We start from the raw sequence: 288,358 nt of genomic DNA, 5'->3' as shown, positions 1-288,358 counted from the left end.
GAATCAGTGCCCATATGGAATGCTGGTGTCACATGCAGTGGCTTTACCTGATATGCCACAACGCCCAACCCAAGATCTTTTTATTTTAAACAAAAGAAACTTGTAGTTTATTTAAAACAAAACAAAACAAAACAAAACAAAAACAGCTGCTTGGAAGATCACACCTTGATTTCACTGAGAGTATTTTTTAAAAATCGTCATCTGGGGGCAGGCACTGTGGCACAGCACATACAGTGCCACTTGGGACACCAGTATTGCCCCCATATCAGAGTGCCAGTGCCAGTCCCAGCTCCATCAATCCAGCTCCTGCGAATGCATTCTGGGAGGTAGAAAACAATGGCTCAAGCACTTAGGACTTTGCCAGCAACATGGGAGACCCAGATGGAGTTCTTTTTTTTTTTTTTTTTTTTCCAAAAGATTTATTTATTTATTTATTTGAAAAGCAGAGTTACAGAGAGGCAGAGGCAAAGGTAGAGAGAGAGAGAGAGAGAGAGGTCTTCCATCCACTGGTTCACTCCCCAAATGGCTGTAACAGCTGGAGCTGGGCCAATCTGAAGCCAGGAGCCAGGAGCCTCTTCTACATATCCCACGTGGGTGCAGGGCCCCTAGGACTTGGGCCGTCCTCTACTGCTTTCCCAGACCATAAAAGAGAGCTGGATCAGAAGTGGTGCAGCTGGGAGTTGAACTGGCACCCATATGGGATGCCAGCACTGCAGGCAGCAGCTTTACCTGCTACACCACAGTGCCAGCCCCATGACCCAGATGGAGTTCCAAGATCTTGGCCTTCCTAGCTTTGACTGGCCTAAAACTGGCTATTGTGGGCATTTGGGAAGTGAACCAGCATTTGGAAGATCGATCTGTTTCTCTCTCCTTCTCTTGCTAGCATTCTGCCTTTCAAGTGGATGAAAAATAAATCTTTGGAGTTGCCTTCAGAATTCATTTCTGTGGCTCCCTTCATTTTTACCCATTTTTATCCAGGTTGGTTATTATTTTTATTTACTTATTTTGATTCTTTTTATCTTTGGAAAGTGCCAATGGCAAAGTTTCTCTCAAGGACTGAAGGATAACCATAATATAACTGTTCATATTAGTTCATGGAATCAGTTTATTATTACTACTATGGAATATGTGAGACAAGTTAACCTTATAAAGGAAAAATGCTTATGTAGCTCAGAGTTGTGCAGGTTCATGTACAAGATCAGGCCATCCCATTGGCTTTGTGCCCAGTGGGGGAGGCAGAAGTCATGGTGGAGCCCTTCCTGTGATGAACCAGGAAGCAGAGAGGGGGTGACTAGGCCCCACTTGGGACCCTTTATTGAGCACTGCCTTCTGAGGCACACCTGCAGTGGCTAAGGAATTCCCACTAATCTCCTGAACACTGTACCTGGGCCGTATCCCCACCTTCTCAGTGCCATTAATTTATGACCTTGGGGTCGACATGTTTGCTTGGTTTTGGGAGTCAGATCATGTTCAAACCACAGCAGTCCATATTCCCATGAATCTAAAAGGAAAGTTCAGAAGTGGTTTTGGAATTAATGCTATTGTCCCTTGGTATCTGAAGAAGATTTGGTACCTGACATAGACAACAAAATCTGCAGAATCCCAAGTCCCTTATAAAAATGGCACAGTATTCACATACATCCTTTGCACATCTTCCCAAATACTTTAAATCCTCTCCAGATTACAAATAATGCCTTATACAATATAAATGTTATATATATATATTTATATAAATAGTTTAGGAAATAACATATAAATAGTTTAGGAAATAGTATTAGGGAGTAACGACAAGGAAAAAAAGTCTGCGTGTTCAGTACATCTCCAGTTATTTATTTGAAAGTCACACAGACCAAATGAGAAGGACAGAGACAATCGGTGAGAGAGCGAGCATTTCCAACCACTGGTTCACTCTCCAAATGCTTGCAACTTCCAGTACTGGGGCAGGCTGAAGCCTGGAGGACAAAAGTTCATCTGTGTCTCACATGTGAATGGCAAGGACCCAAACACTTGAGCCGTAACCTACTACCTCCTCGGCTGTACATTAGCAAGAAGTTGGAATAGAAAATGGAGCTGGGACTCAAACCCAAGCACTTATATGGGATGCAGATATCCATCCCAAGTTGCATCTTATCTACTGCACCAAATGCCTTCCCCTGAATACAGATTTTAAATTCTGAGTATTTTTGACCCACAGGTGGTTGAATGTGCAGACACTGAACCCAAGGTTATGGAGGGCTGACTGTATAAGGCATCTGAAGGTGCTGACTTTGGAGTTCACCTTTATGAACAGGTGTGAATAACTTGTACCCTGAAATGCAAGGGCCCTGATCCTTGAATGTGAATTTGAAAAATACATTTTCAGTATTTACTTAAGCTTCAAATACTCAGATTTGCTTCTCAGAATGGTTGCTTAAAATCAAGAGTAAATTAAATTAGTAAGGCAGCACCAAGTCAAGTTTAACAAGGTTTTGTTACATGATCTGCTTGCACATAATTTTGGTCATCACTTTTTTGATGCAACTTGGGCCAGTGAAGTCTACAAAGGGATAACACCAGTCTGGGTGTGGAAGGGATACCTTTGTCAATTATATTTGTTCAAAATTCCCTAAGATGCTCATTCTCTGAAGTAGAATCAACAATGAGATTGGTTATTTATTTCAAAAATACTCTTGGGCATCTCAGCAACAATGAACTAATAGCCATCTCTTTAGCACTAACTCTTCTGACAGCAACTTACTCTAAAGGCTCCAGTAGTGTTTCTCAGAATCCTTTAATTCATTATGCGGACTGACCTCTGATTTGTGTGAGCAGTTTTGCCTGCATAAGCAATTTAAGACTGAATCCTACCCCCTGAATTAGCATACAACATTCAGTGTAGAATAATTCACAGTAGAGGCTTTCTTTGTCAGTTTTTGAAATGGCATTGCTATGGTCTTGTATTTCACATCAGTTTAGAAATCTTTCCCCATGTCTAATTCCATTCCCTAGGTCTTTGGCCTGGCATTCATCACCATTCCTGTCAGGTGAGTTACTTCTGCTGTACTTGCTGGAGTCCTCTGTGTTTGGGGTAGGGGAAAATATTATACAGATCTGCCCCACTAATATGGCTCAAATCAAGTTTATGAGAAACTAATCCTCTCCCCTCTTATTATATTTAAGCATGCAAGACAGGTTGATTTTCCCTAGGAGTCCTTCTTCTGAAATTTGGCCACATGTGATTCATTTACCTGTATGCCATTCAGGTATGCAGAGTTAGATACATCCATCTCTTTAACATTGCTCTTCTGAATGCAAACTACTTGGCAAAGGTAAGCAGAGAAGGCCTTGCCCCAACAAGAAAGAGTGCAGATTCAGTGGACAGTAAAGACCCTGCAAGGTAAATGGCTTCTCCCAGCTTCAACACCAAGACAGTCAAATCCTTCAAAAAGGATTTGCATCTTGCTTCCAAAACCAATGTCAAAAAGTATAAATGCTAGAACAGGAAATATCACACAATAAAAAAGCAATGAGAAGAATCCACGAGCAGTGTGTGGAGCTTATGTGAAGAATGACCTTAATTTCATGTGTAAGATCCCAGCAGGAGCTGAAATAGAAAACAAAGGGAAAGAAGAATCAGGAAATACTGAATCCAAATTTGAATGGCAGAACAGAGAGCCCTACAGGAAAAATATGCCAAAGATGAGATGAATATCCGAGATCAGCCTCTTCATATTCATGTCATAATGGGGTCATGTCAGTGCGGATCGAGAATGTTCTTTGTTGCATCTTTCTGGATTCAGTGCAAGTTCAGTTTCCACGGATGGCTCAGAGTCAGTGATGTACCAGCCCTCAGAGCTGGTAGTGGAGATGAGAATCAGTAGGTTTGTGCTGAAATGAAACGTGTTGGGGAGAAAGCTGACAATAAAGCATCCATCACAACAGTGGGTTGAAAGTGTTGGGGAAGAAAAGCAAGATAATGAATTTTTAAAGTTACTAACAGCCAAACAAAAACAGAAACTTCCTAGAAAATCAGACAACTTGAGAAGAAAAAAAATGAAGAACAACGAAGACAGAAAAACGCAAAAGCTTTGTTAGAGCAGAAGTAAACACATAAAGCATAAAAACTCCTCATCCTCCTCTCTTTTCTCTCTTCCTCTTCTGTTTTCAGAGACATCAGAAAGCAGCAGTGAGGGTGAGAGTGACAACAAAGGAAAAGTACAGAAAGGAGAAGAGAAACAAGTGGTTAGGGAATAACATCAGTAAGTCTGAAAAGGGGAAATCTAAGAAAACATCATTTTTAGGTGTTTATTTTCAACTACTTGAAAGGCAGAGCAATAGAGTTAAAGCCAGAGATGAAGGTCTCTGGTTCATGCCTCACATGCCCAGAATTCCATCCAGGTTTCCCACATAGGTTGCAAGCACTCAAGTACTTATGCCCTCTTTCACTGCTTTCCCAGAAACATTAGCAGGAAGCTGGATTGGAAGCAGAGCAGCTGGAACTTGAACCAGTGCTCTGATAGAGGGTGCTGGCACTATAGGCAGCAGCTTAACCCACTGTACCGTAATGCCTGCCCCATAAAGAGAAAATATCATGAAGAACTTTCTTGCGGTCACAGTGATAGGGAAAGGAATTGAAAGCCTAGGTTTTTAAAACAAGAGAGTTCAGGAGAGAACAGAAAATGGAGCCATTCTGATTTGGAAAAAAATTCCAGAAGCTTTAACTATACCCCAGAGAAGAGAGATCTGAAAGGAATGAGGGGAGCAGCAGAGGTCATAGCAGAGAAGAGGAGAAGAAGCCAAGCAGAAGTCCTGGTTGTTAAAAGCAAAGGAAGAAGGGCCGGCGCCGTGGCTCACTAGACTAATCCTCCGCCTGCGGCACCGGCACCCCGGGTTCTAGTGTAGGACCCCAAAAGCGGTGTCCTCTTGTGACGACCCCAGAAACACAGACTCCGGACCAAACGATGCAATAGAACAGGAGGTAATTTATTTCATTTGTACAAATGGGCCCCCTACTGCTGCAAGCAGCAAGCAAGTGAGAGGAGCCCGGAGCAGCTATCTTCTACAGCTTTTATAAGGCAAAACCACAGAATTAACATATTAAAGACTGGCATAAGTTCATTGGATAATTTTCAGTAGCGGGCCTTTTATGGCAGTCTGAAGTGCTAATGTTGGTGGAAAAGTACCAGGTCAAAGGGATACATTAGGGGAGGGGGTTTCTAGGAGACAGGAGTAGGTTGCTACATGCCTTGTAACTTTCTTAGTTAACCTTGAGCAAGAGGAAGGAAGGGGGGCTTATCTACAAGGCAGGTGTTCTGCGTATCTCCGGTCAGTAGCTGACTGCTTTCTCTGTGAACCGGTTTACTCCCCATTTTCCAAGGCCATCTCTGGAACAGTTTGTCTCAAGAGCCCCATTTTTTTCTTTATGGTGGCTCTTGGCTCCTTTCACTAGTTCCGGTTGGGGCGCCAGATTCTGTCCTGGTTGCTCCTCTTCCAGGCCAGCTCTCTGCTGTGGCCCGGGAGGGCAGTGGAGGATGGGACAGGTACTTATGGCCCTGCACCCACATGGGAGACCAGGAGGAAGCACCTGGCTCCTGGCTTCGGATCAGCGCAGCACCGGCTGTAGCGGCCATTTTGGGGGTGAACCAACAAAAGGAAGACCTTTCTCTCTGTCTCTCTCTAACTCTGCCTGTCTCAAAAAAAAAAAAAAAAAAAAAAGGCAAAGGAAGATAAGAAAATGGGAAGAGCAGAAAAGAAGAAATGACATCAGAAACCATGACACAAATACATGCAGAGGAGAAAAAACACAGCTCTCAGAAAATAAGCATACCAAGGTGACTAAAAGGGAATGAAGCAGAAGTGGAGAGAGAATAAAGGGAGACTGGGTGAGGGCACTTTGCAAAGTTTATGTGAAAACAACAGTTAAAGTTGGTGCAAATAGAGTTTTTTCAAAATGTACATTTTTGCAACCCATGTTGTGGCACAGCAGGTTGAGGCCCTGCCCTGCAGTGCCAGCATCCTGTGTGAGTGCTGATTCTACTCCTTGCTGCTCCACTTCCAATCCAGGTCCCTGCTGATGTGCCTAGGAAAGCAGTGGTAGATGACTCAAGTGCTTGGACCTTTGCACCCATGTGGGAGACCCAGATGAAGCTCCTGGCTCCTGGCTTCAGCTTGGCCCAGCACTGGCTGTTGTGGTTATTTGTGGAGTGAATCAGCAGATGTTAAGACTTCTCTCTCTCTCTCTCTCTCTCTCTCTCTCTGTGTGTGTGTGTGTGTGTGTGTCTCTCCCAATCTGTAAGTCTGCCTTTCAAATGAATTAATCTTTTTTTAAAAAGTACACATTTTCCACGATTATTTTGAATACTTCATACATGCATGGATTTCAAAATTTTTTCACCAACATAGCTCTCTTTTAAACTTTATTTGAAAGGCAAAGTTACAGAGAGAGTCACAGAAAGAGAGAACACAGAGCTTCCATCCACTAGTTTACTCCCCAAATGGTCACAATGGCTGCAACTTGGCCAGGCTGAAGCCAGGAGCCAGGACCTTCTTCTGGGTCTCCCACATAGGTGCAGTGACCCAGGGACTTGGGCCATCTTCTGCTGCTTTGTCAGGCACATTAGCAGGAAGCTGGATAGGAAGTGAAGCAGCCAGGACTCGAACCAGTGCCTATTTGGGATGCTGGCATCACAGGCAGTGGCTTTGCCCACTATGCCATGACACTGGCCTCCAAAATAACCTTTAATCTGATTTGTGAAGCACCCTCATATGCAACATTACCTGGAAAAACAATATCTTCACTTTCCTATTGAATGCCTATACCGAAGATCTTTATAGTAGTAATAACAGCAATTAAAGCTCAGTTTATAAACAAAAGCAAGTGCAAGTGTTCCACGAGCAGCAACAGGAGGAATCTGCAGCTCTAGTCACTTGGCCTGTGTCTCTCTGGAAGCGATGTGGCAGAGTCCTCTTCTCCCGGGTTCTTCAGGACAGCCCAGCTCCCTGCTACGGCTCCTCCTGTTGCAGCTCTCTCCCCTCTTCCAGGGTGCAGCTTCTCCTCTCTGCTGGGTTTCTCCATTGCTGCTGCCTCCTGGGTTACAGTTTCTCTTCTCTGCAGGATTCTGTGTCTCATGGCCATGAATGAAGCACGTGGATGAGGGAGTGGTGAACAACAGGTAGAGCCTACCCCAAACAACCCCAGGGGGCTGCCTGCCCTGAAGGGCTTCCTGGCTTAGATTTTAATGCTTTTCTAAAGCAGGAAGTTCTACCTGATTGGTTGAGGTATATGCTAATTAGATGTTCTACATGAACCAATCAAGGGACTGACATTGGAGTAGCCTGTTTTCCACAGAAGTCTGCAGAGGACTCAATCAGAGCTGTTTTCCAGATCCAACAGTATTTTAAGAATACATTGTATATATAGTTCTCCAGTCTCCTGTCTCTCCCTTCCTCAGGGCTCCTGGAGAGTCACATCACATGTTTTTTCTTTCTTGTGTTTTCTCATTCCTTTCTGGGCCCCCCTGTAGTACCTATCAGAAAGAGGTCAAGATGTGCACAGTCCTACACAGATGCTATTCAATCAGTGAATCATCAATAAATCAGAATGTGGGGGCCCACACTGTGATGCAATGGGTTAGGCTGCTGCCTGCCAACTCCAGCATCCCACATCAGAACACTGCTTCCAGTCTTGGGTGCTCCACTTCCGATCCAGCTCCCTGATGGGCCTGGGAAAGCAGTGGAGGATGGCCCAAGCCCTTGGACTGGCTGCACCCACATGAGACCCAGAAGCCTCCTGGCTCCTGGCTTCAGATTGGCCCAGCCCTGGCTATTGTGGACATTTGGGGAGTGAACCAGTGGATGAAAGATCTCTCTGTCTCTTCCACTCTCTAACTCTGCCCTTCAAGTGAATAAGTAAATATTTTTAAAAAAAATAGAGTAGGGTATCCAGGTGTCCCTTTGGTCTTGACCATGTGGCAGGTGGATGAACCAAGAGTGTAGGACTTAGGCAAGAGCCAGGCACAGGAACACAGGAAAAGAATCTGAAACAGATTACTTGCTTGAGTTGTTTTTCAGGGGATGTTCTAGGAAAGTTTATCTTGCAACATTGCGCTCAGAGGGGCCAGACAACCACGAATAAGAAAAGCTGCAAAACAACAGTCTGAGTCTGACACATATACATAAAGACCATACCGCAAGCTCTCCTCCTTTTCTACATCCCCCCTGCACTGCCCTAACCCTTGCTAGAAATGTACTAGCAAACTGCTTTTTGATGGAGGCGTTTCTTTAGGGAACGTCCTATCGTCGGCTGCACTTGTCACAAGTAAATATACCTTTTCTCTGAGCAACTGCTGCTTAAGGCTGATTATTTGGCAACACTGCAAGCAAAGAAATAATTTTGTCTAGAAAATGACTTAGGCTGCAAGCAAGGGATTGACTAACTCAGTTCTCGAAAGAAGGAGTATTATGGAAGTCTGGAAACTTGTAGGAATCTTTGTGACCTAAAGCAGTAAATAACCTGCAAAGTGTGGTATGTGGTACCCACGACAGATGATTTTCCCACACTTCACCCAAATTTCAAATATCCAGACATTTATGCCAGTCAAAACCTGATACAATGTTCTGAGCCTAATAACTCCATTGAACACATAAACACAAAAGGTTTTTCCACAGCTTACATAAACAAGAACATTTTCAAGACTGCAACTACTGTGTGTAAACACTTTGTGTGAGAGTCTTGAATCCACACAGGTCAGAGACATCTCCTCAACTCTTTCCTGGCATCATGAAAACAAAAACAGAAGTGCCGTGCACCCGGAGAGCCTCATCGTTTCCATAATTTGTCCCAGCCGCAAATCAGGGAAACACCTTGTGCCTGCTGGTTCCTATCACTGCCCCAGTCATGAATCAGGCAGCCCCGTAGACTCCTGTGTCAGGGACACCCTGTCTCACAGTATCTGCTATCCTCTCCAGCTGCCCCAGCCCGCATCCTACAACCCCTCTGTGGGCTGCTCCAACTCATCTCCCACCTATCTCCCTCCTCCCTTGACACAAGTTCCCTATAAAGCCCCAGCATTACACATGAGCCCTGAGTTCGTCTCCCTTTGAGACTGCTCCCAGCAGTTCTTCGCCCTAATAAAACTCTGCTCAGTGTGGTCTTGGTTGTCGTTCTGGGTGGTGGTTGAAAACGGTAACACTTTGCTTTGTCCGCAATTTTACCAAGAACTGATTGCACTTTAAGTGAATCTCCCCTGACAATAATCTGCCCTGACAATGTAGCAATCTGTGTATGTATCTGTCGCATTCATGGATACATGCAAATATACCAACCTAGACTGTATTTCAAAATGTCAAACATAAGGAGAAAGCACTGATAATACTCAATTCTCTTAAGCTCAAACTAATTCATTATACTTACAAGTATGAGAGTATTTCATAATATCTATTAGTTTAGTCATGCCAAAAATACACATGCTTTTATTAGAAATTACTTTCCTTTTCCGCTTCTATTACAATCTATGCCACACCCGACGTGATCCACCCAGATCCTTGTCTCAGGATTGGCCCTGCTGCTGGGAGTGCTGACCGCAGACAGTCTGCAGCTGTGGCCACCACCCCTCCCCAACATCAGTCTGATCTCAAGAGGCCTGCCTCTCCCAAGGTCCTGCCACGACCCTGCCCCCCCCCTCCCCCAGGAGCAGCCTTCACCCACAGATGATGCCCTGGGGAATAATAAGGTTCCAATTAGACATGATTCTGTGAGCCCTCCCTGCTGCAGAGCTCACTATGGGATCTCCAGAGTGGTTTGTGCAGCTGTGTGGCCGCACAGCCCAGCTTTGCCCTGCCCCTCCTGCTTCCTTCTCCCTTCCGCAGGCAGGCACTGATCCTTATAGCACGTCCCCTAAAGCCATCACAGGTTCTGCTTCCTAGGGAAACTGACTTGTGCCACATTAAAGGATTAGAATTGTTTTTGGACACTAGTGTATACACATAATTATTTGAAAGATAGAGACACCAAGAGACAGACAATTAGAGATCTTCCCATTTGCTGGTTTGTTCCTCAAAGGGTCACAACAACTGGTTGGGCTAGGCTGGAGCTGGTAACTCAATGTCTCCCTCTTGGATGCAGGGACTCAAGTACTGGAGCCATCTTTTACTGTGTTCCATATTGCACATTAGCAGGAAGCTGGAACTGGGAACTGACCAGAGACTTGAATCTAGGCAATCAGTCCAGTGTGGGATGCAGGTGTCCCAATTACAGGCTTAACTGCTGCACGAAATGCTAGTCCCTGAGTGTTATATTACCTAGCAACTTAACATTAAGGTAGTAAAGGAGAAGGTTACAGAAATTTACAATTTTAAAAAAGGGCATCAGGTCTCATGAGCTTGAGAATCACTGGACTAGATGATCACTTCAGGGGCTTTCTCCCTTAAGATCTCCTCTCTTACGATAAGAACACTGCTTTTCCCAGATGCTAAAATCAGCCACGCCTCAAAATAATACCTTATGTAACTGTTTTCCACCATTTTAATAAAATAAGAGGTTCTTACACACACTGCATTGCAACATTACACATCAGGGGCTGGTGTTGCGACATCACAGGTAACGCCAGCACCTGCAATGCCAGCATCCTATGTGGGCACCAGTTCCTGTCCCGGCTGCCCCACTTCCGATCCAGCTCCCTGCAAATAGCCTGGGGAAAAAGCAGCTAAAGATGGCCCAACTGTTTGGGCCCCTGTGCCCATGTGGAAGACCTGGACGAAGCTCCTGGCTCATGGCTTTGCCCTGGCCTAGCCCCCACCACTGCAGCCATTTAGGGAGTAAATCAGTGGATGGAAGATCTCTCTATATATTTCTTCTACTCTCTCTCCTCATAACTCTGCCTTTCAAATAAATCATATCTTCCTTTAAAAAAATTGCAAATTAGTACGTTGTCTAGATTACCCACCCATACCAGTGTATCCCTGGAGAATAATTGCTATAAGCGATTGCTATGATTTGAGTATCTGTCCCCTGAACTCAGGAGTTTAGTTCTCAAAGTTCTATGTTAGTGGTACTAAGACGGTGGAAGCTTGATCCAATTATATTACTTAGAGATAGGGTCTTTGGGAAGTGATTGGATTGGTATAGATTATTAGGGTGCCTCGCTCACACTGAATCCTGGTGGCTTTAGAAGAGACACATAGACATAGCTAGATGCATGCACTCCCTGTCGTTTGCCACTTGATGTCCTGTGCCACTTCAAGACCTTGCTATCAGTGCCATCACCCAAGGCCAAGTCAATGAGGTCTGCCTAATCTTGTACTGTGAACCTCCAGAACTGCCAGCCAAAATAAACCTTATTCTTTCATGAGGTTAGTTGCCTCGGGTATTTCAGCAGACAGGAAAATCCAGCCTCCTGGGCCAGGAGAGCAATGTATCTCCTACAGTAGACGACACCACTGAGGCCTCACACCAAAAGGCCCATGTTTGTCTTTAGCTCTTTGAGTGACACTAGGTGCCTAAGAAGATAATAAACTGGCTTCAAATCACCAGGCACTTTGTTCTTTGAAATCGTTTAAATGATATACAATTTTAATTTTATTCTCAGTATCGTAGTATTGTAGTTCTCCTTGAACTGTTAATTGAAAAAGATTCATGTAGCCCTCATAGAGCTGAAGAGAGCATGTGTGAGTGTGTGTTTGAGTGTATATGCGATGATTATGTTCATGTGTGTGTTCTTTGTGTGAGTGCTTGCTGGCTTGATTATAGAGAAGGGGAATCTAAAAGCAAGACCAATGACTTCTAAGTTCTAGATTTCTGAGCAGACCAGCCTAATCCAATGTCTCCAAACTCTTTGAAGGCCCTTAATTTCCCCTCATGCCAGTAAAGAGCCCTCCTATACTCACTGAAGCTGCAATGGGAATTATTTACCTGTTCTGTGACTGCTTCCTAATGATTGTTTATATCATACTTCATTGCACCACAAGGTCATCAGCAGTCTTGATCACTGGACATTCAACATCCAGGTCTGAAAGCTTGGAGTGCATTCCTGAGTGTGGACTGACCTGCCCCAGGCTGTTTGGGTAATACAGAGGCTGTTGAGTCCCCATCGAGTCTCCGCCTTAACTCCATCACCTGGAATACTGGGATGCTGCTCAAGAGTTTCCACCTCTAATTCCTCCCAGAGGTGTGGTGATGGCTGAAGCGATAATGTTTTCAATTACAGAGGCATTCTAGATGAAAGACAGCGCAAAACTGAACACAGTGACAGAGGTTTATATAATTGCAAACTGGGAAAAAAAGATTAAGCCAAGTATTCCTGCTGTAGCAGTAATCCCATTTTCTTTACTCTCATGACTTTGGCTGATTCCATCTAAAAGGAAGCCCAAGAAGTAAGATTGCATTTACTGTGGCTGGTGCCGTGGCTCACTTGGCTAATCCTCTGCCTGTGGCACCGGCATTCCGGGTTCTAGCCCCGGTCGGGGTGCTGGATTCTGTCCCGATTGCTCCTCTTCCAGTCCAGCTCTTTGCTGTGGCCCGGGAAGGCAGTGGAGGATGGCCCAAGTGCTTGGGTCCCTGCACCTGCTTGGGAGACCAGGAGGAAGTACCCGGCTCCTGGCTTCGGATTGGCGCAGCGCCGGCCGTAGCGGCCATTAGGAGAGTAAACCAGCGGAAGGAAGACCTTTCTCTCTGTTTCTCTCTCACACTGTCTATTTCTCTCTCACTGTCTAACTCTACCTGGCAAAAAAAAAAAAAAAAAAAAAAAAAAGGATTGCATTTACTCCCTCAGCTTTCATTTCTTCAATAAACAATTGTGTATAATGTTATGCCACAGTCAATTAATTCAAGGCTAAAAATAGTTAATAGTATATGACACATCCACTTATTCATCTTGTCATTTGTACTTCAGAGAGAGCTTTTATAAAAATAGCAGTGTTGCTTTTAAAAACAGGAAGGCTGGCAAGGTACACCAGTTAACCTGAGTAAATGTTTTGCCTGTTCATTTTCTTACTGAAATAAATAGGTTACCTCCTCTCCCCTATATAATTGGCACACCATGCTGTCACGCACCTGCCCTGCTGCTAGATGCATCAACTCGTAATCAAACATCTTACATCCCAAGGTGGGGTGGATTGCCACAGATCTTGTCACATCCCTGTGAGACGTGCGGCAGTGCCCAGTGCCCAATCTAAAAACCACAATGGTAGCTTCAAACACACTGTAAAGATAGCAAGAACTGTTTTTGGAGGTCTAAGCCTTTTGTCAACAGATCCTATTTTTAAAAAAGGAGTTATTTATTTATTTGAAAGTCAGAGCTACAGAGGGAGAGAGAGAGAGAGAGAGAGAGAATCTTCCACCCACTGACTCTCTCCCCAAATGGCTGCAGTGGCTGGGGCTGAGCCAGGCTGAAGCCAGGAAGCAGGAACCTCCCCTGGGTCTCCCACATTGGTGCAGGAGCCCAGGCACTTGGACCATCCTCCACTGCCTTTCCAGGCACATCAACAGGGAGCTAGCTAGAAAATGGAGCAGCTGGGTCCTGAACAGGTGCCCATATGGGATGCTGGCATTGCAAGTGGCGGCTTCACTAACGAAGCCGTAATGCTGCCCCCCTACCCCGACCCTACTTCTGTAAAATAATGCTATGAGAGACTGTGTTGAGTAATTCTGTCCATACCAAACCACTGAGAATACCTGGCTCATTCCATCCATTAAAATATGTTTGGAATCCCTGGTAATCTAAGTCTAAAGTGCCAAAGAAGGCAGTGCAAAGTGAAGTACACGTGTTTATTAGGTGCTTGGATTGAGGAGGCCAGTAGAATGTGAGACAGGAAAGAACAAAGACTGTATGTGTTTGGATATTTCTGGTGATTGAGATATAAATGTGGCCAGCGAGCCTACTTTATTCTTGTTACTTAGCTAGATGTCTAACCCCTTCCAGGGGGGGAAAGAGAAACAAAATTAGAAAACTGTTCACATCCAGCCTGGGTGCTGCCAATGAGTAAGCATTGTGTGACTGAGCCTCCTTGTTCTAGCCATGGCCAAATTCACCTATGCTCAGAGACCAAACAAGTATGGGCTCATGGAGCAGCTACATTCAGATGAGAAAACTGGGATGGGGGGATCATAGGAACTTCACCCATCAAGGTTAATGCCCTTCCTGTGAAAGGAAGTGTCCCAATTCCAAACCATTCTTGTTTATCAGCCTCTGAGGTGTAAGCCAATCTTAACTGTGGCACAACCGTGGCATTGTGAGAGTACATTTGTAACCATGATGAATACACACACTGATTATGGCCCCTACCCCTTGCTGGGTGACATATTTCTCAGTAAAGATTAAGTTTTCTTTCCCTAAAGTAAAAATAAATAAATAAAAATAAGACCTTATCAAAAATAAGACTAGTTAAGACCTAACACACGCACACACACACTCCGGTGCACACACACGTGGGCTGTAAACTCAGAAATGAAGGGCACCAGCACCGCAGTTGCCAGCGGCCAGTCTGAGCCAGAGCAATTTGCTGTCTTTACTCCTCTTTGTGGTGCTGCCACCACCTACTCGAGCTGCTTGGGCGAAAGCACTTACAATCACCCACAAAGCTTCAAAAGCTCACAGAGCCATGTACCTGACCCCAGACCAAGTACACACAGACCGGGGCAGAAGGAGGCACGGTGGGGGAAGGGCTGAAGACTGAAGCTGGGCATTAATAGTTTGTGACATTCTTGGAGCTGGTGTTTGTGGCATAGCCGGTTGAGCCATTGCCTGTGACGCCAGCATCCCACATGGATGCTGGTTTTTGTCCCAGTTGCTCTATTGCTGATCCAGCTCCCTGTTAATGTGCCTGGGGAAGCAGTAGAGGATGATCCAAGTGCTCAGGCACCTGTACCCATGAGGGAGACCTGGAAGAAGCTCCTGGTTCTTGGCTTTGGCTAGGTCTAACCTCAGCTCTTGCATCCATTTGGGGAATGAACCAGTGGATAGAAGATCCTTCTGTCTTTCCCTCTCTCTCTCTGTAACTCTGACTTTTAAATAAATAAATAAACCTTGGGGGCGGTGCTGGGGTGTTGTAGATAAAGCCGCCAGCTGCAGTGCTGCCATTACTTAAGGGTGCCAGTTCAAATGCTGCCTGCTCTGCTTCCTATCCAGGTCTCTGCTATGGCCTGGCCTGGGAAGGCAGTAGAAGATGGTCCAAGTCCTTGGGCCACCCCTGTGGGAGACTTGGAAGAATTTCCTGGCTCTTAGCTTCAGATCTGTCCAGCTCTGGCAGTTGTAGCCATTTGGGAAGTGAACCAGCACATGGAAGACCCCCCCCCGCCCCGCCCCGCCAGGCCTCTGCCTCTCTGTAACTTTGTCTTTCAAATACATAAATAAATCTTTTAAAATAAATACACAAATCTTTTTAAAAGTTCTTCAGGTGATTCTGGAAGACTCTGGAAAGTTAAGAGCATTTTGGTGTTAAAAATGATGGGTACATAAGTAGCCAACTTGATCCAGATATGTCAGCCAGCTATTGGTTGCTGGCACAGTCTTCATGGTTAGGAAGTGTAGCAGTGCACTTCCTATGGCAATGGGTTAATTAATCTTTCAATCAGTTAAAGAAGTCTAGTATTTCTCAGGAGCATACAGACTTGCAAAAATATGGTAAGCTGTAAAACAGGCTTAGCCAAGAACCTACCTGATTAAAGCTGAATGCTTTTAAAAAATTACCTCGAGCACTAAGCTAACTTAGTCTCACTGTTCATGTGGGCATAGGTGACACATAAAACGCAAATCTCACCTTCAAAATATTTTTTTTCAAATTCCCCAGGAAATATTCCCATCTGGAACTAGGGCTATCATCTAAGATAGCAAGTTGAGTACTTATTACTATTTACACCAATATAATTTTATGCACCACACTATAAAGGGAACAGCCCATGTTACTTGGGTATTTTAATTTTGGTAAAAAGAAGATTGACACTATATTTGGATTTGACTGAAACATGAAAACTCCACTTAACTTTTTCTGAATTTGATAAACTTCTTCATCAACTGCCATTTCTCCTGCTAAGCATGAATTTGCAATAAGACATGTGGCTGTCAGTGATTCTCCTTTAGCTCTTCCACACTATTTCCCACGATGGGGGACCTCTGAGGGATTAGTCTAACTTCATCTTGTAACATTTCAACAGAAGGAGCTCTTAGTGGAAGTAGGTAATAACTCTCAATTTACAAATTACTTTAAGAGATAAAAAGGGAGGCCCCGAACACTTTTTTTTCTTTCTGTGACTAATACGATTTCTTCTCCTCCTTCTGTAATACTGGACGTGAATCAGAGACAAGCTCAAGGCTGGAAACAATGTGTCAGCTTTTTAATGAGCTTTAATTGTCACCACAGAAAATTAAGCATAGGCTAAGAGTTGGGATTCCAGGTCAACTATAAACCTCAGATTGGTAATCAGCTCTGAGTCCAGGATGCTCTGACAGCTTTTCTTTAGAGTTCAGAGGAAACTTACTTGGAGCACAGAAAGGCAGCTTTGCTAGACACAGGATTATACAGGGATACTCAGAAAGTTTGTCAAAAACGAAATGAAAAGATGTTTATTTGGGTGCAAAATTTTTTTAAATTCATGCACAATTCTTTTTTTTTTTTTTTTTACATAATACACATTTTCCATGAGCTTTATTTTATTCAAGAGGCAGAGAAAGAGAGCTCTCATCTGCTGGCTCACTCTCCAAATGCCCACAGCCAGGGCTGGGCAGGCTGAAGTTGGGAGCCTAGACCTCAACCCAGGTCTCCCACGTCGGGGGAAGGAGCCCGAGGACTTAAGCCATCACCTCCACCTCCCGGGGTCTGTGCTGATGGGAAGCTGTAAATTGGGAGCTATAGCCAGGAACTGAACCTAGCACGCTGACATGGGAAATGTGTGTCCCAAGTAGTGTCTTAACCAGCAGGCCAAATGCCTGTCCCTGGCTGAACTTTCTGAAAACTCCTTGTACCTCCAGCTGGTTGGGCTCTATTCCAACTATTTTCCAGTTACGCCCTATCTTCTTTGAATTTGGCAAAGGGACCCAAAGACAGACAATAACCACTGCCTGCAGTGCCCGTCTGGCTCAAAATCCGCAGAGCTGGTAGATGGCATCAAGACAGTGGGGTCAGCTTGTGGTCTTTTCCAAGGCATTGGAGCCTTAGGCACCTTCCAAAACTCTGTGCCAAAAACAGAAAATTGGCCTTGAAGAAAGATCCTGCTGGGCCTGAGGATCTACAACAGACAGAAGGTGACCACTGTGTGTTTCGGCTGCCTCCAGGGCAGCAAGGGTCCTGCAGACGCATTCAATCAACATCTTTTTTTCTGAGTAATATTGCAGCTGTGGGTGGAGGGGGGGGCGGGGGGGCATAGGGGGAGAAAACACAGGAACTCAGTGTGCTTGGTGTCTATTTCATAATCGTGCTCAAAGGTCTCCATTGGAAAATCTTGGCTACAGACGCAATAGTCATGCCTTTAAAACTGTCAGAGTGCACTGGGCCATGACACTGTCACAGAACCACATTATTTTAAAATGCACATTAAATGGCTCCCAAACTCTTTTATTGAAACCCCCCAGATAAAAGAAGTAGCATCTTCTCAGAGAAAGCAAGACTACTTCCTCTTCAGAGAATAAGCTGTTGGAGCTCTAAGATATTAGCAAATAGCCCATCTGAGCTACAGAGAGAAATAATGGTTAGCTTTTGTCAGCGTGGAGAAGTCCCATTACCTTTAAGGCGCTGAGACAGATTGCCACAGGATGATTGCTACTGCTGGTAAGCGGAGCGTTCTCATTGGATACGGGCTCATTGATGGGGCAGAGCGAGGAAGCAGTTTTGCCCAGGTGACTAGTAACAAAGTGCAGTAGGCAGATGTTCTGTGTCCTGAAACTGCTGCCAAGCTTTTATGAGTTGTTAGATGCTGAGATGCTCTGAAAAATTCTGCCTAAAATTGCAGCTTAGTTGTGAGCAGAGCAATCATGTTACCACACTCAGGAAGAATGTGCCTTAGAAACCTTTACAAAAAAAAAAAAAACCCAAAACATAAAAAATAAAGTGGAGCTGTAATCTCTCCACAAGTAAGCTGCTTAAATTGGGTCACAGGGGGCCATCTCATCCCCTCTAAAGACTTCCCCTTGCCTGCCCCTCCCCTGCCTTAGCCATGAGGGTGAGGACCTGGGAGGGAAGGGCTGGTTTCAGTCAAACCTCTGGAGTTAGTTTGGCTCCTCCAAGAAGTAGATGGTAACATGGGGATGGGAGGAGCAAGAGATTTCTAGGGGCAATGGGCTGTGCAGAACCAAGGGAGGACCAGAGAAGCAAGAGCGAGCTTCCAGGTCTGTGAAGGTGAGCGGAGGAAGAAACACTTTTCATTTTTTTTTTTTTTTATGATTTTACTTATTCATTTGAGAGGCAGAGTTACAGACAGAAAGAGAGAGAGACAGAGACAGAGACAGAGACAGAGAGAGAAGTCTTCCATCCATTGGTTCATTCCCCAAATGGCTACAATGGCCAAAGCTGGGCCAGTCTGAAGCCAGAAACCTCTTCCAGGTCTCCCATGTGGGTGCAGGGCCCAAGCACCTGGGCCACCTTCCACTGCTTTCCCAGGCCATAGCAGAGAGCTGGATTGGAAGAGGAGCAATGAGGTCCCACTTGGGATGCCAGTGCTGTAGGTGGAGGCTTAACCCGCTACACCAGTGCACCGGCCCCAAACACACTTTTCTAAACTCTGACATCTCCTACTTGGTGGCTGGGCTCCTGTGCTGGGCGCAAGTTGCCCATCCATGTCACCTCTCTTCCCTTACTGCTCTTGTTGGTTCTATCCAGAGCCAGGGTTTATGGAGACCAATGCTCGCCCACCTGTGGACAAGAGTCCTGTGGGTAGCAGGGCTGAGGAAGCTTTATTCTGCCTAGGGCCATTTGGATATTTATAACATCATTTCATGGGCCATACAAAATTACCTGTTTAAAAATTAGCTGTTCTTTGTCCCTCCCTCGCTCCCTCTCTTTTACTCTGCCTTTCAAAAAATAAATACATCTTTTTAAAAATATTAGCCTGCTGTACATTTATTTAAGTTTGAGTGCTGCCTGCGGTTGCCATGGCAGGGTCTGACCACATGATTTTGCAGGCCTTATACAGCCCGTGGGCTGCATGCTCCCCACTCACGCCCTAGGGAGAGGTGAGATGAACAGGTCGTCTGTGTCTGTGCTTCCCCCTCCTTCTGCTTCCCACTGAGACTAGTGCCTGGCCCTGGTCTCCAGCCGCAATCACAGCAGCCCCTTGCCCGCCCCGCGGAGGGGCCTCCTTGCCTCTCTGGGTTTGAGGTAGCCCCTACGAGCACCTGAAGAGAAGCACAGGGAGCAGTCATGTGTGTCCCTGGATATCAACAGTGCTCTCTGGCTTGCTGACTGCAAAGGGCACGAAGCAGCAGCAGCTACAACCCCCACCCCCCAGGCCTCTGTGTACCGACCCCACCCTGCCCCTTCTCCACCCCGGGCAATCCCAAGCAGAAAGTTCATGTGGCCCCTGCCCTGCGCGGGCAGCTTGGCCAGCCTGGCCACCAGCCTGGGGACTCCTCTGCCTCCTTCCTCCATCTGTAGTCAGCTCCAGCAGGACTCTGCAAGAGCCTTTGTTCTCAAATGGCTTGGTTTACCTCTTGGGACATTTCTGCCTATGATTAGTCTTCCTTCTCTGATTGCCTTTTGTTCCCCCTTAGCAAATAAACGCATAAAGAAATGAATGAATGGTCACAAACAGACATTGGTATACTCATTGCACCATTTACGAAGTCAGCATTGATGAAGGAAAACAGAAACACACACGGCGTCACTCAGTATTGCGGAGGAATGAAATTGCAGAAGTAAAATTTCCTGATTCAGCACTGACACTGTGAGTGCAGATCGCCACGGAGAGCTGTTTGCCAACACACATACTGGCATTAACTTAAGTCAGTTGTAAGTAGTAACTGCCAGTGGGGGGTTGTAGGTTGGTTCTTTGGAATGTGGGCCACATATCCTCCTAGCAGTGATGTTATAATTGGTGGTTGGGTTCCTGGTTAGCCATTGAGACTCCATTTCCCGAGCCTCCATCTGGTGCCAGCCTGTGTTAGGACGCCGGGACAAGGAATGCGATGAGGGGAGTGTCAGAGACAGGAAAAACTGAAATACTGCTTCAAACTCTCACTCAGCACTTGTCAACCACGCAAGCTCTTGGATTCTCCTGAGGACACCAGCTGTGTGGCCTCCAAGTCCATTCCATTCAGTTCCTACACTGGCTACACGAAGACACCATCAGATCCCACAGGTGAGGGCTCTGCCCACCAGACTGCCTCCACTTCAGGTGCCAGGTGCGAGCACAGGTTGTGGCCTATTCTTCTCCAGTTATAAGTGGGGGTTCCTACACTGCTGCTCTTGGCTTCAATAATTGGCTAGAGCAGCTCACAGAAGTCAGAGAAACACCTTTACATTTACAGGTTCATTAGAGAGGATGTTACAGCAGATACCGACGAACACCAAATGGAAGAGATGCCCAGAGCAAGGATTCCCCAGGCCCGCTCTCCAGTCACACCATCCCCCAAGAACTTCCATGTTGCTCAGTGATCTGGGAGCTCTTCCAAACCAAGTTCGTCTGGAGGCTCCGTAATTATGTAGGCAGGATTTGATTACATCATTGGCTATTGGTGATCAGCTATTCTTCTCTCCTCCCTGGAAGTGCCAACTCTCTAATCCTGCCTTGGCTTTCCTGAAGAGACCAGTCCCCAATCTGAAGCCACCTAGGGGTACCCCATCAGGAGCCAACAGTATACGAAAGGACACCCCTATGCCTCCAGAGGAGTCAAGGATTTTAAGAACTATATGCCCAGAAATCAAAGACTAACAAATATGCATTTTTTAAATCATAAGGAGGAAGAATTTTTTTCTTTTCCCTGTACATAAAATATACTCAAGCTAACACTGGGAAATACATTTAATGTTTTAGTAGAATAACAATTTTTAAAAGATTTATTTATTTATTTCAAAGGCAGAGTTACAGAGAGGCAAAGGCAGACAGAGAGAAAGAGGTCTTCCATCTGCTGTTTCACTCCCCAAATGGTTACAATGGCCAGAGCTGGGCCAGACTGAAGCCAGGAACCAGGAGCTTCCTCTAGGCCTCCCACATGGGTGCAGGGGCCCAAGGTCTTGGACCATCTCCCACTGCTCTTCCAGGCCATAGCAGAGAGCTGGATCAGAAGTGGAATAACTGGTACTCAAACTGGCACCCATATAGGATGCCGGCACTGCAGGCTGCAGCTTTACCCGCTACGTCATGGAACCAGCCCCTAGAATAACAATTTTTAAAAACATTTATTTGGGGCCGGCACTGTGGTGTAGCAGGCAAAGCTGCCATCTATCTACAATGCCAGCATCCCAAATGCGTGCCAGTTCTAGTCCCAGCTGCTCCACTTCTGATCCAGCTCTCTGCTTATGGTCTAGGAAAGCAGCGGAAGATGGCCCAAGTGCTTGGGCCCCTGCACCCATGTGGGAGACCTGGAAGAAGCACCTGGCTCCTGGTTTTGGATCAACCCAGCTCTAGCTGTTGTGGCCATTTGGGGAGCAAACTAGAGGATAGAAAACCTTTCTGTCTTTCCCTCTCTTTGTAACTCTCTCAAATAAATAAATATTTTTTAAAAATTTATTTATTTTTAAGACAGAGCAACATACAGAGAGAGAGAGAGAGAGAGAGAGAGAGAGAGATTTTCCATCCTCTGGTTCACTCGCCGAATGGCTACAACAGTCAGAAGTCAGGAACTCCATCCTGGTCTCTGCCTTGGGAGGCAGGGGCCCAAGCACTTGGGCCATCTTCCACTGCTTTCCCAGGTGCATTAGCAGGGAGCTGTACTGAAGTGGAGCAGCAGCTAGGAGTCAACTGGCACTCTGATATTGGATGCTGTAGTCAGAAGTGACATCTTAACCTGCTGCACCACAATGCCAGTCCCTAGAATCTGTAACAGTTTATGATATCCCTAAAAGACTCCTTTTCATTCAAATGTTTTTGTAGGAGTTTCTGTGTGGGTTCTTTTTGGCATTTAACAGACTTTTTTTGTTTTTTTTGAGTAGTTTTAGGTTCACAACAAAATTAAGCAAGTCCCGAAATCCTCCTGGCCTCCTGAGCCGTACACCCTCCTTCTCCCTCTTACTACCGCACCCTGCAGGGGTAGGATTTTGACAGCCAACCTTGGTAAGAACCTGCACGGACACATCAGTAACACCCTAGTGTACCTCATGTCTCACTGCTGAACTTTCTATTGGTTTTGTCAAGCATAGAAGCACGTGTAGCCATCATCACAGCGTCATACAGAACAATCCCGTTGCCCTAAAAACCTTCCACGCCTCACCTGTTGGTCTCCTCCTCTTCCCCAGCCACACCACTTTTTAAAAAAGATTTATTTTATTTATTTTAAAGACAGAGTTACAGAGAGAGGTAGAGACAGAGAGAGAGGTCTTCCACCCATTGGTTCACTCCCCAGATGACCGCAACCACCGGAGCTGTGTCAACCCGAAGCCAGGAGCCAGCAGTTTCCTCCGGGTCTCCCACCCGGGTGCAGGGGCCCAAGGATTTGGCCATCTTCCATGGCTATCCCAGGCCACAGCAGAGAGCTGGATTGGAAGAGGAGCAGCCGGGATTAGAACCGGTGCCCATAAGGGATGCTGGTGCTTCAGGCCAGGGCATTAACTCGCTGCGCCACAGCGCCGGCCCCAGCCACACCATTTTGAAGAAGAATTTTGCCTGCTCATTCTTCATCCACACCTGCAGGTCTCTTAACTCCCAGCCTTGCCCTTGCTCTGCCATTAGTGCCTGCACCCCATTCTCCCATCCCCCAACCCTGATGCACATGAATGCATGAATGACTAAACAGACTCAAAATGGAGCCTCACTATTGCCCTTTAAAAAGGGTGCTGGTTGGCCCCGTCTCTCTGGGATAGATGGGCTCTCTGGCAGTATAAGAAAAGGATGTGAAGAGGGTCCCTGCACCCCAGGGCCCAGTTCCCAAAGAATATCTTCTTTCTCTTCTTTCTCCCTTCCTGCCCTTCAGGCATATAAATTATTGCAAAGTTGCAAGATTCAGTCTCTTGAAAAGCTTCTCGCAGCAGTGCCTCCACAACAGTATATGGGTGGTGGAGCAAGCAGGGGTGTTTATAATACAGAGCTTGCTTATGTGTGTGTGTGTGTGAAAGAGATAGAGAAAGACAAACAGACAGACAAGGAGTTTGGTTCTTGTTTTGCAGGTGCCTACTCTGTCCACCAAAAGGCCAATTCCATCTGCTCTGCAGTTACGATAATAGTGTGTCTTGTGGAAAAACTCGTTTCAGCCTTTCTAGGATATCCAATAAATACTCCCAACACCTCCTCAAAAAGAGGTGTAAAATAACTTCTTGTAACAGCACAAATCGTCTGATAACACAAGGAAAGGATTCACGAGAAACTTGCTGAAATTCCAACTGCCTCTCCTCAATAGTCCCCGGTCTTTGTGGAGATGAAGATTATGGTTGCCAAGGAAACGAGACCAGCGAGAGAAAGCCAGAAACTTTGTCTCATTTGGCTTCCCCAGGACTCACAAAGCAAAGGGCTATAAGCAGAACTGGACAAGATGATGGTAGATTCATAATTTACTTAGTCAAATCATTTTCAACTCACAGTCATGCCTCAATGTACATTTTTTTTTCCTCTCTGAAAGTTAGGTTTTGCACCTAGTTGTCCAGTGCCTGACAAATAGCAGAGCTTTAAAATGCATTGTCTGTGATTAAATTCAAATGCAGGACAGATGGCTTAGTCTGAGTATGTGTCAGACAGACAAAGCACTTAAGATTTGCGACAGGCAAGACCAGGAATTAACTGCTAAGTTTTTGCACTTATTCCTACATTTCTGTGCACCACGAATATGGCTGTAGAACTTACTTAAGTGTCCTCACTTTATTCAAAATACTCCCAAACAAAGCAACTGCTCTCCTTTTGGCAAACCAGATGCCTTTCTCTCAACCCCATTAACTCAAAATCCATTTTTCTCCTGCTGCATGTATTGTGTGCGTTTCATTCACTCAGACGCTCACGACGAAAACAGCAACCTTCTGAAAACCTAGCTTCCCAGAACCCACAAAGTGGGTCCCCACTTCACTGTTGTGAAGCTTTTTATGAAAATATTTCATTATTTTATTGAACCGACATTTGTCTGTGGTGATAAACAACGACCTCAGCGGCTATTTGGCAACAGCTTGCTATAGCAAAGGAGTTGGCCACTGTCACTGTGTTTTGGCAGAGACTCAAAAGAAGACAGAGAAGAGGGGAAGCTTTATTAAAAAAAAAAAAAAGGAAGGAAGAAAGGGTTCAGGTTGGAGTGGAGCTGTTTATGTGGCGAAGCCACAGGCGGGCTAACTGGAAGCAGGGCTTCCTGTGGGGATTGCTTAGGGGTACTTACCTGAATTTCTCTAGTTGGTTTTAAATTGGAAACAAAGGCGAAGAGTAGGGAAGATGTCAGTTATTCATCAAGTTCCAGCTGTTTTCTGGAGCTAATTTCTACAGGGGCTGTTGTTGGGATTGCTGGACCATTGCTGGAGGTATGAGCCTGTCGTCCTGAGTTTAATGCACGGAGGAGGCCAGCTTTGTGCGCTGGCAACTGCAGGTAAAGGGTGGATATGCTGGACTGGCTGCTGCCCGTGGAGGGTCGCAGTTCTGGTTGCATGGAAAGGTCTGGCCACAGCTATTTACATGCTCAGTTGTGCAGCCAGCCAATGTTTTACAAACAGAGAAGTACCCCAAGCATCAGTGGGCACTCTAATAAATTACCAGTGCAGCCACCACCAGGGAGCTGCATTTATTTTTATATATTTATTTATTTATTTTGAAGATTGATTTATTTATTTGAAAGGCAGAGTTACAGAGAGGCAGAGGGAGGGAGAGAGAGACAGAGAGAGAGGGAGAGAGAAAGAGGTCTTCCATCCACTGGTTCATTCCCCAGATGTCCGCAACAGCCAGAGCTACGCCATTGAAGCCCAGAGCCAGGAGTCTCTTCCAGGTCTCCCATGCAGCTGCAGGGGCCCAAGGACTTGGGCCATCTTCTGCTGCTTTCCCAGGCCATAGCAGAGAGCTGGAGCGGAAGTGGAGCAGCTGGGACTTGAACCGGTGCCCATATGGGATGCTGGCACTGTAGGCAGCAGCTTCAACCACTATGCCACAGCGCCATCCCCTCCTCATTTATTTTTAAATTGCCTACAACTTTGTCCTCTGAAACTGGTTGTGGAGGAACATTGGGTCTCAGCGTAGACACCTACTTGCTTTGGAAGGCCCTGGTCTGTGGTAGGGCCCCCTGGCTGCCGGCTTCCTCAGACCATCTCACCAATTTGTGTCTTCCAGTACTGATGGATCCAGGCAGCCCTGGCTTCCCCTAGCTGGGCTCAGCCCCGTGAGTCACCTGCCTCCACATTCCTGGACCTAGAGGAACAGCTCAGAGAGTGTGCCTTGACAGCCAGCTCTGCCATTCTGAGGCAAAGCCACTTTCTTCATCTACAAAATGGGGACAATGATGCTATCTGCTCTGGCAGGGCTGCTGCAAGGCTGTGTCCAGGTGAGGGGCAAGAGAACCCTTCACGCAGTTCCTGGAGCAGAAAAAGCCTTAGAGCTGCTTGTTCATTTCTCCCAATGGTGTGACATTATCCAAGACCCAGTGAATGCCAAGTGCTGCACTTGCTGCCCTCTTAACTCTTAATTATTAGCCTAATTCTACTATGTTATTAAATCTTTTTCAGAATCGAAGTCTACTATAGTCATGGTTAGCTTACAGATGAAGGAACTGAGACTCAGCAATATTAAGAAGTAAGTTCTCTGCACTATGCATGCTTTGTTGTGAGGATTCAGTGAAATGACTGTCAGGCGTGATCCCCAGCTCGCCGCAGTCACTCAGTACACAGGGCTATTGTTTACCACTCTTTGTAGCTGCCCAGCCAACACCTGGTTTCCCTTTCCCCTTATTAAGGCAGCCAGATACAAGTGTGCCCTCCGCCCCCGCTTCCCTTGCAGCTTGGAAAGTTCACATCACCAAGTACTGGCCAATGAGATGTTAGTCTGAGTCTCCCAGGTAGGCCTTTTGGGTGAACTATTCTAATTCCAAGAAAAGGGGAGAGCTTCCTTGGCATATGCCCTTCCTCCCCTGTTGGTTCCCAAAGCCTGGGAAGCAGCTGAGGTTCCATGAGGTTCAGCTGCCATTCTGCGAGCACAAAGACCAAAGCCCTGAGCCCAGCCTCAGACAGCTGATGGCCTCGTTGCGGGTGCTTTCCCAACCTGCAGTGGTCTCACTACCATGGCCAGAGTTCTGTGATTTGCAGCTGAAAGTCATGTGCCTACCACTGCTGTCTGGGGTGATCTCAACATAGGACTTATTTTCAACCCTTCAAAGGATTAACATTAAGATTTCTTCCAAGTCCTACCCATAAATGCCTGCTTTCTTCTTCCTTGTCATCTGGTGTCATATGTAGGGTGTCATCCACAGGGTTTCCACGGGTCATCAGCACTGTACTCAGAACTTGAGAACTGAGCCGGGCCGGCACCGTGGCTCACTAGGCTAATTCTCCGCCTTGTGGCGCCGGCACACTGGGTTCTAGTCCCAGCTGGGGTGCCGGATTCTGTCCCTGTTGCCCCTCTTCCAGGCCAGCTCTCTGCTGTGGCCAGGGAGTGCAGTGGAGGATGGCCCAAGTCCTTGGGCCCTGCACCCCATGGGAGACCAGGGAGAAGCACCTGGCTCCTGCCATCGGATCAGTGCAGTGCGCCGGCCGCAGCGCGCCAGCCGCGGCAGCCATTGGAGGGTGAACCAACGGCAAAGGAAGACCTTTCTCTGTCTCTCTCACAGTCCACTCTGCCTGTCAAAAAAAAAAAAAAAAAAAAAAGAACTGAGCCACTTGCTCCTAAAGTCTTGCTCCAGACCAGCCCCACCTAGCACAGAACCCAGTGATCCTTTTGTCAAACCCAAGGCATCTGTTCTCTGGCATCTGGGTCCACATCCAAAGGTCATAATAGCATCATGTCCACTTGTGGGCTCTTGTACAGTTCCCACTAGGTAGTATTTATTTTCTAACCAGAAAAGATTATGCCTGGTATTGCTTGGCACACTGAAAGGGGCATCTCATTGTGACATGAAGCTGTCGGGAGGTGGGGGTGGGAGGCTTCATCTGGCCATGCATGGAGCCAGCCAGGACAGCTGTTGACCTGGAAGAAGCTGAGGGGTTAACTTCACCCTTTCAAGAATCAATATCCAAGTATTTCCACTTACTTTATTTTAAAGTGAATGTCAGTGGGTGAAAAGAGGACTTCACTCCAGGCCGTTCTATAGCTTTCTATTAAAATACAATCCACATGTGGGATACAAAAACTGAAAGTACACTGTGGTGAAGCTGCACGGTGTGTGGCTTTTGTAACCCAAGCTACGAATGACCTATCAATGAGACATTTTCCTTTGCTTAGAGATGTTCTCAAGGTCAGTTTTATTCAGTGAACAAAATAACTTAGGTAAATGTATATGACTAAGGTGAAATGAAGCACATGTAAATATACAGAAATGAACCTTTTGATAAAACAAGAGGCACAAGTTTTCAAGGCCTACAATTCTGCCATATTCAAATAAAGACTCCACACACACAATGAAGAGAAAATCTCTAATAATTTATTGACTTCCAGTTTCACATTGTGAAAAAAAAAAACTTTTACAAAACCTCAAAAATGTAGTAGTAGCAAACAAGTACATACGAACATGAACATTTTACTTCAACTTATACGGGGTTTTGTGCGTGAATCATATACTCAACAACCAAGAGAGGGATATTATGTGGCTCTAATCACTCTTATTCAGACAGGTGTCAAGCCGGGAGAAAAGGGGCTACACAATTATACCAGAAGTGGAAGGCTGCCCTTTGTTGTCCGTTACTACGGCAACCAGGCCTCAAAATGAGAAGAACCCTCCCTGTCTTACGCCAAGGTTTTTGTGTGTCCTGTGCTGTGAATTGTATTTGCTTCAAAGTGTTGGACGTTTCACAGGGTGAGAATGGTCAAGTAGGGAGCCCAAATGCCCACATCAATGCAGAGAGTGGGAGTCCAGAAAGTTCCCCGCAGGCTGGGGGCCCACCCTCACCGCGGCTCCCTCTGGCTCTCACAGAGTCATTAACCGAGGATTCAAGGACAGACCACAACTTTGAAACAGCTGCAGAAAATCCAGCCTGCTTTCAGAAGCCACTCGCTGACATCCATCTCTGGTGGATTTGCATCCTAAGCTACAGGGCCCGCACTGCTGCTGGGTAACCATGCCGCTGGGATTGGATTAGACATTGGCACTGCTCAGAACACATCCAGGGACCAGCAACGGACTGCTGCCAAGTACAAAGATTCTTTTAGGCCAATGGTTCATTTCTTTTGGTCCCACTATATCCATGGCACACACAGACACGTACAATAAGCCTAACGCACTAAGGTGGAGAGAAACAGTAAGGATTTATCCATCATCAGACAATGCAAGCACTCACGATGTACGAGGATGTTGTCAGTCTTAAACCTTATTTTCTAAAATACAGCTATGTGAGAAACACCGACAAAAGCAGTTTAAGTTGCACACTTTGGCCTTCCCCAGACAGCTTTGAGGAAGCACCTTATTTGGGTCTAGCACTAATACCTATCACGGCACATGTTTAACAAGCAAGCACTCAAACTAGCAAAGAATGTATTCACAATCGAGTCCCGGCTACACCGGGAAATCTCAATAGGGGCCACTGCTTGCAATTTTTTGGTGTTTTGTGGCCAGATATGTGTCACTTCTGGGCACCAAAGAGATTTTTTTTAGAGATTCACCTAAAGGTGGGCGCTAGAGTATACACTGTACCAGTATGAAGGAATTAGAGGACTTCTAGCTAAATCGTCCAGCAGTAAGAGAGAGCACTAGGTCCAGGTCAAGGAAACGTGGATGGTGACTTAACTCACATTAGTGACACCTGTTTTTCTTGTTAGCTGTGGTTATGGCAAAGTATTCTCAGGGGGGTAATAAATAGATAAATAAATAAACTTTGGACAATGACTTTACCTTGTGCTCTATATACAGAATGATTCCACAGAATTTTCCAGGATGTCAGGATATTACACAAAGAAAAAAAAAAAACTGTAAAGCGATTTGGTCCTTTCCACATTTCAGCAGCTGAAGTTAGGTGAATCAGATGGGAGGGAGCAGGGCAGAGAGAAGGAGCCCCCTGTACCCCATCAGCAATCAGCCTGACCCTATCTCAGGAAACCCCATTAAAAGTCGGTGCATCTAAGAAAACAGACCTCCGCGGTTTACTCTGGGATGTCTTGTAAGCCTTCCCTGTCTTGGCATTTAATCCCGCCCTCCCCCCGCCCACCCCCACCCTCCAGTTAAACTCCAAATTGTAACTGAAAAGTTTTCATCTTTGTGCGGCAAAGCACACCTCAACAACCACAAAATGTGCAAAACATACAACCATTCACACAGGTCCCTGCACGTGCGGACCACGGTGAGGCATCGCTTCAGCATGCAGGCATCAAACAATAAATAGCTAGATCTGTAACACATTCTTAACGCTAAGGGAAAGTTTACAGTCATTTATAAATAGACAAGAACATCTACCAAAAGGCTCTCAACAACAGCCCCCTTGTTCGGAAGCCTTGCTGGGGAGTGCACAGTCCCTGGAGGTGCACGGGGAGTCGGTGGTCCCCGTCCTCCAGCCAGCTCAGTCAGTGTCCCCCCCGACCCCCGGACGGCAGCTGGTGTGCAGCCTTCAAGCTCGCTCTTCAGAGAGAGGCGACAACCATTTCAAATTTTACACACAAATGGCGGAGCCCATGGAAATCAAACGCTGAATATGGTACAGCAAGGGAAAAGGTCCAGCTTTTCTCTCCCTTTGAGGGGCTGATTAATGCTGACATTAATCCACAATTACAAGACAAGGACTAGATCACAGTTCATTCATTCATATTTAAACCATGTGCTGCTTGCACTGGAAACTCCCACCCCCCCTCCTTCATGTCCAGTTAGAACATTTACAAGGTGCAGTGGATTTTACTCAAGTCTTGTAGCAACTTTTCTGTTTTCTTCCTCTTCATTAAACTTGCCTTCCTCTCCAAAGTAGAAATCTCATGCTGTCTCGTGGAGTGAGCTAAAATAGGAAAAGAAAAAAAAACACACACAAAAAAAGCATGAAGGATTTGTATGATTTTTTTTAGTAGGACGTTTTAAAAACAGTTAAACTCAAGACAGAGCTGGATATTGCTTCTAAAGGTCTTAATTACACATCCAGTAGGAAATATGCAAAGATGGTAACTTGCCTTAAGCGCACATACATGTGCTTGCACACATGCGGGCTGGTCTGACCAGGAACAACAAACGGTGTCTAAAGGATTTCCAATTCTTTCCCAAACATGTGAGGGGGTCTTCAAAAGTCCATGGAAAATGCTGTCTTATGGAACTCAACTGTGTTTTACACCAAAATAAACTTTATCTTTTAATCCCATTCTCCACAAACTTTTTGAAGTACCCACATCACACCTGGCCACCTCGATGCTATTATGCATCCCAACATTCAGGAACTTCATGTCTGTGGTTAAACAGAGCCACTGTAAAGTGATCACTAGGGGGCCAGTGGGAAGAGATTCCTGTGCAAAACCTCCTTGGCCACGTACCATAAAGGACTCCAAATTAAATTTATTCACCATATAAGGCAGATGTATTAATCCTCTTATTTAAATGCATCTCTGCTATTCATTATGGCAGAAATCAGTCTCGCTTCCTTTCACATAACAATACACCAGGCCTCCACAGCCCAAGGCTGGACTTTATTCTCAAAGTTCATTAGTCCACATTTAGGAGACTACGGGCTAAGCTATGCCAGCGCTATTATCTACAGAAGCCACAGGCATCGAGCCTGCGTATAAACTCTGAGTGCTGCCGTGAGCAGGAAGCGTGTGCACCGCACAGGAACTGGCCTTTGCCCGCGGTGCCCACCCCTCCCAGTTACTAACTTGAGTTCACAGGGGAATTTTGCAGAAGGTATTTGTCTTTAAAGCTTTCATCCTGTCTCTCCTGGGTCGTGTTTCCAGCCCTAGCACAGGAATCTACACCCCTACCGCTCTGAGGACGCACAAAGGGAATCCCGGAGTGCTCAGTGCTTGCGCTGCTTTTTTCTCGCCTTGCCTGTGTGTGTGCAGAAGTCTGATTCATTAGTTGTTTCCTTTGGCTGTTTCGTAACAGTGATTCAAGCCTTCAAGGCATTCCTTAGACTATGGTGTCACCACCCCACCCCCCACCCCCACCTCCCTGTAACCTATATATCAACATTAGGCCAAAAGAATGTGGCTTGTAGGAATACAAAATTTCAAACTCAAAAGAAAAACATACACACACAGATCTGAGGGAGAAGCAGCAAAGCTAATCAAGGTTTAAAGGGTTGTCAGGCTGGGGGGTGTCACACAGCACCATGAAAATAGAGGTAATCAAAGTAATTTCCTTTCTGCGCCTCCCACCCACTGACAGAGCAGCAGGAGTTACAATCTCAGGGTGGAGGAGCTTTAGACAGAGTGAAAACTCCTTGGAAACTGCATTCATTCAGTTAGCACCTCCCTTCGGAGAGCCAAGGGAAGGGTCTGTGGCCCCTACCTCCCCAGCACCTTCTCCAAGTCACTCTGTGGGCCTGCAGGTTTTCACACCGTCCTGTGTGTGGTAAACCTTAGAAATCTGAACTGACGTTCCTTCTGTGGGAAACTCAAAGCATGGCTTTGATCTGGCCCTTGAACAGCAGCAGACCTGCCCCTGTCAAACTTCATTTTTATGTGCTCGGCTCTCACTGGCGGACGGAGGGTGAGGAGGGTGTTGTTTCCCACATAACCCAGACTGGCTCTGCTTCCCGGGGACCAGAAGGAGAGGGTGAATTCGGGTCTTTGCCAACATACTCTCTGTGGCTGAGACAGAGGGAACTGAAACTGAAGAATAAAGATGACAAGTAAACACAGTCCGAGAAACTGAATGTCCCAACCCACGCAAAGCCAGTTCCACTGCTGTGTCTCGGAGGAGGTTAGGGTTTATTTGAAGGAAAACTTAGAAGGGTATTGACCACAATATGGGCCCGGCATTGAGCAAGGTATTTCCACCCTTTTTCTCTCCACCTTCTCCTCAATTCACCCGTGTCTAATTGGGATGGATCTTAGGGGAAGTACGGTTCAAACTACTCACTCCACAGAGAAGCAGCCTGGAGACCAGGGTTCTAGACCAGAGGGTGCACATGGTCAGTCTCCTCTTTCACCCTCAATTTCCTTCCCCTGCTCCCATGATGCCAGTCTCCTACTATTGTTTTCCATGTCACTGGCCATTTTATGGCGCTTCTCTGCAAATATAGTCAGTTCTGGACTAACACCCAACTTAGTAGCTGTTAATTGATGCTTTTGCCGACGAGGTTCTTTCAACCTGCTTTAGCGTTGAGTCACACATTCATATCGCCAATGAAGTAACCATGTTCAGAGCTCTTGTTTGTTTAGGATTACTAACATGCCAGCAAGGCTGCAAAAACCAGTTTGGTGTGGGATGTTGTTGGCCCAGTGGCTCCCCAGAAAAGATTTCCGACTGTCCCAGCTCCTTTGAAGGCATGCATTCTAAGGCAACATTGCATTACTAAGAACTGCTAACTGTTAAGAGGCTGAGGAAATATACAAGTGAAAAACGTAGATGAGATCTGGAAAGCCAATTTTAATGATGTTTGTAAACAAACTGCAGGAGACAGAAGAAACAAGTTACCTTGCAAATACTCCTAGGTTACTGTTTTTCCCCTCTCAATTCACCTTTAAAGGTGTGAAGCACACCAGGGAAAAGAGAGCCAAAAGTTCGCAAATAATGAGTTTCTTTTCATTGTACTTTCTCCAAAGCAGTTATTTCCTTCTCTTATTAGGAGTAGCAAGCCCATGAATCACCAAAACAAATCAACACAATCTGTGTCCTGTGTGCTGCGCTTACACATGCTTATGGGGCTCCTGGGCCCATCCTAGGAAGGTTTGATAGTAGTAAAGTAGCCTGGAGTTTTGTGAGCACTGAGCTGTGTTGGTCTACACACTGGAGCCAAGGGTATTAAATACTCTTAAACACACAAGACAACCACTGTGTACTCAGATATGACACAGAAACACAGCTCTTGCTAGTCCTGATAACCGCATCAGCCTGAGTGATGAACTCTGAAAGCAATCAGGCAGTTCAGGGGGCTCCGTTCTGCACCTCACACAGGTCTCTGATGTGCGGGCAACATCTTCCAAGGGCAGACCTAGATGCTCCTCTGAACACCCTGAAGGAGCTGGGTTTTTTTGAATAAAGATATTATATAGACTAATAGATAATCTAGGAGAGAATAATCTATGAATGAATAATATCATAATGAAGATTTTCAACCTTATTTATTCCCAAAAGTATTTGAGGAAGCAAAATTTGAATTGCAAAGAGGTTATCTTCCGGGTTGCCTATATGAAGCTCAAGCTTATCAAGTCTGGGTTTAGCATGATTCTCAAGCATTTATGCTCTGGGTTAATTTCTTTTATTTTAAATGAAAAAAATCTTTTTTCAGAGACATAGAGAAAGTTTCCTTCTGCTGGATCAGTGCTTCCCACAGTGAGTACTGGCTAAAGTAGGAGCAGGGAACCCGGTCCGTGTCTCCCACATGAGTGGCAGAGACCCAAGTACTTGAGCCATCACCACTGCCTTCCAGAGAAGTTGAAATCATGAGTAGCTGGGACTTGAACCCAGGCCTTTGGATATAGGATGCAGGTGTCCCAATCTGGTGTCTTAACCTCTAGGCCAAATGCTCGCCCCTGGTTGATTTATTTACCTCTATGACCTTGGGCAACCACTTACCCCCCCACCTCTCTCTCTCTCTCTCTCTCTCTCTCTCTCTATATATATATATATATATGTTTTTTTCCTCTGTAACATGAGGCTGGTAACATCATCCCACGGGCCTGTGGTCAGGATGAAATGAGATGATCCACGAGGAACAAATAGCATGGCTCCAGGCATACAGGAGAGGTTGCATAAACACTAGCTGGCACCGGCTATCAGAATCACTGGAAAAACTTCTCTTAAAATGCTGGTTCCTGGGCCCCACCCTACACCAAATAAAGCAAAGTCTCTGGGCTGGGCAGTTTTTGTAAACCTCTTCAGGGGACCCTGAGCCTCAGTAAACGCCAAGAACTGCTGACTTAGGTTATACGGCTGTGGTCAATAGGAGCATTATGTTCTGGAGGTACAAGCTCTCTGTCTGAATGGCTTTTATAGGACTCCTGCAGAATAAGCTGTGGATCAGGTCTCACTCCACATGTTGGACCTAGGCCTCGAGCCTACCTGCATGCAGCCTTCTGTCTGGAGCTAAACTGGCTTCTTACCTCATGCTCACTTCCTTCAGGACGCCGGTCACCTAAGAAGGCAGATGCTTCCAGGTGCTGACAAACGCCGTAGGGATCAGTGAGTACGGGACGGTGGTGATGCTGCTCCACACGTCTAACGTCGGATCATAGCAGTCCAGGGTCTTGCATCGCTGAATGCCGAAGTAGCCTCCAACCACGTAGAGTTTGTTTCCGGAAGCCACAGCGTGGCAGCTCATGCGTTTGGCTGTCACGTCTCCCACCTTGGTCCACTGGTAAGTCTCACTGTTGAATTTGTAAGCAGAGCAGGCAGAGAACTCTGTGTCTCCTCCCATAATAAAAATCTGGTTCCCCAACACAGCTGCTGCTGTGTAGCGCCAGGGCTGGGGACAGGTGGCCGGTACCGTCCACCTGTTTTCACATTGATCGTAACACTGAACCTTGGGGAGCTTGTCATGACTGACACTGGTACCCCCAAAAGCAAACAACTTGAGCTTGGCACTCACGACAGCGGCATTGCTTACGCCCTCGCGGAGTGGGGCCACCATGGTCCATTTGTTGGTTGTGGGGTCATAATGTTCTACTTGCTTTAGGGAGACCGACGGGGAGGCTGGGAGACAACCCGTAGCGGCCGTGTGCCCCCCGACCACATACAGGCAGTGCTTTAGTTCAGCAGAGCCATGGCCAAACCTGGCCACCAGCATGGGGGCAGCTTTGGACCACTCCTCGTGTAGGGTATCGTAAACCCAGACATCTTTTGAGACTCCGTTTTCAGACCCTCGCCCCCCAGTAATGTATACTTTGCAGCCAATCGCACACGCGCTGAACTCTTTTCTTGGGCTGGGAATGTCAGCCTTGGGAATGATTTCTTTGGCCTTCTGGTCTACTAGATACAGCTTGTCACACATGAAAGTCTGCCCCCCCAGGAGAAAGAGGGCATGGCCGGTTTTCCGAGGCCGGGCACAGAGGCTGGTGACCACACCGTCGTTCTGCAGGATCTTCAGCTTGCACCTGATGGCCTCTTCCACGATCTCCTTGCTCTTCCTCTGCTTGGTGATGAGCTCTTCCATGGCCACGTTCTCCATGAGATAGATGGCCGGCAGGAGTGCCAGCCTCACCGTCTGCAGCAGTTCTGGGAGGTAGCAGTAACGCTTCTTCAGGTCGTAGCTGATCCAGTTAATTGCAGACTCGTACACCAGCCTTTCATCTTCTGTCTCCAGCTCCTCACTGGACAGGAGCTGCACGACCATGTCCTGAGGCAGCTGGAGGAAGTCTTCGTTCTTCCGGATGGTCTGGAAGTTGCTGAGACACATTCTCCAGGAGAGCTCGTACAGCTTGGTGCACTGGTGTGCGTCGGACAGCAGCAGCATGCCCAGGCAGTTGGTGGGGTGCAAGTTCTTCTCCAGGAACTCGGCACAGGCATCCCGGATGTCCTCAAACTCCAGCATGTCACCAGCCTCCAGGAGCGATTCTGCATTCTCCTCGTTGATGATGACCCGGGAGGAGTACGCATAGTCGAGGAGAAGCTCTAGGACTTCTGGGTGGATGGAATTGTCGAAGTTCACCTCGCTGTCCTGGCTCTCTTTCAGGCCGCCGCTGAACATGGCTTCGAAGTAGCGGCTGCATGCGGCCAGCACTGCCCGGTGGCAGGGGAAGGTCCTATTCCCCGCATGGAGGAGGACGTCGGTGAAGAGACGCTGCTGGCGTAAAAGGTTGAGGTGGGTGAGGACGCTGTCGGCATAGGAGGACTTGTGAAACAGGTAGATGTTGATGGAGCCGCTGCTGGCCCTGGACTTGCGGTTCTCATGCACGCTGACTGACATTTTGTTTCCACTCCTAAAAAACAAAGCCACACCTTTGAACAGGATGCTCTGAAAAGCAGGACAAGGGCAACAATCATCCTGGACAAAGAAAACAAAACAACTTGTTGCTATCTCGAGTGCCAATGCATGGCCATCCCAGTACAAGACAATGACCTGGAAGGGAAAGCTTTCATTTAAAATACTGCTGGGCCATAAATCATACACTGTTAAAAAAAAAAATCCCCGCTTAAAAGCAGGTTCTTCTTGGAAAACCTGATTGCCAACTTTGTGGATACTGAGGTCCTTGACTATGTCAGTCAGGGAAATCCAAGAGGAGTGAAGTCTCCTTATAGCTCTCTGTCTCAGTCCAACTGATTCACTGCAGGCCACTTAAAATGCCAGGGCTCCTGCTCTCGTAACGCCAGCATGGGCACCAGCTTTAATGCCCTATGCAGCACAAAGCCATGTGTAAAAAACAGATACCTACTAATTAATTCCATTAAGAATTCCTTTGGGGCCGGCGCCGTGGCTCACTAGGCTAATCCTCCGCCTTGTGGCGCCAGCACACCGGGTTCTAGTCCCGGTGGGGGCGCCGGATTCTGTCCCGGTTGCCCCTCTTCCAGGCCAGCTCTGTGCTGTGGCCAGGGAGTGCAGTGGAGGATGGCCCAAGTCCTTGGGCCCTGCACCCCATGGGAGACCAGGAGAAGCACCTGGCTCCTGCCATAGGATCAGCGCGGTACGCCGGCCGCGGCGGCCATTGGAGGGTGAACCAACGGCAAAAGGAAGACCTTTCTCTCTGTCTCTCTCTCTCACTGTCCACTCTGCCTGTCAAAAAGAAAAAAAAAAAAAAAAGAATTCCTTTGGTACAATCCAATCTGCCAACATACACAGTAAATGGCCAACTTCTGCTATGGTCTAGACCTTTATTTCAATGTTACAGATAATTTCTAACCAGACAGCTCTACCACTACGGGATTCTAAAAGCACCCCGAGATAAACACGACCATATACTGATCGGTGAGCCTTAGTGGATGCACACAATAGATTCTGGCCATAGTTGCCACCCATCTTTCTTGCTCTGGATAGCTTCCAAAGAAGGATTTGGCCCACACAAAAGGAAGAATATTTTGAGTCGCATACTCGTGAGTGCTGTTTTCTGTTCTTCCTCCCTTATACCAATTCTTGGAAAAACAGTTGCAAGAACAAAGGATCAACCTACCCTTCTCTTTTGATTAAACAGTACATTAGCGGGACTGTGTACCTGTAAATGATGGTACCTGCATACAAGAGTTCAAAATACAAACAGTGCTTTATTTAAGTCAAAACATACACACAGGCACACATATCTGTGTGTGTGTATCACCAGTCACTGTTAATTTAGGGCCACCCTATAATTTATTTGCTGACTGAAGTGTTTTCGTGGGTCTGCAAATTGAAATCACAGCCAAACCTGAAGCTCTCCTTTGGCTTTCTTCAGTACAAAAACCTAAGGCAAACATACAGGAAACGCCTATCATTTGTCTTCAAAAAATGCATCACGGCCCTGCTCCCTTTTTAACACTTCCCCTGTCACTGTAAAGGAATAAAGTAATAAAGCCCTCAAGAACCCGCCTGTCAAAGGATTCCTAAGCAGGGTAAAACTGGGTGCGTGGTTACAGTATCTGTTCCAAACACAGCCATTCAGGTATTTTCAATGGATGTCCCAGGAATTAGTAATAAATGCAACCGGAATGGCTTACCACAGAGTCATCGGCTAGAATGTGAAACTGCACTTTCCTGACCAGCTGTGAGGCACACAGCACAGAAGGGAAGAGCCTAGAACACAATAAAGGCAGGTGCCTAACATGCCTCAGACAAGCCACATACCATCAGGTGATGCAACTTGCTTTCCTTTATTTGGGGCATGTAACTTTTTGGGCTGGGTAAACAGGGCTTAGTGGAAGAAAGTAACAAGAGTCCAAGAGTCCTCCAGTAGCCAGGGAGGGAAGACTTTCTTTACAAAGAACCAGAAGCCTCCACAGTGAGAAAGCTTAGGAAAAATGACAAGCAGCCAAAGGTTACTCCCACTTCAGGCTAAGCCCCACTGTCTAGTCCATTTTAATGCACTGCAGAAGAACCCACCTGAACCTCTGTGAATGCACCAGGTACCCAAAGTATTATAGCACATATTAGCATCCCTGATGATCCACCACTCCTGCAGCTGTCACTTGAATTACTTACTTTCAGCTTGAAATATTCTGAGGAACACTGTGAGCCTAAACCTCACAAGATGATCTAAACACTCCTGTGTAGCCAGCTGAAGAAGGGAGCCCAGTGCCATGGACTCACGCTGGACCACCAAGGGTTTTCCTGCATATTAGACTCCCGGTGTACACAACAGTTACAATTCAGTTTGCATTTCAGAAAACAGTTTGCTTAAAAGACCTCAGGATACAGGATCTGCATCTCCGGGCTCTGCTCCTGTCTTCCAGGTTGGCCCAGAGAGCCAGAGGCAAGACACTAGCCTGTCATCTTGGATACCATCCAGATGGAAAAGCATACCACAGTCAGAATCTTAACATTCTGGCAGGAATGTATGATTAAAATAAAACATAAACGCGAAGGCTCAGGGGAAATGACTTGCTTTCTGGTTTAGAATTATGCAAACATGAACATATCAGGAGACAGGACTGAAGCCACTAAATACACCTTCATCAAAAAAGGAATCATCCTTGCAGCATTTTTTAAAGCCCCCAGAGACATATTTGCATACCAAGTGAGTGGCGACGACACGCACACATATACTTAACCTGCGTCTACAAAGGCAGAAAAGGGCTGCTATTACTGTGAACATCAAAAGGGCTTCTAGTTACAGTACGCTCGGTTCACGCAGTGCTTATGCAGGCTCCCTGTCTCCCACAGGCCAGCAGGCTCTCCAGATTTTCAACCTGATCTCGACCCAATCAAAGGAGAAAGCGGGCAGATTTTTCTCGGACTTCTGCGTCATTGCTAACAATGGGTCAACATTATAAAAATCTTGTTCACACACACAGCTTTCGCCATATAATCCTCTGTAATAGTCGAAAGGCTACTTAACTCGCCGGCCAAGCCCGTGAGGGCAACGCCAAACTCCAAGCCTAACAAGTTCAATGTTTCATCTCTACCCCGCCCACCGATTCCTATCCTTTGAACCTGGTAAGGGAACACCAAAAGCCGACTGCTCGCACAGGAAAAACACTAGTTTTGCAGAAACCAGTTTTCATTCATTTCCTGCAGACATTTCTACCCCCCCCCCCCGCGCCCGTGAACGCGCTCGCACCAGGGGTGTCTGGTTCCAGCTCTCCCCCGAGACCGGTAGGGCGCAACGTGGGCAAACCAGCCCTCGTGCTGAGCCCTGGAGGCCGCAGACAGCGAGACTGATCTTATCCCTGGCTAGGCTCCGCGCTTCCCCCCGCGGCTCGCCGGAGTTTCACGCTGCGGAGAGGAAGCCGGCCGGCCCCTCCGGCGATGCCCTGCTCCGGCTTGCTGTGGTAGAGGCAGCGGCGGGCATCGGGAACAGCTCCCCCAGCCCACGCCGGGAGCCCAGAGGCCCGGCGCGTCCTCACCCCTCGCGAACACACCCCCCGCAGGCCGGGCGGCACCCGCAACAGGTCCCAGGCAGTGGAGGAAACTTACAGCGCTGGCGACTGCCTGGAGCACGACCGGCTGAGTGCTAGCCTCGGTCACGGGCGGGGAGCCGACGAAGCGGGCGTCTCAGTCCCGGGAAGCGGCGGTGGCGACTACCCGGGAGAAGCGATCGCGCATGGGGCGCCCGCCGGGGAGAGAACCGCGCCGGAGGCCGGCTACCGCTGGCGGCTCGCCTCGGCCTCACGGTCTCAGGCCGCGGACCCTGTGCCCAGGACCCGCGCGCAGCGTCTCCCGGAGCGAGTCTTGGGAGGGCAGAGCGAGCCTGCGGCTGCAGGCACCGCGGAAGGAGGCGGGCTGTGCACTGGGGGAGGGAGCCAGAAAGCGCCTTGCGCCGGGCGGCCGCCTGGCGTCTAGACCCGGTCTCCACAGCGCCACCACCGCGCCGCCGCCGCCGCCGTCTCCCTCTCTCTCCCGGGCCGAGAGTCTGCGCCCGGCCACCGCGAGCCGGGCTATAAACGGCGCGGCGGGGAGGGGTGGAGAGAAGGGGGGGGGGCGCGAGTGCCGAGACTGACATGGGGCTTGGGGGGGGGGGGGAGGAAGCACATTAGCGCGGCGTACGGAGGAGGAGGGAGAAGGAGGAGGAGGCGGAGGAGGGAGGGAGGAAGGGGGGAGGAGACGAGGAGCAGGGGAAGAGTGTGTCGGGGGAGTTAACCGGGAGAGGAAGCCAGGGAGGGGGCTGCGGGCGGTGCAGGGAAACAAAGCGGACGCGCTCTCAGCCTTTGGCAGCTGCAGCTTTCGAGGGCCGCGAATAAAACAAGTTTCCGGGGTCGAAGTGTCTGTCTCTCAGGACCAGACTGCTGAATGGATCCCCTGGGAACTGAGCGACCCTCCGCAGGGGAGCGCGCCCCGGGCTGCCAGCGCCCACGAGATGCTCAGGACAGGCTGGCCGGGGCGAGTGGGTGTCCGCGGCACGCGCCCTGGGCGCTCACAACCAGCGCGCATGGGTAGGACAATCGGAGGGGGCACAATGACAAGGGAAGGCGCTGCAGTCTGCACACTCTGGGCACTATGCGAGTCTTGCAAGCTGGGACTAGGGGTTTCTCGCTGGCACGCGGCCAGACTCGAGCCCCGGGCGCTTTCCCGTTGTCTTCCTTCCTCACTCCGGACGGGTGCGGCGCTCGCAGCCGGACTCTGCTCCACGCCTGGCAGGAGCTGCAGCGGTCCGGGCTCTGTCCCGCGGGGGCGCGCACCACGTGCTAGGCAGCCAATCGCTGTGGCCGCTTGATTCAAAGCCAACTCAAAGGAGCTACCACGCCAGCTCCTCTCCGTAGCGTTAAAGCCTCCATTCCCTCTGTCCGACCAGGCCCCTTCTGTTTTTTTTTTTTTTTTTTTTTTTGTGGGCTGGTGGTGCTTGGACGGCGTTCAGTAGAGAAGTGGCTCGGGCACGCATTTAATGCTCCGCGTGCCAGGAGGGAAAGGCACGGCACAAAGTAGCTTCCCGCGGCGATGCCTTTTTATTGAATCCTGTTTTCTTTTTGCGTTAAGTGCTTGCCTTGCCACTGGGAATAAAGTATTGGAATAATAAGGTCTGGGACGACCTGCATAGATTCCTGGCCCAACCCATCCCCCTCCCGTTTCACAGGTGAGAAGACTGAGACCGAGGAAGGTGTGCCGCGCTTGGTCCCCACTCCAGGGTGAGCGCCGCACTGCCGCGTTCACCCCTTCCTTCCCCCTCCGCTTCCACCGCTGCAAGCTGTGTGTAAAACACCGGCTGCGGAAATGGTTTCCCATGGCCAAGGATGCTGCCCCTGGCGCTTTCAACAGTCCGGAGGCCTCTGCAGTCCAGGACTGTGGGTCGCTTCCTCTAATCCTACTCGCCTCCGCCCGCATTAGCTCCTGGAAGTCTGGCTGAGAAACCGCGCTCCTTGCGAAGACAGACAGTGCCCTCTGAAGTCCTTTGCTAGCATTAACTAGTCAGCCTCACCACAAGCCTTAGGAAAAAAAAAAAGTTTCACGTTACATTTGGTTATGCACAGCCTCTGCTGGAGACTTCCACCAAGTCAGAGATGGCCAGATGGAGTCCCCTGAAGAACCACGTGCAGAGCGCCTGGGAGCGGTAGAGTGGAGAGGGGAGCCGGGAGGGCCGGTTCCTAATGGGGGCTTTGGGTGGACACGCTGCCGCCGCCAGAGATGGGTGCTGAAGAGATGGGAGGGGAAATGTGCAGTATTGCAGGTAGGTCTTTTTCAGGCAGGTTTCTGTAGCCTGTGGCAAGATGTAGGGGAAGGTGATTGAGGCAGATTCCAGTGCACCTCCTAGGCAGGCTCTGTCTGTCTATCTCGGCTGTGGGTCAAAAGCAAGCATGTTGGCTTTGAAGAACAACTGTTAATGCCTTCCATTTGGGGGAAGGAGCCTGTAGGTTAAGAATCAGCACTTTTTTTTTTTTAATTAAGGAAAACTACTTCTTACTTCAGTCACTTACTGAAACTATATGGAACTGGATCTAAATGACCCTGATGCAATGGAGTATGTCCATGGCTCACTTGGTTGGCTGGGGATTTTGCCCCAAGGAAGCTGCGATGCTAGGGACAGGTCTTCTGTTTCTGTTGCCTCTTTTCCACCTGGAACCTGCAGAGAACATTTAACTAAGGAAATAGCAGAGTTCACGTCTCCTTACAAGGAGCTTTGCTAAGCAGGCATGACTGAGAAAGGAACAAAGCCCTCTGGCCACTGTGTTGTCCTCTATTAATGCCATTTTGCTGTGGCTTTTCTGCCTCCTGTGGCCACTTTCTGTGTTTCAAGAAAAGGAAAAAATAAAAAATAAAAGGCCATAGTCTGGAAAATCTTGAGATACGTTCCCTGACCATAGATATTTGTTTCATCTGCTCAGGCAGATAAGCAGCACAAGGGAAAAATAAATTAGTTTATGTAAGTTTAAAAAAAAAACCTGGAAAGCATTTTCTTGCTGAAAGACACAGGAACAGAACTTGCATTTTGGGAAAATGTGTGCTGCCAGTGACCTCCTACATGTGCGTGGTTTGTTTGAAGCACTGTGTGAAAAGTTTTCAGGCTGTTGGGCAGTTTCTAATATTTGTCTCCCAGCTGAAAGTGATTTGCAAGTTAGCATTTTTATGATCATAGCAACTCTCACTGTGTAATTCCTACAGCATCTCTCAGCCAATGCTAAGCATAATTCTTATCACCCCACTCACACGAAGCAAAGATGAGCAAGTCTTGTAGCATTACAGGAAGAGACTTCTTAATGAGGCTGTCATCAAACTGGACAACAATGGACACCAGATATCTGAGCCACAAACACTTCAGAAAACACTACCCGTTCCCCATTGTACCACAGCCAGCACCTCGGCAAAGACATTAGGCTGGTTCCAGGGACCTAGGAGAGTCAGTCTTTGCCTCTGCCTTGTGACACCAAACCAAGGTCTCATTTTTTTTTTTTATGTTATTAAGAAGCTGTGCCCAAGGCTTTGGCCTTGTTATCTCCCTTAACAATGTTATTTTGTTGGACTGCAAAATAAGCAGCATGGGGTTAAATGTATTAGCTGCCTTCCAACCTCATTTATCTTCATTCCTTCCTAATTTACACTCCGGCTGAATTAATGAGAATGATTTAATTAACACTGTGCGATCATGGTACCGGGGACAGGACAGCTCAGGGGATTAGGCCAAACAGTGGGCCAAGCAGCTGCCATCCTGCTTCCTGTGGTCTCCCGAAGCCCTGACGACTCTCAGACACGTTCCCTACTGGTATTCCAGCGCGACTTCTTTGTTCTTTTCTGGACTCTGCCAGGGAGATGGCACAGCTTTCCTGCCTTGTTACTTGCTAAATGGGCTTCAAGTCTGTGCCCTTGTGGAGTCAGCATGGCTCAAAGGCCAGCTGCCCGCCACAGGCCACAGACTTGAGTTCCTCCAACGGGTCAGTGGATGCCCAGGTGTGGGGAGGGTGACATTTCCCAACTGCACATTTAGTGAGATCAGCTCTTGTGGAAGGAGGGGAGGGGAGCAGAGGGGACCAAGAGAGAAGCTGAGCTGGGATGCAGTCTTAGTTGGAGCCTCGCCAATCCCAGGGGGCGCTCTGGAGCTGAAAGGGCCCCAGGGAGTTGTCCATGGTGACTGCAGGGGGGCCAAGCTTTCCAATGGCGAAGTTAGGCAACTGCTGAATGCAGGCTACCCAGGGACTGCAGCCTTGGGCAAGGCGCGCTAGTCTGAGAGGTGGTTCTGAAGAGGGCTGACAGCCCAGAGCCTTTTGTACCCACACCTCCAGCAGCTGGAGAAATCAGCCTCTCCTTCCCAAAGGAGAACCTGAGGGACTCGGCTCAGTGCCGTGCCCACTTCCACACGTTACCTAGCACAAACTTAGAAAAACCTGGCTGTTTAGGAAAGAGAGAATAAAGAACAAAGATCATCAATACAAGAAGTAATTAGAGGGCTGGCGACGTGGCTCACTTGGTTAATCCTCTGCCTGTGGCGCCGGCATCCCCTATGGACGCCGGATTCTGTCCCAGTTGCTTCTCTTCCAGTCCAGCTCTCTGCTGTGGCCCGGGAGTGCAGTGCAGGATGGCCCAAGTGCTTGGGCCCCTGCACCCGCATGAAAGACCAGGAGGAAGCACCTGGCTCCTGGCTTCGGATCAGCGCAGTGCCGGCTGTAGTGGCCATTTGGGGAGTGAGCCAACGGAAGGAAGACCTTTCTCTCTGTATCTCTCTCTCTGTCTATAACTCTACCTGTCAAGTAAATTTTTTAAAAAAAGAAGTAATCAGCATTTTAAGTCAGTTATCATTTCTCTTGCTGGGCAAGAACAAGAGGTCTAAACTGATTGCATCCTAAATTTTGTTTGGCCATTTCTGCATTTAAGAAGTTTTTTTTTTTTTAGAGATTTATTTATTAATTTGAAAACCAGATTTACAGAGAGGCAGAGGCAGAGAGAGAGTCTTTAATCTATTGGTTCGCTCCCCAAATGACCACAATGGCCGAAGCTGCACTAATCTGAAGTCTGGAGCCAGGAGCGTCTTCTAGGTCTCCCATGTGGGTACAGGGGCCCAAGAACTTGGGCCATCTTCCACTGCTTTCCCAGGCCATAGCAGAGAGCTGGATTGGAAGTGGAGTAGCCGGAACTCGAACTGGCACCCATATGGGATGCTGGCACTGCAGGTGGCAGTTTTACCTGCTACGTTACAGTGCAGCCCAAGAATTTCTTAAATCATTTTGGTTATATTGTTTCTATTATGATAAACTTTGAGAGTACTCTGAAGATCGCATTCACATTCATTTGGTCATATTTTAAAATTTCAGTTGCTTCCTGTAGCCATTACACGTGCAGCTACCTATGTGCATTCATGAATTAGATTATTGTATGATTTTTTTTACTGAAAATTCCAATTGAGGGGCTGGTGCTGTGGCATAGCAGGTTAACCCACTGCTTGCTACATTGGCATCCCCTATGGGTGCCCGTTAGAGTCCTGGCTACTCCACTTCCCATCCAGCTTCCTGATGGTGTGCCTGGGAAAGCGGTAGAAGATGGCCCAAATCCTTGGGCCCCTGCATCCTCACTGGGGACCCCGAGGAAGCTCCTGGCTCCTGGATTTGGACTGGCCCATCTCCAGCCATTGCAGCCATTTGAGGAGTGAACCAGTAGATGGAAGATTTCTCTCTCTCTCTCTCTCTCTTTCTCTCTCTTTCTCTCTCTCTCTCTGCCTCTGCTTCACCCTCTCTGTAACTCAGCCTTTCAAGTAAAATAAATAAATCTTTTTTTTTAAATTCCAATCATGCATTGCTACTGAATACAGTTGACTTCTTTTTTTTTTTTTTTTTTTTTTGACAGGCAGAGTGGACAGTGAGAGAGAGAGACAGAGAGAAAGGTCTTCCTTTGCCGTTGGTTCACCCTCCAATGGCCGCCGCGGCCGGCGCGCTGGGGCCGGTGCACCGCGCTGATCCGATGGCAGGAGCCAGGAGCCAGGTGCTTTTCCTGGTCTCCCATGGGGTGCAGGGCCCAAGCACCTGGGCCATCCTCCACTGCACTCCCTGGCCACAGCAGAGGGCTGGCCTGGAAGAGGGGCAACCGGGACAGAATCCGGCGCCCCGACCGGGACTAGAACCCGGTGTGCCGGCGCCGCTAGGCGGAGGATTAGCCTAGTGAGCCGCGGCGCCGGCCACAGTTGACTTCTATGTCATGATTTTTTGTGGACAGTTTTGTGTGGAACTTTCTCTAGGTACTAAGCTGCACTGTTCACGTTGAATGTCTCTATTAATGGTTGTTATAGCTGTAGAGTTAATTCTCCCTTTGAAACTCCCTCACCTTAGAGAGCTTCAAGTGACATTTCAGTGGGTAGACAGTTTATTGGCCACCCTCGGGGACACATTTGAGTCATTTTCCCTCATATTTCCTTGTAAAGTTTGCTCATTAGCAAACCAAGCAGCAGAGGCTGCTTGTGTTATTTCTACTCCAGGGTCCTTGAAGACAATGATCTTCACAGCCTTTGTAGACTGTAGGTTTTTCAGGCTAGGATTTTATTTTATTTATTTTTAAAAAAAGATTTATGTGTTTATTTGAAAGGCAGAAAGACAGAGACAGGGAGAGACAGAGAGGTCTTCCATCTGCTAGTTCACTCCCCAAATGACCGCAATGACCAGGACTGATACAGCCTGAAGCCAGAAACCTGGAGCTCCATCCAGGTCTCCCACATGGGTGTGGGACCCCAAGTATTTGGGCCATCTTCTGTTCTCTTCCTAGGCCCAATAACAGGGAACTAGACTGGAAGCGGAGCAGCCAGGCCTGAACCAGCACCCATATGGGATGCTGGCACTGCAGGCGGCAGCTTAGTTTGCTATACCACAATGGTAGCCCACGGGGTTAAGATTTTAAAGCGGTTTATGGTTTTCTCTGATTACAAAATAAATACCTGGTAGAACTTTGGAAAACACAGAAAAACAAAAGAAAAACCCTGAACCCACCTCTTGGAGGTAATGACACCAAGCAGTTACATTGCAGTCTATGTCCCCATATTATTTTATTTTTGGCAGTTAAGTGGTTAAGGGCAGAGACTCTGGAAGCTACGTTGAATTCCTGCTTCCATACTTATTATATGGGTGTTTGGGGGGCAGGTGTTGTCAGGCCTTGGTGCCTTCCTTCGTTTCCTAAGGCACCCATGCAACATGCAACAAGGGATCATAACAGTACCTGGCTAGAGAGTTGCTTTGCAGTGAAATCAACTAGCATAGGTAAAGCACACAGAACAGCATCTGGCTTGTGGTAAGTGCTTGGTAAACCAGCTTTTACAGTGATTCTTTAGGAAGCTGTTTAGGTGTTCCCGCAACCCCAGAGGTATTTCTAAGTGTCTCTCCTAAGGACTTGAATCCTTCTCAAAGCTCCAGTTTCCACATCAGCTTTAGTGGCACTGGGTTTAGGGGAGCATGTTCATGTCTTGAATGAGTTTACCTAGCTCTTGGAGCATTTATTTGAGCACTGCTTTCCTTATATACCCAGGGACCTACCAGCTTGTGCAGTAACAGCTCCAATTCATGGGCCTGCCTTTGCCTCATTCCAGTTCTTACTGATACCAATTTCTTGTTTTGTACTGTCTCAAGTTGATGGTGGAGAGACAATTTTTCATTCTCCACTGCTTTCAAAAATGAAGCTACTGCAAAGGGAAGTGCATTTTTGAAACCACACACACACACAAAGCAGCAGCTGGCTATACTCAGAAGAAAGCAGCCAGGGCCAGACACGACACACATGGAATAAGGCGCCTACTTTTTCTTGTTCCCAAGGTCTCACAGGGTGTGCTTGGTGACAGCTCACTCATATCTGTGAGACTTACAACACCTCTCTGTGGAATATGGTCTTGCATAGCCCAGACGTCTTGGACCTTCCCCCTCCCCATTTTCCATAATCTTGTGAGTGCCCTGAGGCCCATGGATCTAGACTCTTAATTTGTACCAAGTAATTATATTCAAGAATTGACCGTTGTTCGAAGCAATGAAAACTAAGGTTTTGTTTGGCCGATATGCTCTGCTTCCAGGGCAAGATGCCAAGACTCCAAGCAGGTCTGGGCATGAAGAAGGGACCAGAAGAAGGGACCTTTGTGGTCCAAGAGCTTGCACCTTTGAATGACTGTTAAAGGGGCTTTATGACAGTCTTGAGAGCATAGCATTCTCTCATTGCATGCAGCTCAGCTCAGACTTGAGTCTGAAATCAGGAAACTGCAATTAACATGAGCAGAAGAAAGAAAGAATGAGAGAGAAATGCTGATGAGCGAGCTGTCTTAGAGGTTCCATTAGAGTTTCTCTTGATTTAAATGCAACTTTAGCAAACGGGTAAACTCATAGTTGCAAGCATTCACAACTTTCCCTTAGCCTTGTAATTTTGGAATTTTCTATAAAAACCCAAATAGAGTTAGAAGATTTGCTATTTCCTTATGTGATGTTATTGGAAATATTTAAATACCAGGAGGAAAGGTAACAATTAAAAAAATCCGACTCTTCAAATAGTTATGTCAGGTTTCCTATCCACAGTTATCTGAGAAGCTGTGAACTCATTCATTTATTCAGCAAATCAGTCTTTTGGAAAATTTATTTAATCTGTTTATTATTTGAAAGGCAGAGAGACAGAGAGTGAGAGGGTTCCCGTCTTCTAGTTCAGTCCCCAAATGCCACAAAGGCCAGGGCTGGGCCAGGATGAAGCCAGGAGTTCAGAATTCAATCCAGGTCTACCATGTGGGTCTCAGGGATCCAACTACTTGATCCAACTACCTGCTGCCTCCCAGAACATGCATTACCGGGAAGCTGGAATTCGGAGCTGAGCTGGGGCTTGAGCCCAGGCACTCCAGTGTGGGATGGGGGTGTCCCAAGTGGCAACTTAACTGCTGTGCCAGTTGCCCACCCTCACAATCAGTGTTTTATCCAGCAAATATTTATTTGCAGGCATCACATGATTCCTTGGTCCTGGGGCTATTCCACAGTTTCACTAGCTTTTTTCCAGGTTTCTACTATGATTTTATAGTGCAGAGGTTTGGCTTGCCATGAGAATGTGTGTGTGTTTGTGCTTTGAATGTGTCTCCTTCCAATTCTGAAATCATGTACAGAAGTCATATATAGGAAATGAGAGGAAAGAAGCACAAACATAGGCCAAGAAGGAGTTTAGCTTCTGCTAGCGTAGTAGTCAGACTAGAACTAGTCACCGCAGAGAATGCAGAAGGCCTGGGTTACCAGTCTTCTTCCATTGCTGCTTTCCAGATAAATATTATAAATACAACCATTGTCACCCCATTAGAAGCTGGACTGTTGGGGCCAGTGTTGTAGCACAATGGGGTAAGCCACTGCTTGAAACACCAGCATCCTATAATGCAGTCCAGCTCTCTGCCGTTAAGCCTAGGAAAGCAGTGGAAGACAGCCCAAGTACTTGGGCCCCTGACACCCACACGGAAGATCTGGATGGAACTCCCCGCTCCAGGATGTGGCCCGGCCCAGCTTTAGCTCTTGCAGCCATGTGAGGAGTGAACCAGTAGATGAAAGCTCTCTCTCTGTCACTCTGCCTTTCAAATAAATCTTAAAAATAGAAAATTGGTCTTTTGAGGGCAGGCGTTGTGGCAAAAAGGATTTAGCTACCACTTGGAGCATCCACATAACACATCACAGCACCAGTTCCAGTCCTGGCTACGGGGGCTTCTGATCCCGCTTCCTGCTAATGCACCTGGGAAGGCAGCAAATGATGGCCCAAGCATTTGGGTTCCTATCACCCACATGGGATACATGGATGGATTTCCTGGCTCCTGGCTTCTGCCTGGCCCAGCCCTGGCTGTTTTAGGCATTTGTGGAGTGAATCAGAGGACAGAAAAACTCTCTCTTCCCCTCTGTCTCCCTCTCCCATGCTGTCTTTCAAATAAACAAAATCTTTGTAAAAACCTGGCCTGTTACAAATGGTGAAGTGCCTCACGATCACATTACTAAGAAAGGAAAAGGCAGACCTTGTAGGGGGCGAGAAGCACCATCGTGCTCTTCTTGTTCTGTTTTCAGGAGGTTATACGTTTTGCCAGAGGGAGGAAACATCCCCCGGTTCCCCCAGGCTCTGTCAGTTTCTTCTGGGACACTCGGGCTTCCACGATTGAGCAAGAACACTAGGATACGTTCTAATTTTTCAGATAGTGATTCTCCAGACAGAACCTCAAGGAATTTCATCAGAATGTATTTTCTCTGTGGCTCTTATCCTTATAAAAATTCAAACTTAATTTTAAAATAACAAATTGTCACCTCCTATTTTTTTTTACCTGTGTGCTACCACAAGACAAAAGTTAGTTTGGCTTTGCTTTCCCTGCTAAAAAATGAAACTGCCTCGGCCAACAAAGCTGGGAACTAGACCCGGGTACACATCACAGACGCGGATTTCCATGGGCCACACTGCAGTTTGGGTAAAGCAACAGTGCCCTCTTCCGGCTGCAATGGAGAACCGAGTACAGAAGTGACAACGTTCAAAACCAAATCACCCAAGTGAGCGAGACGTGTAAACCCTTGTGGGTCCTTTGCAGTCGCTACTCTCTCCTTAAAGATTCTGCATTCAAGCAAGCCATTGCCAGTGTAGTCTGGGGTCCAGACCACCTGCGACTACACGATACCACTCCTGTTCCCCATAGCCTGGCCAGCAGGGGCACTGCTGGTCATCTGTCTCCTGAGCCAGCAAATCCAACTAGCCAACCCAGTGCCACTGCCAGTTCTGTGTACAATTAAGGCAAGCTGTGCTGAGGGCCACTGGCTTCGGACCCATCCGTCCGCTAACATGTGCTTGGAACTAGTAATATTGACTAGAACCCTCACTTTCATGGGGTCTCACTTGCCAGGCACTTGCTAGGTACTTCATATGCCCAACTCATTCACACCCCACAGTATCTCTGAAACACTAAGATGTGGGCATTGGTGTAGCAGCTAGATGCAGCTTGGGATGCAGTCCCTGCTACATTCCTGGCTCCTGCTTCCTGGGGATGTGCACCTGGGAGGCAGCAGGTAAGGTCTCAAGTACTTGAGTGCATGCCCACCCACATCAATGATCTAATTGGGTTCCAGGGCCCTTCCTAGCTTTGGCCTGGCTCAGCCCTGGCTGTTGTGGGCATCTGGGGAGTGAACCAGAGGAAGGAAGATCTGTCTGTGTCTCTATCTCTTTGCTTTTCAAATAAATAAAAGACAAAAAACATTTTTAAAATTTCAAAATACTTGTAACTAATACAATGTGAAAGTAAAAATGACCTTAGAAATTGAAAAAAGACTAAGTAGACCTCAATTTTGCAAGAAACCAAATCCAAGATCTGCATTCTTTTTTTAAAGATTTTATTTATTTGAGAGGCAGACCTACAGAGAGAGAGAGGGAAAGACAAAGGTAGGTCTTCCATCTGCTGGTTCACTCCCCAAATGGCTGCAGCATTGGGAGCTGGGCTGATCTGAAGCCAGGAGCTTCTTCCAGGTCTCCCACACAGGTACAGGGGCATAAGCACTTGGGCCATCTTCCACTGCTTTCCCAGGCCACTAGCAGAGAGCTGGATTGGAAGCTGGGACATGAACCGGTGCCCACATGGGATGCCCATGCTGCAGGCAGAGGCTTAGCCCAGTAAGCCATGACGCCATCCCCAAGAGATCTGCATTCTGAACCACTGGATTGCGCTGCCTCCTTTATTTTCCTGATTAGTTAAGGCACTTGCTTTCTGTCCCCTAGAATGCCAACTTTGAAATCTTGGTGCACATACACGCAGTGGACTGACGAGGGAATAAATGAATTGCTTGATTTACTTTGCTTGATGTTGACAGGTCTGATAAAGCTGTGACAAATGAGAAGCTGGAATCAATTGACTAAAATTATGTAGTTTTGAAAAACCCACTTTTACCCTTTCACCATGGTTGATGAAGTGTCTTCTAAGATCATTCTTTCATCTTGGCACCCTGTGCCCACTGAGATTGGCACAGCTGGAATGTCCAGCTCAAATTGCTGTTTTGAAAGCATTTCAGACATAGTCACTGTGGAGCGAAACATTGTTTTCCCAGCCGTGAGCAAGCCCCAGGCACCGAGAGAAACCTCTTCTTGCTCTGGAATCTGCAGTCCAAGGGTCTCGGGGAGTCCCGTGTGTCCTCCTGGAAGAATCTGGGGGAGAAAATGCACTGGAAAATAAAGGAAGCATTTAGCTTCTTGTCTGTACCCAACAACTATGACATTATGGTTAAAAACTCAAAATACACAGACTGTGCTAAAGTATGAAATGTTTATGTCACCCAAGGTTCACAGATGCCAGGGCCGTTGTCGCTGAGTCGACACAGAGTCTCCTGGGAAACCTCAGTTTTCTAGAAGCCGGCTCACTACAATGATTACTACAATATTTTTCCCTTATTGAACTTCTAGAGGACAGATGCTAAACACAAGAAAATGTATCCTTGTTGGAGCTTTTCTTTTAAAAGCAAATCATGCCTACTTTAGCAATAAATTAGTAAGAAATATCTCAAATAAATAAATAAGAACAGGATAAGCAGTAATGATGGGGGTATGCTGAACAGAGAGCAGAAATTGCCCCATCTGTGCCGCTCTGCAGGGTGGGCTGGACATGGGCAGGGCTGGGAGACCGCTGCTTCCTTCCTGTCTGCTGTACCCAGGGCTGTGCATCCATTTCCAATTCTGGGTATAGCTTTTCCATAAGATTTTTGGAAGACTTTCTTATATGCCTGGATTTCCACATTTTTTTCACACTGAAACAAACATCTTTTAATCTGTTTTCTGGGAACGTTTTTGAAGTAATCTCATAGTTTCTACTTTTATTAATGTTAAGAACTTTAAAAAGTCTGGGGCCGGCGCCATGGTGTAGTGGGTAAAGCCATTACTTGCAGTGCTGGCATCCCATATGGGCACTGGTTCAAGACCCGGCTGCTCCACTTCCTATCTAGCTCTCTGCTATGGCCTAAGAAAGCAGTAGAGGATGGCCCAAGTCCTTGGGCCCCTGCACCTGTGTGGGAGACCCAGAGGAAGCTCCTGGCTCCTGGCTTCAGATCAGCACAGCTCTGGCCATTTGGGGAGTGAACCATCAGATAGAAAACCTCTCTCTCTCTCTCTTTTTCTCTCTCTCTCTCTCCCCCCACCCCACCTCTCCTCTCTGTGTAACTCTGATTTTCAAACAAATAAATAAATCTTTAAAAAAACTCAGCTACAAAAATAATGTTATTTTTAATACTGGAGAGTTAGTGAACACACAGCTTCAAATCTTATGATGATCTGATGCTTGGACCATTTGAAACAATTTTCATGAAGCAAGGCAAGCTTCTGAGGCATCAGTTAATACAATCATTCACAGGGAAGTTGTGTTTAGAGTGGTAGGCTGGATAGTATCATTACTGGGCCCCATTTTTCTGGTGAGAAACTGAGTTGGAGAGAATAAGCACCTTGCTCAGGATCACAAATCTGTCGAGTTGTGGCATTGCAGCCTGGACACAGCCAGGCTGACTGCCTCAGCAGTCAGTACAATAAACATAAGGGCACCTGCAGATGTTTGTGAAAAATGCATAGGAAGGGGGCTGGCGCTGCGGCTCAATAGGCTAATCCTCCACCTGCAGCGCTGGCACCCCGCGTTCTAGTCCCGGTCGGGGTGCCGGATTCTGTCCTGGTTGCTTCTCTTCCGGTCCATCTCTCTGCTGTGGCCCGGGAGTGCAGTGGAGGTTGGCCCAAGTCCTTGGGCCCTGCACTCACATGGGAGACTAAGAGAAGCACCTGGCTCCTGGCTTCGGATCAGCGTGGTGTAACAGCCGCAGCGGCCATTGGGGGGTGAACCAATGGAAAAGGAAGACCTTTTTCTCTGTCTCTGTCTCTGTCTCTCTCTCTCTCACTGCTCATTCTGCCTGTCCAAAAAAAAATGCATAGGAAGAACCATTTCTACTACCTCACAAATACCAAAAATATGCTCACTGCTACACTTGCTAAGGCAAGAAGTCTAACAAAATATCTTAAATGCACTTTCAACTTGGACTAACCTTAAATGGATTTTCCATGTGTTAACAGGAAGACCTCATTTATGGAATATTTTGATTAATCAGAGTTTCATTGATGTCCCAGGAAACAGGACCTTCTTCAGAGATGTCACTCAAAAGAAAGTTCCCCCAAATCTTCCAACAATGGTGTTTGATGAATGCACCTGTGCACCCCGCCCCCGCCCCCGCCCCCACCCCCAAGCCCAGCAGCAGTTCCGTGCCTTTCCTCTCAAGATAAAAAGTGTTACATCAGCCAAAGAGCAGGGCACCCAAAGCCTGAGGTAAGCTCTTCCTACTCTTCGGTGATTAATTGGTCTGTATTCCCTTGCGCTAGAAATAATAAGACTTAGGTAATGGAAACCAGAGCACATCCCCTCAGTGGCAGAGGTTCTTATGGTAAGGAGTGGGTTATTAATTCCGACATCGCCAGCCTGTGTTCCCCCAGCCCACCCGAGCAGTCTACTCACCAGCTGTGAGGAGAACTACCCTTATGCCAGACAAACAAGGACTTATCTAACCCCAAATTCTTTCGCTTGGTGTAATACTTAACTCCGGGGTGAGCAGTCTACACGGAAATGAAATTGATGATCTCTTTGATGGGAGTAGCTTTGACAACGTAAACAGAGATCATCTGTAAACAATAATAAGGTCTGGCAGTCACCCCATGGTTGATGCAGCATGTTGAATCCTCTCCACAAACCTTTGAGGTACACACTGTCATTATGCCTGTTTTGCCAACAAGGAACAGGCTAACTGACGCACTTGAACTTGCCCAAGAACCCAGTTAGTAATGGCACAGTCCAGACCCCAGTCTTCCTTCTCCACAGCCTGTTTCCTCCCAGTTTGTGCAGCAACCAAGCTGCTCCTGAAGCCACAGTAGCTTTTGCCTTCATGCACTTTCTCAATGGATGGATCCTAAAGTTCCTGTCGCTCTCCTTTCTGGGCACATCCCACAAAACTGCTTAAATTGCAAGGGACTCTTCAGTTGAGTGTTGACTGGACTCTTAGGACACTAACTTTGAAGTTTACAAAATGTAAACACATTTTTCTAGACCAAAACTGAATTTTTTTTCTTTTCAAAGTAACATTTTTTTCTTTTTAAAAAATATTTATTTATTTGAAAGGCAGAGTTACACACAAAGATAGATAGAGAAAGAGAGAGAGAGAGAGAGAGAATCAGAGACAGAGAGAGGTCTTCCATATACTGGTTTGCTCCCCAAATGGCTGCAATTGCCAGGGCTGCGCCAGGCAGAAGCTGGAAGCTAGGAGCTTCTTCCTGTTCTCCCATGTGGGTGCAGGGGCCCAAGCACTTGAGCCATCTTCTGGTGCTGTCCCAGCGCATTAGCAGGGAGGGGGATTGGAAGTGGAGCATCTAGGACTCGAACCTGTGCGCATATGGGATACTGGCTCCACAGGTGGTGGCTTTATCTGCTACGCCACAATGCTGGCCCCCAGAACTGAACTTTTATTATGAACCCTTACTCTGCTGGTTGAGTGAACATTTAATTTCAGTCATTTAAGAATTCCCTCTCTTGCCCCCTACTTTTCCAAGGATTGCATTCAAATTCCAAGGCGCTTAAAAATTATTTATTGATTTGAAACGCAGAATGAGAGAGGGAGAGACAGAATCTTCCATCTGCTAGTGTACTCCCCAAACAGCCACAGTGGCTGTGGCTGGACCAAGTCGAAGCCAAGAACCAGGAACCATCCATGTTTCCCAGATGGGTGGCAGGGCCCCAAGTGACTTAGGTCATCTGCTGCTGCTTTCCCAGGTGCATTAAGCCGGGAACTGGATCAACAGCAGAGGTGCTGGAACTTGAGCCACAACTCCAGCTTGGGATGCTGGCATTGTAAATAGCAACTTAACTCACTGCACCACAGTGCCATCCCTCCAGCATGCTTCTGAGGAGCCACAAGATCGGAGATGGAGGCCGGGGTGGTCCTCCCCTCCCCAGTACCAACATACCTGTCAGCCTTCCCCTCCCCTGAGGGCAGTCACTTGGTCTTTCCAGCTTCCCTGGCCTTCTCAGCCACCAGGTGTGATTTTGTCAAGAGTTGGAAACTCTTGCCTAAGACCCTTCCTGGGCCAGCACTCCAAGGCCTCTCTCACTGAGGTCTTGCCCAAGTCCCAGGCCCATCTCAGAAGTAGCAGGGCAGAGCCCTTCCTTCTCAGGGAACTGCCCACATCTACTCTAGGGGGTGGAGTTCTCTTTACAGCAATCATTTAAAGTGTCTGTTTGCCTTACATTTCATATAAATTATAGACAGCATAATTTATCAAATAAAACTTTTAAAAACTCCATAAAATTCCTAAACTGTAGTATAAAGGAGAAACAGACTATAATAAAATCATATGTGCTGAAATATATGGATGCAAAAAAAAAAAAGATTGCAGGAAAAATGTGAATGCCCCATGGTGAAAGACATTGTATAGGAGTCAGATGTGCACACACCTGGGCGGAATCAATGTGAAGATGCAACTACAAAGGAGAACTAAAGGGACATAGTAGGTTAAGCCTCCGCCTGCAGCGTTGGCGTCCCATATGTGTGCCAGCTGCTCCACTTCCGATCCAGCTCTCTGCTGTGGCCTGGGAAAGCAGTAGAAGATGGCTCAGGTGCTTGGGCCCCTGCACCCACGTGGAAGACCCAGAAGAAGCTCCTCCGGCTGTTGTGGCCATTTGGGAAGTGAAACAGCACAGGAAAGACCGTTCTCTCTTTCTTTTCCTTTCTGTCTGTAACTCTGCCTCTCAAATAAATAAATACGATGCTTTTTTTTTTTTGACAGGCAGAGTTAGACAGTGAGAGAGAGAGAGAGAGAGAGAGAAAGGTCTTCCTTCTGTTAGTTCACCAACCAAATGGCTGCTTCGTTGATCCAAAGCCAGGAGCCAGGTGCTTCCTCCTGGTCTCCCATGCAGGTGCAGGGCCCAAGCACTTGAGCCATCCCCCACTGCCTTCCCAGTCCACAGCAGAAAGCTGGACCAGAAGAGGAGCAACCGGGACTGAATCTGGTGCCTGACTGGGACTAGAACCCGGGGTGCCGGCGCTGCAGGCGGAAGATTAGCCTAGTGAGCTGCGGCGCTGGCCAATGCGATTTTTTTTTTTAAAGGAGATTGAAGCCACATACAAGGGTACTTCAAAAGAGATTGTGTGAGTAAGTTTACTTTTGTGCAAAAATGTTTGATGCCCATACCATTTTCACAATACACTTTTCCCATGAATTTTTGAAGAACTCCTCAAACTGTTCATGTTCAAGTACCACATCTCATATTACATCAGTAACTTCTTTACAAAATGAAGAGTAACTCTTTTTTTTGTTTTTGTAAATAAAGTTTTACTGGAATACAGCCATGTCTATTCATTAACATATCATGAACAGCCCATTTTTCTCTTTTTCGAAACCTTCTATTTAAGGAACACAAACTTCATGCATTTCATAATTACAACTTTAGGAACATGGTGATTCTTCCCATTGTACCTGCTGGCCCATGGCCAGGGACACATTAGCCCTAGAACACTCTGGAAAGCTCATCATCCCTAGCACAGAGTGGTGAGTGGAACCTGGAGCAAGCAGTCATCTACCTCAGGCAAATCCGAAATGATGAAAGGGAAGCCGCAGGCAATTCTGAACTCAAAGGGATCACGAGGTGCAACACAGGGTCCAGTCAGCAGAAGACACAGAAGTAGAAAGGGAAAAAGGGGTGCAAAGGAGGACACTTGGGAGAGGAAGTGGGGTGGGATGTCCAGCAGATGTGCAAGCAGGAGAGCTGGAGAATGAGCTCGGCTCATTCCTGCTCTGGGAAATAGCAAGGATTTTGCTAATTTTTTCTCCTTTATCTTTTCAATCAGCCAACACTTAACATCAGCACAACCTTTAGTGAAAACGGGTATTGGGGCCGGCGCTGTTGCGTAGTGGGTAAAGCTGCTGCCTGCAGTGCTGGCATCCCATGTGGGTGCCGGTTTGAGTCCTGGCTGCTCCACTTCCAATCCAGCTCTCTGCTATGGCCTGGGAAAGTGGTGGAGATGGCCCAAGTCCTTGGTTCACTGCACCCAGTGGGAGACATAGAAGAAGCTCCTGGCTCCTGGCTTCCAATCGGCACAGCTCCAGCTTTTACGGCCAGTTGGGGAGTACCTCTCTCTCTCTCTCTATGTCTTTCTCTGTCTCTCTCTCTTTAACTCTGACTTTCAAATAAATAAATAAATCTTTTAAAAAAAACAAATATTGCCTTATTGTCAGCTGGGCATGGGTGGTCTTCCTCAACCCAGGACATTGGGTTTTGATGAGAATAAATGAAATTTAAACCTTAAAAGTTTAATACATTTTTAGAATTTCATATCATACCTTGGAAAGTCAAAAAAGCTCTTAGCTTAGCATTCGTGCTCTTTCCCACTCTGAGGGCAGAGGGCAGGGGGGCAGCGCTCATCTCCGTAACTGAGGGAATGTCGTGGTGGGACGAGGCATCCACAAGCGAGGAGGAAATAACCACAGGAATGCGGAAAGAAGCAAAGGGGGAGGAGAAACCCTGATCTTGGTAGAAAGGCACAAAGGGGGCATTTGGGAAAGGAAGGGAGAGGAAGAGACTGTGGTGCAGAGGCCCTCAACTTCCCTTGGCCCACACATCTCATGCTCAACAACTATTCTTCCCTGATAGCCAAACCCTGATTTTATTTCAAATAACAGGAGAGGATCTTCAAAATGTTCAGGAAAAATGCCTATTATGAAAAATCTTTGAATGGCTTTCAAAAAAGTTTTTGTACTATAACAAACATACCTTTGAATTCCATTTTTTCATGAACATTTTGAAATACCCATGTGTGTTCAACCCTAAATAATGAGTCATAATTTGTCTAGACCAGCCACAGAAATCCTATTTCCTTGACCAAGCAGTCAGCCTACCTCTTAGCATGTAGTTATGTGACCCAGTGCCAAAAAAGGTAATAAGGAGACTGCTAGGAGTTGTCTAGGAAACTTTTTCCTTTTCTGTTAAAAGGGACTACTACTGGGGGCTGGCACTGTGGCACAGAATGTGGAGCCTGTTGGAGTCTACCATACGGGCACCGGTTGGAGTCCTGGCTGCTCCACTTCTGATCCAGCTCCCTGCTCATACACCTGAGAGGGCAGCAGAAGATGGTCCAAGTCCCTGGGACCCTGCCACCCACAAGGGAGACCCAGAATAAGCTCTTGGCTCCTGGCTTTGGTCTGGCCTGGCTCTGGTCTTTGCAGTCATTTGGAGAGTGAGCCAGCAGATAAAGATATTCTCTCTCTCTCTCTCTTTCTCTCTCTCATTCTCTATAACTTTGCCTTTCAAATAAATAAATAAGCCATGAAAAAATGAGGAAGGGGAGAATAGCATGGCTGATGCCACCTCTTTTCTTCCTGCTTCCAGTGTAGTCCATGATGCCTAGAGCAGCAGCAACTAGCTTGTAGCCACAAGGGAAAAAAATGAGAGAATTATAGAGACACCAGCCCTGGCATCGTTGAGCCACTAAATGCAGCCAGAAGCTACCCACCTCCACACTTCTTGGTAGATGACAAAAAGTAGCACTTCTTGGTTTCAGCCACCCTTGATTCTATCAGAACTTCCTGGCAGCATTTAAATGCAACTCCATAGAAAACTCATATTCCAAGAAGATATGTTTCCATTTTCAATTATCACAACAAAAGAAATTTACCTTTATAAATTTCAAAATGATATTTAGGTTATATTGGAAGAAACTCCACAAAGTATTATACAATTGTCTTGACTTCTATCAAAGTGGCCTCTGATACTTGAATATTCACAATTGTCAATTTGAGTTGAACTAAGCCAGAGAATCAATTACAGTCAGATTAAGAGACAAGGCATCAATCTGGAGTTAAAGGTTGACTCAAGAAAGCAAGAACAGGGGAAATCAAAGGGCAGCTGGCATTCCCAGCATCCCTGGGTAGAGGGAAAATTTGTGTCTGCAAGGCTGCATGTCGGACAGTAACAGATTGCCCACAGGGGCCATTGGTTCTGTTGGTGTTGGTTAGGGTCCACTGAGAGGTGATCTGACTGGCTCCCAGGGTCACAAGCCCATAGCTGTAGCACATACAAGTGGCATTTGTATTAAGCAGTCATTAGATTCCCAAAATGTTCTGGAAGCTGAACATAAGTTGAAATCCACAGTCCTTGACCCCAAGAGTTATCCTCTGAATGAGAACGAGAATGGGGAGAACTCAACAGCAATGCCTAAGGGTGGGAAAGAAAATCAGAAAAAGAAAGAGGCTCCAGACGGATCCTGAGGACTCAAATCTTCCTTGAGAGAATTGCTTTCTCTTTTAATTCTGAACAGCATGGCATACTTTGAAACTGAGTTATACTTAATTGACATCGAATATAAAAGATCCAAACCTGCAAAACAAATGGAAAGATCACTCACATTATCATATCCACATTCATTTTACATACTGCAGGGCTTCTTCATAAAGTGGGTCTTTCTGGTACTTCCTAGTACTCTCCAAGATGTGTATTAAGCAGACTTCTTTGGCAGCGTGTCCATGCAGTCATAATAACACCTTCCCATGTAAAGTGCTTCACAGTCCACAAAACCACCTGCGTGACCTCAGGACAATTCTATCTGATACTTTTGACAAGCTATGACTATGAGAGTAACAGGTCCTTCTATAACCATGTTTCTGTTCAAATGACAAATATTCATCTTTAAAAGAGGTTCATTTCTAGTTGTGTATAAAATTTAAGAATCTGCATGAGCTTCAAAGTGTTTTTACACCTAAATAAACACACCTTTAAATTCCACTTTCCACAAACATTTTGCAGTACATTTATGTATTTGTTGCATAAAGCTGGGAAATACAGGAACATAGAAAGAAGGGTTGAAACGCGTCAATATTCCAAAGAAAAGCACCAAGATGTTAAGCTTCTCTTTTCATCTTTATGCATTGCCTGTTACTTTTCCACAGGCACGATAATTCTGATTAGGCAATTTTATTTTCTTTTTACTCCTACCATTAGAACGTGAGAAAATGCACGTCTCTTCACTTCACTGTTATTGCAGAAGACTGAAGAGATGTCCTTGAGATCCGGCATGTCTGATCTTGTACAGTCCCATGATCTTGTCCAGACCACTCTCAAAACTGCCACCCCCCCCACATCCAATCAGAACAAAACTGTTCACTTTCCCGTAGGATGGTTTTCTCCCAGGAAGCGCCTTGAAAAGGGACTCTGCTGCTCAAAAGGAATGAGGCTTACGCTGGCGCTGCGGCTCACTAGGCTAATCCTCCGCCTGCAGCGCCGGCACCCTGGGTTCTAGTCCCGGTCGGGGCACCGGATTCTCTCCCGGTTGCTCCTCTTCCAGTCCAGCTCTCTGCTGTGGCCCGGGAGTGCAGTGCAGGATGGCCCAAGTGCTTAGGCCCTGCACCCTCATGGGAGACCAGGAGAAACTCCTGGCTCCTGGCTTTGGTTCAGCGTGGTGCGCTGGCTGCAGCACACCAGCCACAGCAGCCACTGGGTGGTGAACCAAAGGAAAAGGAAGACCTTTCTCTCTCTCTCTCTCTCTCTCTCTCTCTCTCACTGTCAACTCTGCTTGTAAAAAAAAAAAAAAAAAAAAAAAAGGAATGAAGTTTGGCTTCAACCCCCACACTCTCTCATTTTTTTTTTTAAGGTAAGACTGTGAAGCTTTTAGTAGATAATACAGGAGAATATTTCAAGACCTTGGGGTACAGAAGAATTTCTTAAACAAGACACAAGATACAGTATTCATAAATGAAAAGAAAATGAGAAGACAAGCCAGCAATGAAGGAGATTCTTTGCAAAACATATAGGAACGGGGATATTTGCAATAAATATAACAGACCAATTACTAAAATCTACAGTGTATAAAGAACTTCTTTTAAAAATCAGTAAAAGAAGAGACAATAGCAAAATGGAATGGATTTGAACAGGAATTCTGCAGAAAAAATATGTGGCCAATAAGCACATAAAAAGATGTTGAAGGTCATCAAAGAAATGAAAATCAAAACCACAATGCAGCATCAGCCTACTTCCATAAGCAGCAAAATTGAAAATTGTGACAAAACAGTGTTGAAGGATATGGAACAACAAAGGCTCTTATATATTGGAACAAGCACTTGGGGAGACCATTTGAAATACCCGCATTCCTAGATCCAGCAATACATCTAGGTATACCCTAGAAAGGCCTAACATATATGAATACAAGAAGGTTCATATAGGCATTATTGATATTAGCCAAAAACTGAAAACAACTGAAATATCCACCAACAGTTGAAAGAATAAATTGTGGCACAGTCACCCAGTGGAATAGCGCAATGAAATGAAAAGGAATGAAGAATAATCATTCAAGCACAATGTTGAGTGGAAGATACAAGACACAACATATTATATGCAGCATGATTTCATTTAGATACATTTTTAAAATAGGCAATACTAAATTATGCTATTTAGCAGTACTCACATACATAGATGATGCTGCTATCAAGAAAAGCAATGAAATCAGCATAACAGAAGTCAGAAAAGCAGTTACCTGGAGAGGGATGGGAGGGCTCAGGATCTAGGAGGGACACGCCGAGTGCTGGATGAGTTTTCTCATCCCAAGTGGTAGTTACATGGGTGTTCACTTTATAATCACTTATTAAACTCTACACATGACTTGGGCAAATTTTCTATATCCATGCTAATGAAACTCAGACTGAATCACATGTGTTGCTAAGCAGTAAAAACTTTTTTGAGAAGCTTGATTCTACCACGAAGGAGACAGGGTAGCAGAGACAGGAAAATCCAGGATTAAAGGAATTTGGGCAGTTCAAAAAATTTGTAGAAAATGGAATTCAGGGGCTGGCATTGTGGTGCTGTGAGCAAAGCTTCCCCCTGTGGCACACGCATCCCATATCAGAATACAGGTTCAAGTTCCAGCTGCTCCGTTTCCGGTCAGAAGGCCCTGCTAATGTGCCTGGGAAGGCAACAGATGATGGCCCAAGTGTTTGAGCGAGACGTAGATGGAATTCCAGGCTCCTGGGTTCAGCTTGGCCCAGAATGGGCTGCTGTAGCCATTTGGAGAGTGAACAGTGGATAGAAGAGCTCCTTCTGTCTCTCCCCTTCTCTTTCATTCCCCTTTTAGATGATCTTCAGCTTTGGTTTTTTTTCTGCCTTTCTGACCCAGCAAGGTCTACTAGATGCAGCTTGGAGTGAAAGCTGCTACTCTGGTCATTTTTCTTTCTTTGCTCTATGGAGATTTTAAAGGTGGCATGAGAGGGAGATGACTGGGAGTTCATGGCTGTGGAGGCCACAGGCCTGCAGTTGTTGCCCTGCTCCAGACAGGAAACATATCCAGTGCAACCAACGCAGTCTTCCCTGTGAGCACTACAGTCTTTATGCCTTCCTTGGAATCTTCCCATATATATTTGACAGCCTTTCTCACGAGTTGGGCACAGTAGATCCAAAATTTCTTCATCATAAATCTCCAAGTAAGACACTTTCAGAGTCAATTCAAAGTCACTCTTTTTTATCCATTTCTTTGAAGAGCAGGTGTATTACCCTAGGAACGACTCCAACTGTTGGCTCATCTGCAGTAGATGCACCTCCCATGGACTGTGTTTTTCAGAGCCAGTCTGCCCATAGGCTAGCACAGTTGCATTGAATCCTTTAAAGACGCCTTTTACGAGTGGTGTCACTGCTGTATGGAAGACCTCTTCCTGTTCAGTAAAAGAATCAAACACAAAATCGTAGGTAAAGGATTGACCAGCATCAACTACCGCCTGAGGCTCCCTAGGCACGGAAGAAAGGCACATCTGGCAGCCCTCGATAGTCGCCTTGGGGACCAGAGAGCGACGGCGCAGGGCCGCTCGTACGGGAATGCCCTTCGCCTCTTCTCCCATGATCCTACCTCGGCAAGTCTCTGCAGGGGGAATTAAGAGTGGGCTTGCTGATGAATTTTGGTGGGTCCGACTGCGGTTAGGAGGTCGTTCTCCTCAGTTCCGGCAGAGGATGAGGAGGGTTACGGAACTCAGCCGTAAAGGTGGTAACCTTCGCTCCCAGTGACACGGCTGCTGCAGAGATTCACGCTTCTGTAGGTTTGGCTACGATGCACAGCGAGTCAGCCTGACACTGCAGAGTCAAGTGGTGTCAAACTAAATGTCCCTTTCTGGATTTTCCCTGGTCTCTCCCTCCACTCTCTCTTTACGCTTACCCTAATATGTTCCCCCTAAAATAAAGTCTTCTCTAATAGCTGCTTCCTTGCCTTCTTTGAACCCCAAAATCCTAAAACCTGCCAAGTCTCTCTTGCCTGAAATAGCATGGATATATTTTCATGGAGTACATGCCACAGCTCTGCCTGACTCTGCACTGTTGATTTCCAACACTTTTCTGTAGAAATCAACTCTGTTTCCTGTTAGCTTGTTTGTTATGTGTCAGCACAACGTGAATGCATCATTGTAGACATCTGAAGTCCTAAGTCCCAGAGAAGTCGGGGCCCACATTTAGAAACAGGTGTCTTTCTAGGAGCCACTTGACTGCAAGTCTGTGACAGATGCCCAGGGGAGTCTCTGAGCCTCAGTTCACTCAAATGTGAATGAGAAGAGAAGCTATGAGCTTAAAGCATGTACTTCAAAAGGACTTATTTCATTAAATACTGCAGATAGACTCGAGGAGTTAAAACCAATGTGATGGCAGGCAAGGGAATTACTTAGATAGGCTTCCAAAAACCTGAGCTAGCGTCACCACTTGGTCATTTTAACAGTTGTGGAGCCTTGGGGAAATGATTTAAATTTTGCCAGCTTTTGTTTCCCCAGCAGCAAAATGAGGTTAGTTTCTGTTTTAGGACCAAATCCTTCCCCCCAAATGAAGAATGGCTGATTAATAAAATTTCAAAAATATGTTCAACCTCAGAGGTAATCAAAGCCCCATAAACTAATGCAATAGAATATTTTTAAATAGTATGACAAGTGCTCACTCCCTGTTGGTGGGGTGTTATGGACGGGCACTTCGAGAGTGCAGATGGTACACATGTTCGCAGTCAGTCGCCTTAAAAGATTCATTCTTTAACCCTTAAAAAATTACCTTAGCTTTACAAGATTTGTAGGTAAAGATGCTGATCAGGGAGTTATTGGGAAGAGGAAAACTGAACAACAGGGAAAATGATTAACTTGGTAGATTTTGTCATGCCATAGTTCATTTACATTTTTGCTCAAATGATGCTGATAGCTTATCCAAAGCAAAAGGGACAAACAAGTATTTCAATTATCTGAAGGAATTATGTAAGTTGTACTGTGAATTCATGAAAAATAGCATTATAAATAGCGGAACCCACCTTGACAAAGTATGAACAAGGGCAAGGTTTTTGGTCATTTAACCACCCAGAGCTTCCATTTGTTCTTGCACATAAAGGCTACTAATAGGAGGGTACAGAACGTTGCACTTCTACCTAGGGTGCTACCCTGGGCCATCACCCTCAATAGTGCTGCCAGGCTGAGTCAAGAGCTTCTGCAGAGAAGGGCCCACAGGCTTTGTGATTCTGAGCTGAGGGTCCTTCCACTCTTGGTGGGCGTCTCACTTCCAGAGGACAGGGTTTTTGGTAGAGTAGGGGGAGGGGCAGCTTCCTTGGAAGCCAGCCTCTGTTATGGCAGCTGTTTGTTCAATGCCCTGGCTTTTTGCATCAAAAACAGGTGCTATTTTGGGGGTGGACTGGCCTATTTGGATCTCCTTGATGGCAAATCACAACATAAAACAGCTGTTAATCCTTTCAGATAGGTCAAACATGTCACTTCGTACCATCTATCTACTTTGGGCTGAGGGCTAATTTTCTAAGCAGGAAAAGTGGCTGATAGCTTTAGGCAGGAGGAAAAGTGTCTGTGTAACTTTTTTTTTTTTTTAACTGGTGTTGGCTGCCTAAAAAGAGGCTGAGGCAAAGACTGCAAGCAAGTATGGAAATGTGACTGAGGAGGTTTAGCCAAGTCCCTGTCCCAGTGCTGACACAGCCATGGTCAGAAGTCAGGGATGAGGGAGAGAGTGACCCCTTTACCAATCACCATAACACAACCAACACAACATGTAGGACAAGCTTCAGGGGGATGAGTCCACTCTGTAAATGCATCCCATTAACAGTGATTAACACTAGTGTGTAAAACATCAGAACTTTATATAAGCACAGTGTAACTTTGGCATCATTTTATAACCCAACAATGTATTTTATACAGTTTGAATTAATTTAGACAATTATTATCTCCTGACTGAGATCCTCATTTTTTGAGAGTTCCAGGGATTCAGCTGGAAGTACCAAGGTCAGAGATTCAGTTTAGAGTTAAGATAGTCATCTTAAGGGGCCAGTGTTGTGACGTAGTGGGTAAAGCTGCCGTCTGTGGTGTCAACATCCCACATGGCGCCAGTTCGAGTTCCGGCTGATCTAGCTTACTGCTAATGTGACGCGAAAAGCAGCAGAAGATGGCCCAAGTGCTTGGGCCCCTGTACTCACATGGGAGACCCAGAAGAAGTTCCTGGCCCCTGGCTTCGGATTGGCCCAGCTCTGGCTGTTGTGGCCATTTGGGGACTGAACTAGTGGATGGAAGACCCATCTCTCTCTCTCTCTCTCTCTCTCTCTCTCTCTCTTTCTCTAACTCTGCCTTTCAATTAAATAAGTAGATTTTTTAAAAAAAAAATCATGAGATAGTCATTTTAACATTTTAAAGGACAATTTCCTGAAGACTCAGTTCCCCTGGTTGCTCCTTGGGTTGATCTTTAGATCAAGATCGGAGGGCCCGCTATGAGCATCTTTTCCTTGCTACCCCTGGGCTGTGGGAACATCACATCACCAAGCGCACAGTGAGGGAGAGGTTGGCAGGTGGAAGTAGATATGTTTATCTACACTCAGCCACCACTCATCTGTGTCCCTGGGATGTCTTGGCACCTGCCCAGGAGATTGTCACCTGGCTTAACTTTTTGTACACAGGAAGAGTATGCATAAAAGATGTCCCTTTGACCAATGTTAGAGAATGAGAAGGGAAGGGTGTTACCCTCCTTTGGGCCCCAGAATAATACTGGGGCAGCAGTTCTTCTGGCAGCCTATGGAAGAAATGACTGAGAAGCTCCTGCCAAAAGGACCTGGCTTTTTTAAGGGGGAAAGGAGCAGTTGTCCACAGAGGCAGCTCTCTGGCCCGTTGACTTGCAAAGAGTGAGCCATGTGGTGTCCTTCAGCAAGGAGAGCCTCCTGAAACCAGGTACAGGGCCTTGGCTGCTGAGTAAGTATGACATTTGTCCCAGTCCTCCGCGTTTAAGGTAAAGGAGAAGGGGTAGTGAACAGACCCTGGGCTGGTCAGACAAGATGGGTAGGGCAAGAGAGGCTAAGTAGAGTTTGAAAAAGAGTGAAATGACCTCAGTCTCCTGTAAGATCCTATTGTGGGCCAGCTCCGTGGCTCACTTGGTTAATCCTCTGCCTGCGGCACTGGCATCCCATATGGCCACCGGGTTCTAGTCCCAGTTGCTCCTCTTCCTGTCCAGCTCTCTGCTGTGGCCCGGGAGTGCAGTGCAGGATGGCCCAAGTGCTTGCGCCCCTGCACCCGCATGGGAGACCAGGAAGAAACACCTGGCTCCTGGCTTCGGATTGGAGCAGCGCCAGCCATAGCGGCCATTTGGGGAGTGAACCAATGGAAGGAAGACCTTTCTCTCTGTTTCTCTCTCACTGTCTATAACTCTATCTGTTAAAAAAAATCCAATTGTAACATGGTGTTATAGTTTACAAGGGGCTAAGGGAGTGCAAGATGATGGCACAAATCTTCCCAGCTAGCCAGCTCTAAAAGTGGGCCATGAAAAGCACTTGTCTGAAATGAATCCCACCACCATCTTCCAGAAAAGGAAACACGTGAACGGAGAAGGAGCATTCCACTTGTGTCTACAAGGCAGGCTTTTTTAAAAAAAAAACTTTTATTTAACAAATATAAATTTCCAAAGTACAACTTATGGATTACATTGGCTCCCCCCCATAACTTCCCTCCCACCGGCAACCCTCTCATCTCCTGCTCCCTCTCCCATTCCATTCACATCAAGATTCATTTTCAATTATCTTTATATTTAGAAGATCAATTTAGTATATATTAAGTAAAGATTTCGGGCCGGTGCCACGGCTCACTAGGCTAATCCTCCGCCTTGCGGCACCGGCACACCAGGTTCTAGTCCCGGTCAGGGCGCCGGATTCTGTCCCGGTTGCCCCTCTTCCAGGCCAGCTCTGTGCTGTGGCCAGGGAGTGCAGTGGAGGATGGCCCAAGTCCTTGGGCCCTGTACCCCATGGGAGACCAGGAGAAGTACCTGGCTCCTGCCATTGGATCAGCGCAGTGCGCTGGCTGCAGCGTGCGGCGGCCATTGGAGGGTGAACCAATGGCAAAGGAAGACCTTTCTCTCTGTCTCTCTCTCTCACTGTCCACTCTGCCTTAAAAAAAAAAAAAGTAAAGATTTCAACAGTTTGCACCCACACAGAAACACAAAGTGTAAAGTACTGTTTGAGTACTAGTAATAGCATTAATTCACATTGTACAACACATTAAGGACAGAGATCCTACATGAGGAGTAAGTGCACAGTGACTCCTGTTGTTGACTTAACAAATTGACACTCTTGTTTATGGCGTCAGTAATCACCCTAGGCTCTTGTCATGAGTTGCCAAGGCTATGGAAGCCTTTTGAGTTCACAGGACAGGCTTTTAACAGAAGCCAGGGCTGGAGCTGTGAGCCGGGTGTGGGGTTTAGCGGGGAGGTCCCGCTTTAATGCCTTCTTTTCTAAAACCCTCAGAGTGGTAGAGAGGAGGTGCAGAGAGAGGCCAGTTTGTTCTTAATGCTTTTTGGGGTTCTGGAAGGGCTCCTCTGCAGCCCACTCGAGTCATCCAAGGGCGGATACTCCAGAGGAACTTCAGGGTTTCAGCTTCCCTCGACCAAGGAGAGATGCATGGTCAGACATGACAGGAAAAGGGGACTTCGCTCTGGGATACCCTGAATGGGCAGTCGGTGGCTGGGTTCCCTCAGAAGGCTTTTGGGTGCCACCGAAGAGTCGCCTTGGCCTGAATGCCTCCTTCAGTCCTCTTTCCAATTTCCTCCAGCCATGCACAGCCAGAGCTTTGTCCTGAAAGGAAATCGGAGATGCCAGGAAAGGGAAAAATAGCCGAGGGTGATCGCCTTTGCATCCTCCCTGTTGACGCAGTTGAGGAAGTTTCCTGGCCAGGCACCAGGATGTAACCACTGATTCGAACCCCAGGAACTTGTTCTATGGATGATGAAGTCTGGGGTTGCTGATTGAGCAGACAATAAGGCAACATCATTTGTAGTTTATTGGAAAAAGTGAAGAGACAGCAATTCCTACACCTGATAGACCGGGCGGGCATCTCAGTTAAGGGCTGAGAGCAGCACTGGCACAGATCAGCATCAGCTGCTTCACAGACAGGGAAGATGGGAGCGGCTGGGGGCAAAGAGCAGCTGGGGCAGTTGTTGAGAGCAAAAATGGGTCATAGGGAGTCGAGAAGGAGGGTGAGGGGAAGAAGAAGGGGACTGAGAAAAAAGGTTTGGAATGTAAGCATGTTTTAAGTGAGTGCCAAGGCAGCACAAGGAATAGAAGGAGGTGGAGGGGAATGTTTAGCAGGATCAAAGTCAGGCTCAGGCTTTAGCTGGCTCAGGAGTTTGACTTCTTCATTTTTTTTCTAAGGAAGAAAATCTGATAGGCAACAGAAGGAAAGGCAATTATGGAGAGATATACCTGAATGTAGGGAACCTCAGACCATCTGTCATTTGTCTGTGTAAAGCTATCAAGATCAGAGAGAATTTTGAGGTCAAAATTGCTGAATTTTAGCCATTTAGAATCAAGTCATACCTAGGCTAAGCTTTTGTACAGAGGAAGATGAATCATTTTTGCCTGATCACTCCCTGTAGGCCTAACCATACAGGTATTTTTTTCCCAAAAGAAACCTTTTACTTAAGGAGTATAAATTTCATAAGTACAACTTTAGGAATATAGTGATTCTTCTAACCATACCTTCCCTCCCACCCACACTCCCACCACTCCTCCTCCTCCTCCTCCTCCCATTCCTAGTGCCATTCTCCATTAAGATTCATTTTCAATTAACTTTATACAGAGAAGACCAACTCTATAGTAAGTAAAGATTTCAACAATTTACACACACACACACAAAAAAACTGTTTGAGAACAAGTTTTACAGTTAATTCTTGTAACACAACTCATTGAGGACAGAAGTCTTTCATTGGAAGTTAGTACACAGTGGCTCCTGTTGTTAATTTCACAATTAATACTTTAACTGTGATGTCAGTGAAAACCTGAGGCTCTTGGTATGAGCTGTCAATGCTATGGAAGCCTTTTGAATCCAGAAACTCTGTCAGTATTTAGACAAGGCTTTCAGAGAAAAGTAATCCTTCTTTTATGGCCCCTTCTTTCCAGTAACTTGGCTTTCCATACATGAAATGCTTTCATGGGCTTTTCAGTCAGACTAGAATGATTAAGGGCTGATTCTGAGGTCAGAGTGCTATTTAAAGCGATTATCATTCCATGAGTCTGTGTGTGGACTGCTTCCCATGTTGGAACATTCTCTCCTTTTTAACTCTATCTATTATTATTATCAGACAATAGATGTTATTATATGATCCCTTTAACACCTAATCCTATCTATATAATCACTTTAACACTTAATATGATTACTTTAACATTTAGGATGGCATTTTTACCACCCAGCTTAATGGGATTTGGGGTCCCATGGCAAGTTTTTAAACTGTACCCATGGGGCCAGTGCTGTGGCGCAGCAGGTTAATGCCCTGGCTTGAAGCACCGGCATCCCATATGGGCTCTGGTTCAAGACCCAGCTACTCCACTTCTGATCCATCTCTCTGTGAAGGCCTGGGATAGCGGTGGAGGATGGCCCAAGTCCTTGGGCCCCTGCACCCGCATGGGAGACTGAGAAGAAGCTCCTGGGTCCTGGCTTCGGATTGGCACAGCTCCAGCCGTTGTGGCCATCTGGGGAGTGAACCATTGGATGGAAGATCTCTCTCTCTCTCTCTCTCTCTCTCTCTCTCTCTGCTTTATGGCCTAGTATGTGGTCAAGTTCCATGCACTGGTAAGAAAAATGTGTATTCTGACACTATAGGAGTTAAAGTTCTATAGATATCTGTTAGGTCCATTTGGTCTATAGTGTCGATTAACTGTTGTTTTCTTGCTGGTTTTCTGTCTGGTTGATCTGTTCATTGCTGAAAGTGGGGTATTTCTCCTCACCATTACTATTGTATTGGAGTCTATGTCTCCCTTTAGCTCCCTAAACATTTCTTTTACATAGCCAGGTGCCCTGCAATAGGTGCATATATTTTTATAATAGTTACATCTTCCTGTTGAATTCATCCCTTAAGCATTACATAGTTCCCTTCTTTGACTCTTATAACAGGTTTTGTGTTAAAGTCTATTTTGTCTGATATTAGGATGACTACACCAGCTCTTTTTTAGTTTCTGTTAGCATGTAATAACTTTTTCCATCCTTCTCCTTTCGGTCTGCATGCATCTTTGTTGGTAAGATGTGCTTCTTGTAGGCAGCAAATAGATGGGTCTTATTTTTAATCCATTCAGCCAGTCTTTGTCTTTTAACTGGAGAGTTGAGGCCATTTACATCTACAGTGACTATTGATGAATAATGGCTTTTCCTTGCCAGTTTACCATAATATTATGATTTTTTACTTTGGATTCTTTTTGTGGGAGATTTTCTTTCTTTACATTCTTTTGTATTGATTATCATGTTTCTGCGTTTCTGTGTGCAATATATCCTTAAGCATCTTCTTTCAATTGCTGTTTGTCAAGGAAGTTCTTTATTTCACCTTTGTTTATAAATGAGAGCTTTGCAGGATATAGTATTTTGGACTGACAGTTCTTTTCGCTCAAGACTTGGAATATATCTTGCCATTCTCTTCTAGCCTGCAGGGTTTCTGATGAGAAGTCTTCTGTGAGTCTAATTGGAAATCCTCTGAAAGTAATCTGGCACTTCTCTCATGCACAGTTTAAAATCTTTTCTTTATGTTTCACTGTGGTGAGTTTGATTACAATGTGTCATAGTGATGATCTTTTCTGGTCATATCTGTTAGGAGTTCTATGTGTGTCTTGTACTTGGATGTCCCTTTCTTTCTCCAAATTAGGGAAAATTTTTGTTATTATTTTACTAGAAAGGCCTTCTAACCCTTTCTCTCTTTCCACACTTTCAGGTACTCCTAGAACCCATCTGTTGGACCGTTTGATAGTATCCTGTATATTCCCAACAGTGTTTTTTAGTTTTCTAATTTCTTCTTTGTGTGTTTGGTCTGACTGTATTATTTCCTGTGCTTTGTTTTCTAAGTTGGCTATTCTTCCTTCTGCTTCACCAATTCTGTTGTTAAGGCTTTCCACTGAATTTTTTATTTGTTATATTGAATTATTCATTTCCAAGATTTCATTTTGATTTCTTGATTTCTTGGGAGAAATTTTCTTTCGTGTCATGTATGGATTTCATTAGTTTGTGTATTTGCTTCTGATTACTTCTAAGCAATCCTATGATCAATTTTTTGAATTCCATTTCTTCTGTCTCATCATCTTCCCAATCTAGTATTGAAGTGTCATACTCTTTTGGGGGTGTCATGTTGTCTTTCTTATTCTTGTTTCTTGGATTGGTGTGATTGTTATTTGGCATTTGTGGAGATACTCTTTTTTTTTCTTCTTTTTTGCACTATGGTGGTTTTTAATCTTTGTACTATGCCTCTGTATATATGAGGAGTGTCTGCTTTCAGTGAATACCTAGAGGCATGTTGTGGGAGTGGCCAGGGAGCTCTGTTCAGTTCTCCAAGGTGAAGGGTGTGTCTGATGTGACACATCCAGGTTTGGTAAATCAATCTCTCTTTCTCTCTCTCTCTCTCTCTTTCTCTTATCAGAAGGGAGGTTTGTTCTTGTCTGTTGGTGTAGACTCAGCTGAGCTCATCTCCTCAAAGGAGACAAGTGCCTAGGTGCTAGCCCCAGTGGATATATTATTCATCTGTTCTGTCACAAGGACCACACAAAGGATCTGTTCAGTCCTCAGTGTAAGCTCATATTCCCCAGAATGTCCCCTACCAGGTAATCAAGGAGCTCTGAGCATGTGGAACCTTCCACAGTGAATGCCCAAAGTCCCAGTCACACTCTGAGTCCTACGCATCCTCAGTGTTTTCACAGTCCTGGAACACATGCATCCCACAGCCACGAGCATTCAGCCCCCTGTCTGTTCTCCCCACCAGACTCGGGAGTCAGCTTTGCTAGTTGCTGGGTGAGGACACAAGCTGGCACAGCTATTACATATGTTCAAAATGGCAGCCGGCACCGCGGCTCACTAGGATAATCCTCCACCTTGTGGTGCCGGCACACCGGGTTCTAGTCCCAGTCGGGGTGCCGGATTCTGTCCCGGTTGCCCCTCTTCCAGGCCAGCTCTCTGCTGTGGCCAGGGAGTGCAGTGGAGGATGGCCCAAGTGTTTGGGCCCTGCACCCCATGGGAGACCAGGAGAAGTACCTGGCCCCTGCCATCAGATCAGCGCGGTGAGCTGGCCGCAGCGTGCGGCGGCCATTGGAGGGTGAACCAATGACAAAGGAAGACCTTTCTCTCTCTCTCTCTCTCTCTCTCTCTCTCACTGTCCACTCTGCCTGTCAAAAATAAATAAATAAATAAAAAATGGCACCCGCTCTCTATCAGCTTGTTACCAGACGCTATTGTAGGGTGATTGGGGAGAGAGAAACACGCCTCCCCTTGTTTTTTTCACCTCTAGTTTGGCAGGTACACTATCCCCATTAGTGCATCACCTAAGGAGCCTCATGCAACTGGAATCTTCTGGAAAAGAGTGATAGTGACTTGCAGGACAGGCATCCCTGTTTGAAATTGGGATGAGTTCCCCCCATGTTGGACCTCCTGGAGATCTCTTCCTGTTTCCGGAACAAAAGGAAAGGGAGAATGGGGCCAAAATCTACCCTAGATCTCCTGAAGGCAGGAGGCACTGGCCCCTCTTCTCCAATATGCTTTTAGGAGATGGAGGCTGACTTACCAGTCCCATGGGCTGAAAATCAGATCCGACACTGCATGCAGAGGAGAGTTCCAACAAAATGCCTCTGGCTGTGAACCTGCACAGAGACCAGAAAGCGTAAGTGCAGGATGAGGACTTGAGAAACCAAGCTGGTTTTCAACTCACTGGGGGAGTTCTGGAGAGGCGTGTCCCAAGCCTGCCAGAGTCACTCCGACCGGAGTCACTCCAAGAAGGGTACTCCAGGGGAGAGGCACTCAGCCAGAAGTGGCAGTAAAGGAGAGAAATCAGTGTGGACCTGTCGCCGCAAGTCTTCAGTACCATTATGTCAGGTTTTAGGATTTTAGGGTTTGAAGAAGGCGAGGAGGCAGCTTGTTAAAGTAGAGAAGACTTTATTTTAGAGGGGAAAGAATGGGGGAGGGTAAAGAGAGAGTGGGGGCTGAGCCTACCTAGACAGAGCAGGGGGCTTGAAGCCAGGCTTCATTCTGTTTGCACAACAGGCAGAGTCCCTTCTTAAGCTGCTTGTTGGGGCAGGTGCAGAGTGCCGCATGGATGCTGACAGGTGGGTGGGGAAGGTGCAGGAAGGCTCCTTGGTGAGGTTTACAGTGTGTTGTCTCAGCAGTTTGAAATGTCCCAGGTGCTGGGCTTTTCCAAGCCATAAACATCTTGGCAGCCTGTAGATTCTCTGTGCCCAGTTTCATGGGGCCTGGAGCTTCCAGCCCAGTGACCTAATGGGTTCTATCAGGCCCTGGTGGCCTCATGGGTTCTAACAAGGCTAACCAAGGAAAAACCATAATCAGTAAATTATCTGCCAGAATCAACACATTTAAGAAAGAGAAATAACACAAACTCTGCTTTTAATTTTTAGGATAATTTTAAAATTGGATATTGAATAGTTGTTCACCACTTGGAACCGAGCAGAATCATTTCTCCCACTTCATCCAATACAGAAAAATCAGTTCTGGTGCAAAATCAGTGTGTCACATGTGTACTAGACAAAAACAAATTTTCATGGGCTATGTTGTGGCACAATGGGTTAAGCCACTGTCTGCAGTGCTGGCATCCCATGTGGGTGCCACTTCAAGTCCTGGCTGCTCCGTTTCTGATCCAGCCCCATGCTAAGTGCCTGGAAAAGATGGCACAAATCTTTGGACCCTTGCATACACGTGGGAGACCTGGAAGAAGCACCTGGCTCCTGGCTTTGACTTGGGCCAGCCTGGCCATTATGGTCATTTGGGGAGTGAATCAGTGAATTAAAGATCTTTCTCTGTCTCTTCCTCTTTCTCTCTGTAACTCTGCCTTTCAAATAAATAAAATAAATCATTAAGAAAAAAACGTAAGAAAAGCCTAAATTAATAATCTGATGTCAGGCCGGCGCCGCAGCTCACTAGGCTAATCCTCCGCCTTGCAGTGCCGGCACACCGGGTTCTAGTCCCGGTCGGGGCGCCGGATTCTGTCCCGATTGCCCCTCTTCCAGGCCAGCTCTCTGCTGTGGCCAGGGAGTGCAGTGCAGTGGAGGATGGCCCAAGTGCTTGGGCCCTGCACCCCACGGGAGACCAGGAGAACTACCTGGCTCCTGTCATCGGATCAGCGCAGTGCGCCGGCTGCAGTGCGCCAGCCGTGGCGGCCATTGGAGGGTGAACCAACGGCAGAGGAAGACCTTTCTCTCTGTCTCTCTCTCTCTCACTGTCCACTCTGCCTGTCAAAAAATAAATAAATAATTAATTTAAAAAAATAATCTGATGTCAAACTGAGAAAACGTGAAAGCAAAAAGAGAAATACATAAGGAAAAGATTGAAAGATTTTTAAATATCTAAACAAGGATGGGGGAGGGCTTAGGAGAAAACTTTGGCAAAACAAAATTTTCCAGCTCATCATCAAATTAAAAGGCAAATATCAAACCAAGGAAATGATTGCAACGTATTGGCGAGGAAGGACTGCCTGCCATCTTTGCCGTGGTGCTGTGGGGAACCGGAGCATGGCCTGCAGGAAAGCCAGAGACTCCCACGCTCGCCTTGGGAAGGAACAGCACACATCATTACATCCTTTGTAAAGAACATTGGGGACAGCATGGACAAAAACAGAATCTCAAATTAGGAGCTCATACCCTTCGGTTCAGAGAGAGAACCAGTGATGTACAAAAAGATTGTTACACAAAGATACAAGGGGATTTCCAAAAGAATGTGGGAAAGTAGAACTCAAAGGTAAGTTTATTTTGGTTCGGAAAAGATTTCAAAATCCATGTGTGGTTTTATCATAATTTGCATTTTTCATGAATTTATAAAGTGCCCTCATATCTACCATGGTTTGTAGTAGTGAGCACTTCAGAAAATTTAAAATTTCTTCAAGTAAGAAAGTACCTCAATAAAAATCAATCCATTTAGACTCATGCCTTAAAGGAATATTTCATAAAAAGAAAAATGTTCACAGTACTTGAAATGATAAAATCCAGTGATTAGGGGAAGGTATTTGGCACAGCAGTTAATGCACCATTTGGGATATCCAGTATCCTATATCAGAGTTCCCGGCTCAAGTTCCAGCTACTTCACTTCTGCTCCCAGCTAATACATGCCCTGGGAGCTAGCAGGTGATACTCCAGCAGTTGGGTCCCTACCTCTCACATGGGAGACTTAGATTGGGTTCTGGGCTCCTGGCTTTGTCCTGGTCCAGCCCTGGCTTTTATAGAAAGCTCTGTCCTCTCCTTGTCTATCTGTCTTTGTCTCTGTCTTTCTTTCTGTCTGCATTTAAAATAAAATTAAAATAAATTTAAAAATGTAAAGAGGAAATGATTACAATTTTATAAAGTGAAAAGTCTATATGTAACAGTGGTTATAACTGGATACAATTACAAACGGTTCTTACATTTTTCCTCTTTGTAATTTTCTGTGTTTCTAAATTTTCTAAATAAATTGTGTGTGTGCATGCACACACTTACTATTGTGAAATAGCAGACCAGTGGATAGTGTTTTAGGCATCTCCTATTCCATTCCCAAAACATACACATTACCCACATCTTGTTGGAATCCCACAAGGGTCTATAAAAATCGAGACTGCACAGGTGGGTTGCCAGCTCAGCTTTCTTAATGAGAAATCGAGAAGTAAATGGTAAGTTTGATGAAATCATTTCTTCATAAAGATGTCAATATTACAGAAGACAGATAAGAACTTAAATGACTACAAGATCAAAGACTCTCCATGCAACAAATTCACTAGGAGAGGAGGAAAATTTTATAGACTGAATTCTTTCTTTGAAGCCAGTTCCCTGTGAGTGTCCAGTTTAATGACTGCTAAAATTATATCTGCAATTTCTGAATGGTTTGCTTACTTTTCAAGTTTGTAAAACAGCACATCAACAATTCTCAATCAGTGGGATAGCATTTCTCCAGGGAGCTATGAAAATATACCTTGCATTTTAAATGCAGTCAAAAGCATGACTAGACATGCCTCTGTTTTTCATAACACAGAAGTACCACATCTGTTCATTTAAAAATGCATTATACAGAGTTGTACGAATGCCAGATACTTATTACAGAGAACTGTTTTATCCATTTAGTCCAATTTTCCAGATGTTTTATTACATGGAGTCAGGAAAATTGTTGAAATTGGTGATTGAAGGCCACTTATTTCAAGGGGCTCCTCTGCAAGCCATAGGAAACATTTGAAGGACAAGTAATTTACAACAGGCCACAAGGCAATGCTTGAGTAGGGATGTCAGCTCACTGGGCCACAGATAATCCCAACACAGGGCAAAACACCCTATTTTAGTAACTCCCAGCTTCATTTGCAAAAATTGCCTCTTAGGCAAGCACTTAGTTGTTATTTCAAATGCAAATGTGTAGGTACTGTAATTGGAGCAATTTTCATAATAGTAGGTCAAGTTGGCAGTGACATTGAAATCGGCCTATGTTGGCTGTGATTGGAGGCCTGGTTCTCATTGTCTACAAGCCAGCAAAATTCTCACTTGGACCAGTTGGAAGTCTCCCCCCTCATAATGACAATAGGATCAGGTTCAACAGGAGCAGGTGCTGCTTCCTCCACCCCAACTCATAAGTTGCTCTCCTTCCCCAATGTGCCCCTCTGCAATCAAAGTCCTAATAGACTGCCTGCATTTCACAATAGCCACTGTGAGGCATTAGCAGAGCTGTCCCTGGCAGGCACAGTCACTGATGCTAATTAAAAGGCACCTCACTGTGGCTAATACTCTCCAACTGTCAATCAACTTGCTCAGAACAGCAGTTGGTACAGGTTTGAGGGGTAGTGGGATCTTTTTCAGATTCACTTCTGTGAAGTTAGTGTGTCTGTCTTTGCTTCACATGTGTTGTGTAGAAAAAGCTCTCAGGGTGTGATAGAGATGTGTTTTCAAGCTACAAGGACCACACTGCAAACCTATCTAAATCTCTGTCTAAACCAAGCACTTGATAATTTATTTTCTGCTGTTTTTGTTATTCTTGTAAATGCTGATAGCCTTGGGCATTAAAAACTGTGGAATCTGTACATTATCTCCACGACAACTTTGCCATTCAGGTTGTATATTTGAGGGGCCTTAAGAAAAGCTTATGAAGGGGCATGCATTTGGTGCAGTGGTTAATATCTCAGTTGGGATGCCTGCATCCTATGTCAGAGTGTCTGGATTAGAGTCCTGGCTCCATTCCTGATCTAGCTTCCTTCTAATGTTCACCCTGGGAAGCAGCAGGGGACAGCTCAAGTATTGGGGTTCCTGCCACCCATGTGGAAGACCTGGGTAGAATTCTAGACTCCTGGCTTTAGCCTGACCCAGGCCTGGCAGTGTGGGTCTCTGGGGAGGGAATCAATGAGTGGAAGATCTCTGTCTCTCTGCCTTTCAAATAAAAACAAATAAACGTTTTAAGAAGTTCATGGAAAATATGCATTATCTTTTAGTTCCTCTTTTCCATGAGCTTTCTGAAACCTCCTTAAGTAACAGTACAAAAGAGTCTAAGACCAAATTCTGCCAAACAGGACAATATTTATTAATGAGCAAGTATATAAATGGTCATACATGTTCTGGCGTTGCGGCTTAGTGGGTAAAGCTGCTGCCTGTGACACTGGCATCCCATATGGACGCAGGTTCATGCCCCAGTTGTTCCCCATCCAATTCAGCTCCCTGTTAATGGCCTGAGAAAGCAGCAGGAGATGGCTCAAGTGCTTGGGCCCTTGCCACTCATGTGGGAGACCTGGCTCCTGCCTTTGGCTTTGCCCAGTGCCAGTCATGTGGCAAAAGGATCTTCCAGCAGATGCAAGATCCTTTTCTCTCCTTCTGTCTTCCCCTCTCTATAATTTTGCCTTTCAAATGAATAAATCTTTTTAAAAAAGATTTGTCTTTCTTCAGGCATTCCAGTTCTTTGCCTGAGCATTCACTCCAAGGAGGAACAATATTCTGATGACTAGATTAGCCAAATTTATAGTTCAACTAGTGGACGGAAGGCAGAGAGAAGGAATATGTGGCTAACCGAGCCTTGGATGATCAGATGTTCTCCAAAGGCTTGAGCTGAGTTTGTTGGAGTCCCATATTGGCTTGTGTTAGGGCAATAGAACCGCTACAATTTTTCCAGTCAGCCATAGATTTCAACTTGTGTTTCACCAACCCTTTCAATCAGTCCTTATGATAGTTAGCCAACTGTGTTGCTACAGTTTGAAAACTCAAAAAAATGTTCAAATGCCTACTTCTAGTTAAAAATATAATGGTGGCTACCAGAAGCTGGGGAGGGAAGTGGGGTGAGAGGGTCAGGGAGTGAGTGACTGATAGGTACTAAGTAATAGCTAGGTAGCAGGAAGAAGATCTGGTGTTTTATTACACAGAAGGGTGACTATATATACTGTTAAGATAGTGTATATTTCTCTATTATAAAAACTAGAAAATAGGATTTTGGATGTTTCTAACATAGAAATATTAAATGTTGAGTGAATAAATATATTTACCCTAATTGGGCATTACACATGCATACATGTAACAAAATATCACAGAGTAACCCCCCAAGTATATACAGTTTTCATGTCTATTGAATTTTTTTTAAATTTGAGGCTGGAGTTGTGGCATAACGAGTAAAGCCACTCCCTGTGACACTGGCATCCAATATGGGCACTGGTTCGTGTCTCGGCTCCTCTGCTTCTGATCCAGCTCCCAAATAATGGCCTGGGAAAAGCAGGAAAAGATAGCCCAAGTGTTTGGGCCCCTGACACTCACATGGGAGACCCAGATGAAGCTCCCAGCTTTGGCCTGGCCCAGAATTGGCCACTGGGGCCTTCTGGGGAGTGAACCAGTGGATGGAAGATCTCTCTCCCTCTCTCTGTAACTCTTTCAAATAAACTAATAAATATTTTTTAAAAATTTTATTGGGGCTGGTGCTGTGGCTCAGCTACTGCCTGTGGTGCCAGCATCTCATTTGGGTGCCAGGTCGAGTCCCAGCTGCTTCCTTTCCCAACCAGCTCCCGGTTACTGTGCTTGGGAAAGCAGCAGAAGATGACATAAGTCCCTGGGCCCCTGCACCATGTGGGAGACCTAGATGAAGCTCCTGGCTCCTGGCTTCACCTTGGCCCAGACCATCCCTGGTTGATGTAGCTGTTTGGGGAGTGAAACAGTGGATGGAAGATCTCTCTCTCTCTCTCTCTCTCTCTGCTTTTCAAATAAATAAAAAGCAGATTTAGAGAGAGAGAGAGACAGAGACAGACAGACAGACCAAGACATAGGGATCTTTTGAGGGTATTTGTGGATATTTGAGGACTCAACCAGCAAATGGAAGATTTCTCTCGCTCCCCCTCCCTTTCTGTGTGTGTGCGTGTATGTATGTCTCCTTCTCTTTCTATTTCTCTGCCTTTCAAATAAATTTTTAAAACTTTAAAAACAGAAATATGAATTTGAAAAAGTTATGATCAAGCATAGGTAACCATAATATAATTCATTAAGTGTCCTCATTGATTTTAATTTTGTGTGATTTAATCTACAAAGGATTGAATTTTACTCTTATTTTAATTGGATGCATATTTAAGTGTAGAAAGTAAAGTTGTGCATTTGTCCATATGTTTGTTAACCAATTACATTTCCTTATTTGGGTGCACATCCTCCATGTTAGCACTTTGTATAGTAGATATATTATGGCGTTGCTAGCTGTATTTGCCTCAATAGTTTTTAAGTTGAAAGTATATTTTAATTTGAATTACTTTTTTGATATGCAGAATTTAACATATTTTTTAAAAAAATCTATTGTATTTTTTCCTTTTATGAACATCATCCAAATTTAAGCTTGGGAGAAGACAATCCTCCTTATAGCAATGATTTAATAATATTTACTTGCAATTTCTTCTAGGTTTTTAAGAAAATTACTCTATCAACCGATCTGGAATTAATTTGGGGATGACTGAGATGATTATCTAAATTGATTTCTTCTCAAGGAGCTCATCAATTATTCTTATTCCATTTATTGACAATCCTTCTCTAACTCCATGACTGATGGTGTCTCTTCCAGTATAAATTAAATTCATACATCTAATAGGATTTATATCAAGACTAATAATTCTATGCCATTGACCTGTTTGCCTCTCCTTGAACCAGCACCACACTGACTGTAGATGTTGATAGGAAGAGCTGGGGGTGGGGAGTGCCAACGAAGCTGCAGGGCAGACAGGGAGGACCTCCAGGGAAGGCAGTATGGCCTCAGCACCAACAGGGCCGGGGTAAGCTTGAGGCTTTGTGAGACAGTGAAGGGGTCCAGTGTTGTGGTATAGCAGGTAAAGCCCTGGCTGTTGTGGCTGTTTGGGAAGTGAACCAGCAGATGGAAGATCTCTCTGTCTCTCCCTCTCTCTGTAACTCTGACTTTCAAATAAATCTTTTTTAAAAAGATTTATTTATTTTTCAAAAATATTTATTTATTTATTTTTCGAAAAGATGTATTTATTTATTTGGAAAGCAGAGTCACAGAGAGGCAGAGGCAGAAGCAAAGAGAAAGAGAGGTCTTCCATCTGCTGGTTCACTCCCCAGATGGCCGCGACGGCTGTGGATGTGCCGATCTGAAGCCAGCAGCCAGAAGCTTCTTCCGGGTCTCCCACATGGGTGCCAGGGCCCAAGGACTTGGGGCATCTCCCAATGCTTTCCCAGGCCTTAGCAGAGAGCTGGATCAGAAGTGGAGCAACTGGGACTTGAACTGGCACCCGTATGAGATACCGGCACTGCAGGTGGAAGCTTACCCACTATGCCACAGCACCGGCCCCAATAAATAAATCTTAAAAAAAAGTTAACAGTATATAACTCATTAAACTTGGGCAAATAAGAAAAGGACTGGGGAAAAGAAGAATGGGCAGGTAGCTGGGGATGCAATGTCAGAGTCCAGTTAACAAGAACTGCCTGTGTGCAATACTATAAGAAATAAAAAACTAGAAGACACATTTTTGCTGTCCTCAAGGGCTAGGGTGGTACACAGAAACAGTGATGGCAAGATAGCAGGTATAACAAAGGATAAGCTGTGCCACTAGAGCGTCACCACAGCAGTGCCCCAGGAGCAGTAGAAACAGGCATTTCCTCATCCACCTTGTCCAGATGTGGTCTCATCTCACTGAACTCCTGGAGTACTGCTCCAGCCCCAGTGGCCATCCATGGGTAAAAGAGTAAATGAATTCCATACAAGGAACACCACCCAGCAATAAACAGCAGTGGGCCATTGATCACACCACAACACGCATGAATTTCAGAACAGTTTTGCTAAGTAAAAGAAACCAGACCAAGAAAAGAGAACACACTGTGATTCTAGCTCTATAAAATTTTACAAAATGCAAACTAACCTGTGGTGATACAGCAGATCCACAGTTGTCTGGATGGGAGGTGAGGCTAGTGGGGTGCAGCAGGGAGGGGAGGGAAGGGTGTGAGAGAGGGTTTGGAAGCAGACCCAGAGAAACATTGTCAGGGGAGGGTGATGGATATGCCCATTATTTTGGTTGTGCTAATGATTCGGTTGGTATATGCATAAACCTTACCAATTTGTCCACTTTAAATAGATGCAGTGTGTGGGATGTCAGTTGTACTGAACACAACTACAGTAACAATATTAATAAATCCTTGCCTTGCACCTGCTGATTCTTCATAGATCCAGGCTAGAACCCAGGCAGTGATATTTTTGATGAAACTCCTAAGGTGAGCCTGATGCACAAACGGGTTAAAAACTAAAAACCCCTGGACCTGGTGAGAGCTGAGATGCTTCCAGGTTTTCAGATTCTTTTTCTTTCTTGAAGATTTATTTATATTTGCAAGAGAGAGAGAGAGAGAGAGAGAGAGCGAGCCTCCACTGCAGGTTCACTCCTGGCTACAACAGCTAGGGCTGGGCCAGGCTGAAGCCAGGAACCAGGAGCTTCATCCGGGACTCCCACATGGGTACAGGTGCCCAAGCACTCAGGCCATCTTCTGCTGCTTTCCCAGGCCCATTAGCAAGGTGCTTTATTGGAGGTGGAGCAGCTGGGACCTTAACCCAGTGCCCATGTAGGATGCTGGCCTCACAGGCTGGGGCTTAACTGCTGTACCACAGTCCAGGCCTCATCTATTTTGTTCTACTGGAAGATTCCTTGGCAAATTCTAGGAACGAATTTTCTGCTCACATACAGTCTGGTACCTTGGTGAGAACAGGAAGTGACCATTCCTTTGTTGGTAGTTCTTCCTGTTTCTCTGGCTCATGGGGTTTGGGCTGATGAGGTTCACGTGGTTTGCTTCCGCCAAGGCTGCTGCCTGCCATCCTGATGTAAGTGAGACATATTCTCTGGCAATACCCCCCCCCAGCCCTACCTCTCTCTGGCCTCAGGATTTGCTAAACCCTCACCATGTCCCCCCCTTACCTCCTTGCTTGTGGCACAAGCTGCAGGCCCTTTAGGGTATGCACACGAGCTCCAGTGGGGCTCCCTCTGCTACCAGCACATCTACAGCCAAAAGAAAGCAGCTCCTCTTCCTTCCTGAAGGCCTCCAGTTGAGCTAGCTGGTCCACTGCACACCACAGATCTTCATGCGAACATTACCCAGGGCACTTGGACCGTGCCTGACGCCTGCAAGTGCTGGCCGGAAGTGAACACTCATTCTGTGACCTGGAGTCAAGCTCACATTTTGTAAGGAAATCTCTTGCTGCTCCTAATTTCTCAATGCCTCTGACAGGGAACAGAACTGAATGCCAACTCCTGACCCCTCCTAAACTACGCTCCTCTCTGTGGCCCTCTTCCCGCGGAAGAGCAGGGCAGGTGGACATGCAGGTCGGACAGCAATGCCCTCCTACTGTCGCTCCCCGTCTTCGTGGAGGAACGACACAGGACCCTGCGCTGTTCTTTTGTCTGCTCGGCCCTCCCCGGGTTTGCTGCTGGTTCTTCCCGGGTTGGCTACCGTCCCTTCCACCTCCGTGGAAGGGCGGTTCCCCCTGCCACATTCCCCACTTCCGTGGGGGAGCGGCACACCGCCGGCCGGCTCTCTCGGGGGCTGCACGGGTTCCCTTAGATGTTCCCCTTAGATGTTCCTGGTGCATGTTGTCTCTCTCCTCCTTTATAGTCCTCTTCTGCCAATCCCAACTCGGCTGCCCACACGCCGAGTACGCTGCTCTCCTCCAATCAGGAGCAGGATCAGCTCCTGGAGGTCATCACTCAAGTTGGCAAGAGGCAGCTGCGTAGAAGCTGTTTTCTCCTCTCCCAGCGCCATATTGGGGGAGAGCAGATGCATAGAATAAGTCTTAATTCCAGTAACTTAGTCTAGTCCGAGTTGCTCCCAGTTGCTCCCCACACTTACCACACCCTGCACTGGGACTGCGTCTCTAGTGCATTTCTGCCCACCTGAGGGTGCTTTCTTATACTCCCTTGTTCATTGATGAAATCTGATTAAGCTCCCAGTTCCTCCCAGGTCAGCTTCCTCTACCACCCCCTGCCCTCCAGGCAAAATGAGGAGGGAAGAAGCTTGATGAAGGAAGGGACATTTTTAGGAAGGATAGGAGATACACAGTTACCAACATGACCTTTGCCCCAAGTCTAGAGAGTTTTGTTATTTGAAGTCTTAGAAATTAGGTTTCTTCTGGATCTTTTTAAAATTTTTTTGACAGGCAGAGTGGACAGTGAGAGAGAGAGAGAGAAAGGTCTTCCTTTTTATTCCGTTGGTTCACCCTCCAATGGCCGCTGCAGCCAGTGCACTGCGCTGATCCGAAGCCAGGTGCTTCTCCTGGTCTCCCATGGGGTGCAGGGCCCAAGGACTTGGGCCGTCCTCCACTGCACTCCCGGGCCATAGCAGAGAGCTGGACAGGAAGAGGAGCAACCAGACAGAATCTGGCGCCCTGACCGGGACTAGAACCCGGTGTACCGGCACCGCAGGTGGAGGATTAGCCTATTGAGCCGCGGCGCTGGCCTCTTCTGGATCTTTATATTCTGCGGCATCACAGCAGCCTTTGGTCACCAATATTGTCCCAGGTGGATTCAAATGTTTTTCTTCTTAACATCTTGATGCTCAGTCTACATTAATAGATCAAATGAATACTCCAAATTATGTAAGCACTGTTCACCCATAGAGGAAGGCAAAGTGTTGGAGAATAATAGCACATGGATTCCCACAAGGTGGCAATGTTTAATAGAACCAAGGGAGAGCCGCTTCCATAGCTAATCTTAGCAAAGCAAGAAGAAATGCTTACCCATCGCCAGGGTATATTTACCTGTACACTCTTTTCTTCTCTTATGGGAGAGCCCAGTTTAGCACTCCCATCCCAAAGGGGACTCAGTCTTGGTTTTCGTGATTGCAGTGACAGAACTCACTCATTTTTCCATATGGTGATGGCTCTTCTAGGAGACAAAATATCAGAGGGAAAATACGACTACAGCATCAGGAGCTAGTTCCTTCCTCACCAGATTGTCCTCCCTTCCTCAGAAGTTAGGCTGGATCACTTGTCTGACCAGCTCTTAGGCTGTCCACCCATCTCAATTAATTGTATCACCTTCCATTATGTCAGTGAATGGGCTCACTCAGCATCCATCCATCTCAGCTCCTCCTGTGTTATCCTGTAGAGCAGAGCTGGAAACTACATTTCCCAGAACCCCTTGCTGCCAGGGTTTCCTGTTCTTTAGTGTTGGCTCTCCAGATGCAATCACAGAAGACTTGAATTCAGAAATGAGTTAAGTAAAGACAGAGGGCAGCTTGTAGCGAAAGTGGTGTGATTCTAGTGTTAGCGGCTACAGCAAGCAAAGCTTCCTCCATCCAACATGTGACTTCCTAGTCAAGACAGAAGTTTCAGCCATGAGTCAAGTTCCTCAGCTCTCACGAAGATTCTATGAGCCATTTTATATCCTGTAGTTAATTAATTTCTTTTTTTTTTTTTTTGACAGGCAGAGTGGACAGTGAGAGAGAGAGAGAGAAAGGTCTTCCTTTTGCTGTTGGTTCACCCTCCAATGGCCGCCATGGCTGGTGCGCTGCGGCCGGCGCACCGCGCTGATCCGAAGCCCGGAGCCAGGTGCTTCTCCTGGTCTCCCATGGGGTGCAGGGCCCAGCACTTGGGCCATCCTCCACTGCACTCCCGGGCCACAGCAGAGAGCTGGCCTGGAAGAGGGGCAACTGGGAAAGAATCCGGCGCCCCGACCGGCACTAGAACCTGGTGTGCCGGCACCGCAGGTGGAGGATTAGCCTATTAAGCCGTGGCGCCAGCCAATTAATTTCTACTAAAATAAGCTGTAACAAGTTTTATTCTTTTCAACTCATCCTTCAATGACTGATAAGTTATCTACCTATAAACTGAGTTTGAAATGTGATACATTTCCTAATGTCTTCTCTCCCCAAATAATGTTTAAATGAGCTGTGTTAAGGAAAAAATTATTCTGGAGCTGGCGTGGTGGCAACAGCAGGTTAAGCTGCCTTTAGTGAAGCTGGCACCCATATCGGAGCCCCAGTTAGTGTCCCAGCTACTCTGCTTCTGACCCAGCTCCCTGCTAATGTGCCTGAGAAAGCAGCAGAAGATGGTTCAGGTACTTGGGCTCTGGCACCCATGTGGGAGACTCAGAGTTTCTGGCCCATGGCTTGGCCTGGTCCAGATCCCAAGCATTGCAACCATTTGGAGAATGAACCAGTGGATGGAAGATTTCTTTCTCTTCTCTCTTGAGCCACCCTCCCCCACCCCACACACACTAGTTTTCAAACAAATAAAATAAATCTCTAAAAAAAGAGAAAAAAATTATTCTGACACTTGTTCAAATAGTAAGGAAGATTCTATTCAGGACTGTTCTAGTAGGTATCAAGATTATTGCAGTAGAGATGAAAGATTGGGCTCCATTCTGAATACTGCACACAGTTGGAGACTTATAGCAAAATGGCAGAGTGAGGATGAGAATTACTAAGAGGAGCCATCCAGGGTAGGTGATTCTTGCTAAAGGGAGGTCAGGATAAAAGATACCAAGAGTAGGGCATGAGAAATTTGATCAGATGTTAAGTGATGAAATATCAGGAGTGGAAGATTCTTGCTAAACTGACTTGTGAGGATTCTTGCTAAAAGTGAGCTACGTGGGCCCAGTAAGGTGGGGGCCACAGTCGAGGCCTCATGCAGAAGGCCACTCAGAGGAGCATGATTAATTTCTGGTCATGGCGAGGTTTTGTCAGCTGATCCACGAGTCAATGAAGGTGCTTAGCTTACAGCAGTGTTAGGCCCTCCTGGTTCTCCTCCCTTCCCACTTTGCTATGACCTTAGGTCATGCTGTGAAGGGTAGAAGGCTCTGTGGATTCAGGTAACAGCAGTCTGCACCTGGTGCAGGGCACTTGGGGGCAGCAGTGCTGTGGGCAGAGAGGTAAGTGGTGCCCAATTCTACCACACTGATTGGATCATGTTGAAGATCCTGTCACATAGTTTTATGTTTTACAAAGATGACTTTGGCAGCTGTGTTCCCACAGCTGGCTGGGGTGGAAGGTGTGGGGGTGGTGGGGTGAACAGCAAGTGGAAACATCACTGCAGGCCAACACCTAAAGCTCTATTTCATCCTTTTATGCAGCAACAAAAAGAATGAAAGGACCAAGAACATGCCCAACAAGCAAGGAAGATCCTTGTAAAGTGGACTGTAAGACTTGGGTGTCAAGCATGAAATAATTTTACAAAATAAGAGAAAGTATTTCTAAGTGGGAAGATCTACTGTGACAAAGATGTCAGTTCTCTCTGAATTTAATCAATGTCAATGCAATCCCAACTAACAGCTAACAGTATTTTTGGGTATTGGCAGTCAAGTTGATGTGAAAGGAAAAATTATATAAGCACCAAAAAATCTTATGAATACCAGCACAATGCACGTGCATTCCTTTCAAGAAATCAAAGCATAATTTGAAATAATAATGATTTAAACAGTTGCAGCATAGCAACTGGCCCAGGAAGAGAGAGGCAAACAAAAAGAATAGAATAAAGAGCTGCAAAAGAGCTATACAGCTTTGTGAGATTTTGCAATAAAGTATACAAAGCATTTTAAACCAGTGAAGAAAGAACCGTCCATTCCTTTTATGGCATTTTGATGCTGAGCTAACTCTTTGGGGGAAAATGAGAGCTTTACTTCAACTGTGCACTAAAATACAAATAATCTGCAGTCAAGTATTCAATTCAAAAACAAAACTATAAAGGTAATAGAAAAAAATAGGAGAAATCTTATAATCTTTAAATCCTAACTCAACAAATCCCAAAGCCATAAAATGAAGACTGACAGATATCAAAAACAGGGGCCAGCACTTTGGCACAGCAGATTAAGCTGTGGCCTGTGAAGTCTGCATCCCATATGGGTACCAGTTTATGCATCTGCTCTGCTTCTGATCCAGATCCCTGATAATTTGCCTGGAAAGCAGCACAGGATGGCCCAAGTGCTCCGGCTCCTGCCACCTCCATGGGAGACCCAGAGGGAGTTCTGGACTCCTGGCTTTGGTTTGGCCCACCCCTCCAGGGTCATTGTGGCCATCCTGGGAGGAAATCTGTGGATGGGTGATCTTGCTCTCTCTGTTCTCCTCTCTGTAACTCTACCTTTTAAATAAATGAATGAATCTTCTTTTTAAAACTATTAAATTAAAATTAAAATTAAAACTATTTTATGCCTTTATGTTATACTGAAATGTGAGAAAAGCAAGAAGAGCTAAAGGAAAGACAATTTAACATAGGAGAACCAGGACTTGATGGTTCTTTAAAAATTTCCAAACTCTTCAGATAGCCAACTTCACTAAAATAAATACGTGGTCTTCAAATAGAGACCAAGTTCAGGCACTCTCAGAAAAGCATGCTTAAACATGAAACCCAAGTTTTGACTATGAAATCCCTTAATAGAAAGACCTTTCAGATGCCTCAGCATACCTTCCAATTAGGCAAAAAGTCACCTAAATATTCTAAGAGTATTCTTGGCAGATCTCTCAAATAATATGGAAATCCATAAGGAGAGTTGTGGATGTGGCTTCTGGTCTAATAGTAAGACTCAGTAAGATTCACAGGGAACCAACAAAATTTCTTATAACATTGTATTGGCAGAAACACTGTGATCTTGAACGGAAAGGAGATGGTTACTACCAAGAGAAGTTTTTGAATCTCCATAGTATTACAAGTAGCAAGTAAGCTGAGAAATTTATTTATTATTTTTTATTATTATCTATTCCACTGTGAGCACATATGATCTTCCCTAAAAAAGCAAGGATGACTCAGCAGGTAGAATTGCCTACAGGGTGGAGTCAAGAGCCAAAGGGAATTATTTCCAGGCACTGCATCCTAACCAAGGAGCCTCCTCCGTTTGGCTGTCTGCATTTTGAAATTGCTACAGATACCTTTGTGTCTTTACTCCTCCTCTTTTGAACATGAATATCTGTGGTGGTTTTGCTTTGCCTGTTCCACCATTGTATTTTGAGTATGCAGGAGTAATTACTTACTGTTTTTACTCATAGGTCTTCAGATTAAAAGAAACTGGTCTTGGGATGCTCTATTTAAGAAACTATGTCCAAGGAGTCTCACCCACACCTGCATGAATTTATACATTAACATTCTGGATTTTATGCTGATGTTCTAAAGAGATGAGACTTTGGGTGCTCTTGGAAGGAAGGGAACGTTTCCCATGTGGAAAAATCTTTTTGTCAGAAAGCAGACTCCTCCCTTCAAAAGGTGGAGACTTATTTTCCTCCTCTGGAATGTGGGCTGAGTTTAGTGACTCACTTCTAAGGAATAAAATGTGGTAGAAGTGCTGCATGTCACATACAAGATGAAATCACACAAAGGCATTGTGCTTCCTCTTACCTCCTTCTCCCTTGGATCACTTGGGCTGCCATGTTGTAAGTGTATTCAAGAGCCTCTATGGAGAGGTTCATATGGCAAATAACTGAGACCAGCAGCCAACAGCCAGCAAGGAATAAAAGTGTCTTGGTAAGAGCCACAGATTAGCTTAGAAGCAGATCCTCTGGCACTAGCCAGACTTTGAGAAATAAACTTCAGATGACTGCAACCTCATGATAGAGTCTAAGTCAGAGTCATCACCCATTCAGGATTCCTGAACTCCCAACCTGCAAAAATGTGAAATCTTCTTATCTTATTATTTATTGTTATTCATTGTTTTAAGTTCTGAATTAATTTATTACATAGCAATAGATAACTAATATACAAAGTAAGATTGCCCTTGTGCCCTTATGGTCATTGCAACAACATGAATTAGAGATGGATGTTTGGAAACATTATGCTTATGTTAACTTTCAGTTGACTGTAAAAAAGTGGCAATGAGGATGGATAATGCAAATAAAATTTATTTAATTGTAAGAAAAGGAGGGAATAGTGTGACCCTGAGGCATATTGTATGGAAAAGCGTTAAGAATGAACCATAACATTTCTTTGAAGTCTTTCCTTGCGGCTTTTCACCAACATTTTCATGTTACTTACTGTGGTAGATCTGTGGTCTTGGTCTACTAACATCCCTTTTCCAGGACACTTTTTCTCTTTTTTGGAATGTTCAAACTTCTGCTCCGTGTTTGTCATGTTGTCTTCACCAGCTCTACTTTTAGGGGTGGGTGTGAAATCAAGCTTGACAATTTATCAGAACCAACGTGGATGAGTGAAGGACATAAGCTTTCTTGAGGAATTGTCCTTGCTGCCCTGGGGCTGCCAAGCTTTTTAAGCCAGGAGAGAATCAGCCTGAGAATGAAGGTAATACAGGGAGAAGATGAGTAGAAAGCACTAGACAAGAAGCGGGGAGTGGAGGTAGCAGGTGGAGGCAGACAGTGAGTGAGATGACACTTAAATCTACCACACTCTATCTAGCAACATTCTTCTGCTTGCATCTGGATCTATTTTATCTCCAAATACTATTTATAGATCCATGTAACAAATATTCAAGTTATCTAAGTTAGTTTCAGGAATTCATTATAAACATTTCATTTCTTCCTTTTTCTGTGTTAGGGATGGTTGGTGATGGGTTTCCAGTTCAAAAGACTGTGTTCACAGAGTACATGACCCAATTTTAATCAGTGTAGTAATCTTCCTCTAACACCATTTTATTAAATTGTCTTTGAACCATATTAATTGCAATAACTCTCTAATTAGTGAATTGAGTAAAATCTTGGCGGGGGGGAGGGGATTCAAGATGTCCATATAGAGAAGCCAAAGGAGCTACTTCTGGAGGTAGATGCTTAGGAAGAGCACCTGAATGCAGTAAGAAACAGTAGAAACACAGTGGAATATCCTTTCAAGGCATAGCAGTGTAGAGAGAGGAGAAAGAGGGACAAAGTCAAGGCAGTGTCCAAAACCCAGCTCCATGCCCCTGTTGCAGGGGAAAGGGTGAGCAGGAGAGAAGCAGCAGAGTCTATCACAGCCTACCTTACACAGCCTACCCTCCCCAGAGAACGCAGCCACTACAGACCAGCAGCTCAGTAAGGAGAGCTCCCTAGAAAACTCACAGCTCCTTTACCTCAGACAATAATTCACGTTGCCCACTTCCCAAACCCTCAGACCAAGGGCTGTGGTGCCATCTTGACAGGGGAGACACTGTCATAGTCTATTCTGGTCTGGGAGTCAGAAACCCTTACTTATCTTCTTCCTAGGGCCCCCTAGGTCATACCTGCATTCTAGAAAGGCAAACTGAGTCCCACAGATCCTACTGGACCCAATAGAGCAACAGTGAATCCAGCACTTCAGACCAAATAGTGCACTGCACCTTGAAAGACAGTGGGAGCAGAGCAGTGGGATAACAAGTCCCTACAGCTTTGGAAATAGGGGATCTGCTCTCTCAGAATCAGGGATCACCCTCTTCCACACTGCCTCTCCTTCCCTGACCACTGGAAACACTGCAGTTGCAGTGGGAAGCTGTGCACACTGGGACTCAGTCAGGGTTCCTGTGCACCCATCCAATCTGCCTACAGAGGTTCATATAGAGGCTTAGAGCTCCCTAGACACTACGGATGGATTTTGCAGTAGGGTCTGGGTGTGCACTAAGGGGTGTGCTGGTGCTCTGGACGGTGTACACGTCTGGGCAGATGAAGACCACTGGGAACATGTGATCACTCTGAACAGTGCATCAGCCTGCACCCACTGGCACAGTGATGGGCTGAAGAACTAAACTCCACACAGTAGGCTTTAGGTATTACCCCTACCACATCCCACTGACAGTAGCCAGAGGTGCTGCACCATGCTCATCTTAGGTGTCATTTTGTGTTCCTGTCCCATACACAAACAGTGCTTAGAGCATTCTGCCCCACCTTATGTGAGCTGCCTAGTCCAGCAACATTTTGCTGGCTGGAGTTTGGAAGTGGACTCTCCATGCCCTGCCAAGCAGCATATCCATCCTATTTGCTGGGACCTCTGACTCAGAGATTCTGTATTCTGTCCAGCTGCAGCATGGGATTCAGGGTGCCAGCTCTTCCCCTAGAAGCTGCCAGATTTTAGGTGCTGCTGCTCACTTGTAACTCTCACAGATCCAGCCCCCTTCTCACACAGCCTGTGGCAAACAGCCTACTCTTCCTCCAAGCATTAGTGTGGATCTTGGAACTCCCGAGATGGGTAGTGGCTAGAACTCCATAAAGCCATTTGGTTCCTGGAACCAGCACTGCTCTCACAGCTCCAGCTCCTGACTTGATATTGGCTGGAGGTGTACGTACCACATGCACCTACAGCCCTAGCAAGGCCCCTTCCTAACATCTAGCAGGTCTTTTCCTAGTCCCTTCCTTAGGAGACAGCTGGGGACCTCTGTGATGGGGATTTCAGTGACCACACTGAGCCACAGACGCAGCCCAGGTCCTTACTTTGGCTATCATCAACTATAGCAAATAAAGGCATAGGGTGACTGTACTACAAAATCTAACCAGAACTAAAGATAAAGCAATCTACCAAGCACCCAGAGGCACATCTTCAGGAAAAAGCCTTCAATCAACAAAAACCCACCCTCTGAAACTCATAGAAACAAATGAGCCCCAGATGTACAAAAATTAACATGGAAACACAAGAAATATGAAAAAGGAAGGCAACACAACTTGCCCAAGCTTGCACAATAATGCATTAATATCAGACTGTGAAGAAAGGGAAATTGATGAAATTCCTGAGAAAGAATTTTAAAAAATGACAATAAACAGTTAAATGAAATTAGGGAATTAGTACATAACCTGGATGAGAAATTTGATAAAGAGATAGAGATATTGAAAAAGAACCAAATATTATAAATGAAGAATTCAGTAAGTCAAATAAAAAATACAGTGAAAAGCCTTAACAACAGATTAGATGGGATATGAGAAAGAATATCTAATGAAGAAGACGGGTCTTCTGACATATTCCATTTAGACAAAAAGATAAAAGTAGAAAAAATGTAAAAGAATAACACAGTTTCTGGGATCTCTGGGATACCATTGAACCACTTAATATATGAACTACCTAATATATGAATCTTTGAAGTAGACATGATCAGAAAAGATCTTTCCCACAACACATTACATTGGAGCTTTCAAAAGTGAAACATAAAGAAAGTACATTGAAATTTGCAATTGAAAAGTGCCATGCATGTCACTTTGAAATAACTTCCCAATATATTGACAGATTTTTCAACAGAAACGTTATGGGCCAGGAGAGCACAGAGAGATACAGTCCAAATTCTGAAAGGAAAAAGCTGCTAGCCCAGAATATTTTACCCAGAGAAGCTTATATCTGTAAATGAAGGTGAATAAAGACTTTCTAAGACAAGCTAAAATGAAAAGAATTCATTACTATTTGACCAACCTTACAATGATATTAAAGGATTTACTACACATAGAAAGAAAGCCAATTTGTACAATAAAAGAATGTGAAAGTAAGAAACCTACTAATAAAAGAACAAAGGGTATTCAAACAATAGTAATTGTTATGGAAAAAATTATCAGTAATAACCTTGAGTATAAATGTACTAAATTTCCCAATTAAGATAAAAAGACTAGGGGCCTATACTGTGGTATAGTGGATTAAGCTACTGCCTGTGACACTGGCATCCCATAGGAGCATTGGTTTCGGCTGCTCTACTTCCAATCCAGCTCTCCACTAATGGCCTGGGAAATCAGTGGAAGATGGTCCAAGTGCTTGGGCCCCTGCAACCCAGGTGGGAGATCCAGAAGAAGCTGCTGGCTCCAGCTTCAGCCTAGCCCAGCCCTGGCCATTGCAGCCATCTGGGGAGTGAACCAGCAGATAGAAGACCTCTCTCTTTGTCTCTCCCTCAATCTCTGTAATTCTGACTTTCAAATAAATAAATAAAAAGAAGGACTGAATGGATGAAAAAAACAAGACACAACTCTGTGCTGCCTACAAAAAACAGAATTTCACCAGTAAAGACACACACAGACTGAAAGTGAAAGGATGAGAAAAGACATTCTACACAAACGAAAATCAAAAACAAGCAGGAGTAGCTATACTTATATCAGACAAAAAAGGCTCTAAGGGGCAAGCATTATAGTGCAGTAGGTTTTACTGCTAGTGATGCCAGCATCCCATATGAGCTTGGGTTCGAATTCCAGCTGCTCCACTTTCCATCCAGTGGAAGATGGCCCTGGTACCTGGGCCCTTGCCACCCATGTGAGAAACCTGAGTGGTGTTCCAGGCTCCTGCTTTGGCTGTTGTGGCCATTTGGGGAGTGAGCCAGTGGAGAAAGATCTCTCCCTTTCTCAGAAATCCTGTCTTTCAAATAGAATAAATCTTAAAAAATGGAGAGACTTTAAGACAAAAACTGTTAAAAATAAAAGAAGGTCAGTTTGTGATGAACAATTCAACAAGAAGATAAGAGATTATAAATGTATATGCTCATAATGCTAGGGTGCCCAGTTTTATACAAAGAATATTAATTGATCTAAAGAGAGACATAAGCTCCAATGCAATGGTACTGAGGGAGTTTACCACCCAGGTTTTATCAATGGACAGATCAACCAGTCAAAAAAAAATCAACAAAGAAACAACAAAACTAAACTACAATATAGACCAAATGGATTTAACAGGCATCTACACACCATTCCATCCCACAGCTCAGGGTACATATTCTTTTCACCAGTATATGGAACATTGTCTAGGATATCCATATAGTAGGCTATAAGACAAGTCTCAAAAAATTTAAAAAATCAAAATTGACATCACAAGCAGCAGCTTCGCCTGCTACGTCACAATGCTGACCCTATTTTGCCCATTTCTTAACTCAATTGTTTGGTTTTTTTGTTGTTGAGTTTTTTGAGCTCCTTATATATTCTAAATAATAATCCTTATCAGATTGTGGTTTGCAAATATTTTCTCCCATTCTTTCAGTTGTCTCTTTATTTATCTAATTGCTTCTTTTCCTGTGCAAAAGCTTTTTAGCTTGATATAATCTCATTTGTCTATATTTGCTTTTATTGATTTTGCTTTTGAGGTCTTACCCAAAATGTCTTTGCTTAGGCCAAGTCTTGAAGTGCTTCCCCTGTGTTTTTACCTCTAGTAGTTTGAGAGTTTTAGGTCTTAGGTCCTTGATCCATTTTGAGTTGATTTTTGTATAGGGTGTAAGGTACGGGGTCTTGTTTCAAACTTCTGCATGTGGAAATCCAATTTTCCTAACACCATTTGTTTGAAGAGACTATATTTTCTTTAGGGAATGGTTTCAGCATGGTTACCAAAGACTAGTTGATTAGAGATGTATGGATTTATTTATAGGGTTTATTCTGTGCCATTGGTCTACATGTCTATTTGTAAGCCAGTACCATGCTGTTTTGGTTATAATATCCCTGTACTATGTCTTGATTTTGTGATGACTCCTGCTTCTCTTTAAGACTGCTTTGGGGGCTGGCATATGGCAGTGGGTTAAGCTGCCACCTGCAGCACCTACATCCCATATGGGCACTGGCTTGAGTCCTGACTCCTCCATTTCTGATCCAGCTCCCTTCTAATGGCCTGAGAGAGCACTGGAAGATGCTTTCCCGTGTGGGTCCTCTGCACCCACATGGGAGACACAAATGAAGCTCCTGGCTCCTAGCTTCAGCCTGGTCCAGCTCTATCTGTTGGGGCCATTTGGGAGTGAACCAGCAGATGGGAGCTTTCTCTACCTCTGTCTCTACCTCTGCCTCTCCTTCTCTGTGACTCTTTCAAATAAAATAACTAAATCTTTTTTTAAAGATTCTTTTGGCTATTCTGGGTCTTCTGTGTTTCCATATGGATTTAAGATTGTATCTTTTAGTTCTGTGAAGTTTGTCATTGGAATTTTTATGGAGATTGCATTGTGTCTGTAAACTTTTGGGTGATATTGATATTTTTATAATATGAATTATTCCAATCCATTACCATGTAAGATTTTCCCAATTTTGGTGTCTTCTCCTACTTCTTTCATTAATGCTTTGTAATTTTCATTGTAGAGATTTTTCACATGCTTAAATTTATCCCAAGGTTTTTAAGTTGTTTTGCAACCATGTGAGTGGAATTGTTTTTATAAGTTCTTTCTCAGTCAAATCATTCTTGTTGAATATGAATGCTGTTGATTTTTGTGTGTTGATTTTGTATTCTGCAACTGCGATGAGTTTGCTATCAGTTCCAGTAGTCTCTTGGTACAGTCTTTTGGTTCCGCTATATAATCATGTCAGGGCTGGCACAGTGGCATAGATGGTTAAGCCACTGCCTGCAGTGTTAGCATTTCTTATGGGCACCGGTTCAAGTCCTGGTTGCTTCACTTCTGATCCAGCTCCCTGCTAATGTGCCTGGAAAAGCAGCAGAAGATGGCTCAAATTCTTGGTGCTCTGCCATTCACGTGAGAGACCCTGATGAGGCTCCTAAACTTCAGCCTGGCCCAATTCTGGCCACTGCAGCCATCTGGGGAGTGAATCAGCAAATGGAAGATCTCTCTCACTCTTTCCGTCTTTCCCTCTATCTCTAAATAAATCTTAAACACACACACACACACACACACATACACACACACCCCAGAAATGGGCAAAGGATATAACTAGGCACTTTTCAAAGGAAGAAATACAAATGGCCAACAGGTCCATAAAATATTCAGGATCACTAGCCATCAGGGAAATGCACCAATTTACCGGGTATGCTATGGTGCTGACCTCTAAATCTTGCAAGTTTTCATACACTTCTAGGAACACAAAGAAAAAAAAAGTCACACTGTTCCTCATAAATGTGTATAATTATTTGTTAATGAAAATTTTCAATAAACATCTGATGCATTTTCATTCTATTTCACAACAATCATGTTTTAAGCTTTTCTAAAAATTTAGCTTCGGCAATACTAATCTCGCATTACAAATATACGCTAACATCGGCGTGGGCCGCGGCGTCCTCTCTGTGTCCTCCGACTCCACAGCCCTTCTCCCGTCATCGTTATTTTTTATTTTTTTTTAAATTTTTTTTTATTATGAAAAATGTCACAGAAATGCAATATCAGAGATTGCACAAGGAATCCCGTATCCCGCTCCCCCGCCTGGAATTATTCTCAGGCAAATCCCAGCCCCCTCCTTTTTTTTTTTTTTAATTTTTTAATTAATTTATTTTTTTAACTTTTATTTAATGAATATAAGTTTCCAAAGTACGAATAATGGATTACTATGGCTTCCCCCCCATACCGTCCCTCCCACCCACAACCCTCCCCTTTCCCACTCCCTCTCCCCTTCCATTCACATCAAGATTCATTTTCGATTATCTTAATATACAGAAGATCAGCTTAGTATACCTTAAGTAAGGATTTCAACAGTTTGCTCCTACACAGAAACATAAAGTGAAAAATAATAGATGATTTTTTTTAAATGATGATGAAATCAGATCAGACCTATTGTCATGTTTAATCCCAGTGAGAGTCAAGTTGGGAGTTGATAGTTTCTTTTCTTTTCTTTTCTTTTTTTTTTTTTTTTTTTACAGAGGATCAGTTTAGTATGCATTAAGTAAAGATTTCAACAGTTTGCACCCCCATAGAAACACAAAGTGAAATATATTGTTTGAGTACTCGTTATAGCATTAAATCTCAATGCACAGCACATTAAGGACAGAGACCGTCATCGTTATTTACCATGTGTTCAGATCTCTGCCTCGGGCAGACAGGAAGGGCGTGTTCATGAAAGCGGAAAAGTCTACATTTAACTAGCAAATGAACTAAACGACACTCTCGGCGGTCTGGCGTGCGCCGCGGGAGAACCAAGGGGGCCCAAGGACTTGACCAGGGCCCGCAGGAGAGCCAGCTGCGGCGGGTGCACGCAGAAGCGGGCTGGCTCTGACCGCCCTGTATTCGAGGTTGCTGTTTCGCCTCCGCTTCCACCCAGAGCACGCCAGGAGGCCGTCCCGGGGAGTGGCGGGGACGCGGTCCCTGGGGCGGTTCCTCCCGAGGTCGGAGGCGGAGTCCGGGGCGGGGCGCGCGGTCAGCTGACTGTGGCTTTCTGGCCCCAGCACTTCCTCCTACGGGCACTGCTGGCAGTCACTTGGGGCCGGGGGCCGAGGCCGGGCAGACCCAGCAGACAGCAGGCAAGCGGCCATGGAACGCCCGCTGTGGATGCTGTGCCCGCTGCTGCTGCTGGCGTTGGGTACGCAGGCCCCCACGGCCTCGGCTTGGGGCGGTCCGCCGCTGTGGCCCTTGCCAGTGTCAGTGCAGGTGTCCCAGAGCGCGCTACACCTCGACCCCGGGAACTTCTACATTCGCCACGGCCCCAACTCCACAGCGGGCCCCTCCTGCTCCCTGCTGCAGGAGGCCTTTCGGCGGTGAGCGCTCCAGCTGCGACACCCGGGAGGGGACGGGGATCCAGGCTGCGTGTGGCGGGCGACCCGGGGGGGGGAGGGGCTGGGCGGACCCTCGCACGGTCTCCGAGCAGGTTAGCGACCCTACTCAGGTCACGGGTTTAGAGATGGCGGGACCGTTTCAAACCTACGCGGAGTGAGAGCCAAGCTCTTCGCCTCCCTTCTGCCTCTTAGGGGTACGCCTGGGGTGCTCAGCACCCTGTTTTCGGTGTAAGATCTGCAGTGGAAGGAGCAGATTGATTACAAAAGCTCAGAAAACATGCGATAGAGACGCTGGTGCCTGGGAGGGACGTGACAGCTTCCTGTTTGAAAGGGATTTTAAGGGACGCATCGGAGGGACCAGGGGTTCCCCAAAGTTGACTCGTTTATAAGCTGGTCTCACACCCGTCCCTTCCTGCTCCGCATGTCTCCTGGTCCCAGGAGGGATGGCAAGAGCCCCGATGTGGGTACCCTGCCTTCAAACTCCCATTCTCTTCCCAAATCGGTGGCCAGTGCTTGGGCAGGATCTGTTTGTCTTCGTGATTTTCAACATTGGTCATGGGCTTGCTCTTTCTGCTTCCTCTTTTGCAGCCCCTAAAACCTTTGAGTCACTTATTTAGCAACGCAGGCTTCCAAAGCTCTCTCATCTCTCCAACCCCTTTGGCCATAGAGAGAATGGGAGGCAGCCGGCTCAGAGTCTGCTCAGCTAACCTCACTGTGGACAAGTCAGGTTGCTTTGTGGGAGTTTGGGCTTGCCACAAGCTGTGCCATAGGTGTGAGGCCTGTGTAAGCAGGACAGCCCCGAAGGTGTGTAGTCCCTGAAGATTTTCATTTGGTGCCAGATGTGCCATTTCCCTCTACCCCCAGATGCTGTCTGATGGTTAGAGTTACCGCTTACTGGTGCCTACAGGACACCAAACAGCCCCTGGGAAAATACAACACTAGCCTAATGAGTTCTGATCCCAGAATGCCTGGAGCTTAGGCTTGGGCAGAAGACCCTTCACTGATGGCAGAGATAGGGCATCCTCTGCCACCTGCTAACAGGTAGGAGTGCTGTGTGGTTAGAGCTGGGGTGAGGATGTAAAACGAAAGAACTCGACTTCCTTGTGATAGAATTGAGTGGAAATTTACTTGAAGGTCTCAAGTTCATGACGACGGTTGCAAATCTTTAGGGGAAAAAATAAAAACCACCTTTACTATGTTTGCCTTTTCACTCAGCTTGTAAAATTGGATTTTCTCTTTGCTTCATGCAAAAGGAAACAAGAGCCTGGTGAGATGCTTGAGTGATGTGAATATGGCAGGACAGCATGGGTGACATAAGTTAATAATATGTAGGTAACCAGGACTTGAGTCAGCTGTGAGATGGTTTGAAAACAAGGCCTGGGTGGGAAGCACTTAGTAATTACACCTGGCATTGTTGTTGTTGGGCAACAGGGTATAAAACCTGTCAGCGCTTGTCGCTAAGACTTGAAAGCATGCCAGTGAGCATTCGAGGAACTCACAAGGGCAGCGTGGCTCTCGGAATGAAAGCGCAGTGGGTTGGGAGGATTTGGAGCTCTGGGGTTGTTCAGAAAGCTCTAGGTGGGGAACACACAGGTTCCACATGGTTGAGAGTCACCTGACTTCTGCCAGTGCAGCGCCCACGCTATCACAAACTGTGCTTGGAAGCAGTGTGGTTTTTTGCAGGCAGAGTGTGGGGCTGTTAGGTGCGTGGCTGCCTCTTCAGCTTCTAGAACAGGTCCCTCACTTGCCAGCCTTTTTTTTTTTTTTTAATGAATGAATAACTTGACTCCTTCATTTCCTGGAAGGCTAAATTATCCCAGTACTTTGGGCATTATTACTTCAGAACCCTTTGAATTTGCTGTTAGAATTTTGCTATCCAGGGCCATGGTTTTCCTTATTTGGGACAAACTAGTGCTTCATTTGCTATCATTTTACATTTATTTTATTTTATTATTTTTAGTAAAATACACATAACATTTTCATCATAATCATTTTTAAGTATCCACTTCAGTAGTTTTAACTTCCTTTAAATCTGCCCAAGTTTTCCTGTGAGAAAGGCTCTCAAGATTTTCATCCATTCCATTCTCTCACTGGTTAACTTCCATATACTTCCTAACCCATGGAAATTTCCTACTTCTCCTTATTTTCCTGGAAAAGCACAAGATGTTCCTTTACATAAGTGGCATATATGACCTCTAGGCTTATCAGAGTCTATAAAATTATATAAGCAGTTGCTCTTTCAATTTTATTTAATATTATTTTCCCTCTGATATTTGAGACCCCAAAGATGGTGAATTTTAAACATTCTCATGAGAATTCTATGAGTCAGTGACCTTACTTGTGAGGTTTATGTATCAGCTAGGACACTTTGGTTGGAAGGAAACGGGAACTCTGGCCCAGTTTGGGTTAAGCAATAAGGAAACTTACTAACCTACACATTAAGAAGTCCAAAACCAGGCAATAATTTAAAGGTAGTTGCCTAAGAAGCTCCACAGTGTCATTGGGGATCCATATTATTTTCATCTCTGCCTTGAGTGTAGCTGCAACTGAGCTTAGCATCACATAAAGAGAAGCAACATTTTCTTGCCATTTGGTTAAGAAAGGAACTTTCCAACACACACACACATACACACATTTGCTATCTAGAATTGGCTTTGACACCTAAGAGTGATGGATTACTATGATGAGTTTAATTCCTGGTTCTTAACAGGGGCTGCGTATAACTTGGGAGTGTGGGGGCAGCTTTTAAAATGTCCATGTCTGGATCCCATTCTCAGAGATTTTGGTTCTGTAGGTCTAGATGTGAAGATTTTCAAAAAGCTCTCCAAGTGATTGTGAACATACAGCTTGTGGTGAGAAGTTCTAGTTGGACTAATAGTGGGTGCCATGGTTTTGAGGAGTCATGACAATGTCCATCGGCATATAAATATTTAAGATTTGACTAACATGCTTTTAAATTTGTTTGAACTTATTTCTCATGCAGATATTATGAATATATTTTTGGTTTCCACAAGTGGCACCATCACCCTGCTAAATTTCAGGATGGAACACAATTACAGCAACTTCTGGTTTCTGTTGTCCTTGAGTCGGAGTGTGATGCCTTCCCCAGCCTGGATTCTGATGAGTCTTGTAAGTGTCTGTGTGACAATGGGTACACTGTGTTCAGAGCTGTTCATGAACAGACTTCAGAGCCAGAATTGGGCTCCATGCCAGGAACCATTGTAAGTTCTTGGCCAGTATGAGTTTCTAAATTCTATTTAAAGAATAACCTGTAAAGTCTGATTATATAGTAACAATGTACATAGACATTTTAGAAAATTTGTAAGTACAATAAGTGAAGAAGAGGAAGAAATAAATCACTCATAACCCCAGTACTGAGATAGAATTAATCACTGCTATTTCAGGTATATACATATTTTTTAGACATAACAGAGTTGAAATGTGGGTAATTTTGTATATGTGTATTCTGCTTTTTGCATTTTTGCTTCTTTGTATTCTGCTTTTTGTATAATGCATTGTAAACATTTGAAAATTTCACTTTTCTTCTTTTACATCATTTAAAAAATGTTTATTTCCATATACCTAAGAGAGAGAGAGAGAGAGAGGGAGAGAGAGATAAAGAGAGACTCTATCTGCTGCTTCATTCCCCAAATGCCTGCAACAGCCAGGGCAGAGACAAGCCAAAGCCAGAAGCCTGAAATCGGGTCTTCTTGGCAGGAGCGCATGAATTTAAGCCATCATGTGCTGCCTCCCAGGATACATTAGCAAGAAGCTGGATTGGAATTAGAGCAGCTGGACTTTAACCATCACTCCTACATGGATGTAGGTGTCCCAAGTGGTCACTTAACCTGCCGCATCACACCACCTGCCCTGACATCATTTTTAATAGCTGAATAATGTTTTGCCACTGTGTGGATGAACTTGGTCAGCCAATCTTAGTTTTGAACACCTAGGCAATTTCTTAACACCTTTTATCTTTAAAGACACATCTGTGCTTGTATACATGGTCTCTATGATCTAACTTTAAACAAAGATAAAGTGCAGCACTGGAGGATGGGGATGAAAAGAGCTGTTTCATTTGATAATATAATCAACATTTAGTTATATAAAGTTTTGACTGGCTTTTCCCAAATTATTTTGAAAGGAATATTTTGAAAGGGCAGGTCTCTTCTATGGGGTGTGTGCTAGCTGGGAATAATATGGAATTGCATCACAGAGTGAAAGAGGGGATATTTGAGGACGTGTGTAATAGATGACCAATGCAAGGAAAAGCAGACTGGAGAATTGAGTATAAGGATAGAAAAATGCTGCATATTTATAGAAAAGAGAAAATTCTTTGTCCTTAGACATGTTTTCATCCTCCTGGTATTAGGTGAGATTTTATAATACTTCCCTTGGAAGAATAGCTTCAGTTCTGTAGCTGGTCATAGAAGAGAAATGAGATAATTTACCATGGGATTTCAGAGATACTCAGACACTAAATAAATTAGCTTTTGCAATCTGACTAGAGATAGAAATGGCCATTAAGTTGCCAAGAAATCTTTGCTATCAGCCTAAGAAATACATATTGTTAATTCTAGGAAATGCATTGTTTTGAGCCTGAAGGGTCATAGCTTATCTTCCAATCCATTCTGCAACCCTCTTTATGTCAAAAGGGAAGCCCCTCGAGAGAAGATAATTGTGAAATTTTATGATTGAAGGATAAACTAGTTTTAAGTTTAAATTAGTGCCTAGTGTAGTATTTTGCTAACTCATCACTAATCTTCTAATGGAAAAGGCTGTCTTGTCAGAAGATTGTCACATGAGACAGTCACATGATTGATAGGGCTTTTTATCCCTACCTGCAGGCAACCATCCTATGACAGCCTGGCTGGTGGCAGTGGAGGATCTAGTTGAGATCACACAGTACTAAATCATTAACCTCGAGTCCTTTAGTGTCTTCACCGAAGCAAAGTCTACATAGCTTTCCATCTCTGTGCTCTTTTGCGTTTTCCTTTCTCTGTGGTTGATGTGGCCCAGGTCTCTAAAAAACTAACATGATTGTTGGGCCAAGCCTAGGCAGAGGGCAATGTCAAAGCCTGGGCAATCAGCCCCCTCTTGTGTAGAAGCAGTCAACTAGAGCTACATTCCCGATGGATGTGCACATTTAATTGAGTGGGACAAAGCTGAACTAAGCTACCAGGAGTTAGGAAGTAAGACTTAGAGCACATTTCAGGTGATACTGAGGGAGGGTGGATGCAGGGCAAGTCGGAGGAAAAACAAATAAACCTGAAGGGAAAATAGTGGCGATAACTCCCTGGCCTTAAGGAGAGTAGAAGATTTGAGTGACACCTGAAGGTTATAAAGGAATTGTGGGCACTCAGGAAAGTTTGCTTTTACTTGAAATCTTGATTTAACTAGGATTCACTATGTTTAGAGACAATTAGAGAGAATAACCGGGAAAATGAAGAATTTTGGAGATGATTCCCAGGTTCCTGTCTTGAGCAGCTCAAATGAGAAGACAGGGTGCTGAGACTCCCTGAGATGAGACCCAGCTTGGCGTGTCATGGAGAAGGAGGAGGAAAGGGCTATTTTGGGCCTGGGGCAGTTAAGGAAATCTACAGGACACTGAAGTGGAGAGGCTGCTGGAGAGGACTGATCTAGAAATACTCAATATTTTTAGGAAATATATTGTGTGTCAATAAGGAATTAACAAAAGTGTGTTTTCTCCCCTTCCACACAGATTCCTTAATTGTGAAAGAACCACTGGCTTTGCTGAAGGCCAACAAAGTTTGGGGAGCATTACGAGGCAAGTTGCATGCAGTTTCGTTGTTGCTTTGGCTGTAGTTGGTGCTTTGTTGTTGAAGCACAGCACAATTTTGCTACCTTAAAGGAGGAGCTCCAAAGGGGTTCCTGTGAAATGTACTTAAAAGCATGTTAGGCTATGCTTTATAGCCACAGAATGGTATAACTATAATCCCATTTCAAAACAGAATATGAAAATATTTACAGATTTTACTATAAATGTAATGCACTCACCATTTCTGAGCTATTTATATATAATGTTAAGCGGTTCTAAGCTTTTATTAGCCTGATTGCCTATGTTGTCAGGGTCTGCTAGGGAGAATATAACCTTACTGATATTTGTCCTGACCATGCCAAAATGAAGAACTTTCAAGAAAATGCAGTAACCAGATTCTAACCCAAGATATCCTTATTTTCTCTTTAACATCAGACTTTCAAAGTGATGTATTGTAAACTGATAATTGAGTGTATTGCCACTGAACAGAAAATCCTCAAGTTATTCTTCCTAGCATGAACCTCTGTTTGAGGAGAGTGGGAAGAGAGGAAAGCATAGCAAAATGACTTTGTATGGTTCTTATTTCCCGGGATATATACCCCGTCAGCTAGATGATGAATCCTGATAAAGTCAAGGCCAGTCAGAGTAATGAACCTATAATTTAGTATATTAAGGGAATGAGCCACTTGAATAAAAAATGTTCAGGTGATAGTCTTTGCAGCTACAATAAAAACACTCTAAGTTGTAAATTGGGCCATTATTTATAGTTTCATAGGTTTTTGAGCTTTTTCCCTTTGCTAAATTTAAATAACCTTTTTTAAAGATTTATTTATTTGAAAGGCAGAATTATAGAGAGAGAGAAGGAGAGAAAGAGAGAGAGAATCTTCCATCTGCTAGTTCAGTTCCCAAATGGCTGCACCAGCCAGGTTTGAGCCAGGTCAGGGCCAGGTCAAAGCCAGGAACCAGGAGCTTCCTCCAGTTCTCCCATGTGCGTGCAAGGGCCCAAGCACTTTGGCCATCTTCCACTGCTTTCTCAGGCAGAATAGCAGCGAGCTGTATCAGACGTGGAGTAGCCGTGACTCAAACTTGTGCCTATATGGGATGCTGTCATCGCAGGCAGTGGATTTACCCACTATGCCACAATGCCAGCCCCTAAATAACTTCTTTGACTTTAATATTTAATTATTAAAAACTCATAATGTTATAGATTTATTAGGAAACTGGCATTTTATTTAACCACTATTCTTTTTTTGTGTGTGTTTAACATTCAAATAAAACCCATGGAATGGATACAATGAATTATAGCACAGTTATTAGATGAATAGAGAGACAGAGATTTTTTAAAAGATCCAGCTTTGATTTTAGAAAATATGTTAGAGTGTGGGACTGACATGTTTCATTTGCCTTATCTGGTTATGAGTCTGTGTTTGGATAAATACCACTGTTATTGTCTCAGTTTGCTGTTTTGTAAATTAATGCAATACATTTTACTTTTCTTAGGTTTAGAGACCTTTAGCCAGTTAGTTTATCAAGATTCTTATGGGACTGTAAGTATGGCTTTTATGTCATAAAAACTGTTGAATAGACACATTACTTCTAGGAAAATGACACCTATTTGGCTAAGGCTTTCTAAAGGCTTCTTTTGCCCAAACATTTATCTTAGCTGGTAAATGTAAATTTCACTTACTGTTGTTGTTCTCATCTTTGATCTGTTACTCATTTGGATAGATGTAATCTTAACTGAGCTAAAATAAAGAGAAATTGTACAACAAAATCAAATTTTGTCTTACAGTTCACCATCAATGAGTCCACCATCACTGACTACCCAAGGTTTCCTCATAGAGGAATTTTGATTGATACATCCAGGCATTACCTGCCAGTGAAGACTATTTTAAGAACTCTGGTAAGTAATTATTGTATTTGAATCCAGTGTCTATTTTGAAGGTGTGCCCCCTGTGAGTTATTACTGACATTGCTGTGTAGGTTGGATGGTGGGGCAGAGGGAATTGGGCTTCACTCTCTCTCACATTCCAAGGTATTTAGGCTGTTAAGAGAAAGACAGTTTTAACACTAACCAGTGGCCCTTTATTCTTCTCTCAAGGTTAAATCATGTATCTTGACTTTCGGTTAGCAAACAGTGGCTACCTGGCTTCTGGTTAGTGTCCTATAATTTTATAACCTTTACTTGAATTCTGTTGATTTACTTGAGAGGTGCACACGCACAAACACGAACACTGACATCCACTGGTTCTCACCCCAGATGCCTGCAACAGCTGGGGCTGTGCCAGGGCTAGACCCAGGAGCTGGGAACACAATCCAGGATTCTCACGTGGGTGGCAGGAACCCAGTTACATGAGCTACCACTCTTTGCCTTAGCAGGAAGCTAGAGTCAAGAGCCACAGCTGGAAATCAAACACAGGCACTCAGATGTGGGATGTGGGCAACCTAACTACTAGGCTAAATGCCCATTCCATTTTAACTCTTTTTTAAGTGGCACAGAAAGGAGTCTGGGAGTTGCTTTATTCCAGGGAAATGTTCTAAGGGACTATGTAACCACAGGGTAGTAGGCGTTAGGAGGGTGACATTAACTGTTTTATCTTAAGGGGTTTTTACCAGTTCATCCCCTCCATCACCTCCCTGTTCACTGATGTGGCAGGAGTTTGGGAAGGTTTCCTTACATGCCTTTCTGCCCCTTCACTGAGTCATTTATGAAGATCCCCTGCCACTACAAAACTGTTTTTACATCTACATTAATACTCTTCATTTTGTTTCTCTTAAGAATTTTTTTGTGACTTTTATGAAAAAAATTTAGTGTGAAACATTTAAGCAATATAGATATGCAGAAAATAAGCAGTCATCTCATAATTCCATTTACCAAAGGTTAACTTAAATGTCCCTAAAAATGAATATATTAATACATACAATATGACTTTTTTAGAAACTCACATAAGACTGCACTTCTGGGGCCGGCGCCGTGTCTCACTTGGTTAATCCTCTGCCTGCGGCACCAGCATCTCATATGGGCGCCAGATTCTGTCCCGGTTGCCCCTCCTCCAGTCCAGCTCTCTGCTGTGGCCCGGGAGGGCAGTGGAGGATGGCCCAGGTGCTTGGGCTCCTGCACCTGCATGGGAGACCAGGAAGAAGCACCTGGCTCCTGGCTTCGGATCAGCACAGCGCTGGCCGTGGCAGCCATTTGTGGGGGGGGGGAGGTGAACCAATCAATGGAAGGAAGACCTTTCTCTCTGTCTGTCTATAACTCGACATGTCAAAAAATTAAAGAAAAAAAAAAGACTTTACTTCTGCTGCCTTTTAAACAGTTGAATGTTTCGCTTTTTGTACCATGATATATTTAACCCATCTCATATGGATGGGCGACTATTATAAATAGTTCTGCAGAGAAAGCATTCTTAAATGTATGTATTTACATACTTGCAAGCTTATTTTTTGAAGGTAAATTCTTAGAAGTGAATTTCTGGGCTTAAAAATGCAGTTTTTGTCTTTTGGAACAGCTTAACTTTTGTAAATAATGTTGACTGCCTTCTAGACAGGTCATGACCATGTATGCTTGGCCAACAATGTGGCACATATTTGCTATCTTTTTTGAAAATCAGTCAATATAATGAATTTATTTCTTCAGCATTTCAACCCTTGGGTACTTTCTTGCTTTTTTGGCATGTGATGTTCCACAATTACCTTTGGCTGTTCCAGGTTGCATTAAGGCTTTTCTTCAAGGAACTCTTTCAATGATGAATGTTTCTAATTCACTTTGGGCTATAGGAGGGGTGTGTGTTGTGCTATGGTGGGTTAAGCTGCCACTCTGGACACCCATACACCCCATATCTGAGTGCCTGGTTTGAGACTCAGCTATTCTGTGTTTCTAATCCAGCATCCTGCAAATGCAGATGATGGCCCAAGTACTTGAGTTACTGCCACCCACATGGGAGAACAAGGTAGACACCCCAGCTTCTGGCTTCAGCATGGCCTTGCCCAGGCTGGTGCAGCCATTTGGCAAGTCAGTCAGTAGATGGAAGATCTGTCTCTAATTTTTTTCTTCTGTCACTCTGCCTTCCAAATAAATAATTTTTTGTTTGTTTTTATTTTATTTTTATTTTTAAGTTTGAGCTATAGGTATGTTCACTGCCAGGTAATCAAGGCTAAAGCTTCACTGTCCTCTTCATGAGGATTTGGCTGATGCAATTGGGAAATAGCTCACAGAAAAGCGGATTGTGCAGGTAAATAAGTATAAATAAATATAATAAATAAATAAGATAAATAAGTATACTGAGGATAATAAGATAGTTTTCACAGTCAGAGAAGGAAGATACAAGTGAGGGTGTTAGTTGGAATTGACTGTACAAGTGACAACTGCTTCCAGGCCATGTCAGCACACAGAGTAGAAAATAGGAGAAGACTTTAGACAACTCATGGAAATAAAAATAAAATAATTTGGTATCTCTAAAACTGAAATCCAGTTTTTTCAGAATATACATTTTCTGTGACCTTTTTGAAGATCTCTCTTCTGTGCACACATACATTTATATGAACACACCCATCTTTTCCTACTCCTATAGGTGTTTTATATCAAAGGCTGGCAAACTACAGCCCAAGGGCCAAATCCTGTTCTGTACCTTTTCTGCAAATAGTTTTACTGTAGTACAGCCACATACTTTTGTTTACAAATTGTCCTTTTCTGTTAAAGAGTAGGGTAGTTGCAACCGAAACTGTATGGCTCTAAAAGCCAAAATATTTCCCAGTGGCTCTCACTTTGTCAATACTTGGTCCATATTAAAAACCATCCATATGTGTAATGTCCTTCTCTAACTAATGTCCTGTTATCCTCAATATGCTCATTTGTTTGCACAGCCTTTTGTCTGGAAGCTGCTTCTCAGCACCATGAGAGGCTTCAAGTCTTGATTATCTGGCAGAGCAAATCTCCCCCATATAGGTTTTTTAAAATCATTTTCAAAACTCTACTTATATTTTATATAAATACTAAGTATTGTTTATTCCTCCATAGTCTACATAAATTGTTGTGTCCATTTGCCCAAAACTTTCCCTGCAAAATTTGATGGGATGGGGCAGGCATTTGCCACAGGGGATTAATTCATTGCTTGGGGTGCCTGTGTCCCAGATCGGAGTGCTGATTTGAGTCCCAGCTACCCTGCTTCCAATCCAGCTCCCTGCTAATGCTCCTGGGAGGCAACACCTGATGCCTCAAGTACATGGATGGCTCCTGGCTTCACCCTGGCCTACCCTCTGCTGTTGTAAGCATTTGGGGAGTGAACCAGTGGGTTGAAGATCTCTTTCTCTGTCTCTCCATCTCTGTTACTTGCCTTTCAAATAAGCAAATAAAACTGTTTAAAAAAAACATTGTTGGGAATTGTATTGAGTTTGTAGTGAATTTATTTTATTTATAAAAGTCAGCACTCAAATTTCAGAACCAATAGATGAAACTTATAAGCCTTGATATTGAAATGATTGTGTCGGCCGGCGCTGTGGCTCAACAGGCTAATCCTCAGCCTAGCGGCACCGGCACACCGGGTTCTAGTCCCGGTTGCCCCTCTTCCAGGCCAGCTCTCTGCTGTAGCCTGGGAGTGCAGTGGAGGATGGCCCAAGTGCTTGGGCCCTGCACCTCATGGGAGACCAGGATAAGTACCTGGCTCCTGCCATCGGATCAGCGCGGTGCGCCAGCCGCGGCGGCCATTGGAGGGTGAACCAACGGCAAAGGAAGACCTTTCTCTCTGTCTCTCTCTCTCTCACTGTCCGCTCTGCCTGTCAAAAAAAAAAAAAAAGATTGTGTCATTTTTTTTCTCTGCTCCATTCCCAAATACAGTTGCATGTAGCAGGGGTTATTTTCCATTTTTGGCAGGTCTCTGAACACTGGGAATTTATAAGCTTGTTTTCCTCCCACAGAGCAAAGTTGTCTAGGATAAATATGAAGTCTACAGGCTTTTTGAATAGTTATATGCCAATGTAAAGCATGCATAATGAATTTATTTCTTCTACATTTCTTTTCATTACTTAAAAAGACATTTTGAAAAGAATCAGACTTAATGGCAGTAATCCCAAATGTACATCAGTAGTATGAATTGTGTGTTTTCTGTGCAGTATGTAATTTCTGCCACATTTCACTTGCAGGATGCCATGGCTTTTAATAAGTTTAATGTTCTCCACTGGCACATAGTTGACGATCAGTCTTTCCCTTATCAGAGCGTCACTTTCCCTCAGTTAAGCGATAAAGTGAGTAATTCATGTTATTGTTGTCTGTCTCCAAAAATCTTTGGAATAGCTTCACTAGAATTTTGTAGTGAAAATGTTTTCTGAATAGAATTGAAATTGAATCCAAGATAGTCATAGTTTTATATGTTTTTTTTAGTCTATGACTTAGCTTTTTAGATCCACAAAACTGTTATGTCTTTGTTGTGTTATAAATGCTACTATAATTGTTATTATAAATGTTATGCCAGCATACATGTAAATAAACTCTATGGACACTACAAGTAAAATTTAAAAAACAATTTAGAAGACCTAAATAACTCCCAAATAACTTACAGCTAAGATATATTTATCAAGGGGACCAGTTATATTATTTGCTTTAAACAGAATTTGGAAATATGTATTTGTCCTCTTTTAAAAAGTTACACTAAGCAGGGAATTTTAGAGAGGCGGGCTCTTGGCTACAAGACTGATGGTCTTGGTGGGAGGTGCCCAAGAAGACTGCCTTGTAGAGCAGCCGGGCTGGGGGCGATCCATAGAGGGACCTCGTTTAATTCTATTACACGGAGTAAGTGGCATCCAGAGAAGCTCTGTGCTTTGTCTATAGTTGCAGTTAGGAAGGGTCCCAATCAAGACTCTACATTCTGTACTCTGGTTACAATTCCAAACTTTCCCCACTATTATAGTTCAGGCTGAAATGTTAAGAGCACATGCTTTTGTTTTACTTTCATTATGGAAATTTTCAAGCGCAGATGGAAATGTTTCATGAATTTCCATGTTCTCATCACTCAGCTCTAGTAGTTCGCACATGGCCAATCTCAGGCTGTCCTGCAGATATCCTCTGCCCCCCATGTTGTCAGTCAACCCCAAACATTTTATTTCATTGATAATTTTTTTTAAATAACCACAATACATTACTGGAACTAAAAAATTAACAGCAATTTAGATAACCAGTTAGTATTCAGTTTTTGCTTTATTAAACATTTTATTATAATTGAGATGCAAATAAGCCCCACACCTTGTGGTCTGTTAATATGTCTACTGTCTTTTTATTGTTAGATTCCCACTTCCTACCTCAGTCTCCCTTTTGCCTTGTAATTTGTTGTTGTTGAAGAAAATGAGTCAGTTTTCCATGGTCTGGGTTCTGTGTCTCCATAGTGTCAATTAACATGTCCCCTGTATTTACTGTAAACTGAAAGATGGGGTCTTGATTAGATACAGATTTGATCTGGAGGGCTGTGGGACAAGATTACTTTTTAGAAGTTGAGCAGGTATAGTTGATACTTTGAGAAGCCTGCTAAACAATATCTTTAATAGACTTATCTTTAATTACAATTAATATTGAACTTTTAATTTTTCCAGTGAAGGGAATGAGGCAATCTTTAAAAACCATCAAGTTAGGCCGGCGCCGCGGCTCACTAGGCTAATCCTCTGCCTGTGGTGCCGGCACCCTAGTCCAGGTTGGGGCACCAGATTCTGTCCCAGTTGCTCCTTTTTTAGTCCAGCTCTTTGCTGTGGCCTGGGAGTGTAGTGGAGGATGGCCCAGGTCCTTGGTCCCTGCACCCACATGGGAGACCAGGAGGAAGCACCTGGCTCCTGGCTTCAGATTGGTGCAGTGCACTGGCCACAACACGCCGTCTGTAGTGGCCACTTGAGGGGTGAACCAACGGAAAAAGGAAGACCTTTCTCTCTGTCTTGAACTGTTTATAAGAGAATTATTAAAGCTGGCAACACTTACAGTGACTTTGAAAGACTACAGCTATGCTTTGTAATAATGTATGGATTTTGATTCTAAAATTGATGAGCTGTTGATTCAGCTGTTTCACTTTGGGGGCCAGCATTTCATTTCTGCTTTGTTGTATGGTCACATGAAACTGAAACATTATAGCAGATGTTCTTGAAGCAGGAGACACTAGTGCAGACAGAGATTTCTATCAGTAAATCTGGGATTAACCCAAAGTATACAGAGAATTTATTGATGACATATAGTAAACACATGATTTGACAGAAGTCCCTCAGTGGTTATCATCCTTTGGGTATGTGTGGTTTAGTAGAAAATTTCTCTCTTTTCTGTATATTTCCTATTCCTGAAGCTATGGTGATATGTTATTTTTAAATGTGTCATTCAATATCACATACACTCTGATGGTGAAAACCATAACTATCAAATATAAACAGGCTTGTTAAGAACCAACCACTTTGTTCATTTTAACCTGAATAAATGTGGCTGTTATAGGGAAGCTATTCTTTTTCTCATGTCTATACACCGAATGACGTACGTATGGTGATTGAATATGCCCGAATGCGAGGGATTCGAGTCATACCAGAATTTGATACTCCTGGACATACACAGTCTTGGGGCAAAGGTAAGGAGTTTGAGGTCTTACATCTCTCATATTATGACTTGGTTTTTGCTCATTTTGTTCTTGTGGTTTATCTAATTCTAGCACTATTGACACATATGATTAACATTATGTCTGTAAGCAAGTCACTGTTTCTAGGTATCACCTAAGTATAAAAACCAGAGAGAGGCTGGCGCTGCGGCTCACTAGGCTAATCCTCTGCCTGTGGTGTCAGCACCGCGGGTTCTAGCCCCGGTCGGGGCGCCGGATTCTGTCCCGGTTGCTCCTCTTCCAGTCCAGCTCTCTGCTGTGGCCAGGGAGGGCAGTGGGGGATGGCCCAAGTCCTTGGGCCTTACACCCACATGGGAGACCAGGAGAAGCACCTGGCTCCTGGCTTCAGATTGGCGCAGTGTACCGACCATGACATTCATTTTGGGGGTGAACCAACGGTAGGAAGACCTTTCTCTCTCACTGTCTAACTCTGCCTGTCCAAAACAACAACAACAACAACAATAAGGAGAAAGGAATATATAAAAAAATGATTATAAAAAGTAGAACACAGTAAGTGAATTCAAGAAATAGTTTCAAGAGAGGCTGGCGTTGTGGTATAGTGGGTCAAGCCACTGCCTGTGATGCTGGCATCCCATATGGGCACCAGTTCGTGTCCCGGATGCTCTATTTCTGATCTAGCTCCCTGCTAATGGCCTGGGAAAAGCAGCGGAAGGTGGTCCAAGTGTTTGGGCCGGCCCCTGCCACCCATGTGGGAAATGTGGATGAAGCTCCTGTCTTAGCCCTGGTTCAGACCTGGCCATTGCAGCCATCTGGGGAGTGAATCCATGGTTGGAAGATCACCCCCTCTCTCTGTGACTCTCTTTCAAATAAATTGTTAAACACGAAAAAGAAAAAACGTATGAATGAGGAAACACTTAAAAAGCTTCTGAGACTTCAAAGAATATATTCATGTTTCTGGTAGAGGGAACGGCATGGGGAAAGGCAATGCAAAAAGGGTAAGACATGTCTGACAAGTATTTAGTTCTTCTAGGATCTGGCAAAGAGTAACAGACATGACAGGGTGGTGATTGGAATGTTGGCTCCGGAGCCAGACTACTTGGGGTTGAATCCTGCTTCTGCCATTCATAAATTGAGTGACTTTGGATAAGTTATGAAATATCTCTTCTTCAGGTTCCACATCCCTAAAATGAGACTTTTATTTTTTTTTTAAAATTTTTTGACAAGCAGAGTTAGACAGTGAGAGAGACAGAGAGAGTGGTCTTCCTTCCATTGGTTCACCCCCCAAATGGCTGCTATGGCTGGCATCCGAAGCCAGGAGCCAGGTGCTTCTCCTGGTCTCCCATGCGGGTGCAGGGCCCAAGCACTTGGGCCATCCTCCACTGCACTCCTGGGCCACAGCAAAGAGCTGAACTGGAAGAGGAGCAATCAGGACAGAATCCGGCGCCCCAACCGGGACTAGAACCCAGGGTGCTGGCGCCGCAGGCAGAGGATTAGCCTAGTGAGCCGTGACACTGGCCTAAAATGGGACTTTTAAATAACATATACCTTTATTTTATATTGTTACAACTCAGTAGGAAAATTTCATAAATGATTTCACATTTAAAAATCTAATTGTACATATTTGTGGGGTATAGTGTGATAATTTGATATATATATTCAATGTGTAATGAACCGATGAGGTTAGTTAGCATTTCCATCTCCTGAAACCTTAAAAAATTTTACTAATAGGGCTGGTGTTTGACCTAAGTGGTTAAGATACTGATTAAGATGCCTGCACCCAATATTGGAGTGCCCCAGCTCTAGGGACAAGCACTTGGCATAGTGGTGAGGTCTCTGCTTGCCATGCCTGTATGCTGTATCAGAGTGCCTGTTTCAAGTCCAGGCTCCTCCACTTTGGAAGCAGCTTCCTGCCAGTTCAAACAATGAGAGAGAGAAGGTGATGGCTCAAGTACTTGGGACTGAGCTCCCCAGGTAGGAGACCCAGATTGAGTTCCAGCCTTTTGGTTTCTCCTTGGCCCAGACCTGGCTATTTTGGGCATTTGGGGGGTGAACCAAGAGATGGAAGACCTCTTTCTCTTTATTCTCCCTCTCTCCAAAACTCTTTCAAGTAAACAAATAAATCTTAAAAAGAAACCTTAGTTTTGGAACCAGCATGGAGGTGCAGCAGGGTAAGTCACAACTTGAGACTCCAGCATTCCATATTAGAGTGCCTGTTTGAGTCTTTGCTGTCTGCTTCTGATCCAGCTGCCTGTTCGTGTGCCTGAGGAAAAAGCAGAAGGTAGCCCAAGTACTTGGGTCTCTGCCACCCATGTGGGAGATTGGGGTAGAGGTCTTGGCTACTGGGTTTGGCCTGGCCCAGCCATGCTAATGTGGCCACTTGGGGAGTAAACAAGTACATGGAAGATCTTGCTCACTCTCTCTCTCCCTCTGTCTTTCAAATCAATCAGTCAATCAATCTTCCTAAAAATTCTTTCAGTTTCAACAAAATACAGATGAATCTCGACTTAGGCTGGCTCAACTTACAACATTTCAATTTTATGATTGGATGAAGGCAATACACATTATATAGAAACTATATTTTGAATTTTGATATTTTCCCAAGCTAGTGATAGGTGGTATGATACTATTGAAATTCTGGTAGTGGCAGTAACAGCAGCAGCTCCTAGTCAACAATCACAAAGGGGATACAGGATACTGTGTGACTAAGCTATGACAAAAGGGTACTGCAAAAAAGAAAAAAAAAAAAAAAACCAAACTAGGAAAAATGGAATTAAAATGTTTTAGTGCAAATTTTAAAATCCATGCCAAGTTTTTCATGATATCCATTTTCCATAGACTTTTTGAAGACCTTGCATTTGCAGATTTTAAATATTTCTATACCCAAATAAACTTATCTTGTACTAATTAATGTTAATTTATCTGAAAGAGAGAAGGACAGAAACAGACTAATAGATCTTCTATCCTCTGGTTCATTCCCCAAATGCATGCAATAGCAGGAGCTGGGCCAGGCTAAAGCCAGGAGCCTGAAACTCCATCTGGGTCTCCCAAATGGGTGGCAGGGACCCAAGTACTTAAGTCATCATCTGCTGCCTCCCAGGTTAGCATTAGCAGGGAGTTGGATCAGAGGCAGAGCTGAGATTCGAACCCAGGTACTCTGAAATGGGATGTGGGTGTTTCAAATATCATCCTAATCATTGTATTAAACATACTCTCCAAACTTACCTTTTAATTCCATGAGTTAATTTCCATGAGTTTCTTGAGTTTCCTCTGCATTCGGTAGGTTAGGTACATTGCATTAAATGCATTTTGATCTAAGCTATTTTCAGCTTCTGATAGGATTTATTGGGATGTAACCCCATTATAAGTTGAGCACCTGTAGTACAGTTGTGTGTAAAGTTGCAATTAATACACTTCTCTGTAAAGAATCACTGTGTTTTCTTCTAGGTCAGAAAGACCTCCTGACTCCATGTCACAAGGACCCGACCCAGCAAAATAGTTTTGGGCCTATAAACCCTGTTCTGAATACAACTTACAGCTTCCTTACTAAATTTTTCAAAGAAATCAGTAAGGTGTTTCCAGATAAATACGTTCATCTGGGAGGAGATGAAGTGGAATATTGGTGTTGGTATGGTGATTCATTAAACCCCTCACTGAACTGCTGCCTTTGCATTAGATGTAGAGGGCTCAACATGGAAAGGGATTTGGGATAACATCTCTGAAGGGGCTTACCCTGGGCAACACAATTCCTGAGACAGAAGATTCTTTTAGGATGTACATTTCCTAAGAAGGAGAATCAAGATGCAGAAGAAAATGGACGAATGAAAATTATTGTTTTCCCTTTTAGTGAATGAAGGCAGTTCTTAAATGGGAGAGAATTTTCAAATAAAAATCCTCTGCAAATAGCCATAAATGGAGGAGAGACAGGTATAGTAGTAAGGAAAGCCATTTTTATGAGAAATCAGCTACTGGAAAAATTATGCACAGTAGAAAGATAAATCGTAATTAAGATTTTAGGCTTCTTTTATTTCCTCCCACAAGTTTCAAGTATGCAGGAATGATGTCAGGGATATGTGTTGGTTTAAATAATAGATTCAGCATGTACAGCTTTTAATGAAATTTTAATCACCATTTTTGTTTAAGGGCATCAAACCCAGACATCGAAAAGTTCATGAAGGAAAAAGGGTTTGGCAGAGATTTTAAACAGCTAGAATGTTTTTATACCCACAAGTAAGTTTTTTGAAAACCTACCTGTATATTTTATCAATGATTTTTAAAATTTAAGCTATTATTCAGTACCATGCTTTATTTTTTCATGTACTCTCTACTCCTTGCCAAAGTATACATGCTGTGAAAAATCTCTTTAAAAGGATGCAGTATCTACTTCTTTCTTTAAAAGAATCACTAACAGGGTAACTCAAGTGTTTTTCAGTAACTGCTGAAGCAAAGGAATGCAGTCCCCTGTTCTAGGAAGTCACCTTACAACCCTGGCTACCCTGGCCAAGTCTTCACCATCCAGCCCCTGAATCCATTCCCTTTTCTCAGTTCCAGAAGCATTTCTTTTTGCTCTGTCTGTGCTGTGCAACACCACTACATACTCATATGTGGCTGTCTGTATTTATTAAAACTAAACATTACAAATTCAGTTCCCTAAGTACATCAGTAATGATTCATGTATTCCATAGCCAGATGAAACTAACAGCTGCTATATTTAAAAGGGCAGATATAGAAAATTCTCATTGCAGAAAGGTTCATTGGACAGCACTGCTCTATATTAGGAATCACCAAACTTTTAAAATATTTTAGGCTTGATGCCAGTGTTGAGGCATACAGGTTAAGCCAGCGCCTGACAACACCAGCGTCTCACATAGGTGCTGGTTGGAATCCTGGCTGCCTCACTTCTGATCCAGCTCCCTGCTAATGCACCTGGGAAAGCAGCAGACAAAGGCCCAAGTGCTTGGGCACTTGCACCCAAGTGGGAGACCCCGAAGAAGCTCCTGGCTCCTAAATTTGGCCTGTCCCAGCCATGGCTGTTGCAGCCATTTGGGGAGCGAACCGGTGGATGGAAGATTTATCTTTCCCTAATTCTGCTTTTCAAATAAATCTTTTAAAATTTTTTTGGAGGCTTAATGGGCCACCACAGTTGTATATGCTGCCCTTTTATTTTGTATAATGCTTAATAAATGTATACACCATTCTCAGTTATTTTTATATAAAAATAGGCTACAGGGTATAGTCTGCCAACCTATGTTCTACACCATACATGTGACAAGCCTAGGTTCCAGCCTTTTCGTATTCAGCTTTTTTGGTGATACATTCTAACTTTCTTTATTCTTCAGAGCACCCAGGTTGTCTAAATAGCTCTACTGATTTGTGGACTGATTTCAGCAAGTGTTAGAATGTTATTTAGGTAATATGGCAGGCTAGATTAATATTTTCCTTTATTCTAAAATACCCATAAAATTACCAGAGAGAACACTGTTGATAGTTTCTTGAGTTGTCTACCAATTTACTCTTAGGCCCCTTCTTCTTATTTAGGGGCATTGTTCATTAATTTAGCAAATTACTATTAACCTACACTATGGTAGGTTCCTTGCAATGTGCTAAGTAGAGAGGAACTATTTATTTCTCTACCCAACTTTTAGCTGGTTTTGCTATGAGGTTGTTACACTAAAAGGCACCTGGTAGAAAATGTACATATTTTAAATATATTGTTTAGTCGTGATATGAAATAACTGTTATTTTTTTCAATGCTAGGCTTTTGGATATTATTGCAAGCACAAATAAGAGCTCTATTGTTTGGCAAGAGGTTTTTGATATTGGAGCTAAGGTGAGAATTGTGAAATCCACATGATTCTCCTAATATGAAACTTGATCATTTTCTCTCTTTCTCCCCTCATCCCTCACCATCCATTATTAATCACAAACTGAAGTAGTTTTAATTAAGCTCCCTTTTTATTCAGAAGGGTAGAATAAACAGACATGAACAAATGAACTTTACTGCTATTAAGGTAGCTTTGTAGTAAGTAAAACTGTCGATATATACTTACATTCTCATAGTTTCAAAATAAATAAAACCTCAGTGTGCTAGAAATGGGACTACATGCAAATTTCTATCTTAGTTCTTTGCATCTAAATGGTATCATATAAAGGCAAAAATTAAATATGCAACCTGAAGATTGATGAAACTTCTAATTTTAAGTCCGTACTATGAATAGTGTATGGCACTAAATCTGAGAAAAGGGGAAAGTAGAAAACAGATGTTTGTTCCTAACCATAATGCCTGGACATTCATCTTACAGTATTTGATGGAGCTAAAAATATGTACTGTATTTGTGTCTTTAATAGCTTCAACCAGGCACAGTAGTTCAAGTGTGGAAAGAAGATATGTACAATAAAGAAGTAAGTCAAATCACAGATGCTGGCTTCCCTGTAATCCTTTCTGCTCCTTGGTACTTAGATGTGATTAGTTATGGACAAGACTGGAGAACATACTATCAAGTGGAACCTCTTAACTTTCCTGGTAATTAACCTGATATTACCTACTTTACTTACTTTTATGTTTTATCCTTGATTTAAAACAACAAAAAAAACCCCTCAATGTCATCTCATTTTAAACTCTGTGAAAGAAATCATATACTTGCCTAAATAACTTTATAAGTAGCTCCCCTTAAATTTTTATCTCCATTTTCATTGATGAGTCTAATCACTCACTCTCTACATATGAGACATCTGACTGCTCGTGTAACCTCTTCTGAACTGCCTCTCCAGTGCAAAACACCTGAGCAAAGCTGGGGTTGACTTCAGTATGTGTGTGCTGTTGGGGTTCTGAGGAGTAGGCATCCTTGGGGGTATGGAGTCACTGGGAGGGGTGTCTGGGTGGTGGAGCTTCATTCTCTTAGATCCTTTCATGAACAGTTCTACTCTGTCTGGTTCTGTATATCAGACTGTAGTATAAAATTTACTCAGAGAAAGGATTTGCTGTAAAAAGTTTTTCAGAATTATATGTCTATTAGGAATTGATTTAACTTTTAGAAAACATTTTATGAGCATCAAAAAGCCATACTTACTGTTAAAAAAAGCATTAGGTAATCAATACCTTTTATTTCTCTTCCAAGAGGTAGAAACTGAAGGAATGCATGGTGGTCACACTCCATTAAAAAGAAAACAAAAACTAGAATTCCAGCTTGTATTTCTGGGCATCTCCTGGGCAACCGGGGGAAAAGTGGTTTCCTAGTGTTCAAATAAATTTGCATAAAACAGTATCTTTGTTTAATGTTGGCTCACATTAGTCCATGCATGGTTACAAGCACTGTAAACCATAGATCAGAAGTGGGAATAAAATTTACCAGTATTTTTATGTCACAAATACAAATATCTCTCAAGGTCCTACTGACTGTAGGAAGAAAGTGGTGTCATAAATAAAGACAGAAGAAACCGCCTCTGTATATAAGCCTTGAACTGCTTAACTTTACTAATTCAATGATTCTAATGTAGCTTCTCAGCAACAGAAAAACCTGCTAATTGGTGGAGAAGCTTGCCTATGGGGAGAGTATGTGGATGCAACCAACCTTACTCCAAGATTATGGTATGAAATTTAATTGTTAACATTTGGGTTAAGAATTATGATGCCTTAGCTTTCCTTCTCCATCTAAGTAGGAAGCTCTAGGAGTTTCCCCAAGCAATAAAAGTTTTGTATATTTACTTGAGAAAATATGAATTTAGGGGCTGGTGTTGTGGTGCAGCACGTTAAGACACCTCCTGTGATGCTGGCATCCTATATCAGCACCCATTTGAATCCCAGCTGCCCTGCTTCCGATCCAGCTCCTCACTAATGTACCTGGGAAGGCAGAGGAAGATGGCCCCAAGTGTCTGGGCCCCTGGTACCCTTGCGGGAGATCCATATAGAGTTCTGGGCTCCTAGCTTTGGCCTGGCCCAGCCCTAACCATTGCCATTGCAGTCATCTGGGGAGTGAACCAGCAGACTTCTCTGCTAGAAGACTTCTCTCTCTAACTCTGCCTTTCAAATAAATAAATAAGTCTTAAAGAAAAGAAAACATGAATTTCAGCTGCTTAGGTGGATATGTGGTTTGTATTTTAGGCCTCGGGCAAGTGCTGTTGGTGAAAGACTCTGGAGTCAAAAAACTGTCAGAAGTATGAGTGGGGCCTATGACAGACTAACAAGGCACCGCTGCAGAATGGTCAGGTATGGCAAACATTTTTCAAGATTATGATGCTTTCTTATTCAGTATTAGCTAACTTTTTGTTTGGTTTTGTTTTGTCTTTGCTACCAAATAAGTTGTGATTTAATTAGGGAAAAGTGGGAATTATTTCTTGTAGGTAAGACAATAATACCTGTAAGAAGATATATATTTGCACTTAGAAATGTTTTATAGATATGTAAAATTTTGGTGTAACTTAACAACTCCATCCTGAATCACTTTAACAACAGTGAATGGTTTTTTCCATTTTTTCATATTAATACTGTGACTTAAATGATTCTAGTTTAAACTATAAGTTCTTTAAAAATATATAGGTGTTATATCAGTCTAAAACATCTCTTTATGCTATCTGTCAACAGACGTGGAATAGCTGCAGAACCTCTTTTTACTGGATATTGTGAGAATGAGAACAAAATATAACCATGGGCGGAAAAGGCCTGAGCAATCTGTACCACAATCAACTGATTTGGAAATCATGTGAATCAAAATTTGCTACATTGTTTTTTGAATAAAGTATATCATTTTATTGATTATAATATAAAATAAGACACAGGTTCACATAAAAGACTGGTATCTTTCTTATGAGAGAAGCTTAAAAAACAAAAATAAGACCTATCTACTACTACTCAATATATCACAAAGGGTTGAGTCTCTACTATTAACAATTCTAACTTCATAGATGAACATCACCATTGAGGAACATTTACTATAAATATCGAAGTGCATATGTCATTGTATAAATTATCATGAACAGCTCCAGTGCCATTACCAGTTTTCCTGTTACATCTGCTGAAACAGTAATTGATTTGTCCAAAAAAAATTGTTCCTTCTGAAAATGAGGACAGCAGGGAGATGCTCCTGATTTTCTCTTAATTTCCAATGGGCTAAAACACTTTGGTTGAACCACTTCTCTGGTTGAGCAGTGTACGCTGATCTTGAGGATTCATGGCTTGATAAGTAGATAATTCTAAGGCAAAAGTAGCTGAGCCTGATGTTAGTGTTCGAAGCACAGTTGAGTAACCCTAATCAAAATGATTTAAATTGGTTATTAAATTTAAGCCTTCAATTTTCTGTTCCTATTGTTTCTGTTTTGGCTGTTATCAGGGAAAAGTGATGTTATTACAAATCATTTTACCAATTTTTCAGGAAATACTGGTTAGAAAAATATTGAGGGTTAAGCCACTGCCTGCAACACCAGCATCCCATATCAGAGCCATGGTTTGAGTCCCAGCTGCTCCATTTCCAATCCAGCTCCCTGCTAATGCTCCTGCGAAGGCAGTGGAGGATGGCCCAAGTACTTGGGCTCCTGCATCCATGTGAGAAACCCAAATGTAGCTCCTGGTTTCAGACTGGTGTAGCACTGGCTGTTGTGGCCATTTGGGGAGTGAACTAGCAATAGAAGGTCTCTCTCTCTCTCTTTTTGTAAATCTTTCAAATGAATAAATATTAAAAAAAAAAAAAAGCTTTTGGGGCCAGCGTTGTAGCACAGGTTAATCCTCCGCCAGTGGTGCTGGCATTCCATATGGACGCTGGTTCTAGTCCTGGCTGCTCCTATTCCCATCCAGCTCTCTGCTATGGCCTGGGAAGGCAGAAGAAGATGGTCCAAGTCCTTGGACCCCTGAACCCATGTGGGAGACCGAAAGGAGGCTCAAGGCTCCTGGCTTCGGATCGGCATAGCTCTGGCAGTTGAGGCCATATGGGGAGTGAACCAGCATACGGAAGACCTTTCTCTGCCTCTCCCTCTCACTGTAACTCTCTCAAATAAATAAAATCTTTTAAAAAAATATTGAGGGTAGAAAACATAGCGTAGGCTGTGATGCAGAGATTCTATGGTGTTGGCATTTTGTAAGATAACTCTGCCCTTCCTACTTGGCAAGCACTCAGGTGCCTGTCCTAAAACAGAAGAGGCAAAGCGGGAGAGAACAATACTTGTCTGACAATGGCAGCATAAGATAAATGCCTGCAAGGGAAAACTGTCATTTAGACTGAAGCCATACTTTGGTACGGCGTGCCTCAATCTTTGTGGTCCTTGAAGTGCTGTAGTTCCTGGATTTTTCCAATAACTCAAATCCAAAGTTCTAATTCTTCCTCATGGTTGAAATTTAACATGTATTCTCTAACTCAAAATCCTGATGCTTCTTTCAGGTGTTTTGATTTTCTATGTTTACTTGTCTTATATAGACTCTGTATTACAGAGAATATGTACTTTTCAGTCATGGAGTACTTACCATAATTTCTGCTAAGGGAACAAATCCAATGACAACTCTGTTATCCTGGCGAGTCTGAATTTCTTGGATGTTTCCTCTTCTTTGCGCCAGATCTGCCAGGACAGGGCTGAGGTACTCTCTAGTTACAGTGACCTCAAGGTTCATCAGAGGCTCTAAAACTTGCTTATCAGCTTTCTTTAGAGCCTAACGAAATTAAAGAATGTTAATTACCTTTTCATCAGTCAAAAACAAAACTTCCATTTAAAAATGATTAATAAAAACTTACTCATACCCCTCAAACTTTTAAATCTAGGGCGTTAGCAAGTTTGCTTGCTTTAACTCTTTCTCTAAAAGACAACATTTTATAAGTCAAGAACTTCAAAATTTGCTTATATACTGAAAGCAGCATGTCCACTCTGATTAACAGAACACCTGTGAACATGTGCAAGCATCACAGAAACAGTCCACCTTTTTGAATGATTTCTTCCTACTTAAACCTCTTACTTTTGTCATTTTTCTTGACATTTAAGTTACAGTTCATGCGACATGCCAAAGACAGTAATCAAGGAGACAAATATTGCGGGGGGGAGGGGGAGCATAAAAAAAAACTGAACACAGCAAAGCAAAAGAAATATACCATCTATTCCTTTATATATACATTTAAATTTTATTTATTTATTTGAAAGGCAGAGAGACAGACTTCATCTACTGATTTATTCCCCAAATGTCCACAATAGCTAGGGCTGGGCCAGGCTGAAGCCTGATCTCAGATCTCAATCTGGGTCTCCCACAAGCGTGTCAAGGATCCTAGTACCTGCTGCCTTCCAGGGTACATATTAGCAGGAAGTTGGACTGGAAGCAGAGAAGCCAAGATATTCAAACTAGGCACTCCAATATGGGATGCAGGCATTGCAATTAGTATTTTAACCACTGTGCCAATCACCTGCCCCACATTATCTATTTTTTGTTTAACAATCTCTTTAGAATCTTAGACTTCAAAGGCTAAGAAAAACATGTGCATAAAGAAAACATGAAAACTAAAAATATCTTTCATAATAAATGAAGTTGGAAAAGGTAAAAAGTAAGAGAAAAAATGCTACAATTAAGGAAAGGATTGCATTATGTGTAACTAAACAGGGCATGTAACTATGATCACAGAACTGCTGCTAACCTTTTTTTCTTTTCACAATCTTTTCCTTGGCAATATTACCTAAATGCAAACCCTTAAAAATAACTTCTACATAGCTTCCCCCTAATACTGGCCAGCCCACATTCCCAGGGTGCTCCAGTAATGTACTCTTTTGGTTTCAGGATAGTGTCTGAATATTCTTTAGCCCCCTAGCATGACTCAAACTGAGCTCACTATTTTCTTTCCCACTTTCCTCTGCTTTCCCCTTTTGGATGGCATCACTAGTCTTCAGTTCACTTAGACATGCATCTTTGACTTTTTACTTCTCCCCAAGTTGGCTGTAAGATTTCTATTCCCGAGACTGGTGCATGGCGGTGCAGTGGGCTAATAATCCACAGTTTGTGATGCCAGCATCCCATACTAAAGTGCTGATTTGAGTCCTGGCTCACATGCTGCCCGTATAGCTCCCTGCTAATTCACTTCAGAAACCATGTGAGAATGCCCCAAGTAGTTGGGTCCCTGTCAATCATATGGGAGACCCAGATGGAGTTCCTGGCCCAGCCCTGGCCTTTGCAGCAATCTGGGGAGGAAACCAGTGGACAGAAGATCTCTATCCTTCTCTTACATCTCCTTAAATGTCTGTTGAAATAAAAATAATAGATTTCCATTCCTACTGCTTGTATCCTAAGTCAGACCTAGTCCATTTCCCATCCTAGATTACTTCTTCACTCTTCCAATCACTTCCCCACTATTGTCAGAATAAAGTTCAAATACTTTAATGCAAATTTATAGTCTCAATTCCATTTTATTTTTTCAACACAATTTTTCTAGTACTCTCCTCCTTCATCTAATCTTACAGATAAATGGATTATTTTATTCCTCTGTCTGGAATATCTCCTATCATGGACACATCCTCTAAAGTCATAACAGGTCAAACAATTTCTTCCCAAGGGTCCTCCCTAATTCCCTGCTTTCCAGATTTTATGATGCTCCATCCATTCTAATACTTTGGATATTTGACTATATTCTAACTCCCTGACTAAAATCACAAAGTCAAAATATAATCATCCTATTTGTGCTCTTCTCAATGGTCAAAGAACTGTATGCACTATACAAATGTCTCATTAAAAGTATGAAGCAACATTAATTTCTCCAAAACAGACAGAAGGAGCTTTCCCATTAGATGAAGACTGCCAAGGGTAACAGTACTTCTGTTAGGAATTTAAAGTAATGAATTCAAACTAAAGACTTGAGGTAAGCCCCCCTTAAAGTTGATTTCTGTTCTCTAGTACAATCTTACTTAAAAAGCTAATCAACTGAGACATTTTTGGAAGGCATCTTACATTTTGAAGGATGGGCTTGGCGTTAATTGAGAAACATCTAGATTACTAGTGCAATAGTAAAATCATTTCAGGAGAAACTTTAAAAAACTACTTGAAGGTGAATGTTCTCCCCACTCTAATCATGTCTACTTTACAGGTGTTTTTTTTTTTTAAGATTTTAGTTCTTTATTTCAAAGGCAGAGTTAGAGAGAGAGAGAGAGAGAGAGAGAGAGAGAGAAAGGTCTTCTAATCTCTGGTTCACTCCCCAGATGGCCACAACAGCCAGAGCTGGGCCAATCCGAAGCTAGGAGTTTCCTCTGGGTCTCCCATGCAGGTGCAGTGGCCCAAGCACTTGGGCTATTGTCAACTGCTCTCCCAGGCTGTTAGGGAGCTGGATTAGAAGAGGAGCAGCCACAGGGATGCTGTGGCATGGCAGGTAAAGCCATTGCCTGCAGTGCCGGCATCCCATGTGGGCGCCAGTTCTAGTCCTGGCTACTCCACTTCCGATCTAGCTCTCTGCTATGGCCTGAGAAGGCAGTGGAAAATGGCCCAATTCTTTGGGCTTCTGCATCCACATGGGAGACCTGTAGGAGGCTTGAGGCTCCTGGCTCCTGGCTTCAGATCGGCTCAGCTCCAGCCATTGCAGCCAGTTGGGGAGTGAACTAGCGGATGGAGGACCTCTCTCTGCTTCTCCTTCTCTCTCTGTGTAACTCTGACTTTCAAATAAATAAAGAAACAAACAAAAACAAGAGGAGCAGCCGGGACATGAATTGGCACCCATGTGGGATGCTGGCGTTGCAGGTGGAGGCTTAGTACACTATGCAATGTGCCGGCCCCCAACAGGTGGTATTTCTACCTGTACTCTTAGGTGAACACAGTTTCAATCTTATTTTTTCAAAGCAAAGCTTTTTGGTTTTGTTTCAGTCAAAAAGTTTTTAAAGTATGCATTTGAACTCATGAAAGACATTAAGTTCAGCCTTCTGAAGTCAGGGGCTTGGAGTATCTAAATTGACTTTTCAAGGGCCAGTGGGTAAAGCAACTGCCTGTGATACTAGCATCCCATAAGGGTACCAGTTCATGTCCTGATTTTTCTATTTCCAATCCAGCTCCCTGTTAATGGCCTGGGAAAAGCAGTGGAAGATGACCCAAGTGTCTGGGCCCCTGTCACCCATGTGGGAGGGCCTAGTGAATCTCCTGACTTTGATTTTGCACAGCCCTGGCCATTGTGGCCAGCTGGGGAGTGAACCAGTGATGGAAGATCTTTTTCTCTCTGTCTCTCCCTCTCTCTCTGTAATTCTTTCAAATAAATAAATATATAAATAAATGTTTAAAAAGTGACTTTATAATTATGAATTCAAGTAAGTCTATAGAAAATTAGGTCTCGGGGTTGCTATGGTGGCACAGTGGGAAGCTATGGCAACACGGGTACAAGTCCTGGCTGCTCCACTTCCAATTCAACTCCCTGCTCATGTGCCTGGGAAAGCACAGAAGATGGCCCCAATACTTGGGCCCCTGCCATTCCCATGGGAGACCTGGATGGAGTTCCAGGGTCCTGGCTTTGGTCTGGTCCAGCTTTAGCCACTGCAGTCATCTGGGGAATGAACCAGTGGATGGAAGCTCTCTGTCTCACCTTAACACTGCCTTTCAAATAAATAAATCTTCCAAAAAAGAAAAAACCACAAAAACAAAAAAGGAAATTAGGTCTTAAACATAGTTTAAGTATCAGAAAAATGATAATAAATCCAAGAGTTATAATGCAAAATCAGTTACCTAAAAAACTAGGGTATTTCAACACTAAGAACACATGGAATTAGCATGCAGCACACCACACTTCTGGAAGTTAATCCCAGGGACTGCAGCACTCAAGGACATCCCCCCAAGTAACTACATCAAGAAAATCACATTTCTTCACGCTCTGAGAAGGGATGATACTTACACTGAATCTGTTATTTAGTGGTACTAACTTGTTTTCAATGGTCCTTGATTAAAGCAATCTTACTTGAATAAACAAAGTTGTAATCAACATTAGATCTTTACTATCCTTTGTAGTCTGTTTTGGGTCAAGCTAACTCCAGATCTGTCCTTAACCCTACCAAGTTTGCCTCTAATATTTGTGTGTCTGAAACGGGGAAAGCATACATACCACTTAAGGAGATATGTCCCTTTGCCAAAATCAGAGGATATTTTAATAGTGATCTGTGTTACACAGTAATTTCCAAAGATCCTCTTTTCAGGGGTGGGCAGTTAGCCTTATAGTTAAGACACTCACACCCCTTACCAGAGTGCCTCGGTTCAGTTCCTAATGGCAGCTCTTGACTAGCTACCTACTAATGTAGGTGACAGCTCAAGTGACTGTGTTCCTGCCATCCATGTGGACGACCTGGATTGAGTTCAGGCTCTTTGTTTCAGCCCATAGCCTGGACTGTTACAAACACTGGCATTTGGGGAGTGAACCAGTAGATGACAGTGCTCTCTCTCTCAAATAAAGAAAGAAGTAAAAAACACAAACAAACAAACAAACAAAAAAACCCCACACCATTTTAGATAAAAATCTGGTGATTAAGAAATCAAAGACATGTCTCACATCAGAATACCTGGTTCTGATTCTCAGCTCAGCTCCTGATTCTAGCTTCCAGCTAATACAGGCCCTGAGAGGCAGTGGTGATAGCTTAGGTAACTAGATTCCTGCCAACTATGTAGGAGACCTAGATTGAGTGCCCTGCTCTTGGCTTCAGCCTTAGTCCAGCCCTGGCTACTTATGAGTATTTGGGGAGTAAACTAGCAGATGGTAGCTCTCTCTGCCTCTCAGTAAATAAATAAAATTAAAAGAAATAAAGATTCTCCACAGTAAGAACTTTTACTGCCTAAAAGCCTTAGGAGGCAAAGATACAAAGTCAGGCTCTGTAAGCACAGCTGTCTGTGAGACCAGTGGTAATTACACTCAGTTGTCAAAGCAAAAGAGATTAGGATAGTTCTATACCTTTTGTATACATCTTGAGACACAGGCAGAAATCATAGTTGTGGAAGTACCAGGATGAGTTATCAGTGAATGTAAAGTAACTGTCACATCTTGAACTGGGGATCCAAGCAGTGGACCTAGGCAGGGGAGAACAAAAACATATTAATTGTATTATTCCTCACCATATCAATATATAGTGAAGAAGTGCTGAGAAGTGCAAAAAATTGGGAGAAAACAGTAACAAAGGAAAAGACAAATACTCTGTAATACAAGGAATGATAAATGGTTGAGTATGATACTATGTTTACTCTTGAGTACTTTACCTTGAAGGCATGCCATGTGAATTCCATTTTCAATGGCCTCCTGGGAGGTCTTCAAAATATCTTCACTAATATCCTCAGCATACTCAATCACTGGCGTAACAGATGATGACTGAGTTGGCTTTACTTCCAGGTCTACAGTCACGAGATGCCGTTTGTCTCCTAATGTTTTATCTAAGGTATCTAAAAACAAATTACTTATGGTACCTCCGAGATTTATTCTGGAAGTTTAGCAAAATCAATAATTTAAGGTCTCATAGAAGACAAAGCAGAGGAGAAATTAACAACATTAAATATAGTATAAAAAAGATTAGAGCAAGTAGTTCTATCAACAAAGCATCTGTTTCCATGTTTACCGAAGCTAAAAACCTGTTCTTAATCACCTGTTAATATTGCTTTAGTGCTAACATGTGTTAAGACACATATGAAGATCATGCTTTTGAATTTTTCAAAATGTCTCATGTGACAGAAATTCTTTTAATTAGAAACTTTATTAAAATATATCAAATGATAAAACATTTAAAGAGTACAAAAGGCTAGCTAATGAAAAGGCCTTTAACCCTGCTAACCCAGAAACTTGTATTTAGTACACACTTCCAGTAATATTTTATATTACTAATGTTTATGATTTCTTTCCTATAAAGCTATTACCATGTTTTGTTTTGTTTGTAAAACTGAAAACAATAGCCCCAGTTTGCTAACCAGGAACAGCTATTAGCAATCCCCAATATTTTACTAAAACAAAACTGTTGTGTTTATGTGACTGGCCACATGACAATGACTCATGACTCAAATTCAAAACAACAAATAGTTGTCTACAATTCTTCACAATTCCTTTTTGTACTCATTTTTATACTACAAAATATTTTATATTCTAACATATATGCATAAGATAAAAATAAAATGAGCATTCATGAATTCTGAAACTACTAAATAAACAGATGACCAGTACCTAAAAGCCTTCTGAAGCAACATTTTTTACATAATCACTCTGCTAAATTTCTTTAGAGCTACATCACATATGCATGTTTCATTACACAACATAGTTTATTTCTGCTTCATTTTGAATTTGTTATTATAGTAAATATAGTCTGCAGCTTGCTTTTTTGTTCCATATGTTTGAGAGTCATCTGGGCATTTTCTGTTTCCAGCCCTCTTCGTTGGTATTTGAGTCAGCACTTGGCATTCCACTATGAGGAAGAACCTTCCTCCTTCTTCCTGTTCTTTATCAATGTATTATCACTATAGACTTGTGAATTCCTGTTTTTTTCTCAATGGTCTGTAATTATCACTCTTAATTATCTTGACTTTCAAGTTTGGCAGTAGAGCTACTTCAAGGTGATCCTGTGTCCTCATTGTTAGTATTTAAGTATTTCCTTTCTTTGTCATGTCCCATTTTATATTGCCTGGTTACTCTGATAGTCTTCTGTTTCTTTCTTTCTTCCTTTCTTTTTGAAACCTATTTATTTGAAAGAATCACAGAGAGAGAGACACAGAGAAATCTTCCATTCTCTGGTTCACTCTCCAGATGGCCACAATGATTGGGGATTGGCAAGGCAGAAGCCTGGAGCTTTATCCAGGTCTCCCACGAGGGTGCTGAGGCCCAAGCACTTGGGCCATCTTCTGCTATTTTTCCCAGATCACTAGCAGAGAGCTGGATAGGAAGTGGAGCAGCTGGGATATGAAACAGCATCCATATGGGATGCCAGCAGTGCTAGGTGACAGCTTTACCCACTACACTCCAACACTAGGTCCAAGTCTTTTGTTTCTTACTAATACTTTCTATCCCCTTTTGTATCTTCAAAAATAACAAATATACTTATTTTAGATTCTGCATTGCATCTCATAATTCCATTATTTGAAGCTTTGGGATCTGTCTGATATTTGTTGTTCCTATCGACATTTTGCTAACTGCTTTTTTTCATGTTTCTGTAATTTAAGAAAAAATTAATTCTGAGTTCATATTCCTTATTTGTGGAATTTCCTATAGACCTGGGTTGAAGATAATTTGTCTGGAGAGGCCCTCTCTTTTTTCTAGGTTCCTTGGGATACTAACAATCTATAAGTACTATATACTAAACTCTTCTTGGTTTGGAATTTTTTGGGTCATATGGGTTCTATGAATTTAAGCTAAAAGCCTTTATTAGAAGACTATACTTGTAAATTCTCAGAGACTTCTCCCTGCCCTTATATCCAGACAAGTTTCCTTGCTCTCTGCTTTCGTGCAGAAGACTTTTCCCAACTCTTTCTGTGAAGCTGTGGCTCTAAAGTGTGGAGTCAGAGATAAGTATAGAATCCTGCAGAATATTTATTGTTTCGGAAAAACCTGTTTTATGAGAACCATGACCAAAAGTAAAAAGTGCAGTAAGACTTCCTTTTTGATCACTAGAAATTTCTATTCCCTTCTAACTAGCTCAGATATTAATGTACAATATTTCATATTTTCCTAGGATTTTTAGTTTTAACAGATATACAAATAACAGAACTCTTCAAGTCTTTTTTTTTTTTTTTTTTTTTTGACAGGCAGAGGGAACAGTGAGAGAGACAGACAGAGAGAAAGGTCTTCCTTTTCCGTTGGTTCACCCTCCAATGGCTGCCGCGGATGGCGCACCGCGCTGATCCGAAGCCAGGAGCCAGGTGCTTCTCCTGGTCTCCCATGGGGTGCAGAGCCCAAGCACTTGGGCCATCCTCCACTGCACTCCCGGGCAACAGCAGAGAGCTGGCCTGGAAGAGAAGCAACTGGGACAGAATTCGGTGTGCTGGTGCCGCAGGTGGAGAATAGCCTATTGAGCTGTGGCGCTGGCCTCTTCATGTCCTTTGTTCTTATATTCTACTTGTTTAATTTTTTAAGCTTCAGTAAATTGTAAGACTTTTTACAAATTGTGCTTAAAAACACCTGGTTACCCTAAACATCTTTTTTCTACACTATTTTATAAACCTGCTAATGTTTTCTCCTTTAGAGGTGAGGAAGAGTAATTGTTGTTATGTTAGTTTAGTTAAGGGAACCAAATTAAGTTATATTAAAAAAAGTGTAAGTTCTCACAATTATGAATAGAAATGCAAAAACTACACTTTTTGAAGAATTCCAGCAGAATAGGATTATATCTATTAAATATTGGAATTGATTTTCACCCACTTTATAGTGTAAAAATAACACTGAATTAAAATTCTTCTACTTGTTCTAGCAGTGACGATTGGGACAAGACATCTATTTCAATGACTTATTATATCCCATGACCATTGAAGATCACATTTGTCTGACACATTACTCATCCAGCAGATGTTATGGGTGGTAATGGGATAGGGCATTCTGCCATTATAACAAGCAAAAAGTCCTAATAAACAACAACCAAAAAAAATTACAAAGACTGTCGCCTCTTCTAGAAGACACTAGGTTAGTGACTGTGAACCCTACTTTAAACACCTAAACAGAAAGAAACAAAAACAGCAACAGCACTAAATGTTTTACATTTTACCTGCGACACGAACTGCACTTAGGATGGTCTCTCGGTACGCCACCTGGAGAGGCCCTAGATAGGTGTCCAGTCCATATTCCCTCTTGATTCGGTCATGAATAATCTCAATATGTAACTCCCCCATCCCACATAGAACAGTCTGGTTATAAGAAAATAAAAGATTAAGGAAAAAATTACATTTGTCACAAAATAATATATAAAGGTATGGTGTTGACAAATATTGTTTTTTAAATTAATTATGAATTGAATTTCTTTTGCAGTTTTTTCTTTGGTGAGGGTGAAGGCTCTTTCACCAAAACACTGTTTTTTACTTTTCTGACTGGAATAATACATTATTACAAGAGAACTACTTAGCCATTTTCTTTCCATGACAGTTCAATTATTAGTTGGATGGGTGGCACGGAGCTTAGATTATACTTTTCAACTAGAAAAGTAAATTCTGGCCAAAATAACATGAATTAACTGATGCTGACAACTTCTGAACTGTGCATTTGAGAAAGGTAAAGCTCTTTTCTCAATGAAGATATAGGCAACTGTCTTGAAACATGTAGATGAGGGTAACACCTTGTGAACGGGGGATGACAAAACATTTCCCAACCATATGGGCATTTCCTAACCATTTTGGCACTTTATAGCTTTAAACCTCCACACTAACTTGACCCTTCATGTAAGATGGACGCTGATTTTTACTTGTTTCGAGCCAATGTTGTTTTGGGTCTTTGCAAGAACCATCAAATTTTCACTAAAACCAAAGAGGTATCTATTTCTTTTTAGCATCAATGGTTATACCTAAGCAAGATGTTTGTGTATGAGAAAGAGCATAGGGCAAGGTGGACATATTTGCTCTATCTTATTTATATGCCTTCTGTTTAGTGAAGAATTAACTTAATCCAAAGAAAGATATGGCCTCTGCTCTAAGCTACTAAGAGAAATTTCAAGGCCCTTGAAATGTCCTTCCTGATAGAAGTGCCTTTGTTTGCCTACTGGCTTTGTCCACATTGTTTACTAATGAAATTTATGACATGGACTTTAGAGCACACCAGTTAACCTCTGAAATGGACATTAAAAGCATTAGCCCAAAACTTGTAGGGAGGCTAGAGACCAAAGGTCAAACACATGACCAGCATGTGATCAAGTCACAATAAAAACTCTGGACACTAATGGCTCAGCTGAGCTTCTCTGATCTTTGCCAGAGGATAACATGTTCCTAAGGATGAAGGAGGATTTGCATATAGAACCCTCCCAGATTTTGCCCTTTGTGTCTCTTCCTTTGGCTGCTTTTAATTTGTATCCTTTTGCTGTAATAAAAATACTAATTTTTTTAAAAGAAGAAATTACTTGGCATATGATTGCTACACTTTGTTAATATAGTTAAAAAATGAATTATTTGTGTGCATGGGCAGCCTTGTGGTACACTGTTAAGTCACCCCATGTGATGCTAACATCCTCTACTGGAGTGCCATTTACAGTCTCAGCTGCTTCACTTCCAATCCAAACCTGTTAATACATCTGGGAAGGTAGGGGAAGATGGCACCCATGAGGGAAATCTGGATGAGTTCTAGGCTTCTGGCTTCAGCTTGGTTCAGCCCCTTTTGGCCATTTGGGGAGTAAAAACAGCAGATGGACTATCTCTCTGTCTCTCCCTCTCTCTGTTATTCTGCCTTAAAGTAATAAATCAATCTTTTAAAAAAAATTATTTATTTATTTGAAAGTCAGAGTTACATAGAGGAGAGGCAGAGAGAGAGAGACAGAGAGAGAGAGAGAGAGAGAGAGAGGTCCTTCCTCTGCTGGCTCACTCCCCAACTGGCCACAATGGCCGGAGCTGCGCTGATCTGAAGCCAGGAGCCAGGAGCTTCCTCTGGGTCTCCCATGTGGGTACAGGGGCCCAAGGACTTGGGTTATTTTGTACTGCTCTCCCAGGCCACAGCAGAGAGCTGGATTGGAAGAGAAGCAGCCTGGACTAGAACCGGCGATCACATGGGATGACAGCGCCCCAGGCCAGGGTGTTAACCCGCTGTACCGCAGCAATGGCCCCAATTTTTTTTTTAAGTGAATTATTTGGCGGAAAAAAGCAAATTGTAAAGTAACAGATAAAATGGTTTATATATCCACTTTCTGTATATAACACATATATAACACACTTTCTGTATAGCAAATAAGAACAGATATTTGTAAAATAAAATAAAATAAAATGTGTAGAAGGCTATTTACCAAGTTTTCATATTAATCTTCTTAGAATGGGATAAGGGACAGAAAAAAGGACTTTAATTCTTTTTTACTTCTATATTTGCTAATTTTTTTTAAAAAATGTCACTTTTAAAATAAAAGTTTTTTTATATAAAGTTTTGGGGGTTGGCGCTGTGGTATAGTGGTTAAAGCCTCTGCCTGCAGTGCTGGCATCCCATATGGGTGCTGTTTTGAGTCCCGGCTGCTCTACTTCTGATCTGCAATGGCCTGGGAAAGCAGTAGATGATGGCCCAAATTCTTTGGCCTTTGCACCCGTGTGGGAGACCCAGAAGAAGCTCCTTCTACTGGCTTCAGATCAGCCCAGCTCTAGCCGTTGCAGCCATCTGGGGAGTGAACAGGCAGATGGAAAACCTCTCTTTCACTCTCTCTCCGTCTGTACCTCTCTGTAACTCTGCCTTTAAAATAAATAAATCTTAAAAAAAAAAAAGGCTTGATTTTACTTACTGTCATCGTACCCATCAGGATCAATTAAATTAATCACTACCCCTCATTTAGCTTCCATTTTGGAAAACTGAGTATTCTATATTTTCCTGATAAACTAAATCAGTTTATTCTTTTAAAGGCAATTTTGGTTTTAAGAAATTCTTTCTAAGTCTTTTGTATAATATACTCCGCCCTTCTAAAAAGAGAAGGCAGAATGTAATTTAATAATTTTTCTTCTATTTGCTGTTTTACTCCCCAAACAGCCAGGGTTGGGCCAGGCTCACATGGGTGGCAGGGGCATGCACTTGAGCCATCTTCTAGTGCCTTCCCAGGTTAATTAGCAGGGAGCTGGATCAGAAGCGGAATAGCTAGGACTTGAAGTGGCACTCTAACATGGGATGTGAGAGTTGCAAGCAGTGACTTAACCAAATGAGCCACAATGCCAGCTAATTTAATCTTTTCTTGAAAATGTCTGTTCTTCTACTGTGCTTTATACCATAGCACCTACTCCCCAATCTTTTACTTCCTATCACATTGTTAGACTATAATCTATCATTTCTTATCTTTTTAGGTATGTTACCAACATTAGCAGCATCTTCCAATCCTCCCTCTACTATGCTTCTTCTGTAAGCATAGAAGCCTTAAAGGTTAAACCTTATCTTAGTATTTCATAAGTCTCAAATGGAAGGTGGAAAATGTTGAGGAGTAGTTTATATATGTGAAGTAGATTACTATAATAGGGAAGTGATGGAACAAAGACATAAGCTTCAGCCATTCTTGCTCATTGCCCAAAAGACAGATAAACATTGGAATGTATTCCTTGCCCTTGAATCTCAGTTGGGTCTCACATCAGACCCTGCATTCTTTTCCAGGTTCCCAAGGCCCAGCCCCGTTCCAGGAATTCCCCTCCCCCTGCAGCCCCCTATCCCCACCCTAGCCCTAGCCCTCCTTAAAAAGGCCCGGCCCCTGGGGGTCGGGCCTTCAGCCACGTGTTCCATCAATGTGCATGTGGGTAGCTGGTCACCTGTGGGGAGCAGGGTCCATCTCCCGCAACATGGCGGGGCACCCCGGGGGACAAATAAGTACTGAGACTGTGGACTGAAACTAATTCTATGCGTCTGATCTCCCACCATATGGCGCTGAGAGAGAGTAAACAAATCTTACACAGCTGCTTCGTTAATTAGCTGATTCCTGACCCAACCCCTGTTTGGAAGAAAGTGCCTTGCTCAGCATGTGGGCAGCAGAGCACGGATTGGTGGGAGAGGACTATAAAAGGGGGAGAGAGACAACATGCGCCCCCCCCCCCCCAAAGAGTCGGTGCCGCTCCTCTGCGGAGGTGGGGGAGCGGCAGCAAATCCGGGAAGGGCTGGGGAAGGAAAACAGCATCCGGTCTGGTGTCCTTCCTCCAAAAGTGGGGGAGTGACAGTCATCCACCTTTATAAATTTGTACACTGTGTCCTCTCTATTCTGCGACTCTTTTCCTAACATTTTGGTGCCCTGTGTGGGGTGGCACCAATCTGCAACTCTTTTCCTAACAGGAAGTAAGAGAAATTTATCTATTTAGCTTGGGAATCAACATAAATAATCACAAATTTATATTATGAAAGATTAAAAAGAATGTTTTGTTTAAGGGCACAGACCAATCAATGTTTTAGTTATATGCACACACACATACATACACAAACGCAATATAGAAAGGCTAAATAAAGTAATAAATGCCTACTTGTCCAGAGTCAGGATCTAGTCTCACTTTCAAACTGGGATCTTCACGTTGAAGACATTTCAATGCATGATCCAAATCTATGTGATAAACAATATCATTATTTACAATTCATTTTTCAAGTTACTTACTGTAAGTTCTAGTAGGGAAAACAGTTGAACAAGCAAATTTTGCAAAGCAAAATTTAATATAGCTATAAATACCTCAGAGAGAAGAAAACATAATGATATAAAAGTGATAGAGGCTACTTGAGAATGAGTGATATGGGAAGTCCTTTCCATCATGATTTGGGTATAAGACACAAATGAAAAGAAACCTGTAAGCCAAATCCTGAAGAAAATAATTCCCGATTAAGGGAATGGCTGTGCAAGAAACAATTTGCAAAAACTGTTGGAAAAACTACAAGAAGGCTAGTAGCTAGAGACTAGAGTGCAAAAGGTAGAAAGGGTAGCAACAGATGAGGGAGGATGTGTGGTAGGATCATATCGTGGAAGCTCTTATAAACCATGGTGATTAAGTTTGAATTTGCACTGGGAAACCACTGAAATTTTTAACAGAGGCATCAATCTGATTATATTTTGCAAAGATCAATCTAGGAGTTGATAAAAAAGCAAAATCTATTCAGAAACACAGGCAATAATGAGAAAATGGCAAAAGGAGGTGAGAATTACACGGTGAATAAAGATACTAATATAATCACTCAATGATGAATTATCACAACTACAGAATAGGAATGTATTATTGTACCATATACATCTACAGTAAAGTGATATTTAAATTTATTACTAAGGATAATCACCCTTTAAAAAAGATATCAGAAGTTCTATAGACATAAAGAATAGTTGAAAAAAAGAACTAGCTAATATTTAATGAGCCAAACTTATCAGTCTTACTTGCAGTATTCTTAGATATACCTGTGCAGTTTAAATGGTAGCCATTTGTAGGCATTACTAGTCTGAAGTGACACATGCTACAAATCTAAAATACATGCCTCAGGTTTTTAAAGATTATATATGAATAAATGAATGTAAAATATCTCATTTATATTTAATATATTTTTATGGTTGATTGAGAGAGACAGAGAAAGTACTTCCTTCCACTGGTTCATTCCTCAAATGCCCACAATGGGCAGGACTAAAACTGGGAGCCAGTAATGCAGTCCCGGTCTCAAGTGGGCGACAGGAGCCCAATAACTTGAGGTATCACTGCTGGTTCCCAGGGTATACATAAACAGGAAGCCGGAGTCCACAGCCAGAGCCAGGAATAGAACCTAGGTACTCCAATGTGCTATTTGGGTATCTTAAATGAGAAGCTAAATGCTGCTCCTCATTAACACATTTTTGTATGATTTCACATTGAAATAATATTTTGATATACAAGGTTAAGTAAAATATATTATTAAAATTAATCTCAGTTTCTTTAAATTTTGTAATATGGGCTTAACAGAACTTTAAATTACACATGTGGATCACGTTTTCTAATGGACAAAGCCATTCTTGATCCATACCTCACAGTGGGGTTCTTTTTTTTTTTTTTTTTGACATGCAGAGTTAGACAGTGAGAGAGAGAGACAGAGAGAAAGAGGTCTTCCTTCCGTTGGTTCACCCCCCCACAAATGGCCGCTATGGCCGGTGCGCTGTGGCTGGCGCACCGCGCCGATCTGAAGCCAGGAGCCAGGTGCTTCCTCCTGGTCTCCCATGCGGGTGCAGGAGACAAAGCACTTGGGCCATCCTCCACTGCCTTCCCGGGCCACAGCAGAGAGCTGGACTAGAAGAGAGCAACTGGGACAGAATCTGGCGCCCCAACCGGGACTAGAACCTGGGGAGTTGGCGCTGCAGGCAGAGGATTAGCCTAGTAAGCCAGGGCGCCGGCCAAAGGGGGGTTCTAAGGGCCAATAACACTAGCTCTACCTGGAGCCTGCAGTATCTTAAGATCTAGATCTACTGAGTCAGAACCTAAGTTTTAACAATTTCAAGAGATATTCATATTCAAGGATAAAGGGCATTAATTTAGATAATTTCTTTTTTAAAGTCATAATACAGTTTTATTTCACACTGATAAAAAACTATGGAAAACACGTACATTTTACTATGTTACAGCACAACATTTTAATAGAATATTTCTTGCCATAAATAAGATCTTGCTGATTTATATTACTTTTAATTTATTTTTAATTTGAAAGGCAGAGTTGCAGTGAGAGGAGAGACAGAGATCTTCATCTGCTGGTTCACTCCCCAAATGGCCACAATGGCCAGGGCTGGCCCAGGCTGAAGCCAGGAACCTGGAGGTTCTTCTGGGTCTCCCACATAGGTGCAGGGGCCCAAGCACTTGGGCCATCCTCTGTTGCTTTCCCTGGCACACAGCAGGGAGCTGGATTGGAAGCAGAGCAACTGGGTCTCAAAATGACTCCCATAAGGGATGCTGGTGTTGCAGGCAGAGGCTTAATATGCTATGCCACAACACGGCTTTGTGATTCATATAACTGAAACAATGGTTTATGTTGTTCAAAGTAAAACAAAATGACTTGTAAATTTTTAAATCCAGGAGCCAGTGTTGTTGCACAGTGGGTAAAGCTGCTACCTGTGAATGCTGGCAACCCTTATGGGCACCGGTTTTCGTCCTGACTGCTCGATTTCCGATCAAGCTCCCTGCTGATGGTCTAGGAAAAGCAGTGGAATATAACCCAAGCGTTTGGGCCCCTGCCACCCACAAGGAATACCTTGATGAAACTCCTGGCTCCTGGCTTCTGCCTGGACCAGCCTTGACCTGGCTGTTATAGCCATCTAGGGAGTGAATCAGTGGATATAGGATCAATCAATCTCTCTCTGTAACTCTGACTTTTAAGTAAATAAATGAATGTTAAAAGAAAAAAAATTAAAAAAAAAAATCCAGGCAAAAACATACAGCTTCATTATCAACATCCTATATAATCCATTACTAAATTATTTTCATTACCAATTAGCACCCATTTATAAAAGATGCATTCTTAATATTGGTCAGTTAGAATACAGCAGAAAAATTAACACAATTCAGAAATATCAAGCATCTATTTTTGCTACCTGTTAAACTGTGTGATAATTATACCACAGTACACGGTTCTAATTAACATTTATTACCCATAGATTTGTTTTCAATAATTTGTCAGTAATCTGGAAATTTTGATTATTTACAATGAAATGATTGCTATTTTAATGTCTGCATAGAAAACATCATTAAAAATCATTTGACTAAATGAAAACTTAGTAAGTTCATGGCAAATAAAAACCAAGAATGGATTGCTCATCTCCTACAGTAGCTGGTTTGAAACAAATGTACAGAAAACAAACTCTATGCTCTCAGGAGACTAAATCATTTCAGAAATTAGTTTTTAAAATTAACTACTTCTGGCTGGCGCTGCGGCTCACTAGGCTAATCCTCCGCCTGCGGCGCCAGCATCCCAGGTTCTAGTCCCGGTCGGGGCGCCGGATTCTGTCCCCGCTGCTCCTCTTCCAGTCCAGCTCTCTGCTGTGGCCAGGGAGGGCAGTGGGGGATGGCCCAAGTCCTTGGGCCTTGCACCCACATGGGAGACCAGGAGAAGCACCTGGCTCCTGGCTTCGGATCGGCACAGTGTGTGTGTTGGCCGCAGCGTGCTGCCAGAGCGGCCATTGGGGGGTGAACCAACAGAAGGAAGACCTTTCTCTCTGTCTCTCTCTCTCACTGTCCACTCTGTCCAAAAAAAAAAAAAAAAAAAAAAAAAAAAAAATTAACTACTTCTGAACATACTAGAATATCACCCAACTACTTTTTTAGTTGCATACAGAAAAATAAAACAGAATTATGTGTTACCTGAAGATTCTAATCACTAAGCACGTCTAAGTTTAGACTAATGTAAAATTATTTGAAATAAGTTATACAGGAAATTTTAAGTAATGGTTCTTTTCTTTCAAAGAATAAGTAGATTTTAAAAATCATAGGTCTATGATTCAGAATGTCAAATTACAGTATTATTGATAGTAGATGTCTATGGCAGAGAGGCAATATTTGGTCTGCTAAAAGGGACAATCAAGAAAGAACATGTTTTTTCTTCTTGAGAGGAGAAAAACATATTGAATAGAAATGATATCACAGAAAAGTCTGGATCCCAAAATAAGAGTCATTTTTTGAAGAGAGCAATATTACCCTTTGACACTTAAAAGCATTATCCTTAGTATTATGAATAATATACCTTCTCATTCTTTTGCATTATAATCATTATATATGAATACATATATTTAAATAAAGACAGTGCATGGTGACTAAGCAACTCGGGAATACACCCATAAACTAAGTCACAATATGCATAAATCTTTTATATCTTACCTGCTCATTCATACCTGGACAAATTTTCCTTAAATATTAACTTTCAAATAATTTAATTAAACAATCTGACTGCAGTATTTTATTATTTTGCTAAATTACAGTTAAGAAAAAGAAGCTAGCTGTTTCACCTGTTTTAGAAAAAACATTGTGGATATTATACAAATACACATATAGAAAATGGAAGGTCGTAAATTTTCTATGAGCAGACATTGTTTAGTCTGTGTCATTGGTGTGTAACTGCAAAACATTTTAACAACACAAGCATTAGAAGTTTTAAGACTGGGCATAGGAAAAGGTTTATACTCTACTGCAATGATGCTTTTGTACTTTTTTTTTTTTTTTAAGATTTTTATTTATTTATTTAGACAGGCAGAGTTAGTGAGAGAGAGAGAAAGTTCTTCCTTCCATTGGTTCACTCCCCAAATGGCCGCCATGGCCGGCACTGCACCAATCCAGGTGCTTCTCCTGGTCTCCCATGTGGGTGCAGGGCCCAAGCACTTGGGCCATCCTCCACTGCCATCCCGGGCCACAGCAGAGAGCTGGACTGGAAGAGGAGCAACTGGGACTAGAACCCGGCGTCCACATGGGATGCCGGTGCCGCAGGCAGAGGATTAACCAAGTGAGCCATGGCGCTGGCCCCGCTTTTGTACTTCTACACAATGTCTTTTAATGATGTCAGTCAATTGGAGGTAGGAGTTTATCAAATGATTCACTTAACATCCATCATTTCCTGGTGACATGAACTGTGTATCATGCCTTCATAGGTGACACTGGCTGGATTTACAAATGTTTTTATTTTTTCTTAGTAAGAGAACCAAACATTAGTGTAACTAATGGGTCGCAATGTCCATGGCACTGGAGGACAGAAATATCTCTGTTAGCATCACTGATAGGACCCTGTGGAAATTAAGCCTGAAATGGAAGGTAGCACTTGAGTACAGTGACACCTACAACTTTCTGCTGCATGGTAAGACCAATATATAAAGATGAAGCTCCTCCCTAGGGAAATTCTACCAAAATAATTCTGTTAGAAAGAATGCCATTCTTCACCTCAAAGCCTTTACATTTTCTGCTACATGTTTAATTCCAAGTTTGCCCTCCTGAGAGTTTGGTGAAAGTCCAGTAATATCAAATCAAAAAGGCATAGTCATGTTAATATTTAATGCAGCAGGCATAACTGGAACACGTAGGCAGATACATTTGATACATGAATTTCTGATATCTATAAAGGCTTTTGCCCATCTGTGGTGGAATGAGAAGGCCATGCCAAGGTGGCCACTGGCAAGCGAGTGTCAGTTACTCAGGAATGGCTTTGAAACCCATTTGGCAACAGAGCCTGCCTGGCAACAGGCTGTGATTGAATGGCTTTGGAAACTGCCTGGCAACAGGCTGTGATTGGATGGATTTGAAACTGCCTGGCAACAGGCTGGGATTGGTTGGGGCATAGACCGCCCCTTGACCAGATTGGCTGGTCTTGGCTATATAAGATGTTGCACCAATTGAAATAAACGAGTCTGTGGGCTGCTTGCCTCAAGCCTGCTTTCACCTGACTCCCGGGGTCTGTGTGGTGACTCCGCGCCTCTTGCCGCCACCACGCTCCTCCTCTCAGAAACGAATCCACTGCAACATTGTTGAGAAATCAACAGCAACACCTATCCATGCCCAGTATCTCCCAATCAATGAAGGAAAACTACCACTCCAGTGGCCTTCCATGTAGTGGGCACCATGGCGGGTAATAGAGCAGCCAAGGTATTCCCGGCACATGCCCCAGCTCAGCTGACTGCACATCAAAAGAGGAAGTGAGAGAGCACACCTGGCCTCAGCTCAAGGGCTTGCAAGCGATGAGTCTAATTAAGATATTTTATTTTTAAGCTTCTACAGATAACTCAAGAGTAACAATGCATGAAGCACCATATGTGTTGGGGTCTCAAGCCCGATGCTAGCCCCTGACCAGCACAGGCAGCGCAAGCACTCCCCAATAAGGCAAATGGGAGAGGTAAGGTTGATGGGTGATGAACACACCACAAGCACCCGTGAGTTCTGTTAAGCAGGAACCGCTTTATTGAGGAAGTGTACAGGCTTATAAAGCTTATAAAGGACATGCACAGTAGGGGAGCCAATCAGAGAAAAGGTCACGCAGGCATGGGTGGAACACGCACAGGGGCACCTTAAGTGAAGTATAGGGATCATACACTGTCCACATGTCCGGAACTAAAGAGGACCTATCCCTGCCGGTGGTCGGATCTTACGTAGCTTAACCGTGGCAGCCGCAGACACGCCCCTCGAACATCTGCCAGGTGCCATATTGTAATGGAGATTTTAGGCAATGCCCAACACATATGCTTTTGAAATAAAAAGTTTCCCATTTTATTATAGAGGCCAGCGCTATAGCACAGCAGGTAAAGCCACTGCCTGCAGTGCTGGTTCAAGTCCTGGCTGCTCTGCTTCTGATCCAGTTTCCTGCTAATGTGCCTGAGAAAGCAGTTTAAGATGGTCTAGGCACTTGGGTCCCTGCACCCACATGGGAGACTGGGAAGAAGCTCCTGGATCTTGGCTTCAGTCTGGCCCAACTCTCGGCTGTTGGGGCCATTTGGGGAGTGAACCAGTGGATGGAAGATCTATTTCTCTCTGCTTCTTTCTCTAACTTTGCCATTTGAATAAAATAAAATTAAAAAAAAGTTTTATAATAAAGTAAATTAAAAATATTTGTAAAGACTACCCTTCAGTTTTAATGGGGTAAATGCACAGTGGTATGACATTAAGTGTCAAGTGCTATATAACAGGACTATTGTGTAAACACAACAGAAACACAGAAAAAGAAACAGGTCCACTTAAAAGAAATCTACGTAAGGGAGCTCTGGAAGTCCCTCTCCTTAAAAGTCTAAGACCTCAAAGTGAATGCCAATTAATGAAACTTTCTTTGGACATCAACTTCTTACCAAAAGCAGGTAAAGCCTTGTGTTTTCCAATGTAAAATTGTCTGGTGCAACTTAGCTGCGTGCAATTCCATAATTTGAATGTAGGTGCTTACATGACATCTGAAATATGAAATGACTTTCAAATATATTAAAAGAACTCAAGTCTGGGGAGCAACTCGGACTAGACTGTTACTGGAATTAAGACTTACTCTATGCATCTGCTCTCCCACAATATGGCGCTGAGAGAGAGAGACCAAACAACCTCTACGCAGCTGCCTCATCAGTTTGATAAGCTGCAGGAGCTGATCCTGCTCCTGATTGGAGGAGAGCAGCGTGCTCAGCGTGTGGGTAGCAGAGTTGGGATTGGTGGAAGAGGACTATAAAGGAGTAGAGAGACAACATGCATGAGGAACATCTATCTGAAGGAACACCTGAGCAGCCCCCGAGAGAGCCGGCGGCGGTGTGCCACTCCCCTGCGGAAGTGGGGAAAGTGGCAGGGGGGCCCGCCCCTCCATGGAGGTGGAGGGATGGCAGTCAACCCGGGAAGAACCAGCAGCAAACCCGGGAAGGGCCGAGCAGACAAAAGAACAACGCAGGGTCTTGTGTCATTCCTCCGTGAAGAGGGGGAGCGACACTCAAGGGTTACTTTGGGCAGCTCAAGCTGCCTTTAAGTGCCTGGTCAGTCCAGATACAACTAACTTGGTCAATTCTGATCTAACTGGGCTGCCAGATTCATCACCACCTGAGCCTTCTTTTTCAGAGTGCAGACTACACCTACTTGCCTGAGGCCATATTAAGGTAAATGTTATTTGTTTACCAACTGGAAAAGAAAAGATACAATTTGTTTTAGTACTTGGGGGCTGTCTTACATCTGTGCTCACTTCTCTTAATGTGAACTCCACGTGGGGAGTTGAGGAACTAGAATATCTTCTTGCTAGGGATCTTCTTCTTTCTTTCCCAGGTCCTCAGGGAGGCATGAGGAGGAAATAAAGATTGCTTTTTTTCTTTCATAATCTGTGAGTCCAACATGCTCATGGGGGAAAAAAAGCCTTCTTGTACCACCTCTAGAACTAGAACTTTTGTCTTTATACAGTTTTTTTTTTTTAAAGATTTATTTTACCTATTTAAAAGGCAGAGTTAGAGAGAGACAGGCAGAGACAGATCTTCCATCTGCTGGTTCACTCTCCAAATGGCTGGGGCTGGGCCAGGCAGAAGCCAGGAGCCTGGGATTCCATCCAGGTCTCCCACGTGTGTGGCAGTACTTAGGTCATCATCTACTGCTTTCCCAGGTGCCTTAGCAGGAAGTTGGATCAGAAGAAGTGGAGCAGTTAGTTAGGACTCAACTCATATGGATGCTGGTGTTGCAGGTGGCAGCCTAGCCTGCTGTTAGATGACACTAGTCCCATGTCCTTATCTAGTTTAATATAGGAATTCAACAATAGCTTCAAGAGGTCATGTTTGAACTGAGACCTAAATAAAAAGTAACTGTTTAAAGGCAGAAAAGGGGATTCCATTATAATGCAAGACAGAACTAATGAAAAGAAACAGCAATACAAGGGGCCGGGACTGTGGTGTACTAGGCTAAGCCTCCACCTGCAGCACTGGCATGGGAGCCAGTTCATGTCCCTGCTATTCCTCTTCCAACCCAGCTCTCTGCATATGTCCTGGGGAAGCTGTGGAAGACAGCCCAAGTGCTTGGGTCCCCTGCACCCACGTGGGAGACATGGAAGAAACTCCTGGCTTTGGATTGGCACATCTCCAGCTATGTTAGCCATTTGGGAAGTGAACTAGTGGATGGAAGACCTCTCTCTGTCTCCTCCTCTGTCTATAGCTCAACCTCTCAATTAAATAAATAAATAAATAAAATCTTAAAAAAAAAAACAGCAATGCAAAAAGGGTATAAAGGGGGAGTCTGTTGAGGCACAATGGGTTAAGCTGCTACCAAGGACTTCCACATTGCACATTAGAGTGCCTGAGTTTGAGTACTGGCTCTGTTTCTGATATAGCTTCCTGCTAATGCACACCCTGGAATGGAGCAGATGTTAGCTAAAGTACTTGGGTCCCTGTCACCCATGCAGGAGACCCAGATGGAGCTTCTGGCTCTTGGTTTGGGTCTGGCCCATCCTCAGCTACTGGAGGCATTTGAGGAGTGAACCAGTGGAAGGAAGGTTGTCTGTCTTTGTCTCTCTCTGTCACTCTTTCAAATAAGTAAAAATAAACTAAAAAAAAAAAAAAAAGCAAAAAAACTATATAGCTCTCAAATAGCCAAATGATATTACCATAGTGTATAAATATCTTCAAATGAGTTCTAGAAATTGAATTAGAAAATAAAACAGCATTTTTCATGAGAAATAACTGGTTATGAAACAGTTACCATCTAATAATACTAGAAGGACAGGTATAAGGCAATTACTTAGCACATTAAGAACATGATATGAGAAAAATGGGTAAGATATAAGAAAAGGGAAAAAAAGGAGTTTGTAAAAGTCAAAATACAGTAATTAAAAAAATGAGGTGAACCACAAAAAAATCTTACCAATAAATTCAGATAAAATCTAAATCACTTAATTAATTACACTCTTTTGAGGGTATGATTATTTTATATATATCATCAGACCACTAATTATTTGATATCAAACCATTTTTACCTGGCTGCTTGGCCACTGATGGGGGCTCTATCGTACAGAAGAAAACAGGTTCTGGAACCTCTACTCCAGCCAATAAAAGTGTCTCCAATTCACGGTTTTTTCTATCCTTTTCTCCCTCCCGCTTGGCTCGCCGTGCTGCAGCTAATGCACTGGATTTTGATGAGACAATGGTGTCCCCAGTGACAGTCTGCAAGCAAACAAGATAACTTGGAACAAAGCGGGCTCTTGGTTGACAATCATCTTCTATCAAGAACCAAGAGAAAAGAAAAATTTTAATGCTATATTGTCTTCTCATCAGAACTTTATTGAGAAATAAATTCATAAACCTATTTATAATACTGAGTAAGCAAAGCTCATTTAATTTGTATATGAATTCCATCTAAAATTCTTTTATAATAAATTCCAACACACACACAATAAAGCAAATACACATATATGCAATATACATCCAACATTCACTTGGCAAAACTAATGTACCTTCCTAAATTTTGATCATGACAAAACAGGTTAAGTAGAAGTCCATTATAATGTTTTACCAACCAGCAAGAAGTTAATGCCATTTTATAGAAAATCCCCTATCAACTAAAACACACAATTAACCAGAATACTCTTGAGCATGCAGAATTGATAGCTTCTATGTACAAGCCAGTTATTTAAAACTGCAATTACATTTCTACACTTTTATATCATGAAGTTCTGTCCAGATGCCTTCTCTGAAAAGACAGTCCTACTAAAGTAATGATCCAAATGGACTGCTGACTTCTTCAAACATGTTCAAGGAGCTCCTACATTTGGGTAGACAGAGGGGATGCTTCAATGCCAGAAGTCTATGAATATCCAAACTACAGAAATTTTCTATTAAAGGATCTTGAAAGTTCAATTAATCACAAAGACTTAAAAACTATAAAAGTAATGTTTGTCATAAATGTCACAATAAAAGTAACAATGTTTGTCTTAAATGTCAAGTGCACCAAAGTTTAAAGAGAAAAACATACTTGACTTAATCAATATAAAGAAAATGTTCTTAGTTTTAACCCACCAAAAGTAGATACAGTATCAGGTATTTTCATCCACTCACCCTACAAATGTCTACAGAGTGCATGCAAGCACAGATCTATGGATTGAGGATTATAGCAGTGAACAAGAGACAAAAATCTTTCTACTCATTGAGCTTTCACTGGCAAAATATCTTTAGTTATTTCTAAATTATAATATGAAAAAGTTTCTGCAATGATCAATAAAGGGAAAAAAAGCCTAATGGGAATAATCTATGGACTGAGGATTATAGCAGTGAACAAGAGACAAAAACCTTTCTACTCACTGAGCTTTCACTGGCAAAATATCTTTAGTTATTTCTAAATTATAATATGAAAAAGTTTCTGCAATGATCAATAAAGGGAAAAAAAGCCTAATGGGAATAAAATAATATTATATATAAACATAAAACACATCACATGGACCCACAGATAGTATAACGTCTACTTGTAACCGAGAGTTTAAATTGTTATTTCCTAGAGAAATCATTTGGTTACTTACACGTTTAAGTCCAACAGTCAAAGCAATGTTACCAGCAGTCAGTGAAGGGATTTCTATATGTTGGTCAGCAAAGGGTAAAAGCAGACGACTTATTCTCTCCCTGTAAAAGCATAATTTATATTAGTAAAGGTATTTTTAAAGTGATGAGTGCAGTTTTAGGAAATAACCTCCTTCCACTTACGTGCAGTTTCCATTAATATTATGGATAGCCAATTGGGATTTTATTGTGCCTGAGTAAATGCGCATAAAAACCAGTGGTCCTCGCTGCTTGTCATGGAGAACTTTAAATGCCAGTGCACATAAGTCATCCTTATACCACTGCCTGTGAAAATAAAGGAGACATTCCAGAAAGGCCTATAAAATACTTTCCATTTATCTATACAGATTAATCAGAAACACTGAAGACACTTAATGTCCTCAAAAATTCTCTCATACCTTGTAGTAGAGTTACCTGAGCCCATTAAGTAATATCATATGTACCTCTTTTCTTCCACTGACTAAATTCTTTAAGGAATCTTACCATTAATTCTTCAAAACTAAAAGCAAGAGTTTCTCTTCCAAATGTTACCTCAACTTGCAAATTATTTCATTGCAAACAGCCCTCTCCTCAAGAAAATATTCCAGGAACATCACACTACTTCTCAAGAAATCTGCAGAAAGTAAACAGAAAGGTACTTTCTACTAATTGCTTTCACTTTCTCCTCCCTTTTCCACTCTATGCACTATATAACTATGGTTGCATAACCATAGAACTACAATATCAATCTTCTCTTCTTTTTTTTAATACACTTGATATGTGCTTTCTATTTTTTTTAAAGATTTATTTATATATTTGAATGGGAGAGTTTGAGAGAGGAAGAGAGAGAGACAGAGACAGACTGATTGATTGACTGAGATTCCATCTGCTGGTTCACTCTCCGAATGGTCACAATGGCCAGGGCTGAGCAAGGCTGAAGCCAGGGGCTTCTTCTGGGTCTCAGATGTAAATGCAGGAACCCAAGCACTCGGGTCATCTTCTGCTGTTTTCCTAGGCACATTAGCAGAGAGCAGGATTGGAAATGGAACACCCAAAACTTGAAATGGTGTCCATATGGGATGCTGGCATTGCAGGTGGCTGCTTTATCCGCCCCAACCTTAACTTCTTTACACAACATTCTTATAAAAATGTTCTTAAATTGACATTAATTTATAGGTTTTAGAAAGTTGGAGTTTTCCTGAAATTGCCAAACTTTTTCTCATAGGTGCGTCTCCCTGAGAAGAGGCTCTCAAAGGAGCCCATGACTCAGAAGTAGGTTAAACATTTCTATATAGAATTTTCCATTTCTTACTCCTATTCCTTCAAATATTTAACTTTAACAAATATTAATACAGTACCAGGTACTATTCCTCATGCCTAATAAGCATAAACTAGTATAAGTCTTCTGGGGGGCCGGCGCCGCAGCTCAATAGGCTAATCCTCTGCCTGCGGCGCCAGCACCCTGGGTTCTAGTCCCGGTCGGGGCGCTGGATTCTGTCCCTGTTGCTCCTCTTCCAGTCCAGCTCTCTGCTGTGGCCTGGGAGGGCAGTGGAGGATGGCTCAGGTGCTTGGGCCCTGCACCCACATGGGAGACCAGGAGAAGCACCAGGATCCTGGCTTCAGATCAACATGGTGTGCCAGCCGCAGCGGCCATTGGAGGGTGAACCAACGGAAGGAAGACCTTTCTGTCTCTCTCTCTCTCTGTCCACTCTGCCTGTCCAAAAATAAATAAATAAATAAATAAATAAATAAATAAACATTAACTAGTATAAGTCTTCTAATAACCTTGTGAAATAGATCCTATTCTCTGTATTTTATAGATGAGATGTTTAGCAACTTAAAAGAGCTAGGATTTTTAAATATAATAGTACAAAGCCCAGGCTAATAATCACTTCACCAGGATTCCCCTCCAATTAGATATGAAAAGTCAGTAATATCCTAGTTAGTGAAATTGAAGTCCACTTCTCTGCTACCTTGCCTGATGCTCATTCAGATTTTAAAGTATTTATTATTTAAGTGCAAAGCTGATAATAACAACAGAGTAAAACAAGGACCTTTTCTTTATAGCCTGATAATATTTTGAGCTTATGAAGAATCCTCAAGTCTAGATAAATGTAAAATATATTTATCTACATAATATATTCTATATATTCACATAATAATTGACAAGACACCTTAAACAAATATATGCACATAATAATTAACAAGATACCAAGACATGTTATTTAAAAAAAACCAAACATGGTAAGGTGAGCACTTAAGATTTACAAAAGAAAAGCTACACTTAACTCCATCTGTAAACATGGCAGGTTGTAAGAGAAGATGAAAAATTATTAAGGTCCAATTTTTATTATTTATGATGATATTCTTCACTATTAAAATGGTGACTTCATTAATTTTTATGCAACAAAGACTACATACTTTTTCAAGGCTAGAGGTTGGTTACCTTTTATGAAATAGATAAAGGAAGGCAGAGAGGGAGTGAGCTTCTATCTACTGGTTCACTTCCCAAATGCCTGTAACAGCTGGGGCTAGGCTGGCCAAAGTTGGGAGACCCAAAATCCATTCAGGTCTCCCACATAGGGGGCAGGAACCCAGTAAGCTGAGCCATCACCATTGCTTCCCAGGTCTACATTAACAGGAAGCTGGAGTCAAAAGCTGTAGCCAGCTATCAAACCCACGTACCCTGAAATGGGATGCAAGTATCTTAATTGCTAGGTCAAGCAGCAGCCCTTGCTGTAGGATTTTAATCCATGTAATTGCATACTTACAGAAATTCATAGTTGCGCTCTTCAGGTGAAGGCAAGTACATAGTAATAGCATCTAATAATGGCTGTACACCCTTGTTTTTCAGAGCACTTCCACAAAGTACAGGCACTGCTGTCTGAGCCAGTGTGACTCTGTGTATTGCAGTCTGTAGCTACAATGCAGAGATATAAATGAACATTTATTCTGTTTACATTATACTGGTCTTTGCTGCAATCTCTCAGAATTACAGGCCTCCCCTAAACACCCATTTAAAACAGCTTCTAACCATACCTCCATCTTTCTTAATGGTTTTATCCTTCTTTATACCACTAATCACTATCTGGCATGTTAGGTGTTTATTCATTAGTTTACTGTCTGTCTCCCAATCATTAAAATGTAAAATCCTTGTCAGCATTACAGTAAGTCCCATAAAGATAACAATAAATTCCTCCAAAAGTAGAAAAGAGCTTAAAATATAATAGGTACTCAAAAATACTTCTTGAAAAAATGAATTACACAATCGAGATTTAACTTTTGAGTCCAACTGAGGAACTAGTCAGATAAAAATGAATTTTTTCAAATGAATTAGATACATATTAAACAAAAATCAAAGGAAAATGAGAAATGAAAGTATAAAAAAATTTAAGACAACCTCAAAAACAAGAAAAATGTGTGTGCGTGTGTGAAGCTATCAGTAAGAATACTGATGGGTCAATTCCATCTTAGATGGTGAGCACTTCAAAAACATTAATCATGTAGTGTAACAATATGGCATATTGAACATCTGGTTTAAACATTCAAATACCAAATTAAAAAACCTAAAAAGTGACAGAATTTCATTCAACAATAAAAAATTAATTTTTTTGTGTCTAAATTTCCATGGCTCAAAAATATGCTTCAGAGGGCTGGTGCTGTGGTGTAGCAGGTTAAAGCGCAGGCCTGAGGCACTGGCATCCCATATGGGTGCCAGTTCTAGTCCCGGCTGCTCCTCTTCTGATCCAGCTCTCTGCTGTGGCCTGGGAAAGCAGTGGAGGATGGTCCAAGTGCTTGGGCCCCTGCACCAGCGTGGTAGACCTGGAGGAAACTCCTGGCTCCTGGCTTTGGATCAGATCCGCTCAGCTCTGGCTGCTGGGGCCATTTGGGGAGTGAGCCAGCACATGGAAGACCTCTCTCCGTCTCTTTGACTGTTATTTTGTAACTCTTATGTTTCCTTTTTTTTTTTTTTTTTAAGATTTATTTTAGGCTGGCACCACGGCTCAATAGGCTAATCCTCCGCCTAGTGGCATCGGCACACCGGGTTTTAGTCCCGGTTGAGGCGCCGGATTCTGTCCCAGTTGCCCCTCTTCCAGGCCAGCTCTCTGCTGTGGCCAGGGAGTGCAGTGGAGGATGGCCCAAGTCCTTGGGCCCTGCACCCCATGGGAGACCAGATAAGCACCTGGCTCCTGCCTTTGGATCAGCGCGGTGCGCTGGCCGCGGCAGCCATTGGAGGGTGAACCAACGGCAAAAGGAAGACCTTGCTCTCTGTCGCTCTCTCACTGTCCACTCTGCCTGTAAAAAAAAAAAAAAAAAAAAGATTTATTTTATTTATTTGAAAGAGTTTTAGAGAGAGGTAGAGACAGAAGTCTTCCATCCGCTGGTTCGCTCCTCAAATGCCAGCAATGGCCAGACTTGAACTGATCTGAAGCCAGGAGCCAGGAGCTTCTTCTGGCTTTCCCACATGCAGGGGCCAGAAGTGGAGCAGCCAGGACTTGTGGGATGTTGGTCCTGCAGGCCGGGGCTTTAACCCACTGTACAATAGTGCTAGCCCCAACTCTTATGTTTCATAATAGAAAATAAACAATAAATTCGCCAAACTCATGGGGGTGGGTCCCTGGCAGATTTCTTGAAGAAATCTGTCAAATTAAATTACTATGAGAATTTTATTTGCCTATTCTCTGGTTTAATGTGTGTCAAAAGAAAAAAGACAAAAACTAGTGAGTTTTCACTAAAAGCTGGAAGATCACCAAAAAAATGTTCTTAGAAAGATGATCATTATAGAAGCTTGAAAAACCTGTAAGTTCTAAAAACAAACTTTCACTTGTGATTTACCTAAAAAAATCTTTTGAACAATAATCAGAGTAAAGGCTTCAGAGAATGAGGAATTAAATAATCTTGACTTTATAACAGTAGAAAAAGACACAATTTCGAAATTTGTGAAGTACATCTGAAGGTACTAAAAATCACTACAATTGTTTAAGTACCTGTATTAGTAGTGGCTTTACCCTATTATTTACTAATTTTTAAGTCAACACTTCCTAATGGTCTGAAAAGCTTTTAAAAAATACACTCAATATAGAATAATAAAATTATATCCAATTAGTAAAATTTTGTCAAAGCAATTTAATAAGATTTACCTTTTCAGCTGGTAGTGAATCAAAATTTTCACTAAATTCTTCTAAAATGAAGCCAGCAAATTCATCATCCAAATCTGCAACCTATTAAGAAAGGCTTTAATTCTACAACTCTGCATTTACTTTCACAACTATTCACTTGCCTTAACACTATTTTTAACCTGCAACATTCAAGTATAATGAGATAGCTACATGTCTGCCTTATGCAGGCCAAGAAACTCTTCACATTTTCTCGAGAGATAAAATGAGTTTTTCTTCCAAGGAACAGGAAACTGAAAATTAAGACATGCTATTACGAATTTTCTAAATCCACAGGAAGCTAATGTCTGATAAAAGAGTATCTCACTCAGAGTGCTCAAAAGAAATCATAGAAAAATATATACTTTACAATCAGTGATAATACATATAGCGGACTGCTGCTTTCTTGTTTTTAAAAAATTTCTATTGGGGACAGTGCTGTGGTGTAGCAGGTAAAGCTTCTGCCTGCGGTGCTGAGATCCCATATGGGTGCTGGTTTGAGTCCCAGCTGCTCCACTTTTGATCCAGCTCTCTGCTATGGCCTAGGAAAACAGTAGAAGATAGCCTAAGTACTTAGACCCCCACACGTGGGTGGGAGACTTGGAAGAAGCTCCTGGCTCCTGGCTTTGGATCTGCCCAGTTCTGGCTGTTGTGGCCATTTGGAGAGTGAACCAGCAGATGAATCCCTTTCTCTGTCTCTCCCTCTCTGTCTGTAACTCTGCCTCTCAAATAAATAAATAAATAAATCTTTAAAAAATTTTAATATTTGTTTGAAAGGCAGAGAAACAGACAGGAACAGAGGAGACAGAATCTTCCATCCGCTGCTTCATCTCACAGAGGTCTGCAACAGCCGGAACAGGATCAGGGTGAAGCCAGGAGCTAGGAACACTATTTAGGTCTCCTGGGAGGGGACAGTGACCCAACTACTTGAGCCATCCCCTGCTGACTCCCAGGGTGTGCATTAGCAGAAAGCTGGAATAGAAAGTGGAGCTGGAACCTGAACTTCCTCTTTTCCCAGGTCACCAGCAGGGACAGGAAACAGAGCAGCCAGGATTTGAACCAGCACCCATATGGGATGCCAGCATCCAGGCCTTACCCACTATGCAACAGTGCCAGTCCCATGTCTTTCCTTTTTAAGACTAACACTCAGGACTGGTGTTGTGCTGTAGCAGGCTAAGCCTCTGCTGAAAGACACTCCTGGCTCCTTGCTTTGGCCTGGCTCAACCCCTGCCATTGCAACCATTTGGGGAGTGAACCAGCAGATAGAAGATCTCTGTCTCTCCTCCTCTGTTAACCCTGCCTTTCAAATAAATAAAAAACAAATCTTAAAAAAACAAAGAATTAAAAAAGACCAATAGTTTACCATATGTATATACCACATTTTATTTATTTATTCTTTTACTGGACACTTGGTTGCTTCCATCTTTTGGCTATTATGAATAATGCTGTTGTGAGCATCGATGTGCAAACCTCTTTAAGATTCTGATTTCAATTTCTTTGGGTGTAATACCCAAATGTGGAATTGCTGGATTATATGATAATTCTATATTTTCAATTCTCTGGCACCAATTACATTCCTACCAACAGTGTACATTCTCTACATTATTACTAAACTTTATTTTTTAGGTTTTTGATAGTAGACATCTTAATGGGTATGATGTGGTCTTATTCTCTAAATTTTATATTACAGACAGAATTCTTATAATTAACATCTTATTAGCTACTGATAGCTTCAAGTTTTCTTTTTATTTCTACCACATAATATCATGTACTAATGAATATGAAATATGTATATGCATATATGTATTGGCTCTTGGAATAGATTACAAGATCTCCCTTCAGCTTATTCCTAGAGCTTTTTTGTAATACAATAAAAAAATACAAAAAACCTTCAAGGAGCAACCAGTTATGCCACTCTTTTGTATTATTTTGTATTAATTTGGAAGGTAAAGAGAGAGACAAAGAGAGAAACATGCTTCCAATTGCTAGTTAACTCCCTAAATGCCTGAAACAGCCAGGGCTGGACCAGACCAAGGACAGGAGTTAGGAACTCCATCCTGGTCTCCCACTTGGATGACTGATGCCCAAATATTTGGGCCATATTTTGTTGCTGTCCTAGACACATTAGCAGGATGCTGGATCAAGTGGAGTAGCCTTCAGAGGATCTCCAATTAGTCTGACAGCTGATTTCTCATCAGAAACCCTACAGGCTAGGAGAGAATGTAGAGACATAGTCCAAGTCCTAAAAGAAAACTGTCAACCCAGAATACTGTACCCTGCAAAGCTCTCATTTATAAATGAAGGTGAAACAGATCTTCCAAAACAAACAGAAACTAACAGAATTTGTCACCACTTGTCCAGACTTACAAGTGATACCTAAGGATGTGCTACACACAGAAACAGCGAAGGACAGTCATTATTATGAAAGAATGTAAAGGTAAGAAAATCTCCCAGTAAACTACAAATGAAATCCAAAGCAAAGAATAGGAATATTTATGGAAACATGGCAGGACCAAGATGTTACTTAACAATAATAACCTTGAAGATAAATGGCAGAAATTCTCCAACTAAAGGCTACAGGCTGGCTGAATAGATTAAAAATAAAAAAAAAATCAACAGAAACAATAGAGCTAATTGACACTATGGACCAAATTGATATCCACAGAATTTTTCATCCCAAAGCTGCAGAATACACATTCTTTTTATCAGTGAACAGAACTTTCTCTAGGAGAGACCATATGCTAGGCCATTAAATAAATCTCAACAAATTCAAAAACTTAAAATCATACTATGCATCATTTCTGACCACAAAGAAATGAAGCTGGAAATTATCAACTTAAGAAACTCTGGAAAATATACAAACACATGGAAACTGAACAATACACACCTGAATGAACAGTAAGTGGGTCAGAGGAGAAATCAAAAGGGAATAAAAAAAAATCCTGGAAACAAATGAAGATGACAACATAACATATCAAAACTTATGGATATTGGATTAAGATAGCAGAGTAAGGAGGGAGCTTACTGCTCATGTCTAGGAGAAGATAGTTTAAAAAAGGTGGAGAGTACAGTACCGGGGAAGAGTTAAGGCGAAAACAGCAGAGGAAACTCCATGCAAATTAGAGGGACACAGTGGACCTACATGGAAGGTGTAGACAAGCACAAATCAGGACCCCAGCAGCTGAGAGCCCACGAACCAGCTTTGGAGGGTGAGGTGATATCAGACTGCAGCAACCCAAGCCACTGTGATAAAGCTGCAGGAAAAGCCTGGAGGGAATATGCTTGTAGCCCTGTGGAGAATAATGTACCTGCCAAACTAGAGGAGAAAAAAAAAGGGGGTGGCACCTTTCCTTCTCCTCATCACCCTGCAACAGAGTCCTGTAACAAGTGGATACATAGCAGGTGCCATTTTGGACATATGTAACAGATACACCAGCATGTGTCCCTGCCCAGCAATCAGCCGAGCAGAGATGACCGAGTCTGGTGGGGAGAACTGACAGGGGGCTCAGTGCATGTGATTGTGGGAGGCTTGTGTGCTGGGACTGTGAAAACACTAAGGCTGTAGGACTGTGAAAACAAACACTGAGGCTGTGTGGGAAGGCTCAGGGTGTGGCTTGGACTTTGGTAGTCATTTTTTGTGGGAGGCACTACACGCTCAGGGCTCGCTGGTGAGGGACATTGCTGGGGAATCTATGCTTACACTGAGAACTGCACAGATCCTTTGTGTGGTCCTTGTGGAAGTGTAAATGAATATTAGATCCACAGGGGCTAGCACCCAGGCACTGGTGTCCTTTGAGGAGAAGTGAACTGAGTCAATACCAACAGAGCAGAACGAATGTCCCCTCTGATCTAAAAAAAAAAAAAAAAAAGAGATTTACCACAACCAACCTGGGTGTCACCTTAATACTCCCTTCACCCTGGAGTACTGAACAGAGCTCTCTGGATACACACACCACATTCCTCCAGGTATCCCCTGAAGCAGACATTCCACTAATCCACACACAGTCCAAAGATAAAAGCCATGACAGCAAAAAAAAAAAAAAAAAAAAAAAAAAAAGAAGCAAACAAATATCTCCATAAATGCCAAATAAAAAACGCACCAATTCAAGAAACAAGAATAAGAATAAGCAACACAACATGAAGCCCCCCAAAAGAATGCAGACTGAAAGTGAAAGGATGGAAAAAGATATTCCATGCTAACAGAAACCAAAAAAGAGCTGGTATAGTCATCCTAGCATCAGACAAAAGACTTGAACACAAAAAGTGTTAAAAGAGACAAAGAAGGGCACCATATAACGATTAAGGGATCAATACAACAGGAAGATGAGACTATAATAAATGTATATGCACCTAATTATAGGGCACCTGGCTATTTAAAAGAAATGTTAATGCTCCTAAAGAGAGACATAGACTCCCATACAATAGTAATGGAGGACTTCAATACCCCACTTTCAGCAATGGACAGATCAAGCAGACAGAAAATCAGTAAACAGACACTATAGACCAAATGGATCCAACATATCTACAGCACCTGCATCCTATAGCCACAAAATACACATTCTCACCAGTGCATGGAACTTTGTAACTTTCTCTAGGATTGACCACATGCTAGGCCATAAAGCAAGTCTCAGCAAATTTAAAAAAAATCGAAATCATTCCATGCATCTTCTCGGATCACAATGGAAGGAAGCTGGAAATCAGCAACTCAGTAATCTCTAGAACATATGCAAACACGTAGAGACTGAACAACATGCTCCTGAATGAACAGTGGGTCATTAAAGAAATGAAAGAGAAATCAAAACATTTCTGGAAACAAATGAAGAAGATAATACAACTTATCAAAACTTATGGGATATAGCAAAAGCAATGTTAAGAGGAAAGTTTTTAGCAATTGGTGCCTACAGCAAGAAATTGGAAAGGCACCATTTTCCCGGACTGAAGAATCAATATCATCAAAATGTTAATATTTCCAAAAGTAATTTACAGATTGAATGCGATACCAATCAAAATACCAAGGACATAGATATAGAACAAATGATGCTGAAATTCATATGGAAACACAGGAGGTCTCTAATAGCTAAAGCAATCTTATACAACAACAACAACAACAAAACAAAATCATCACAGTACCAGATTTCAAGACATACTACAGGGCAGTTATAATCAAAACAGTGTGGTACTGATACAAAAACAGATGGACAGACCAATGGAACAGAATAGATACACCAGAAATAAATCAAATCATCTACAACCAACTTATATTTGACCAAGGAGCTAAAATCAAATGCTGGAGTAAGAACGGTCTCTTCAACAAATGGTGCTGGGAAAACTGGATTTTTACATTCAAAAGTATGAGGCAAGACTCCTACCTTAGACCTTATATGAAAATCCACTCAAAATGGATTAAAGACCTAAATCTATGACCTGATACCATCAAATTATTAGATAACATTGGGGAAACCCTTCAAGACATTGGCATAGGTAAACACTTCTTAGAAAAAACCCCAGAGACACAGGCAATGAAAGCCAAAATTGACAAATAGGATTACATCAATCTGAGAAAGTTCTGTACTGCAAGAAAAAAAAAAACAAAAAACAAAAACAAAAAAAACACTCAGGAAAGTGAAGAGGCTACTGACAGAATGGGAGAAATTATTTGCAAACTATGCAACTGATATAGGATTAATAACTAGAATATATAAAGAGATCAAGAAACTCCACAACAACAAAACAAACCCAGTGAAGAAATAAGCCAGGGACTTAAACATTTTTCAAAAGAGGAAATCCAAATGGGCAGCAGACACATGAAAAAATGATCAGGATCACTAGCCATCAGGGAAATGCAAATCAAAACCACAATGAGATTTCAACCCAGTCAGAATAGCCTTCATACCTAAATCAACAAAAAACAAATGCTCGTGAGGATGTGGGGAAAAAGGTACCCTAATCCACTGTTGGTGGGAATGTAAACTGGTACAGCCACTATGGAGATACCCCAGCAATCTGAATATAGACCGATCATAAGACCCAGCCGTCCCATTCCTGGGAATTTACCCAAGGGAAATGATCGGCATAGGAAAGAGTTAGCTCCACCCCTATGTTTATTGTTCACAATAGCTAAGACATGGACTCAACCCAAATGTCTGTCAACTGAAGCCTGGATAAAGAAATTATGGGATATGTACACTATGGAATACTACAGAGAGGTTAAAAAAGAAAAGAAATCCAGTATTTGCAGCAAAATGGAGGAATCTGGAAAACATTATACTTAATGACATAAGCCAGTCCCAAAGGGACAAATACCACATGTGTTCCCTGACTTGTGATAACTAATAGAGCACCTAAAAGGCAATCTGTAGAAGTGGAATTTACACTTAGAGAAGCAATGACTTGAACAGCCTTTGTCTTGATTGTTGAGGAATGGTTTTCTTTTTTACACTATTTGTTGCACTCCTTACTTAACACAGAGTTAAACATATGTGTATAAAGTCAACTGAAAACTGATCTAAGTGAAAAATAAGAGTGGGAATAAGAGAAGGAGGAAGAAGAGGAGTGGGAGTCTGGGTTGGAGGGCGGGCATGGTGGGAAGAATCACCATGTTCCTAAATTTGTAATTATGAAGTATGTGAAGTTTGTAACTGCAAAAAAACAAAAAACAAAAACTTAAGATGGGGCTGGCACTGTCGTGTAGCAAGTGGAGCCACTCATACCGTGCTGGATCCCAAATGCGTGCTGGTTCATGTCTTTATTACTCCTCTTCCCATCTGGCTATCTGCTGTGGCATGGGAGGCAGTGGAGGATGGCTGGAGTTCTTGGGCCCCTGCACCTGCATGGGAGACCTGGAGGAAGTTGGCTTCTGGCTTTGAACTGGCTCAGCTCTGGCCATTGCAGCCATTTGGGGAGTGAACCAGTGGCTGGAGGGCCCCCCCGTCTGCCTCTGTAGCTCTGCCTTTCAAATAAATAATAAAAGCAATGTTAAAAGGAAAATTCATAGCAGCCAGTGCCTACATCAGGAAATAAGAAAGGCATAAAATAAATAAGCTAATAATGTATCTCGACCTAGAAAAGCAAGAACAACCCAAACTAAAAATTAGTAAGAGGAAAGAAATAATTATGAGAAAAAAGACAATTGAACCCAAGGAAGATACAAAGGATTAGTGAAATGAAGAGCTGTTTTTTTAAAAAAATAAATGAAGTTAATGTACCAATGGTACAACTAACCAAAAACAAAGGGAACGCATATAAATTAATAAAATCAGAGAGGATGAAGGTGATATTACAATGGATACTACAAAAATAAAAAGAATCACCAGGATTACTATAATCAGCTATATGCCAACAAATTAAAAAATGCAGAAGAAATGGATAGATTCCTGGACACATACGATCTACCAAAATTGTGTCATGAACATAGAAAACCTAGATAGACCAATAACCAAGACAGGGATTGAATCAGTAATTAAAGACCTCTTGACAAAGAAAAGCATAGGACTGGATGGCTTCATTGCTGAATTCTACCAGACTTTTAAAGAACTAATTCCAATTCTTTTTAAATTACTGATAACAATTGAAACAGAGCATCCTCTCAGACTCCTTCAATGAGGCCAGCATCATCTTAACCCCCAAATCAATAAAAGATACAACAAAGAAAGAACTACACACCAATATGCCTGTTGAACACAGATGCAAAAATCCTCAACAAAATACTAGCTAATCAAATCCAATCAAATCCAGAAAGTTGATTCACCTGGACCAAAGAAGGATGGTTCAACATACACAAATCAATTTATGTGATACATACATACACAAATCACATTTATGTGATACATCACATTAACAAATTTAAGAATGAAAACTATATGATTATATCAATAGATGCAGAGGAAGCATTTGATAAAATACAACAAACTTTCATGACAGAAACTTTAAACAAATTGGGTATAAAAGGAACATTCCTTAACTATCAAGGCAATATATGCTAGACAAACCCACAGCCAGCATCATACTGAATGGGGAAATGTTGGAAGCACTTTCACTAAGATCCAGAACCAGACAAGGATGCCCTCTCTCATCACTGCTATTCAGTATAATTCTGGAAGTTGTAGCCAGAGCCTTTAGACAAGAAAAAGAAATCAAAGGGATACAAATTGGAAAGGAAAAAGTCAAATTACCCGTTTGCAGATGACATGATCCTATAAATAGGGACACCAAAAGACTCCACTAACAGACGATTGGAACTCATAAGAGAGTTTGCTAAAGTTGCAGGATATAAAATCAACACACAAAAATCAATAGCCTTGGTATACGCAGACAATGCCACACCTGAGAAAGAACTTGAAAGATCAGTTCCATTTATAACAGATACAAAAAATTTAAATACCTTGGAAAAAACCTGATTAAGGATGTGAAAGATCTCTACAATGAAACTTATAAAGTACTATGGAAAGAAATAGAAGATTGAAAAAAAAAAGGGAAAAATCTTCCATGTTTGTGGACTGGAAGAGTTAATATTATCAAAATGTTCATACTACTCAAAGCAATTTACAGATTCTATGCAATCCCAACCAAAATAAGAATAACATTCTTCTGAGATATAGAAAAAAAAATGATGCTAAAATTCATATGGGAACAGAATAAATCCCAAATAGCTAAATCAATCTTTAACAATAAAAACCAAGCTAGAGGCATCATAACACCACTCTGCAAGACATACCACAGGGGAGTTATAATCAAAACAGTATGGTATTGGCACAAAAACAGACATGCAGATGAATGGAACAAAATAGAACCCCCAGAAATTAATCTACACATCCATAACCAGATACTTTTTGATAAATGAGCTAAAATCAATCCCTGGAGAAAGGACAGTCTCTTTAACAAATGGTAATGGGAAAATTGGATCTATGCAAGTAGAAGTATGAAACAAGACCCCTACTTTACACCTTATACAAAAATCAACTCACAATGGATGGAAGATCAAAATTATGACCTGATACCATCAGGAAAATATCAAGGAACTCTGCAACACACTGGTATAGGCAAAAGAGTTCTTGGAAAAGACCTCAGAGGAACAGGCAATAAAAACAAAAATAGACAAATAGGATTATATCAAGTAGAGAAGTTTCTGCACTGCAAAGGAAGCAATCAACAAAGTGAAGAGGCAATGGATAGAATATATTTGAGATAAAATATTTTCAAATAATGCAACTGATAAACGATTAATACCCAGAATCTATAAAGAGCTCAAGAAATGCCACAACAACAACAAAAAGTCCAGTTAAGAAATGGGCAAAGGCCTTGAACAGACATTTTTCAAAGGATGAAATTTAAATGGCCAACAGACACATGAAAAAATTCTCAGGGTCACTAGCCATCAGGGAAATGCGAATAAACAGCACAATGAGGTTTCACCTACACAACATATAAAATTTTTTTTAAAAAAGTGGAATGGCTGGGAGGTGAACCAGCACTCGGAATGGCATGCAAGCATTGGTGGCTTAATCCACTGTACCACAAAGCCGCTCCATGGACCAATTCAATTTAGAAATTAAAAATCAAAAGGCTCACAATCAAAGGTTTTTCTCTACCACAGGATTCATAGACTTATTTATTTAGGGTATGTTTTACTGATTATCCTATAGACTAATCATGTAATATTGCAAAAGTAAGTATAACAGAACATTAATATTTTCTATTAAAATTTTGAGGGTGGGTAAGATCCAGAGCTGAATATTAACTATAAAATTGATGGTTTTAAAATACACTAAATAATTTGACATATGGTAAAGTAAAAGATGAACATATCATTTGGTTCAGCAATTCTAAGTTTAACCTTAACGAAATCTTGTACTTGTGTACAAGGAGATACAAAGATGTTCACAACAACATTGTTTCCAACAGCCAAGAAGAGAAGCACCCTTAAGGTTTAACCATAGGAGATAGACAATACATTATGGTATAATCATATATGGGAATAGTATGTAAGACTGAAAATCGGGGGCCAGCACTGTGGCGCAGTGGGTTAACGCCCTGGCCTGAAGCGCAGGCATCCCATGTTCAAGTCTCAGTTCCTTCTCTTCCAATGCAGCTTTCTGCTATGGCCTGGGAAAGCAGTGGAAGATGGCCCAAGTCCTTGGGCCCCTGCACCCATGTGGGAGACCTGGAAGAAGCTCCTGGCTCCTGGCTTTGAATTGGTGCTTAGCTCCGGCCATGGCAGCCAATTGGGGAATGAACCATTGGATGGAAGACCTCTCTCTCCGCCTCTCCTCTCTTTGTATAAATCTGCCTTTCAAATAAATGAACCTTAAAAAAAAAAAAAGACTGAAAATGAATAAACTACAACTGCATATAGCAGCACGGATATCTAATATAATATGGAACAATGTAATAAAACACAAACAGTGGCATTCCATTTATGTAAAGTTCAATACATGTAACAGTAATTTCTTTAGATATATACATTTATAGCAAATTATAAAGAAAAGGAAATGAATAATGCTAGATATATACTGGTTATTAGGGCAGGTAATGACTAGTAGAAGGGAGAGAGTTACAAACAGGAAGTGGCACACAGAGATTTAAGGGAATTGCTAATACTTGAATCCTTAAGCCGAATGGTGCACAAATTGGCATTCATTTTATTATTCAGCATACTTTACATATTACATATGTAGTTTCATACAAAATTCCACAATAAAATATTTTTCAAAGTTTCTAAGTTCCTATGCAATTTTAAACTCAAAGTATTTAGTTTACTTGTTCAATTAAGGTATTCCTTGCTTCAATTGTCTTCTTCAGCAATTCAGGATCGCTCATTTCCAAGAGGGGTTTTCTCTCAAAATCTTTTCCATCATCTGAATTGGGATTCCAAATAAGTTTTTCTTTACTTACTACATCCACTACTCCTCTGAAAGTTTTGGCTTCACCAATTGGTAACTGTAGGACGGAGTGAGATTAATATTACCAAGTGATAAGCCACTTAGAATTGAATCAGTTCTAAAACTTAGCTAACTGTACTGTATCATTTTCTCCAAAATATCTATTATCATTATCATAATATTTAACTATCTTTATGTATAGCCCAACTTCTCCAACAAAACAGGATGTGGGCTAGCAACAGAAATCTGTATGTCATAATAATATAAACTGATAAGGAAACTGAGAAGGAATTTATTCTATTTAACAAAGTTACCTGTAAAAGCAAAGGCTTTGCCTTCAACTTCTCTCTGATGGTTTCAACTGAGTAGTTAAAACTGTGGAAAGCAAAAAAAAAAAAAAAAGAGTTAAAGACTCTCAACACAGGTTTAAAAATGTTCTCTAAAATAATCCTTTAATTCTCTTTAATGATCATTTAACAATTTCATGTAGGACTATTTTTCATGAAACTTAATATCAATTTCAGATAATTGTGACTGAGAACCTACCATAATCTTTTTTTTTTTTTTTTGACAGAGAGAGTGGACAGTGAGAAGAGAGACAGAGAGAAAGGTCTTCCTTTGCCGTTGGTTCACCCTCCAATGGCTGCTGCGGCTGGTGCGCTGCGGCTGGCGCACCGCGCTGATCCGACAGCAGGAACCAGGTACTTCTCCTGGTCTCACATGGGGTGCAGGGCCCAAGGACTTGGGCCATCCTCCACTGCACTCCCTGGCCACAGCAGACAGCTGGTCTGGAAGAGGGGCAACCGGGACAGAATCCAGCGCCCTGACCAGGACTAGAACCTGGTGTGCCGGTGCCGCAAGGCCGAGGATTAGCCTAGTGAGCCGCAGCACCAGCCTACCTACCATAATCTTAGCACAAAGGTGTTCAGGATATTATTCTAAGTTTCAGACAACTAAACTCTCAGGTTAACACTAAATGAATTCATCAAGGTCAGATAGCCTTAAAAAAAGAAAAGGCCATTAGGATCCAAATACAAGCTTTGTGATTACAAGTCACTGATTCTTTCCTCTACAACTAGGGTTGTTACCATACCAAACTACCAGCTTTCTTCCAGGAACCAAATTAATTTTTCTATCCTTTTATCTTAAGACATCCTTAATATCATATACTATACTAACACTGAGGCTGGCTATCCATGTGGCACACATCTTTGTCATCTTTGGCAGATGGTCTGGCTTACACATACATATAAATCATTCTGATTCCCACAAGTACGGTCTGTCAGCAAATGAGGACTTCCATCTAGTGGTAGGAACTCCAAAGAGAAAAAGTCAGAATCTGAGCTCAGCACATTCTAGAAGTTGCTGTGCTTTTATTAATCAAGACAAGAGTCCTTTGAGAAGCAACATTAGAATTACTGCCATGTAGTTTTAGGGAAGGGATAGTTCATGCTTTGTTTTTGCCACTCTGTTACCATAGCCTAGGATCTCTCCCATCCTTTATATTTCTCCAAATTGTTTTTAGATTCTCTGAATTATATTCTTAGAACAATGCATGCACTGTAAATCTCTAAGCATGAGTGCTGCACTTCAAAATTAACTTTTTTTTGCCCTCTCTGCTGGTCTTACAGCAAGTACATTCTCCTTTCCCAGTTCCTTTTTATTGAAAGCCTACTACCCAGCAGTTAAAGAAAAGCAGGGAACAAGAAAGAACACCATCCTCTAAGACAACTACAGAATACAATACTCTATTTTCAGCAATGATAGGGAGTACAATAACCGTCATAGGAACAATGCTATAAATAGTTCTAAAGAGAACAAACAGGCTGGCGCTGCGGCTCACTAGGCTAATCCTCCGCCTTGTGGCGCCAGCACACCGGGTTCTAGTCCCGGTCAGGGCACTGGATTCTGTCCCGGTTGCCCCTTTTCCAGGCCAGCTGTCTGGTGTGGCCAGGGAGTGCAGTGGAGGATGGCCCAAGTCCTTGGGCCCTGCACCCCATGGGAGACCAGGAGAAGCACCTGGCTCCTGCCATTGGATCAGCGTGGTGCGCCGGCCGCGGCGGCCATTGGAGGGTGAACCAAAGGAAAAGGAAGACCTTTCTCTCTTTCTCTCCCACTATCCACTCTGCCTGTCAAAAAAAAAAAAAAAAAAAAAAAAAAAAAGAGAGAGAGAGAGAGAACAAACAGAATCATACAATACCACTTCGTCAAGATAACAGAAAATACACTGGGCCGGGGCCAGCGCTGTGGCGCAGAGGGTTAATACCCTGGCCTGGAGCGACGGCATCCCACATGGGTGCTGGTTCTAGTCCCAGCTGCTCCTCTTCCAATCCAGCTCTCTGCTATGGCCTGGGACAGCAGAAGATGGCTCAAGTCGTTGGGCCCCTGCATCCACGTGGGAGACCCGGAAGAAGCTCCAGGCTCTGGATTGGTGCAGCTCAGGCTGTTACGGCCAATTGGGGAGTGAACCATAGGATGAAGACCTTTCTCTCTCTCTCTCTCTCTCTCTCTCTCTGACTCTCCTCTCTCTGTGTAACTCTGACTTTCAAATAAATAAATAATCTTTAAATACAAAAAAAAAACCCACGCCAAATTGTTAACTTAACCTCAGAATTCATGGCTTGGAATTTTTTTCTTTTCTTCTGAGATATTTATTTATTTATTGGAAAGGCAAAGAGGCAGAGAAAGGTCTTGCACCCAATGGTTCACCTGCCAAATGGCCACGACAGTCTGGGCTGGGCCAATCCAAAGCCAGAAGCTTTTTCCAGGTCTCCCACAAGGATGCAGGGACCCCAGGACTTTGGCCATCTTCTGCTGCTTTCTCAGGCACATAAGCAGGGCTGGATCAGAGTAGAGTGGCTGGGACTTGAACTGGCGGCCATATGGGATGTTGGTGCTGCAGTTGGTAGCTTTACCCACTATGCCACAGAGCAGGCGCCAGAATTCTTTTCCTTAAATAAGAATGAACTGGGATTCTACAGCATATTTACACCCAACAGGGAATAACACCTATTTCTAACTTTAAGTGTAGTCCATTAAACACTCAAACTATATTCTTACTCTTTTGATAAGACAAAGAAATAGATCTTAAATACCTTGCTCCAGTTTTGTCCATCTTGTTTAAAAAACAGATTCGAGGTATCTTGTGTTTATCAGCTTGCCTCCATACCGTGAGAGTTTGGGCCTAAAGCAAAGATGAGGAAAAATCTATACATTGGCAAAAACAAAAACAAAAATGTCACCAGACAAGGAATGAATAGAGCCAAAGAATCTACAGTAACATAGTGAGTCCTATTTTGATACTGAATTAATGCCACTATAGTAGACTCCTGTCATTTCTAGGAGTATTCTTTTGCCCTCAGGATAACACAGCTGGGGATATGATGATTGTGATAAAAAATATGCATGCAACCATTTGATAATACTATTTAGGTTGTCACATAAAGAGAATTAACCCATGAGGTACCAAGTCATGAAAAAAAAAAAACTTGGCTGAATTAATCAAAAAGAATGACATTTTTTTTAAACTTCTCTAACAGTACTTGTCACAATATCAAACTCATTTTATGTCAGTTTTCTGACCTGTGACATATAAACTTTTGCCATTATTCATTTAGATGGTTTCTGAGTGGTAAAAGGAACAAACAGAAGTGTAGTGTAAAAATGCTGTCATGACAAAAACATTTTACTGTGAATTTTTGAATGTTAACATAAACTAAAGAGGACAGGGAAGAAACTAATGCCTATATTTTTAAGTTGAAACTCTCATATGGTTTTCTATTTAACTTCTTTTATTTTTTGCACATATTAAATAGTTTGAGAGCATTAAAAATTTTTGCCTTATACAGGCCAACAATCCAGAAGCAAACCATAAAAAGCCTAATGTGCTGACACTATTTAATAGAAACCAGGTTGTTATTCACTTAGGCAAAATTCATATACAATAAATTTTGATAAAAGTATATGCTTGTATAACTACTGCCCTAACCAGGACATAGAACACTCCAGAAATTGTTCTCTTCATCCACACACCCACATTCCTGACTCCATAAACAACCTCTTCTGAATTCTGTCAACAAAGATTCATTCTGCATATTCTTGTACCTCCCATAAATAGCATGGGTACTTGGGCTCGACACAATGTTTTTGACATTCATCCAAGTTGTTGGGTATAGTTGGTCTTTCCTGTTTCAATGCCATAATTCTTTGTATAAATGTATCAGCTCATTTTTCTATGCAACTATGGATGTACACTTGGGTTGATTCTGGTTTGGGGTTATTATGAATTTGGCTACTAAAAAAATTTTGAACCAGTCTTTGGAGAAATGTTTTCTTTCCCTTGGATAAAGGGAGTAGAATTGCAGGTGGGTGTAAAGTTAAGTTTATAAGAAACTGCCAAGTAATCTTCCCAAGTATTATTATTTGGAAGCCCTACCAACAATATAAGAGTTACAGTTGCTTCACATCCTCAACAATATTTGTAATCAAACTTTTACATTTTATTAATTCTTGTGGGTACAAAATGGCATCTCTTTGTGATTTTAGTCTGCATTTTCCTGATAACTAATGAGATTGTGCATCTTTTCAAGTGCCTATTGGAGACTCAAATGCCTTCTTTTGTAAAGAGTCCATTCAACTTTTTTGGAGGTTTTGTTTTTATTACTGATTTATAATTCCTCATATATTCCAGACTAAGTCCACTGTCATACACATAGGTTTCTCCTATAAAAATTTCAGCACATTTTTCTCAAGACCAGTGAAATCGTATCCTAAATAACCAATACTATTAAGGCATTCAGGAAATTTAAACTTCATGTAATACTTCCATTTTACATTACAAATGTCTTCTCTTTGGCTTGCTGTTTCAATTTTTTCCAACTTTTAAAAAATTTACATAAAGGGAACAAATTTCATATATACAGTTTTAAAAGCATAATGATACAACCTATCATACCCTTCATCCCTTCCTCATTCCCACTGTGTTTCTTTCAGCTTGTAAATTATTTTTGATAAACAGATATAATTTTGATAATGTTCAATGAATCAATTTTCTTCACAGTATGTCCCCCAGTTAATCTCCCATTCACCTTATCCCAGGTTGACGTCTACTTATTGAAGGACCCAAACATCAGGTGGGTAAGTGGTTGGAGGCAGAACCATGAAAGCAAAGTTGCAGATTATCATGACATTCCAACACTAAATACTTCAGTTATGTATTTCCAAAAAATAAGGACTTTCTCCCAAATGAACAACTATACTTATCATGTTCAGGATCTGTCAAGTTGACATGATACGTTAATGTCATATTCAAAATTTTCCAGGGCCAGCACTGCGGCGCAGCAGGTTAAGGCCCTGGCATTAAGCGCCGGCATCCCATGTGGGCGCCGGTTCGAGTCCCGGCTGCTCCTCTTCCGATCTAGCTCTCTGCTATGGCCTGGGATAGCAGTGGACAGCCCAGGTCCTTGGGCCTTTACACCCACATGGCAGATCTGGAAGAAGCTCCTGGCTCCTGGCTTCGAATCAGCACAGGTCTGGCTGTTCCGGCCATCTGGGGAGTGAACCAGCAGATGGAGGACCTCTTTCACTGTTTCTACCTCTCTCTGTAACTCTTTCAAATAAATAAAATAAATCTTTTAAAAAAATTTTTCCAAGTTTTCCCAATGTTGTCCTCTAATGTTTTTTGATATAAGATCCAATCCAGGACCACATATTACATTTACTTTTCTTGTCTCTTTAAAAGCCTTTAATCTAAAAAGAGTGTTCTAGCTTTTCCCCAAAATCATTCATGACACAGTAAAAACAAAAAATTCAATTTACAAAGTTACAGCAATTTTCTTGCAGAATTTTTTTTCACTTAGATTTCTGTTTTCTAAAAATTGAAGTTGGATGAAAGATTTCTGGCAGGAATACAACATAGGTGATATTGTATCCTTTTCAGTGCAAATCAGGAAGTTCACTATACCAGTTTGTCCCATAACAGGGAATGTTAATGATTATTACTTAAGATAGTATCACATTTAGTAATTTTAAGGTTGGAAGAACAAATATGGGTTCTATATGCAATATAATGCCAATCTTGAGACTATAAGATGAAGGCAATACCACCTATAAGGAAGCTACTGCTAACCCTGTAAGTAATAAATTTATTATAAATCCATTTTCAAAACATATTCAAGAACAGCCCTGAAAGAGACAATGTCTTTCTGTAGAACAAAAGGCAGGTTTGCTTACAACCTTGGAAGATGATGCTTTCTCTCAGAATAAAGGGCAGGTATGGTTACTGCACATTATAAAATATTTCCATTATTTAAACACATGGTTTCTCTCAATCCAACATACATGCAGTTGTCATCTGAATCCCTTCATCATCATCCTATAGAAATTGGGATTTGGGGAACTAGTATAGTAAAATGCTGTATATGTGAGATATTGCTATTTCTGTGACTAACATAGTCCTTTGTCTCTGACCCAGGAGTCTTATTTTCTGTCAGGATCTACAAAACTATGGCAGGTTAACTTGTTAGCTTGAAAGTAAGCTAGTTCTTGACACTCTCATATCTGCTAGAGAAAAGCAAATTTTACTATGAAACATCTAAGGTCATATATAGATTGTCAATATTAAATTCCAACTTCAATCATAATTTGATTTTTATTAACTTACATAATAAAAGGTCAGAGTTAACTAAATCTTATTTATTCTACCTTTTAAAAAATTTCTATTTTCACTTTACTTTGGCAATATTTTTTACCTCTACACCAGCAGAAGCATCAAATACAGCCACTGCACCATCCAAAACTCTTAGGCAGCGCTCAACCTCCAAGGTGAAGTCAACATGACCTAAGAAAAAAAGATTAGAAATATATTGCTTAAAATACTAAAAGAAAGAAAATAGTTGTGGTAGAATGAGAAGGCCATGCCAAGATGGCCGATGGCAAGCGAGCATCAGTTACTCAGGAACGGCTCTGAAATCCACCTGGCAACGGAGCCTGCCTGGCAACAGGCTGTGGTTGGATGGCTTTGGAAACCACATGGCAAACAGCCTGCCTGGCAACAGGCTGTGATTGGTTAGGGCATAGACCGCCCCCTGACCGGATTGGCTGCCTTTGCTATATAAGCTGTTGTACCAACTGAAATAAATGAGTCTGCAGGCTGCTCACCTCTGGCCCACTTTCACCTGACTCTCGGGGTCTATGCGGTGACTCTGCACCTCTTGCCCACACCACGCTTCTCCTCTCAATGAATCTACCTCAATAAATAGTCATACGCTCTGACAACCCATTTCTGGGCATATGCCTCAAAATATTGAAAGCAGGATCTTGAAGAGATATTTGCACACCCATGTTCTTAGTAACATCTACTATGTGCACCAATGGAAAAAATGGATAAACAAAATGTGATAGAGGCATAAATGGAATGCTAAACAGCCGTAAAAAGGAAGCAATCTGTCACATGCTACAGCATGGATAAACTTTGAAAACCTTTTCCGAGGGGCCAGTGTTGTGCTGTAGCAGGTTAAGCCAAAGCCTAAGACACTGACATCCCATATGGACACTGCTTCAAGTCCTAGCTGCTCCACTTTCAATCCAGCTTCTTGCTAATGTGCCTGAGAAATCAGTGGAGAAAAGCCCAAGTACTTGGCCCTGGGACCCACAAAGGTGACCTGGAAGAAGCTTTGGCCTTGTATACCCCTTGCTGTTGTAGCCATCTGGGAAGTGAATCAGCAGATGGAAGATCTGTCTCTCTGAGTCTCTCCCCCTCTCTCTGAAACTCTGCCTTTCAAATAAATAAGATAAATCTTTAAAAAAGAACCCGTATGCTAAGTGAAATAAATCAATTACAAAGGACAATATACACTATGATTCCACATAAAGTACCTAAAGTAATCAACTTCACAGATGTAGAAAGTAGAATGGTGGGTACCAGAAGTGCAGAGAGAGGACAGAGGGTTTACTGCCTAACGGGTATAGTTTCAGTTCTGCAATGAAAAAGTTCTGGAGATCAATTTCATAACAATGTGAATATACCCAACACTACTGAAGTGTATACTTAAAAATAATTAAAATGATAAACTTTAGGATGTGCTTTTTACCGCAACTGAAAAACCCATACAGGGGCCAGTGTTGTGGTATAGCAGGTAAGCCGCTGTCTGCAGCACTGCTATCCCATATGGGCACTGGTTCAAGTTCCGGCTGTTCCACTTTCAATCCAGCTCCCTGCTGGTGGCCTGGGAAGGTAGTGGAGGATGGCTCAGGTGCTTGCGTCTCTGTACCCACACTGGGGGCCTGGAGGAGGCTCTTGGCTCCTGGCTTTGATTGGCCCAGTCATGGCCAATGTAGCCATTTGGGGAGTGAACCAGCAGATGGAAGATTCTGTCTCCCTGCACTGCTCCATCACTCTCTCTCTGTAACTCTGCCTTTCAAATAAATAAATAAATCTTTAAAAAATTGCTCTATTTTAAAAAAAGATAAACATACAAACAAGCAAATTAAAAAAACTGGTGCAGTATCTCTGTAGTGTTAGAACAGTACCATACCTGGTGTATCAATTAGGTTGATTCTATACCCTTTCCAATCAAAAGTAACAGCAGCTGATTGAATAGTAATGCCTCTTTCTCGTTCTTGAGCCATGAAATCTGTCACCGTGTCTCCATCATCAACATCTAATCAGGAAAAAGATGTCACAGTGATTTTTTTCTGTTTTGTTTTACAGGTCTATCTTAATAGCCAGTATATTCTATTTGTACTTTATATCTACCTACTACAGTTGAATTTACTTTAAGCAAAATTTCTCCAAAAACGTATGCTTTAATATTTACAGCCCTTACTCTTCCTTTAAGTAAATTTTCATTCTAGAGAAGCTATTTCTGGAAGATTAGTAAACATGCCATAAAATTAATTTTTCTTTTTCTTTAACAAGTAAGGTTAAGTTCCATGTAATTTAACTCAGCCATATATATTGTCCATTCTTTTCCTAGCCATATTTTAATTATACCTTCTTTATTTGATGTTTCTCCTATAGATTCCTTGGTAGGAGTTAAGAGCAGTGGAATGAAAGAGCCCAAACCTGATTTAACCACTTACTCTCCATGATCTTGAGTAAGTTATTTAACCAAGTTTATGAAATAAGGCTAATAAAACTGCCTTTGCTGAGTTGCTATAAAAGTAAAATTCGGCAATAAATGAAGTAGGTTGTCTAGTAGATGATAACTGTTAGGTACTTGGAACAAGTTAGAGAAAAAAATTCTTCCAAAATTAGGTAATTCTTTATAAAACCTTCTAATCATTAAATTTTCAAAGAAAAGGCATTTATTCTTATAAGTGCAAATAATGTCTTGGTACAATTCCTACAATATAAAGTCTTTTTTGGTTTTATTTTTAATTTTGTTACTTTCTTTTTTAAATTAATTAATTTATTTTTTAAGGAACAACATAAAGTCTTGGATAAACTTTATCCTGACTCCCAAATACTTCACTCAAATTCCTCTGCAGTAAAATTCTAGAAGTGTACATTTTACCATGATTAAATCTATAAACGCTCTGGTGCTGTGATGCAGTAGGTTAAACATCTGCCTGTGGCACCGGCTTCTCATATGGGTGTTGTCTCGAGTCCTGGCTGTTCCACTTCTTCTTTTTTTTTTTTTTTCTTTTTGACAGGCAGAGTGGATAGTGAAAGAGAGACAGAGAGAAAGGTCTTCCTTTTGCCGTTGGTTCACCCTCAAATGGCGCGCTGATCCGATGGCAGGAGCCAGGTACTTATCCTGGTCTCCCATGCGGGTGCAGGGCCCAAGGACTTGGGCCATCCTCCACTGCACTCCCTGGCCACAGCAGACAGCTGGCCTGGAAGAGGGGCAACCGGGACAGAATCCGGCGCCCCGACCAGGACTAGAACCCGGTGTGCCAGCACCGCTAGGCGGAGGATTAGCCTAGTGAGCCACGGCGCCGGCTGGCTGTTCCACTTCTAATACAGCTTACTGCAGTTGGCCTGGGAAAGCAGCAGAGGATGGCTTAAGTGCTTGGACTCCTGCACCCACATAGGAGACCCGGAAGAAGCTCCTTGCTCCAGTCTTTGGATTGGCCCAGCTCTGGCTGTTGTGGCCATTTGGGGAGTGAATAAGCAGATAGAAGATCTCTCAGTCTCTGTCTCTCCCTCTGTCTCTGTAACTCTGCCTTTCGAATAAAATAGTTTCAAAAAAATCTATAAACATTATGATTTGAAATAAGAAATGAAAACAGTTGATATTTATCATTTAAGAGTCAAGAATATATTATGGCTTTATTAAATACTACCATAAATGTCAGCATAAAACTCCTAAAATGGTAGCTCATTTTCCCAAATGCATATGTAAATGTGCGTATTCATACACATACACACACATACACACTTAAAGCAAGAACAGAGGAGGAAATAGAAAGAAAAATATGGTTACCAGGAACTCTAAATATCTGTCTTAGTATCTATGAGTTGTATTAGTGTCACCAATTATTTACAACATAACAAACACACAATCAAACATCATTAAGGATACAGAGACCACATAATTAACCAAAAGTCCTAAATGTGGCACTAAATTTTTAAAATATTTATATGAGAAAAACATTTTTCACAATAAAGATCTTTATTTCAATTTATTTCTATGATTACTCATATGACTAATAAAATTAGCCTTGAATCAGTAAGTTCTAAAACAATTCGAATACTTTCCAGGGCTATAGCCTAAACTAAAAGAGGACTTCAGAGGAGAACTTTAATATACATACATGGAATATTATTCAACCTTAAACAGGTAGGAAACTCTGATATTTACTGTAATATGGGTGAACCATGTGCTCAAGATACAAACATTCTAGAGACTGGTTTCAGAACAATATGAATATACTCAACACTACTGAAATGGTTGAAATGATTTGTTTGTTTGATTTTACCACAATTAAAAAGAAAATTTTAAAGTTGTCTGGGTCACCTCATCTGGACCCTCACTTCAGGTACATAAACTGAGGCTATAAGGGAAAGATTATTATCAGATTTGTGACAAAATAGAGGAAGCCTAAAATTGCTCCTTGTGCTGTCATAGTCCCATTTACACATAGTAATCCTTTGAGAAATCTAAGTGCTCATAAGAGGGAACTTTGAAAATGGAATTAAAAGACAAGGGTATTTTGTCCTAAAAAATTTTCAAATCCATGCAGTTTTTTCATAAAATACTTACCATGAACTATTTGAAAACCCCCTGCATGTTGCTAGACAACATATTTCATGGGAAAAAATATCTGAATGGTAAATGCAATATGAATTGGGAGGAACTATAAACATATGACTGAGATACACATCTTTGGGCTTCTGTGAGTGGGATATGGTAAGTCTCATTTGTGGAATGTGGAAGCTATTCCTATGGAGTTGTAAAAAGAGATAATCATTCCTTTAGGGCATGAGTCTTCAAAGCTACTGTTAACTCCTTTAGGAAGAAATATCTAATGCTGACCTGCTGGTATGGTATGGTTCCAATCCTAGAGACAGCCAAGCAGAGAAGTGCCAAATGGGGCCAATGACAGTTTTGTGAGTCTAATTATTTAGTTGACTCTAAGAAGACTCTTTTGCGGATATGGCACCTACCTTATATGTATGTGTGGCTTAGACATCAGTGCCTGCAGGCACTGAAGGTCTCTAGGCTGGCTTCTTAATCGAAATTTTTCTAGTGATGCTTTTGCTACTGGAAAATTGGGGAAAGAAGAATCTATTCTTACCTCCTAGTGCTCGTGTGTATCCAGAATAGTATAATATTCTTTCAGTAGTGGTAGTTTTGCCGGCATCTATATGAGCCATAATTCCAATATTACGGATTCTATGTAACAGAAAAAAAATCATTATGAGGTAGACATTACTGAAATTGTAAAAAAACAAAATAACAATCCTGTGCAAATTTCAAATCTGGTTAGTATTTCTGTAATTTATATAATTATGTGAAAGCCAGAAAAATGAAAAACATTTCTGACAAAATAACAAAAATGAAAAACATATTTCAGTATATCCTACTACATTACTTTGACAAAACAGCTAACAAATTAACTAAATACCAACATATTTTTATAATTAGGTAGGGCATACAGTCATAGGAACTGTAGCATTTACTAATAATGCCTATCAGAGAAAATTGATAACTTCATGGAAAGAAAAATCAATGATAGTACTTACTTAGCTATAGGAGGATTGATGATGGAACGAAGGGATTTGATATCATTTTCTATTAATCCTAACAGAAGGAGGATTAAAATTGAAGTGGTAAATTTATGAAATTTTCCTTAATTCACAAGTAAAAAACTTTAAAATAATGTTAATCAAATGCTGTAATTCAAAAGTAAAGTCCAAGCTAAGTAAAACTCATTTATCTAAAATCTATTTCCCTACAAGCTGAAAGGAAAAAGCTATGGCTAATGATAAAACAAGGTAAAAGCTTTTAAACATCCATGTCCAGATCACATCCTTAGAGAAACTACAGATTTACTCCAATCTCTGCCACTTCCTACTCCTATAATTTATAGAAATGTAGACTCAGAATTAATGTTCATGACAATCTTAAGGTTCTATTATCCTGAATCAAAGAAAAACTTTAACGCTGCATTTTCCAAGGCTTGAAAAGCTGAGAGAAATCCTTATATCAGCAAATAATGAATTCTTGTACAATTTGGAACCTACCTTCCCTCAGCAATCCCACAATGCCTTTAAAGAGGCTTGGGAGGCAATAATCTAATAAATATAATAATAAATAATAAAATGCCAAATAGTGTTTCCTAATGTTATAAAAGTTCATAATGACTTATTTCATACTTACCATAAATTTTATTAATACATAATATTCAAGCAACAATGTAGTTACATATGTAAATTTAATCTCTACCTGGTTGCTATTTGAACTAGTTCTTCCAAATTTTATAATAAAGTTTTATATCATTTTAAAATCCTCATGGTGTTTTGAAAATCAAAAGATAATTTATACTGCTATAGTTAAATTCTCATGAGCAAAATAAATGATCCTAGATACCTTCAAATTACGAGGTCCTAGATTTCATGTGCCCTTGTAAATCAACAGCCAGTCAGTATTTTTACTCTATTATTCTCACATGATAAAGATGGTAACTTAATAGAAACAGAATTAAGCTAGTTTCATCAGGTCTACCACATGCTACCTGACTTCAAACACAGGAAGGACATTCAGTCTTCCCTCTTTCAATAGCCACTGTCGGCCGGCGCCGCAGCTCAATAGGCTAATTCTTCACCTGCGGCACCAGCACACGGGGTTCTAGTCCCAGTCGGGGCGCCGGATTCTGTCCCGGTTGCCCCTCTTCCAGGCCAGCTCTCTGCTGTGATCAGGAAGTGCAGTGGAGGATGGCCCAAGTGCTTGGGCCCTGCACCCGCATGGGAGACCAGGAGAGGCACCTGGCTCCTGGCTTCAGATCAGCGTGGTGCGCCAGCCATGGCGGCCACTGGAGGGTGAGCCAACAGTAAAAGGAAGACCTTTCTGTCTCTCTCTCACTCACTGTCCACTCTGCCTCTCAAAAAAAAAAAAAAAAGCCACTGTCTAATTCAACCATCCCAGATAAATATTTAACCAAACTATTATGAAGAATCTTTAAATTAGTCTATTAAACCTCTATGGACAGAAAACACTTTTGAATAAAAAACATAACAAACTAGAAAACATTTTACCCCAAAATCACATAAAAGGAGACACAGATGTTAAACTTCTGAGCCAGCTACTAAAAGCCACCAAACTTCCCTTTGCTCAGTTCACCAGTGCATCCAGATGAGGGGCACAATTCTACTGCTATGGCTTCCTGGCAGTTATTAGAATATCCCCACACCAATCATCTTAAGGAAATAGCCAAGAAGTAAAACATGATTGGAAACCCCTAAAAAGAGAGGTTGTTGCAAACATGAAAAGAGAAGCAGCAAGCAGTTTAAGTAAAATGAGAATACTCTAACATTTGTACCTGGTAAGGAACCATAATTTCTTCCAACAGGTATATTTGGCTTTAATCTTTTTAAACTTGCTATTATTTTACAGCAGCACATATTCTGGGAAGGATAAAAAGGAAACATGATATTAATTTCATTTCAGCATGACTTATGACAGTAATTTGAATGTTATAACATGTTTTGTCAGAAGGTAAAATATCCTTTTAAAAAATTCTCATAAAAAAAAATGAGAATCCTTGGGACCGGCGCTGTGGCACAGTGGGTTAAAGCCCTGGCCTGAAGCGCCGGCATCCCATATGGGCGCAGGTTCTAGTCCCGGCTGCTCCTCTTCCAATCCAGCTGTCTACTATGGCCTGGGAAAGCCACAGATGATGGCCCAAGTCCTTGGGCCCCTACAACCATGTGGGAGACCTAGAAGAAGCTCCTGGCTCCTGGCTCCGGATTGGTGCAGCTCCGGCCGTTGCGGCCATCTGAACCAGCGAATGGAAGACCTCTCTCTATATCTGTCTCCCCTTCGGTCTCTGTGTAACTCTGGCTTTCAAATAAATAAAATAAATATTTTTTTAAAAAGAGAATCCCAATTTATACCACATAATAATAAATAATAAGTGACCCTGACTTGTTATTTTGAGCTAACTTTAAAACATTTCTCCTAGACCTCCAGTATTAACAAGCAGTGGGGAGCTAGAAATGCAGGCTCCTCCCAGACAACAGAATCAGACTTGCAGGTAAACCCAGCCCTCCAGGTGATTTCAATAGCTACAAGTGTGAGAACCATGAGCTATGACATGACAGTCAGAAGGGTTACATAAGGCATCTCACTCTGGCTATTTTCTGTAACTGCTACAAGCTTGTAAAGGGCAGGAACTCTAAAACCATAAGCTGTTTTCAGGACTTGCAGCAGTAGTTAACATGTTAGAACCTGAATGCTTCTCAAAAATGTCAGGGTAGGGGGAAGGGGGGTGGGCAGTGGCATTTTAAAATGCTCCCAGGTGTCTCTTAAGCAGTATTATGACTGAGAATCACTGAGTTAGACCTGGTCTGCTTAAGGCCAAATCTACCCTCCTGTCTAGCTGCTTCTTCTACTAATGTTCTCAGGTAGAGATTGAACATTCTTCATCCTTCTTACCCCTACAACACCAACACATATTTAATGGCTGCCATTATATATGGAATTGTTATTTAGGACTGTAATGATTTTGGGCTTCCACTATCTGCTTTTTATGACAATATGGAATCTGTGTCTGTGTGCTCCACATTATTTTTACATTAGTTATCAAGTGGCAACACTACGCTACTATCTTAAGAAAATATTTCAAGAGTAGAGCCTTAAAGCTATTTAAATTTCTACTGCATACTGCATAAAGACCAGCATAAGACTCAGCATATAACCATCACAAGGTGGCTAGCCTGAAAGTGCCAGCAATGAAACACTCAAATTTTGAAAACTATTCCTTGGGCACTTAGTAACACCAAAAATGTAATATAGAAATACAGATTCTTCAAGATGCTACATGCATGATTTTAAAGTAGCAAAGATGAGTTTATAGATTAGTGATAAAGTATGCTTCTTATGGGTTACAGGTTCTCAACATTCCCCATTAAGTCACTGTTGAAGATAAACAGAAATAACCTAGACAAATATGAAGGTCATCTTTCACTTAATTGTAGACACATAATAAAGGGCATGGTTTCATTTGAGGATTAATGTCTCCAAAGTATGCTGAAGAGATGACAGTTTCTTACAAAATAATTTAGTGTTTTGAAGGAGATTCGTAAGTCAGACCACAGCTTAGAGACTAAAATAACATTCTTCAAATAAGAGCCAAATATCAAATTGCCCAAGAAGTTGGCTCTGAACAGCTCTGCAAAAGTAAGCCAAAACTTTTATTTATTGCATCAATAACTGTACAATTAGATATTATACTCTGACATTAATTTAAGAGAAGTTTCTTTCACTGGACTCTCAATCTGTAGATACTTAGGAGTATGAATCACGTTTGCACCATTTTCCTCAAAAAAACAAAAAAACCAAACTTGTCACTTTTGTACTCCATGAGACTAGCAGTTAGCATTATCTGTTGTTTTTTAATTAAGATAATTTCTTAATAAATTTAGACAAATTTCTCTCAAGTTAATCTGAAATGAGGGTAACTAAATGTTATGACTAAAATAGGTTTGGCGTCAAAAGCTTATGACATATACGAGGCCTTCTGGGAGTAAAGTAACTGAGGTTACCCAAGTACATTTAATTTATAAGAAAAGCTTACATTCATGTGCAAACTGGATATTTTCTGATGATTCACTGTAAATATCCTAAAGTTCATCAACATCTTGATCTTCTAAATTGTTCTTCTCTGAAAAAATAAATACATAAAATTATAAAACTAAATTTGTATGTCAGTAAGGCATAAAATATGCAAGGTAAAAATACATTGCTTTTAAAAAGTAGGTATAATAGTTCTACCTATCAAATCCTTGACACATTCAGAAAATGAAAATTCTCACTAAATTTGAGAAATATGGTTCTCAGGCTTAAAATGTCCCTTATTTTTCAACACACTTTCATTCTTGAAATGTATAAATACTGTAGAAATAGAACTACACTGAGGCTGGTGTCATGGCATAACAGCATTTCAGCTGCCTGCAATGCTGAAATCCCATATGGACGCAGGTTCGAGTTCTGACTACTCCACTTTCAATCCAGCTTCTTGCTAATGCACCTGGGAAAGCAGCAGAAGATGGCCCAAGTTCTTGGGCCACTGTACCCACGAGGGTGACCTAGATGAAGCTCCTGGCTTCAGTTTTGCCCAGCTTGGCTGTTGTTGCCATTTGGAGAATGAACCAGGAGATGGAAGATCTCTGTCTCTCCCTCTTTGTAACTCTGCTTTCAAATAAATAAATAAATCTTGAAAAAAGAAAAAGAAATAGAATTATGTATAGAAAGGTAAGCATTCACATATTAACTTAGTAATTTGTTACATGCAGTAAAATTTACTGGCTTAAAAGTATATTTTGATTTTCCTATCATAAATATGTAAAAATAAAATCAGGTACAATATATGCAAAATTAAATCCTCTTCTCTCCATGACTACACGAACTAAGTATTTTTATTTTAAGAACATTTACTAAAAACTCACTATGTTCCAAGTACAATATCAAAGATAGTATCAAGCCACTCTGCATGTTATGTAAAAAGCCTTGTTAAAACTACTATTCTCTGGGCACTGGTGTTGTGGCACAGCAGGTCAAGCTGCTGCCTATGATGCCAGCAACCCATTTAGCCACTGATTCGAGTCTCAGCTGCTATAATTCTGATCCAGCTCCCTGGTAATTTGATTGGGAAAAAAGTCTTTGGGTCTCTGTCATCCACATGGAAGCCCCAGATGGAGTTCCAGGCTCCCGGTTCATCCCTGACTGTTTTGGCCATTTGGGGGGTATATATGTGGATGAAAGATATCTCTAACTCTGTGTTTCAAATAAATAAATAAATCCTAAAAAAAAAAAAAAAAAAAAAAAAAAAAGAGAGAGAGAGAATTATTCCTCCTACATCTGAACCTTTCTGGATATTCATATCAATGACAGAATCATTTACTATCCTTATTTAGGAAGTCATCAAATCCTTTCATTTTATTTCCTAAATATATCTTGAATCCATTTCCTTTTAACCCCTAATCATCTCCCTGTAGTTACTACTGTAAACAGATATTTGTCTTGGTAACTAATGCAATGGATGTTAACAAGGAGTGATTTTGCACCCCTACCCATCTGTCTCCTGCCAAGACATCTGGTAATGATTCTGATCGTCATGACTACAGTGTACTAATGGCATCTAGTAGGTAAAGCCAAGGATGCTGCTGAATATTCTACAATCCAGAGTAGCCCTTCAACACAAAACAATTATCAGGCCCACAATATCAATTGTAGTGACACCGAGGAACGCTGCACCCTAATTATTCTCAAGTTGTGATCTGTGGCCCCTTGAAGGTTCAACACCAAATTCAAGAAATTGCATTAACCCGTACATACCCTAGAAGACTTCCTCATGCCTCTCTGCAGTCACTAGTACTGCCATGATATAAACACTGTCCAGGGGCCGGCACTGAGGTGTAACAGGTTAAGCTGCCACCTGTGATGCCGGTATCCCATATAGGCACCTGTTCGAATCCTGACTACTCCATTTCCAATCCTACTCCCTGCTAATCCCTGGGAAAGTAGCAAATGTTTTTGGGCCCCTATACCCATGTGGGAGACCTGGAAGATGCTCCTGGATCCTGGCTTCGGTCTGGCCCATTTAGGGAGTGAACCAGCAAATAATGGAAGATTCTCTTTGTCTCTTCCAATCTCTCTCTCAAATAAAATAAATCTGAAGAAAACAGGGCACTGTCTTGATAAGAGAACAGATTAGTTTTGCTTGTTCATAATTTATATAATTGAAATCAAATGGGGTGAACTCTTGTGTTGGCTGCTTCTCTTTGAGTTATCCTAAATTCCTGTTGTAATTCTTCCAGTTTATGGAAATTTTAATAAGTTGGGAACTTATATTAATATTTATTTTATTTGCAATTCCTAAAACCACTCATTTTTTTTCTTCTGAATCTGGGAGAGAAAATAAGTGGTGTTTTCAAGATCAAGCAATGATCACACTTTATATTTATATAAAATGAAGTGGTAAAATGGTTGGCTATATTATTTATTTTACTTTCAGCAGTTATTATGGGATTAAAAAAAAGGACTAAACAAATCAATACCAATAAAAAGCTCACAATAAATGACTTCTTATATACCTGTCAGTAGCCACACTGGGTATCATCACTACTTTGCTGAATTTACTCCAAGTGTACAGATGAGTACTTCAAAAGTTCATGAGAAAATGGAATTAAAAGGTTTTTGGTGGGGAAAAAAGTGAAATCCATGCGTGGTTTTTTTTTCAAAACATGCATTTTTTTGTGAACTTTTGGAAGATTCCCCAAGTACGAGCAATCCAGTCTTTGCATTTGGCAATAGGAAGCATACAAATTACATTACTCTGATCTGGGTGATACTTTAGATTGTAGTTATTAGTACAGATATGGCTATAAGTGATGAGAACTGGGAGCTACTTTATAAGTTGATTGTATATGGTCTAAGTATAAAGTTTATGTTAAAGAGAAGGAACAGGTACAGTAATAAGAACTTTGCAAAATGCAAAAGGTATTATGAATGAAGCATTGTTGTATGTGATACAGTGGAAATGGACTGGAATTTTAAAGTTAATCTTTTTTTCACATTGAAGAGCATGTGTTACTCATTTTTTTATAACAACCAGGTTGTTGCATTTTTCCAATAAAAGTTACATGTTCAAGGGAATGGGAAGCTGCTTTATTAAGTCCAGTTGATCTAAATTTAGAGTATCTTTAACAACTGAGTTTTTTTTTTTTTTTTTAACAGGCAGAGTTGGACAGTGAGAGAGAGAGACAGAAAGGTCTTCCTTCCGTTGGTTCACCCCCCAAATGGCCGCTACGGCAGGAGCTGCGCTGATCCAAAGCCAGGAGCCGGGTGCTTCCTCCTGGTCTCCCATGCGGGTGCAGGGCCCAAGCACTTGGGCCATCCTCCACTGCCTTCCCGGGCCACAGCAGAGAGCTGGACTGGAAGAGGAGCAACCGGAACTAGAACCTGGCACCCATATGGGATGCTGGCGCCACAGGCGGAGGATTAAACAAGTGAGCCACGGCGCTGGCCCCAACAACTGAGTTTAACAGATAAAAATTAACTTGGCAATCTTTTTTCTTACATTAAGTTAAAGGTAGCCTAGAACTTATTTTCTTTCTTTCTTTTTTTTTGACAGGTAGAGTTATAGACAGTGAGAGAGAGAGACAGAGAGAAAGGTCTTCCTTCCGTTGGTTCACTCCCCAAATAGCCGCTACGGCTGGCGCTGTGCCGATCCGAAGCCAGCAGCCAGGCATTTCTTCCTGGTCTCCCATGTGGGTGCAAGGGCCCAAGCACTTGGGCCATCCTCCATTGCCCTCCTGGGCCACAGCAGAGAGTTGGAATGGAAGTGGAGCAACCGGGACTAGAACCAGATGACCATATGGGATGCCGGCGCTGCAGGCAGAGGATTAACCAAGTGAGCCACGGCGGCGGCTGCTAGAACTAATTTTCAAAATACAGACTAGCTTATTTGTGCCAGAAATAAATTTTATAATAAAAACAAGCATTTAGATTGCTAAGATGATATATTCAATGTGAAGAGGTGAAAAAAGCAAAAGTGTTATTACGGATTGATATTAGTCAATAATGAATATGTTGCTCCAATTCAAACTTGATACTTTTTTTAAAAATATATTTATTTTACTTATCTGAAAGATAGAGTTAGAGAGAGAGAAAGAGAGTGATCTTCCATCCGCTGGTTTTCTCCCCAGATGGCCATAATGGCCAGAGCTGGGCCAGGAGCCAGGAGCTTCATCCAAGTACTCCCACTTAGGTGTCAGGGGTCTAAGTATTTCTTCTGCTGCTTTCCCAGGCGCTTAGCAGGGAGCTGGATCAGAAGTGGAGTAGCTGGGAGAGCAACAGGCACCCAAATGGAATGTCAGTGTTGCAGGAGACAGCTTAACTGCTGTGCCTAAACGCTGGCGCCAGATACTTTCCTAATAAACATTAGCTGTAACACAACTCTGAAGTAAGGTTCCCAATTTAGAAGTTAACACACAGTAACAAATCCCAATGCAAACAGGCTATTTTAACCGGATGTTTTAGGCTCTCCTTTCCCACATGACTTGATCCTTAGCAACATCTTTACTTGCATACTGAAATACTCTGTGATTTCTTTAAGTGCCCCATGATTCTTATTTTTGTGTTCTACACCTTCAGGGCATGGCAGTCCACTGATTTTTAATAGACCATGAATTCTGTTTATTTGTATCATTATTTGCTTCCACTGCCTAGATTCTTGCAAAGGTGACAGCTGTCTCACCCTTCAGTGACATTCAGTGCAAATGTCACAAACTGAAAAAGGCAAATAATATCTTAGTACCGTGATGATGAAAATAGCTCTGACCCCTCAAAGGTCTCAGGAATCTTAAAAACTGCTCCAAATCCAAGCACTAACACTTTATTAAGTCTTCCTTATGGTACGATTTTTTGCGGTTATTATAACCAAATCAAGTTCCACACTGTGGGGGCATGAAGGGAACTTTTGTGCCTGTACAGTAAAACGGGCAGTGTTAAACCAATGTACTTTCTTGAAGTGAATTATTCCTTTTGCGGCACTAGAGGGCTGCTCCTCAACGTGCAAGTTCACTCAGCACTTGGTCCACTGCACCAAAGGACCTCAGGAATTACTGGAAGTAGTTCTGAATAGTGTGTGTGTGTGTGTGAATGTATAGTAATTTCTCTGCGTCTCCAACTACACACATTACGGCACAAAGCGCGGCCATCCTCGCCGAAGGATATAAGAAATGTCCAAAACCGAGCGGGCACCAAGGGGGTGGGGCCTGAGGCCGTCGTCCTCCTCCGCGACTAGCTGCTACAGTCGCAGGCAGGAAGGTCGGTGGCGCCCAGCAGGGTCACAGGTACTGTGCGGCGCAATACTCACCTGGCATTCATTCTTATATCCGACGCTGATTTCTTCCCTCTGGACTGCAGCGAATACGTGGCACTGGCCCCACGAAAGTCTGCAAGCTCACTTCTCCGCAAACCACCTCGGCGAAAGCTGGCGAACCTGCCTAAAAAAACCGGAGTCTCACGCGCTCTGCCTCTTCCGGCAGCTACAGTTCCTCACTTCCGGAAGTGCACCGATCAAATGCTGCCTACCAGCAACTTCCTCCATGGTAGGCGAAAGGGAGAACAGAAGCACGGAACGTTTGCATCGCGCTTCCTCTTCACTCGGCGGTTAGAGAAAATGAGCATTTCCTGTCACGAACTTCCGGAAGTTGTCTCGTGGGTTTCTGAGCCCTGAAAGTCGGGAACTTCTTCGCACCCAGGAGGCTGCACCTGGCGGTTCTAAGGCCGTCACCATGGTAAGAAGGCTGCCCCGGGCGCTTGGGACGTAGGGCGTCTGAGATAGTTGGGGTCCAGGGCTCGGCTCAGGTACTGGAGGGAAGATGGTTGACTCCGTGGAGTGGGACATAGAGTCGGGTATTCGCTTTGGAGCAAGACAGATTTCACTATGAAAGTCCTGGATTCGCCACAGTGGTCATCAGTGCCAGCGGCTTGTGATAACGCTTTACTTTAGGCCTTAATCTCGCCACTTCGTTTTACGGAGGAAACTTGCCAAAGACCAGGTGGCTATTGAACTGCCAAGCCGGCCCAAGCGGCCCAAGTGTACCTACCAGATCCCTATCTTCACTGTATGTTTCTGCTCTGACACTTCACGCCCCTTGCTTCTGGTTGCTGCAAAGTCTATGTGGTAGCCATTGAAAACTCCACACCTGTTACCGTTCCTAAGCATTGTTTACTGTGATGGAGTTTGCTTTGCACTGTTTTACTTTGGGAGTCTTAAAAAGTTATTTTAACGTTATTTTACGTTTTACTTGAAAGATAAATAGAGATCTTCCACTGGCTGGTTCATTCCTTAAATGCCTACAGCATTCGGGACTGGATGAGGCTGAAACCAGGAGCCCAGAACTCACCTGAGTCTCCCATGTGGTTGGCCATCACCACTGCCTTTCAGGGTGTCCATTAGCAGAAAGCTGGACTAGAAAACAGAACTGGCACTGGAACCCAGACATTGCCATATGGATGCAGGGTCCCAAGCCACAGCCTAACTGCTGGACCAAATGCCTGCTCTTATTTTTCAGTCTTAAAGTACAGATAGACTCGGCTGTATGTTTTTAAACACAAGGCAGCAAACTCGTTTAAAACGTAAAAAGAACCTCATACATTGCTGGAGTGTGAAATAATACAGGCACTTTGGAAAATTAGAAGTAAACAGATGTCCATGCAGAGACCTACATGAATGATTTATTGCACCGTTATTCCTAATCACCAAAACCTGGACACATCTCAGATATCCATCAGCTGTTCAATGGATAAACACTGTTAAGTTCATATAATGGAATACTTACTCAGTTAAAAAAAAAAAAGTTGAGTAATAGGTACAGGCAGCCAGCCATAGGGGTGAATCCTAAAGGCCTTATCCTAACTGAAAAAAGCCACATGTAAAAGGCAGTGTACTATAGGTTTCACTTACCATCTCATTCTGGGAAACAAAACCAGAGAGACAGGTGTCAGGTTGGGAGTAAGAAAAGAGGATTGGCTTCAAAGTGAAACAGAGGGAGTCTTTTTGGGTGATGGAAATATTCTATGTCTTGATTGTGGTTGTTACACAACTGGAGTCACTCAGAACTATACACATACATCTAAAATGGGTAAGTAAATTATAGTTAAGTAAAACTGACTTAATATTTAAAAATAAAAAGTGGGATGTAACAATGGTGTTATTAAAGAAAATATTACCTTATGCTAGGAGAAAAAAATAGATCCTGTAATCAATCAGCTTATCCTGTTAGTGGTCCAGTGGGTTTTGGACAAGTCCCTTCAATGAACAGTAACTTTCAGTGACATTATTACACGGGTAAACTCTGATGGTTCATATCATCCAGGATCAGAATTTATTTACATCATGTGAGTAGCTTATTATTAATAGTGCTAGAATCATTTTAAGGGAATTTGTGGATGTTGTATGGTCTTGTCTACTTTATGTGCTGAATAAAAGGAAGGATTTTAGAATATTCTGACAGTACTTTTAAAAATCAAAGTAACATCTCTTAATCTTCATAGCCACAAAATGAATATATTGAATTACACCGTAAACGCTATGGGTACCGTTTGGATTACCATGAGAAAAAGAGAAAAAAGGAAAGTCGGGAGGCTCATGAACGTTCAAAGAAAGCAAAAAAGATGATTGGTCTGAAGGCCAAGCTCTACCATAAGCAGCGCCATGCTGAGAAAATACAGATGAAAAAGACGTAAGTGATTCCATTTATTTGTCATAGCAAGTTAATATCCTTTGAGTAATAACTATTAAAATAGATAATCTTGGCCGGTGCCACAGCTCAATAGGCTAATTCTCCACCTAGCGGCGCCGGCACACTGGGTTCTAGTCCTGGTCGGGGCGCCGGATTCTTTCCCGGTTGCCCCTCTTCCAGGCCAGCTCTCTGCTGTGGCCCGGGAGTGCAGTGGAGGATGGCCCAAGTGCTTGGGCCCTGCACCCCATGGGAGACCAGGAGAAGCACCTGGCTCCTGCCTTCGGATCAGCGCGGTGCGCCGGACGCAGCGCGCCAGCCGTGGCGGCCATTGGAGGGTGAACCAACGGTAAAAGGAAGACCTTTCTCTCTGTCTCTCTCTCTCACTATCCACTCTGCCTGTCAAAAAAAAAAAAAAAAAAAAAATCTTGATTTTGTTTTTCTTCTTGGTAGTATCAAGATGCATGAGAAGAGAAACACGAAACAAAAGAATGATGAAAAGACTCCCAAGGGAGCAGTGCCTGCCTATCTGCTAGACAGAGAAGGACAGTCCCGAGCTAAAGTACTTTCCAACATGATTAAACAAAAACGAAAAGAGAAGGCGGTAAGCAATGATATTAGTTTTTATTTCTTTGTTGTTAGAGAATTAAAATTGCTTAAATTCAGATTTGAGGTTCTTTGTTTCTTCAGTTTAATTTTAAATATTATTCCCATTATTTAGATGTTAAAGTCTGTACATTTTGTAAAAACTTGCATTCTCATCACCATAAGGTTTTATAATTTAACTTTTAAAAATTTCTAAGAATGTCACACATCTTCAGTTTTAAGAAAGTTATATAAGAAGAGTGTTATATGTAAATAGTGAATTTCATATTCAGAATTTAATTACTCCCCATACTTTCCACAGTTGTTAATGCTGTGCAGTTGTGAAGAAAAATCCAACTGTTTCTTGGGTTTGCTGCCTTGCAGTGCCCAAATTGATTAAAAACTGGAATAGTGAGAAACTTCTTAAGTGATTTGACTTAAATAAAAATAAGAATTCAGCAGGTTGGTTTTTCCTAAATACCTCTAAATTGTATTTCTATCAGCATGGCTAAATTCTGTTGAAAACAGAGAAGATATGACTTAATATTTATGACTAGATTGATGAATTCAGGTAGAAGAATATCTTTATTTTAAAGCTTATAATCTCCAAATTTATGTTTAAAAATTTACTTCACTTTTTGAGGAACTTTAGCACTCAAAAAAAACTTCTGAAGTTACATTTTTAACCTCCTCTGATTTTGTTGATGATACTTGCCTCCAAGATGATGTAAATCATTCTTCTATGTCACCTCACTGAAATACGATAGAACTGTTCCCAGACTGTGAGTTCTGAATTCTTTCTATTGCCTCACACTGATACAGTTTTGTCATAGAATTTGAATTCTAGGAAGGTAAGAAAACCTCTGGAGAGGACGTTGTCCTAGTAAATATAATCTAGAAATCCATGTAAGATAGAAATACAAAGACATTAAGGGAGGCAAGTTTTCCAATTATTTAACTGGTAGTAAGCACATTTACTACTTCTGGAAGTCACTGCCTCACTACAGGTAGTATTTTTTTTTTTTTTTTTGCCCAAAACAAGCATTGAGATTTTTAAGCAAACCATTTATTTAATGTACCCAAAATATATAAACTTAGTTTACTTCTGCCTAATTTGTAGCTTGTGAGGAAACAGTTTAGACTTATAGATAACAGTTGAGCCAAAAATGTGAACAAAGAATCTAATACTGTATATGACTAAAACATATTTTTGTTGTCATTCTCAATGTTCTTTACTAACAATGTAAGTTATAACTGTGTTCTATTTTTAGGGAAAATGGGAAGTCCCTCTGCCTAAAGTTCGTGCCCAGGGAGAAACAGAAGTATTAAAAGTTATTCGGACAGGGAAAAGAAAAAAGAAGGCATGGAAGAGGATGGTTACCAAAGTCTGCTTTGTTGGAGACGGCTTTACAAGAAAACCACCTAAATATGAAAGATTCATTAGACCAATGGTAAGTTCTTTGCAGGAGTGCAGTGACTGACTAAAGTACATTACAGTTTCCTGAAATTTCCAAAAATGATAGGAAAAACAAAGTGAAAGATGTTTTTATGCTTTTCGTTATTTGTAGTGATTCTTTAGCACTTTTCCCACTGCAGTTGAAAATCTTGTTTTCTGCTTCATAAGAGATTTTAAATTAAAAATAATAGGCATTTTTAATGAATTCTCAGTTTTAAAGATTACATATTGGAATCTTCATTTTCCACTCAAAGTCACATTTACTCATTCAGCAGTTAGTCTACTTGAATACCTGACTCTGTGCTAGGCATCAAACACTTGTCTTTGAGAACAGTTAGAAAACTTGAATAGGACTGCTTTGTCAAATGTTGGTTCTGATTTAGTAAGGAAAGTATCTTAATGCTTTTGAAAATGTTGACTATACAATCATTTTTTAAAGGAGGCAGTATAAAAGTAGCTTCATTCCTGTTGTAGCCATGATAATAATATGCCCTCAAACTGATCCCACCACTTCTCAGCCCTCCTCCAAAGAGATAATTCAATATTTGTATTTGCAAAATCTTAGACTAAATTACTTTCCCAACTAGATGGTCATCCTGCTTAGAAAAACAGAAGGGGCCAGCATTGTGGTGCTGTGGGTTAAGCCACAGCTTGCAATGCCAAGCATCCCCTATGGGGTGAGTTGAAATTCCTGCTGCTGTGCTTCTAATCCAGTTTCCTGCTCAGTGTGCTAGGAAGAAGCTGAGGGTGGCTCAAGTACTTGGACCTTTGTCACCCATGTGGGAGATCAGGATGGGGTACCTGGCTCCTGGATTTGGGCTGCCCCAGCTTGGCTGTTAAGCTATTGATTTTTCCTCTCTCCCTGTCACTTTGCCTTTCAGATATCTATTCTTTAGAAAACAAAAATGGGGAAAGCTGATAGTGTTAACCCTACTGTTTACTTGAGTAATTTTTAATGCATATTAGCAAACAGCATGTGTTTTTCTACCCATGGTTTTTTGGAAATGATTAGAAAAATTAAGTATGGAGCATACTACTCATTGTTGTGACCATTTTATATATTGTGTTTGATTTATTAGGGCTTACGTTTTAAGAAGGCCCATGTAACACATCCAGAACTGAAAGCCACCTTCTGTCTGCCAATACTTGGTGTAAAAAAGAATCCATCATCCCCATTATACACAACTCTGGGTGTAATTACTAAAGGTACTGTCATTGAGGTGAATGTGAGCGAGCTGGGCCTTGTGACGCAAGGAGGCAAGGTTATTTGGGGTAAGTAAATATTTGAATATGGGACTATTGCTGTTCTGTAGTCTTAACCAGAATTACTTTTCAAGTTGATAGAAAATATGCAGCGAAAAAAATTTTTAATGTGTAAGAGCTAAGTTAGAACTTACTGTAAATCAGGGGCAGGCATTTGATGCAGATGTTAGGATGCCCACAGTCGCTATCAGAGTGCCTGGTTTGAGTCTTAGCTCTGCTTCTGATTCCATCTTCTGCTGATGGGCACCATGAGAGGCAGCAGTAATGGCTCAAGTAGTTATTAGTAAGAAGTTAGATTAAGTTCCCAGCTCCTGGCTTCTGTCTTGCCTTGTGTCAGCCATTAAGTGATCTAGCAGATAGGAGATCTGTCTGCGTGCCTCTCAAATACATAAATAAATAAAAACTTAATGTAAATCTTATGTGAATTTTTAGGAAGAACATTTTTTGTAGAAAAAGTAGTTATGAATATATTCCTTTTTAAAATTTGGCTTACTGGTTGTAATTATGTAAGGTGTTAGATCTTGATGCTTTTTAAATAAAAATTGTTACTAAAAAAATTGGAAGAAAACACAATCAACCATGAGAAGGGAGACACACACCAAACATAACTACAGTCTTTCAGTAATAATTAAAACAAATTCCTCATTGTTCATTTTCTGCTTTTAGTGCCCAGATTTTCCCTAATCTTTGGTCTTTGAGGGGAGGAATACAATCTGTAATTTGGCTCTAAACTTCATGTTGGCTGACCCTAATTTTAAAATAGTTAAGTTGATTTTGAACTCATTTAAAACCTGTTGGCATTTTTCAGTAAAAATTATGTGGGGAATTAGAGGCCTATTAAGAAAATGTCCCAATAGAATGCAGCAGGCTACCATTTGTAAAATCAAAAATTGCATTAAGACTTTAAGCTTGGTCTTGAATTACTTAATTTTGTGAAATCTTTCTCTACAGTTCTATTTCCTAAGACTGCTAATTAGAAATATTTTAGGCAAAGGTTATATTCTTTAAAATTTTTATTAGATAACATCCCTCCCTTTTCCTTTTTCTCTGTTTTCTTTAGGGAAATATGCCCAGGTTACCAACAATCCTGAAAATGATGGATGCATAAATGCAGTCTTACTTGTTTGATAACAGTAACTCCTAATCATTATTGAAGACTACAAACTAAGTGGGAAAACTGTCTTTACTATGATTTTTCTGAATACTTCCAAATAGCCTTCATGTCTGCAGTCAGCAAGAGAATTATTTTAAGGTGTAAAAAACATTAAAAAGATGCACTTTTACTGACTGTTCTTTATTGGAGTCTGCTTAAGGTTTACATGTTAATAAAATGTGAATAATTAAAGCAAAAAGGTGTCCTGCTTCATCATTTATCTGCGTTAATGATTTGGTATTCAGCAATGCAGATTTGTCTTTACTGGAAAAAGCACCAGAATTATTGCAAGCACTTCATAAAGGTTAGTGTGTACTTCAAATGGGAACCTGGGCTAGGAAACTTTGTTATATCTAAGACATTAAGTCTCTTCCATCTCACTTTTCATCATTACATCTAATACATGTAGCATAATACATGTAGCATTAAGAAATGGTAATGTTCAAGTTTATAAAATACTTATACTAAAAAGTACATAGAAAAGGCACACTGCAGTAAGTAGAAAAAGTTCAAAACTCAAAAGATCTCAACTAGAATTAATCTTTAATTTCTTTGTATAGTAAGGGTATTTAAACTGTTTTTCTCATATTGTATAGTTGGAACTACATTTTCTACTTGAAACATGAAAAAGATGAAAAACATTAAATGCTTTTGTGTTTTTAGCTGTTTTATATATTCTAAATGTAGCGTAATGTATTTTTACCTTCCAAGTGGTACTAAATTTTGATTTAAGTAATTTCAGCTTAGTTTTAAAAGGAAATAGCCTGCACTGATGCCCTGAAATTTATTTGCAGTTACTTAGGTAATACACTTGTAAAAAGTCATGTTTTAGGGTCATAACTTGGTTAGAGCACTTTTGTGATCTGAACTATGAGGCATTAAGCACTAGGGTGTCTGTACTATATTAATCTATAGTCACCACTTGTTTTAAAGTATTTATTTTTTTAAAGTCTGTCTTCAGAGTACATCCAGTGTGATTAACTGTTCCTTTAATAAAAATCATTCCACATCTTAACAAATTCAGTATCTAAGTACATCTTCATGAATGAACTTGGGGACAAATGAAGGGAAAAAATTTTGAAAAACAGACCACAAAACACAAAATATAGGTTTAATTACTACTTTTCACCTTTAAAAAAACTATAAAGAAAACAAATATAAGTACTCAGTAAGATTTGCTATTCTGAATGATGTAACATCTTTTCTTAAGTTCCATAGACATAGAAGTTTTAGAACACAGACATGAAAAGCTAGTTTCCTTGGAAATGATGACCTTGGATAATACAGTCACTTGATGACAGAGCTGAACTTTTCTTACAGTTAAGATTTTAACAAATGACTTTACCATTAATAAAAATTGGCAAAGTGTGAATGACAACTTCTGGAGGTAAAAGAATGAAATTAACTTCAGGTAATCACTGGATACTGCAGAAATGAGGTTTGCTTATTTTTTAGAAGTCAGAACAAAGTAAATGAGTATTTTGTGAGGTACAAAGAAAGCTTTATATAATGTAAGTACGCAAACATAAGCATAACATTTGTAACTAATCACAACCATGAAAGACGATTATACCTGAACACCATATTGCTACTAGTGGACAAAGCAGAATTTGTCTCCAAAGTACTGTTGCACAGATGAGCAATGTTAGTATAAATTCTTATTTACATTGAGATCTGTTTCAGTTTGCTGGTGTACCCGAACCTTAGAAGGTAATTCCAAAGATAAAGTAGAACATAAGAGCAGATACTTAGATATTAGGTAAAGGCTCAATTGTATGCAATGATAAGCCTTCTGGATGTTTTCTAAAGTTACGAAACCGTTTTAGGTAGTATTCTGGTAATCTTCAAAAAGTAAACCATTATATTAGATGTTATTACCATCTCAATGTATGAAAACACCATAAATATAAACACATTTTAGACAGAAGACATCCTAAGTCATGCTGTTTGATTTTATATTAAAAAAAAAAAAACCGCAATAGAACTTCTCACCTTTAAAAGTTGCAGAGGAGCTTTGTAATAAAAATTTAGACTAATTTCTGTGATGCCAAGTAATTGAATAATTTAAACTTGAAAGGAGAACTAAAATTTTTGTAATAACCATCTGCTTTATATTATACAAAGAAATATATATGTATATACACAAAAAGTGAACTCCCTTCATAAACAACTTCTAAACAAATAAGTTCACAAAGAACTATGTAACAATTAGACTTGCTGGCTGAAATCACATTTCAGTCCTTAGTTCTTAAGATTTTCTTCTACTGCCTTAGAAAAACTACAAATATCTAAGTTTATTATTCAGACTATTGAAGGTAATTTTTGTTATAAATTCTTAAGTTACTGAATGTGAAAGGTTCTCCCATCTACCTCACTTCTCCTTTACGCTTTAGCAACCCAAGTAACATTTTCTAACTATCAAGGGATAATATATAAATTTTTTTTGGTATGTTGAAGAAAGTTTTGAAACTGTTGAAAATGCATTTGCTGTTTAAACAGGTTTAACAAGTATAAGCTTATACCATCAGTCTCCAGTGATTTTATATGAATAACTGTTTCTGTGTTGTGAACTCAAACTATATTCATACATGGAGTTGTCAGCTCAATCTTCAGGAAATATCAAAGTACTGTTTTTAAATCTCTTTAAGACATGAAAAATGGAAACATTAAGAACTTCCTGGATCTTAACAGAATCTTTAGTTATTTCCCTAATTGTGATATTAAATAGAAGTTTCTCATAAAATGTATAAAACAGCATGACTGGTAGGTTTTACTCACTAGTTTCAGCCATTCTTTCACCTTATTAGCATTTATTGAGAAAACAAATGGCCAATTTTGAGAATGAAAGAATCTGTCTTACTTCTGACCCAATAACTAAATATAAAGCATGTAAGTGTTCAAGGTGTTACATGAATGGGAGAGTTTACTATTTGGCTTGCATTCAGATTTTAACTAATTAGATCTTTCTAAAATAGTAACATCCCCAAATAAAGTACAACAATATGACATCACCTGACTGAAGACTGAATGAACCTTTAACATCAATCTTCTGTACCTCAGTAATATGAAAGTCATAACGTATTTCACAGAAGGATCAAGAGCAAGCTGTTTTTAAAAACAATCTAGTCTCAAAATATTCATCAACTTAAGTGCAAATTTGTAATACCTCCAAATACCAGGCCTGTTCTGAGATTGTCTTTAGAGTCAACAAATACCCATTTTCATTTTTAATTACCATGCAAAAATTAATAGTTGAGAGGTATTTTTCCCCCAAATTTTTCTACTCAACATGAAGTACACATAACAGGCTAGCTTGCAACCAGTATTCACAGAAAAAACAAGAGTGGGCAAGATCAAAAGGCTAACTTACATCTCCAATTTGACTGAAGGTCTTGTAACTACAGTCTGAGGGCAACTTTTTACTCCTGCCATTTAGGTCTGAAATTGTGGGATTTCGCAGTTCCAAATCTACTGAAATATGGACAGCAAGGGTGTAAGCTAAAAAGACAGGCAGACAGCAGGTCTTCTGACTTGGGGAAATCATCCCAAGAGTTATTTAAGAGAGGTGGATGAAAAGCTGGGGAGGTGGGGGATGGGAATGTAAATAAGATTCTAGAATGACAGCTGTGGCAGAAGTCTGAGGAAGGGAATTTAATGGAAGTCAATTTGAACCAGCAGTTAAGAAAGAGACTTTATACTTCTGAAAGTACAGATGTTAACTTGAGTGGGCACAACAGTACAGTCTCCAGTTTAACTGACTTATTTCTAACAGGGATCAGATAGCCCAAGTTAAACTGTATCTCTAATATAATATAATATTGGATGTTTACCTGATTAAATGTAAATGCATACTCTTTAAGCTTGTAAGCATCTGTAAAAATGCAGAGAAAAAAAGAGCAAAGAAAGTTTGAATAATCAGTGCCTATATGCCACAATTAAATCCCTAGCAGTACTTTTAATATCAAATGTTATGTGAGAGAAACAAGATTTTGTGTATACCTTTCCACAGGCAGTGAATTTAAGGAAGTAACTGCATGTGTGACTAAAATTACATGGCTAAAACCAAAATATCACCTTCATAAACTTTGACTTAAGTTTCTGATTTTGTGCTCTCATATACTTGAAGTTATATTTATTCTAATTTATTGACACTTATTTTTGTTTAGGCATGCCTACATTTAAAAAAGTCCTGATTATGATATTGAAGATAAAACTCCTAGGACCCTCAGCAAGTTTTACAATTAAAATCCTTAATATAAAGATTTCTGTGACCCTTACAGGTAATGGAAAGCCTATACTTTCAGTTTTTTAGCTTGCATTTTTTGAAACATTAATGGTCAGATGTCCCACCACTAAACAAAATATAATATGATCTGGTTCCCCAAAATTGAAACATGGTTAATAAAAATAAAAAATTGTATTTACACAAAACAGCCTGAAAATTTAAAAGAATGGTGAATTCTAGGTCCTAAAGTGAAGAGAAAAACTGCATCGTAAACAAGTTCAAAGTGTAACTTTGGAAATTTTTGTCCTGTGCCCCATGCTGCTTATTACCCTATTTTAAAAACAACAATTATGTTACAAAGAAGGGGATTTATCATCTGTACTTCTTCTTCAGGTCAGCTTGGCTTTCTTCTTAGCAGGTCCTTTGTGCCCTTTGGCCTTTCTTCTTAAATTCCGCCTGTCTACCACAGGCACTTCCACCTCTATTTCTTCAGAGCTGCTGTCCACAGCTTTTTCTGCAGATTGTGTAAACTGATCCAGTTGTTCAGAAGATGCTTCAGACTGCTCCTCAGACTGGTTTTTCTGTCCTGCATTCTGTGAAAATGGCACATCTTCAAGTTCTACCTCTATCAGAGAACTCTGGGGAAGAGCAGTAGACGTTTCCTGGGGCTCAGTTACCCCCTCCTCGCCCTGGTCTTCCAACGAGGAAGTGGTATTGGGTGATAAATTCTCAGAGACTGGTTCTTCAGAAAATTCAGGTGTCACAGAGTTTGGAAAACCACTGTCTGATCGTTCTTCATTTGAGAGAGTAGCAACACTGTCTGAACTCCCAAAATGTGCTTTCTTTTTGGGAATGAGGGACAGTTTCTCTTCAGTGTGCCCCTTTTCATCAGATGGGCCTTGGTCTATCAACGTATCTGAGTCAGTTATATGTGGAATCTGAAAATAACAAGTCAACAAATGGAATTTTATAATGTAGCATAAATTATTTTAGACACATAAATTACTTTCAATGACACTGAAATACAATTTAAAGAATTCAGTCATCATTACTTTTGTCAACTGTATGTACCATTCTAAACACACCCCAATTTCTTTAAAAGTATCTCACATCATTTTGATACACTGAGTTCTTACTTTAAAGATATATGAAAAGCAATTATTACCTCAAATACTACTTCAGGCACCTTAAACTGATTAAGGTTCTTGAAAATCATGAAAAACTTTTGGTGTTACTGGAGTCAGAACCAAGAATCCACTGGGACATGACACTGTCTCATCCCATTAAGTTTGACAATGGTTCTCTATTAGATGATAGGTAAGGACAATGGAGTTTTAATTCCCTTATTTAGGTGAGACACTAATTAAATAAAGCTACGCAATGGTTTTGTTAGCCTTCAATTAAAATATTAAAAAGTAACATTGTCTTTTAAAACACTCCATACCAGGGGCTGGTGTTTTGGTGCAGTGGGTTAAGCCACTGCTTTTGATACCGGCATCCCATATGAGTGCCACTTCGAGTCCCAGCTGCTCTGCTGCAGATCAAGCTCCCTACTAATGTGCCTGAGAATTCAGCAAAAGATGGTCTGAACCTGGGTCAGCAGTGAACCATTGGATGGAAGATTCATTCATTTTTTTTTGTCTCTATCTCTCCCTCTCTTTTGTAATGCTGCCTTTCAAATAAATACATAAATCTTTTTTTTTAATTCCCCCTGTCAAGATTTTTTTCTATTAATCTAGTCTGTTGGTATAAAGCAAATCAAAATCACTGCATTGGTCATAGACTATGAACCCAAATATTTGGTAAATAAAGTTTTATCCATTTTTCTAAGTATTTCTCTATGTCTATAAAAATAAAAATCATTTTGCTACCATAAGTTAGATATGAATAAAGTTACAAAGATTTGATTTATGGAATATTATTGATCCTATTTTCTTATATTAAATCTAGAATAAGAGTTAATTTTCCTTAAGGACTGCACATGTTAATCTGGAGGAAAAAGAAAAAAACATATATATCCCTCCACCTCAATATTACCAATATTTGTCTACTTTAATAAAAAATTTGGGGCCAGCGCTGTGGTGCAGTAGGTTAAAGCCCTGGCATCCCATATGGACACCGGTTCTAGTCCCGGCTGCTCCACTTTCGATCCAGCTCTCTACTATGGCCTGGGAAAAGCAGTAGAAGATGGCCTAAGCCCTTGGGCCCCTGCACCCATGTAGGAGACCTGGAAGAAGCTCCTGGCTTCAGGCTTCGGATTGGCACAGCTCCGGCTGCTGTGGTCATCTGGGGAGTGAACCAGTGGATGGAAGACCTCTCTCTCTGTTTCTACCTCTCTCTGTAACTCTTTCAAATAAATAAAATAAATCTTTAAAAAAATTAGGTTATTTCCTCCTTACCTTATCGGCTGCAACAGTCTCAGGGGGTTTTGAAGATTCGGCCACCAGTGGAACAAGATTTGTAGAATCTTCGCTGGAATTAAAAGACTGCAATTTCAATTCTTCATCTAAACCTTCACTAGTGGAGTCCTCCTCTTCAGTTACAAGTGAGGTCTTAAGGGCATCATCAATTATCTCACCATTCATAGGCTCTAATTCAGATTCCTACACCATGGAACAGTGAGGAGAAGTTAGGACATAAGATTAAAACTAAACTGCTATACAAGACTGATCCCTTCTCAGCCTGTTTGTCATCAACCAGTACTCACGATGAATTTAGAATATTATGATATAAATTACAGGGTGAGTATTGTGGCCCAATGGGTCCAACACTGGCATCCCATGTAAGTGTCATTTTGAGCCTCAGCTGCTCTGCTTCAGATGCAGGTCCCTTCTAATGTACCTGGAAAAGCAGTGGAAGACTGTCACTCCCCCTCTTCGCGGAGGAACGACACTAGACCCTGCGCTGTTCTTTTGTCTGCTCGGCCCTTCCCGGGTTTGCTGCTGGTCCTTCCTGGGTTGGCTGGCAACCCCTCCACCTCCGTGGAGGGGCGGTTCCCCCTGCCACTTTCCCCACTTCCGTGGGGGAGCGGCACACCGTCAGCCGGCTCTCTCGGGGGCTGCTCAGATGTTATCCGGATGTTCCTGGTGCATGTTGTCTCTCTCCTCCTTTATAGTCCTCTTCTACCAATCCCAACTCTGCTACCCATACACTGAGCACGCTGCTCTCCTTCAATCAGGAGCAGCTCCTGCAGTTTATTGGTCGAACTGGAGGCAGCTGCGTAGAAGCTGTTTACTCCTCTCCCAGCGCCATATTGTGGGAGAGCAGATGCATAGAATAAGTCTTAATTCCAGTAACTTAGTCTAGTCCGAGTTGCTCCCCACAGAAGACGGCCCAAGTGCTTGGGCCCTGCCATCCACATGGGAGACCCAGAAAGGAGATCCAGACTCTTGGCTTTAGCTTGGCCTAGCACGGGGCCACTGTGGCCATCTGGGGAGTAAACCAGAGGATGGAAGATCTCTGTCTTTTTTAAAAAACAAATCATAGAATATAAGTTAAACATTAGTCTTACTCAAGGAAAAGGGAAACTTATGAGGCAGGGTCAGCAAAATAAAAAAATCCATGAGTATCCCATATACAAGCTATTATCGAGAAATGGGACAGGACCAGGATGCTCTGCAAATAACAGACAGTAGTTCTGAAACTCAGGCAAAGACCCCGCCTCTTATTACATGTCCTTTTTAAAAGTTTGTTTAAATTTACTCTCATTTTATTTTAAAGGAAGATAGAGAGATCAACCAATCACTGATTCACTCTCCAACTGCCTGCAACAGCCAGGGCTGGGCCAGGCTGAAGTCAAGAGTCCAGAACTCAAACAGAGCCTCCCTGTGTTACAGGGATCCAAGCACCTGAGCTGCCTCCCAGGGTATGCATCAGCAGGAAACAGGATCAGAAGCACAGGCAGAAGTCAAACCTAGGCACTCCAATATTGGATATGGGTGTCCCAGGCTACATTGTAACCACTGTGCAGAATGCCAGCCCTTTGCTCAACCTTCTTATAGACCAATCACAGGAGGAAGATTTTCAGTCAAAAGATACAAGAGAGGATCCAGATTTTATGTAAACTTTTTACAATACACCAGCTCTTCAGCAATGGGAATCTTTGAGGCCTGTGGGAAGTTACAGTTTACTTTGGCAGAAGGAGGAAGCAGTTACCATTCTCATGGAAAACTGAATTTAGGTGCTGCTTCTTGCTGGGAAGAGCCATTCCCAGCCAGCTAGCTCATTGTAGCCAATCCACGGACATTTCTGAATACTCCTGCCTACTGTGTCACATTACTAAAATATGGCAATGAGATCTTATAATACCCTCCAATTTCTCAAACTCTTCTTCCAATGATTGTAAATTTATATCTATTCAATGTCAAATACTTATAATTAATCTTAGTGACATTTTAATAAAGAGGGAATTTCATTATTACTGTAAAAATTAGAAAACTGATGCATTTAAGTGTTCAGAAATAGATTTCGTTGGATTATATACGGTACTGAAAGTCTATGAGGCCGGCACCATGGCTCAATAGGCTAATCCTCCGCCTGTGGCGCCAGCACACCGGGTTCTAGTCCTGCTTGGGGCACTGGATTCTGTCCCGGTTGCCCCTCTCCCAGGCCAGCTCTCTGCTATGGCACGGGAAGGCAGTGGAGCACGGCCCAAGTCCTTGGGCCCTGCACCCCATGGGAGACCAGGAGAAGCACCTGGCTTCAGGTCAGCATGGTGCGCCGACCGTGGCGGCCATTGGAGGGTGAACCAACGGTAAAGGAAGACCTTCCTCTCTGTCTCTCTCTCACTGTCCACTCTGCCTGTCAAAATAAAATAAAAAAAAAGTATATGAAAGAATTTTCCAAAACAGATGTTAAGATCAGAGACTTGGGGCCCATGCTGTAGTGCAGTAGGTTAGGCTTCCACCTGCAGCTCCAGCATCCCATATGGGCATGAGTTTGTGTGCCAACTACTCCTCTTCTGATCCAGTTCCCTGCTAATGTTTCTGGGAGGGCAGCAGAGGATGGACCAAGTGCTTGCACCCCTGCACTCATGTGGGAGTCCTGGGGGAAAGCTCCTGGCTCTAGATCAGCTCAGCTCCAGCCCTTGCGGCCATTTGGGGAGTGAACCAGCACATGGAAGACCTATCTCTGTCTCTCCCTCTCTCTGTCTGTAGCTCTACTTCTCAAATAAATAAATAAAGTCTTAAAAAAGATCAGAAACTTTAATTATATTTTTCTAAGATAAATATGAATATAATACTATTGCTTGGTAATTTTACTATTATAAAGAAAAGAAATATTAAGCCAGATGATATACAAAGTGAATTATACACAGAAGGAAATACCAGTAAAATGCATAAAAAATAGCAATGTTAAAAGGAAGAAAATAAGAAGGATATAGTAAAAGCTTAAAATTCTGATGAATAGCTAACCAAAAGTGAGAAGCGATGGAACAGAAAAGGTTAGTCCTTCAAGTTTTAGGTTTGAGAACAGGATAAAAGATAAGAAACAAGAAAACAGAATCAGTACAGAAGTAATACAGATTTTCCTAAATTTAATGTGATAGAAAACATTTATCTAAATAGAAATATTCAGCAGGCAAGTGATATGGGACTAGAGGAGGACAGGAACTAGCAGAAAAAAAGAAAACAAAGATAAATAGTTGAGGAGCTACAGAAATCAAACCAGAAGAAGAGTTTACTGAGTCATAAGGTGTTTGCCTATTTGTTTTCTAGTTTTTTTGTTTGTTTGTTTTTAAATGAGTTCAGATTCCTGGAATTTGTAGGATCCATTGTGATCAAAACATTATTTTGCTGAGGGTTAGCATATTAAGCTGCCACTTGAAATGTCGGCATCCTGTATCAGAGATGGTTTGAGTCCTAGCTGGTCTGCTTTCCATCCAGCTCCCTGCTAATGTGCCTTGGAGAGCAGCAGATGATGGTTCAAGTACCTGGGTCCTTGCCTCCTATGGGGTAGACTCAGATGCAGTTCTTGGCTCCGAGCTTTGGCCTGGCCCAGTTGTTGCAGACAGCTGGAGAGTAAATCAGCAAATGGAAAATCTCATCTTTTCCCCTCTCCCTCCAAATCTGCCTTTCAAAGAAATAAACATTAAAAAAAAGTTTTTTTTCTTCAGCACTGATCTGTATTCTGCTAACCAAAACAGGAGTAAAACTGAGGGCTTGCCAGACCTGAAGATATTCTTTTTTTTTTTTTTTTGACAGGCAGAGTGGACAGTGAGAGAGAGAGACAGAGAGAAAGGTCTTCCTTTGCCGTTGGTTCACCCTCCAATGGCCGCCGCGGCCGGCGCATCGCGCTGATCTGAAGACAGGAGCCAGGTGCTTCTCCTGGTCTCCCATGGGGTGCAGGGCCCAAGGACTTGGGCCATCCTCCACTGCACTCCTGGGCCACAGCAGAGAGCTGGCCTGGAAGAGGAGCAACCAGGACAGAATCCGGCACCCTGACCGGGACTAGAACCCTGTGTGCCAGTGCCACAGGCGGAGGATTAGCTATTGAGCTGTGGCACCGGCCTTAAGATATTCTAAGTAGGTGTTGTAGTGCAGGGAGTTAGGTTGCTTGGGATAACCAAACCCCATATCAGAGTGCCTGGCATCAAGTTCCATTTCTGTTTTTGATCTAGTTCCTTGTTAATGCACCTGAGAGGCAGCAGATGATGGTTCAAGTACTTGGGTTCCTGTTCCCACACGGGAGATATGGCCCAGCTGTTGCAGGCATTTGTGGAACCAGCAAATGGAAGATCTCTCTCTTCTCTCCCCCTCCCCCTCTCTCCTCCTCCCCCATTCCCATTCCCATCCCCTCTCTTTGAAATAAATAAAACAGGACTGACTTCCAAGATGGCTGAATAGCATGTAGACACAATAACTTCAGCTACTCTGGAATATGAAAAGAACAAAGGAAGGATCATGTTTCCAGGGGTCAGACTGATGAAATTTTCGGCAAAGAAGTGAAAAAATGACGATTCCTTGAGACAAGAGGAGAGAAGTAGAGACACCAATACAGCCAGCCATGCAGCACATTGCCTGCTTGCTGTGAGCCACCATCTCATCATGTCAAAGCAAGAACAAACTGCTGAGTGTCTTGCTGCCCACAGTTTTAGCTGAGAGGGAATTCCACAGTCACCCACTGACTTTTGCTTCAGCCTGGGAAGCTGACTAGGGTCTGAGCAACTGCCAGGCTTGGAGCAGGGAAGCCGCCTTGCTTGCTTCCCCTCCCCATTCCCACAGAGTGCCATGCTTGGCAGTGAAAACTCAGGTAGTGTGCCCCTGTTCTGCTCTGACCAGCTTCAGAATCAGCATTAGGAGACAACATCTCCTTAGAGAGAAGTGAAAGAAGTCTGCAGCAACCTGTGTCACTGCTGATACTGCTTGGAGGAAGAACCCTGTGGTTCACAGACTTTGAATCCAGCTTGGAGTGCTAGCGGGGGGCAGGGTGCCCACCTAACCCCATGAAGGGAGAGCACATTGCCTGCTTCCCGTCCCCCAACAAGGGCTCCCAGTGACTAGCAGGGATGAGGCACCATGCTGATATGCTGAGTGCAGGTTGCCATAGCTCCTGCACATTTAAGTAGGGGATCTTATCTGACGGATAAATCCACGGTCCCTAGTGACTCCGAGTCTGGCCTGAAGAGTAGGCAGGGGCTGGATGCCCAAATAAGCAAATGAGGCACTCCTCTTGCCTCATTCTATCATGTGCAACTGTACTCAAATAGTCAAGGTAGAACAGAAGGCTCTGGAAACACCTCTGCTCTCTCCGTGGACAGAGCAGGCTCATGGGGCAAGGAGTGGATTCCCTGCTTTCTGTGCCTGTGGGAACCCTGTGCACTATGATTCTGGGAATTCTGTGACTGCATGATAGGGCATGGGATGTAGCTGAGTCTCTGGGAAATCACTGTATCTGGGTTCTGAGACTGAGAGTTCGCTGAATGCTTGGGGTGGGACATCACAGAGGGTTCTGTGCTCACACTGAGAACCACACAGATCATTTGTGATATTCAATCGCCTGTGTGTATGGGGTGTGTAGGCACTGCAGGCTCTCACCTTGGCAGAGGAGGTGAGGCAATGATTTCACCTCTGAAATAGAGATCTACCACACCCAATTTCGGTGTCACCCTGGACTCTTGCACCACTCCCGAGCACTGACTGGAGCTCCCTGTCCGTGCCCAGCACATGTCTCTGAATATCCACTGAAGGAGCGGACACTTTACTAAGCCAGAGTCACATATTTCAAAGATAAAAGGCATCAAAGGAGAAAACCAACAACTGGTTCCACAAATGCCAAAAGATAAACAGAAATAGAAACAAGGAAGACAATATGACTCCCCCAAGGAAACACAACACTTCAATATTATAATGTGAAAACAGAGAGATTAATGAAATGCCTGAAAAGAAATTCAAAAGAATGACCGTAAGATTACTCAAAAACACTGAGATGCAACTTCATGAGTTAGACAAATCCATACATGACATGGATGAAAAATTTTGTCAAGTGAAAGATATACTGAAGAGAAATCAGTCCGATAATTAGAAATGAAGAATTCAGTATGTTAAAATAAAAAAAAAAGACAAAGAAAAATTAGAAAAATTGAATACAGTGTTTGAGATTTATGGGATACTATCAAATGACCTAACTTGGGGGTCTGAGGAGTTCTTGAAGGTATGGCAAGACAGAATAGATTAGAAGATCTATTCACTGAAATAATTACAGAACACTTCCTTAATTTGGAGAAAGAAAGGGACATCCAAGCACAAGAAGCACATAGAACTCCTAACAGACATGATCGGAAAAGATCTTCATTATTACACATTATACTCAAGTTGTAACAGTAAAACATAAAGAAAATGTGTACAAGAGAAATGCCGGATTAACTTCAGAGGATCTCCAATTAGAATAACAGCTGATTTCTCATCAGAAACACTACAGGCTAGTAGAAAATGGAGAGACATACTCTAAATTCTAAAAGAAAAAAACCCGTCAACTCAGAATACTGTACCCTGCAAAGCTCTCATTTACAAATGAATGTGAAATAAAGATATTCCAAAAAAAAAGAAATTGACAGAATTTGTCACCACTTGTCCAGCCTTACAAATGATACGTAAGGACATGCTACACACAAAAACAAAGACAGCCATCATTATAAAAGAATGTGAAGGCAGAAAATCTAGTAAAACTAAAAGAGAAATCCAAAGTAAACAACAGGAATATTTATGGAAAAATGGCAGGACCAAGACATTATTTATCAATAATAACCTTGACTGTAAGTGGCCTAAATTCTCCAGATAAAGGTACAGATTGGGGCAAGCACTGTGGCACAGTAGGTTAAGCCTCAGCATGCAGCACCGGCATCCCACATGGGCACGGATTCTAGTCCCGACTGTTCCTCCTCTGATTCAGCTCTCTGCTGTGGCCTGGAAAAGCACTTGGGCCTCTGCACCCACGTGGGAGACCCAGAAGCTCCTGGTTCCTGGCTTCTGATCGGCTCAGCTTCGGCCATTGTGGCCATTTGGGGAGTGAACCAGTGGACGGAAGACCTTTCTCTTTGTCTATCCCTCTAACTGTCTGTAACTCTACCTCTCAAATAAAAAAAAAATCTTCAAAAAAATAAATAAAACAAATGTTAATGATCTAAAGGGAGACATAGACTCCAATACAATAATAAAGGAGAACTTCAACATTCCACTTTCATCAATGGACAGATCAACTAGACAAAAAAATTAACAAAGAAACAACAGAGCTAATCCACACTACAGATCAAACAGACCTGATATCTACAGAACATTTCACCCCACAGCTGCAGAATACACATTCTATTCATCAGTGAATGAAACGTTCTCTAGGATACCACCAGGCTATAAATGAAGTCTCAACAAATTAAAAAAAATTGGAATCATACCATGTGTCTTTTCTGACCACAATGGAATGAAGCTGGAAATTAACAACTTAAGACACTCTAGAAAATAGGCAGACAAAAGGAGACTGAACAAAACATGCTCCTGAAGAACAGTGAGGCACAGAAGAAATCAGCAGGAAATAAAAAAATTCCTGGCAATGAATGAACATGAAAACATAAATATCAAAACTTACAGGATACAGAAAAAGCTGTATTGAGACAGAAGTTTAGGGGCCAGTGCCATGGCACTGAAAGTTAAGCCTCTGCATGCAGTGCCAGCTTCCCATATGAGTGCCGGTTCAAGTCCTGGCTGCTCCAATTCCTATCCAGCTCCCTGCTAATGTGCCTGTGAAGGCAGCAGAGGATGGCCCAAGTGCTTGGGCCCCTGCATCCACGTGGGAGAACCAGAAGAAGCTCCTGGCATTTGCCAGGCCCAGTCCTGGCCATTGTGGACACTTGGGGAGTAAATCAGTGAATGGAAAATCTCTCTCTCTCTACCTCCCCCCTTTTCTCTCTGTATCTCTGCCTTTCAAATAAATAAATAAATCTTTTTTAAAAAAGAGGGAAGTTTATAGTAATCAGTGCTTACATCAAGAAATTGGAAAGGCATTAAATAAACAATCTAACAATGCATCTCAAGGACCTGTAAAAACAGGAGCAGACCAAATCCAAAATTAATAAGAAGAAACAAATAATTAAATTAAAAAAGAAATAAACAAAATTGAAACCCCCAAAAAAGATATAAAAAATTAGTGAAATGAAGAGCTGTTTAAAAAAAATAAAAAAAAAACTGATATACCATTGTCCCAACTGACCAAAATCAAAAACAACCCAAATTAAAAAAAAAAAGCAAAAAAAGCAAAGATGAAAAAGAGGATGTTACAATGGATACCACAGAAATAAAAAGAATCATCAGGAATTATTACAAACATTTATATGCCAATAAAGTGGAAAATCCAGAAGAAACAGATTTCTGGACACATACAATCTACCAAAATTGAGTCACGAAGACATAGGAAACCTAAGTAGACCAATAACCAAGATGGGGATTGAATCAGTAATAAAGACCCTCCTGACAAAGGATATCTGAGGACTGGAAGGCTTAATTGCTGAATTCTATCAAATTTTTAACGGAGAATTAATTCCAATTCTTCTCAAACTATTCAAAAAAATTGAAAAGGATGGAATCCTCCCCTACTCATTCTCTGAGTCTAGTATTACCTTAATTCCAAAACCCGAAAAATATACAATAAAGAAAGAGAACTATAGATCAATATGCCTGATGAACACAGATGCAAAAATCTTCAACAAAACACTAGCTAATCAAATCTAACAACACATCAGAAAATTCATTTATCTGGACCAAGTGGGATTTTTCCCTAGGATGCAGTCATGGTTCAACATACCCAAATCAATAAATCTGATACGTCACATTAACAAGTTTAAGAATGGAAACCATATGATTATCTCAATAGATGCAAAGGGAGCATTTAATAAAATATTATATCCTATCATGACAGACACCTTAAGCATATTGGATATAGAAGAAACATTCCTTAACCAGTCAAGACAATATAGGACAAACCCGTAGTCAGCATCATATTGAATGCGGAAATGTTGGAAGCATTTCCACTAATATCCAGAACCAGTCAAGGATGCCCACTCATCACTGCTATTCAATATAGCTCTGGATGTTTTAGCCAGAGCCATTAGGCAAGAAAAATAAATCAAAGGGAAACAAAATGGAAAGCAAGAAATCAAATTATCCCGCTTTGCTGATCACATATAAAAGGAAACCAAAAGATTCCACTAAGAGACTACTGGAACTTGTAAGAGAGTTTGATAAACTGGCAGGTTATAAAATCAACACACAAAAAATGAATGGCCTTTGTATACACGGACAATGTCATGGCTGAGAAAGAACTTGTAAGATCAGCATGATTCACAATAGCTATCAAAAAACTTAAATACCTTAGTGGCTGGCACTTTGGTGTAGTGGGCTAAATACACTTCTGTCTGCAGCACCAGCATCCCATATTGGCACTAGTTCATGTCCTGGCTACTCCTCTTCAGACCCAGCTCTCTGCTGTGGCCTGGGAAAGCACTGGAGGACAGCCCAAAGTACTTAGACCTCTGTATCCATATGGGACACCCAGAAGAAGCTCCTGGGTCTGGCTTTGGATCAGCCAAGCTCTGGCTATTGTGGCCATTTGTGGAGTGAACAAGCAGATGGAAGAACTTTCTGTCTGTCTGTCTCTGTCTCTCTGTAGCTCAAATAAATGGATGGATCTTTAAAAAAAATTTAAATACTTTGGAATAAATCTGATTAAGGATGTGAAAGATCTACAATAAAAATTACAAAACATTACAGAAAGAAATAGAAGAAAACAAAAAAAAAAAATGAAAAATCTTCTCTGTTCAAGGATTGGGAGAATAACATCAAAATATGCATACTACCTAAAGCAATTTACAGATTCAATGCAGTGGCAATCAAAATACCAAATAATATCAAAATACTATGGAAAAAAATGATGCTAAAATTCATACGGAAACACAAGACACCTAGAATAGCTAAAGCATTCCTAAACAATAAAAACAAAGCTGGAGGCATCACAGTACCAGATTTCAAGACATACTCAGGGCAGTTTTAATCAAAACAATGTAGTACTGGCATAAATATAGACATGCAGACCAATGGAACAGAACAGAAACCCCAGAAATTCATCCATGAATGTATAACCGACTAATCTTTGAAAATGAATTAAAATAAATCCCTGGAGAAAGGACAGTCTCTTAAACAAATGGTGCTGGGAAAATTGGATCTTCTCATGCAGAAGTATGAAACAAGACCTCTACCTTACACCTTATACGAAAATCAACTCAAAATGAATCAAAGACCTAAATCTATGACCTAAGACCATGAAATTTCTAGAGGAAAACATCAGAGAAACTCTGCAAGACACTGGCATAGGCACAGAGTTATTGGAAATGACCCCAGAGGAACAGGCAATGAAAGCAAAAATAGACAAATGGGATTACATCAAGCTGAGAAGTTTCAGCACTGCAAAGGAGACACTAATCAAAGTTAAGAGGAAACTGATGGAATGGGAGAAAATATTTGCAAACAATGCAACTGATAGACATTTAATATCCAGAATCTATAAAGAGCTCAAGAAACTCCACACAACAAAACAATCCAGTTAAGAAATCAGCAAAAGAACTTGAACAGGCATTTTTCAAAGGATGAAATTCCAATAGCAGAGACATAAAAAAATTCTCAGCATCACTAGCCATCAGGAAAAAATAAGTTTATTTTGATGCCAAATTTTTGAGACTCTTTATACTTGTATTTCTAATACAGCAGGCTGATTCTTTGCACATTTCACTTTTTTTCCAGAGTTATTTGTATTTTCCTTGTTTCATTACATTCTAAAAGAGGTAATAGTCAAAATTAGTTATCAATAAATGATCGATAATAAAAAACAAGTAAATAAATAAATAAAACCAAAAAAGGCATTCTAATTGCCTCTATAAGTTCATATAAGCTGGGTACTTTTTAAGAGTGTCTGATTCTACAAATTAATTCATATTTTAAATACATTGAGTTATCTTACTATTCAAGCCTATTTTATCTTCAGTATAACTCAAACATTCATGAATTTAGTTTGAAATATAAAATCAGTATTATATGTGTAACTTAATCCTGGGTGCTAGTGCCTGATTTTGCTTAATATAGGTTTTTTTTAAATTAACAAACAGAAGCTAACTTTTCTTTCTTTGTTTTTTTTAAAAGACTTATTTATTTGAAAGTCAGAGTTACAGAGAGAGAGGGAGAGACACAAAGAGAGAGATCTTTCATCTGCTGGCTCACTCCTCAGATGGTCACAACATCCAGGGCCAGGCCAAAGCCAGGAGCTAGGAGCTTCCTCCAGGTCTCCCACATGGGTGCAGGGGCCCAAACACTTGGGTCATCTTCTGCTGCTTTTCCCAGGCCATTAGCAGAGAGCTGGATCGAAAGTGAAGCAGCTGGAATACAAATTGGTGCCTGTATAGTATGCTGGCATCTCAGGAAGCAGCTTCACCCCCTATACCATAATGCTGGCCCCTAATATATGTTTTATTTATTTATTTATTGGACAGGCAGAGTTAGGCAGTGAGAGAGAGACAGAGAGAAAAATTAAATCTTTTTCATTTAATATCTATTTTTTAAAATAAATATTTTAGAGTCTTAGTAGAAATTATCTTTAGTGTTTAAAAGCATATATTAGGGGCCAGCGCCACGGCTCATTAGGCTAATCCCCGGGTTCTAGACCCGGTTGGGGCACTTTTCCTTTTTCCATTGGTTCAGCCCCCAAGTGGCCGTTGCGGCTGGTGCGCTGCGCCAATCCGAAGCCAGGAGCCAGGCGCTTCCTCCTGGTCTCCCATGAGGGTGCAGGGCCCAAGCACTTGGGCCATCCTCCACTGCCTTCCCAGGCCACAGCAGAGAGCTGGCCTGGAAGAGGAACAGCCGGGACAGAATCGGCGCCCCAACCGGATATATGCTTTTAAACACTAAAGATAATTTCTACTAAGACGATAAAATATTTATTTTAAAAAATAGATATTAAATGAAAAAGATTTGATTTATTTTTATGCACTGTCACTTATACAAGACTTCATACCTTTTCACCATCTTGTTTCTCCAGGTGTGGCTGGGTTTCTGGCACTGGCCTGGCATCTTTATCACTGCTTTCATCCTCAAATTCAATCACTTTCTGCTCTGGTTCTTCTTCCAGGAATTCTTCTGAGCTCTCTGATGTGCGTGCAGTAGCGTCCAATCTAGAAAACAAAATATTCTTATTTGTTTTATTAAGGATACATATAAATGTTCAGGAATTCTTTCTTTAAAATAATTTTTAAATTTATTTTTATCTGTGTGAAAGGCAGAAAGACAGAGAGGCAGGGAAGGAGAGGGAGAGTGCATTTGGACTATGAACAAGTGAAAGGAATTCTTTCTTAATAATAAAGTGATATTTTAGGGTGGGCATTTGGTGTAGTGATTAAGACACCAGAGTGCTTGGGTTCCAGTTCCTGCTCCGTTTCCAATCCATCTTCCTGTTAATAACCTGGGAAGCAGCAGGCTCTCAGTACCCTATTTACTTGGGTCCCTGCCAGCCGCATGTGGGACCTGGACAGAGTTCCAGGCTTCTGGCTTCAGGCTGGCCGACCTCCAGCTGTTAGAGGCATTTGGGTATTAAACTACTACATGGAAGATCTCTTGGTCTACTTTTCAAATAAAGTGAAAATAAATTTAAAAGCATTTTTTAAAGTATCAATTTAGAGAATCAAATAAGTTGATTTAAAAAACTCAGTAACTTCAGATTTCATAGGTTCAAAGCCAATTTCTTCATCCTCTTACATTCTCTTTCCCACCTTGTTCTCTAGTTCAGTTATTGACATCATTATCTCTCAATGCTACAAACCAGGCCCTTCTTTTATCTACATTTTGTTTGAGCCTTTTCTGTTAGAATGAACATATATCCCATGTTACCTACGACAGTCTCAGTTTACAGCTTTTGCCAACAGCTATGAACACTGGCATCATTATTAATAATGCGCTTTCCATCCTCAAAAACTCCAGGTTGGACAATAAATTATTTTTGTCTCTAAAATGCCTTTCAAATAAACCTCTAATTTTCTATTCCTATTTTCATAGCCCTGCTTCAGACCACAATTTTCTTTGTACTGCTGTAACTTTTTCTCAGCTTATCTTCAGACTTTTAGTGTATTCCTTTCTTTCTTTTCTTTTATTGAAAATCGGAGAGAAAAAGCAAGCATGCATAAGCTCCCAACCACTGGTTCTCGTCCCACTTCCCAAAAGTCCACTGGGAGCTGCAAACTCAATCTGGGTCTCCCACGTGGATGGCAGGAACCTAGTCATGTGGGCAATCACTACTGCCTCCAGAAAAGCACTAGCAGGAACTAGAGCTGGTAATCAAATCTAGGTACTCCAGTGTGGGATGTTTACATCCCAACTAGCGTCTTAGGCATCAGGTCAAATACACCCCATCCTATTAACACCCTCCCCTGTTCCACCTCTATGGCCACCCATTCTTCATTAAGGCTTTCAAGCTGTCTCTATTAACTACACCCCCCCCACCCCCACCCCCACATACATATATATGCGACAGCCCAGCTCAAAAACTTCTGGTGTTTTTCTGTAACTCACCTCAATTCAAGGTCTAAAATGAACAGCCTCTTACATTTTTATTTTCTACTAGATGCTACTACCACTTACCTTATATATCAGTTATCCTTATAAACATTCACCTTAATTTCATGCCTTTGTTTATACTACTACCTAGTACTATAGCTCTACTAATATAGAAGCCACAAGATGCATATTTTAATCTTATTTCACCCTATTTCATATTTAAACTAAGTAAATCAAATGAAATAAAAATTTCACTTCTTCATGTTCAATAGCACACTTCAAATGCTTGGTGGGCACACTGGATAGTGGCTACCAAACTGGCACTGTGAAATACAGAACACACCCACTATTACAGAAAACTCTACTGGACAGCCAGGTTAGTTCAGGGGTCAGCAAACTTTTCAACCAGGCTTTGTGACCCAGACAATCTGTGTCCTAACTACTCAACTTTGCCATTGTAATACAAAATCAACAACAATAAAAAATTTACATAAACCTGGTGCCAGTGTTGTGGCACAGTGGGTTGTTAGGCCACTGCTGGTGATGCTAGCATCCCATATAGGCATGCCAATAGAATCCCTGGCTGCTGCATTTTCAATCCAGCTCTCTGCTAATTTAGTGCCTGGAAAAGCAACAGGTGACAGCTAAAGTATTTGGGCCCCTGCCACCAACATGGCAGAGGAAGATGGAGTTCTAGGCTCCTGGTTTTAGCCTGGACCAGTCCTGGCTGTTGTGGCCATGTGAGGAATGAACCAACAGACCAAACAATCTGTCTCTCCCTTTCTCTCATTTGAATAAATAAATCTTTTTACACACACACACACATACACACACACGTAAACCTAAAGAGCACAGATGTCTCACAATAGATTTTATTTGCAAAAACTGGTGGCAGGCCAGATGTGGCTTGTAAACTATAGTTGGTGGTCTAGAAAGTCTTCTCCAGTTCTGCTTGTTGAATTTCAACTTATCTTTTGAAGCCCTGACCCGAATGCCAAATTTCTCCATTCCTTCTCTCTCCTCTGCACTGGCAGCATTCTGCACTTCTACTGTACTACCACAATTTGATAGATTGCAGTGCTCTTCACTGTGAATATGTCTGTTTTTACCACTAGGTGGTTGATTTTCAAAGGACAAGAATGATGCTTTGCTTTTCTGAGTGTCTGAGGAAGCATTCAAGCACTTAACCTTACTGTTATTGTTCTATTTATGAAAAACAAAATTCCAAAAGAATTCAGGGATGTTATTTTCCCTCTAAAAAGGATACTACATCAAAATACCACTCAGTGAGACAACCCACAGCTATTAATGATTATTCTTTTTATAATTTACTAGATGTAAATATTTATTCTTATTTACTATTAACATTATGAATTCTTCACAAAAATTATTTATATTTTATTATCAAAATTTAAAATTACTTAATGAAAATAGTATAACTGCAGAAATTCTCTGAGTAAAATAATTTGACAGATAAAAATGGCAAAACTGTGAATTAACTAAATGATTGTCTCAGGAACAGTTGGGAAATTAGGGAAAAAAGTCTGATTTTGTTGAAAATTTAAAATTGATCTTCAAAATTTAAAGTAAGACAGAGGATAAAGTTTTGACCTGCATATTCTGTTGATTTAGTTGATTACAAAGTTCCTGGAGGAACTGACTAAAGTACTAATGGTCTTACTAATTGATAACATTCATTTTTCTGAGCCGTTGGAAAGAAGTTATCAAGTAAAATTGAGGTCTTTAAGCAATGACTAAAACCTCAGCATTACTACAAACTATACTACCAAATTCAAAATTCGCAATGATGACTCATTTGGGATAACATAATCAGTAGAATATTTTACCAGATTTTCAAAGGACACATTAAATAGCTTATTTCACCCTTATATTAGCAATTGTTCACTATAACACTATCAAAGTTAACATCACTGGTAAGCATAATCAATAACCCTGGAGAATAATTCAAACATAAATTTCTATATCAGAGTCCTTCACTATACAAACAATGACACAACAGCTTCTATCTTAAATACTAAGTAATCATAATATAATAATAATAATATAAAAGAAGAAACAAAATAGGTAAGTAAAACAGACAACATTTTACTTGTTTATTGAAGCTGTAGGTGAAGTCTGAGGAGTCTTTTCATCTTCACCTAGTGAACTAGTCAATTCAGAATCTTGAAACCGTTTCCCAATCTTGGGCCGCTTTAGATGACTACTCCGAGTACGTGTGGAAACAAATGTTTTATCATGACCTGAGGGAAAACAACACACTGCATTTAATTATGTATTTAAAGGACCACCAATTATAATCCACAGAAATACAAGAATGATGCTAATTTAGCCATTGCCCCGCCCCCCTGCATTATAAAGGTTTGCCCTTGCCTCACTTACGTCAATTTAAGACAACAAAGTCAGCATCTTTTTCTAAATACCCAATGTAGACATTATTATCCATATTTTTACGAGTAAGAAAAAGAGGTACAACAACTTGCTTACTCAGTGATGACATAGCAACATCAGTGGTAGTGGTGACACAGGAGCCCAGATCTAGACTTCATAGTTGAATAAGTCTTCACTTATTCTGAGTGACACAAACATGTGTGTGTGCATGTACAAACACACACACACACACTTGATTCTAAGGGTCTCAAATACTTATTGATAGATTAGCTGAATTTCTTACCTTCAGAAGTGCTTGCAAAGGTATCTTTTAGAGAATCAATCTAAAATGGAGATAGAGGTTAAAACCCTAAGTTTTAGACTGCATTTTCTCTCCCTATGCATGTATTTTATTCACAGCTTCAAAGAAAAACTTTTAAATGTTTTCAAATAAAACTTTTATTAAGAAAATTTACTTTAAGAATAAAAATGCGATGTTATACCCCCAGACTATGAGTCTGAGAACTTACACAAGCCACATATGTTACAATGATACACACCGAAGCTGCCTGCTCTTCTTTTCCCAGTCACATGCCTTCTTAAGTCCAAGGGCTCTTCCTTTACTTTTACCTACTAGCTTTACTTCAGCATCTGTGGATAGTTGCTAGTGAATCCAAATATACAATTTAAGCTACAACTTCCTTCCTGATTTCTGAAGCTCAATTTCCAATGAAACACTTCCCAGTTGGATATCCCATTCAATTTCCCATCCAGCCTGTCCCCAACAGAATTGTATCTTTCTACAATATTATTTCCTATCTAAGTTACTGGCAATAAAAATTCAGTCATTCTAGCCATTAACCTGTTAGATGGTAACTATTTCTTCCTAGCTCTCATCCAGATGTCAGAAAACCTATCAATTTTAACTCAAGAGGATGTCAAAACTGCTCCATCTTTTGTCTTACCATTTAGTTCAGGCCCTTAATATCTTTAACCTGAATTCTGCCAACAGCCCCTTTACTGGTATGCCCTGCTCAAATCACATCCAGTTTAATTCTACCCACCATGATGACAGAATGGTGCTTCCTAATCATAAATTGTGCCACTTCTTTGTTTCAAAATAGAAAAAAAAAAAAACTTTAATGCTTTATTATTGCTTCCAACTCTCAACCTCTTCAATACCAAATACCTTTTCCATATCAAACATGTTTCTCTCCTCTATGGTTTTTCTTATATGCTACCCTCTTGAATGCCCTAACAATCCTTTACAGAACACCCATTCAGCCTTTGCTGTATACTTCTAATCACTTGTTTTAATAATTAAGGCAATTATTATCCTGTAATATATTCATTTACCAACAATGACCATCTGGTTTCCCCATGAATATGACAATTGTTATTGGGATGTCCAGTACTTTATACCACTATGCATTCATCCCCCATACATTCACTGAAGCCCTACAATACAGTGGGCACATAGACTCCAAGATGGTCTAATTTAAAAGATAGTTTACAACAATTTATTGTATATTTCAACATAGCTAGTAGAGAGGATTCTGAAAGCTATTAACATGAAGAAATAATAAATTTTTGAGGTGATGGATATATTACCCCAATCTGTTCACTATACATTGTATACATGGACTGAAATATATTGTACCCCAGGGGCCGGCGCCGTGGCACAGTGGGTTAACGCCCTGGCTTGAAGTGCTGGCATCCCATATGGGCACTGGCTTGAGATCCGGCTGCTCCACTTCCGATCCAGCTCTCTGCTATGGCCTGGGATAGCAGCAGCAGATGGCCCAAGTCCTTGGGCCCCTGGACCCACGTGGAAGACCTGGAAGAAGCTCCTGGCTTCGGATCGGCACAGCTCCAGCCATTGCAGCCAATTGGGGAGTGAACTATCGGATGGAAGCTCTCTTTCTTTCTCTCTCTGCCTTTCCCCTCTCTGTATAACTCTCATTCTCAAATAAATAAATAAATCTTTGCAAAAAAAAAAAAAACAAATATAAATTGTACGCAATAGAATTCATATTGAATTTGTTGTGGAGTTTCAGATTTTCTTCACTCATTTATTAAGTAGTTTGTCTTTTATAATTAAATTATAAAAGCTATGCAAATATTCTGGAGGGTAGTCCTTAGTCAAATGTATATCCTGCAAATAATTTCTCTAGATCTGTGGCATTCTTATTGTTTTTCTTAATGGTACCATTTTGTGAGCAAACATTTTCAAATTCATTTTTAATTTTAAAAAAGCTTAACTTGTAAATTTATATCTCTTATTGCTACTTTTTTGTTTCCATTCTAAGTAATGTTTGCATATTCCCAAATCACAAAGAAAATAACTGATCTTTTCCTCCAAAGCTTTAAAGTTTACAATTTGATGTTTACATGTGTGCTATAATTTGATTCATTTTTGGAATATGTTGTGATGTAAATATTATCAAGTTATAATATCCATTTATTCTTTTGTTTGTTGAACAGACAAAATAAAATTGGGTTATACTGATACGTTAACAGAAAATCAAAGGACCAAGTTAATGTGGGTTTATTGTCTACCTATTCTATTCCAGTGTCTTTGTTGCTCTTTATGCCATTACTGTATTTCTTCATTGTGTAGCTTTATGGCAACTCTCAAAGAAATGTAGTATAAATACCCCAACTTTGTTCTTTCACAGAATTGCACTGGGTATTCTAGATGTTTTGCATATTCCTATGGAGTTTAAGAATCAGCTTGTCATTGTCTAAAATAAATTCTGCTGGTATTGTAAAAAAAAAATAAATTGTACCCAATAAATATGAATAATTATATGTCAACTAAAATTAGTCTCTTTATAGAACATAAAAAAGAAGCAACTGTGACATAAAAATCTTGTTTTCAAGAAGTTTGTAGTTAAACTAAACAAGGTTAAGATGTAGATAAAAAAGAAAAACAGTAAGAAGTATAAAAGTACTTGAGAAATACATGAAATATTTTATGTACAAAAATAGGAAAACACAAAAACCATCACCTATAGAACAAGTCATGCTGAAATACAAAACTACTTCCTTATGTTGCTGATAGACAAATACCTTAATGTGAGAAATATTTTCCTTTAACTAATTAAACCATAAAAGTATTACAGAGAACATGAACTTCCAAAATGAAAGAAAATCTAGTTTATGCTATCACTGTTATAACATGAGATCAGTAAAAACATATTCTCACTCATATGACATATTAACAGGAGCTAATATTAAAATTTGAAGTTCCAAATGTAGGAAAAAAAAACTAAAATCTTACATATAGTCATATATAATACATATATAATATACATATTATGTTAACCTTAAAAATGCTTAAAATGTTTTCACTCAAACATAGTCAATTCTGCTAATTAAGACAGGAAATAAGAAGCACAAATAATTCCCTCAAAGCACTTTTCTCTGACATGTGTATGTATTTATATACATACATTCAACATGCATTAAAAAGTATTTGCATATACAATATATAACCATAACAAATGCCATCATGACAAAATTCTGCCTAAAAAACCGACTTCTAGAATGTATCAATAGGACCATATTTTAAATAATATCAAGAAGCAAAAACATCAGTTCCAGAAAAGGACCTGGTAAATTCTGAAGAGTTCAGTAACAGTTACATGGGCTAGGTAGGGAAACCAGTGCACAAAGGAGCTAGAAGGCTGCCAGCTGTCTCCTTGCTGTAGCCTAGCACTGCTAAAAACCCCACTCCCTTCCATGCCTATTTGGCATATCCACTTTCTCTTGGTGCACCTGAGCCTCACTTCTTCACCATGCAGAAGACACTGTGATAAACACATGTATACTAAGTTCCATGTGCAGACATCAAGAAACCTTCCTAGGCATTACCACACACACCACCAACCTCCTCCCCCAAACCGCATGCTATTTGAATATTCAATTAGGCACCACTTCCTACCCTACAAAGGGAGTAAATGAACTGGGGTGGGTACAACACTCCCTCACAAGGTTGCCCACATTCACCTCTCAATGTGTAGTATCTTTAAAATCTCCTTTAAATAAATATTGCTCCCATTCTTGCACTTTTTCTGTCTCTGCTTCAAATTCATCTCTCATGCTGAGACAAGAACCTGGAATAAATCCAGGTGGGGACCACTACCTTGTAACTCCTACAACACTAGGATCTGTCCTCCTATTTTCAGAATACCTGATATTTGCAAACTGCACAGCTTCAAACATCATAATCCTTGAGCTATTACTAATTACATGTGCATGGAAATAATTACAAATGCACAATAATTCATGTATAAATATGTTTTTCCTGGGGCACTTCAAAAATGGAAAAACTTAAGTATCCTATGTTAAAGAAATAAATGGTGGTATCAACCTATTAACAGAATAGATATAGAAAAAAATAGAGCAGCACACTGCTACTTAGCAACTATGCTTTAAAACTGTAATGGCATGGAAAATGCTTACAAAATTTATTTACAGAAAAAAAAGCAATTAAATGCAGCATAAACGAATAAAAGCAAAAATAAAATGTATATAAATACATGCTTCACAATATTAAAATACATATATAAAAGTTTTAACAGTGGCTAAATCTGAGTAGTAGGATTATAGATTTTCATTTTCTTCTATATTATTTTATGTATCTTCTAGATTACCTTTAGTTAATTTGTAACACTATCAACATCATTAGAATTATTTTTCAAAGAAAATTAAGTCCTTAGTAATCAATTAACAGAAGATACAAAACTAACACAGCTGAAATTACCTTCAGGTAATTTACATTTACAACATTTAAGTTTAAAATGCTAACTGAATCTATTTTAAAGAAATAGAAAATTACGCTCTAAAATGAACATGCAGTATACCTACCGTTAGCTGCATCTCACTGGTCTGAGGGTCTTCAGTTCTTGCTTCATATTCTGGAACAGATGCAAGACCATAGTCTCCAGATATAGGTCTCTTAGCTTCATTCTGAGAAACTGCTTTGTACAGAATTTTTAAAATTGAAACTTAATCAATATTTGATTAACTGTAATATTGTTTGTACTGGTTTTCATAAATGTTCTCAAGAGGGTACTGATGCTCTCTTCCTCAAGATCTTAAAAGGAAATCTTGCCGGTGATGCGGCTCAATAGGCTAATCCCCCACCTAGCAGCGCCGGCACACCGGGTTCTAGTCCCGGATGGTCCAAGTGCTTGGGCCCTGCACCCCATGGGAGACCAGCAGTAGCACCTGGCTCCTGCCTTCGGATCAGCACGGTGCGCCGGCCGCAGCATGCCAGCTGTGGCGGCCATTGGAGGGTGAACCAATGGCAAAAAAAAGGAAGACCTTTCTCTCTGTCTCTCTCTCTCACTATCCACTCTGCCTGTCAAAAAAAAAAAAAAAAAAAGGAAATCTTGCAATTATAAGAGTCTTCAATAGTTATTTTAAGTATATGGGGCTACTTTTAATACCCTGATGCCTATTTCATGTCATTGCAGTAATCTGGGTTTCTTCTTTTTTAAAGATTTATTTATTTATTTGTTTATTTATTTATTTGAAAGGCAGAGCTACAGAGATATTCTATTCAATGGTTCATGCACCAAATGGCTGCAATGGCTGGAACTGGACCAGGCGAATCCAGGAGCTTCTTCCGGGTCTCCCACATGGGTGCAGGGGCCCAAACATTTGGGCCATCTGCTGCTGCTTTCCTAGGTGCATTAGCAGGGAGCTGGATCAGAAGTGCAGCAGCCAGGACTCAAATTGGCACCCATATGGGAACTGCAGATGGTGGCTTTAGATGTTATGCCACAGTGTTGGCCCACATCTGTCTCTATTTCTAACCATGCTGTTAACACTCAGCTGAGCTCTTCTAAGTTCTTGTATTAGAAACTCAAAAATCAACAAATAATAAAAATTCCAACTTTAGACTAGAGGGTCTTTTACTATAAAGATTATAATACATCTGGACTATAAAACATAATGATTATTAGGCACTGCTTTTCAAACTGGTCTTGTGCTCAAACTGATAACATTCTTACCTGTATTTTTAAGCGCTTCTCTCTGTAATGCTCTGGTAACTGGTATTCGCTGGTACCAGTGTCCAACACCCTCAACTTCCCAAAGGAGTTCATGGTCTCCTGGGTACTTTTCAAAGTACTGTTTGCAAGCTGAAAAAGATTTATAATTTTCTACAAATCTCAGATTACCAACTGTTCTGAAAATCAGAAAGATGGAAACTGCCACAAGTAACTACTGAGGAAATGAACTTGTACTTTTATTTAATTTTAATTAAACTTCTTTCAAAATTAAGTTGGGGTACTCTGTTTGACTACATGGTTCTATTTGAAAATGATGCCATAATGATGTAAATCAGAAGATACTTAGTATAAAACAAAGGATTGCTACTCAGAGCATATAAAGAATTTTCAAAATTGAATTTGAGAGTCAAAATTGTCCCAGAGAAAAACTGGCAGAGGTTATGAACAGGAAAATTACACATAATAAAATTCAAATATACACAATAATAAGAGATGATAAACCTCACTAGTCACTGAGGAAATAAGATACCATTTTCACAACCATGGACAATAACAAGCATCAGGAAGGATAAGAGAAATGAAAACTCCTGTAGTCTGCTGATGGGAGAACAATTCTCTAATCGTAAAACTGAAGAAGCACTTTATGATCCAATTCTATTTCTAGGTATATACTCTAATACCCTGAACTTATGCACAAGACAATCATAATGTTTATTATAGGACTGATTTTTTTTTAAAGATTTTATTTATTTATTTGAGACACAGCGTTACAGACAGAGAGAGGGAGAGACAAAGAAAGATCTTCCATCTGCAGGTTCACTCCTAAAATGGCCGCAATGACCAGAGCTGAGCCAATCTGAAGCCAGGAGCCAGGAGCTTATTCTAGGCCTCCTATGCTGGTATGGGGTGCAGGCACTTGGGCCATTTTCCACTGTTTTCCAGGACTCACGCAGAGAGCTGGATTGGGAGAGGAGCAGCTGGGACACGAACCAGTGCCCATATGGGATGCTGGTGCCACAGCACTGGCCCCAGGACTGTTCTTCAACAGGGGTGGAGGATATCAGTTAAGTGTCTATCAGTGAGAGGTCATTAGGTACACAGTAAAATACTATACAGCTGTTAAAACAAATGAATTACATCTACCTAAATCAACATTGATAAATTCTTTTAAAACGCTCAGTAAAAAAGTGAGTCAGTGTATGTTTAAAATGATGCCACTGACATAAAGTTTAAAAAACAATTAAACAAAATGGAACAGTCACTGTGAAAAACAGTTTGGCAGTTCCTCAGAAAGCTAAACATAGAATTACCATGTAACCCAGATATGTCACTCTCAGGCATATATCCAAAACACTGAAAAGCAGAGATTTCAAACAGATAACTGTACATCAATTTTTCATAGCGGTAGGGCAAGGACTCAACTATGTGAGCCATCACCTACTGCCTCCCAAGGCGAGCATTAGCAGAAGTAGAGACAGGACTTCAATTTTCAAAAGCTTGTAATATAAAACACGATAATGTTTCCTAAAACATATAAAGACATAGCAGGTATTTGGCCTAGCAGTTACGACATTGATTGGGGTGCCTGCATCTCATATCAGAGTGCTTGAGTTCAAGTCCCACCTTCACTCCTGATTCCAACTTCCTGCTCATGCACACTCTGTGAGGCAGCAGGTACCTGTCATTAATGTGGAGACCTGGATTGAGTTCCCAGCCCCTGCCTTTGGACTGGCCCAGCCCTGGCTATTGAGGGATCTGGAGAATGAATCAGCAGATGGGAGCTCTGTGTCTTAAGTAAATGAACAAAAAAATTTTAAATGCAATCTTAACATTTAAAATATACAAAAATATTGTTAGGGGCCAGTGCTGTGGCGCAGCGGCTAATGCCTTGGCCTGAAGCGCCGGCATCCCATATGGGCGCCGGTTCGAGACCTGGTTGCTCCACTTCCAATCCAGCTCTCTGCTATGGCCTGGGAAAGCAGTGGAAGATGACCCCAAGTGCTTGGGCCCCCGCACCCACGGGGGAGACCGGGAGGAAGCTCCTGACTCCTGGCTTTGGATTGGTGCAGCTCCAGCTGTTGCGGCCAGTTGGGGAGTGAAGCATCGGATGGAAGACCTCTCTTTCTCTCTCTGCCTCTCCTCTCTCTATGTAACTCTAACTTTCAAAATAAATAAATAAATCTTTAAAAAATATATTGTTACAAACAAGTGAATGTCATTCAAGAATTATTGGATATACTGGAACATCAAGGAACTAAGCTAAAAAAGAATATTGAATCCAAGCCATCAAATGTAACTAGCATTATACTCTTCCAAGAGAGCTAGGCAAAGTTATAAGCAGAAAGTGATGGAGAGGTCACATGTTCTGAAATAGGACTATGAAAATTTCTGTTCTCAATGTATTTCTTTTATTAAAAATGATTAATTTATTTGAAAGGCAGACTGACAGAGAAAGGAGATTTTTCATTCACTCCCTAAATGCCTACAATAGCCAGGATTGAGCTAGATGAAAGCCAGGGCCTGGAACTATATCTGTGTCTCCCTGTGGATGGCAGAGACAAGATGTGTCATGATTTACTGCCTTCCCAGTGCATTCACAGGAAGCTGGATTGAAAGCAGAAGAGCTAGGACTCAAACCAGCAATCCAATATGGGAACTGGCATCACATGCAGTGGCTTAACCCACTTTGTCACAATGCCCACCTCAACATAGTTCTAAAATTAGTTTTACACTTCAGAGTCTTACAAAATTATACATTATAGTACTATCAATAAGATATTGACAGGGAAACTCCCATCAAGATTGAAAGGCAAAGAATTCAATCCCATCAATCATTTATGCAGAAAGAAAACAGCTGATACTTATATGTAATTCATTTGGCACTAAATTTATTTATCATTAGATTCCTAGAACAGAGTCTTTTTTTTTTTAAAGATTTATTTATTTATTTGAAAGTCAAAGTTACACACAGAGAGGAGACGCAGAGAGAGAGAGAGGTCTTCCATCCATGGGTTCAACTCCAGAGCTGGGTTGATTCGAAGCCAGGAGCCTGGAGCTTCTTCTGGGTCTCCCATGTGGGAGCAGGGGCCCAAGGACTTGGGCCATCTTGTACTGCTTTCCCAGGCCATAGCAGAGAGCAGGATTGGAAGTGGAGCAGCCGGGACTTGAACTGGTGCCCACAGGGGATGCCAGCACTGCAGGTGGCGGCTTTACCGGCTATACCATAGCACCGGCCCCTGGAACAGAGTCTTAAGGCATTCTGCCTTCAGCAGATGGCTTTGCATTCCTCCCCAAATTCAGTAAAGCAGTAATTACAGTATTCCACTCTAATATATAGACTTATAGAGAAAGTATGATTCAAGATGAGTATGTCATACTTGGTCTTGTTTTGTGGATAGTTTTTCATGCTAAAGAGGGAAGGATCTAGAATAAAAACATGTTTTCAAAGGAAATAAACATCTGATTTTAGATAGAAACAGTAAAATATATTTTATAAAAATATCCAATTACTTTTTTTACTTCATCAAGAAAAAAGTAGATATATTTACTTTATATAAATGGAAAAATAAACATACTGGTGGTTGCTAAAAAGTCACTCAATCATATATCCATACAATGGAATAATAAACAGCAATGAAAGTAAACATATTCACATGAATCCACATACAAGAAATTTTACAAACATAAAGATGAATTAAGAAATCAAATTGTGGTACTGGTGCTTTGCTTAGGCTGGACCTCTGCCTGCTGTACTGTCATGCCATATAGGTGTCGGTTTGTGTCCAGGTTGCTCCTCTTCCGATCCAGCTTTCTGCTATGGCCTGGGAAAGCAGTAGAAAATGGCTCAGGTGCTTGGGCTCCTGCACCCATGTGGGAGACCCAGAAGAAGCTCTGGGGTTCAGCTTGGCCCAGTCCTGGCCAAGCAGCCATTTGAGGAGTGAACCAGGGAATGGAAGATCTCTCTGTCTCTTCCTCTCTCGTTTACCCAAAGATGATATAGAAATGGCCAATAAATTCAGGAAAAGATGCTCTACATTGAATCTAAAACAAATCTACAATGTGACGCTACTTGGAAGGGATATGTTACTTCTGGTAATGTAAAATAAAGCGATCGTGCAGGAACAAAATGTGGTATGTCTTCAGAGTAGAATATTATTCAACCATAAAAAATAAAGAACTAATTTATGCCACAACATGGATGAACCCTGAGAGCATTACATCAAGTGAAAAAGTCAGGCCCAAAAAGCTACACACTGTATGATTTCATTTTTATGAAGTGTCTAGATACAGGAAACAGATTAACAGTTGCCAGAGGATAGTGAAAGAAGAGAAAAGGAAAATGACTGTTAATTGGTACAGGGTTCCTTTATGGAATGAGAAAAATGTTCTGGAATTAGTAGTTATGGTAACACAACTAGGATTACACTAAAAACTATGGAATTGTAATTTTAACAGGCTCAATGTTATAACATGTGAATTATATCTAATTTTTTTTAAAGGCTACAATATCCAAAAAAATGCCATATAGTTGAGGTAAGGGCACACTGACAAAAGCAAGGTAAAGATTACTCTTTTATATATATATATATATATATATATATATATATGTGTGTGTGTGTGTGTGTGTGTGTATGTGTGTATATATGTATATATATGTGTGTGTGTATATATATGTATACACACATGTGTTTACAATATTCTGGAGAATTAAGTCACAAGATAAGTTTAACATTTTTTTTAACTTAGTCCATTTACCTGTGTACATAAGAGAAGACAGTGGATACCTCAAGCCAAGTGCATCTTCTGTAAAGGAATCAACAAAATCCTCCAGCATATGAAGCCCAAAATCTTTTCCTCTAAACTTCTTTCTTATAAACATTGTATCAAGAACTGGCAGTTGGTAACTTTGGGTAAGAAATGAGGCACATATGCTTCCTGCAGTAATGAGAACAGAAACCAATTTTTCACATTAAAAAATATATATACATTTAGCAAACATGAGTAAACAATCTTTATAAAAGAAGGCTTCTCTCCATACATTATGAAGAATGGGAGTGTTCAATGCAATTCCACTTGGGATGCCTATGTCCTCTAACAGAGGGCCCAAGTACAAGTTCCTGTTTGGCTTCTGATTCCAGCTTCCTGCTAATGCACATCCTGGTAGGCAGCAGGTAATGATTCAAATACAGGGTCTCTGCCACCCATATGTGAGACCCTAATGGAGTTCCCTGCTCCTGGTTTTTGCCTAGCCTATGTCCAGCTGCTGCAGGCATTTGGGGAGTGAACCAGAGGATGGAAGCTCTCTGTCTTTAAATAAAGTGAAAATGAATAAAAATTTTGAAAAAGAATGTTAAGTGTATAAATGTTATATTTTCCTGCTATTAGGTATAATGCAAGTACATGATAATGAGAAGAGCTTTGTATTTACTGTTTGGCAACAGTATTATTTAATATAGGATAAATAGCTCACTGCCATCATCTGAAATACACATTCAACTATATGTATTATATATATTGTCTATAGATCTACACAGTTTTGAAACTCATCAACTATAAAAATTCTCAAAGAATATTTGATGAGTGTATATAATTTATAAAGACATGAAGTATTTAATTGCAATCTTACTACCTTTTACTTTCTCTTCCCTTTACTTTCCCCCTACTGAGTACAAAATCATTTTTGTTTACTTGATAATCGTTAAAAAAAATGTGAATTAGTTCTTCATTTTCTAAGGACTAAGGATTAGGACTAATTAGAAACATTTGCTTCAGAAATGGCCAAGTCAGCAAACTTTTTGCTATAGATATAACTCTAAATATATTTTCTATGTTTAATGTTAAAGAGGAGAAATAATTTGTAGTATCTAAATATGTATCTTATTATATACTATGCTGATTTTTCTTTAAAGAACACTGCTGTATATTTGGGTTCTAGTTCCAGTACTAACACAGTCTGAAGATCTATTGCTGTTGACTATGGTGCTTGTTTTGGTTTCCTATAAAAGAATACCAACTGGGGTGGGTATTGTGGTACAGCAGATCAAGTCACTACTTGGGATGCCTGCATCCCATATCAGAGTCCCAGCTAGTCTCAACTTCTGATCCAGCTGCCTGTGAATGTGTGTAAGTTCCTGCCACCCATGTGGGAGACAGAATTCCTGGTTGATGGATTTGGCCTACCTGTTGCAGGCATGTGGGGAGTAAACTAGTAAATGGGAGATCTCTCTCTCTCCATTTTTCCTTCCCTGTCACTGTGTCTTTCAAAACAATCAACAAATCTTTAAAAAATAATTCTAATTGCATGAAAAAATTTCCTATAAATCAGACTTTTTCTGTTTTCCCACAAAATTTCCTTCTAATAAAGAAAAGGTAAATTCTAACATCTTAGAGTGGTATTAAAATGGTCAATTTTTGGAATAGCATCCATGAAGTTTAAGGTTCTATTTACTTGCCATGCACTTCAAAAAATTATGCTGGTTCTCTTCCTTCCTTTGCCTGAATTTTAAACACTTCCACTGTGTAGAATCCTACTTTCATACAAATGCAATCAAATAAAGGGCAGAAAACCTTCCCAATCACCAGTCTTTTTTTGAAAGTCAGACAGACAGAAAGAGATCTATTTTCCACCCTTTTCACTCCCTAAATGGCCGTAACAATTGGGACAGGGCCAGGCCGAAGCCAGGAGCCTCAAGCCTCTTCCAGGTCTTCCACGTGGGTGCAGGGGTCCAAATACTTGAGCCATCATCTGCTGCTTTCCCAGGAACATTAGCAGGGAGCTGGATCAGAAGTGGAGCAGCTGGGACTCAAATCAGCACCCATGTGGGATGCCAGTATTGTAGATGGCAGCTTAATCCAGTACGCTACAATGATAGCCCCCACCAGTCTTAAGACACATCAACAGCTACAAACAGCAGCACAATAAACTAACAAAGCAGAACTACAACCTGCTGCTTTAGGTGAAGTTTCATTAACTTGATTAACTCAAATTACATTAAATGTAGCATTGCACATGATAAAGTGAATATATTCCTCAAAGTTCCATCTCTGGACTTCTTTTCTTTGTATATGCTCTTTCTGGGTGATCTTATTTATTCCCAAGACCTCTACCATTTTTACAAACGCTGATGACCACTGATGTCTACCCTTAACCTCTCCTCTGTAATGCATAATTACTCCAAGATCAGGAGAGTGCTCATTCAAATGTAATAAAAGCCAGGAGAGGATCATCTCAACATAGGAGAAAAAAAGATCTGACAAAACTCAACACCTTTCATGATAAAAATTAGCCAGCTTCCTCAATCTGATAAAGGGCATCTACAAAACACTCACAGCCAACATTATACATAAAAAGCAGGAACAAGAAAAGAATGCTCACTCTCATCACTGGAGGTTCTAGTCAGGGCAATTAGGCAAGAAAAATAAATAAAAGGCATCCAGATGGAAGAGCACAAAGCAAAATTCTATTTGCAGATGACATGATCTTGTATATGGAAAATCAAGGGATCCCCTAAAAACCTGTTAAAACTAATCTAAAGTTCAGTAAGGCTGAAGACGCTAGACAAATACACAAAACTTAATTGTATTTAATGCATCTGCTAAGAACAACCCCAAAACGAAATTAAGAAAACAGCTCTATTTAAAATAACATAAAAAATTAAGGATAAATTTAACAGAAATGTAAAACTTGCACACTGAAAACCATACTGTTAAATGAAATTAAGAACTACTAAGTAAATGGAAAGATATCCCGTGGTCCTATATTGTTAAAATGTCAATGATACACAGATTCAAAATCCCAGCTGGAATATTTTGCAGAAGTTGAGAAACTGATCTTAAAGTTCATAAGGAAATCAAAAGAACCAAGGGGCCAGCTTTGTGGCGTAATGGGGTAAGCTGTCACCTGTGATACATCCCACTTGAGCACAGTTCATATCCTGGCTGCTCCACTTCTGATCCAGCTCCCTCCTAATAGCCTGAAGGCTTGGATCCCGGCTTCAGCCTGGCCCAGCCCTGGCTATTGTTGGTATTTGGGGAGGAAACCAACATACAGAAAATCTCTGTTTCTCTCTGCCTTTCAAGGAAAGTGAAAATGAATTTAAAATTGAAAATCACGCTCTCTGGCATCTGACCACATAAGGGAGTTCTCACTTTAAAATCCTGACTATAAAACTGCAGTAATAAAAATAGTACATAATGGGCAGAATGAGTACAGAGAACAATGGAACAGAACTGAGGGTTATGATCAACTGATTTTTGACAGGGGTGCCACAACCATTCTTTGGGGAAAAATAGTCTTCTCAATGAATGGTGGTGGGACAACTGGAATATCTCAAGCTTTTTAAACGTAAATGAAACAAAAAATGTATATATATGACTCCAAAAAACCATTTATAATCAGATTTTTAAAAGACAAGCCCCTAAAACTGCTCTTTTCCCAGTTTATCAGTAACTCTCCACCATTTGCCCAGGTACTCAGAACAAATGTCCTAGAACCCATTCTCGACTGTTTCCCTTCACAACCCATATACTAACCATCAGAAATCCTGCAAAGTAGCTTGATAACTTATCTCAAGTAAGAGCACTTCTCACCATTGTTACTCTGTCTCCCTTGGGCCCACCATCACCACCTTTCACTAGGGCTTCTACAACAACCCTTAACAAACTTAAGGCTTAATCACCACCCCCTACAACCCTGCACCCTTACACCCTTGTACTCCGTTTTGTATACAGAAGTTAACTTTTTAAAAGGCAAATTAAAATTAGATCATGTTACTCCCACCCTGAAAGCCCATCAATGGCTCACTATTTACTGTTTATCACAACTCTCCCACACTATCAGCTGAGGCATCAACAGCTAAAGGTGCACATGGTGTTCTACCCTGCAGGTTTGTGTACTAGGCTGTTGACCAGCAGTACCAGTTTGTCAGCAGAGCCTCAGTTCTCATTAACATAGCTGCAGGAACTTCCTCACCACATAGTGAGGGGTGATATAGTTCTATTTTCTTTCTTTTCTTTTTAAAGATTTTATTTGAAAGAGATCCTCTATCTGCTGGTTCACACCCCAGATGGCTCCAACAGCCAGAGCTGGGCTGGGTCGAAGTCAAAAGCCCAGAGTTTCTTCTGGGTCTTGCACATGGGTACAAGGGTAGAAGCACTTGGACCAACTTCTGTGGCTTTCCTAGCTGCATTATCAGGGAGCTGGATCAAAGTGGAACAGCCAGGTCTCGAATCAATGCTCCTATGGGATACCAGCATTACATGTGGCAGTTTTACTTGCTAAGCCACAACACCCGCCCCAGTTCTATTTATTAGAAGATGACTAGTTTCTGACGGTACCAAAGTGGAAACTGCCATTTTTTTTTTTTTTTTTTTTGGACAGGCAGAGTTAGACAGTGAGAGAGACAGACAGAGAGAAAGGTCTTCCTTCCATTGGTTCACCCCCCAAATGCTGCACCGATCCGAAGCCAGGAGCCGGGTGCTTCCTCCTGGTCTCCCATGCGGGTGCAGGGCCCAAGCACTTGGGCCACCCTCCACTGCCTTCCCGGGCCACAGCAGAGCTGGACTGGAAGATGAGCAACTGGGACAGAATCCGACACCCCAACCAGGACTAGAACCCGGGGTGCCGGCGCTGCAGGCGGATGATTAGCCAAGTGAACCACGGCGTCGGCCAAAACTGCCAGTTTTAAGGGTTAGTACTGTGTCACACAACTTCAAGTCCAGGTTAAACGAAGTTATGGAGCCACTCCAGAATCAAGCAGGCTATACAAGGATATGAATACTGAGAAGTGTGGTTCAACTGGAGACCACCAATGAAACAGACTACCACAGGAACCCAGGTTAGTTCTATTTTATGGCAGCCTCACTCTCTACTCCCCAGATCCTCTGCATTCAGCAGATAAAGAAAAAAGAATGCATCACAACCACCCTGCCTCAAAGCCTCACACACATCACTTTTTTTTTACCATGATTTTCTCTCACTAATCTGGTTTTAAAAAGTTTTTTATCTATTTTATTTCTTTGAAAGGCACACACACACACACACACACACACAGAGAGAGAGAGAGAGAGAGAGAGAGAGATCCTCCATCCATGGTTCACTCTTTAAATACAGCAGCCAGGGTCTCTGTCAGGCAAAAGCCGGGAACCCAGATCTCATTTTGAGTTTCCCATATAGCTGTCAGGGACTCATCACCTGCTGCCTCTTAGGGTGTGCTTTGCAGGAAGCTGCAATCAGAAGTAGAGCTGGGACTCCAATCGGAGCAGGCACTCCAATACGGAATATGGGCTTTCCAAACAGAGTCTTAACCACTACACAAAATGTCCACCCCACACACTTCTTTAACTACTTTGGGGAGAACTAGTCACCCAGCCCTATGTAGTTTTAACAGTGATAAAAATACAATCCATGACTAGCAGCTGCTCATCAATGACTAGAACAGAGAAAACCCAAGTTACAGGGCTGGCGTTGTGGCGTAGTGTGTAGAGCCACTGCCTGAGATGCTGGCATCCCATATGTGTGCTGGTTTTAGTTTCGGTGGCTCTACTTCCAATCCAGCTCCTTGCTAATGTGCCCGAGGAAAACAGCAGAGAATGACCCAAGTCCTTGGGCTCCTGTACCCTTTGGGAGACCTGGAAGAAGCTCCTGGTTCTTGGCTTTGGTCTGGCCCAGCACTGGCCATTGTGGCCACTTGGGAAGTAGACCAGCAGATGAAGATCTCTCTTTCTCTCCCACTCTTTCTGTCTTTCAAATAAATAAAATAGATCTTTAGAAAAAAACAGAAAAAAGAAAAACCAATACAAATATGTATGTGGTGGTAACTACCAGCCTTGGCTGACTTCCCTCATTCTCTTATCTCCTGGGAGATTAACATTTCTTTTTCAACTTTCAAGAAATCAGTGATCACATCTCGGGAGAAAGTACCTTTTGCTCCATGCTCTGCACTTGATTATCCCGGGATGTTTTTGTAAGTCTTACCCTCACGCTATTATTCACAAACACACAGACTCACTTTATACAGTGTTTTTGACTGACCTTGTCTATAGCATAAAGTTACGCTGACTTTCGGGTCCCACATAAATATCCACAGCTTTTCCATGTGCCCCACTTACATTTCCAACTGTGTAATCTCTACTTACATAACCCACAGGAACACTGAATTTCCTTTGTCAAAACTGAACACAAGGATTACCAAATCCACTTCTTCCATACTTCCAACAATACCTACACACCAAACCATCCAGATGCATTGCTGGTTCCTGCCCTTTCTCAGTACACAGGCAAAGGAGTCATCACATTATATCTCCCTAAAAACCTCCCTCAACTCTGTTTCCTTTTCTGTTCCTACTGCTGCCTTCCCAGTTTTGGTCCTTCTTTCACAGGGACTATAAAAACAGCTTTTTTAATTGCCTTCCTTGACTTCAAAATACAATTTTCCTACCCATCACCCAAATGCTACAGAATTATTTTCCTAAAATATTTATTCACACTACTCCTACATAACATTCTTAGAGCTTCCTGGACAATAACATGCCACTCTTCACAATGGGATCTCCATTTTCACAAGTCCTACCTTTTAGCACCACCAGCTTATTCAAAGTATAACCCGCATACACCCTGAACTTTCATGACTGTGCCTTCCTTCATTCCATTTATGTGCTTTTGAAGAATGCTCTCGCCCTCCCTTGCTTCTCTGACTACTGACAAGTCACGGATCCCTTTCTCAATATCTTTCTTCAGGCAAACTAAATGCTCACTCTTCAATGACAACTATTGTTGATTTGTCAAGTATGCTAATTATTAAACCACTTAAACCACTGGATATTTACCAACTGCAGCTTTTTGTCTCAACTGCTGCATTTTCCGTGTTTTGAGGACTAAACCCCATGTCCAGGCAGTCATGTCTGTGTCTCCAAGGAGTAACAGAACCCTTATTGGGAAGGGTTACTTTGTTCTTGTTCCTCAGTGACTCACTCAGGCCACAGTAGTAGGGAATTACCACATACCTCTGCTCATTGCCTTGAATAGACTCAGGTCCCTAAAACATTAACTTCAGTCCTCCAACACAAACTTCAACTATGTTTTATTTTTAGTTAAGCTATCAATCCTTATTTTATACCTTTGTGCTTGCTGTTCCTTAAAACAAAAGGGAAGGGTGAGTAGTCTGAATTTTAGTGAATGATCTATCCAAAAAAAGTAGGGACAATCATGGATGTTAACTCATGAATATAGCTCCCAATAAAAGAACTGAAACTCATTAACAAACCTGATCAGTAAGTAAGTAAAAAAATTCTATAACAGACTATTACAGAAATACAAAAAGGAGAAATACAAGCCCGAGCACTGGACAATAAATCCCTTATGAGCCGAATTTCCACTTAGCTATTGACTAGATGCTTCTTCAAAATATGGATCTTCAAATTGGATGAAGGTGGTTGACAGTTGAAGACAAATAAGAACAGGTTTTCCCAAATAGTAGCTAATAAAGGTATCCTCAATTTCCTTTTTCCTCTCAGATTGTTAAATTAAAATAAGGTATCTGATTTATATAAATTTATATATTTACTATTTTTAACATTGGGCAAAAAGTCACAAAACTTCCACTGAATTAAGCAGTGGTGTTATGGGATTTTTTAAACAGTTGTAAGAAATTTTTTCATTAGTGTTCTAATTAGCATAGACTTTTCTTTATTTTTTTATTTATCTGAAGGGCAGAGTTAGAATTTTTTATCTACTGGTTCACTCCCCTAATGTCTACAACTGCCATAGCTGAGCCAATCCGAAGCCAGGAGCTTCTTCTGGGTCTCCCATGTGGGTGCAGGGTGCCAAGTACTTTGGCCATCCTCCGCTACTTTTCCAGGCCATTAGCAGGGAGCTGGATTGGAAGTGAGGCGGTGGTGGCTCTACCTGCCACACCACAGCACCAGCCCCAGCACAGCCCTTTCAATAAAAGACCCTGATCATTATGGTCTCACGATGACTTGTAAAGTCCAGCTAGTTTTGAGGTAGACACTGATCAGACTCTGGACACAGTTCCATTTTTAGAAAATGCTTATTTTTTGGTGGGTGTCCCTGACTCTTCCTCTCCATGTCTTCATGACCTTCAGAATCAAGAGGTTCCTGGCCAAAAGACAAAAACAAAACCACCCCATTCCGCATGGATTCGGATGAAAACCGGTAATAAAATCAGGTATAACTCCAAGAGGAGACATTGGAGAAGAACCAAGCTGGGTCTATAAAGAATTGCACTTGAATGGCGTGCACATTTCTTCTGTCTCAATGTCACTATCACCACATCAAGCTGAAGATGTCACCATCATCTGGACAGCTGGACATGTTTGATTAGGGCTGTGACCAGTGGGCTGGTTCAGTAATAAATATGTGAGCCCTTTTGAAAAAAAAAAAAAGAAAATGCTTATTTTTTGTTTTTAATCCAAGTTACACATGTATACTGTTTAGAGTATAATAGTCTCAAAGGACTTGTGGAAAGATGACAGTTCCATGACCACTTCCCTAGTCTACACACACAAACGCACATTCCTCACCCCACAAGCAACCACTCTGAAACCACTTAACAGATTTTCTTTGCACTTATTTCTACATCTCTAAATAACTGTCTACTTCTTGATTTTTCCATTTTAGATGTGATTTCCTGATACAGAAGATGAGAATTTAATTCTTTTTTTTTTTTTTTTTTTTTTTTTTGACAGGCAGAGTGGACAGTGAGAGAGAGACAGAGAGAGAAAGGTCTTCCTTTGCCGTTGGTTCACCCTCCAATGGCCGCCGCTGCAGCCGGCGCACCGCGCTGATCCTGGCAGGAGCCAGGAGCCAGGTGCTTTTCCTGGTCTCCCATGGGGTGCAGGGCCCAAGCACCTGGGCCATCCTCCACTGCACTCCCTGGCCATAGCAGAGAGCTGGCCTGGAAGAGGGGCAACCGGGACAGAATCCGGCGCCCCAACCGGGACTAGAACCCGGTGTGCCGGCGCCGCAAGGTGGAGGATTAGCCTATTGAGCCACGGCGCCGGCTCAGAGAATTTAATTCTTACATTCACACATCCCCAACCAACTGCACCATAAACACACTTCCTACACAGACCTCCCTGGATCACTCCAAAACAGTAATTCGTAATTTTGGTTAGATCAACTTTCATATGACTATGTAAATACTTTTGATATCTGAGCTACAGAGTATCCAATTATTTCTTCTTTCCTTCACTGCTTTTTGATTTGCCTTACTATTTATTTCTAATGTATTCCCCATAGTCTTCTATGGCCATGAAAATCTTATCTTGATAAGATCAAACATTCAAGTATTCTATCAATTTCATTTTCTTGAATCAATGTCCCAGAGTCTTCTTTCCTAACGCACTCTAGACCAACCTCTAGGAAAGAGTAAAAGAACTTTACATAATGAAGAAAATACTCTATATCTACTCTGTCCAATGAGGTAGCCAGGAGCCACATTTGGCTACTGAGAATTTAAAATGTGGTCAGTATTCGAAACTAGATTTCAAGTTTTTATTTAATTTTAACTTACATAGCCACATAAAGCTAGTGGCTACCACACTTGAGGCAACAGCTCCAGAATGATGGCACAGCTATTAATTTTGGGTATTTCCTTTTTCCTCCTTTTGTAGTACCCTGATCCAATACTTTTCTCAATTTAGTTACTTAAGTTTCTTGCTTCCTAAAAAGAGTACATTAGAGCTGAACTGTTTTGGAATATACCATCCAGAAAGTTCCTTCTTTTACTTACTTTATTCATTGACAACTTGGACACAGTATTACATTGGAAATAATTTTTCCACAGCATCTTAAAGTGTTATTGTCCAAAGAAATCTATTGTCATTCTGACTCTAGACCTACTGTACAAATCTTTCTCTCACCCGGGAAAGGCTTACAAAGTTTTTTCTTTATCCAAATGGATATTTGCAATTTCACAATAATCTACCTTGTTATGTGTTTTTTTAAATTCAATGCACAGAATGCTCAATCTGAAAAGGCATATTGTACAGCTCTGAGAATTCTTCTTGAATTATTTCATTGGTAATGTCTTACCCTCCACTTTTTCTATTCTATCCAAAATATATTTTTAGACTGACCCTCTAACAATCTTTTCCTATCTTCCATCACTTAGTTTGTTTTATTTTTGTTCTCCTTTCTGAACAATTTCTTCAACTTTATCTTCCTTATATTGAATTTTTAGTTTCCAAGTGTTCTATGAACATTCTTTTACAATATTTGTTCTCAATTCACAAACACAATAACTACTTTTATCTTTCCAAAAATACCAAGACTTTTGTCATTTTTGCAGTCTGTCTCCTTCAAATAGCTTTTTATTCTTTATGTTTTAATCTCCATCCTTCTCTGTGGCTATATATTCATAGTTGAGAATGAGACATTAAAGTGCCATTAGAAGATCTCTGTACCTGGTGGGAATTGCTGACCATTAGCTTCCCAGCAGGATGATCTGGCTGAGGCCTTCCCAAGGAACCACTCATGTTACTATTTTTGTAATCCCGCCCTCCCCTCCCCCAGTTAAATACCTCAAACCAAACTAGGTATTTTTAAGTCTCTTGTCTCTTGTGACTTTAATGTTCTAAGTATTATTCCAAAAGAAATTCTGGACTTTCATTATGAGCACAAAATGAATCAAAACATTATATATTTGGAAAACTATTGGGGCTGGCATTGTACCATAGGGGGCTAAGCTGCCAGCAACTATCTGAGTGCCAGTTCTAGTCCTAGCTGCTCTACTTAAGATCCACCTCCCTACTAATGTGCTTAAGAAAGCAGCAGATGATCCAAGTGCTTGGGGCCCTGCGACACTAGTGGGAGACTTGGATGAAACTCCTCTTGGCTCTTGACTTCAGCTGGTCCAGTCCCAGTTGTCTTTCAAATAAATAAAAATAAATTAATTGAAGAAAAAAGCTATTAAGTAAAACTTTTTACTAAAAATATCTCTTAATGAAATGGAGGTTATCTTTTTTTAAAACAAAATATTGTTTAAGAATAATGAAATTCAGGGTTCAGCATTAATCATTCTTTTTATTTTTATAGACTTAAATGCTTAAGAACCAAATATGAGAACAAAAAACCTTGTTATAGCAGTATTACTAAATTCTGTGAGCACCCCTAGTTATATGCCACCTATCAGTCACACAGTGATCTATTTAAAAAAAAACTTTTTAATAACCTAGCATCTGATAACTCAATTAAAAAAATTTTTTTGACATTAACAACTGGATCCTACACAGAACCATGGTCTTGAGAAACTCCATCCCCAACATGGCGCTCCTGTGCAGAGTTCCAGCCCTGGCGATGGTGCCGTTGGGACCCGAGTCCCAATTCTTGTTTCTCTAACTTGAAGTACACCTCCGGGTGGCCAAGAGCCAGAACCCCATGATCACAGGCAATCACAAGACTTTCCACACTACTCACAGGCTGCTCTGCTATCATGTCTATGGCACAGTTTGCATTCACCTCTTTCTGACAATCCACAAACTGAATTTTCCTATATTCTTTATCATCATGAACTTGACTGGTGCATGTGACCTTCTCTGTGGGATGCTTGCACCCCAGCCCTGTGCGCCCAGGGGCAAGCACAGCAGCCAGAGGATAACTGATGCTGCAGCCATCTTGCTGATGACTGTTCAAGCACACCATCCCCTTTCATTTTTTTTTTAAAGCAAATAAATTGAAACCACCTGACTTGCCAAAGGATATTATCTAATCATTACATTAAGTCACTTTCTTCACCACTATAAAACTATTTAGAGATCCTGTCTCCAGATGACTTAAACCATGGTAGGCCTAAGGTTGCATGAGATATATTTTCATTTTGTAAAGTGGGAGAAAGGAAGGTAATTTACTCCTCTGGGCCAAACTTTGTGACCTGAAAGTCTTAGGTATCCTCAGGAGCATGCCTGTTCCCAGGACAAGCCTGGGGCACTAGAAAAGGAACTTGCAATCAGTCTTTCTCCTTTATAGCCCACCTCCCAAAGCACCTGTGTCAGAATAACTGAATCTTTTGAGGTTCTCTAATATGACACACATGAGCACCTCTTAGCATTTAGTTACCACACATTAACCCTTTTTCCAGATTAAAAAAAAAAATTGTGTTCCTCTTACCTCTCATTTGCTTTGTCATTTTGGATTTGTGTTTTAAAAAATGACTCTGCTGTCATTTTGGTAGTGTTACAAGTGGGAGTAGAGGCTAGTGCCTGCATTTGGCTCTCCATCTTTAACCAAAGCATCTGTGTTGTGGCCATGGCCTGACTCACTTCCCTGCCAAACTAAGCTCCTCTATGTGCCATCCAAATTTTTTTATCAAATTCTGCGTAAAATCTGCATAAGGACAGATGTGACTGAATCCTCAGTTACGAATGAAACTTGTAGGCAGACTTTGGATACAAAGTTCTATGTCTGAGGTGAACAAATTCCTGAACAGTGTCATGAATGATCTAAAAATATAATACTCAGTATAGCAATTATTGTAAACTCTTGGCTTAAAACAATTCTTAATTCTTTTATGCTCTCTTTTGTGTCACAAGAAGCTTTTCTCTGAAATTTTCATCCTTTTGTGAGCTGATTTTACAAATAAGTTTTTCATTATACAGAGTCCTCCTATGAAAAGACTATCAAATACCTGATTTTGCAATTTTTAAAGTTTTAAATTATCTTTCATCAAGTGCTGTCCTTTAGATCTTTACTGCTTTGTCATCACAAAGACACTTACGGAATTAGCATCTGTGTTCCAAGACAGGAAGTAATTTGCAATTCTTCTGAGAAACAGATCTGTCCCCTATTTGTTGTCAAGCCCACATTTTATGAATTTATATACATGTGCAAAAACCATAAAAGTGCCATTCACTTCCTCAAATGAATAGAAAATAAAAATGACTCTTAAAAGATAAGCATAAAACAAACTCATAAGGGATCTAGACAGACAAAGGAAAAGTCATGATCCCTTAAAAACCTGGAGAAAATATGATTTTCACAAAGTAAGTGCAGCTTTCTGGTGTGTAAACTTTGCTAATATTTTGAAGTGAAGTATTTTTAAAGATTCATGAATCCTTATCAAGATTTTCATCTAAAAGATAAGTGGGTTAAAAGCTCAAGTTAGTCTGCATGTAGTTTTTTCAACTCTTGATTTGCAATGTAGAGAATATGGTTTTGTTACTCTTCACCTGGAAATAATGTTTTCCTAAGGGTGGAAGAGGACATGCCTTTCTTTACTCAAGAAGATATTCTATTATAACAGGTAAAATTTGACATTTGAAAGATGTTAACTAATTTATTTATCTGAAAAAAGAAAATGGCAGTGCCAGGCATCTTTCCAAGGTAAAATGCTACTTAAGAGCAGTCTGGTTTTTTTTGCTTTTTTGTTTTTTGTTTTTTTTAAATAAAACAGGGACCCCTGTTGTGGTTTAGTGGGTTAAGCCACAGAGTGCTGGTTCAAGTCCCAGCTGTTCTGCTTCCAATGCAACTTCTTGCTAATGTGCTGGGAAGGCAGAGGAGGATGGCCCAACTAGCTTCTGCTACCCACACTGGAGACCAGGGTAGAATTCTGGTTCCTGGCTTTGGCCTGGCCCAACCCCGGCTATTGTAGCCATTTGGAGAAGGAACCAGTGGAAGGAAGATCTCTGTTTCTCCCTCTCTCTATTGCTTTGACTTTCAAATAAATACAATTCTTAAAAAGAACAAAAGAAATACTATAATTCATTCTATTTGTGAGCTCTACAATTCACTGCAACAAAAAATGACTAAAATATATTCCTAATATATTTAATCTACTAATGAAAATTAAAGATTGAAATACAATGATAAAGAGTTGGTTAATTTTGTGCTAAAATATAAATGAAATACCCAGAGACTTGTCTACCAAACCATTATTACAATTCTTACATAAAAGGAATTAAGGGAGAAAATTGTAGTTAGGTAGTTTCCAAGTATATTTATATTTGAGAAAACAAAGCCAAATAATTCAAGGATTCACTTGTTTATTATAGTCTATTTCCCATTTTTATGTATTTATTTTCCTAACTTTCCACTCAGATGTTGTGACCAATAGTTATAGGAGAGATAGACTATTTTTCCTTCTGAATCCCCAGAAGAAAAATAAATTCAATAAGTAGCAAAACTTTGTTAAATAAAGCAATGGTCTCTGTTTTCATAATCTAATATAACTCTTATTTTTTCTTAATAAATTTTTATTTGTTCTAAATAATTTTAAATTAAATTCTGGGTTGCTCCTTAGGTACAACTTTTATGTAAATACCTATAAATAACTTATAAAAATTTGGTATTGGAAATTATAAGGCATATTACGTACATATGTAGTTTGGAATTATACTTGAGAAGTTAACAAAAATAATAGGTTGTGACAGAAAAATATTAATATATGAATGTCAAGGATGTTATAATGTGAAATATCTAGAAATTCAGAAAATGAGGCCATTCACACTACTGCCAACATATATGCCCTAAAACAGTATTATTGCTAAAATAATTATTTAGTAAACAAAAGTTCTGAGCACATAATTGTTATCAAGAATATAATATTTCTAAGAATTTAAATCACAAAATATAATTTTAAGTTTCAATATAACCAATTCCAAATATATTTATTTTGATAATTTTTTTTTTAATCTGAAAGTCAGTTACAGCAAGAGAGGGAGAGATATAAAGAGAGAGGAGAAAGATCTTCCATTTGCTGGTTTACTCCCCAAATGGCTGCAAAGACCAGGGCTGGACCAGTCCGAAGCCAGGAGCCTCATCCGGGTCTCCCACATGGGTGCAAAGACCCAAGCACTTGGGCAATCCTCTGCTTCTTTCCCAGGCAATTAGCTGGGAGCTGGATCAGATGAGGAGCAGCAGACAGCGGCTCAATCTGCTATGCCACAGTGCTGGCCCCGATAATAAATGTTTTAAAATAAGTTTCAGTTCACAGTTGGTCATGGTGAAGGGACTGGGAGTCAAAGGGAGCACATAGACAAGTCTAGTACCTGCTAACGCTAACTGATGGAGTAAATAAAGGGGAGAGTGATCCAACATGGGAAGTGAGATACTCAGCAGACTCATAGAATGGCAGATGTCCTAAATAGCACTCTGGCCTCAGAATCAGCCCTAAAGGCATTCGGAGCTGGCTGAAAAGCTCATGAGAGTATTTCAGGCATGGAAAGCCAAGACACTCTGGCAAAAGATCTCTGCGAGTGAGATCCCAGTGGAAAGAACAGGCCATCAAAGAAGGAGGTACCTTTCTCTGAAGGGAGGAGAGAACCTCCACTTTGACTATGAGCTTGTCTAAACAAGATAAGAATCGGAGAACTCAGAGGGCTTCCATAGCCTTGGAAACTCATGACCGGAGCATAGGGAGATTACTGATGCCATAGACAGGAGTGTCAATTGGTAAAGTCAACAACAGGAGTCACTGTGCACTTACTCCTCATGTAGGATCTCTATCCTTAATGTGCTGTACATTGAGATTTAATGCTATAACGAGTACTCAAACAATATATTTCACTTTGTGTTTCTATGGGGGTGCAAACTGTTGAAATCCTTACTTAATGCATACTAAACTGATCCTCTGTAAAAAAAAAAAAAAAAAAAAAAAAAAAAAAAAATTATCAATTCCCAACTTGACTCTCACTGGGATTAAACATGACAATAGGTCTGCTCTGATTTCATCATCATTTTAAAAAATCATCTATTATTTTTCACTTTATGTTTCTGTGTGGGAGCAAACTGTTGAAATCCATACTTAATGTATACTAAGCTGATCTTCTGTATATTAAGATAATCGAAAATGAATCTTGATGTGAATGGAAGGGGAGAGGGAGTGGGAAAGGGGAGGGTTGTGGGTGGGAGGGACGGTATGGGGGGAAAGCCATTGTAATCCATAAGTCGTACTTTGGAAATTTATATGTATTAAATAAAAGTTTAAAAAAAAAAAAAAAGAAAAAAAAATGTTTTAAAATAAAGATTTCAAAATAAGATTACTCAACTTCAGTCCCAGAGTAGTAAGTCAAGTCTTTGTACATAGTTTCAGTTACAGAAAACTAAAATCTGCCCTGAGGTATCTAGGAACCATAAGTTTGAAGCTCACACATAGACTTTCCTCACTAATTGCTGTATTTCATAGTTAACTTACCCTGATAAATCACTATCTGTGACTGATAAGGAATAGTTCCTTCTACATTCCAGTTTTAAGGAGACCCCTATCAGAAGCTATTCCAAGACCAAAGGAATCAACAGTGTTGGGTTTAACACTGATAATAAACACTTGTCTATCATGACCTGGTTCGGGAAACTTGGGCACATGACAAAATTTCACACTGATAACAAGTAAGAAGATGGTGGGATTCTACGGCATTATAGCTTCTACAACACCACAACTTTATTAAAATTAGCATAAAAGGGCCAAACATAGACATTAATGAGCTAGTCAATCACTGCTCCTGTAATACTACAGCAATCTTCTATTAAAAAATTATGCGTTAAAATCTGATAATACCTGAAAGGAAAGAATTAATTCCTTTGCAATTACATAAGACGTTTGCCAGCCTTAAGAACTATGGAAAATAAAGATCACTTTGTAATTTAAGTCTGATGGAGGCAGCACTTATAAGGATTCTAATATCAGGAATAATGTCATAGCAATCTGGTTAATCTACTGAGTCATCAGAAAAAGTGAAGAAGCACAATATCAGAAAAATTTACCAGAACAGAATCTCTCTCACAGAATAACATGAGAAAAGAAAAAGAAGCCCTTATAGTAGAATAGATACAGTGTAACTTGACTTCAAAATACAGATCACTGTAAAACAAATATAAAAAAGAAGAAAGTGTAACTCCTTGGTGCCCATCATGATGTGCTCAACAAATGTCTTTTATTTCTATTCATGATTTATTGCTAGAAGTCCACACAAAATGACACGTGCAATGAAAACCAAACTTGACAGCCTGAGGTGACTAGTAACTATCAATTATGTGAAGATGTGATATATCCAAATAAGCAGAAAGGACAACAGAAAGAAATACTATCCTAGTGGACTGTAAGGGAAATGGATGGAAGATTATAATACATGAAAACAGCTGTTTATTATTAGGAAACATAATTAAATAAATAGACATGTTATTTAAAAAAAAACTTTGAAACATTATTTAAAAAAACTGTCTACATCCCAGTTTGATACCAATGATGCACCCATCACTATGACTATATAGTTCACGTTTCTTTTTTCTTAATCATGGAATCCAAGCTTCACAGACTGTTTCTATAGGGAATAAAAAGAAGATGATGCCAAAATTTGAAACATAGATAATAATTTCTAAGAAAGACTTTAATTTACTGAAAATGAAATACAAAGTATGATTTGCCATAAAAAGCAATTGACCTTAAGTATAGATAAGTGGATTGCTAGAGAATTTTGAGATGGCATTTATAACTGTGTCTACTGAAAAATAATCTTCATGTGTATAGAATAATGACCTATGGTCAGGCTTTGAGGTTTAGGTTATAAAACACTCTCTATACATGCACTTTTATTGAGCGTTCTCTTCCCAAGACAGCAGGAAAGAAATTTTTCTTTACTATCACAATCTTTCAACTTTAAGATCTAAGTTTCTCTTACATTCAACCCTCTCATTTAAACTCAGTCTTGAGATCATGGATTTCTGTCCATGTAAACTTTGACTTCTGGCTGCATATTCAGAAAACTCCAGAGCCAGAAGTCTCAGTGATCAGTTGGTCAAACCTAGCTCACTCTGTACTAAAGAAGAATGAAAACCAAAGAAATTGTTAAAAAACTTTCAAATTAGAGTAGCTGGCATTGGTGGCACAGTGGGTTAAGCAGGCGTTAAGGGGCCACCTGCAATGCTGGCATCCCACATTGGAGGGCTTTTTGAGTCCTGGCTACTGTGCTTCTGATCCAACTCCCTGCTAATGAATGTGAGAAAACAGTGAAGATGGCCCAAGTGCTTGGGCTCCTGCCATCCACCTGGGAAACCTGGATGGAGATCCCAGCTCTTGGCTTCAGCCTGGCTCAGCCATTTAGGGAATAAATTAACAGATGGAAGAGCTCTTTCTGTATCTGTATCTCCCTGTCTCTTTCACTCTGCCTTTCAAATAAGTAAATAAATCTTGAAAAAAACCTTACAAATTAAGGTAACATTATAACTAAACCCCAAATCTCAAATCTTCTATATGTTATTATGTCTTGATTTTTGAAGATAAGTTCTGAGTTGTACAATATGCTAAAGAGTAGTGGAATTTCAAACAATAAAAGGGTCTGGTTGAATAAACTGCTCCTACTAAATCACTAGTAATTTCTTCAAGTTCAAATTCATCAGCAGACTTGGGATATTTGTAAAGAAAAAAGAACAGGGAATATTCATGATATTTCTAAATTTCTAATGAATGCTTTCACTTTCTTGGGCTTGTGATGGGTGTGGTACTTGTGTAGATTATAAAACACTTTGCTTTTCTTTGTTCCCCACACCTCCCTAGAGCTTAAACACAGATTTGAACCAGTCATTATAACTAAAGATGCTACAAGATAGGAACAGGAGATCCAGAATTATTTCTTTATCTTGTTTGAAGAGCAGAGAGAAAGAGACAAGCAGACAGAGAGATCTTTTATCAGCTGTTTATTATTCAAATGCCCACAACAGTTTGGACTGGGCCAGGGGAAAGCAGGAGCCAGGAATTATCAAGGACCCAACTACTCGAGCCATCACTCACTGCTTCCCAGGGTGTGCATTAGCAGGAAGCTGGAATGGACAGAAGAGCAAGGACTCCAACTCAGGCACTCCAATATGGGAGGAGGGTATCAACAGTGGCAGCTTAACCATAGGATCAAACGTTGGCCCCCTCTTAGATTCTCTGTCAAAAATACTTGATGAAAGAAGTAGTTACATTAAGTGTTTTACTATGAAACTTAAAAACAACACTACTAGTAGAACAATACCCTATACCTTGTGCGGTTGTGTGAGTGCAGCCTGTTGAAATCCTTGCTTAGTGTATACTAAGTTGATCTTCTGTATGTGAAGGTAATTGAAAATGAAACTCAATGAAGGGCGGATGGGAGAGGGAGTAGGAGAGGGGAGGGCCATGGGAGGGAGGGAGGTTGGGGGGGGAAGCCACAACAATGCAAAAGTTGCACTTTGTAAATTCACATTAATTAAATAAAAAAAAAAAAAAGGGAATGTATCACCAGGGATAAAAAAAAAAAAAAAAGAGCCTAGGGTGATTACTGACGCCATAAACAAGAGTGTCAATTTGTTAAGTCAACAACAGGAGTCACTGTGCACTTACTCCTCATGTAGGATCTCTGTCCTTTATGTGCTGTACATTGTGATTTAATGCTATAACTAGTACTCAAACAGTATTTTACACTTTGTGTTTCTGTGTGGGTGCAAACTGATGAAATCTTTACTTAATATATGCTAAATTGATCTTCTGTATATAAAGATAATTGAAAATGAATCCTGATGTGAATGGAAGGGGAGAGGGAGCGGGAGATGGGGAGGGTTGTGGGTGGGAGGGACGTTATGGTGGGGGGAAGCCATTGTAATCCATAAGCTGTATATTGGAAATTTATATTCATTAAATAAAAGTTGAAAAAAAAAGTAGTTACATTAAGCAACCAGTGCTGACCATCGGTATAATAAAATAAACTCAGGAACACCAAGCAACTGTTTTCCAAAGCCCTTCTTCAATTGCAAAATAAACACTACTTTATTTAAAAAAAAAAAACAAAAAACAGAAATTTATCAGAAAGACTACTTTGAAATATCATGCTTTGGTAGAGATTTTCAGAAATATAAATGCTCTAGCAAACAAGGAAAACTGAAATATGCCTTTATTAAAGGCATAAATTAGTGAGCTCATTACATTAAAATAGGGTAGAAAAAAATTAAAAACCAAAAATACCTTTGTAACATAACCTGACCCAAAAAGCAAACAAATTGTTAAGTCCCTAACAGTGATCTATTTCAGCAAAAATAAATTTATACAGTTTCTTGAATTTTACTGTACTGTAAATAAGATTTGCCTTTATAAACAAAGCCTCACTTTCACACATCAGGTATATTTCATGCCTTATTAGCCCTATTAACTGATTTGCTATTTAATAAAAATATCATAAATAATGACTTCACAAGAACTTCATTCAGTTACGAATCTGTTTAATGAAGCTTTTATCTTTTTGTTTTGAGTGTAATTTTTATATCAGGAAAAATCTATCACAAAGTATGTTAGTATTTGTTTTGGACAATTCTTCCAAAATATTTTAATTATGCCTGGGTCTTTGTACAAAACACACTTTCAGGCTGAATTAAATGGTTACTGATTATATACCTAATTTCTCTGTTATCTGGCAGCTAAGAGCCAGAAAAGAACTGAAATAAATAGCGAGGATGTAAAGCAATTAGTAGAGAAGTATGGGAGATACTAAAAGTGGTAGAAATCTCAAGGACATAAAACAAAGGTAAATACAGAATATGCAAAACTAGAGGCCAGGGTCAGGAGATCAGGAGGCACATAACACACTCCTAGAGTCAAAAAATCATCAGAAATAGGAAGATGGAATGCTGTGTCTTTTAATTTAACTATATGTCTTTTAACATGCTATGTCTTTCCTAGGAAGTAAGGCCCCAGTGAGAAGGTATAAAGTAAAGTGTACTCCAAGTATCTAGGAATTAGCTTCAGGTAGAAAATTCCCCTGGAACCAGTATGAGAAGCAAAAAGCCCTCAACTCCCATAGGAACAATGTCATACAAAATAGAGCATGAAGTAATTAAATGACATCTCAATTCGAAACATTAAAACATTTAAAACCAACAACGTGCTGCCCATTACGCAATACAGCACTCAATGTCCAATGAAAATATCTTTTTCTCCCCAGATATAAATAATATCTTTCTGGAGTTAAACAAATCATTAGTTCTATTTCAAATTTATACTAAAGTGGCATACTACCGGCCACAAAAAAAATTTACTATTAAACAAAACCATTAAAAAAATTTTTTTAAAGATCTATTTATTTACTTGAAATTAATTCAAAGTTACACAGAGAGAGAAGGAGAAGGAGAGAGAGAGACAGAGAGAGAGAGAATGTCTTCCATCCACTTATTCATTCTCCAATTGGCTGCAATGGCTGGTGCTGCATCGATCCAAAGCCAGGAGCTTCTTCCGGGTCTCCCAAGTGGGTGCAGGGGCGCAAGCATTTGGGCCATCTTCTACTGCTTTCCAAGGCCATAGCAGAGAGCTGGATTGGAAGTGGAGCAGCTGGGACTTGAACCGGTACCCATATGAGATGCTGGCACTGAAGGTGGTGTCTTTGCCTGCTACGCCACAGTGCCAGCCCCAAACAAAAACCATTTTAAACATAACACAATTTTTATTTTGGGGAAAAAATGTCTTCCTTTTATTTAATCTATGCACAAACTCTCATCACACGTGTTTTTTTTGTTTTGTTTTGTTTTTGTTTTTGTTTTTGACAGGCAGAGTGGACAGTGAGAGAGAGAGACAGAGAGAAAGGTCTTCCTTTGCCGTTGGTTCACCCTCCAATGGCCGCCGCGGCTGGCGCGCTGCGACCTGCGTACCACGCTGATCCGATGGCAGGAGCCAGGTTCTTATCCTGGTCTCCCATGGGGTGCAGGGCCCAAGTACTTGGGCCATCCTCCTCTGCACTTCCCTGGCCACAGCAGAGAGCTGGCCTGGAAGAGGGGCAACCGGGACAGAATCCGCCGCCCTGACTGGGACTAGAACCCGGTGTGCCAGTGCCGCAAGGTGGAGGATTAGCCTAGTGAGCCGTGGCGCCGGCAACACATGTGTTCTAATTGTGAGATTCCAGTATCAGTCACAAATGTTCTTCAAATCAACAGCGAGTTTGGTGTGATTGTTATACTGGATCTGACCAGGAGAGTTACGTTTTGGATATTTGAGATCGAAAAAAAAAAGTTAACGTATAGTCTGCATGAAACGTCTTTTGGTCAAGGTGTAGATCAGGGAAGCCTTTGTTCTGTGGTGATGACAAGGTGTAGGGTGCCTGTGCACACAGAGGAGGTAGGTTAGGTTGGCTCTTCCTGCTCCAATGAGCTGAATGAAGGGTAAAACAAATACAGTGGATCTTCAAAAATTTCACAGAAAACACATATGATGACGGCCAGCACTGTGGCGCGGCAGGTTAAGCCACAGCCTGTGATTCCAGCATCTCATATGTGCACCAGTTTGTATTTGGCTGTTTTACTTCCAATCCAGCTCCCTAATAATGTACCTGGGAAAGCAGCAGAGGACGGCCCACATCCTGGGGCCCTTGCATCCATTTGAGAAACCTGGATAGAATTCTAGGCTTCTGGCTTTGGCCTGGCCCAACCCCGGCCATTGTGGCCATTTGGGGAGTAAACTAGCAGATGAAGATCTCTCCCTGCCCTCATCCTGCCCCATGTTATTCTGCCTTTAAAATAAATAACAAATCTTTAAAAGCAAAATAGGGGTGAGCATCATGGTGCAGCAGGTTAAGTTGCCACCTGCAATGCCAGCATCCTATTTGGGCACCACTCATGTCCTAGCTGCTCTACTTGTGATCCAGTTCCCTATTGATGACCTGGGAAAGCACCAGAAGATAGTCCAAGAGGTTGACCCTGCTGCCCATGAGGGAGAACCAGATGAAGCTCCTGGCTTTGAACTGGCCCAGCTCTGGTCCTTGTAGTCATTTGCAGAGTGAACCAGCGGGTGGAAGATCTCTCCCTGTTTCTCCCTCTGTAACTGTGCCTTTCAAACAAATAAATAAATCTTTAAAAAGAGACAGAAAATTCATATTGTGAAAAAATTATGCATAGATTTAAATTTTCTGCTCCAAAGATAAACATATTTTTATGTCCATTTCCCCCCAAACTTTCTGAAATATCTCATATGAAACTGCACTAGTCATTAACAGGGTAGAGATAATTTTTAGGATCAGAAACTCAAATTTTAAATTAACAACTACAAAGTTGTTTATGTTTTTAAATATACTAAAGGACTTTTACTCAAAAAGTAAAAAATGCATTAAGCACTTTTTCTTAGCTATTTTGTCCTTAAAATGTTAGGTTTGGTGCTGGCGCTGTGGCGCAGGTTAATCTTCCACCTGCGGCGCTGGTATCTCATATGGGTGCCGGTTCCAGTCCCGGCTGCTCTTCTTCTGATCCAGCTCTCTGCCATGGCCTGGGAAAGCAGTGGATGACGACCCAAGCACTTGGGGCCCTGCACCCGCATGGGACACCCAGAAGAAGTTCCTGACTTGGGGAGTGAACCAGCAGGCAGAAGGCCTTTGTTTCTGTCTCTTCCTCTCTCTGTCTGTAACTCTACCTCTCAAATAAATAAATAAATAAATAAACAAAATCTTTTAAAAAATAAATAAATAAAATGTTAGGTTCAATCAAGGTTCAAGCACATTTCTAAGTAGAAAAGGGTTATACATGTGGGCCACAGGTGGACTGGGGTCTTAGAAGGAGACAGTAATAGTAACAGCAGGAAGAAATCAAAGTAAACAACCACTTTAAATAAAGGGAAGGAAGGGGGCAGAAAGACAATACAAAATCAATGTTCAATGTACAGACCCTCTCTCCACATATATGGATCAAATGTTCATTCTTGTTTTGTTTCATTCAAAAGACTTTCCTTGCAATCCTCATTTTTATAGGATGGTAGAATCAAAGTACTCTTAAGAAATACTAACTAGGGCCAGCACTTTGGTGTAGTGGGCTAAGCCTCCACCTGCAGTGCCAGGATCTCATATTGGCACTGGTTCGTGTCCCAGATGCTACACTTCCAATCTAGCTCTATGTTATAGCCTGGGAAAGCAGCAGAAGATGGCCCAAGTGCTTGGGATCCTGCACCAGCATGGGAAACCCAGAAGAAACTCTTGGCTCCTGGCTTTGGATAGGCTCAGCTCTGGCCATTGCAGTCATCTGGGGAGTAAACCAGTGGATGGAAGATCTGTCTCTCCCTCCCTCCGTCTGTGGCTCTACCTCTCAAATACATAAACAAAATCTTAAAAAAATACTAACTTGAATCACCCCAATTTGCACTCCACAGATATAATTTAAAAGAAACATTGATAGATTTGGGGGTCTAAAATGGAGAGTTCCATAACATAGTTTAGATAACTTTTGAAGACTCACCTGTAGGTTTAACTGAATAAAACCCAATGGCCTCTCCTTTCTTCCACAGAATCTTAGCATAATCAGTACGGCTATGACACAGAAATGGGATCTCATTTCTCTCCATTTCCTGTTTTCTATAAATAATTCGATTCAGAACATATAGAACCACTCTCTCCCCAAGAGTGCTCACCTACAAAGAGAATCAAACACCAGACACAAGTTATAACATGGATCAGTTAGAAGATGCTATTTACCTTGCTCCATGCTCCCACACCTTATACTAGCATTCAAGATACTTCAACTATATTCAAAATCATTTCTCAAGCATTGGATTAACACAGATATGAGACAAATCATTCATATCAATAGCAATTCCTTTCCATAGACATTTTTGCACGGAACACTGCTTCTCAATGGAAAACGAGGAAAAACAAGTTCCCAATGCATGGTTCACCCAGCATCTCTTTCAGCATCAAGTCTCCTTCCTGCTTCCAGCTGCCCAGATTCAAGGTCTTCCAACCCCAACTGCAGCCCCTCTGTGTATACTGTCTTAACTCATTTTTACTCTATGCTTGACTTCACATTAAAAAAAAAAATCTTGGTGTTATCCCCTAAAGATGTAAAAGAACAATTACTTCAGTTGATGAGGGCAGTCATATTATGCTCTTAGGAAAGGAATCTGTCTCATCTTTTCCAGGTAAAACGTTCATTTAACCACCCTGCCCTCTGTTGACGACCCTGGGAGAAATCCCCACTCTCTCTCCCACTCCCCTAGATCAAGTAACAGAAGACACTACTAGAGAGAGGCAGAGCTAGTGAAATACACTTGGGCCAACCACGTCAAATCCTAACATCAAGGAGTAAGTTTCCTACTGCTAAAACCAAGAGTCCTGTCCATAAAGTCTATTTTCCTCAAGTTACCACAAAGGAAGCCAAGCTGGCCCTTTGATTAAATTAGTGGAGGAAAAATGGATTCGCATACACATAGTACTCTCAAAAATACCCTTAGCAGGAGATATCCCTTATCAAACAACACAGCAAGTGACAAGGAACCACCAGCTTACAACTACTTCCTTCCCAGTACAGCTCTGCACTGAGTCCTTCCTCATACTGAGCTGAAATCAATCTCCCAAAGACTGCCACAACACAGCGTTCAAACACATCTGAAGACAGCCATGATGTTACCTTAATTTTTAAATCTGAGATAGAGAACAATAGAAGGAAAAGGCTAATCTAATGCAATCTAGGGTGCTCTTGCCATTCCAGTCTTCTCCCTTGAAATCGCTCCAGATCCTTAATACTTCTTTTCATGTTTGGCACTCAAGACATTATGATAAAAAGCACTGAAGATACTGCTGGGAGAAAGAGGCTTTCCATATAAACTTAACATTTTTATTAATTGTGCCTACATTCATTTTACTTCTAATTAAGCAAAGCCCAAGTCTTTTTGTATATGCTGTTTCAGTTTGGTTTTCATGGTGCTCACATAAAATTAATCTTTTTGAACCTATTCGTATCATGTTATCCTTATTTAATTTTAATTTTAAATATCCTTATTTAATTTTATGTTAGATCCTCTGTTTCTTAATTCTGTTTTCCACAGATTTTTTTCCCCATTCAGCACTGTGGTATGCAGGACTGATAAGTCCGTCATCTATGTTTTCCTTTAAGTAGCTGATAACCTGGTGACCAGAACAGGGAAAAAAAAAAAAGACAAAGAGTTCTGCTATTAAAGACGTCCCTTCCATTCAACTGGGCAGTAGGTTTCAGGCACAGGGTTACGATCCTTATTACCTTGCTTCATTTTCACCACAACATGTGAACAGGAGGAATAAGGTTTATAAAAATAAAATCACTTTCTCAAAGTCATGTGTTTGTTAAATAGAATGGTTGCTCTCTTCTGTAGCTTAATCAACCATTTTTTTCCTTGTTAACCAGGATTTGACCAAAATAACAGTTCTCCCTTCACTGATTCCTCTACTTCTCAAAAGGTGGTTCAGCCACAAAGGCATTGAAGTTGAGGAAGACCTTACAGCAGAAGTCCAAATAGCTATTTTTGGTTTTGAAGCCTTCTCCCTTCTCAGTTGAGGACAGGGTACAACATATTATCATAGTAAGATGTCTCCTTTAGCCTTCACATTCAAATGTCGTCTATGATGAGCAAACCTCAGTCACATTTAAGTACTTTGGAGTGTTTACTTTCTTGAAATAGATACTTCCTTTTTGCTATCTATCAGAACTGTTTCTAAGGACAAATTCTATTCCTCTATGCTATCTAATCCTCCAATTTTATGGTTTTATGCAGATTTTAAATTCCCTCCTCCCTTTTATTTTTAGTTTAGAGTTCTATATCAGATCTGCAGATAACCAGGTGTACATATTTTCCTAGTCCTTGGGCAATGAGCTCACTAGCCTACAATCTTAAGATACATCTGAGAATTAATGTGGTACCCAAAGTAACTGCAGTAACTGTAATATTCTCCTCAGATCATTTCCTCCCTTTGCACTTGGAACTTTGAAAGACTTCCAGACACAAAAGGAAGAAAATGAAAATACCCCTGTAACTTGAAAGGTTCTCAGTTTTCTATACTGGATGTCAACATTTCTTGACATGCTTTCCTTGTTTCTTCTGAGTCAAGTGTCCCACCATAATGAACTGTCACAGCTGGCACCTAGCAGATTTTACAAGTTATTAAATGTTTGGCCTATTTTAGAAATATTCTAAAAAAGACTATTGAGATATATATTTCTGTTAATTCTACTCCCCTCAGCAAGGATCCCTGCACCTATGAATGAGTAGTAGTCTTTTTCCAAAAAGTTTGTAGTCTCACGAGTCTAATATACTTCTAGCAAGTCAAAATTCTTATCCCTCCACTGTTACTGTAAATCATTCTTACAGTTGCTAAAGATGTCAACAATTTATTTCCTTCCCTGCCTCCTGAAATATTTTCTTCATTTCTACAGATCTCCCCATTGTGTCCTATTTATCCTCTAACAACGAAAGCACCAGATATGTCTCTTATACCTTTTTGCCTCTAGCATAAAAACCAAAATACCTCCTTTTTAGCTATGCTAGTATTTATATATTTTGATAAGTTTTCTATTCTTTCCAACCCTAAAACCAAAAGTCTACAACACTGTTCAGCATTGGCTGAGTTCTATTACACCCTGCAAAGGGTGGAAGCTTGCTCTCTGAACAACCTGGTCACTATATGGTTCAGAACGCTGTGTAGACATCTGAGGAGGCCTTGCTAACAGACAAAACTTTCCCGGTCAGTCTCTCTTGGGGACAGATAAGCAACCACAGTGATAGAACTAGCTTTTTCTTTACTGAAATAAGAAAACTAAAAGCTAAAATATATAAAAAGCAGACACTGTTCCTCACCCAATTCTCAGATATCTTTAGAATCACATAAAATTGGGGAAGCCCAACCCAACAGCCAGTTTCATCAGAATGAAATTCTGGGAATTTAATTTAACCTGATTATACTGAAATAGGGAACAGGTTGACAACATTAAGAGTTATCACTGCTTAGAGGGAACATTGTGAGATGGCCTCATAAGAAATATTTCTGTTAAAAACCACAGGATCTTGTTACCTGCTTGAGCCCTTCTCTTGAAGGGATAGATGTTTTCACAATATCATCAATTGCCCACCACTGATCAGCAAGGTAAAGTGCCACAGCTAAAAGAGAATGAGTCATCATTAACATTTAAGTCTTAAAGTATACAATATTATTGTGACTATCTACAAAGACACTTTTAAATACGCCTACATCTTATACTTTATAATGTAGCCCCATTTATAACATTTTCATTTTACCCATTAAACATTTAACTATAAGCAACTGAGAATCAGATTTTCCTGAAATAAATGAAGTAAGTTTTTAAAGAACAAATTCCTTCATGTAGCTATCTTTTTAATGAATTTCTAACAGTTTGGAAAAAATGGTTCTCAATTTACAAAAATTAAGCAAGAAAAAAAGAGACCTGTGAGTGAATCCTCAGGAGCAAAGAGAGCAAGAATTTTCTGAGTTTGATCTCCACCATAAAGAGGCACGAAGCCTACATTTGACAGGCTAATAGGAATCTGAAATGACAATTGATTAAAGATTAGTGAAGAGTCTGTGAGGAAAACATAACACAAACACCAATCATTTACCAAAGGATGAAACTTTTCCTACATAAATTTTAATTATGTAGCTTTACTCATAGGAGATGACATTTCTAATTTCTTTAAAAAAGTCGGGGGAGAGGTGTAAATCAAGTAGACTTCCCTTTTGGAGGAATTTGATCTTTTAGGTGAAAAATGAGTAAAAGCAAAAGCCATGGCATGGCTCACAGAGTCACTAGAAAAACAAGCAATAATTTGTAGTCCCTTACTTTTTTTTTTTTTTTTTTTTTTGATAGGCAGAGTGGACAGTGAGAGAGAGAGACAGGTCTTCCCTTGCCGTTGGTTCACCCTCCAATGGCCGCCGCTGCAGCCGGCGCAGCGCGCTGATCCGATGGCAGGAGCCAGGATCCAGGTGCTTTTTCCTGGTCTCCCATGGGGTGCAGGGCCCGAGCACCTGGGCCATCCTCCACTGCACTCCCTGGCCATAGCAGAGAGCTGGCCTGGAAGAGGGGCAACCGGGACAGAATCCGGCGCCCCGACCGGGACTAGAACCCGGCGTGCCGGCGCCGCAAGGTGGAGGATTAGCCTATTGAGCCACGGCGCCGGCTCGTAGTCCCTTACTTTAGACTACACGAGGAGTATATTCCATTTTCTGGTGAATGTTAGGTCATTTTTTTCCAGTAAGATACATTCAATACTTTTAACACTTTTCTGCCTTCATTAATCCAACAGTAATTCCCCATTTAGAGACTTCGCTACAGTTCAGAGAATTATAAAATAGTGGTGCTAAAGAAATCTTTTTCATCATCTTTAACCTGACATAATTTCCAGAAGAAAAACCCGAGGCCTAGAAAGGGTACAGAATTCGCAACCTCAGTTCTCAGTGGAACTCTAGTGATCTCAAGTCTACTGATCCACCATACTCTATCATGGCTACTGACCAAAAGGTGTGATTTCACCACTGTAGAAAAAGAAACAAGATTCATGACACAAAAATGTGCAGTTTTGCTGTTATTTTTTAAATTTCTGAAGAAATTCCTAAACTCAAAAATTCCAAATCTAAACATCAGTTTGCACAAATATGGCAACAAGCCTTACCAAAACTGATAAACTTCTTAGGTATAATTTTAAAGGCAAAAAAGGATAACTATTATCAATAACCTGTGGAATTTATCTTCTTAAAAACTGATTATGGTGCTTTATTAACTAATATATGATTTTTTCTGAATCAATTTCTGAAAAGCATTTTAAAAGTGAATGATTAACACTTTAAAATGAAAATAAGAGGATACTGATTTCATGTACAAAAATGAGCATGAAAGGATAAAAATCACTGCAGAATGCCTCACCGTAACATTGAGAAGAGAAAAGCTCTCTGGATTTTCAGGATCCCCACACCTTAAATCTGACATGTAATCTTCAGCAGCAGTTTCCAGTTCCTCATGACTGCAATTATCCAGCATATCCACAGGGAACGCCATTCTCTTTAACAAAACAACATGAAACAAAACATTTCACAATATGAAATACTACCTGTCTGTACTCAGAAAAATTTTACTCAATATTGCCATATTTTATTGTATGATTTTATTCATTTATTTGAAAGGCAGAGTAACAGAGAGGGAAAGAAAGAGAGACAGAGTTAGAGACAGAGAGAGAGAGAGATCCATTTTTCATCCGCTAGCTCACTCCCCAAAAGGTCAGAACAACTGGTGTGTTAGAGGCCTTCGTCTTTTAATTAAACTTGTTTCTAACATGATTAAAGTTGTGGTAGAGGCCTTCTCAAGGTCAGAAGAAGAAAAAAAGGGAGGAATCTGTCCTGGGAATGAAACGCAGTTATTATCTACTTGACTGTGAAATTACTATCTGCTTGAGTTCTTGCTTGTTAGCCCCAAGCGGTGGTGTTAACCCTTGATAGACAGCATACAGCTCAGTACCTGTGTAAAAGAAACATATCAGTGAATATGAGTGCATGAGCAGTAGTGTATCAGTTCCTATAGTTGCCATGTAACATCAGAATATCCAATCAAATGTATGCATGTAACCATACAAAGACAAAGAAGCTAAAACCTTATATAAAGAAACACCCCTCTTTTTCAAGGCTCAGGCTTTTGGATAAAAATCCAACTAAGCCTTATGCTGGCATAAAGATAACAACCACAATAATAACAATAATTTAAAAAATACTACTTCTGGGTCTGGCGCTGTGGCGTAGAGGGTAAAGCTACCACCTGCAGTACTGGCATCCCATATGAGTGCAGGTAGGAGTCCTGGCTGTTCCATTTCCCAATCCAGCTCTCTGCTCTGGCCTGGGAGAGCAATGGAGGATGGCCCAAGTCCTTGGGCCCCTCACCTGTGTGGAAGACCCGGAAGAAGCTCCTGGCTCCTAGCTTAGGATAGGCCCAGCTCCGGACATTGTGGATATTTGGGGAGTGAACCAGCAGATGGAAGACTTTCTCTCTCTCTGGTTCTGCCTCTCTGTAACTCTGCCTTTCAAATAAATAAATAAATAAATCTTGAAAAAAAAAAAAAAAAGTACTTCCTGTTAAAGGACTTGGTGTCTCATCTCTGTTCACAAATCCTGCTATACCAGGCTGAAGCCAGAAGCTGAGAACTCCACCTTGGTCTCCTGTGTAGGTGGCAGGAGCACAAGCTTTCCTAGGCACATTAGCAGGGAGCTGGATCTGAAGGAGAGCAGCTGTGACTGGAACCAGCACTCCGATACAGGAAGCTAGCATCTGAAGCAGCGGCTTAACTTTCCATGGCACAATGCCAGCCTTATCATATTTTATTAAAAGGTACTTCTAAAATTCACTGTAGGAAAACAGACAATTAAGCCTGCCAATTGAACCATGTTTGTCAAAAAGAAACTTTCAAACATTATTCATTTGTATTAAAAACAGGCAATAAAACCAGAATTAATACTCATTGTTGGTAAAAATATTTATAAAAGTATAGGACATATATATATATGCACATATACACAAAATATACATAAATATATTCTTATATAATCTTTAACATAAGAGTCACCATAATGATTTTAAAATGATTAAAACTGTCATAAAACTGGTAAAGGTTGCACAACTCTATAAATTTACTAAATAAAAAAATCAAGGCCAGGTGGGTGATGGTTTAAGTGCATGGGTCCCTGCTATCCATGTAGGAGACCCAGATGGAGTTCTAGGTTCTCCTCTTTTGCCTTGCCCAGCCCCAGCTGTTGCAGACATCTGGGAAGTGAACCAAAAGATGGATGGATAGATCTCTCTCCCCCTCCATCCTTTCAAGTAGATAAAAATAAACATTTAAAACAAGAGAAATACACATTGAATTGTAACGTGTCAATAGGTGAATCCTGTAGTAAATTTTATTTCATATACATACATGGGGTGAGGCTTCTAAAAATTTGTGGAAAAATGGAATTAACAGATAAGCAAATTTCATAGGAGCTTTTAAAAGCCCCTCTGGTGTGTGTGTGTTTAAAAATAAAAAACAGCCAGCACTTTAACAGAGAAACATTAAAAGCTTTCCCACTAAAGTGAAGAAAAATAAGTCTCCAAGTACTACACGATGTTATGCAGCACTGGCCAATGCAACTGGATGAGAGAAAGCAGTAAATGGCACAACCATCGATCTGTCCTAAACTTCAATAATTTGCATACCACCAGCAACATTTTTTTCTGTGTCAATCGTGTAAACCGTTAGTCAATACTTTTCTCAATTTACTTTTTTAAAAATCACACATTCCTCTCATCCCATTCCTACTCAATTTCTTAAAATTGTGGTAAAAAATACATAATAAAATTTACTATTTTAACTGTACAGTTCAGTAGCAGTAAATTCTAAATGTTGGGCAACCACATGGTACCACTATCCATTTCTAGAAATTTTTAGTTATCCCAAACAGAAAATATGTACCCACTAAAAACTTGAAAGGCAAAAATGATGGCTCAATTAATTGGTTTCCTGTTGTTCATGGTGGGAATCCTCCTGGCTCTGGGCCTGGCCCAGCCTCAGCAGTTGTGGGTAATTGAGAGAGTGCAGTGAATGAGTACTTGTTTCTCTCTTTCTTTCTCTTTCTCTCTCTCTCTCTCCTTCACTTTTTTTCCCTCCCTCCCTCCTCCACTTTCTCTCCCTCTCTCTCAAATAAGAAATAAAAATATCTCTTAAATCACTTTAGGTATGCCGGCACATGTTAGACAACATTGTACTATAGTATGGGGTTGTTTATCACAAGAAGACTTTACTACAGATCAAAGCCAAATGGAAAACGACTAAAGTGTGGAAACAAAAAGTCATCACATTTCATTCTTAAATATTTTTAAATTGAGGCTTTTAAATGCAAAATAATAACTTCTGGGCTTATTTTTATTTTTAGCCAGATTATACCTTTATTTATATACAAAATTTTACTTAAATACAAAATAATAGTTTCTCTGAGTCTGACAATTAATATACTCTAAAATTTGCATACAGAATAAAACCCCACTTAATTATAAGTTGTGATTAAACAAGTATATTTATTGTAAGTTTTACTATGAAAAAAATAGAAAATATTTCTCTAATTCCAAAGGCCTAATTCATATACACAAAAACACACATTCTAAAACATTTTTGTTTGCAAATCTGCTCTTAAATCCATTTTTTTATTACCAGTTCCTCACAATGCTAAATTTTATCAGAACTTAGAGGAAATAAACCAGAGATTACTATAATTCAGTAAGAGCAGCAGTTAACATTTACTGAGAAGTGTCATCCACGTACTAGGCTTTAACAACAATGTCATATTTAATATTCACATATAACAAAGTATTTATACCAGCTCCACTACTGAGAAAGAAACAGCTTTAGAGTTTAAGAGACATGTCTAACGTTACATCACTACTGGAGTTAGGCTAGGAACCCAGGCAATCAGATACACATACCAATATAATGACCGTTACTCAATATGAAAACCAAGTATCATAGTATTTATTGCAGTTCTATAAAATTTCCTTCTATAAAATACTATAATAGTTACCTTATTATTAAATATTCTATGCACGTACTATACTAGAACGAGTACTGCGATTGGGAATCTGTGACCTTGGTTCCTGGGTCAGTTCTGCCACTAACAAGCTTTCTGACTACAGGCAAAATACTTACCCATGGAAATAAGGGCCACAACTGGACAGGATAATTCTGAAGACCTTTCAACTTCTAAATGCTTATCATTGCTTTTTAAAATCTTGGTGAATTTTAGACTACTAACCTTTTGGCAGATATGACAATTTAGAAAGCCAAGAATAGAGCGGTAAGGTTCCAGAGAGAAATACAGGTTAGGATAAATCTCTTGGTTCCCCCTCCTCTTCTTTGTTGTTTTTAAGCTTCTGTTCTATGTTACATAATTGTAAAGCTGTCAGATCAAATTTTGTCAAGCACTTTATGCTCTACCCATGCGATAAACTAAAAAGCCTAAATAGCTTCTACATGAATGAAGAAGCTTAGCACAGCCTCAAGCAAACTAACTCATCAAAAAAACTGACACAGAATGGACAGTGAAGTGTAAAAAGTGTCCAGAATAATTTATAAATTAAGCAAATGAGTATGTTCATCAATCCTGGCTAACCTGTACAAAGGCATAATATTCAGACTGCTTACATAAGAGCTCTAAGAGCTCTTATCAGCATCAGCTGCATTGTATCCATCTTTTACTGCTATCCCTTTTTTTTTTAAATAATTATTTGAAAGAATGACTGCTCTTAACAACAAAATACATGAAAAACATTTGGAAAACAAATCCCTGTTAATGTGACTTTTCCTTATTTATTGATTACTGGATATCAACTATACCCTCTAAAAATGGAAACCTAAGTTCAGTTCCTAAAGTATTTCATGATTCTTCTTTTCTTTTGAGAGGCAGAGACAGGGAAGGACAGCTCCCATCCACTGCTTAATGCAAAATGCTATGGCTGAGCAAGTACCATAGCTGGTAGCCAGGAGCCAGAAGCCATGAATGCAATCCAGGTTTCCCACATGAATAGCAGTAACCCAATTACTTAAGCCATCACGGCAACCTCCCAGGCTCTGCATTGGTGGAAAGGCAGAGTCAGAAGCTACAGCCAGGAATGGAACCCAGACATTTTGGTGTGGAACATAGGCATCTTAACCACTAAACAGCCATTTCAATTTCAAGAGTCTTTATTGCTACTTTTAGGGCTATACAGAGGGGACCAGATTCAAAAAGAAGTATGGACAGTTTAGAGCTTAAAGAATTCTCGGCCGGCGCCGCAGCTCACTAGGCTAATCCTCTGCCTTGCGGCGCCAGCACACCAGGTTCTAGTCCTGGTCGGGGCACCGGATTCTGTCCCGGTTGCCCCTCTTCCAGGCCAGCTCTCTGCTGTGGCCAGGGAGTGCAGTGGAGGATGGCCCAAGTGCTTGGGCCCTGCACCCCATGGGAGACCAGGATAAGCACCTGGCTCCTGCCATCAGATCAGCGCAGTGCGCCGGCCACAGCGCGCCGACCGTTGCGGCCATTGGAGGGTGAACCAACGGAAAAGGAAGACCTTTTTCTCTGTCTCTCTCTCTCACTGTCCACTCTGTTTGTCAAAAAAAAAAAAAAATTTCTCAGTGAGAAAATAATGACCCTTTCAACCAACCCAAGTTCATGCGAATATTTCATGACTGTGTCTCCAAGACTGAGGAAAAAGTTAGGTATTCAAGCAATGTAATCAGCAATGTACCCAACTTTTATACAGAAAGCCAGTTTCTGAACCCTATGGTTGTTCTCTTGATTTCTTCCTTTTCTTAATAAAATTATTTCTTTCCTACCTACCTACACTGTACCCATCAGATCAATAATCAAACTGACTTTTTCTTCTATTCCCTCCTGCCCTAGACAAGGTCCTAAATCCCGGATTCATCCAACCATTACCTTAACTCTGACAGGTGATCTCCAACAGGTCTCGACTCTGCTCAACAATTCTTTTCTGTCCTCTAAGAAATGAAACTGGTGGCCAGTGCCGCGGCTCAATAGGCTAATCCTCCGCCTTGCGGCGCCGGCACACCAGGTTCTAGTCCCGGTCGGGGCACCAGATTCTGTCCTGGTTGCCCCTCTTCCAGGTCAGCTCTCTGCTGTGGCCAGGGAGTGCAGTGGAAGATGGCCCAAGTGCTTGGGCCCTGCACCCCATGGGAGACCAGGAGAAGCACCTGGCTCCTGCCATTGGATCAGCGTGGTGCGCCGTGGCGGCCATTGAAGGGTGAACCAATGGAAAAGGAAGACCTTTCTCTCTGTCTCTCTCTCTCACTTTCCACTCTGCCTGTCAAAAAAAAAAATAATAAAAAAATAAAAATAAATAAAAATTTAAAAAAAGAAATGAAACTGGATTAACGGTACATGAGGACTGCCTATAAATCTGTAGATAGTGAAGCAGGAAGTTAATTGAGATCGATACTTGTTCCTCTTTTTGAGTAGAAAGCAAAACTACCTTTTGAAATAAAAATCACTAATCTAATGGTGGACTAAGCTCATAAAAAGCCAGGTAGAACAGAAGCTTGCTCTCTCCTCCTCATGGACTCAGGACAACCAGAGCAGGGTATGCTAATTCCTGGCCCACTCTCCCTAAATAAAGCCCTAATTCGCCTGTGTATTTTTTCTCACTTTGTAAATAAAGTTTATCACATTGCATGCCATGTTTGCACCAGTACTTAAAATTCTTCACTAAGTAAAAAGCAAGAATCTGGAAAATTTAGGCCCAACCTAGCTCACAACAATTATGCTGCACATGACTAAATTATTTCCTACAATATCTTCAGCCTTTATCAAAAACCCAAGAGAGGAGTACTTTATCTTCACTTGGCAGATGATAAAAATAAAACAAATCACTTGAGTTAAACAATGGAACACGACTAGCAAGCAGCAAAACTGCCTCCTATGTCCATTCCGTTCATCACAATGGTATGTGTGAAAGCACAGCATCTTAGGTAGTCCTAAAATGGTTAAAGATTGCTTACTATAGCAAAGTCTTATAAGAGTTCATCCTAACCAAAAGTTTAATTTACTTTTCACGTACAAGAAAATACTTCTACATTAGGAACTGCTTAAACATGAAGGTACTGAGAATTTGGTATGGTTTAGGACTTCAAAAGAAAAATTCAATGCTATTGCAAAAGTAATAAATACTTAAAATTATAAATGAACACATCAATAGCTGGAAATTAAAAACATACAGAAAGAAAAAGGAACCATCAAAAATATTAAGAATTAAATATTAAATTTTTATAGTTAAAAAATAAATTGATGAGGACAGAATTGTGTTGTAGCAGGTAAAGTCACAATTTGTGAAACGAGCATCCCATTTGGGCATGGGTTCAAGTCCTGGCTGCTCCATTTCTGATCCAGCTCCTTGCAAATAGCCTTGGGAAAGCAGCGGAAGATGGCCCAAGTGCTTGGGCCCCTGCAGCCACATGGGAGACCCAGATGAAACTCTGGGTTCCTGGCTTAGGCCTGGCTCAGTCCTGGTCTTTGTGGTCACCTGGGGAGTGAACCAGAGCATGATCTTCAAAGATATCTCTTGCTCTCTCTGTAGCTCTTTCAAATAAGGAAATACATCTTTAAAAATAATAAATAAGTTGACAAGATAGATCAATATATATATGGGGGGGGGGGGCGGAATCTGGCCCAGGAGCAATGTAAAGCCCAGAAAATCATTTGGTCTGGCCTAACAAGGTAACCACAGGTGGGACTAATTTCTGTAAATCTATGGCAGGTTTTTTTTTTTTTTTTTTTTTTTTTTTTTAAAGATTTATTTATTTGAAAGGCAGAGTTACAAAGACAGAGAAAAGAAACACAAAGAGATTATCTTCCTTTGCTGGTTCACTCCCCAGTGGCTGCAAAGATCAGGGTTTTGCTAGGCCCAAGACATGAACCAATGGCTTCATCCAGGTCTTCCCATGTAAATGGCAGGGCACAAGCACTTAGGCCATCTTCCACTGTTTCCCAGGCCATTAGCAGGGAGCTGGATCTGCAGTAGAGCACCTGGGACTTGAACCAGTGATCACATGGAATGCCACTGCAGGTGGCAGCCCAACAGGCTATGCCGCAATCCTGGCCCCAGTAGGCTAATTTTTAAGTTGATAATTTTGTATAGCCCACGGATTATGATATAAATATCTACATGGCCCTTACCAGAAAAAAGGTTCCCCACCCCTTAAGATACAGAACCCATAGAAGATTTTCATAATTTTACTTCTTCAGAAGGCTAATGTTAAAAGAAAAACAAGACTACTGTCTAAAGGAAAAATTAAATCATTGTAGACACTATAACAGTATTTTTCAAGATAGTGTATGGGCCACTTACATCAGTAACAATGGGGATTTCTAATATATGCATACAATTTCCCAGATTCACATAAAACGTACTAAAATCAGAATTTTTATAAGCAGAGCTAAGACAGGTACATTTTTAGTAAGTCTTTCTAAGTGACCTTTTGTTTAATAAAGGTTGATAAATACAAAAATAAATGATTTAAAATATTTTATAACTTTTTAATAACCTTCAGGTATTCTTAACAGTTATTTAAAATCTTTCTTTTTAATTGAAAAAACACTTTTAAAAACTAAATATTTTGCTATTGTAAAGCTTTATCGTCCCATATATGTCCATGTTACAATTAATCTCTATAAAAATATTTGTTGCATTTGGGCTATTTATTAACCTTCCTTCATCACCAAATTTGAGATTTAGAAACTAACTTAACTAGGAGATGCAGAGGTTGGGAACCTTTTATCTGCCAAGGACCATTTGGATATTTTTATCATCATTCATGAGACATACTAAATTATCAATTTTTTTATTTTTATTTATTTATTTATTTTTTGACAGGCAGAGTAGACAGTGAGAGAGACAGAGAGAAAGGTCTTCCTTTTGCTGTTGGTTCACCCTCCTATGGCCGGCGCGGCTGAGGCGCTGCGGCTGGTGCACTGCGCTGATCTGATGGCAGGAGCCAGGCACTTATCCTGGTCTCCCATGGGGTGCAGGGCCCAAGCACTTGGGCCATCCTCCACTGCACTCCCTGGCCACAGCAGAGAGCTGGCCTGGAAGAGGGGCAACTGGGACAGAATCCGGCGCCCCGACCGGGACTAGAACCCGGTGTGCCAGTGCCGCAAGGTGGAGGATTAGCCTAGTGAGCTGTGGCGCCGGCCCTAAATTATCAATTTAAAAATTAGCCTGCTATATAGTTTTAGTGAACTTCGAGTCCTACCTGTGGTTGCCTTGGCAGGGCTGGACCAAACAATTTTGCAGGCTTTAAATGGCCTGTGGGCCTGATGTTCTGGAGCCCTGGTTTAGCGTTTTGGCTCCTAAGTGCACATTATATATTTTGTCAAATAAGATCTAAAGGACTTGAAATGCAGCAAGTCAGAATTTTTGTAACTTACATTAAAAAGGTAAAATATCTCACTAATATTGATTGTGATTATATATTGAGTTGTTTATGGCTGACAATTAATTAAAAAAAAACTAAGAAAAAAGAAAAAGAAAACCTAATCATGGCACAAGATTTTCTGTGTAGATAAGGGTGGTACAAAATATTATTTATGGGCACTATTGTGGCACAGCAGGTTAAGCTGCAGCTTTGCAACGCCAGTTTTTCCACACTGGAGTGCCGATTCAAGTCCCAGCTGCTCTGTTACCAATCCATTTCCCTCCTAATTTGTTTATGAAAGCAGTGAAAGATGGGCCCTTGCAACCCATGCAGTAGACTGGGATGGAGCTTCTGGCTCTTGGCTTTGGCTTGGCCCAGCCCCAGCCATTACAGTCAACTGGGGGAGTGTACCAGCAGATGGAAGATTTATCTCTCCTTATCTCTGTTATTCTACCTTTCAAATAAATAAATTCTTAAAAAAATACTGTATAAAGGAGTATACTTTTCAGCAAAAGTGACAAAATAACTAGCTGTGTTACCTAAGGGCAAATTATTTGAACACAAAATATATAGAGAAAAATAATCTCTGGTTGAGGAATAAGCTGCTGCTAATAACTGAAAACATATTAAAATTTTTAAATGTGAAAATGAAAAATCAAAAACAAATTACAACCTGTATAACCCACAGAAACTAACATCTTACTATAGACAAATAATACATTTTTTAAAGCTAAAATGCAAAGAAATAAAGAGCATGAATAGATCACTCATAAAACAGGAAAAACTCATTTAGAATTTTTTAAAAAGTCCACTTTCATATTTTTTTTTTTGACAGGCAGAGTGGACAGTGAGAGAGAGAGACAGAGAGAAAGGACTCCCTTTTTCTGTTGGTTCACCCCCTATTGGCTGCTGTGGCCGGCGCACTGCGCTCATCTGAAGCCAGGAGCCAGGTGCTTCTCCTGGTCTCCCATGGGGTGCAGGGCCCAAGCACTTGGGTCATCCTCCACTGCCTTCCCGGGCCACAGCAGAGAGCTGGATTGGAAGAGGAGCAACTGGGACAGAATCCGCCACCCCAATCGGGACTAGAACCCGGTGTGCCGGTGCTGCAGGCGGAGGATTAGCCTAGTGAGCCACGGCGGCACCAGCCCACTTTCATACATTTTTAAAACAAATTCACTTACAAATAAAACTGTTGTGTATTTGTACAGATAAGCCTGTAAAAACATAAAATTATATTGTTATCAGCAGTTGTTCCTGGTACAGGAAGAAGGGGAGGGCTCCAAGGGAGGAGACACAGGGAAGAATGTACACCTCCATTCAGAGCTTCCTTTCTGTAGGGGCTCACTCTGCGGTGCAATCTCTCACAGATGCATTTAACAGGCAAAATCTAGGTTACATTCCTGCATATTAACTCGAAGATAGGCAGACCTGGGTTCTTTTGAGTTCTACTTGGGGGAAACAAAGCAGAACTCATATGGCTAAAATACCATCCAGAAAAAAGTAATATTTAAAAGGTGCCCAATAGAACACAAATACTAAATTATCCCACACAGAAATGGATGCTAAGTTCTTATATTACTATTCATACACTAAGAGCAGGAAATAGAGAATGCTATTTACACTCCTCAGATACAATTACAAAAGTCTAACAATAAATTAATAGATTATCTTTTTTAAGAGAGAAAGAAGCAGAAACATAGTATACTGTGGTAAAGGAAATAATACACTTGTTTCTAGAACCTGCAACAACTCTAGTACCTCATGATGCCGACTACTGAACACCGTTTACAGTCCCACAAAAGCAATTTACAAAGATCAGGAAAGACAATATAAGGACTATTTAAATTAGTGCCATAAAACTTTGCCCATTTCAGTATTAGACAATCTAAAGCTTTTTCTTTTCTACCTGGCATCTTTACCATATATCTGATTTTACAGGGCTTTATTAAAGTTAACAGGGATCTGGCACAGAAATTTCAAAGACACAATTTTTTTAAAAACAGGAGTTTATATACTCACTGTTGCAGGCATCTTTAACATAAGCACAGAGATTCATCTCACTTAGAATCAGGAAGAGACTGATGTTTAAAATTTAAAGGAAATAATGCCCATTTCCCTCCAAAAAATGAACAACAAAACAAAACTTGGTGCTTAATTTTAGCATAGTATTTATGAAATTTCATAAATCACAACCACCACCACCTCCCAGCCCTATTCCCCAATATTCTCACTAGATAACTAAGAATTGTAACCAAGGGTTCCACTATCTGCAGAGTATTACACCAATTTGGAAAAATAGCAACCTTTGAACCACAGCCTAGTCAATTCTCTTTCCTTTCTAGACCTCTCCAACGTTATACTTGGAGCCATGGTTCCATGCACATGCTCTTGCTACTCTCCTGTAAACTTGGGCTTGCTTACCCAAATTAAAAACACTTCTCAGGGATCAATTTGTGACACAGTGAGTTAAGCCACCAGTGCAACGTTACACTGGCATCTCCTATCAATGCCTTTTTGAGACCCCAGCTGCTCCAGCTTCCTGCTAATGTGCCTGGAAAGGCAACAAAAGATGGCCCAAGTACTTTGGCCTCTGCAACCCACATGGCATATATAGATGAAGTTCGAGGCTCCTGGCTTTGGCCTGGCCCAGCCCCAACCAGAGGGGACATTTCAGAAATGAACCACTGGATAGAAGCTCACTTGCTCTCTCATCTCTCCATCTTCTTTAACTGTTTTTCAAATAAATAAAAAATAAATATTTAAAAAATTTAAAATTCTTCTTTTACCTCTCATTTTCTTTTCAGGATGTGAAGGAGATATAAGAAATATGTAGGCTTTCTAATTTCAATACATGTTTATTAAATAAATAAGTGGCCCAATAAAAGTTTGGATAAATAAACTATGCTGGTGTTAGGAGGAAGAACTGCCACAGATGAGTAGTCAAAGACCTGCTTATAGACAAAAACAAACAAACAAACAAACAAACAAAAAACAGTCATTCAACAGGCATAGATACAGGAGAATACCCTCTAGAAAGAGAAAACATGTTAAATGAAACCAAAAGCACACTGAGAATGGCAAGTAATTGGGTTTATCCAAGGAGTTAAAGTACAGAAAGACAAACAGTGGCAGAAATGCCAGGAAAATAAATCTGAGCCCGAACACAACAGGCCAGTAACACCAGATTAAATAATTTGGACTTTATTTGGTTTGCAGCCATTTTGGAAGTGAACCAGAGGATGGAAGCTCACTCTCTTGCTCTGTTACTCTATCAAATAAATAATTTTTAAAAAATAAAAATGGGGGGGTGGGCAATGTTGTGGCATAGTAGGCAAAACCTCTGCCTGCAGCACTGGGATCCCATATGGGCACTGGTTCGTGTCCCAGCTGTTCCACTTCCAATCCAGTTCCCTATGGCCTGGGAAATCAGTAGAAGACGGCTTAAGTGCCTGGGCCCCTGCATCCATGAGGCAGACTGGGAAGAAGCTCCTGGCTTCGGAAAAGCCCAGCTCTGGCTGTTGCAGCCATTTGGAAAGTCAACCAGCGGATGGAAGACGTTTCTGTCTCTCCCTCTGTCTAACTCTACCTTTGAAATAAATAAATAAAACCTTTTTAAAAAATTAAAATAAATAAAAATAGGAGCCAGCACTGTAGTGTAGTGGGTAAAGCTGCCACCTGCAGTGCTGGCATCCCATATGGGCACCAGTTTGAGTCCTGGCTGCTCCATTTCTGATCCAGCTCCCTGCTAATGTGCCTGGGAAAGCAGCAGAGGATGGCCTAAGTCCTTGAGCCCCTGCACCCACCTGGGAGACCTAGAAGAAGCTCCAGGCTACTAGCTTCAGATCAACCCTGCTCCGGCTGTTGCGGTCATTTGGGGAGTGAACCAGCAGATGGAAGCTCTCTCTCTCTGCCTCTGCCTCTTTGTAACTCTGACTTTCAAATAAATAATAAATATATCTTTAAAGATAAATAAATAAAAATGAAAAGTGGGGAGGAGTCAAATAATCTGATGTCCTTATTTACAGGTCTACACTTAATTCCTTTCTTCAAAGCACTTACAGCTTAACTGGCATTAGAAGCTATGAAGAGAAGTCTTAATTCACAAAGAGGTATATAATCCTCAGAATTTCATGTATAATTATTTTTTAAACCCAGAATATGTTTTCTGATGCTGATGGCAAGAGACCACTAATTAATGAGTGCTTACGTTGCACTAGGTTTCATGCTAAATATCCTACATTCATCTCATGTGCTCCTCAATATGACCCTATGAGGCAGTTATTCCTGGACACATTTTCTGAATGAGGAATCTAGGCACAGAGAGAAAGTGGCCGAGTCAGGCTCTGAACGTAGGCAATCTGTTTAATGTGGTGGCCAGGTTCCCAGGTCAAGACAAAAAGCCACTACAACCCATGACATATCTAAGTGCAACACAACTATTACAGAATTTAACATTGTTTACTCATTCCTTAGGAGTTTTTTTTTTAAGATTTATTTATTTACTTGAGAGTGAGTGGCACAGTTACAGGAGCCAGGAGCTCCTTCCAGGTCTCCCACACAGGTGCAGGGCCCAGGGACTTGAGTCATCTTTCACTGCCTTCCCAGGCCATCAGCAGGGAACTGGATTGGAAGTGGAGCAGCAGGGACTAGAACCGATGACCATAAGGGATGCCAGTGCTGCAGGCAGATGCTTAATCTACTCTGCCACAACACTGGCCCCAGGAGATTTTTTTTTGAAAACTTTAAAATATAGGCTCTTTCTATATCTACCCTAATCATTATGATCCATCTTTTTAAGAATTTTTAAGTAGTTACTAAACAATAAAAACAAAATCATGTGTTTTAAAGTTGAAACTGAGAAATAAATAGGAAACAAAATTGGCAAAGCAAAATGCTTACCAATTTCTTTTAATGAGTTACTCCAAAACAGAGAAATAAACAGGAAATCAAATTGGCAAGACAAAATGCTTACCAATCTTTTTAATGAGTTACTCCAAAACAGAGCTAAGGGAAAAATAAAATTCACTAAGTTGCATTATAGCTTAAAAATTATCCATTGCTGAAAGACAGACACAAATAAGACGACCTTGAGATTTAGATGATACTAAATTCAAAATGAATCATAGCTAAGATTCTTGTGAGGTAAGGCAAAATGACTCTAGAATAGGAGGAGTTCCTCATGAGGGTTATGACTGCCCAGATCCAGTGATAGAAAAGTATCCTTGGGGCAGGTACCGTGGTATATCATGTGGGTGCCGGTTCGAGGCTGCTCCACTTCCCATCCAGCTTTCTGCTATGGCCTGGGAAAGAAGAAGATGGCTTTGGTGCTTGGGTCCCTGCATCCATGTCTGGGGCCCCCCCCCGGAAGAGGCTCCTGGCTTGGATTGGCCCAGCTCCAGCCTATGTGGCCAATTGAGGAGTGAACCAACAGATGGAAGATCTTTCTCTCTGCCTCTCAAATAGATAAATATAGAAGAGGGGGAGGAGGAGGAAGAAGAGGAGGAGGAGGAAGAAGAAGAGGAGGAGGAGGAGGAAAAAGAGGAGGAGGAGAAAGAAGAAGAGAAGAAGAGGAGGAGGAAGAAGAAGAGAAGAGGAGGAGGAGGAGGAGAAAGAAGAAGAGAAGAAGAGGAGGAGGAGGAGGAAGAAGAAGAAGGGAGGAAGAGGAAGAAGAGAGGAGGAGGAGGAATAAGAAGGGAGGAGGAGGAAGAAGAGAGGAGGAGGAAGAAGGGAGGAGGAGGAGGAAGAAGAAGAGGAGGAGGAGGAAGAAGGGAGGAGGAGGAAGAAGAAGGGAGGAGGAGGAAGAAGAGAGGAGGAGGAGGAATATGAAGGGAGGAGGAGGAAGAAGAGAGGAGGAGGAGGAATAAGAAGGGAGGAGGAGGAAGAAGGGAAGAGGAGGAGGAAGAAGGGAGGAGGAGGAGGAAGAAGGGAGGAGGAGGAGGAAGAAGGGAGGAGGAGGAAGAAGGGAGGAGGAGAAAGAGGAGGAGGAGGAGGAAGAAGAAGAAAGGAGGAGGAGGAAGAAGAAGAGGAGGAGGAGGAAGAAGAAGAAGGGAGGAGGAGGAAGAAGAGAGGAGGAGGAGGAATAAGAAGGGAGGAGGAGGAAGAAGGGAAGAGGAGGAGGAAGAAGGGAGGAGGAGGAGGAAGAAGGGAGGAGGAGGAAGAAGGGAGGAGGAGAAAGAGGAGGAGGAAGAAGAAGAAAGGAGGAGGAAGAAGGGAGGAGGAGGAGGAGGAAGAAGGGAGGAGGAGGAGGAGGAATAAGAAGGGAGGAGGAGGAAGAAGGGAAGAGGAGGAGGAAGAAGGGAGGAGGAGGAGGAAGAAGGGAGGAGGAGAAAGAAGGGAGGAGGAGGAAGAGGAGGAGGAGGAGGAAGAAGAAGAAAGGAGGAGGAAGAAGGGAGGAAGAGGAGGAAGAAGAAGGAGGGAGGAGGAGGAAGAAGAAGAAGAGGAGGAGGAGGAAGAAGAAGAGGAGGAGGAGGAAGAAGGGAGGAGGAGGAGGAAGAAGAAGGGAGGAGGAGGAGGAAGAAGAAGGGAGGAGGAGGAGGAAGAAGGGAGGAGGAGGAGGAAGAAGGGAGCAGGAGGAGGAAGAAGGGAGCAGGAGGAGGAAGAAGAAGAAGGGAGGAGGAGGAAGAAGAAGAGGAGGAGGAGGAAGAAGAAGAAGGGAGGAGGAGGAGGAAAGAAAAAGAAAGGAAGGAAGGAAGGAAGGAAGGAAGGAAGAAGGAGGAGGAGGAGGGGAAGGAGGAGGAGAAAGAAGAAAAGTATCCTTACATATTTTCTGGATAAACAGCATCTGCAGTATTTTATTCTATTCCAATGGGCACATTTCAAGAAATGTCAAACTTAAAAACTGTACTGCCTCCAATGGAGAACACCAGGATGAAAAAATATTTCAAAATTCTTTTACAGATGAAACATGAATTTGGAAAAATAAATCTAGCTTGAGGAGGGAGGCAAGGAAACTACCCTTCAAAAGTTTGTAGAATCAATATGCAGATGAAAACTTAAGGCTTACCCCGCATATCTCTAAAGGATAAAAGAACTAGGACTTTCCAACAATAAGTTCTACAGACCAGTCACTGTTAGTTACAGCTGGTATGTCTCTGCTTCACTGTAGGTGCTCTTCATAGACACAAGAACTTCCTGTAACTCCATCCAATCCAGTATCAGAGTTCAGGAAAGGAGGCTGAGAATATATAAACTTCAACTGAGTGGTCACTTGTATGTGAAACTGTAAAACAATATGAATTACTTTAGAACTGCACCTTTTTCCATTCTTAGAAGTTATTTAGCTAAAATAAGAAATTAGTATTCTCCCAACAAAATTTATTTAGAACCACTTCCATTTCTTTTTTTTTTTTCAAGGTTTGAAATGAATTTCAAGAGAGATTTACATTACAAAGCCAAACAGCAAGATGTCTAAAATTTGGGTGCTTTTTACTCAACTTAGCTACATTTTCCACTCATGAACATAAATAACTAAGACTTCTAAAACTAGAAGACAGGCTTTTAGTCTGGTATCTACAACAGCTACAAAGGGGGCTGACATGAATTATTTTTTTAATTTTATTTTATTCAGTCGTCAAAGTTATATATATATAGAGAGAGACAGAGAGAGACCTTGCTTCTGCAGGTTCACTTCTCAAGTGGCCGCTACAGTGTGGGCTGGGCCAGGCCAAAGCCAAGAGCCAGGAGCTTCTTATAGGTCTCCTATGTGGTGGCAGAGGCCCAAACACTTGGGCCATCTTATGCTACTTTTCCTAGGACATCAGGGAGCTGGATGGGAAGTTTATCAGCCAGGCCACGAACTGGTACTCATATGGGATGCTGGAATCATAGGCAACAATTTCACCCACTATGCCACAATACTGGCCCCCAATATGAATTATTTTAACTTTTCAAGAATAAACATTTCTCTGTACTTCAATAAACTGGCAGTCCCCTTTACCCACATTTTCACTTTTTACACTTTGAGCTACCCACAGTCACTTGCAGTCTGAAAACACTGAACAGCAAATTCCAGAAATAAAAAAATGTGTAAGTTTTAAATAACCTTTATTACAGTATATTGTTGTAAGCATTCTATTTTATTTCTAGTTACTGTTGTCAAGCTCTTACTGTGCTTAACTTATAAATTAAATCTTAGAATAGATACGTAGATTCAAGAAAAACAAAGACCGCCACTATCCATGGCTCCAGGCACCTACTGGGGTCCTGGAATGTATCCTCTGTGATAAGTGGGGAGTACTCTTAAGGAAAAAAAAAAATCGAAGGTTTTCTTAATTTTGAACTAGAATTTTATCAACTCAACCTATTATTATATTTTATCATATGTAGATCAAAAGCTCCAACAAGTGTTATATAAGCCACAATTAATTTTTAAAATGAGGATGTAAATGTTTGCTTTTAAAATGTATGACAGACACTCAACAAAGTGTCTGTCATACAGGAGGTATTCATAGCTCACCTTTAGATATTTCACCACATTTGATTTTGTCAACACATTTTCAGAGAGGTTCTAACCACTCTTCCACAGTTGAGAAAAATGAGGCACAGAGAGATAAGTATCCTATGAAGTCATGCAACTAGAAACAGCAAAGCCAGGGTTCGAACCTAAGCCTGACTTAAATTGTAAAACTATATTGATTAATAACTACTGTTAACTTAAGTTGCAGAATAAATTAATTTGGTCTATGGGGGAGGGGGATTCAATCCAGACTTGCAAGCACTGGTATATGAGATTTTAGACTATAAAATTCTCCCTTGAGTAACAAATCAAACTCATTAACTTTTTTCCTCACTCCTAGTTATTCCTAAATTGGCTTCTATCCTTATCATTATATTACTCCTCTTTAGACCTCCAATAAACTTCCAACCCCAAACTTATTTGGTTATGTTCGTACTCACTCTTTTTGACCTTATGACAAAACCAGACTCACCTGACCACCTTCTGCCACTTAAGTTTCTCTCCTTCCTTCACACCCAGGACAATACTCTCTCCAAATTCCTGTTCTTTTTTAGTTTCTTTCCTTGCTGTTCTTTTCAGCAACTGCACCTTTCCTCTGCACAACCCTTAAATTCAGGGATCCCCCTACATGTAATTTGGCACTTAAAAAATGCAAGCTACTGGAGATGAGGATGAGGCGAGGCAGGTAAGGCCACTGCCTGCGACACCAGCATCCCATACGAGTCCTGGCTGTTTCATTTCTGATCCAGCTCTATGCTAATACCTTACAAAAAGCAGTGGAAGGGCCCCTGAATATACATGGGAGACCTGGATGAAGCTCCTGACTTCGGCTTGGCCCAGCCCTGGCTGTTGCAACCATCTTGGGAGTGAACCAGCAGACGGAAGATATCTCGCTCTCGTTCTGTCTCTCCCTCTCTAAACTCTGCCTTCAAAATAAATCAATCAATCTTAAAAAAAAAAGAAAAAATGTAATCCACTAAAATGATCTGTTTCCTATTCATATTTTCAAAACTATGCATTTAGACTTTAAGGAACCTTTAACATTTTAATCTACAATACTTCACATAACGATAAACCTTGTCTGCTCCACATTTCTTTTTCTAACTCAAGAATCTTACCAGATAGCTCCATTTACCAACTATATACACTGGTAGATTCCAAATCTATAATATCTGCCTAGATTTCTCTGCAGAAGGACAGATGCGTATTTCCAACAGTTCACTCAATATCTCTACCTGGATTTTCCCTCAAAAAAAATTAAATAAACAAAACATGCCCAAAGTTAACTTCTCTCCCTCTGCATGGCTATTTTTTCATCTTTTCACAATCTATTGTTAAAGCAATCATCAACCCAGCTATACACGAAGATCTAAAGAAATCATCCTACAGTCAGTCATTCCTCTCCCTTATCAATTCAACCATTCACCATCATAACAGAATTTGATGATGTGCTTAATAACATCAAAGGTCAGAGAATGAGCTTTAAGAAAGTCTGAAAAATGAGGTGGGTGTTAAGGCACAGCTGGTTAAGCAGTCACTTGGGATACCTACATCCTACATCAGAGTTTTGAGTCCTGGCTACTCCACTTCCAATCCAAGCCCCTGCTAAGGCACCTGGGAGGCAGCAGGTGATGACTAAAGTTCCTGTGACCCAGTTGGGAAACTCAAATGGAATTCCTGGCTCCTGGCTTCAACTTTGCCCTAGCCTCAGCTGCTGCAGCCATCTGGGAAGCAAACCAACAGATGGAAGATCTCTCTCTCTCTCTCTGCCACCCTGCCTAAAGTTCATGGAAAATGGAATTAACAAGTAAGTTTTGGTGCAATAATTTTTTGAAATTCATGTATATCATAGGGTCTTCAAAAAGCTCATGAAAATTGTGTATTTTTATTTAAAAAAAAACTGCAAGCATTTTTCAAAATGGTTTGGTACCAAGGTAAACTTATCTTTTACTTCCATCCTCCCACGAACATTTTTGAAATCACCCATATTCTAATTATTCAAATATGCTTTCAAAGTACATCTTTTTTTTACAGCTGAAGAAGCCAGGACTCAGAGAAGCTTAAGAACTGTCCCAAATTTACACATCTTTGCATCATAAATGCTTCCTTTCTACTTCAGCAAATTTCTCTCTTTTTTTTTTTTTTTTTTTTTTTTTTTTGACAGGCAGTGAGAGAGACAGAAAGGTCTTCCTTTTCCGCTGGTTCACCCTCCAATGGCCGTTGCGGCTGGCGCACCGTGCCAATCCGAAGCCAGGAGCCAGGTGCTTTTCCTGGCCTCCCATGCGGGTGCAGGGCCATCCTTCACTGCCTTCCCCAGCCACAGCAGAGAGCTGGATTGGAAGAGGGGCAACCGGGACAGAATCTGGCGCCAGGACCGGGACTAGAACCTGGTGTGCCAGCGCCGCAGGCCGAGGATTAGCCTAGTGAGCCACGGCGCTGGCCCAGCAAATTTCTCTCAAATCCAGCCCCTTCTTTGTTGCCTCCACTGTCATTGCCTTGCTTCAGAGCCTTGCTAGATCTTCATAAGGGCTCCTAACATTTCTTTATCCCAATCTGGCCTTTAAACTGACAACACAATGATATTCCCCCCAAACAAACAAAAACAGAGACAGAAGGAGGGAGAAAGAGGGGGAAACAGAGAGGGAGAGGGGAAGAGTGGAAGGAGGAGAGGGAGAGAGGGAACACCTCAGCCTGTCCACTCTTTCCTTCTAGATCCCATTACCAGGGAGCAAAACTCATATGCCTCCATTCACAACCAGACCCCAAACCACTGTAGGACTTCAGCCAGCTCAACTGATGTCACTTTGTCAGTAAACTCTGCGCTTTAGTGTTTGGTAGGACTGTTTGTTGTGTCCCACACCTCTAAAGATCTCTGGCAAATTATCAGTCGTCTATTGTTCAAATTCAACTGTTATTATTCTGTAAAGCCCTTTTGGTCTCATTCAGACAGAATTAATGCACCCTTCCTCTGGATGTCCCATATTACTTTGTTCTGTTCATTCACAGGACAGTGTTTACTGTCTGTCCCACCTATAAAACCGAACTTCTAGATTATACATTCATGTTTTTGTCCCAGATTAAGAGTACATCCCTCAACTTGTGTTTGCTGGAAAATGAATTTTCTATATTATTTCTTACTTTAGAACTTTGCAATAAAGTGTGATGACACGCAATTTGGTGTTTTTAAAAAATGCGGTTTAGTAAACTGATTTCTTTCCAATTTGTATTTCCAAAAAATCTTGGCACATTTAGACTTTAAGGAATCTTTAACATTTTAATCCACAACAGTTCTCTATAGACTTCAGGAGGATAGGGCTTACCTGTTTCTTTGTGCCCTACAACACACAACAAACGCCCAATATTTGCTGAGAGCTACTTTGGTTTAACCTAAAACTAACACCTTATTGGAACAGATAGTAACCAAAGAATATTCTTTAAAAAAAAAAAAGATGAAACCTAGGTAAGTCACAAACTCTTTAGACGAAAGAACAGATCAGGTTAAGTCATAAACTCTGTAGATGAAAGAACAGATCAGGTTAGATGAGTAATTCCCTATGCATCTTAAGGTACCAGCTGTAAGACTCCATGAGTATTGTTAGGAAACTGGCACAGTTTTATCTATGGCGCGATCTATACCCTGATTTACATCCCCAAGCTCTAGCCCCCGCCGCCACCGCCATTGCTGGAAGCTAGGTGGCCACATGGCTCAACCTCTGTTGTGAAGCTCCACCCCCATTCTAAAGGGATTTGCTACTCCGGGCTTCCCTGTCCGCCCTCAGGCAAGGTTTTAAAAGGGCCTGTTCCTGCACCTGTGTCTCTGTTGGCTCTTTTGGCTCTTTCTGCTCTATCTTCTCTCCTCACTAGCTCCTCTCCTTCCTCTGTCTCTCTCTCTCTTACACTCTTTTTCCTTTGCTGCCCCATCCCTCCAGTCTGTTGGGTGTTCCCCAATAAACCTTTTCCCTTACTCCGGCGTTCGGTGTGTTTTGTGACGGCTAACATTAATATATAACAAGCATCATACACGAGTGTAATTACTTTATGATGTCTTTTTGGTATATTATTAGCTATTCGATTATCTTTAAATCAACAAACCTTTTACTTGAGAAAGAAGCCTAATGGTTGTGGAGAGAACATCATCCATCATCTTAAACACAATAATCATAACATTCCTTTTCTCAGTTTAGATCACAGACTCTTAGAGATGGAAAGGAACATGAAGGTTTTAACTTTCTACCCAATCAACAATCGTGGCTTGCTACACAATCCATGACAGATAGTTTTTGAACCTCTAACTGAACACTCAATTCTCTTACATTCTAATTATTTTTAAGAAGTAGTTTTTGTGTTTTTAGGTAGATGCTGGAAAATAATACACATAAGGCTTTAAAATGGCTATTTAAGTAGGAGCTCCTGCAGAAAAGTGCTAGATCCTGTTTTTTCTCTAATTTTTCAACCACTGGTAAAAATAATGCTCAAATTTTCAAACTACCTTAAAGATAAAAAGCACACTACAATCACGTTCAATCTTGGGCCAATTAAATACAACTGTACTAATTTAGTGACTAATTTCTTCAACTTTCACATCCACAGAATTAATGTAAAGGTGTAACAGTTGTGTTCAACTCAGGAGAGTGCCGCGGAATGTTCACTCTCAAAAAGCATTTAATTATTAAACATTTCCTTTTCTCCAAATCATGGTTCTCCTCTTTAAACAAGTATTGCAGCTTCATTAAAGAAAGGCTACCATTTGTAAAGACTTTAATACTATTTCAAAGGTTAGACTGAAATCTGTCCAAACCTAATGTCCACGAGTAAAACAACTTGTGATCACTCACACAGAAGACTGATGTTGCTAGTCACATAAGTTATTTCTAAGCTCCTCAAACTGGTCCTCAATCAAGAGAAGAACCCATTATAAAAACTACAAGCTCTCTGAGAGACTATCGGGGTTCACCTTTGCTTGTACTGAAGTCATTACAAATGGTCTTTTCCCAGGTGCTTCTCACCATTTCATTTCCCACCCTCCCCTCCTCGACAAAACAGCAAAGGTTAAAAAAAACTTGAGTGTAGTCCATATTAGTCATTGAAAATCTTTCCTCTTGTAAACACTTCCTAGTAGGATAACAAGATACAGTGCTCAAAGATGACTGGTGCAACCTATGATGTTCAAAACAAAAAAACAAAACAAAAAAAACCCTCAAAATAAAAAAGCACGGCAACACCAAACTCTCCTGCAGCCTAAATGTATTACACAACAGCCCCCATTCCAGATGTTAATCCCCATCTGTGGTGCAGGGATAAAATACAAACGACATGGGTATAATGCATTCCGCGCTTACACATTTGCGAGCAGCCAACAAATTAAAAGAGGAATTACCAGTCAGGAACCCTGAAAATGACAAACTGTGTAACAGTTCCGACAGAATCACAATTAAAACTTTTCCTTTGGGTAATCTTTTAGCAACATGTCCCTCTCATCCACAAATCCTCACACATGAGCGTATTAATTTGGGTTTTGGGAGGGTCTCCCAAAGGGGGAACGGGACCTGCATCAGGTGGTTATCTTAGGATCCATTCCTTGTCAGGCACCAACACCAACATCAACATTTCCAAAAGCTGAAAGGAGAGGACAACAATGGGAGTAAATGTAACCCAGACCCAGACCATCCAGGGCTCAAGGCTTCACCCTTCCATCCCTAGAGGCAGGGGCCCCTGAAAAGCTTCATAACGGTCAGATTAAAAAAAGAGAGAGAGAGAACAAAACTGCAACGACCTGAATTCTAGAGGAGGGAGAATCTGTACAGTACACCGATTCCAAAAGTAGTTACGGGATCGCTCAGAGCATCTCTGTGGGGACCACCTGCTTGGCTGGTCCCGAGGCTTAAGTTCCACACCTCATCAGGTCCACCTTCCACGCCTTCAGGGTACTCAGCGAAAACCCACGGCCACCGGGTGGGCAAAGAGAGAGGAGGGGCTCTGCAGGCGGTAACTACGAGGTGGAAGGCAACTGAAGCGATCGGGGAAGGAGAAGCAGGCATTCCCTCACACAAAATGGTGGCGCTGACGCGCAGGCCGGCGCACCTGGGGGCGCCACACGCCTCGGCGGGCCCCTGCCGGCCGCCGCCAGCTGGACGCGCGCCCCAGGCCCGTAGGGCCCGCGGGGGCCTGCGCGGCCCGAGCCTGCAGGGGCCTCCTGCCGCCGGCCATCCGCGTCTTCGCCCGGGGGAGGCCGCCAGGACGAAGCCAGCGGCGGCCAGATCCCGGACGCAGCACCCTGGGCCTGACACCGCGGCCCCCGCCAGGACGCGCAGCGCACTCACCTCGGACGCGCCCCGTGAGCAGACGAAGCTCGGGAAAAGAGGCGGAGCCGCGCGAATGAATGGAGCCGGCGGCTGCGGGCTGGCGACCTCCGGCCTGTCCCCGGCGGCGCCGTTCGCGGCTGCCTGGCGCGTGCGGCCGCCTCCCCCTCGTCCTGGACGCCGGGTTCCTGGTTGCGGGTCGGCCGCAGCCCACCGTGCCCTCCGCCGGCGTGACGCACTTGCGCCGCAGCGCCTCCAGCCTTTGCAGCCGCGCCGCGCCCGCGCCCACCGCGAATCCCCCCGCCCGCGCCGTGCGGCCCCTCCTTGGCGCCGGGGACGCCGCCCTGCCTCGCTCCGGGCCCGGCCGCAGGCGCCTGCCGGGCAGGTACGCGTTCGGCCAGCCACGGGGCGCCACTCGTGCCCCCTCTCGCTGTCGCGACCGCCGTCACCAGGCAGCGCGACGCCTAGCTCAGGGCTACTGCCCGGTATTAAAGAGTGACCTTGGCTTAGCTATAAAAATAGATGCGGATAAGCCGCGGGGGCTACGACTCTGAATTTGCTTATTCCTTTAATGTCAACGTTCGCAGAATCCCATTTGCACATCTCCTGATCAGGATCTCAGCCCGGATCAGGCCTTCCTGATGTTTACCCAGGGCGGGCGCGGCCATACTCCCCTCTCCTGGGGACAGGGATGCTCTCAGGGAGCAGGTGAGGACTGCGAGTCCCCGCCCTACCACCCTTCTGAAAGCTGTGCCACCTTAGCAAGGCTGGGCTCAATGCACAATCTGGAGAGGCCCTACACCCCGCCTTTCATCTTGACCTTTCCTTTGCAGAATGTAATCAAAGTAACCCAGATCCAGAAGACCCAAGGACTTCTCCCCACTTGCCTCTGCTTTCCCCCCAACTCACTTCGTCCGCCTCATAGTCCAGCGCAGAATACACTGCCCCTGAAGAAATCCAAGCTCTCAACATTTATTAAAAGTATGGTATCTTTTTCTTGAACTAACGAATGCAAGAGTTTACATGTATTTATTTAAGTATTGAGAAACAGTGTTGTAATTAAATACTCTTAAGACAGAGCGAGGACTGGCTGAGAAGGACCTCCTCCTGCACAGCTGTGCAAACACCTCTGCCCAGACAGCCATGGAATCAGTGAGTCTCTTGCCCAGTGCTCCAGCAGGGTCAACCTGTGGATGAAAGTGATGCAGGGAAGCCATGCCATAATGTCCTTGTTCTGTGGCTTCCACATACACCTGGGCATTGCACGAGGTCCTATACCAGAGGAGGGCTTAAGAAAAGGCTGAAATCCTGCCCAGGCTGTGCTTTCCTACCCAGTGCCTTTATGTTTTATCAGCCATAGGAGGGATGGCTTTTTGTAATTTGTCTTCCCTGAGGGAGAGCCTTTTTTCTCTTAAAAGTCCCCTTTACACTAAGGTGACCCTCATTATGTTAGGTCAGGTAACTTTAACTTTAGGAGTGGATCCCACATAATTTGGGATCATATTTAGGCACAAGACATAACTCCTTTTAATTGAAAACTAATTTCAGTGCATTATTTTTGTTTTGGTGACATATCCCACACATTGGGGACACTATTAAGATTAATAACCAATACATTAATAGTACTTACACCTGTAAATAAGTTCTAAAGTTAGGCAGGCATTGTAATCCCACCCCCAACACACCTATTTATCCTCTACCCACCCCTCAAAGCCCTACAGTTCCTCTAGCTTCACTTACTGATTTAGAAAATTATTGCAAAGCAGAATGCATCAACATTACTGCTTGGCTTTCTGAGTTTTATGTGTCAGTGTTGTAAAGCATGTTAAATGTCAGCTTAGTTACCAGACCAAGCAATTAGATGAACAGCTAAAGTCTTTCCTATAGATAACGTTGGCATGAAAAAGGATTTCAAGGTTAAAATTTGCATATAGAAACAACAGACTCTTTAATCAAGAAAACTATAAAGCAAATTGAAAAAAAAAAAAACAAACACAAACCTCTGAGTGCTCAAGCTTGAATAGGAAAATGAAAAATAGCAAGAGAAATACTTGGATTCTTTTATATTGGAAAGGAGCAAAAAAGACCAGAACAGAGATGAGTTTTCAACACAAAGGTCCGTGGATCCCACTGGGAAAGGCATGTCCTGCTAAGGCTGAGAGAAAGGACAGTCTTCTGCTTCCCCCACATCAAACCTGAAACAATATACAATGTTCCATTTTTTCAGCCTGGCCTTGGTGTGAAAATGCCACAGTAGAATTAAAATTAGAGCTGGGGTGGGGATTGGTGGAAAGAGGCCTTCAGTGTGGGGTCAGCTTCCTTGTGCTCTTTGTTGCAGTGGCTCTCTGGCTTCTACCCTTGGTAGAGTCCAGTGAGATCTAGAATGGGACCAAAGAATCTGTTTTTTCATTAAAAAAAGATTTACTCATGTATTTGAAAGGCAGAGATAGAGAGAAGGGGAGAGAGAGGGAGAGATCTTCCATCCGCTAGTTCACTCCCAAAATAGCTCCAATGGCTGGGGCTGGGCCAGGTGGAAGCCAGGAGCTGGGAGCATCTTCTGGGTCTCCCCACCTGGGCGCAGGGGCCCAAGCACTTGGGCCATCTTCCACTGCTTTCCCAGGTGCAGTAGCAGGGAGTTGCATTGGAAACAGAGCAGCCAGGAATTGAACCGGTACACATATAGGATGCCTGCACTGCAGCAGAGGCTTAGCCCTCTATACCACAGCTCTGGCCCCAGAATCTGTGTTTTAATAAGCACTGTGGGCATTATCTTTAACAAAGTTCTGTGGCTAGTGAGAGACTAAGAAAGAAGGTTGCAGGCTGCGGCCGTGGCTCACTAGTCTAATCCTCCGCCTGCAGCGCCGGTACCCTGGGTTCTATTCCCGGTCGGGGCACAGGATTCTGTTCTGGTTGCTCCTCTTCCAGTCCAGCTCTCTGCTGTGGCCCAGGAAGGCAGTGGAGGATGGCCCAAGTGCTTGGGCCTTGCACTCGCATGGGAAACCAGGAGGAAGCACCTGGTTCCTGGCTTCCGATCAGCGCATCGTGCTGGCCTTGGCAGTCATTTGGGGGGGTGAACCAATGGAAAGGAAGACCTTTCTCTCTGTCTCTCTCTCTCACTGTCTATAACTCTCTCTCTGTCTCTCTCACTGTCTAACTCTGCCTGGCAAAAAAAAAAAAAAAAAGTTTGTATGTCTTTTGCAAAGTGAAGGAATTTAAACCTCCAATTTCCCTTTTATATTAAGGTATGAGGAATCTTCAAAAAGTTCGTGGAAATGTATATTGTGAAAAACTATGCACAGATTTCATTTTTTAAAAGGATTTGTTTATTTACTTGAAAGAGTTACACACAGAGAAGGAGAGGCAGAGAGAGAGAGAGAGAGGTCTTCTATCCGCTGGTTCACTCCCCAGTTGGCCACAATGGCTGGAGCTGCACTGACCCAAAGCCAGGAGCCAGGAGCTTCTTCTGGGTCTCCCACGTGAGTGCAGGGGCCCAAGGACTTGGGCCATCTTCTACTGCTTTCCCAGGCCATAGCAGAGAGCTGGATCAGAAGTGGAGCAGCTGGGACTCAAACTGGTGCACATATGGGATGCCGGCACTGCAGGCAGCGGCTTTACCCACTATGCCACAGCATCGGCCCCTCACTTTTTTTTTAAAGATTTATTTTATTTCTTTGAAAGACAGTGTTACAGAAAGAGATAGAGACAGAGAGAGAGAGGTCTTGCATCTGCTGGTTCACTCCCAAGATGGCTACAACGGCCAGAGCTGCACTGATCCGAAGCCAGGAGCCAGGAGCTTCTTCTGAGTCTCCCACGTGGGTACAGGGGCCCAAGGACTTGGTCCATCTTCCACTGCTTTCCCAGGCCATAGCAGAGCTGGATTGGAAGAGGAGCATCTGGGACTAGAACTGGCACCCATTTGGGTCTGGTGCTTCACAGTGCTGGCCCCCAGATTTCATTTTTTTACACCCAGACTAGGCTTATCTTTTATTTTCTATAAACTTTTTGGTGTGGTCTTACATAAAATTTATAGGAAAGTACGTAAAGTCTCTAGTATTATGTCCACATTCAATAAGCTCTTAAGATGTAGACACCTAGATAAGTACCATGGACTGAATGTGTGTCCTTCAAATTCATATGTTGAAACATTTTTATACAATATCCTTGATGTTTCTACCAAAAAAGTTTATATTTTTATCTTTTTTAAAATTTCTTTTAGTTATTTTGTGCAAACACACACACACACACACACACTGGATTGCAGAGAGCTCCCATATGCTGTTTCACTCCCCATATTCCCAGAACAGCCTAGATTTGAACCTAGGTACTCCAACATGTAAGGGATGTGAGCATCCCAGCTGATGACGTAACCAGTAGGCCAAATGCCCACTCATTTTCATTTTTGATGGAAATTATATTGAATCTGTAGATCAATTTGAGTAGTGTTGTTTATTACAATATTAAGTCTTCCCATGCATGAACGCTGCATGTTTTTCCATTGATTTAGATCTATTTCTATCTCTCTCTTTTTTTTTTTTTTAGATAAAAAGACTGAGAGCACTCCCATTGGCCTGTTCACACCCCAAATACACACAATGGTTCCTGTCTGGTACCATTAATTATTTTTGCTGTGAGTTTTCATAAATGACCTTTATCAGATGAAGAAATTCCCTTCTATTACATTTGGTGAGTGTTTTTATCATGAAACAATGTTGCATTTTGTCAAATGTTTTTCCTTTGTCTATTGAGATGACCTATAGTTTTCTTTTACTCTATTAATATGGTGTATTACAATGATTAACTTTTGTATGTTGAACAAGCCTTGCATTTGTAAGCTAAATCCTACTTGGTAATGGTGTATGATATGCTTTATATGATACTAAGTTTGGTTTTCAAGTATTTGTTGAGAAATGTTTGCATCTGTTTCCAAAGAATGTTGGTTTCTATTTTTTTCTTGTGATGTCTTTGTTTGGTTTTGCTACAAGGTTAATATTGGTCTGAGAAAATGATTCAGAAAGCATTTCTTTTTCTAATTTTGGCAGAATTTGTGAAAAATTAGTGTTAATAATTCTTTAAATGTTTGGTAGAATTCAGCAGTGGAGACATCAATACCTGAACTTTGTGTATGTGTGTGTAGCTTTTAATTACTAATTCTTTTATTTTTTATTTTAATTTTTAATTAGTTTTTAACAGATTTAGTGTAAATTGTAGATGCAATTCTACGAACATTATGATATGCCTTTCCTTCCTCCCTCTTTCCTTTCTTCCTTCCCCTTCTCTCCCTCTTACCCTCTCTCCTTCTCCCTTTATTTTTATATTTTTTTGAGATAGCATATTTTAAAATTACATTATAGTAAAAAGGCTTAATACCTCACCAAATTTAACAGGTAAAAAGCAAAAACACCCTAGTATAATGGGAATATAGACAATGGCTATAAACAATAATTGAATGGAAAAATGACCATTTCACTCATATATAGTAAATTTTAAAGTAATCAGAGATCATTCAAACTATGGTGGTGTAACGTTCTAATACTATTTGTCTTCATAGGTCTATTCAGGTTTTCTTGATTCAGTTTTGATAATTTGTGTGTATTTAAGAACTTGTCTATTTTATCTAGGTTATCTAATTTATTGGTATACAATTGTTCATAATATTCTCATGTCTTTTTTATTTCTGTGAAGTCAATGATTTTCTCTTCAATTTTTTTTTTAATTTGACAGGTAGAGTTAGACAGTAACAGAGAGAGAGACAAAGAGAAAGGTCTACCTTCTGTTGGTTCACCCCCAAAATGGCTGCTTCGGTCAGAGCTACACCGATCAGAAGCCAGGGGCCAGGTGCTTCCTCCTGGTCTCCCATGCGGGTGCAGGGCCCAAGCACTTGGGCCATCCTCCACTGCCTTCCCAGGCCACAGCAGAGAGCAGGGCTGGAAGAGGAGCAGCCGGGACTAGAACCCGGTGCCCATATGGGATGCCAGCACCGCAGGCGGAGGATTAGCCAAGTGAGCCACAGTACCGGCCCCTCTCTTCAACTTTTGTGAAGACTTCTTTTTGTCTTGATCACTCTGTCTAAATGCTTCTTGTATTTTGTTGATCTTGTCTGAGAAACTTTGGGCTTTGTCCATCTTTATTGTTTTTTATTTTTCTATTTCCATTCTGATAGTTTTTTTGTTTACTTCTTTATTCATACTTTGGATTTAATTTGTTCTTTTTCTAGTTTCTTACATGGAAGTTAGAGTATGAATTTGAGGTCTTTTTTAAATGTAGGTGATTACTGGTACATATTTCCTACCGGGCACTATTTTTGCCAAATTCTGTAAGTTTTGGTATGTTATAGTCTTCATTCACTTCAAAGCATTTTAAAATTTATTTTGAGATTTCTCCTTTTATTCATCATTTACTTAGGAATATGCTGTTTCATCTTTATGTATTTGTGAATTTTCCAAATTTACTTATGTTATTAATTTCTAATTTTATTCCATTGTCATCAGAGACATATTTCGTATGACTTTTTTTTTTTTTGACAGGCAGAGTGGACAGTGAGAGAGAGAGACAGAGAGAAAGGTCTTCCTTTTACTGTTGGTTCACCCTCCAATGGCCGCCGCGGCCGGCGCACCGCGCTGATCCGCTGGCAGGAGCCAGGTACTTCTCCTGGTCTCCCATGGGGTGCAGGGCCCAAGCACTTGGGCCATCCTCCACTGCACTCCCTGGCCACAGCAGAGAGCTGGCCTGGAAGAGGGGCAACCGGGACAGAATCCAGCGCCCCGACCAGGACTAGAACCTGGTGTGCCAGCACTGCAAGGTGGAGGATTAGCCTAGTGAGCTGCGGCGCCAGCCTTGTATGACTTTAATATTTTAAAACTTATTAAAACTTGTTTTATGGCCTATGATTTATCCTGGAGAATATTCCAAATGCACTTGAGTTCTGTTGTCCACTGGGTAGGGTTAGGTCTAGTTGATCAGCATTATTCAAATCTTCTATTTCCTTGCTGATTTTCATTTAATTTTATAATCCATTATTGAATGTGAGTTATTTAAATCCAACTATTATTATTGTCCAACTGTCTATTTCTCCTTTCAGTTCTGTCAGATTTTGCTCATGTAAAGGTTTTGTTTTGTTTTTGTTTTAAGATTTATTGATTTATTTGAAAGGTAGAGATACAGAGAAAGAGAGGAGGGAGAAAGAGATCTTCTGTCCACTGGTTCACTCTCCAGATGACTGCAATGGCCCGTCTGGGCCAGGACAAAACCAAGAGCCTGGAACTTCTTCCAGGTGTCCCATATAGGTGCAGGGCCCCAAGTGTTGCTGTGGATTTGTTCTGAGAAGAGGAGTGTGGTGGGGGCAAAAGGTGTGGAGTCACCACATAGACCCCAGGAGTCGGATGAAAGTAGGCCAGAGGCGAGCAGCCTGCAGACTCATTTATTTCAGTTGCTTCAGCAGCTTATATAGTCAAGACAGCCAATCTGGTCAAGGGGTGGTCTATGCCCTAACCAATCACATCCTGTTGCTAGGCAGTTTCTGAAGCCATCCAATCACAGCCTGTTGCCAGTCAGGCTCTGTTGCCAGGCAGTTTCTTTTTTTTTCTTTTTCTTTTTGATTTTTTTTATTTAGTAAATATAAATTTCCAAAGTACAGTTTATGGATTACAACGGCTCCCCCCCCAATAGTTTCCCTCCCACTCGCACCCCTCCCATCTCCTGCTCCCTCTCCCATTCCATTCACATCAAGATTCATTTTCAATTATCTTTATATACAGAAGATTGATTTAGTATATATTAAGTAAAGATTTCAACAGTTTGCACCCACACAGAAACACAAAGTGTAAAATATTGTTTCAGTACTAGTTATAGCATTACTTCACATTGGACAACACATTAAGGACAGATCCCACCTGAGAAGTAAGTACACAGTGACTCCTGTTGTTGACTTAACAATTTGACACTCTTGTTTATGCGTCAGTAATCTCCCTAGGCTCTAGTCATGAGTTGCCAAGGCTATGGAAGCCTTTGAGTTCAGCCAGGCAGTTTCTGAAACCATCCAATCA

General features: G+C 41.7%; 6 protein-coding genes, 1 long non-coding RNA gene and 2 pseudogenes across 34 annotated transcripts; 4 read left to right on the top strand and 5 right to left on the bottom strand.

The window, feature by feature from the left end:
• Positions 1-3,380: 3,380 nt before the first annotated feature.
• LOC100344188 (corepressor of RBPJ and splicing regulator-like) lies at positions 3,381-4,390 on the top strand (annotated as a pseudogene).
• A 23,232-nt stretch (positions 4,391-27,622) lies between these two features.
• ENC1 (ectodermal-neural cortex 1) lies at positions 27,623-40,265 on the bottom strand. Its single transcript, XM_002721113.6, has 3 exons — positions 39,826-40,265; positions 34,391-36,205; positions 27,623-30,135 (listed from the first exon to the last, which is right to left on the bottom strand). The coding sequence occupies exon 2, from the start codon at positions 36,190-36,192 to the stop codon at positions 34,423-34,425; it is 1,770 nt and encodes a 589-aa protein (XP_002721159.1). The 5' UTR covers positions 36,193-36,205; positions 39,826-40,265; the 3' UTR covers positions 27,623-30,135; positions 34,391-34,422.
• Positions 40,266-59,445: 19,180 nt separating this feature from the next.
• Positions 59,446-85,829, bottom strand: LOC127487497 (uncharacterized). 6 transcript variants are annotated; one of them, XR_007914352.3, is made up of 3 exons: positions 85,462-85,829; positions 73,820-73,895; positions 59,446-60,145 (listed from the first exon to the last, which is right to left on the bottom strand). XR_007914352.3 is itself a non-coding variant. In XM_089313122.1 (3 exons), the coding sequence occupies exons 1-3, from the start codon at positions 74,343-74,345 to the stop codon at positions 68,658-68,660; spliced, it is 387 nt and encodes a 128-aa protein (XP_089169248.1). In that variant the 5' UTR covers positions 74,346-75,487; the 3' UTR covers positions 67,669-68,657. The 6 variants fall into 6 exon arrangements, 1 of the variants encoding a protein (XP_089169248.1); XR_016220616.1 differs by lacking the exon at positions 85,462-85,829 and adding an exon at positions 74,245-75,487; XR_011382136.2 differs by lacking the exon at positions 59,446-60,145 and adding an exon at positions 61,307-63,462.
• Positions 85,830-98,620: 12,791 nt separating this feature from the next.
• Positions 98,621-122,079, top strand: HEXB (hexosaminidase subunit beta). The gene is made up of 14 exons (XM_002721124.6): positions 98,621-98,928; positions 101,930-102,075; positions 104,669-104,734; positions 106,226-106,272; positions 106,518-106,628; positions 110,864-110,965; positions 113,178-113,307; positions 116,740-116,920; positions 117,436-117,522; positions 119,050-119,122; positions 119,641-119,815; positions 120,790-120,880; positions 121,394-121,498; positions 121,874-122,079. Exons 1-14 carry the CDS (start codon positions 98,705-98,707, stop codon positions 121,932-121,934), a joined length of 1,599 nt encoding a protein of 532 aa, XP_002721170.2. The 5' UTR covers positions 98,621-98,704; the 3' UTR covers positions 121,935-122,079.
• Positions 122,015-186,557, bottom strand: GFM2 (GTP dependent ribosome recycling factor mitochondrial 2). 14 transcript variants are annotated; one of them, XR_016220613.1, is made up of 22 exons: positions 186,353-186,550; positions 181,049-181,135; positions 178,793-178,877; positions 176,997-177,054; positions 176,549-176,646; positions 173,341-173,466; positions 171,556-171,644; positions 167,902-167,990; positions 165,121-165,181; positions 164,685-164,864; positions 157,630-157,778; positions 153,915-153,995; positions 151,545-151,693; positions 148,939-149,079; positions 148,758-148,857; positions 147,222-147,408; positions 137,321-137,397; positions 132,928-133,066; positions 129,455-129,634; positions 129,153-129,268; positions 123,743-123,925; positions 122,015-122,536 (listed from the first exon to the last, which is right to left on the bottom strand). XR_016220613.1 is itself a non-coding variant. In XM_089313115.1 (22 exons), exons 12-22 carry the CDS (start codon positions 151,594-151,596, stop codon positions 122,399-122,401), a joined length of 1,395 nt encoding a protein of 464 aa, XP_089169241.1. In that variant the 5' UTR covers positions 151,597-151,693; positions 153,915-153,995; positions 164,685-164,864; positions 165,121-165,181; positions 167,902-167,990; positions 171,556-171,644; positions 173,341-173,466; positions 176,549-176,646; positions 176,997-177,054; positions 178,793-178,877; positions 181,049-181,135; positions 186,353-186,552; the 3' UTR covers positions 122,015-122,398. The 14 variants fall into 14 exon arrangements, 9 of the variants coding, with proteins under 9 accessions (XP_089169241.1, XP_069912990.2, XP_008272764.4 ...); XM_089313115.1 differs by lacking the exon at positions 157,630-157,778 and adding an exon at positions 149,326-149,407 and having other exon boundaries at positions 186,353-186,552; XR_016220610.1 differs by lacking the exons at positions 153,915-153,995; positions 157,630-157,778 and adding an exon at positions 152,957-153,069.
• Positions 139,481-142,920, bottom strand: LOC149122291 (acyl-protein thioesterase 1 pseudogene; annotated as a pseudogene). The gene has a single exon (XR_016220615.1). The product of XR_016220615.1 is annotated as an acyl-protein thioesterase 1 pseudogene (transcript).
• Positions 186,558-186,691: 134 nt separating the features above from the next.
• NSA2 (NSA2 ribosome biogenesis factor) lies at positions 186,692-193,379 on the top strand. The gene is made up of 6 exons (XM_002721114.6): positions 186,692-186,776; positions 188,539-188,726; positions 189,177-189,327; positions 190,580-190,759; positions 191,844-192,036; positions 193,088-193,379. Exons 1-6 carry the CDS (start codon positions 186,774-186,776, stop codon positions 193,153-193,155), a joined length of 783 nt encoding a protein of 260 aa, XP_002721160.1. The 5' UTR covers positions 186,692-186,773; the 3' UTR covers positions 193,156-193,379.
• Positions 193,380-194,113: 734 nt separating this feature from the next.
• Positions 194,114-280,582, bottom strand: FAM169A (family with sequence similarity 169 member A). 9 transcript variants are annotated; one of them, XM_089313119.1, is made up of 14 exons: positions 280,338-280,473; positions 279,564-279,633; positions 256,508-256,642; positions 255,035-255,134; positions 254,644-254,729; positions 251,063-251,234; positions 226,651-226,830; positions 221,896-222,024; positions 220,745-220,857; positions 216,177-216,216; positions 215,595-215,745; positions 211,953-212,109; positions 199,805-200,008; positions 194,114-198,343 (listed from the first exon to the last, which is right to left on the bottom strand). In XM_089313119.1, the coding sequence occupies exons 2-14, from the start codon at positions 279,567-279,569 to the stop codon at positions 197,795-197,797; spliced, it is 2,022 nt and encodes a 673-aa protein (XP_089169245.1). In that variant the 5' UTR covers positions 279,570-279,633; positions 280,338-280,473; the 3' UTR covers positions 194,114-197,794. The 9 variants fall into 9 exon arrangements, with proteins under 9 accessions (XP_089169245.1, XP_008272768.1, XP_089169243.1 ...); XM_008274546.5 differs by lacking the exon at positions 279,564-279,633 and having other exon boundaries at positions 280,338-280,582; XM_089313117.1 differs by lacking the exons at positions 279,564-279,633; positions 280,338-280,473 and adding an exon at positions 279,912-280,311.
• On the top strand, positions 280,566-281,736 carry LOC138845150 (uncharacterized). The gene is made up of 3 exons (XR_016220618.1): positions 280,566-280,701; positions 280,904-281,024; positions 281,150-281,736. It is a non-coding gene; the product is annotated as an uncharacterized LOC138845150 (long non-coding RNA).
• The last annotated feature ends 6,622 nt before the right edge of the window (positions 281,737-288,358 follow it).

This window comes from Oryctolagus cuniculus, chromosome 14, assembly GCF_051225735.1.
Source record: "Oryctolagus cuniculus isolate XC-2025 breed Fujian yellow rabbit chromosome 14, ASM5122573v1, whole genome shotgun sequence".
Lineage (NCBI taxonomy): Eukaryota > Metazoa > Chordata > Mammalia > Lagomorpha > Leporidae > Oryctolagus > Oryctolagus cuniculus.
This window is presented reverse-complemented; position numbering and strand designations above follow the sequence as displayed.

Bases quoted from the DNA above. Each gene is read 5' to 3' on its own strand.
- ENC1 (XM_002721113.6), bottom strand. From the start codon at position 36,192: ATGTCAGTCAGCGTGCATGAGAACCGCAAGTCCAGGGCCAGCAGCGGC.
- LOC127487497 (XM_089313122.1), bottom strand. From the start codon at position 74,345: ATGCGGCACTCTGCACCTGCCCCAACAAGCAGCTTAAGAAGGGACTCT. The intron at 73,896-74,244 runs GTAGGCTCAGCC...GTCTCTGTGCAG, and splicing joins AAGCCCCCTGCTCTGTCTAG to GTTCACAGCCAGAGGCATTT. The intron at 68,868-73,819 runs GTAAGTCAGCCT...ATTTCCTTTCAG, and splicing joins ATTTTCAGCCCATGGGACTG to GACAAAGCTCTGGCTGTGCA.
- HEXB (XM_002721124.6), top strand. From the start codon at position 98,705: ATGGAACGCCCGCTGTGGATGCTGTGCCCGCTGCTGCTGCTGGCGTTG. The intron at 106,273-106,517 runs GTAAGTATGGCT...TTTGTCTTACAG, and splicing joins ATCAAGATTCTTATGGGACT to TTCACCATCAATGAGTCCAC. The intron at 113,308-116,739 runs GTAAGGAGTTTG...GTTTTCTTCTAG, and splicing joins TACACAGTCTTGGGGCAAAG to GTCAGAAAGACCTCCTGACT.
- GFM2 (XM_070056889.2), bottom strand. From the start codon at position 181,111: ATGTTGATGAACTTTAGGATATTTACAGTGAATCATCAGAAAATATCC. The intron at 147,409-148,757 runs GTAAGTAACCAA...GTTTGCTTGCAG, and splicing joins TGACTGTTGGACTTAAACGT to ACTGTCACTGGGGACACCAT. The intron at 129,269-129,454 runs GTAAAGTACTCA...TCCCCTGCCTAG, and splicing joins TCACATGGCATGCCTTCAAG to GTCCACTGCTTGGATCCCCA.
- NSA2 (XM_002721114.6), top strand. The intron at 188,727-189,176 runs GTAAGTGATTCC...TCTTCTTGGTAG, and splicing joins AAAATACAGATGAAAAAGAC to TATCAAGATGCATGAGAAGA. The intron at 190,760-191,843 runs GTAAGTTCTTTG...TTGATTTATTAG, and splicing joins AAAGATTCATTAGACCAATG to GGCTTACGTTTTAAGAAGGC.
- FAM169A (XM_089313117.1), bottom strand. From the start codon at position 280,055: ATGCCTGCTTCTCCTTCCCCGATCGCTTCAGTTGCCTTCCACCTCGTA. The intron at 222,025-226,650 runs GTAAATGGACTA...AATCTTTTTCAG, and splicing joins GTCTTCTCTTATGTACACAG to CTTGCAAACAGTACTTTGAA. The intron at 215,746-216,176 runs GTAAGAAATTCA...GTTTTCCCTCAG, and splicing joins CTTTGCAAGCACTTCTGAAG to GTCATGATAAAACATTTGTT.